Source organism: Cuculus canorus, chromosome 11 (genome assembly GCF_017976375.1).
Source record: "Cuculus canorus isolate bCucCan1 chromosome 11, bCucCan1.pri, whole genome shotgun sequence".
In the NCBI taxonomy this organism is placed as follows: domain Eukaryota; kingdom Metazoa; phylum Chordata; class Aves; order Cuculiformes; family Cuculidae; genus Cuculus; species Cuculus canorus.
Window position 1 is genome coordinate 20,347,773 of NC_071411.1, and position 273,089 is coordinate 20,620,861.

Here is a 273,089-nt window from a genome sequence, read left to right on the forward strand (position 1 = left end):
GCGCACTGCCATGCCTGTGAAGAGCCCTCATGGTGTACCCAAACGTGATGGGATGTCAGCTGAACCAAACACCTCTGTAAGAATTCCATACCATGGTATGTTCAACCTCCAAGAACACGAGATCATTTTCCCTGTCTGAAGTAAGTATGGCAACTCTGTGCTCATTTTTAACATTCTCTTTTCTCATGCTATTTACTTTATTGCTGTCTACCTCGGGATTTCTACTATTATGGGATTTCTTACTGGGTCGATGTTTGGCCAATATTTATCTGACTTCTCCTTTTTTGTTTCTGAAACTAAGCAGAAGCTAACCTTGATTTATTTCTTTAATAAACAAAATGAAGATACTGCATATTAATAAAAATGAAAACTATTCCCTAGTTGGTTTTTTTAAAGTTTCCAAAAACAGTCCTGTATCTCTGTCAAAGTTAATGTAACCAGATTTCCATGGGAATTTCTGTCAGTCTAGGGAAACTGGAACTGGCTAACGCAAATAACAACAGCCCATCCTCCAACTGCTGTTCAAATCACCTTGTGAGAAAGGAATGGGCTTTACTTAAAAGGAAGTGTCATCATTTTGCACACTACAACTAGTATGGTATAAGAAAATCTTACAGGAACATTCTGCAGAAATCAGGGACAGAAATTAATTTAATAAGAAATTGTGACTTGAATTTCATGGGATTCTATGTGATCCCACATTATCTAAAGACACTAGAAGAATAGGTCATTCTCTTAGAATTTTATGACTAATTTATGTGAGAATACTACACAGGCAAATAGTTTCACAGGGTGACATTTATGTTTCTTTTAATAAGCCTCAGATTGTAAAATATGTATTTAAAGAGCACCTGGCCTGTATGTTTTGGCTGAGATACGACTGAGAATTAACTTCCCAACTCCTTATAAAATTCCCCAAACATCCAGAAAACAACAACCTTGGATAACAAAACTCCCTAGCACTTTCCTGCAAATGGCAACTTAATTTCACTGGCAGTATAATCTTCACAGCATGAAAATTGGTTAAGATAAGCCGTAAAATACGAGTTACTATAATATTGAATGAAATTTTATTTTATAAATGTAATGTTTCATATAGATTATTCCAAATGAACTTTGTAATATAACAGCTTTTGTATAAGGACACAACAAACTGCAGAAATGTTGACAGGACATGATTGCAAATGTGTTTATGTATTTTAAAGGACATTATCATGTATATAGTCACAGAAAGAATTCAATAAGCCTGATGGTGAGAGCAGGTCTTTCCATGGTCTCTATTTTACTGCCATGCTTTAGGCAAGTCTGGGTATGGCATTGTGAACATCAGGACAGTGAGAGCTGAGCAGCAGACAACCCAAAACTATGCAGCAAAGAAACTGTGTCAAAGTTTAAGGCAATGCATTTCTAGAAGTGAAGAGTTAAAACCAAGTTGCTCTCATGGTGATTTGGAAAAGAGGGTCACGTTAGTCTTTCTCATAAAACTGACATTGGTTTGGACTTTAATAAAGAGCAAGGCAATAATTCAGCTGAGTATCAAGAAACAGTAATCAATCGAGTACTCTATATTAGAAGCAATGAATCAACCAGAGAAAACATGGAATAGTCTGTTCTCATAATGACATTCCTGAACTGAAAGACTGTAACACTGGAAATCTGAGAGATGATTTAAGAAAAGCTGCGGGCCCTCAGCCTCGGTAGGGCAGTACAGAGCATTGCATTTTCTGCCGCACTGCAGAGATCAGAAAAGCTTCTGTAAGGATAAAACCTGAAAACTCCCATGAAAGGGACCTTCAGTGCGCTTAGTTCAGCCCCTTGTCTCAAGGCAGGATCAACTTTACTTGAACTGTTCCTGGAAGGTGCTTGTCTAACCTTCTCTTAATATTTCCAATGATAGCCATAACACAATCCTCTGAGGTGATGACAGCGCTCTCCTCACCTCACAGGTACAACGCAATATTGCAATTTTGCAATATAATCTCTTCGCTCCTGTTATTTTCCAGCGGCCATGCAGAACAAAGTCAATCTCCCTCTTTGCAATGGTCTCTTTTGCCCACTTTATCTTTTCTAGACTGAGTTACTCAAGTCTTTCCTCGCAGGTCCCTCCTGTCACTCCCTTCCTGACCCCAAGATGACATTTCTAACTCGTTCCCAGTTTGTGATTCACTGTAAGCTTGAGGGTTTGCTTTTCAGAGCTACAGCCTAGACATTTAGCTGCCACCTCATCATTTGCTGTCTCATCACAAAAAGGGAGACCCAGATATCTGTGAAAGTGTCTGTACAATTATTGATAGCCTAAAAAATGGCATGGCATCTTAAAGCAAGCTTGTCCTTCAGATAGCAAAGATTCTGGCTGAAGCACAATCTGGGCTTATAATCACAAATGGGAGCAGATACTTGGTTTTAGAACTATGAGTGTGATTTGATGAATTGGCAGGATGGCACATGCTGTGGTTTCCCTCTCAAGGCTGTATGAAGATAACACGATACGAAGGGAAAAAACTGTCCTATAGCTTTTTTATGTTTTGTCTACTTCTCACTGTAATGTACATCTCGTAGTAATGTGTCTGGACAAGGAGGAAAATACAGGTACATCTAGCCTAGAGAAACCCTACTGCCATTTAAAAGCAGCTTGATTTGACAAATTTAGATGGAATTTCAAAACAAAATTACACCTTTGATGCTGTCTTACTTTCATATTGTTACCTACAATACTTTGGCTCACCATTTCAGTGGCAGAGCTGAAAGAACGACCCTGAAGTCATCAGAGTATTTCTGTGTGCTTTGGTCACAGGAACACAACAGGGTCCTGTGTCATTTAGCTTCGACACTTTGTATGTGAATCAATGCTCAAAATAAATGCTCTCACAAGCTGGTGGACTGTAAGAACGCTGCCTTGGTGTCCTCATGTGTTGCTCTGTGTTTGCTGTGTACCCTCAACAACCATCGCTGCTGCCCTGTGCCTCATGAGTCCACTAAATGTAGTGGACAGGTATGGCTGCACTCGAGCTCAAAGGTCTTTTCCAACCAAACAATTCTACGATGCTATGTCTGTAAAATGGGAATAAGGGATAAAATACCTCATAAAGAGCGATGCATTTTTACAACTTGTTAGTGACATCACTGATCTCTCTGCTTAAAATCAGACTGAACCCTCTGAGAAGCTATCTCCCTGGAGCCACAACATCTTGATCTTCACTCCTCGATAGTGGCACCTCACGATTTGACCTCAAAACAGGGAAAAGTGGTTGCATCACAGCTGCACGTACATCTATAAAGCTGATGAGCAAGGCTCAAGATGGTTACAAGCCCACTGTTTGTGAATATAGAGAGGGGATTTTGTTCCTCACTAACTAGTGAAAATCCTTGACATTTCTACTCCGCACTGGTGTGGCCCCACCTTGAGCACTGGGCACAGTTTTAGGTGCCACAGTAGAAAAAAAATATAAAGCTACTGGAGAGTGTCCAGAGGAGGGCACGGAATCGGTGAAGGTTTTAGAGAAGCCGTATGAGGAGCAGCCAAAATCACTGGATCTGTTCAGCCTGGAGGAGACCTCATTGTGGGCTGCAGCTTTCAGACAGGAGGAGGAAGAGGAGCAGGCGCTGAGCTCTCTGACCAGAGGGAACGGCAGAGAGATGAGCCAGGGGAGGGTTAGGTTGAACATTAGGAAACAGTTCTTCACCCAGAGGGTGGTGAAGCCTGGAACAGCTCCCAGGGAAGCAGTCATAGCACCAGACAATATTCCAGAGGTGTTTGGCCAAACCCTCAGACACAGGATGTGAATGTCGGGGTTGTGCTGTGCAGGGACAGGAGTTGGACTTGGTGGTCCTTGTGGGGCCCTTCCACCTCGGGACATTCTATGATTCTATAAGATTTTTTTCAGGTTTACTCCTTTTTTTAATGGCATACCGCATCCTTCTGTGCTCAGGTCAGTCACACCATCGCCAGAGCTGCTGCTGAGGGGCTGTGTGAGCTGCCCTGCGCTACAATACAGCCTGGGGGACAGTGTGATGGAGAGCAGCCCTGCGGAGAAGGGCTTGAGGTGCTGTGAAGCTCAACATGAGCGGCAATGTGTGCTTCCAGCCCAGAAACCAACCAGCTGCGTCCTGGGCTGCATCCAGAGAAGTGTGAGCAGCAGGGTGAGCGAGGGGATTCTGCTCGGCTTTGGTGAGACCTCACCAGGAGCCCTGTGTCCAGTTCTGGACTCCTCAGCACAGGGAGGCCATGGAGCTGTTGGAGAGAGTCCAGAGGAGGCCATGGAGATGATCTGAGGGCTGGAGCACCACTGCTATGAGGACAGGCTGCGAGAGTTGGTGTTGTTCAGCCTGGAGAAAAGAAGGCTCTGGGGAGACCTTAGAGCAGCTTCCAGTGCTGAAGGGGCTCCAGGAAAGCTGGGGATGGGCTCTGGATCAGGGAGTGCAGGGACAGGATGAGGGGGAAGGGTTTTCAGCTGAAAGAGGGGAGATTGAGACGAGATCTTGGGAAGAAATGTTTTGCTGTGAGGGTGGTGAGGCCCCGGCCCAGGTTGCCCAGAGCAGTGGTGGCTGCCCCATCCCTGGAGGGGTTCAAGGCCAGGTTGGATAGGGCTCTGAGCAACCGGATCGGGGGGCGGGGTCACAGGGGGCGGGGTCACAGGGGCGGGGCCATCGGGCGCCCAGTGGGTGGGGGCGGGGCCAGCCGGGCGGTGGGCGGGGCCAACGGGGGGAGGGAGGGGTCCGAGGCCAGAACGGGAGGGGCCGTGAGCAATGGGGTGGGACGAGGCCGAGGTGAGGTTCTATTTGTGGGCGTGATCAGTCGAGGGGCGGTGTCAAACGGGGCGGAGCAGAACCGAGGGCGTGGTCAGCGCCGTAGGGCGTTGTCATGGAGGCGTGGTTAGATGGGGCGTGGTCAGTCGAGGTGGGGAGGGTCGGCGGGATGCGGGACGGTACCTGAGGAGGAGCGATCGGGGGCGTGGCCAGTAGAGGGGGTGTGGTCATTGGGCTGTGATGTGGTCGGGCGGTCGGGGCGTGGTTAAGGGAGGGGGCATGGTCAGAGTGAGGTGCAACTGCCCCAGAGGGGGCGTGGTCAGTGGGAGGCGGGGCCGGGCGGCCATGGCGGTGTGGTGTGCACATGCGGCGGTGAGGGCTGCGCGGGGCCTGAGTCTCCCGGTGTCCCGCGGGGCCTGTGACACCCCCCACCCCGTGTTCCCGTGTCCGATTGTCCCACGGGGCCCGCGTCCGTCCTCTCCGTATCCCGGTGTCCCACGGCTCCTCCACCTCCCCCCTCCCGCGCCGTGTTCCCATGTCCCACGGGGCCCGTGTGTCCCGTCCCGGTGTCCCACAAGGCCCGTGTTCCCCCGTGTCCCATTGTCCCATGGGGCAGTGTGTGTGTCCCCCTGTCCCGGTGTCCCAATGAGGCCCGTGTGACCCCCTCCATGGGGCCCGTGTCTCCCCCATCCCTCCCGTGTCCCATTGTCCCACAAGCCCCGTGTCGTCTTCCCCCGTGTCCCGGTGTCCCACGGAGCCCGCGTGTGCTCCCCCCCCCCGTGTCCCGGTGTCCCACAAGGCCCATGTCCCCCCCCGTGTCCCATTGTCCCATGGGGCCAATGTGTGTCCCCGGTGTCCCAGTGGGGCCCTTGTCCCCCCCCCCCGTGTCCATGTGTCCCACGGGGCCGGTGTTCCCCCCCCCCCCCCCCCCCCCGTGTCCCACGGGCTCCGCTGCTGCTCCTCACGCCTTTCCCTAAGTTATGTGAACCAGCGGGTATTGAGGTGTTGGAAAACTCTAGTTTGTCTTACTAAAATGTAGTCGAATAACTAATAGTTCTAACAATTCTATTAAATATAGTTAAAAACTAACTACTCTGTTGAAATTTCGCTTGCTCCAGGGTATAGTCTCAGGTATCCCCATTTGGGAAGGAATGCTGAAAACTCTTACTGAGCCAGAAGAAATCTTATCTATGTTAACAGGACATAGAGTTGGTATCTTTTCTAATGCAAGCAGTAAACTTGCAAAGAGATAACAGTTTGCATAAAAATGTAAAGAATGCTGAAAATGTTGCAAGACCTGATGTGACAATCACCGAAATGAATATGTAGGTTGCATCCCTTTTGAATATGTAACAGATTGAACAACACTTCAAGGATAAATGGCGAACGCGATGTGACGGTCTTTGAACCAGATTTGGGTGCGTACCCCTGGTTCCCGGGGCCTCGAAATAAAGCACCGCATATAACCTTCTTCGTATGGTTATGTGTTTGTCTCTACGCTAACAGTTTTGGCGACCCAGGTGGGACCTCGCGGGCATTGCTGAGGCGGCTCGCATCGATCCCGCTCCGGCCGGCACCGAGTGATTCTCGGGGAGCCATCGACCGCAACCGACCTCTGCTGCCCCCGACGGACCGAGGATTATATTGGTAAGACACGGTGCTTTATCAGGAATGGTACCATAGTTGTGGTTTGGTAAAAACCTGCCTGTTAGACGCGGCGAAAGCTACGCTTGGTTGGGTTAAGGAGCTCCAGTGGGAAGCCTAGGCGCCGTCCATAAGACAGTAGCGAAAGCTCTGCGGGTTCGGCATTGGAGGTTTGGTTTTGTTTTGTGTAATTCTGTGTGTGATATTGCGTATTGTTTGCATAATTTGTTATAAGGTGATTGCAAAATGTCACCAATACCAGGATCATCACCATTGGGGTGTATCCTAAGACACTGGAAGGAAGGGAGGTTTGGACAAGGAATGCAGAAAAGGAAATTGGTGGAATATTGTAATGTCTGGTGGACTCAGTATGAATTAGAGGATCAAGTACGTTGGCCAGAAAATGGGACTTTGGATTATAATACTATTTTACAGTTAATGCTGTTCTGTAAACGCGAAGGGAAGTGGGATGAGGTACCGTATGTAGAATTGTTCTTTATATTGCGAAACAATAAGGAATGGCAAAAGGCGTGCGGGATTATGATATTAGAAGTAAAAGTGGATGAAAAATGTCAAGGTTGCACAGCGGAAAGAAAATGCATGCAATGTTCGGCAGTAGAGAATGCTGTACAGCACCATCAGGATGAGGATTTCGATCTCCTAGTGGCCCCCTCAGCCCCACCAGCCCCTAGGGATTTGAGGGAAGATAAGGATGGGGACGTAGAGGACCAACCCAGTGGAAAATATGAGACCGATTGTCCTTGTACTCCGATATCTCACCGAACCAGACAACGGGATGTACAGGGACAAGAGGTCAAAAGCAAGATGATAGCACCGTTACGGCAAGGGGTGGGGGCTGAAGGGCCGGTGTATGTAAAAGTACCATTCTCCCCCGGAGACTTGGTGCTTTGGAAACAATCGGCCGGGACTTATCGAGAAAACCCGGATAAAGTAGCAAGAGTAGTAAAAATGATCATGAAAACCCAGAACCCGGACTGGGATGATATACAGGTACTATTAGACATATTAATGGATACAACAGAAAAGGGGATGGTGCTAAAGGCAGCCCGGGAAAGGGTCCGGGAAGATATACGACAGGGGGTGGTCACTGGGACGGTGGAGCAGAACTTTCCTATAGAAGACCCAATGTGGGATTATAATACTGTCAGAGGAATGACTTATTTGAGAAGATATCAAGAATGGGTGGTAGTAGGAGTACAGAATGCTATGCCCAAAGTAATAAATTGGTCAAAGCTCTATAATGTAAGGCAGGAAAAAACAGAATCTCCCTCTGCATTTTTGGAACGCCTCATGGAAGTAGCCAGGAAATACACGGATTTAGACGTAGAAACAGAACAGGCCAAAATACAGCTGGCTTTGATTTTCTTGGGACAGTCACAGGAGGACATCAGGAAGAAATTGCAGAAATTGGATGGGGGAGAATTGCGTAATTTGGACAGATTATTAGAAGTTGCTTGGAAGGTATATAACAATAGAGAGAAGGAAAACACCCAGAGGCAACATCGGAATTTGCTAGCGATCATGCAAGGAAAAGATCCCCAAGGTCTGGGAAATAGGGGGAGAGGAAGAGGGGTAGGACGAGGACGGGGGAGAGGACACGGACCCGCCTATCCTTTTAATAAATTAGAAACGAGAATTGGTAGGCTTGGAATAAATCAATGTGCATTCTGCAAACAAGAAGGACATTGGAAGAACGAGTGCCCGCAAGGAATAGGACAGAGGAATCAGATGGGAACTCCATTAGGAAATACTGAAGTAGTTAAAACAATGATTATGGGGGAATACGAAAATCAAAGCTGACTAGGACGGGAAGGGGAGGAACCCTTAGTAAAGGTGAAACTAGGGGAAAGAGAAGTGCAGTTTCTAATAGACACTGGAGCAACATACTCAGTCTTAAATGATTTACATGGGAAACTGGGAGGTAAAACCGTGACAGTGGTTGGGGCCACAGGGAAAGAGGAAGTACGGCCATTCACCCGACCCCTGGAATTGAAATTTGGAGGAAAGGAACTCTGGCATGAATTTTTGTACATGCCAGACTGTCCAATTCCACTCATGGGGAGAGACTTACTTTCTAAGTTAGATGCCAAGATTATTTTTGAAAATGGAGAATTGATTATGCAGGTACCAGAGTCAAGAATAGGACAAATACTAGTGATCAGAGAATCCCCAAAGACCCGGATACCTAAGGAAGTAGAAGAAGCAGTCGTCCCCATCGTTTGGGAGACGGACGTTCCCGGAAAATCGAAAACTGCACAACCCATTAACGTGGAACTGAAGGATGGGGCGAAACCAGTAAAGGTAAAACAATACCCCATAAAATTAGAAGCTCGATATGGAATAGTGGGAACGATTGAAAAATTTTTGAGGTGCGGGATATTGGAAGAGTGTGAGTCGGAATATAATACTCCGATTTTTCCAGTGAAAAAGCCGAACGGAGAATACAGGTTGGTACAGGATTTAAGAGCCATTAACAATATCACAAAGGACATCTATCCAGTGGTTGCCAACCCCTATACACTGTTGACATCCGTGAAGGAAAAATATAAGTGGTTCACTGTAATTGACTTGAAAGATGCTTTCTTTTGCATTCCTCTTGACAAAGGTAGTAGGAAATATTTCGCTTTTGAATGGGAAAACCCACATAATGGACGAAAGACACAACTAACATGGACAAGACTCCCACAAGGATTCAAGAATAGCCCGACACTTTTTGGAAACCAGCTGGCAAAGGAGCTGGAGCTATGGACAGAACAAGGACAAATTCAGGTACCACGAGCCCAATATCTCCTACTACAATACGTTGATGACATTCTGATTGCGACAGAGTTGGAGCCAACGTGTATCCAGGTAACCATTGAAATTTTGAACCAATTAGGATTGAATGGCTACAAGGTTTCTCGAGAAAAGGTTCAAATCGCATGTACAACTGTAGTATATCTAGGATGTGAGATAACACAAGGACAAAGAAAATTGGGAATGGATCGCATTCAGGCTATTTGTGCGATCCCCGAACCCAGGAACTTACATGAGCTCAGGTCATTCTTAGGAATGACAGGCTGGTGCAGGCTATGGATTTTGGACTATGGACTAATAGCAAAACCTCTGTATGAGGCTCAGAGATCACCAGCTTTTATTTGGGAAGGACCTCAAAGAAAGGCCTTCAAGAAGTTAAAAGAGGCTTTGACCAGAGCACCGGCATTAGGCCTACCAGACCTGACCAAAGACTTCCAACTGTTTGTCCACGAAAGACAACGATTGGCATTGGGGGTTTTAACACAGAAACTAGGAAGCTGGAAAAGACCAGTAGGATATTTCTCCAAACAGCTGGACCCCGTGAGTGCTGGGTGGCCATCGTGCCTAAGGGCAGTGGCAGCAACAGTGTTACTAATACAAGAAGCTCGAAAATTGACACTGGGAAAGCGCATTGAAGTGTATGTGCCCCATATGGTACTAACAGTTTTAGAGCAAAAAGGGGGGTATTGGCTCTCCCCAAGTAGGATGATGAAATTCCAGGCGATGCTTACAGAACAAGATGATATAGATCTGAAAACTACTAACTTATTAAATCCAGCAGCTTTTCTAGGCGCAGCAATGGAAGATGGTCCTTTGGAACATGATTGCGTGGAAATCATTGAACACACGTATGCAACTAGAGAAGATCTAAAAGATAACCCGCTTGAACAACCAGAACAAGAACTTTTTACTGATGGGAGCAGCTTTGTGGAAAAAGGGACCCGATATGCTGGATATGCAGTAACCACACAAAATTCAATAATAGAGGCAAAGGCGCTCCCAACAGGAACATCCGCCCAACGAGCAGAAATAATAGCCCTTACTAGGGCCTTGGAGTTAAGTAAGGATAAAAAGGTGAACATATGGACTGATTCGAAATACGCATTTGGGGTGGTCCATATACACGGAGCATTATGGAAGGAAAGAGGACTTTTATCCTCACAAGGTGCAAGTATAAAATATCAAAAGGAGATACTGGATTTGATAGCTGCAGTACAATTACCCCTACAGGTGGCAATCATGCATTGCAAAGCACATCAGGGAGGGGACTCTAAGGTCGCGGAAGGAAACTCCCTAGCGGATCGGACAGCCCGGCAAGCTGCACGGCAGGTACAAAATATGATGGCCTTAATACCTACGAAGGTAAGCCCTTTCCAAAATTACTTAACACAAAAACCAAAGTATTCAGAAGAAGACGAGAAACTAGCCGGACTAACGAAAGCCCAGTTAAATTCGGATGGGTGGTACTTAACAACAACCGGGCAAGTAATCGTACCATCTAACGTTATGCGAACAATCCTACAAACAGAACATCAAAAATGTCATTGGGGAGCAGAAGCCTTGGTTACTTATCTCAAACGCAGCATAATCTCAACACAGATGTTAACAATGGCAAAATCTATAAATGCAAAATGCGAAATCTGTCTGAAGAATAATCCAATAGTTAGGAAAAGGATAGAAATGGGACATATTAGAGTAGGTATGGAACCAGGTGACTACTGGCAGGTTGATTTTGTGGAATTACCTAAGGCCCAGGGGTATCGGTATTTATTGGTTGGGGTTGACACCTTCTCTGGATGGCCGGAAGCCTTTCCCTGTCGCACAAACCAAGCTAAAGAAACGATCAAGTGGTTATTGCGAGAAATTATACCAAGATTTGGAGTTCCTCTGGGAATATCATCAGATAGGGGACCACATTTTGTGGCTACTATTGTTCAGGGAATAAGTAAAATGCTGGGAATTTCTTGGAATCTCCATACGCCATGGAGACCACAGTCGAGCGGACAGGTGGAAAAGATGAATCAGACAATTAAGAGGCAGATTAGTAAGATATGTCAGGAAGCCAAAATACAGTGGCCACAAGCATTACCCATAGCGCTCCTGAGAATAAGAATAAAACCTAGAAGTGGGATAGGGGTGAGCCCTTATGAAATTCTTTTCGGAAGACCCTACGAGGCGCCACAACCTAACCTCAATATGCATATAAAAGGTGGGCAAGATGTATATAACTATGTGTTATCCCTTGCTAGAACTTTGACGCGGCTGCGGAGTACTCTGGTTTGGAATCGACCCTTGTCGTTGGAACACCCAGTGCACAATATCAATCCAGGAGACCAGGTTTACGTCCGTGATTGGGTTGAGGAACCACTGAGAGAACGGTGGAACGGACCGTACCTGGTGCTGCTGACTACCTTTACCGCGGTTAAAGTGAAGGGAATTGATTCCTGGATTCACTACACACGGGTAAAGAAGGTTCCCGGAGAGTGGCAAGCAGAAGTAACTGGACCTACAAAGCTGAAACTTACATACCAGAAGGATGTCTAATTACGTCTATGGGACAATCATAATAATATGGTTTCTGATGAATATGACTTTTTCCACAGGCACCCACCGGAAGAATAGAAATGTGAGATATCATCCAGAACAAAATGCCATTCTGTCTTGCACGGTTCAAAATCAGAAAGTGGCAGTAACATCGGGAAAAGGAATCCAATTCAACATTAACAAAGGATTGGAAAAGATAATAGTATCCCATAGAGAAAGGCGAGATATAGAGCCCACTCCAACACCACAGGTAATACACCTCCCCTCAAGGGACCCTGAGGAAAACTTAATAATAGGCTTAATTAAGGATTTTGCAGGAATACAGAATACCAGTAAAATCACTGCTTGCCTTCCAGTTCCTAAGGCAGCGGGGGAACCTATAAACTGGGGAATAATAACTTTCCCTCTCCCAACATCACAGGGAAATAAAACTGAGTGCAAACAAATAACCATAGAAAAGGAACGGCAGGTCAGGGTGAAAGGGGAATGGCTGCCAAAACAGATTTGTAACCAGCTCGCAAACTCCACCTTCATTACTAAGAATTCAGGAGGAGAATTTGGGGTATGTATGTATGATAGAATTATCACAAAAACAGAGACACAATGGGAATGCCAAGAAAGACAAAAACAATTAGAATGGGAAACCATTTGGTCAACTAATATCTTGCAAAAATTCCACTATGGTGGTAACACTTCGTGGTGTATCAAATGGGAGGGAAAGCAGGACGCAACAATTCCAACCGAAACCCTTTTGGCCAATAATGGAGTTAGTCGAGAAGTGATACAAAACGTACCTTGGTGGAATTGTTCTGAAATATGGGACTGTGATTCAAACCCAGATGAAATAACAATACCCTCCGTAAGAGTGGCTTTAAAGGCTGGGTGCGCCTGCCGGGGATACAAAAGTGGAGGACAGATGATCCCCTATCATAAACCAGATTGTAAGTATGCAACTATTAAGAGTATGGGAAATTTTGTATGGGCCAATAGTGATGGAACGTGGACTACCCATTTACCAGTTACGGGGAAGGTTAAAGAAATCACATTAGGCTTACCCACCTTATGCCCGATTTGGAAACGTTCCCCCTTTAAAGGGAAACTGGAAACTCTACAAATCAACAGAATCAAAAGAGATATAAAGGAAGATGATACATGGCAGGAGCCCTCTACAGGAGTGAAGGTAGGATGGGCCCTTGAATCTCTCTTTGCTGCTCCAGTAGCTACTTACCGAAATAGAGACATGATTTACAAATTGATAGGGCAGACTGAAAGGTTAGCTAGAGTTACTAAAAAGGGGTTCAGAGATTTGAATATGCAGCTCCAAGCAACGACAAAAATGACTTTGCAGAACAGAATGGCATTAGATATCTTATTGTTGAAGGAACATGGCGTTTGCGGATATTTAAAGGATCGAGTTGATCACTGCTGTGTGCATATACCGAATGTAACCATGGATATAGAATATGACATATCTCAACTCAAGAGAATTGAACAAGAAGCTGAAGAAGAAAGAAAAGAGATCGGCCATAATTGGATAGGAGAAATATTTAATGGATTGGGGATTCATTTAGGCGGGTGGCTACAATCACTTTTAGAAACTATTTGCACACTCTTGTTAGTATTCCTGGTCATCTACCTAGTATACTTGTGTATCCGTCAAGAAATCACCCGTAACACTAGCTGGACGCATAAGATCATAGGAGCAGTAACCCGGGAATACCCACGACGCCTGACCCCGCCACCGAAGTACTACGAGACTACGAGAATGGAGAACTAAGGTGAAAAACTGAAAAATGGAAATACCTTCTTAATGAAAGAAGGTATTTCCAAAGGGGGGAAATGTTGGAAAACTCTAGTTTGTCTTACTAAAATGTAGTCGAATAACTAATAGTTCTAACAATTCTATTAAATATAGTTAAAAACTAACTACTCTGTTGAAATTTCGCTTGCTCCAGGGTATAGTCTCAGGTATCCCCATTTGGGAAGGAATGCTGAAAACTCTTACTGAGCCAGAAGAAATCTTATCTATGTTAACAGGACATAGAGTTGGTATCTTTTCTAATGCAAGCAGTAAACTTGCAAAGAGATAACAGTTTGCATAAAAATGTAAAGAATGCTGAAAATGTTGCAAGACCTGATGTGACAATCACCGAAATGAATATGTAGGTTGCATCCCTTTTGAATATGTAACAGATTGAACAACACTTCAAGGATAAATGGCGAACGCGATGTGACGGTCTTTGAACCAGATTTGGGTGCGTACCCCTGGTTCCCGGGGCCTCGAAATAAAGCACCGCATATAACCTTCTTCGTATGGTTATGTGTTTGTCTCTACGCTAACAGAGGCACCCGCGGGCTGTGATTTGTGCTTATTCTCTGTTCTCTGCTCCTCTGTCCTGTTCCTGCAGCATTCCCAGCAGCCCGTGTCTTGCCTTTCCATCCCTGCGGTGCCTGAGAGGAAGAGGCTGATGGATGAGGGCAGTGAACCCCTGCTCGCCGCCAGTCTGCTATGATAGTTACAGAATTAAACCTGGATTGTGCTCTAGGATTTAGTGGTAATTTGCTGTTGGGGAGGGAATATTGCCACGAGGTGTAAAAATGGGTGAGTTTCAACTCTGGAACACTAAATGTTTTTGGTTTCACTTTTTAGGAGGAAATATTCATATTAGGAAATGGCTGAAGCAGCTTTTCATCCCCCAAGAAGGAAAAGAAGGGTTTTTGAGGCGTATGAGTCTCCTTTTCCTGTGGATGTCGGTGGGAAGGATTTCAGAATATGCCAAGCTGAAATCATTAACAACAATGTCATCGTGAGGAACCCTGAAGACATTGAACAGCTTTATAACAAGGTGCTGTACCCTGTTGGCGCAGTATTTTTAGTGGTTTAGACGTAGGTGGACATGATATTAAAATTTTCCTGCCTTTATGTTTTCCTTTCCGTGTAGCCTCTAGTAATTTTCCATACCCTTCCTCTCCTCAAATCACTACAAAATATATATTCTATATCAAATCTAGAAAGTGTTTAATTCTCATCCCAGCAAGTAAATTTTGGAATGAAGTGATGTAGTGAGTTAAAAGAAACAGATGCAAAGACTTCACATTTGTTCTGTTTATTTCTCCGTGTAAAACTTCGTGCAACCTCTCTTTTAACATCAGAGCGATTCCTTCCTGAGTAGAATAAGCTATGTTAGGCCTCTTATGTCAAGTACCGTTTCACCACTGTTGTTGTGCAGTAGCTTTATCCCTCTGCCTGTTTTCTGTCATGCGTTGTGACAGCATTGATACTCAGGTGTTTTCTTCTGCATCTGCTTCAGAAGTTTGGTTGGAGATGCCAACTAACATATAGTTGAATTGAAGACAAAGACGCAGCATCTCCAGTAGTTAAATTTTTGAGTGCCCCAATGTTTAATATTGCACTGGTTATCAGAGGTTAAGCAACAAGCTGTAGGCAAAGCTGAAATGCTGCAGAATTTCAGTTACCTTTTTCCAGCTGGTCTTGGCAGTAAGCATTTTACGTTTGGCAAGAAGTTCATTTTTGTCTGATGATATAATAAGGATTTTTCCCTTTTCTTTGAAGGGCTATTTTGGAAAAGGTATCCTTTCAAGAAGTCGGCCAGTGTATAGCATCTCGGATCCTTCACTGGTTGCTAAGTGGCAAGGTAAATTGTGCCAGTTTGTACTTACTTGACTATTCTAACAATGCTTCTCACTTCACTTATGGAAGATATGTGTTTATAAATTACGTACAGAAAAATAATCTTTCTGCTGGGTCTCTCTCTCCACACCTACCGGGTGGTGGCGAGTGCAAGATGCCTAGGAAAAGTACAGGAACAGGAAACAAATGTTGGTAACTCCTTAGTGCACGCTCCTAGCCTTTCCTGGTTTGTTGCTTAAGAAGTCTGTAAGTAAAGGTATCATCCTTGGGCTTTTCTTCCTATAACTGACCAATTTTTCTTGGGTTTAATCTGTAGATTAAGTGTCCATGAAATCCTGAGGCAAGGGTATGTGAAGTTTTTCATCTGCTCATAACCAATCACATCTGCTCTGCTCTTGGTTGTTTATAGAAAGGCTGTCATTCTTTTCTCCTCTTTTCCTTGACAGTTAAGTCAGTAATAATCGCTGGATTTTATATCCTTCTGTAACTGTCTTTATACAGGCTGGAGAGAAGTAGTGTATTTAGTTATTCCTCTTGTCGAGGCTGTTAGCTCTGTACCAATTCTATCTAGTTCTGCTGCATCCTTGAATACAAGTCGGACCAAAATGGCAGAGTATTGAAAAGGGAGGTAGTTACTAGGCAGCAGATAACCTCAGTGATCAAAACCCTATGAAAACATTTTTGTCTTGATGAAAAAAACATGTTTTTTTCTTCATACAGGTGCTAATATAAACATGCCTATAATTACGTCTAAAAAGTAAGTTACTTTACACTAAATTATTTTTGTGTTTTTTTAGGAAGCAGGTTCTATCTTACTGCTTTTCAGATTGTTGGCTTTATAAATGATGACAACAACTTGCTTTTATTTCTTTTTTATTATTTCATTTATGAATCACATAAGAAAAACTGGGAATAGAGTAGGTGATATTCAGCATGATTTTTCATGTAAGCTTGCAGGTATTAATTGCTGGATGGAAGCCAAGATTGAGTGCATGCGTAGTAGCATGGGTATTTAACTCATAATAATGTCAAGCATAATAAACTTATTTCTCAGCTGAAGAGGAGAAAGTGAAGTTTCCAGGGCAGGCTATTTAAAATCCATTTCCATATTGAATTACTAGAGTGTGGTCAGAAGTAGCTCTTGAACTTTTATAATACGTAAATGGATGACTTTGGTTTGTTTTTGAAGTCTCTGTCAACATTTCTGGTTTGTACACTGAGCAAAACAGGGTGTTGTAGCACATGCTTATTTTGTTCTGCCTAAATAGTATATGAACTAACTTAAGAGTGTGCAAGTTAGCTACTCTTTTTGCTTTAATACTGGACTTTTAGGTAACACAAATAGTATCAAATTACTACTACTGCTACTACAGTTACTGCTACATGCAGAAACACGCATCATAGAATCAAAGAATTGTTAAGGTTGGAAAAGACCTCTAAGATCATCAAGTCCAACCACCAACGCAGTACCAACATGCCTACTAAACCATTCTTATTAGTCTGCTTTGACTGCTTTGTGTGCCAGCAGATGTGGCTGAGCATCAGTGAAAGCGTAGTCACATTGGTGCAGAAAGTCCATCATAATCTCTCGGTTGAGATCTGTAAGTGCAAATTATACAGTATATATCACATAGGACAAAGAGGAGTCTATTTTTATAACAAAAGGTACAGCACTGAGTTATGGAGGGTTTTTTTTATGAGACATTTTGTATTGACACATGAAATTCACATTTAATTGTCTTTGTTGTTGTTCATTATTGGTCTGTAATTGCTGTGTTAGGATTTTGGTTTGGGAAATAAAGAATATTGTGCCAGAGTTGTCCCAAGTTTGAATGAGGAGAGCTGCCTGTAACACTCACAGAATCAAGAGTAATGTCTTCAAATGGATATTGATGTTCTCTTCCAAGGAGAAACAAAAACCAAACTGAAAAACGTTAGAAATACTTACAGCTTTTGGCTATTATCTCACTGATAGAATTATTGTTATTTCTCAGGGATGGGAGGGTTTTGGTTAAAATTAAAGGTGCTTTCTGCTTAAGATTTTTACGCTAGTGTTTTTGCTGTGCTGTCATTGCTGTTTCAAGACAGTTAAAACAGCGTTCTGAAGATAACTCTTCTCAGTAGTTAGCTGTATAATTTGTGAAGTGTGCGAGTGATCTAAATGCAAAGTCTTGTTGCATATTTTTATAGTGCAGGCTCTGATACAAGACATTTTTGCAGGGAATTCAGGCTTAAGGCTTCCATGGGAGAAGGGAGTTTTTGCCTGCTGAAGTTGTTGCTTCTTGAAGCTGTGTAGCAGTAGTCCTCCTTGCATGGTTCTTGCACAATATTTGGTAATGGCATTTGTTGCCGCAAAAATTTAAAAGGCAAACCAAAGCCAGAGAAGGCAGCAGAGTCTTGATGGTCAGTAACGTCTGCAGCTCCCTGGAGACCTCTTACATCGTGCGTGCGTAGCAGTTAACTGGGTGTGTGCATTCAGATTTTTATGAACTATGCTGAATCTTTTTACGATATTAATTAAAAGAATGTGATGACCTAGAACTTCTCACGTATTCTACTTGTTGACTAGGTACCAGTATCACGTGCAGTGGGCTAAAAGTATTTTGCAAGAGCAAGGATTGGATGACTGCTCAGTTACCGAAATTCTTGAAAATATCACTAAGCCTCTTGAGCTGCCAGTTTTGAAAGAGGATGGAGCTGAACAAACCAGTAACAGTTGCAACAGTATAGGCCCAAATACAGAAAATACAGAACTTTCCAGACCATCTTCTGCAGATACTGGAAATGTAGTAGCCCTCAGCCCCGAGAATCAGAATGGAGGCCAAAAGAAAGCCCGACTGGAGGGAGATCCAGCATTCAATCCTGTGGCTGTATGTGACTCTAAAGAACAGGAACAAGGCAACTCGAAAGAAATAGCTGAAGCGTCGTGCCAGAGGCATGCAAGCAGCTTCTGCAAGTCTAAGGAGAGTGCCAAGCAAAGGTCTCATGAGGTGATCATGTCAAAAGAATATGCTCCAGAATATGTGTTGGTGCAAGAGGAAGAAGAAGGTAGCTCATGTCTTGAAGATGGCTCTGCTCAGGCACAAGAAAATGTAAGGAGGAAAAGTATCCTGATCTTATAGAAAAAGTAAATCAGTGCTATTTTCAGAATTAAGTGTTTTTTCCAATTTAAAGTTTTAGTAATATGGTAAATTTTCTTGTAGCTTGTCAAGAAGGAAAAACTAGTATGCAGAAGAAATCCATTTAGGATTTTTGAGTACTTGCAGCTCAGCTTGGAAGAGGTATGTTTTATGTACAATACAATTCTGTTTACTTTTAATCTGAAAAGTAAATACTAATCTATTCTACAGCATAATTCAATACCCGTTTCTGAAGTACAGCATTCACCTCAATCTCTTAAGTGTTTGGATTGTTTTAGTCATCAAGATTATTTTCATAACCTGTGATATTGGTAAAAAAAAAAAAGTAGGATCCAATCCCAATCACTTTAGATGAATAATCCCACTGAGACAAAGAGACCGGTGGTAGGAGTTCAGTACAGAAATACCAGGAAAATAACATTTATATAAATCCTGCGTCAGTTGTGCTGCTTCTGAATACATTCACGTGTGTTAGCTTTGACACGGTGCCTTCAGGAGCCCACTGCACAGCCACAGATTTTCTGTAGTGCTGTGTCTGTTGAAATGTAAGGATCATGAACGTGGATCTCAAAAGAAACTTTGAGGCACCTTGTTTGTGTGGATGACGTTAGGATTCTTGTATAAAATTAATTTGAGCCTTTGTTCTTGCATGGAACATAAGCTACAAGAAGAACCTAGCTAACAGTTAAACTTACTCTGTTTAATTTTTCAGGCTTTCTTCTTGGTGTATGCACTGGGATGTTTAAGTATTTATTATGATGAGGTAAGAGATTCAATTAATTTTGGATTGCTGGGGATATCTTTACTTTGGAAATGGTTTGTTCTGAAACTTTTACCTACTGTGGCATTATTTTATGGTATTACTTCTGAAGGAGGAAATACCAAACAGAGTGACTGGGAAGTTTTCCTTATAAGTAGTGATATTTCTGTTAATGAAATACTAGTCTGAAAGTTTTATGTTTACCAAGGCAAATATAATTAAATGTAATTTTTCTGTAGAGAAAGATGTATTGTTGTAACTTGGGCAGGAAATATGGGAGAAGCAAGTGTGGGAGGAATAGTATCATAGAATCATAGAATGGTTTGAGTTGGAAGGGACCTTACAGATCATCCAGTTCCACCCCCTGCCATGGGCAGAGACACCTCCCACTGGCTCAGGCTGCCCAAGGCCCATCCAACCTGGCCTTGAACCCCTCCAGGGATGGGGCAGCCACAGCTTCCCTGGGCAACCTGGGCCAGGGTCTCCCCACCCTCATTGTGAAGAATTTCTTCCAATCTAAATCCAATCTAAATCTTCCCCTCTCCAATTTATAGCCATTCCCCCTCATCCTTTCACTCCACGCCCTTGTAAACAGCCCCTCCTCAGCTTTCCTGTAGCCCCTTCAGGTACTGGAAGCTACTGTATGGTCTCCCCAGAGCCTCCTCTTCTCCAGGCTCACAACCCCAACTCTCTCAGCCTGTCCTTGTGGCACAGGTGCTCCAGCCCTTGGATCATCTTCGTACCCCTCCTCTGGTTCTGTTCCAACAGTTCCATACCCTCCTGATGTTGGGGATTCCAGAACTGGACACGGGACTCCAGGTGGGGTCTCCCAAGAGCAGAGTAGAGGCGGAGAATCCCCTCCGTTGCCCTGTGGTCCCACTGCTTTGGATGCAGCCCAGGGTACGGTTGGCCTGGGTTGCAAGCACACGTTGCCTGCTCATGTTGAGCTGCTGTAACAGGAAAGTTCCTTGGAGTTTTAATCATTAATCTGGAAGTAGATCAAGCTACTGTTAATATATGGCCAAAATAATTGAAACCTACCAGATGTTTCTTTAAACATGGGCATTCTGAGACTCTTCATGAAATGCTAAAAACCCCCACTAAAGGGAGCAACAAGTTTCCATCTTATATTTAGGGATTCCATATTTTATTGCCTGCAGTTCATATTCTTTGCAGTAGACTGATACTTGATGTTTGGCTGTTGTGCTCTACTACACACTCTATTCTCTATCTGCTGTGATATTAATACAGTCACTAATGCCTTTGGTTGTGATTTTTTTTTTTAGGAGCCCTTAACTATTTTGAAGCTGTGGGAATTCTTCAGTGAAGTGAAGCCTGATTTTAAAACGACTTACATGGCATATCACTACTTCCGCAGTAAGGGTTGGGTCCCCAAAGTCGGGCTGAAGTATGGAACTGATCTCTGTAAGTGGCTGCCTTAAAAAATAGGAAAATTTGCTACTGACTTCTTTCCAGGCAGTGCAAACTCCAGTGCCAAGGATGAATTCAGTCATGGGAGAGAAGGCTTTGCTACTTGCAGCTGGCAAAAGACCTCTTTGGCTAGAGTAGTTAGCAATAAAGGTAGGTGAGTGGAGTATAACATTGTGTATCCACTAGCTGAGGAGATAACTTAAAGGGCCTGTTGGTTTGCTTTGTGAGGTTAATACAGGATTGTGCTGCAATTCCTTTCCCAAGTGTCTTTACCCTCTCTAAACACAACTTCTGCAGTAGTAACATGACAAGTCTCTGGAATAGGGGGTTTGCATCTAGATCCCAGTTCATATCAAAATCCATGCATCATTCATTCTGTTTAATGGAAGCTGGAGTTGTGCTGAACTTAGTGCTGAGACTGTTTCTCTGTATGGGCTTTTGGGGAGGAGGCCGGGAAAAGGACTTGGTGTTTGTTGATGGTGGGGTTTTTAATCTTACAGAAGTAATCAGTAGTGTCCATAATCCCTCGCTAAGTCATTCAAGAACTACATTCAGCTCATGTCAATGTAAACAGTACAGTAATGCCTATTTTTGCAGGAAGATGTGCATAAAGGGAGATAATTTTTAATATATGCATACAAACCAGCAGGTGTTTTAATACTGCTGAAGCGGTTTTACAATTGTGAGGTTTGTGTATTTGAGTTTAAGGTTGTAGAGAGCCAGATCAGTGTGAAGGTTCGGCTGAATCAGCATTGCTGTTCTACAACCCTGGATTGTAGTTAGGGGGTTCTGCTGCTGATCAGCCGAGGTATACATGAAATTGATATTAGTTTGTTCACTGCCCATTTGTATTCTGGCCTGAATTTGTTGTTTGGCATGCCACTGCCTTTGGATTTGTGCAGGACAAAGGAAGTGGACTGATTTAAGGCTGGTAGGAGTTCTGCTGAGCTCTTCTAGCTTCGTGTTCTTTGACAGTACCTTCTTAGAATTTATATTGTTACTATTGCTTATAACAGGTAGTTTGCAAATTGTGGTTGTCACTGGAATGCAGTGCTGCTTGTCCTTTTCCTGGCAGGGCCTGCACTAGCCAGCCATAAAAGAAAACCTGTGCTAGTTAAAGGAAGTCCCCTCTTACAAGCTTGTGACAAAAGGGCAAGAAGAAGTGTGACCATTTAGCCAAGTTACAGCAGTCCAGCTGCAAGGAGTCTTGTGTACTCTTGAATAGAGAAGGAACTTTGAGTGGCTCTGGTGGGCAGGATGTAAGAACTTCTGCCACTTGCCTCTCTGAAAACGTGTGGAAATTGCTTGCTTAGAACAGAAATTTGATGGCTTACTGTCATTTTTTTACTTGTACTCCAGTGGCTCAGATTCTGCTGTAAATATGGTGTTAAAAGCATGACTGTTGCAAAAAAATTCCATCCCAGGCTTTTTCCCCAATAGTTGCTAGCTGTCCTTCAGCTCTTTTACCTGTCTCTTCCCTGCCTTGAGTCACCCCGCTGTTCCAGGGCATTTTTGTCTCTTCTCTCTCCACTTACTGGGACAACTTAATTCTGAGCAGAATTCAAAGGGTTTGAAGTTCTGTCTCATGTAATTAGAACTGGCAAAACATTTGACAATATTTATGGACCCAGGTATTAAAGTCGGATGAAACTCCAAGATTATCTAACTAAGGTGTTTCTCTTTCATTTCAGTGCTGTATCGAAAAGGTCCCCCCTTCTATCATGCAAGGTTTGAAGCTCATGTTTCTGTTTCTCTTATTTTCAAAATACTAAATTTCTCTCACACAAACTTCATATTTTCACTGGTTAGGCACATATTCGTCACTCAAAATACTTTGCCAGGTGCATTCATAGTGGGAATGGGAAAGTCCTCTTAGCAGAGGTACTAAATAACGCAATTTCATTTAATTCATTAAAAACTGAAAGTTGGAATGAGCGTGTTTCACACTCATATGATGAATGCACTCTAGAAAGTAATTTGATTTAGTAATACTGCTAAAAATATATGGTATGGATAATGTACGTAATTTGGGATAAAAAACTGTCTTTGTTTGTTAGTTAGGTTGAATTCTTAGATAATAAATTGGTTTTAAATGTCAGATTGTCATTTGTAACAGAATGCTGCAAATATCAGCAGAAGGGGGAGGGGGGGAAAGTGCCAATAAGCATATTCACAACAATCTTCTCCTCTTTGCCTGGTAGAAAGAGACTTGAGTTTCACAACTTGCTTACTGCATGCTGGCATGTTCTCTGACACCAGTTTTTAGGGTCTAAGTCTTAAGTTTCACAATCTTCCTAAAATGGTAATTTTCTTTCTTTGAATTGTCCCGTCTGCTTTCTTTTCCAGTTACTCTGTCATTGCTGAATTAGTCGATGATAACTTTGAAGGTTCTCTTCGCAGACCACTCAGCTGGATGTCCTTGGCTGGGTTGAACAGAACAACAGCTAATGCTTCTAAGGTAAGTGTAAGATGCTAGTTTAAAAATAGCTTTAAAATGATGTGTGAGCCCAGTGCAGAGGCAGGACGCAGGAACAACTGCAAAGCCATAGGTAAAATGCAAAGAGTAATTTATTTCCATTTCCTCAAAGAGCGAGGGAACTCCAAAACAGCACCCAGGCAGAGGAATCTGAAGCGGGAACACGGGAACCACAGAGCTTGGTTCTTGCTAGAAAGTGAGAATCCCGATTATCAGGGAAAGGCAGAGCAGTTTTCCACCGTGCTTTATCTTTCCCACAGCAGGGCAGCAACCTTAAGAATGTTTTCTAAGAGGACCCTGAGTTTATCACATTCCTCTGTTACCTAAACACAAGGGTTCTATTTGTCAAGCAGACAAATAGGCAATCATTAGTATGATTTATGTGTTTTTCTACGTCCCAGCTGCAGAGTCACTACAGTGTGTTTTACAGTTCCTCCTCTCCAAACTTCCATTATCTTTCCACAAGTCAAAAATGTACAGTTTAGTTCTAAATAACAGGGAGTTGGAGTGAGGCTGGAACGAGAACTCTGTTTCTAGTCTGCTGAAGATCATGTTGAGTTACCTTTGTCAATAGCCACATGAAACCCAGAAGAGGCCTGTTGTGTGACGAACAGAAAGACCTGAGGGATGCTTCTTTCCTCCTTGCCATTTCTGCTTTTAAAGCCCTCTCTAGGGTTTTAAACCTACCAGGAACAGTGAACAGTTTTCTTGCAAACAGTGAAACTTAAATTTCCACGTGATTTTCTCTGTCATAGAGCCTCAAACATAGTGCTTCCATACTCTTTACCATAGAATCATAGAATGGTTTGGGTTGGAAGGGACTTTAAAGCCCATCCAGTTCCAGCACCCCTGCCATGGGCAGGGACACCTCCCACTGGATCAGGCTGCTCAAGTTCCAGTTGTAGTTTATCTCATAGCAGCATTATGCTTTGATAAGGAAAATGAGATGAATATTGCATATGAGCTATGCATATCCCCAACTTATTTTCCAGGAGACATCTTGTAGGAAACTCAGTATCTGCATTTCTAGTTGTACAGAGGGAAATCAGGTGAAATTCATGTTTTCTGTTTACCAACAGGAGCTGATGTTATGCTATTTGATTAAACCGTCTGACATGACTGAAAAAGAGATGTCAACACCAGAATGTATGAAAAGAATTAAGGTTCAGGTGTGTAATTACTTCTTCTGTCCTTTGCCTGTGTAGCTTTTCCCTGGGACAGCTAACTAACAGCTCCCTTGAACTGTTGCTTGCTCTTTAGCGTGCTTTGGATTTTGCACGCACAGCTGCAATAAAGTTAACAGGATTGCTTTGTGCCCTGAAGTGCATTACAGGCTGTTTAAAGGCTGAAGATCTAAATTTTAATGTTGCTGCTACAGTCAATGTAAACATTTGCATGGGGAAACAGGATACCTATGGAGATTGCAAGTTTGACATAAATTTGAAAATGAAGGGAGGAAAAATGTGTGAGACCAGCTTGCTTCAGGAACAAAGATAGTCCTCTTCTACAATTTCCCAGTGGTCCCATAATATAAGTCACTTTGCTGAAGGCTTAAACCCCATCCCTCACCGATTCCTCTTTTTTTTCATTCCCACTTCAATAATAGTTGCTGGTTTTCATTTCAGGAACTGATTGTCACTCGTTGGGTTTCCTCCCGTGAGCGCAGTGAGAAAGATGAATTTTGACTACATAGGAAAAGCTTTGTTATTTTAAGACCACATCTTGTTTTTTTACCTGATCTTCTCATGCTGAACTGTTGCTTCAGAGTGATTTCTATCAACATATTCAGGTAGTGTGTATAAATGCTATTTAAAATGAGGTATAGCCTGTTTACTGGAGAGAATGTTACATTGAAAAACATAACTGAATTATAATAATGCATATGAAGGGGAAAAAATTAAAGCTGTATCCCAACTCCGAATACGTGCTACAAATGTTTGTCTTTGTGTAGTGGTTAGCGATGGTGCTTTTAGTATTCTGACAGGTCCAGGCATAAGTGCTGAGCATGCATCGCCTCCTGCAGAGCCACTGAAGTCCAAAACCTGAATGTCTGCCTAAAAGCCAAAGAAATGAGGGTTTGGTTTTCTGGGAATACCTCTTTAGAGTTGAACTTGGGAATTGTAAGGCTAACTTACTTTTGCAGCTCAGCACAGGGTCCTGCGTTTCTTCAGAAATGAGGACTTAAACTTGATAGTCCTTAGGTTTGCTGCTGGCTTTAAACCAGCAGTAATTACAGTCACTCAAATAACCTTTTGTGTTACCTGTGGTACCGTTCTTCTCAACCAAAACCTGACTTGGTAGTCTTGATGAAGTTGCACAAACTTAGCTTTGGTGGTTGCAATATCGAGCATCATAACACATTGCTGTTAAGTCCTGAAATTCAGTGGGGTCAACGAAAGGTGCTTATTTTCACAAGCGCTGCTCAAAATTGAGGAACTCTTCCCAGAATGTGCAAGGATTTTAACTAATTCTGGGGTCTTTGTGCCTAACAGCAGTGAGAGCCGTTAGGCATTAGGGAATGCTGTTGCACTCCTCCCTGTTTTGGTAAGATGTCTGACTTCACTGGGATTTCGCAGCACAAGATTTCTCGTTGAGAGTAAGGGCCCAGTCTTGCCCCGTGACAGCAAGATGCCCTGACCACAGGTTGATGCCCTTTACTTTTGTTGAAGGTGGGTTACCATGTGGAAAATAATGCAGATTTGCTGAGCCAGTGAGAGGAACTCAGTCTCTCCAGCCTGGCAAGTATAGGTCTTGGTTTCATAGCTGCTTTTTTTCTTTTATCCAGTAACTACAACCGCCTGTGCTTTTTATTCCATAGAGCACTTGTAGCTCCCTTTATTCTGGCGTATCGTGTGCGTTAAAACAGACACCGCTGCGTTTTGTGCAGTCACGTGTAGACAGTGCTGAGCGTTTCTGCTTCGCTACGCTAGGTGCCCGCTGTTCTGGCTTTGTAAGATTTAATCATCTAGATTGCAGGTTCCTAAATACTGTATTTGCTATAGCTAAGCCACATTTGGAAAACAAACCAACCCAGCAGGTATTAGGCTCTCTTTGAAGCACAGCCAGGAGGTTTAAGTATCAAATACGCTGCATTTGAAGCAGATTCAGCCATTCCACCTTAATCTTTGAACAACAGGCTTTCTTGCTTCACCCTGCTGTGAAGATTCTCCCACCCTGTGTTGTGAGAGAGCACATTTGCTGCAACACCAAGTATGTTATAGCCAGTGGTGATGACGCTGTTCTGAATTTTCTTTGGGCTGTTATCAAGCACTATAAAGAGGGCTTTGCCTCCTGGTCAAAGGAGATTCTCCAGAGACGGTAAAAATTCCGTCAGCTCAGACTGTTTCCGCCAAACACAAACCCACAATCTTGTTTGCCTGAGCAGTTTGGATTATAAAGCCATGCCACGAATGCATCCAACTCAAAGTGCAAGATCTTCTAGTCTTCGCTTTCATTTAATAGGACTTCTACTGGAAAGACTTAAAATGAAAATGTTAATTGCACAGTAGCTGTTCTGAGCTGGGATGCGTATGCTGCCTGTCTGAGGGAAGGTGGTTTATTTCTATCCACAGGCGGCTGCACTTCACGTTTCAGTACTGTGCTGCCGAGTAATGTACCCCAGGGTGGTTGTACCCTAGCACTGATACTTGCCATTGTGTTTATACCAGTTAACATACAGTACTTCAATGAAGCACGGATTCTGATTCACTCAGAAATAGCATGCCATCGTTTCTTTTTTAAGGTAAATCCTAGCTGAGGAATTCCAACGTGCAGTAGGAGTGGGTGGATAGGTCTCCAACAGCAGCCAAATGGCATGTTTCAGGTTGGCTGTCTCTATTGTGTTGTGGTTTTTTAATATAATATAGGAGCTGTACCTTAGAATTTAGCAAGAAGCCAAAGAACGTGGCAAGGCGAAGTGTGTAACGTGGTGTAAGCAGCTGGAGAAAGGGGCAGAGTCAGTGAGTCTGTGTATATGGTGTGTAAACCTAGGGGTGGATAGAATCCCAGTCACGTATGGTTGCTTTTCTACCTTTGAGGATCCAGGACTTATGCCTTGACTAAAAGCAGCTTGCTTTGCAGACATTACTAAAAGGAAAAAAGCTGAAATTATCCTCTTAAATGAGAATGTAAGGAAGGCGAAATTACACAAAATTATGGGCTGCACAATCTTGACACTTGCAGTGTAGAATGTAATGCAGAATAAGTAATGCAGAATAAGTAAAGTATAAATAGGTAAATCTGCTGCTGGAGGATCTTGTTCATGTTTTTAACTTAAATTTTATTTTGTTAATTTTGAAAGTTTTAATTCAAAGATAAATGCTGAGGAGTCTGTTGCTTGTTATAGCTAGGAACAGATACAGACACTAAATTGTTATCATTTGTCTTGGTTTGAGGAATAAATGTACAAAATGTAAAGAATAATTGGAAAGTATATCTGGCAAAGAGACTGGATTTATTTGCTGTTATATTTATTAGCAATTAAAGTAAAGGAAAATAGCTTTGCATGTAGTGAATCTGCATTAAGTCATGGACTTTGGATTTCAGTAGCACACAAGCACAAATTCCCTTTTATTCACTCATCAGTAAAGAAACATGACAGGAAAAAAGCTGAAGTGCTACATCTTAAGTTATCACACTTAATTTGTTGAAACCCTTAATTACACAGCAGTTATGATTTCTGGTATGAAGTGTCTGGGCAGAACAGAGCATATAGTGAATATAAATAGGAAAACATTTTTCCATTTGAATAGTTCCCATAGAAATTTTCTGTATGTCTGTCATTTATCCAAATGCACGAGTTCAGTTTCCTGATCTTTCCATGATGAGTAAGGCTAATTCTGTTTTTAAATATAGTAAAATATAGTAAAATAGATCATTCACCTTAAACCCTGAGAATGGGAGTGTGAAGACTTCCTGTTCCTAGTGCGTGTTTTAATGTTGCAACTTGTCATTTTCAGCACTGCTTTTCTTCATCAGGAAGGGGTACAATGTAGAAATCGTTAGCTGTTAGCGCCCGATGCAGAGTAATATATTTGGAAGCTTTCTTTGTCTGTGGGATTACAAATTTCTCCGTGAATTCACTTTTACTCATTTCCCGTTTCCCTTGTGCAGTCAGTATGCTGTTAATAAATGCCAGCGCGTATGTGTAGCAGTTGTGGTCATGTTCTTCATATCTAGGAAAAACATCTCGTAAGAGTTAGCATTAATCCATCAGTAACTTTTACTGAGTGAATAAGGAAGCACGTGCTTGCCAAGAACTATCACCACTTTCCTTTAAAGCTGGTGATTAAATATACTCTGTTGATCTCAAGTTGTGTTTTCCAGCCAGGGATGCTGGAAACTGGGAGCATAAAAAAGCAAACAGAGGGCTGCAGACTTCACAATAACGAGTTCTTATTTTTTATGCTTATTTGGATTTTCCTTTGGCACTCCTATCCTGAAAACTTCTTCCTGCAGCACTGATGTTAATTGTGTGCCATCACAGGCACTTCTTTCAGTGTGGCATTAACTTGGAAGCTTATTGACAATCAAGTAAATTCTGTCACTAGTGTGTTGACGCAGTTGCTTTGCGGTGCACCAGTCACCTCCCGCTGGCAGCAATTCGTGCCGGTTGTGCAAGGACAGAGGTGCTGAATAGGACGCACTGCTGTTTGAAATGTTCTTGCCTTTTCCTTTTGCCCCTGCTCCCCTCACCTGGCAGCAGATGGCACCTACCTGTTCCTTTCACTGTCAGAAGGCTTCTCAGATTCTCCCAAATATTTCTTGTTGGACACTAACTACCTCAGTCATTTCATTCCATTCCCTCACCGGTCAGAGCTGCTTTCCCCACTGGCCCTGTGTGACCAGTGGAAAAATTTCACCCAGACCTGCTCAGGCTCCTGTTTGCCATCTGCCTAATCCTTGAGTTTCTCTTCCCTGACTGCCTCCCCCTGTGTGAGTTCTCCTTTGTCCTTCCTAGGCCTGCAACACATTCCTTGCCTAGTCAGCGGCTCCACGGTCTGTGTGGCCAGGGAATCTCCTGTGAAGCTTGCCTGTCAGCCCTGGCGATCCATAGAATCATAGTTGGGATCAGAAGGGACCTCAAAGCCCATCCAGTCCCACCCCCTGCGATGGGCAGGGACACCTCCCACTGGATCAGGGGTTCCAAGCCCCATCCAACCTGGCTTTGAACCCCTCCAGGGATGGGGCAGCCACAGCTTCCCTGGGCAGCCTGGGCCAGGGCCTCCCCACCCTCACAGCAAAACATTTCTTCCTAAGATCTCATCTCAATTCACAGGGTGTTTTGGGAAGACCTGAGGACTATGGCTACCAAAAGCAACCTTGTGGTCCTGAGCCCAGTTCAGCTGTGCTCACTGTTTTCTTCAGAGCCATTTGTCAGGAGCATTGGAAGTCACCTCCCTTCAGTAAACAAGCTGTGCGCTACAGCGTACACACTCTGACAAAATAACTGTTAAAGATAAACAATCCTGAGTAACTTCAGGGGTGGCCGTCATCGCTGCACAGTGCAGAACATCTGGAAGTGACAATGAAAAAATCCTGGGTTCGCCAGCTCAGGGCTGAGGCTGCAGAGCGCTGCAGCATGTCTGGATAGCTTAAGTGTACACGAGCGCTTCACTGAATTGCTTCCACGATTAAGCAGAGCAGGTAAGTTTTCATTTTTGTATTTATAATGCACTAAATTCTGTAACACAATTTTCATTACCAGCTGTGACTTCAAGTTCCCAGCTTATCTTTGGGAAGCCTGTCTCTATATCCCAACAAGCAAACCCAGTATCTCCCAGTCATTTTGGACACTGTTGGTCCTGGCTGTGGCTGCAGATCTTTGCTGCTGTTGTATTACCCTCCTTACAGTAAATGAAAGGCCATCAAGAAAATCAGGATCAGGCTTGGCCTGAACCCAAAGGAGTTAACTGAACTTCATAGAATCAAGAATAGTTTGGGTTGGAAAGCACCTTAAAGATCATCCAGTTCCAACCCCCCCTGCCATGGGCAGGGACACCTCCCACTGTCTCAGGCTGCCCAAGGCCCATCCAACCTGGCCTTGAACACCTCCAGGGATGGGGCAGCCACAACCTCTCTGGCCAGTGTCTCACCACTCTCATGGTAAAGAAATTCTTCCTTATGTCTAGTCTAAAACTGCCCCCTTCCAGTTTATACCCATATCTTCTTTTAAGATATTAAATTTTCAGCAGATTGGTGGTCAAATCCATTTGTTTCCTGGTTCTAGTGAGATAATGTATCACCTCTGAGGTGTTGTAATTGAGCAGGTACAGAAGTACTAAAACCTTCTGATTTGTCATGGGGTTGTTTTTCTTTCCTGTTGGATGACCCCTGCATTCATCAAGGTAAACACCCCCCGGAACTGTGCTCAGACAGGCTGCTTGTTAAATGGATAACGGTTCAAGGACCGGTGTTTCCATCATCTGGCCTGGTCAGGCTTGGTGATGCGGCAGCGCGTGTTTTAGCTGGGCCGTACGACTTCTAACGCTGTCAGCAGGCATTAACCTCATGGCAAGCCACAAAGAACTGTGCGTTCTCATTGGAACGTAAAGGTTTAGTTCAAAATACATGGAAGCCTTGCTGTATTCAGCTATTCAAAGCAATGTTAAGAACCAGCTGGAGGAGCTGGAAATGAGCCTGTGTTTCCCATTTCTGATCACTGACAACAAAGAAATTGCCTGGCAGTAGGAATTAAGAACCATGTCAGTAGGGTCACCCTGTGAATGCAAACACACCTACAGCTGATGAAACCTAGGAGGAACAATTACAGAACTGTGTCTGGCCTTCTCCACTTTTGCACTCAGCACCGTGCTTTTAAAGGCCACATTTCACTGCACTGGGGCTTTTTTCGCCCACAAAATCCCTTTGTTGCTGAAGAAAACTTCCCTAAAATGATCTTGTGTTTTTTATTTTAGAGGTTTTACATTCCAACGGATGAGTTTGTTACTTAAACCACACCCCTTCTGTTGAGCAAGGCCAGTGAGTTTCAGGACAGCCTGACAGCATTTAGACTGGTTTATTAGGAATGCGTGTTCTGATGGAGCAAGGCTCTGAGCCCACCACGGAACAGCCCAATTTACCATCCCAGACTAAAAACTCCTCATGCATCAAGCTGTTATTACATACCTATGAGGAAGCCAGGCCTCTCCCACAGAAAACTTTTCTAGGAGCTCATCCCATTGCTGAAGCAGCCCAAACATGTCTGGCTGTACTAGAGGGATACTGATGCACTGTTCCCATCCCACTGCAGCTCTGTGAATGCCCTCTTCATTGTAGTGGTACACCACGCCTGGAAACAGAACAACACACGGTCAGGCAGCACAGTAGAATTGGATCCATCGCCTTGGCTTTTGTGTTTGGTATTTTTAAGTGATGAAAGCTGCTACTAGTTTTCCCTGCCGCCATTCCCTTTTAGCCAAGCTATTCCCTCACTTCCCACCAGCGGCCTTCTGCGGCTGCAGAGCAGAAAAGGCAGCCCTGACTTCAGTCAAAACACCATTCTCATTTTTACAGTGTAACTAAAGATACCTTTTCATAATGAACACAACTAGAACAAATTGGACCACTTTTATATCAAATTAACATCTCGGGTGGGTTTTGCAGGGTGGGCCCTGCTCTTGGAGAACCTGGGATGATTTTTAATGTGGTGTTTTTACTATGGGGATTTTTTTTTTTATTTGTGATTATAATTAGGGGTACTTCTAGAACTAGCAAAAACTTGTGTTTAAGCCAAAATTTCCTGAAACCTCTTTTAAATGTAAGCAGCCTCACTTTCGAGTTCCCATCACCTGTCCATTCTGTGCTGAGCAACTCCTTGGGAGGAGAGGTGCATGGCTTTGAGCGGAAGCGATGTGTGCTCTCAGCTGCACGGTGAGAGGTATTCTTGGACCCAATACCTTTTATCTTTGATCTCCACTACCGGTTCCAATACCTTGAGCACCCTGAGGAAGCGCAGGCTCTCCAGCAGCAGAGCCTTGGGTATTTGGGTGTTGCAGCTGTGTTTTTAGGAGGTTTAGGATGCTCACAGAAAATGCTTAGGGAACAAGAGGGGTCCTGCATGGGCCCAAACAGGGCACTCAGCGCGGACACACAGTATTGAAGCAGGGCAAGTGGGGGAGGCAACCCTGAAGCCCTTTTTACCGTTGCTGTTGGATATTCCAACGTGGAGGTCAGACTTCCCGTCGTATTCTCTGGAAGAGAAGCAGGGGAGTTGGCAGCAAGGGCAGAGGGCCGTTCCTGGGACCCATCCTGCACTGCCGCTCCTGCAGCTGCCGGGCCCCACGGAAAACAGGGACACGGCGTTTACTTCCCTCCCCTCAGAGAGGAGGGCAACAGGGAGATGGCATTTCCCTGCCCTCAGAAAAGAAGGGAGCAGGGAGACAGTTTCCCTCTCCTCGGAGGGTAGCTAAGCAAGGAGACGGTGTTTCCTACCTTCCCTCAGCAGAGGGCAACAGGGATATGGTGTTGCTCTCCTCCCCTCAGAGGGCAGACAAACAGGGAGACTGTGGTTCCCCCTCTTTTTCTCTCAGAGGAGGAAGAAATAGGGAGGCAGTGTTTCCCTCAACTTTCCTCAGAGAAGAGGGAAGCAGAGAGACAGCATTTCCCTCTCTTCCAAGGGAAGGGAAACAGGGAGATGGCATTCCCCTCCCCTATGGGAAGCAGGGAGATGGCATTTCCCCCTCGTCAGAGGGTAGGAAAACAGGGAGACTGTCAAGAGAGGAAGGAAAGGGAGATAGTGTTTTCCCCACCCTTCCTCAGAGGACAGGGAAGCAGGGAGACAGCGTTTCCCACCCCTTCCCTTAGAGAAGAGGGAAATGGGGAAGAGGAGGTGGCATTTCCTTCTCCTCAGAGGGAAGCGACACAGGGAGACAGCGTTACCTGCCGTCCCCTCACGGAAGGAGGAAGCAGGGAGGCGCTGTGTCCCTCCCCTCAGAGGAGAGAGCGGCGCCCCCCGCCCTACCCGAGGAAGGCGCCGGCCGTGGGCCGCAGGAGGAAGGCGCGGGGCTGCCGGTGGCCGTGGCGGAAGGGGCTGGGGAGGCGGCGGGGCGCGGCGAGGAGCCCGGCGCGGGGCAGGGCGCGGCCGCAGGCGGGGCAGCGCTCCGGGGCCCGCCGGCAGAAGATGGCGGCCCCGCAGTGCTGCACCCGCAAGATGCCGCCGTCCGCCATGGCAACCGCTTCTCTGCGGCCGGCGGCACTCTGCCCTACCCGCCCCGCCTCTCTATTGCGCCGCTCTGCCCCACCCTCTCACTCTCTCTATGGCATCGCTCTATGGCATCGCCCGGCGGCGCTCTGCTCTACCCGCCCCGCCTCTCAGTCTCTCCATGGCATCGCCTGGCGGCGCTCGGCCCGTCCCAGCGCGACTCTATGGTGCGGCGCGGCGGTAAATTGTGTCCGTGCGGAACCCTGGGGCGGGAGGAACTGTGTTGGCTCCGCCCCTTCAGCCGCGGCGCAGCGGAACCCTGGGGCGCGGCACGGGCAGCCGGCCGGGCCGGGGCGGCGCGAGGATGAGCACGAAGCAGGTTACCTGCAGGTGGGCGCAGGGTCGGGGTTGGCCCGGGAGGGGCGGGGGCGGCAGGGAGGGAGCTGGGCCAGTGCTGGGCCTCGGGACAAGGACATGGAGGGGCTGGAGCGAGTCCGGCGACGGCAACGGAGCTGAGGAAGGGGCTGGGAGCGGTGATGGACCTGGGGCAGCTTGGTCTGGAGAGGAGACCTCATCGCTCTCTGCAGCTCCGGAAAGGAGGGGGTGGTGGGCTGTGCTCCCAGCTAACAAGGGATGGGGTAACAGGGAATGGCCTCAGGTTGTGCCAGGGGAGGGTTAGTTTGGATTCCAGGACCTGAAAGGGCTACAGGAAAGCTGGGGAGGGACCTTTTATGAAAGCATGGAGTGATAGGACTAGTGGTGATGGCTTATGAGAACTCATCTGGAGTATTGTGTACAGTTCTGGAATCCTCAACAGAGGAAAGATTTGGCACGAGTCCAAAGGAGGCTACAAGGATGATCCGAGGACTGGAGCACCTCCCACACAAGGACAGGCTGAGAGAGTTGGGGTTGTTCAGCCTGGAGGAGAGAAGGCTCTGAGGAGATGAGATCTTAGAGTGACCTTCCAGTACCTGAAGGGACTACAAGAAAGCTGGAGAGGGACTGTTTACAAAGGCTTGTGGTGATAGGATGAAGGGCAATGGATATAAACTGGAGAGGGACAGATTTAGACTGGACATAAGGAAGAATTTCTTCACGATGAAGAGTGGTGAGGCCCTGACCCAGGTTGCCCAGGGAAGCTGTGGCTGCCCCATCCCTGGAGGTGTTCCAGGCCAGGTTGGATGGGCCTTGGGCAGCCTGAGCCAGTGGGAGGTGTCCCTGCCCATGGCAGAGGGGTTGGAACTCGGATGATCTTTAAGGTCCCTTCCAACCCAAACCATTCCATGACTCTATATTAGGAAAAGCTTCCTCACTGAAAGGGTTCTTGGGCACTGGCAGGGGCTGCCCAGGGTGGTGGTGGCATCCCCATCTCTGGAGGGATTTAAAAGGTTGGCAGAGGAGGTGCTCAGGGATGGTTTAGCAGTGGACAGGTCCGGTTGGACTCGATGATCTCAAAAGTCTTCTCCAACCAAGCTGTTCTACGATTCTGTGATCCCTGGTGGGCACAGGGAGCCATCACGCCCAGGTGCAGCCTCCTCCCAGGATTCTGTGTCCTGAGGAAGGAGCATTTCACCCAGGAAGCACTTGTCACTTTCCTTTGGGAAGCAGGACCATCCCTCTCTACCAGACATCTGTCTCTGACTAGAGCTGCTTCTCCGCAGGTACTACATGCAAGGAGTGTGCCGGGAGGGAAAGAAGTGCCTGTTCTCACATGACTTAGCGACCAGCAAGTCCTCCACCATCTGCAAGTACTACCAGAAGGGACAGTGCGCCTACGGGACTCGGTGCAGGTAAAAGCCTCAGTCTTTGGAGCAGTCAGTTCTGAAGAACCAGGCACAATAATCAAGTGCGGTCAGCTTTAAACTCTGGGCAATCAAAGATCAGGAAAAGATCTGACTTTTTAGCTGACCAAAGAAATGAAATAATACATTAAATGTGAGCTTTTTCTCCCCTGACCAAAACCAGCTTATGGATGCAGTGTTATCGTTCTACTCTGCCTTGGCTTCATCAATTACTTGACTGTGTAGAAATTAAACTTCACATTTCACACCTTTTTTTTATCCAGTGCTTTTTATAGTCAGCCCTATTAAATAAAGCAGTGCCTCAGATGTGAAGCTTCACATGGAATAGTACTCAGCTGCAATTTGCTTTCCGTGTGGCTGAAGTGGTTGGAAGCAGGCAGTCTTCCACAGTGCTTTGTTCAGGTCTCCCGGTGCAGCGTCCTTCAGTTTCGAGGAGTTTTCGTTCTATCTTGGAACAAACAGGTTTTTTTGCGCTCCCCTAGGTTTGGTGGGAAAGCTGGACATAAACATACCTTTTCCTGAGGGCTTTTGCGTAAAACTCCTTGAGAAAAGCTCTAATCAATACAACACTGTGCTTTAGTTAACGCTGTTACGTTCCATCAAGGATGTGCCACAGGGGCTCCTTGGTGGAAAGATCCTGTCGCAAGTGAGAAGCCGGTGTTGGTACCTCTTCCCCTGGCAGGAACAGGGGATCTCACGGCACCGCCGTGGTTGCAGCAGTTTGGTTATATCGTCTCTCCTTTGCGTGATTCATGGCACCAGATTTAGATGGGGAGACAACATCAGTGATCAGTGCAGCTTCTGTTAGCTGCTCGCCCTGGATCAGGAACATCTACCGTAGGTGATGGCCTTGTTGTTCACGGGGGACACATCTTATGCGACTGGTTTGCAAGGATGGCTATGAAGCATGTTTGTTGCTGTTTCACTCCAGGTGTTTTGCAGAGTTTGGGGTTCTCGATGCACTGGGTGTTTCACGCAGGTCTGCGGGCACATGCAGGTCCAAAGTACGGGATCAGGAACAGTTGTGGAGAGGATTGTTCCCGTCCAAGCCAAATGTGGCTGTGCTGGGCCGGCCTCTCTCTGCACTGACTGCTGCTGCTCCGCAGCTGGAGGATATTTCTGTAGCTTTGGTGCACATTTCAAGTCCTTTTTTATCCCTCCTGCAAATACTGCAGCTTCTCCTGTGGTGTGAGAGCACAGTCCGAGTGTTGCTGCTTGCAGGGGGAAGCAGAGATCACAGAATGTCACTCCCATTTGAGCAGCGTTTTCATGTTGCCTTTCTGAGCAATGCCAGCAAACTTGTTTGTGTGAACAGATGACGAAGATCTAATTCAATGTGCACATGAATAATGTTCTTTCAGCTGTGCTGGCATCTCTGGAGAAGGAAAATTTAGGTGTGCTTTCAGGGACATTAATTTTTTGCAGCTGAGAAGCCTTTTAGTGTGGCTTTGAAAGAGACCAAGCAGTTCTGTCAACTTGTCAGTACAGTTTTGTTTTGTTTAAACGTTCCTCAGGGCAGATCCTGCCCCTGTGCCCAGGTTAGTCTCTGTGACACTTGCTGTGCCTCTCCTTTGGCAGGTATGACCACACCAGACTCCCCGCCTCGGGGGCTGCAGCAGCCCCTGTGCCGCCCCCTCTCTCGTCGGCAGCGCTGCCCAGCCCTCGCCATCCCCCGGCGCACGGCGCCCCGGCCCTCCGGAGCAAACTGCAGGAGGCCGGCAAGCGGGAGAAGAAGACGCTGGTGCTCAGGGACAGAAGTGAGTGCGAGTGGTGCTGAGCTTCTCCATGGTGCTTGGTAGCAGTTAGGTACTTTGTCTGCTTTTATTACTTGAGTTCTGTGGACAATCAGAGAGGTGCCCATCCTCCCGGACAAGCCTCTTCCCTGGAATCGCTCGTGCCTGTCAGCACCTTTTAATGACCATGCTCTTCCCTGAAGGGTGGCTTTGATTTTGAGGGATTTTTTTGGGTCTTCTTTTGTTTGGCTTTGTGTTTTTTGGTTAAAATGTCTCTGCCCCTCGGATCTTTTTTGTTCACAACGTGAGGACATTTCAAGTGGTAAGAAACCTGGCTCCTTTGTGTGTGGCATGTGCCCCAGGGAGGGTTGGGCCAGCCCGTAGGGACACAAGCACGGAGGCATCTGGGCAGAGGAGGCCGGACCTGCCGCCTGCACGCTGTTCCCCCATCCCAAATGGCCGAGTTGCCCGCACGTGAAATGAGAGGATCTTTTCATCCTATTTGTGAACAAAACCAGCTGAAAACCAGCTGAAGAAATCTTGAAATCAAAGTTTTTGTAGGTAGTTTGTAAAAATTCTCACGATGTGTGAGCAAAAGGAGCTCAGAGATGAGATTTCATTAAGAAAAAAACATGTCTTTAGAAAAACACCTTGGTGATCATTGGAAGGGAAGTGTGTGGAGCTGCTCATGGAGGTCGTGTGGTGTCTCGTGTACCTTATATTGTGTTTCTGTTCCCTAAGATCTTTGTGGTTTGAATGAAGAAAAGCAGAAGCCCAGTGCCACAAGTGATGTGGTGTGTTGCAGTGACCAGAACGATAACCTGGAAATGAAGCCCCATTCCTATTTGGAAGCTATTTGCAGTGGTCTGGAAGATCCGGCAGCTGGCAGCTCCTGTGCTGACAGAGAGCAGCTGTGCCCCTACGCTGCAGCGGGAGCGTGCCACTTCGGAGAGCGCTGCCTCTACCTCCACGGAGACGTCTGTGAGATATGTGGGTTGCAAGTGCTTCACCCCTTCGACCAAGAGCAGAGGAAGGCTCACGAGATGGTAATGTTAATGTGAAATCGGTGGGAGATCTTTTGTGCTCAGTGCAAGATATGGGTTGTTTGCTCCAAAATCCAAAGCTGTGCTTTGTAGAAGAGCCTGTTCCTCCAAAAGGCTTTTATTTTACTGTTTAGCTAACGATGAAATGATTCTAAGAGTGGTCTGTTTGAGCATTTGGGGATCAATTGGTAACAAAGGTGCAGATAGCCTTGTACAGCAATTTCTTTTTTTGCATTTCATAGAACGATAGAATCATAGAATGGTTTGGGTTGGAAGGGACCTTAAAGCCCATCCAGTTCCACCCTCCTGCCATGGGCAGGGACACCTCCCACTGGATCAGGCTGCCCAAGGCCCATCCAACCTGGCCTGGAACACCTCCAGGGATGGGGCAGCCACAGCTTCCCTGGGCAACCTGGGCCAGGGCCTCACCACCCTCATGGTGAAGAAATTCCTCCTTATGTCCAGTCTAAATCTGCCCCTCTCCAGTTTATACCCATTGCCCCTTGTCCGATCACTCCAAGCCTTTGTGAACAGCCCCTCCCCAGTTTTCTTGTAAAAAAAAGTACCTTCAGGTACTGGAAGGTCGCTCTAAGGTCTCCTCAGAGCCTTCTCTCCTCCAGGCTGAACAACCCCAACTCTCTCAGCCTGTCCTCGTGTGGGAGGTGCTCCAGTCCTCGGATCATCCTTGTAGCCTCCTCTGGACCCGTTCCAACAGCTCCATCTCCTTCTTACGTTGAGGATTCCAGAACTGGACACAGTCCTCCAGAGGAGGTCTCACAAGAGAGGAACAGAGGGGCAGAATCCCCTCCCTCCCTGCTGGCCACGCTGCTTTGGATGCAGCCCAGGACACGGTTGGTTTCTGGGCTGTGAGCACACATTGCCGGCTCATGTCGAGCTTCTCATCAATCAGCACCCCAAGTCCTTCTCCTCAGGGCTGCTCTCAATCCCATCATCCCCCAGCCTGTACTGAAATCGGGGATTGCCCCGACACAGGTGTAGGACCTTGCCCTTGGCCTTGTTGAACCTCATGAAGTTCTTACAGCCCCACTTCTCCAGCCTGTCCAGGTCCCTCTGGATGACATCCCGTCCTTCCAGTGTGGCAACTGCACCATTCATTTCATCCTTATCAGAAACTTCCCTGCAGCCTTTTCCCTGAACACCCTAAAACTGTACCGGGAAAATGTCTTTAGCAGCTCACACCACATCTCAGTGCGGAGGAACTGTGGCTGCTGGTGTGGTGTGAGCTCACCAAGTGGTCTGCGAGTCACCTCCTCTCGGTTGTGGCTGAGTTCAGGGCAGGGTCAAGTAGGGACACACTGAATGGAGAGCAAAGGTTTTGGAGCTGACTTGAAGTCACCTGGCAGGAGGGACCAGATGGAGGATCAGTTGGGTGAAGATGGGCGTGAGGGGTGACTGTGTGCCAGGTTTAGGTCAGGGCTCATGAGGAGCAGGAGTTCTTAAGGGTGAGGAAGAGAAAGACCAGCAGAATGACTACTGGTTACTGAATCATAAACCTCTCCAGAGTCTGGAGCAGAATCCAAGGGGTTAGAGCCCTCAGGTGTTGTGCAGCCAGCCTATACTTGTGGAACCTGCCCGAGTAGGTGTTGTCCCTCCTGCTGGGACCTGGCTGATACCTGGCAGGGAGTTCTATCACTGCTGCTGTTGGCCAACACGCCGCTACTAACATGGAGTTATTTTGCATTCTTTGTTGTTATTACTACTTTAATTTAAAGTCTTAGGTTTATTTTATTTGTCAAGTCCTGAGAACTTTGAAACGTGGGAGGTGAAAGTGTGCGGGTGGAACCACCAGCTCTCCGTGTAGTGCTGTGAGAGCGTGAGTCGGTTATTGATTGTCACTGCCGGGATGCTGTGGGGAGACGTGTGGTAGGAAGGCCTGTAATGAGAGAGCAGCGCCTTAGCTAAGGTCAAGCTTAGCGCCCAGTGTAATGTCTTGAGTGTGGCAGCCAACTGGATGCCCAATTAGATGTATTTTTAGGGGTATTTGAAGCACCTCCTTGTGCAATCTCTATTCCCTGACAGAGATATGGAGAGGTGTAAGCGTGAGTGCTTGAGCAGCCTTATGTCTGATGCTCCCGAAGCTGTGCAGAGCACTGAAGGGCTGAAATATGTGATTGAATTTAATGATCTTTAATTTAAATGATGTTGATGAAGGGTAGAAATGATGGTCTTTGCCAGTGGACCGTGTTTTTCCTCTAACAGGTCCTTTTCACAGACCGTTGTGTTTTACAAGGAACAGCCTTGACTGCTGTAACCACGATGTCTCTTTTGTCACAGATGTGCATGGCGACCTTTGAGCATGACATGGAGAAGGCCTTCGCCTTTCAGGCGAGCCAGGACAAAGTGTGCAGTATCTGCATGGAAGTGGTGTACGAGAAGCCATCAGCGTCCGAGAGGAGGTTTGGGATCCTTTCTAACTGCAATCACACGTACTGCTTGTCCTGCATCCGGCAGTGGAGATGTGCCAAGCAGTTCGAGAACCCCATCATAAAGTAAGTCAATATTAACCAGAGTCTCTTCTCTGTGGGCTTGGTCAGTGGGACGGGCTCTCTGCTCTGATTTGACTCGCTATGGAGATAAAACTGGTGACAAGGGGTTCTGTAGCTGTAAGTATTAATTTAGCCATTAATGGAGCTCAGAAAATCCTGGTCTAAGTGCTGGCAAATTCCTGGGCGTTGGAGCATGGCTATGAGAAGCCCTGCCTTCAAGGTGAGCCCGACGTGTTGGGTATCCCTTGGTAACGGTTTCCGTGCGTGCTGCGCTCCTGTGTGGGCAGAGCTTGGTAACTCTGGGTGTAATTTGCCCTCTTTCATTGCATTGATGGTGGGGCGGAGTGCACACGTGGACCTGGGAACAGGTGGGACCTTGTTAACCTCTGCCTCTCACAGTACTCTGCGCGCAAAACTAGTAACTCCTTTTTTTCTATGTATGTGCCTAATTAGGGCATTTTTCTCTCTACTGTAGCTTTCTCGAGCTAAATGTCCCACTAATCACACATTAATCGGTATCGGAGTAAATGCCTTCATCTCCCAGCTCTATAAAAATGTATGCCAAACACATCCCTCCTCAGGTGAGAGAATTTAAAACATCCAATTCGGGCAATTTACTTTTTGAGCATCTTTTTCAGAACTCCCTGTTACAAGCGTGCTGAGGAGCAGGTGGGAAATACTTTGTCTTCTGCCAAAACGGGCTTTTCTGCCTGACTTTGATTAGAAATGTTATTGGAGTGGACTTTGGCTCATTAGGACATAACCCATACCAGAGTTGAGCTCCTGCAGGACAGGAACTGAGCTGCTCTGCCTGCAGTAGGGACCAAGAGGGCTTTCTTCCAGAAACACCGCCCTGGAATCCATTTTGAGTGTGGCTTAAATACTGATACAAATTCTTCAAATGTGTTTTTTTACATTTCTCTCTGGTGGTGACCAGACCGGTCATGGCCGAGTTAATCCAAAGGAGGGACCTGGCTTAGTTCTAAACACAATGTCTGCTGGGACAGAGGTACCTTATGGGATTTACTGGGAAGATAAAGCCTTTCCTAGGCTTGTTGAGGCACCTGATATTTGGTTCTTGATCTCGATTCCTCATGTAGAAATCCATCTTGTAACGCCACTAGGGGAACAACAACTCACTGCTGGCAGAAGTCAGGTTACGTTTCAAGAGGCAGAGACCTTCCCTTGTCTTTTTTCAACCAGTTTGGCTTTCTGCTGCGTGGGAGCTGCACCGCTCGCCTCGCAGTTACTGTTTATTTCTTCCTGTTGGGATTAGCAAATGCTGTTTCTTTCTGCGTGTTGAGGAAACACCTGTTACTTTATTTCAAGGCTAGAAAGGCACACAAGGTACCACAAACCCTGACTGAGCTGTGTTGGAGTCTTTCATTTGCAACTAATGACAAGTACGTGCGTGTTATAAATGCGTGAGGTGGTGTGTTTTGTCTCAATCCATTAAGGTCTTGCCCGGAGTGCCGTGTGATATCCGAGTTTGTCATTCCCAGTGTGTACTGGGTAGAAGACCAGGAGAAGAAAAACGAGCTGATTGAAGCATTTAAGCAGGGAGTGGGGTAAGTGCAGGAACCACAAATGCTGTTCACGTTGTCCTTCAGACAAATAAACTGAGGCCGAGGCGATTGGAGTGCCTGTGTGTTTAAACTAAACATTGGGCTGCCTTCGGAGGTGGGTTTGGCTCTCGGATAGAAGAGAACACAGACAGGCTTTGCTGAAGAGCCCAACTCAGAGTAAAATGTTGTCTGGTAGGTAGGGGTTTATGAGCAGATCCTTTGGCATTCCATTGAACTTGAGGATTTAGAATTGCGTGGAATGAGAAAGTGCTGATAAAGAGGAGTCTCAACTAAGAGCAGGGGTTGTGCCAGCACAAACCCATTCCAATTTATTTGCCAGCATGGGACGAAGTACTCAGACCTGGAACGGTGGAAGTCACAGACACCTTGTGTTACAAACCAAGACAAATTCATTCCATTTTTAATGCGCTGCCTGGCTGGGGCGTTTAGTTGTTCACGTTGCTTTGCTATTGTTGAGCTTTCTTGTCCATTGAGTTGCTACTGGAAAGACTGTAGAGGCAACAGCTGTCTTGGGACTTGGTGCATATTAAGTTTACAGGTTCAGTTGACAGGCTGAGAGAGTTGGGGTTCAGCTGCAGAAGAGAAGGCTGCGGGGAGACCTTAGAGCAGCTTCCAGTGCTGAAAGGGGCTCTGAAAAGCTGAGGTGGGGCTCTGGATCAGGGAGGGCAGGGAGAGGACGAGGGGCAATGGTTTTCAGCTGAAAGAGGCAAGATTGAGATGAGCTCTTAGGAAGAAATGTTTTGCTGTGAGGGTGGGGAGGCCCTGGCCCAGGTTGCCCAGGGAAGCTGTGGCTGCCCCATCCTTGGAGGGGTTCAAGGTCAGGCTGGATAGGGCTTGGAGCCCCTGATCCAGTGGGAGGTGTCCCTGCCCATGGCAGGGGGTGGCACTGGATGGGCTTTGAGGTTCCTCCCAACCCAAACCATTCCATGATTCTGAGTTGGGTCTCTGTAGTTTCCTCTCCAGCTGTTCTCCATTGCAGAGTGCCCCCCCAGCCCTGCTGTGTGTGCTCTGCAAGGAACACAGTTCTCTCTGTGAACACTATTCTTATCAATAGATGAAGTGGCAGAACAATCAAGGGAGGAATGCTAGAAAAATACTTCACTTTCCCGGTCTTAAGCTATTTTAACTTCTTTTTAGTTACAATTCTGTTCTATGTATCTTTTGTTCACTTTCCCGTCTATTTTGACTGCTGTCAGTCAGGGACCAATAACCAAATCACCATGTGTAACAGGAGCGATGTCTTGCAGCACCAACTGAGGCTGAGGGAGCAGCCCTGGAGAGTGAACTGTAGCTACCGTCCTGTGAGCTGAAAGCAATTAACTCTCTCTCTCCTAATTAAACCAGGAAGAAACCCTGCAAGTACTTCGAACAAGGGAAAGGGACTTGCCCTTTCGGAGGGAAGTGTCTCTACCTTCACGCTTATCCAGATGGGACACGAGCTGAACCTGAAAAACCACGGAAGCAGCTCAGCTCCGAGGGGACTGTGCGGGTAAGGGAATTCCCCACCTAAGGGCCATAAACCCATCTGCTGAGCGGAACGGGCACCGCTTCAGGGGGTTTCATACCATGGGTGGCCTCAGGGAGGCAAAGGAAGAACACCTCCCCTTCCCTCGAGGCCAGGGTTCATTATGAGGGAAAGGAGAAGGCACTTTTCATTGAATGGCAGAAATTTGGTACTGCTTTATTTTTCCAGCCAGTCCATCTCACGGCAAACCTCTCTTCAAAGGAATTCTGTCTTTAAATCTTTCAGAACATTGAAAACTCTGCTGCACAGCACTGGCAATAAGACCAGAGCCTTCTCAGAGCCGGTTGGGTGTTGGCCACTGCCCGGCAGAACAAGGCAGCCCTGATTTCTACAGGAATCCCGGTGGCTGGTGCCCCTCCCTCTGCTCGCACTGTAACACCAGGGAGCAGCTGGCACCAGGCAATAAACAGTGCCACGGGCAAAGCCCGGCACAAACCCAGCTGCTGGATCTCAATTTATGACTGTTTGTTAATAAGACCAATAAGGGAGAATATCCAACCTGGCCTTGAACACCTCCAGGGATGGGGCAGCCACCACTTCCCTGGGCAACCTGGGCCAGGGCCTCACCACTCAGCGTGAAGAAAGTCTTCCTAATGTCTAGCCTACATCTGCCCCTCTCCAGTTTACATCCAGTTTTCTTCTCTTCCAGTTCTTCAATTCTGTCCGCCTGTGGGACTTCATCGAGGACAGGGAAGGTCGGACGGCAGCCAGCACGGATGAGGAAGTGACAGACCTTGGAGAACTTTTCATGCACCTTTCTGGGGCCGATGAGGACTCTGCTGCTGCTCAGTGAGGAGACCTGGAGGTGCCCTCCCTCTCTGTAGCGATCCAGCTACTGGTTTAGCAGTGCTTTTCCTTCCTCCAGCCCAGTAGAGTGCGTGCCCTGTGGTGACATGTGCAGTCCTGGTAAAGTTTTCAGGTAGTTTTTGAGTGGCAACAAAAATACTAAAATATATTTTAAAAGTTAAATTGATTGCATGATAAAACCCTTAATCCAAGAGGGTTTTCTCCCTCTTCGGCCTAGCAGAATATGCTGTCTTGTGAGTTGAGTGGTAGCATAAATACAGCTCCTCTCTTACCACTTAAAGCTTAAGCAGTTAAAAATTGTCACTGAAAAACAGAACACCCAAAAGTGATTTCTTTTTCACTAGATCAGCTAAATGTCTGTATCTTCAAAGACCCACTGGGAATCACAGCCAGTGTAGCTTTTTCTTCCTTAAACCAGGGCATTAGGAGCTGATTCACAGTAACCTCACAGTCATACCTGGAGCTCAGAATCGCACTGACCATATGCTGCCAGCGAGGAGTTCTGTCCGAGGACCTGGACGCGGCCCTCGGAGCCTCGCCACGTTCCTCCCTTGTTTTACAATAACCAAGTGCGGTGCAGTAGGACGCGTCTCTGGGAGCTCTGGCTGTAAAGCGAACCCCATCGCTGTGCTTGGGCAGCGCAGTGCTGGATCAGCACATGATGCAGCTGAACGTACAGCTCAGACTGCGCTTGGGAACTGGATTAGGAGCGAGCAGCTCCTTCCAGCAGTCGGCGCCACAGTAATATAGTTACATCTGCCTTCAATTTAACTCCTTCAAATGTATTTAATTAGAAGGGAAACCTTGATTCAGTTTAAAAGAAGTAGCCAAAATTCAATGAATTAACAGTAATTTTCTGATTTCTTTCTGTTCATCTTGGATTTGTAACTCTACAACGTAAATAATGTCAGTTAAAAACAGAACTATTAGTTTTAACTGCTGCTCTTCTTCCTTTAGCAGCGGGGCTGACTGAGGGCCACTTGGGCTGCTCCCTCTCCGGATGCCTCTGGCACAGGGAGAGATTCCCCTCTGCCGGCACTGTGGCTCTCAGCGGGCCCACGCAGGGTCTGGGACAGGATGCACTGCAAAACCCCTGTCCAGGCCGGCTCCTTCTCCAAAGCCACTGGTTCCAGCTGCCCCCACACCTTTTCCCAATCAAGGAGAGCAACACTAAAGGCCCAGGAGGTGTGAGGGAGTAAGGCACATCTCTTCCAAGTTAACAAATATCACAGTCATTTAGGTTGGAAAAGACCTTTAGGATTGAGTCCAACCAGAAAATTGTTACTCAACTTTATTTTTGTTAAAAATTTAATTCCCGTCTGTGATGCAAAAGTTTTGAGCAAAACCAATCCAATTGTGAGATTTGACAGAAGTTAATATTGGCGAGTCATTTGTATTAACTTTGCAATTAAAGTAAACATTCAGCCTGGACACAAGTGAAGCGGCTGTAGGGCAGCGAACTGCTCAGGCACAGGCAGTGCCTTCTCCAGCCCACAGTGTTAAACAACCCCAAAACTTCATTCCAAGAATGGAAACCCAGCTCCCATTCTCTCCCTAATGAACACCTGTAGACACAATGTTGTTTAGAAATCAATTCTTAGATTAAACCACCTGCTTTGTCACCTGTGGGGTCTGGCCAAGATCAAACACTCTTCTGCCCAAGCAAACAGCAGGTTCAGAGGAGATGAAGCACAGAGCAGAAGCGGCGCAGTTAGAGGCTCAGCCATCCGTCAGCACAGGGATCTCCCACACAGGTGCTGCTGAATGTACACAGTAGAATAAAAAACACATCTCAAAAAATGTGATTGGAAACCTGGAGGCCGTCAGAGCAGTTCTACTTGAACTCCTCTTGCCTGTCCTGGTGACTTGTTGTTCAGAACGTCCTTTTGGGTTTTTCAAGTCCCCATGTCAGGCTGCTAGGCCGAGGGTTACAGCATTAAATGATGACGTGGACTCTCAGACCTAAAATTTAATTTATTTTATTAAAATAAGATAATCAGAGGAACCTTGGCTTACAATAAATGCATTTTCTCAGGAGCAATAAAAACAAAATTAAAACCCAAATCAGCGAGAAGAACTGTCAGTTTCCTCTGGATAGTGCATCTCTTGGCCGACAGCTGCAGCTGGGATGAAGACTACACTCGTTTTGCAGAAGTATACGGATAATGTTAATTAGCCTTTTTGCAGCCAGGAACGCCCGTCCTTCCGCACTGCCACCTCGCCAGGCTGCAAGGACCAAGTCCCTAGTACCAAAGTCAGCTGCTGAAGTTATGCCGATGGGCTGGCCGGCCTCCTCCTCCGAGCAGTATGGGTCAGAACCATCCGTTCTTTTGCAAGAGTTTTTTCTATGTGCAAAACTATTTTGTGTTGAATTAGCATTTTCACTTATTTCATCGGCTTGTGATGAAAGCTCTCGGGCAGGAGCTGACCTGCAGGCAGTTTCTCCTCTTCCCACTTCAATACGGCGTGGCCGGGGGCGCCCGCAGAGCGCCACAACACATCTGTCCCCTAACAGTAAGGCTTTAAAGAACTCCCAGTTATCAACCGATTCAAAGCAATCCAATGCTGCCCAAGAAATGTCCATCTCTTCTGTGTAGGGGAAAAGTAAGGCTCAAGTGCATCTATTAAAAAAATAGTAATAGATCTCTTGATTTAGAGTCTGTTAACTATCCCAGTAAAAGAAACTGTAGAAAAGGCCATGATGTGGAGCTGTGTCCCTGCAGGATAGGAACTGCAGAAATCCTTAGCAGCTTGTTCTTCAAAACTGGGAAGCAGATCATCCTGCTGGCACTGATCCTGTACACGGAGGCACGAAAAGCACAACTTCAGTTATATCTGTTCCTTTCCCACCACTGGAGAGAACCAGGGAACGGGAGCACGATCCTAGAAGGTGGGCAGTCTCGTGGATGTTAACGTGCATGAATTGATGTCCTCTGTGTGGGCAGCGCGATGCAGAGAGGGTTCGGAAGCACTCCGATTGATTTTGGGTAAAGAATGTTGCAACAATTCAATGGACGAGAGTATCTGAGGGAGACACACACAAAATGAGAAGCGGGCTGCTTGCAACTGCTGGTCTAAGTCTTAAACTTCCATTTATTACAGCCTAAAGCACGTCTTTAAGAGCAAGAGCAGACTGGAGGCACTGAAACCAGAACTGCAGGAACAGGCTGTGCAGGTTCCCTGCCCCGAGTCTGAGCTTCAGGGGACAGGAGGGCCCTTTTGTTAGTGCACAGACCTCATCATCCATTAACAAGCATCTACACAGTTCTCCAGCAGAGGCACGGGAAGAACTGCCCAACAAACAGTCTCTTTAGAAAACAACACTGAGAAAGACCTTTTATTTAAACAAAGTTGTACTTGACTGTAACAGCAAGAAGGTGGGTTTTTTTCCCCAAATCTGCTGATATTTAATTCCAGCTGGTTTATAATTATAAGAAAGTACCTTCATCATCCTCACAGTGAAAGTCTCCTTCGTAAAAACACCAACAAAGGCTACATGAATTTAAATCCCTCAGTGGATTTTGTTGGCTTGTGTGGAAGGAAAGGAGGATTGGTCTCTCATTTTCCCAAAATCTACACTACAATAAGATGTAAATATAAAGCCAGATTTGTTATTGTTCTGCATCTCTGAAGCAGGCCAGCGGCTGGAGCAAGTGGCTCTAACGCTGCTCGCGTCTGCAGGCACAGCGCTATGTACAGGAGCTGTGTGTGACCGGAGTTACACAGTGCCTAAGGGAGCCGGGTCACAGAAGATGCATGTATGAATAAACACAAACCAGGAAACCCGCTACACCTATAAACCACAACTCTTGTCCGTGTTGAATGCTTTGTGTGGTAATGGCTATTTCTAACATCCTCTGAAACTCGGGTACAGAACACACACTTACTTGTGGAAAGAGAGGTCGTTCTTCCCTAACCTTCTTCAAGCAATCCGCCACCAGCCTCTTCATCGCCTTGGGGCAGTTCTTGTACAGCTTGCTGAGGTCAGGAGAAGCGTACCCTCGGCCCACCATGAAAATAATCTGGAAGAGAACAAGCATGGAGCACAAAATCAAAGCTGTGAAAGCTGGTTCACTGGCTTCAGTGTCCCGAAGTCGTGAAACACTGAGCCCCAACAGCACCTGCACTGGCAAAGCCTTCTAGATTGGTCCCGGCTGGTAAACCAAACTACAGTCCTGCTTTTGGATAATGCAGGATGGGATGGGATCGGAGTGACACTGTGGTCTGTAATGCTCAACAAGCGAAGGCACCATGGCACATGGAATGGGACAGGAGAAACTACCCGATGCGGACGTGACAGGGCCTGGGCTTGGACTGTTTCAAGACAAACAATACAAGATGTTATTGGTGTTGGAAGATAGAGTTTATGGTTTAGTCCAAGCTGATACAGTCGTCGTTTAGGGTTTTCATCAGAGTTCCAGTAACTTAATAGTGGATTATTTAATCCTGATAAGACTGTTATCAGGTAAAATCGTGGTAGGTTGGGGGGAGGAATTGGAGGGCTTTGCTGGGGATAGGAGGGGTAAACAGAACTAACTATGCTAGTGTTTCTTTCTCAACTAATGCTGTCTCAGGAAAAAACAGGTCAAATACCAAGTTGCTAAAATAAGGTCTCAGTGGTGTTTCCCCAAAATACTCTGCCCCTCCCCAGAAAACGTACTGGAGGGGCAGGTGTCGCATGTTTTGTGACAGTAACCATTATTAAAGCTCACACAGAACTTCAGTATTACGAATTAAACCCATTCCAATATCCCAGTTTGCAGAAAAACTTCAAATAAGACAAACCTCCTGCAGTGGACAGAGCTGGCCTCTCCTGCCTGGAGCACAGGCTGTACAGCCCGACAGGGGCCTGTCTCTAAGAGTCTGTCCCCATGCACGCACCAATCCCATTATTGCATCTTCATTTAACAAAAGTGACGACAAAGCCCACAAACCACTACTGAAGAGCAGCAAACAGAGATCAAAGAGATGGAAGTTCAGGCCTCAGCGTCTCCTGTGTAATTACTGGTTGATTGGTTAAGGTTACACCTTCGTCAAGACTAACTCACAGCAGTGAACACACAACACTGAAAGGTCTGACAAAAGCCACTGCTTTTTTTTCCACTTAGTAAACAGCAGAGATGTTGCTGATGTAAGAACAGTACGTTTAACATCACGAGGCCAATTTCACAGAACCGCAAATAGATAAACCAAGATTTTACTAAGGGAGCAAAAACTTTAACCTGCAAACACAACAACAGGGCACTTAAAATGTATAGTGTCTTTCCCTTGAGTAGCTGTCATGCCGATATTTCAATAAACATTCAATTATGCAGATTTACTGCTGAAATAAATCCTATTGTGAACATTTCAACTCCTGTTTTGCATTTGTCTTTGTCTTTATGTTCCTTAAGGACAAAGAAGTGTTCTTTGCCCAGAAGTAAACCGCAGTGCTCTGCAGGCTGTCTCTTACCTGATCCCGGTTGTTGATGTGGGAGTACGGCAGCTCTCCTGTCATTAGCTCGTATAACACTATTCCATAGGAGTAGACGTCTGACTGGAAACTGAACGGGTTACTGTCCTGCATCCGGATCACTTCGGGGGCCTGCAGAGGATGGAAAAAATAAACTAACTAAGAGCAATCATTGAAACAGAAAGCAGAGAGAAATGGGAATGGAGAGAACAAGCTCAACCAAAAATCAGTGAATAAAGGGCACCTCAAGGCTCCGCATGAGTTTTGCCTCAGGCTCTAGAGAAGTTCAGTCAGTGCTACTCTACATCTTATTAAAAAAATTAATAAAATTCTCAATTGAAAAAGCAACACTTTAACAAGTATTTCACCATTATAAAAATAACTATTATTCTGATTTGCAATATATTGACTTTTGTTATACCTCACCTACGAGCCCAGTTCTTAAAGAAGTATCAGTGTTAAAGGGAAAAAACATGCAATTCTAAGACAGACTTGATCTCTTGCACAATTGATCCCAAAGCAGTTACAGGAAATGTGAAAGCCAAATGTGAAACAGCTTCTACTGGAGATCAGGGAAGAGATGCAAAAGCATTCTCGCATCTTTGCAAAACAAAGCAAACTTATGAAGCTAAAGAATTTAAAAGAAACAAGGCTGAATGATCTCATAAAACAAAATCTAAACCATCGCCATCTTTCCTGTTGACTAACATTGCTTCCCCTCTAAAGCAGAATTGCCGAGCAAAGCACTGGTTGAAGTACAACAAAAACTCAGTAAGAGATTATTACAGCAACTTCCAAGGAAACAGGATGGGCCTTCCTTTTACCCGGTAACTCCACAAAGGCTAGAAATGACTGAAGAGAGAAGCGCAGGGCTTTGTTCCATGATCCGCTGCCTATCTACAGCAGACAGGAGGGAAGCTGGTTTAAAATCCTTTCAGGAAAAGATGGAAAAAGCTTTGCCTTTTTTTGCCAAACAAAAATAGTTTGGGTGAAACTTTAACCAAATATTTTGAGTGCTAAGTAAGACCCTTTTGCATAATTCTAATGATGCCTTCTACCTGGTAACAAGCAACTTTTCCATTTACCATTTACTTTATTGAAGTCCCACATTTGAAAAGGTAGGAAACAAATTTTGTCTGGGTGATTTTTGGAATGGTGGCACTGCCTTTTAAGTTCTGGCAGAAGAGAACCATAAAGGCAGTTGTTGGGAATGTTCTTTTAGATTCCATCAACTTCCAAGGGGACCCAAGAACCTCAGTACCTCAAGTGACACATGGCCTGTCACGTAAGCAAGCACTCCAGCACTGCACCCTTCAATTCCATCTCACTGTACAACCAGAACAGAAGGCTGCGAAGGACTAACACTGTATGTTGATTCATTTACAGTTAAAAGCTTTAACTGTTAAAAAGTCAGTTTAAAGTTCAACTGACAAAACATATCACCAGAACAAAAGCTGTTTAGAAGCAGTAACACGTTTTGCTCACCATCCACAAGATCGATCCAGTGGGCTGCTCCACCTGCTGGGATCCACTCCACCGGGACTTTACAGTAGCCAGACCAAAGTCTCCTATTTTCACGGTGAGGCCTTCATGAAGAAATATGTCTGAACATTTGTTAAAGAAATCCTGTACAATGCCTGAGTAAACAGTGCTGAACTCTGACATGGTTACGGCTGGTCAGGGTCTCACAAACGCGAGCCAACTGCCTGAAAATACCGATTATGTTTTTTAAACCTGCTGTGAGTTGTACCTTAAACAGAGGAAAAGGAATTCATCCATATTTACAGAGTCATCATTTAAGACCAAACAAGACCAGATGTTTCAGCATTATTTGTGCATTTATCTACGGTGAGTTGGAAATCATCTGTGTTAAATAATGAGATCAGTAACTGCAGATACTTAAGTAACTGCAGATACTTAAATAACTGCTGTCAAGAGACACAGAGGGAAACAATACAGAAGTCATCACAACTCAAAAAAGAAAGCTAAGGAAACCCAATTACAAGTAGAAACAAATATCAAAATACAGCCTATTTATATAAAGCGCTCTGGCAGATCAAGATTTGCCTATGATTTAACTCTTTCAACTGGCAACACACAAAGCTGTGCTATCTGTAATCCATCTACCTAACACGTCTGTCCGCTCAGACTGACAGCCAGCGCCTGCCTTGGCAGCATTATTTTAACAAGATATCATTGCACTGTTTCATTTAAGAATGTCTTAAGCTCAAATAGGTGATTCAGAAACATGAACATGACAAACTCGTAGCTCTCAATTCCAGGCCAGGAGAAGAGCTAATTTATTTCACAGAAATGGTTATCAACATCAGAATCCCAAACTCTGACTTCCTACTTACTAAAATAATTACTTTTCTAGCTTTACTGAAAACGGGGATTCCCTTACATTATGGAACTAGTGAATTTGGCATATTTCTTTATGATGGCATTTGCAAACCACCTATTCACATTTTATGAAAGGCAGTTACAATACATGAAGACATCAGTTCTCATTTTTACTCCATGCGCATTATGTAATTTTTATTTTTGCAAGGGATATTATGGCAAAAGGTTGCCTTTTTTTTTAATTATAGTAAGATTCTTTGCTTTGTTTCTGCCAGTCGTGTGAAGGTAGTTCAAATTTATTACAAATACATGGGAAACAGTAACAAAACCCACATGTGCACACACGGATCAGCGTGCACACACACAGCTATCTCCTATCACGTAAAGAAATAGTGCAGCATTTGGAGAAGTGCATTAACACTGTTTAAGTAAAAGACGACACTTTTGGAGCACACCTGTTGCACATCATCTTTCATCTTTATCACAGCTGTTTGGTAAGCAAGCATTATATTCTATGGAAGTTCTACCTAAAAAGTAACTCCTTATTCCTCGATAGGAATTACTCAATATTAGTTATGTACACTTGAAGGAGCTAATTTTACTGCCCCAAAAGCTCTGTATTGACACCTAATCACTCACCCACTAAAGGAACCATGTTGAAGTTAGGAAAGGATACTATTTGATTTCATGTCTCTGTGGATGATGTTCTTTGCATGTAAATAGCTGTGAAAGAAAAAGCAGGGAAGTGCCGTTAGGAAAGCTGTTCACATACAGCGAGCCTCTCAATAATTCAGGGGCAGACACGGCATTACTGTGCTACGCATCCAACCACTTCACAGACCTCCTGCTTTAGGGGGTTTACAGGATGCAGCTGCTTTGGGAGAAGAGACACGGAGCACATGCTAGGCTGCCTTATGCATTACAGAAAGCAGAAGCAATGCATTATATCAATCTCGGGAAGAAAACGAGTCGCATCATTGTCATTTAACTGTACAATACACTACAGAACTGGGTGCTGTCCTCACATGCATGAGATCTGTATGCTGTGTAAGGTTCACTCTTTGCACACTGTGTACTTTGCAGCCACAATACACATTCCTAGTTCTCTGGGTGTCTGACTGGAAACCTGGATCCTGCTCTACAAAATGGGCGCGCTTTGACAGCAGAAGCCAATATCAGCATCTTCCATTACAACATGTACTGGCAGAGAAGAGAGGTGTGACCGCATCGGCTCAGACACCTGGAGAACACTTCCACACCACTGCTGAGTGTGTGAGTCCCACAGCCGCAGGACAGGAACAGCCATGCCCTCATCTCTCAGAGGTACCCTGAGTATAAATCAGCATCTGCCAAATGCTGCAACTTTGAGGTAACTTAGGGAAGGAAAAACAGTTAGTGTGATATTTAGAATAGGATCTCATCCCACACATTACAGTGAGAGCTCAAGCTACAAGTTTTTCTGATAAACCACAGGAAAGCCGACTGTTAAACGACCAGTGGTCTAATGCGAATTAAGGCCAGAATCCATAGGGTAACACTAAATGAAGGACAAATGCACACTTCAGTGCTGAATTAAGGCTGCACAAACCCTGTATTTGGTGTGCCATTTTGACTTGCTATTTCAGCACAGTAACTCCATCTATTAGGGCTTGGGGAAGAGAAGGGAAACACCGTTCCGAGAACAAAAATAGCCAGCATTGTTTCTCCTACTTACTCCATTCCCTGTGCTGTCTGCCGAGCAATGTCAATGAGCTGGAACATCTGGAACTTGGTCTCTTGGACATGCAGGTGTTTATACAGACTGCTTCCTTCACACCACTGTGTAACAATGGCCAGGTTATCTTTAGTCATGTAGCCCATGAAGAGCAAAATATTAACATGCCGAGTCTTCCTAACAGAAAGGAAGAAAAAAGAGAAATCAGTACCTCTATGACAAATGTTTTCACGTTCTCTTAACAACACATCCCTGGATGAAGAAATCTATTGCAGCTTTTGAGTCCAAAACCAGGAGTTTCCTGCAAAATTTCTGCTAAGGAAATGTGTGGGTAACGTTCATTCTTAAAAATAATAAAAATATGCCACCGTTGCCAATTCATAATCTTGAAATGACACCAGATTATCAGAATAACAGAAATCACCCCAAAAGTTGTGAAAAGTGACAACTCTAGACAGATGGGTGAATGCCAACAGGAAACGAAAGGGTGATGACCAGCTCTGAAGGAGTTAACAGATGAGAAAATAGTTCTTGTGTACTCTAACTGGTCCAGTTTCAGGATCCATATCAGAGACTTAACCGGACACCACAAAACCAGCATTTACAAGCAGAACACAGTTATGGAGATCACAGCATACATTTTTTGGAATAAAAAAGGAATGATGCTGCCATTTTAGAAGGTACAGTTCAAGTATTCTGCCCAGTAATGAGAATTATGGCAGAATTTGTTAATCCTCACCTTTTACTGCATGTCAAATATGACCTGAACAATTATGGGTAACAAACGTAGCAACAAACCAACCAACTCACCTTAATACAGCCACTTCGTTTCTGAAAGCCTGGAACTGTTCTGGGGTTGGATCCACAACCTTTAGTATCTTCACTGCTACATCCCCTGAAAATACATTTACCATAAAAGTTACTAAAAAGGCAGATTTCCCACCACCACCAGTAAGACTGACACACACTAAGCTTCTACCTCCTAATTTCCACAGAGTCCACCCCTACTAATCTGTACCTAGGCAGAGATTTTCCGGCAGACATGCAAGCTGCCCTTGGTTCCAAGATACCAAGCAATTCAGCTACCAAATCTCAGGCTAATAAAAGAAGTTATTAATTGTTCACATCCTTCCCTTAAATTTTGTAATGACTATGGCTGGCTAGAACTACATGTATGCTTTTTGCAGGACATGAAGCTACCAAAGTCTCAAATAATTGTGGAAAAGGAAAGTATTCCAGTGTAGCTGCTTTCTCAGCTCAATATTGCAAGCACAGTCACAGCAGTTTCTCAGCTTCCAAACAGTACTGTTCCATCAACTTTATCTCTTCTATCTGGCTTTAGTGCACATACATATATATATATATATATATATATATAAAAACGCACACACCTTTTTATTTTTATATTATTAGGTTTATATATTAAAGTTTTCATATATACATATATATAAAATTATATATATATATATATATATACACACAAAGACATCCTGTTTTTTAATAGGAACTTTATTTTAAAACCAAACTTCCTAGATTTAAATACTTCTAAATTGTACTAAAATACTGTACTTCAATACTGCTTCCAGGAACAGGAGGCTAAATCTATGCAGGAACAGCAGAAAAATCATGAACACAGCTGATTTTAATATTTCTTGAACAGATCTGGAGATTCTAGAAACCAGAATATCTTATTGTTCTTTAGGCTTATATATGCTATAAAATTTAATTTAAAAGCTCCATTTCAATGCTTTCAGTATCAGTGATGGCCTTAAATTTCAGCATCAGTTAGAGGAATGATGATGATGTCATGATCCAGTGCCATCTGTTCAGAGACTGCTTCCAGCAAATGAAGTTGTGAAAACCTTTACAGTGTACATCCAGAAAACAGTGGAATTGAGCCAATTCAGGAAAAGTACAAGAGTGGAATGAAGCCGACCATTCTAACAAAAGTAAAAGCGCTAACGGCAAGACCCACTAATCCCTCAGTGAAAGAAGCAAACACCCTGGTCATTTTAACTATGGATAGACAGCATTTTAGAATTCAAGCTGCGGGTGAACTTGCCTTGACACTGTCACAAGAAGGGAAAAGCGCCGTAGGAAAACCAACACCTCAATCTTAGTCCACAGGCAATAAAGATTTGAGAAAGGCTATACTGCAACATCAGCTTATCCCACGGTTCAAAGGCTGTTGCCGCTTAGCTTTACAGAACCCACCTACATTCAAATATCCCCAGAATGACGGATTTCTCTGCTACCACTATCACTAATTATTTTCTTAACATGGTCTCTTTTCCAAAATAGATCTGAAAAACACATTAGTATGTCTCTCGAATGTAATGATCAACTGAATACATTAGGAATACTAACAGCTCAATTAAAGAAAATGCTGCCAGCACCACATGCAAAGGATATGCAAACTGGTACTTGAGTTTCAGTGCACCTTAAGCAAACAGCAATGCCTTCCTCTGTAGTCATCAGGTGCTTCATTTGCTGTACAATTTGAAGTCACGAAGATGCACAAGTACTGAAACACATTACTACACATCTATATCTTTTTCCTTTAACTTAATATTTCATCCTCTATAATCTTCATAAAGAGAACCATTCAACATCTGCAGTATGTGCTACAACTTAAAAAGACCAGAGGAGAAGATAACTGGTAAAGACTACATGCTCTGATGACTACCAAACCCACAGGCTATGAAGCAGCCAGTTCCGATGTCAGCTCCCGCTGAGGTAGAACACAAGGCCAACAGATGGTCTACCAATACTTGATGTACACTGCTCTGAGCTATGCAGAGACAAGGCAAGGAGGCAGCATTCCCTGATGGTATGACGTTATTTTTCACTACAGTGTCCATTACGATCCTTGCTCCACAAGTGAAATGATGTTTTTACCGAATCAGGTACCACACTATTTCTTGGCTTGATGGCATTTCCCAAGCAGTTTTCTTTACAGAGACAGATGCACAACAGCACTCATTTTGTTTAGCAGCAATCTGAAGACAAAGCAGCTACCACCACCCCCAACCCTCCCAACCCTAGAACGGATTACCAGGGTCAAAGGGGAAATGTGTTTATGATAGGTAGCCTTCCAACCCCTTTAAACTGCCTTGGGTCTCTTTCCGCCTTTTACATTTAGGAGCATGCTACAGGGCACTACGGGATCCAAATGGGGTCTGCAACAGAAGTGGTGCAAACACCAAAATTAGCACTTAACTGTCAGAACAATCTGGAAAAATATAGATGTGCAAATACCTGTTCAACAAGGCATGCAATCCTCAGAGTGAGGCTGCCTATGACACTTTTTTCTTTCCAGAGGGCTAAATCGGGGAAGCTTGTTGGAAACCTAGTACAGTTTGGATATAGGTGTACAGACTCTTCCACAGATGTGCTCCGAAGGTTCCTCGCAAACAGCCCTTCACAGTCAAGCACCTTAGGAAACCCAACACCTATCCCTTAAGCTAGAACTTCTACTTGAGTTTGCAGCCATCTCCTCACTTCAACATATTCCATTTAGCTTCACCAAGATATTTTGATTGCTGCATTTCTACTATCAGAATAGGTTACAGAAGTCTGCAGGCTCACTAATTTGTGCAATGTGAACTCCCAAGTTCTTCCACTCAAAACACAAAAGACTTTTGCAAGAAACTGAAAACTTTTAAATCCTTCTAGACCACACTGCAAATGAAGGCTACAAAACCCAAATGTAGTAATTGAACTTTGACTTTGCTGAGCAATCAGGGGAACTATAAACAGTTACACAAATAAGGCAGCGAATCTTATCAACACTGAGCATGGTGACAGCTACGCAGCCACCAATGAAGGGTCTTTGTAAATACATAGCTCAATGTTTCCTGTTCAACGTAGGAAGAACCAAAGTTCTTGATACATTAAGAGTATATTCAAGTATATTAACAATAAATTCACATTTACTATCTTGTTTAGCAAAATACTACTTAGAACCTATTTTTCTCCTTGATTTGTGTTCCATTTCACTTATAGAAAATCAGTTTAACTGTTTATGAATATTATGTTAGTATAAGAACAGTCCTTCCATTGTTGTTGACAATATTTGGGCTTTTAAGACATGCAAGCATCTACTCTTTAAAAATAAAGGGTGTAAGATACATTTTCAAGGCTTTTTTTGTTAGCTAATTTTATGACAATAACACTATTTGAATTAGGGCCTGTAGGAGTTTGTGTGTGCTTCTTTTTTAAGTTACAAGCTCTGCATTTGGAAACTAATTCTGGAGTCCTGTGCATGCCTTTTTTCAAAGTATTCCATCTAACTTTGTATCAAAAACACACAGCAACCATTTCTTTCCTTAGAAGAACTCCACAGTAAAAGCAATTTATGCTTCCTTTCCCTGCCACCTTGAACAGAACGATGCTGATTAAACCACAGAGGTAAACACAATTTAACATCAGCCTGTGACACTTCCCAGCTAGTTCTGCTAATTCAATCCTGCTAGTGGAAAGCAAGACCTTCTCAGCAAACAAGCTGTTGTGGGACACAGTAACAAAGCAAACAATGTGGGCTCCAATGTCACAAACATGTAGATGCCAGTTGTGAGAGTTGGATTTTACATTTTTTACTGGTTTTGCCTTAACAAGCCCCACTGCCTCTCAGGAAGTCAGTATTTCCCACCCAGTACTGTCAGTGGTAGATAAGCGCACAGGGCCATTGCAACGATCTTACCTTTGTCTGGATTGCTGCCCTACAGTATCAACATTTTGAGAAGCCAGTGACACATTTGCAAGAACTTACCATGCCATTTGCCTTTGTAAACTGTCCCAAAAGAACCTGACCCTATTCTGGTAGAAAGCATGACTTCACTTGCTTCTATTTCCCAGTAATAACTGGAATCTCTCTGTCCACGAGGCCTCTGGAAGAAAAGATGACATGGCTCTACTCTAAGCATTTAATCAAACATTATATACACACACCCCAAGAATGAAATAACTTCCTTCATACAAGTTTAAGTAGCAGTGAAACCTTGAGGGTTTCGTTCTGCAGTCTGGACTTGCTGTTTTAAAAAAAAAAAAACCCACCACCAATCACAAATTGAGAACAAAACAAAATATTTTCTTGGGTGGCTTTAAGTGCTTAAGAAGCTGTCACTGAGTTCTGCATTAGAACTCTTGATCTTAGATCTTAACAGGGACAAATATTAACTATTTAAAGGCATCTGAAATACTTAAACGTACTGACTTCTTCCAAATTACAATGCTAAAATTCAGGAATACATTTTCATATTTAACAGGAATAACCCAGGAAGATGGGTTAACAATCAACAACTGTGAATCACACTGAGCAACTGTACTTTTCATTTTTAAATTTCATAAGCCTTCAAAAAATTTGAGATATCATTCATTATTCTAACTTTTCTTTCTCCCCCTCCAAAGATTAAATCAAGCCTTTGAGGCAAAACCGAAATTCTGTTAAACCTGTTTTTTCCTGAGACATTCTGACTAACTTTTACTATGAAAATAATGGCATTACCAATACCATTTCCTGTGGAAGCTATGGCAGCACAGGTCACATCATGATAACAAGGCTTCACACATTGAAAGAAGAATAAAAAAAGACAGTCCTAACGATTTAAGAAGGTAACTCTTGATTCTGTACTGAAAGATAAATTCTGTCTGAAATTAAGTTTCAATCCAAAAGACTTTGTTCTGGGCAGTTATAATGTGAGGCAATACTGCTGCCTTTCCGAAGTCAGACAAAATTGTATCACTATTACACACACTGCACAGAGCATCCAAGATTACCATCAGCTTGTGTTGGCTTTTAAGTACAGAAATTGATCCCAACACACTACAACTCTCTGACTAGTTTAATGTATTTTAAAAACCTCCACCAATCAATATTACCATACTTACAATTTTGTTTTTTTCTTGTGTATTGGATGCAGGGGCTCTCTCTCTTTGGGCCGGGACTGGGGTTTTGGGCTGAGACCAGCCTGTGGGGCTCATATTGTTTGGACTTCCAGACAAGGCAGAGGGTGAAGCTGCAATTTAAAAATATACAGAAAAAAAATCATTAACCAGAAAATAAACACTAAATAATACTAGCTATTATTTTATTTTTGGAAACCATACCTGATTCACCATGGCTTCGAATTGCATCCTAAAACAGATGAGACAGATAATAAAGTTAACAAATATCTGAGAACATAAAAAGGAACTAGCAGGAACGGTGCTGAAACAGTTTCTGATAGCTTTGGTCAAGTATGATATGGTATTGACCGACACTCTCCAAAAGATAAATTGTTATTTTCTAGTTAGAGGAATCATAGGTGCTAAAAAACATGCAATTTGTGAATTCTTACCAAACATTAAAAATATTCACAGCATATTAAAAGGTATTACTACCAAAAAGAGAAAAGAAAACAAGACAAAAAAAAGGACACAGAACAAGGAGAAACACCATTCCCACCACTGGATTTTTGTCCATGCTTGTATTTCAGACCTGAACACAGCTCCTGTGATAGTCCTGTATCTCTAGAGGACGGGTTCTCAAAAAGGTTTGGAATTACAAGTTGGAAAACTCTTGGAAGACCCTAAAATATTCCAAGTTGATGTACGTTTTGAAATAGCTCTACTATTTCAACCCAAAAAGGGCTACGACTCGTGCTCTTAGAGGAAAGCATCTAATTTCCAAAACATTTTCCCACAGATGCAAGCCTGATGACATTTGAAAAGCAGTTCTTACAGAGATCACTAGCTGGTGCGGTGCAACAACTCTCGCCTCATGCCACAGGCACTTTACAACACAACTCTACAGCCATGCACAAGAGAAACTAAGCTCTGACAGACACAATGTCACAGCTTCTCACCTGCTATGTATTATCCCAAAGCACATACAGGAAAGGTAAATTATCCAGGTACTGTGTAAGTACAAAGCAAGAACATGCACTACAGATGTTAAATACTGTCAAAGTTAAGAGAAGTCAATTCAAACTTTCTAACTGATTAGTAGAATAATAAATGCAGATTTGCTAGGAGGATAGAGCAAGCCTACATTCCACCATACAGTTACGAAATTAACTCCAATTATCCTCAGTAAAGATTCGTTTATGAAATACAATTTTAGCTCGTTAGTTGCATCTCCGAGGCTTGACTCTACAAACACTATTCTTGCAGAGTACCTCTGCCCCAGGGGTGGACTGAAATCTGCATCAACTACCAAGCAGAAACTCTTGCAATTTATTCCTTTTGTCCATTTTGAGGACAATAAAATCTTTAAGAAGCTGAATTAATAGCAAGGGATGTTTTTTGCACACCAGTCTGAGAACGTAACTGCTTTCAGGTAAGCTGAGAAAGGATAACTACATAATTTTAAACTGTTCACATGGATATGGAATTCCTAGTTAAGAAAAAAGTATTTCTGAATTTCAATCCTGATGTATTTTCTTTTGTGCTTATGAATCCCAAACAGTGTTCTTTAGTTTTACAACACAAATAATACTACACACAGTGCTGCAGTACGTCGCCTTTACTTTGATGTGAAATAAAAGTATCTCATCGCATTCTTAATCCAAGGGTTTTGTAGTTATATTCAATAGAAGTTTCCAGAGGAAAAAAGCTACACAATAAATGTGTTTGAGGAGGTTTTGCTTTAAAAACTGTGGCCAAATATATCTCTAATCCAAGTCTATTCAAATAGACCCTAAATTTTGTAGTAGTATGGATTCATCCAGCTCAACTAAAAATGAAATTCTTCCATCGATTTCCCTCTTCCAATTAGCATCCTGAAGTACAAACATGCTACAAAGATTTTCAAACCAACTCCAGACTAAACATTTCATGTGGACACTGCCATGGCTTGCAAGTTATAGCAATCCTGTTAATCACAAGAAAACAGAAGGCACCAAGAAAATACCTACTCTTCCCCTTAAACAAAACCGTCTGCACCAGGAACTGGGAGAAGCATTCAGGCTGTTATTCTAGGCCAGCACGGTAAGAGATAAAAGAAAAGAACAGAGGAAGTGTAAAACAAAATTTAGAAATTAAATGTTAGGATAAACGAAAGTAGTAGTAACCTTATTTGTTTGCTCTATCATAATTTAGTGCAGTAAAACTTTCAAGTACTTCTCTTCAAATCCAAGTTCACTAGTATCCATCCTTGGGATGGATCCACCAGTTTATAAAGGCAGGCTTTCTCATGTCATACTAGAAGGTCTCTTCTACTACATTTTGTGGTGTGTATTTTTAAAGCCTTTTGGAAAAGCAGCCATTGCCTTTAAGACTAGACAGCTAGTTTTATTCACTCCCTATGATCTTAGGAAGAGCCAGAATAGAAAGTATTTCTGTCTTTACTGCTATGCCTAACGGATAAGGAAAGCAACATCTCCTTAAAGGTTAATCACACTACAAAGTTCAATATTTCATATTCCCTTTCTTGAGTGTTTCACTACTTTTCATGCCATACAAGATGGCCAGCCAGGCTTCCGAAGCAGTGAAAAAGGCTGTAAGCCTAGGAAAACCAGAGAGAAAGTGAGAGTACCCTTCCCCATAAAACCCAGCGGACACAAAGCATGTAACCAAAAACAAGTCTCCCTGGGGCTGCAGGGCCCTTTTTCTGCAGATCCAACAAAGCTCCCGAGGATTCCCTGGCACATTTCGGTCCTCACATTTCGTGGGAGCCTATAAAGTACCGGCAGCAGATGCAAGTGAACTCCACAGCCAAAGGCTTTTGCTTGGCCTCAAGTTTTCAAACTACTCCTAAGCAAAAAAAACCCAAACAGTGCTCACTGTGAAAACCTGCAGTTCAGCACTGTCTTTCTGCAAGCCTTTCCTGCACACCACTCCCTTATTTTAACGTAATCACTAAACAAACAAACAAAAACACCCCACATTTTAGGCCTGACTGTGAAGAACTCTCTCACTGCTACCTGCCTAAGGTAGGAAAAAATGAGGAGGTGCTTGAATGCAAGTATCAGCAGAGATATTCTCAGATATAAATGGCTTTGACATACAAGCCCAGAGCCACTGTTAATCCCACACAGGTGGAGCACAATACACATTTCCAGTAAGCTGTGACTTGGGTATTCCAACTCTGGGAACTACATCCAGACTTAGAGTGCCTGAAGTCTGATTTAAAATAAACACCAGCCCCTCCAATAAATCCAGATCTGTACGCTTAAAAGAACATTTTCGGACATGCCTAGTAAGTGTTTCTTCAGCAAAACTGAGCTTATTTTCTTTTCAGAGCTGCAAAACTTTGCACCTTTGCAGACACCAAAATATACTAGAACTTCAGCAAAGTTGATAAAGACTGCAAGAATAAACTGACAGAAAACAAAGAAAAAACAACCAGTGACTATGAGAGAGCCAGTCACAATTTGCTTTGAACTTCATGCTGTTCCCTACCAGCATTACCTCAATTATCCGACTGTCTACAGGCATTGTAGTGCTAACCATGTGCACATTGGGGGTGGATGTAGATCGTTGTCTTTGGGAGAGGGAGCCCTCAGAAGAAGGATTCGCTGTGTTGAATGTGAAGGCATGAGGTGTAGAATACCTGTGCTGGGAACTGAAAAGGAAAGAGAGAGAAAGGGAAAGTTACAGGCATTTTTTCTCCTTTAGCAGCTGAAAAATACTCTTCAATGTAACCTGTTCAGAAGCAATACAGACAGGATTCCAAATACAAAGCCAGAACATACATGCTAACTACACCATTTGGTCAGCTGAATCATTCCCAGTTTTACTTGGACAATAAATCAAAACCACGAGGTAAGACCTTGTCAGTTCACATACTTATCTAGCATGTTTAACATAAGTCTGTTTCTTTACTGCTGTTACAGAATTCACTTCAAACCCCACCAAATCACATGTAATAGACTGATAAAACACTGGCTCTGCTGGATTAATTCAGATGCGTGAAGTTTAAACAAACCACTCATTTCAAGCCTGTAATGCATAGCTTAAGAGTTACTTTTACTGCTAAGCCCTGAATTTGTCAAGGTTTGCAAGACTGTTCAAGGGTTCGCACAGAACAGCCAGCAAGGAAGTCATGAAACCCAATATCAGTTAAAAGGAGGCCAAGACTAAACTCCAGTTCAACAAGGAGTCATAAATCACAGCTGAGGTCACTCAAACCTTGTTTATCCCAAATCACACAAGTATCTCAACTGAAATCAGCCAGCCTTCGCAAAAACCTTAAAAAGCTATAAAGTCATCGTTCAACAGGACTGGAAATGAATAATACGGGAAAGAGAAGGTAAAATCAATTCCTGATGCGGTTCCCACCAAAACCAATAAATAAATACACAGAACCGCCTGCCAGTCAGCTACGTGCTCTGTGCCTCCCTCCGGAGTAGGCCAAGGCTTTTCAAAGGGATGTATTAAACACAAGAGATGGCCTGCTCTCTTCAGCCTCTGGAACTGCATAGAAAGAATACAGGGATGAATCAGGAACAGAAGTCAGGCCCATCAAAGGAAAGTAGTTTTTAATCCTGCATTTGAAACTCTAGGAACATACTCCTTAGGTCTCAGAATTCTCTTTAAGAGGAGCACATTCTCAGTTTCCACTGTTTCCTCTATAAATTCTTATCTGTCATCATCCCATTAGAACATTAGTTTATGTACGCAAGTCATCCAGAACAACTCACGAACCCTTCCATGTACACTACCTGATCAGAGAAAACAAAATTAATTCGCAAAAACACCAAAGGGACCCTTGAATTCCTTCAGAGGGAAAACAAAGGTCTCCAGAAAACCTTCAATACCCTCCCTTAAAAGCTTTAAGACTAAAAATTCAAAATCTAAAATCCCAAATCATTGTTTTGATGGAATCTAAGAAGAAGAAAGGACACTGTGTATTATCTGTGATGAAGTGGTGTTGCCTTCTTGCACATTTATCCCAACCTTCTATACGATTGTTCTATTTTTGAGGAGTTGGGAGTGGTGTTGGTTTTTTTTTTAACAACTGTATTTCCCAAAACAGAAACGACAGGAAATACTAGCTTACCTAACAGGTATCCGGGAGACAGACTCCCGCATCCGTCTCATTGTCAAGGGAGGTAGTGCAGGGACACCACTGTCACTGATATTTGAATTTGGGAACAATCTGAAATATCAACAAAAACAATTACAATTTCAACTGCTACACTACCTCCTCTACAATGCTCTTTACAGCTGGAAATTTAAAGGGCTGTTTCTTTTCAGCATCATTAGCTTCATGAATACATTCCTATCTCTACTTAGTACTTTTCCTCTGTGGATGGTATGACTAAAAACTATCTTCAGACTCCCAAAAAAAGTTCTACATGCTCATTCTAAACTTAAGATACAAATCTTTCTACAGCAGACTTCATATTTTCCTCAAAGGGTATCTGAGACCAAATTCTAAGTTCTCTTAAACCCAGAGGCACAAAAAGCCATCCTGCACTGTAACGACCAGTCAGTACAGAAAATGTATAACTGTATGACCAAGTCTAGTTATAAAAAAAATACAGTCACCAAAACAGACAAAATCAAGTATAGGTTTTAACACTTTTGCATAAAGGCACTACTTCTAACATAATGATTTGCAACTTCTTCAATTGTTATTAGGAAACTTATCCTTTATCTGTTTTCTCACCATACTGTGCATTGTCAACAGGGTATCCAAAGCTATGGCAGTTTTGAACACTCACGCTTCCAACAGCTAAAACACAACTGAATCATAACCTTCTTTTTCTCTAACAAAAGCACTATGTGAGAGGAATGACAGTGCCTTCCCCTGTTGAACCAGAGGGCACAATAGCAACCACCTGGTCATTCAAGAGCTTTGTTTGCTTGTCCCAGAATATTAAAATCTACAGCAAGAACAAAATGCATTTAATGTAAATGGCCTTCTTTACCTGGGAACAGACAATCATTGCTGGCTGTTTTATGAAATCAATCACAAAATCATGGAATGGTTTGGATTGGAAGAGACCTCAAAGTCCACCCAGTTCCAACCCCCTGCCAAGGGCAGGGACACCTCCCACTGGATCAGGCTGCTCAAAGCCCCATCCAGCCTGGCCTTGAGAGAATACACACGTTCTGGATATTGATTGAACTGACTACACTTCTCAACAATCCAAATTTATCTCTATCATAAGAGACAAAAAAGGCAATGCTTGTCTGTCACAGAGAACCACTGATGCTAGTAAAAAAGAACAGTCCTTACAAGAGTTGCCTGATATTGCTCCAGTCGACACACATGGTTGGAACTTTAGTGCTGCAGTGTTCATGGAATTTATAACCACATGTCTGACACCGAAACCCATTTAGCAGGAACTTTTGGCAGATGTCACAGAAAGCAAGCTTTAGAAAGGTCTTCCGAGCCTAGAAAACACAGTAAATAGATTAATTCAAGCTACTAGCCTCTCTTCATTAGCTGAGACCAATATCTTCACAGCTTGAGATAAATAAATGCCACAGTAAAATGTTATCGGTGCCCTCAAAGTGCTCCTGAACTTAAAACCACACCTGAGAATCCTTGCATCTATTTCCTACACTACCTTGTGCTCAGTAAGGCAGCAGAGTTGGGTGGGTCAAGAATTGGGGGATTTATTATGTTTTTAGTACCATCAAAACTGAAAGAGGATCAGATCATAAGAACCACGTTACTGTTTTTTTAGTTAGTCAAGTGCTTGTTATGGTGTTCATGGTTTACCAATACACCTTGTGTAACATAAATAAGTTCCTTAGTAAATAAAACACCTTAAATAATTTTTTAAAATGGCATCTGACTTTCTTTAAGGCTTCTGAAATACAAAAACAGATTTAAACAAACCAAAGTATTTCTTCCTCCAGAGCACACTGTGGATGAAGGCTCAAAGTCTGAGCTTCTTCCAGGTCTGGAGGAAAACAGTTTTCTGGTGACCAACTGCAGATCATTTTACCTGTAAGTTTTCTAAAAGTGTAAAGTAGAAACAAAGCTACTTTCTACTTCTGTAAATCAATCCTAACCTTCTAATGGATGAAACAATAATCCTGTAGTTTTACCACTTGGCACAATGTATTTCTGGGACAAGAAAAAGGCTAGAATTGGGGATAGAGTTTCTTCAGAGGGAGAATGAGATGGTGCAAGCTAAAACTATCAGAGCTAGGCATTCTCTCTTTGTTAAAAAAAAAAAACAGCTCTGTTTATTTGCTCTATACTCAGCAAATAAACTCAAATAGATATTTACTCTATAAAGAGGAAATAAATAAATATTTGCTCTACACTAAGCAAATAACCCATTTTTGAGAAGGAACTACAAATCTGAAGTCTTTCACCCCCTCAAAAACAGTGTGTCAAATTAGAAGGCAGCATTAGGTCACAAAGCCTCCCAGAATTAACAGTGCCCCTGCACACTCAGTACAACTACCAGCAGTCCCTTAGAGCTGATGAGCTTAGCCGGCCTTCTTTGACTGATGAGCCACAGACTGGAAAAGCAAGTCATCTCCCAGTTCGGGACTTTAAAGACATGATATCTTGATTGGTCAGTTACAGAAATAGATACTCATATAAAGAAACAAGGGCAATCACCAGACCATTGACCTATAAGCATAATGTGAGCTTTTAAAGTCTGGCACCTAGGGATCCCTAGACATAAACAGAATTCTGGCATTTCATTGCAAATTGATATTCGGTTAACCTAATCTGTGGTGAGCAGGGGTCAAAGAACCAAATCTGCACTTCTGAAATCTCCCCTCTGTTTAGAATGCCAAAAGGTACCCAATGCCTAAAACATGTTTTGACTAAATATATGGTTCAACTGTTCCAATTTGCATCAAAATACGGGTGAGGAAAAGCTTACAAAATTGTGGGTAGTGAGTGGAACATGATCAAGAAAGTCCACTTGCAGTTCCTCTCCGATCAAGGAGGCAGCATCTGTATTCCAATCCAATCGCACCTTTTTGCTGAAAGGAAGAGAAAACAGGGACAACAAAATTAGGATGCAAAAAGGTTGACCCAATCAGTGATCTGTGTTTTGTGAGTTTTCTTGACTAAACTGAAAACAAATACAAGAAGTGAGACTAGCCTCACAGTGAGCTACAATTCAGTGTCTTTCACTTAAAAAATTAGAAGCAACTTTGAAACCATAGTGATTCACATTTTCTTCTGTTTATTTTTTAACATGTAAGTAATTTACATAGATACATTATTTGAAACAAGACACCTATAAACCATAATGGAGTCACACAAACACCCTTATAAATAAAACCTAAGCAATTATGAATGGCACACTTAGGGAGACATAAGCCACAGTATGTACTATGGCACCGAAGTTACTGGTGACACCAGAACAGACTCTGTTACAGAGGTGGAAACCGAAAAATTATTGCCTCATGACTGAGGCTTAAAAGAGCATTAAGCCCAAGCTTTACGAGGTGTGAAGTTAAATCTATTAACTCCACGAAATACCTTCACTCCCACAGCTTATAAAAGAATCAGATGGTATTTAATAGCGGCATCCCCAGTGCTACAAAAAAATAAGGAATATCTGAAGAGAGATTTAAATCCAAACATTGAAAAGTGGTAAAGGAATGCAGACCCCTAAAACGGAGCAGACAGAAGAGACATTCATTTAGCTTGGTAAGAATCACTAGCACTGAAGTTTACAAGTTTTTCTTTTCCATTTACAAATGCAGAGGAGCGATGCACCTCAAATATGAAGGCGTTATCACATCATTTCACCCAGAATGCAACGCAAACCTCTAAGACACTACCAGCTCCTGAGTGTACCCCTCCATTCTGAGCTTTTTATCATTCAGCTTTGAAACAAAAATAAAGTTTATAATACCCAGAAACTGAAGGAGCTGATCCAGAGGACAGTAAGGAAAGCAAGATGGAAACATTCACAACCAAAGTGCACTCTTAAGAGACCAGCAAGACAGCAGAAGAAAGCATTATTGCTGCTGTTCTAAAACGAAGATTTTTTGCATTGTCTAACTGGAAATCTCACATAACACATTAGACTCATACCCTTTTGGTTCAGTCACGAGTCGAAAAACGGCACAGCATTCTGGCTGCAGACCTCTTACTTTCAGTGCCTTCCTAAGGCAGTCATGCAAGGTCATCCCATTGCGCACATTCACCTGTCACCACAGGAAAAATAAATCAGTCAGCAATACAGAATTTAAGACTGCTTGGGTGGAGCAGGGGGTGTGTTTGTTTGTTTGTTTGGGGGGGAGTAATTTTTTTCTCCTTTCTCCAGAAGCCCCAGTAAAACTGCACAGCTGCTCACTTCTGAAGTTCAAAGACAGGTAACTATCAATCACTTGTGTGAGGTATAACAGCAGCGAACTGCCATGCCCTTCCACATATCTCCCACATGTTCAGCCAGCCTGGCAGGCAGGCACATTTTCTGCCATACACGTAACTATTTTGTACCTACGCAAAGGAAGATTTGAAGTAATTTTATAACTTTTCCCTTTCTTACTAAGTTCTGTGAAATGGAGTTTTGTACAGCACTCATACAAGCTTGTAAAAGTAACAGAAATGTAGACAAATGAAGTTATGTTTAATACAGAAAAAGGCTTAATTGGGATTTCAGGGAACTTTGCACAACACTATTATTAGCATCCTTGGCTCCCAGAAATCCAATAGATATGTTCCCTCAAGAAGTTTCACTTTCAGCTTTGTCTACCTTAGTTCATTGTGACATCCCAGTGAAGAAACTGGTGGCAGAACTAGCTATGTGTTTAACTTCATTGTTTAGGAATCATTGTTTAGGTCAGCCACCTATTGTCTTTTGATGTTAAATACGTAAGCGTACGTAAGTATCTTGTTCGTGTATTTTGGAATAACACAGCACCAGGGTAAAGAGATAAGAGTTCCCAAAATACAGATGTATTGTTTCCTAAATACATACAATAGCACAATCAAACTGATGACACCACACAATCACAGTAAAACCTTTGGGAAGCCTAGGATATCTCTTGCCAGACAGACATCACAGTGTTAGCAACGGGAACTGTGTGACATTGCTTAAACAAAGGTGATCGAAACTTACCACTGTGCGCTGCTTGTTGGGCAAGAACACACGAATAGTATTACTAGTTTTGGAAGTATCAGATATTTTGCCATCATCGGATGCTCGGCGCTGATAACCAAACTGCTGGACGATAGTGGGCGAAATACAGTTCGGGCCATCAAAGACAGAATCCTTGAGTCCAAAACCATTACTGATAGTCTTCCAAGCTCCCTGAATGTGCTCCATTGATGCAGCCTAAGAAACAAAAATAGAGAGAGCTGGGGAAAAAGACAATATCCTTTGCTACTTTCTTTGGTACTCTCTTTTCCTGACACAGACCTCACAGCCTCTTTGGAAAGGATCTGAAAACTGCACTGTCTTCTCCCTCGTGACAGCATCAACCTACACACACACGGTACAGTTCACCCACAGCTGCGCAATTAGCCTTAGTCTTGAAAGCATTTGCCTTTCTGCACACGCACAGATAAGCAGTAACACACACATAATTCCTCTCACTGCATCTCAGGTGTCACAGGAACAGTTTGCCATCAGGTTCATTTAGATAATGAGTGCCCAAGAGGCCTTCAGAAAGCTGTCGAGATGCTAGCTGCAGGCCATAAGAACAGTCCTGACAGATCAGCACAGATGGGGCTGCTAAGAAAGAGACTAATTATAAGTATTAATTGAATAAATATTTTTATATCAGTGATTTTGAGGCTTTGGTTATGGGTTGGGTTTTTTTTGGGGGGCGGAGGGTGTAGGTTGTTGGTTTGTTCACTTGTTTTAACAGCTTAATTCTGTTAGCAGACAACAAAATACCTAACATTAACAGTATCACAATTTGATATGAAACAGCAAAAAACCCTCATAAAACCCACATGCTATGCTCAGCTATACGATGTCAGCATAACCTTTACCCAGTGCAGGGCCACGAACAACTCCCTGCACACAGTGCTATTTTTGCACACTCAGAGACAAAGATAAAGGTATCCATGTTTTTTTTTTCCCCAGCTATCACAACTCCAATGCAGCTTGAATTCAAATTATACTCCAAATGTATCTTACTCAAAGAGATGCAAAATCAAAGTCTGAAATAGTTTTGAATAGTGAAAGGGACACCCTGCTAAATCTCCAAGTAGCCAGATCCACTACCAAGTTTTCAAAGACACAAAAAAGGAGCAGTGAAAATAAGCACAGTTTATTTCCCCCCATAAAACTACATCCTTCTACAAACACTTGAGAAGTTGATGTTCAGAACTATGCCATGCAAGTGCAATTCTTCTGCCAGCAGATGATTTCCAAATTACTCTTCAATGGTTGTACACACCCTCTATATTCCTGATCACCTCTATGAAAGGGAAAGAATGTGATATTAAAGCTGCGAAGGCAGGAAACTCCAAAATAAAGGCCTTCTGTGCAATCCTAATTTCATCCTCTTGCAGCACAGGGAAGACTTAATTGAAAGACCTACACTGTTCCCCTGAAGCCACTAACAACGTGGAAAGATTTGGTTTATCTGAAGCATCTTCTTTGCACGCAAACTCTATGGCAGAATTGCTCTAAGCCCCTTACACTCTCTGCTACAAAACGATCTTTCAGTCAGGTCATGAACATTCCTTTCCCTGACAAGGTATGCAGTGACAACATACACATCCTCTCCTTCCCTCCTGCCATTCCCTGTCACTCCTGCATCGATGCTATCAGTCGTGCAGGTCCAGATCTTCACAGGTTCAAAATACATAATCAGTAAGTTTAAAATTCATGACTCAATTGAGATCTAACAGGAGTTAGATACTTGGAATTGTTTTTTATCTATCTATAGCCCATAAATGACAACAGTCTCACATTTGATATAAAAAGTGAACAAGGAAGACGCAGAGATATTCTGAAAAAGGTGGGAGGAGGGGAGATAAAAATCGAGGACTACAACCAAGTTCAGCATTCTCAAGCAACTACAAGTACAGCCACCTTGAAGTTCACATGCCTTTTCAGGAATCAGAAAGATTAAAAAGAAGTTACGTACAGCTGAAACAACCACATCATACATGTAGGGAGCTAAAAGAGTAAGTAACTAGCTGGTAACAACAAAACCAGAGTGGAGATAAACTGTTAAGATATGAGGGGTAAGAGGAAACCCAGACAGCTTGCTCTCTTTCCTCCTTCTAACTCGCCCACTATGGGTACTTTATTGCACCCCTCTAGGTAATATATGAGACAAAACAAAAGGAGGAGCTCAACTGGATTTCTTTACAGAGTAAGCTGAGATAAGGAATACCAGGGCACCCATCAAAACCTCCCTGCTGATGTAAGCTGACAACACCCTAACCTTACAGTCTCTACAGTTAATATTTTGATAGAGCCAACAGGAAATTACCAAAAATTCAAACTTGCTCCTTGACAAAAGCCAAGTTTCATACCACGAAAGGTCCTTCCCTGCTCTGGCAGTGCTCTCTTGTCCACATACGAAAGGCCTATGGCATGCTGCAGAAGGGCCTACCAGAAAGGATCACAGAAACACACCTTGAGGGGTCTGCACACACTGGCAGAAGAACATGAAGACAGCAGCTGTTCCCAGCCTCCTGTACAATACAGATGTCAGCTGCAGCTTTGACTACGCCTTTGCGTCCTTCTCTTTCCTAGGATATTTGCCTGAAGTAAATGCTGGATATTCTCAGGACTGTGCATGTCTGGCATAACCCTCTCTTCCAGAGCTGACCTGTCTCTCTTGTCTCTTTTTGGCTGCAGCTTGGGTTTGCTGACACATTCCGAGAGTTCTTCTTCTAGAAAATGAAAGTATTTGCTTTCCCACCTGAGCAGGAAAACTTAAAACATGCCACCCCTGGCTCTGACTAAGCTGCAGGCTCTGGGTGCTACTCACACACTTTAGCAAGGAATATCTGGCCTGGAGCAGACAAAGCAGGCTGAGAGTAGCATATGGGGGAGAAGAAAGGGAAGTTTAGCAGATACTGGCAGTCTCCTGGGGAGAGACCAGGAATCCAGGATGAAAAGCTGCTAAACCTGCTCCCTATACCCGTGGCACAAGTGCATGCAGTTGGTAAGGCGGGGCCTGCTGAAGAAACAGCACGAACCCATTGTCCTGCTGACTTCTGCAATTGCTCAGAGCCAGCCCTCGTGTGGGATGGCTGAAGGCTCTGGCTGCTCAGAAACCCCTCCTCACACAGACCAACAGGGCACTTCCATTGTGAGGCTGCAATGGTGTGCTCATTTTGGCTGGGGTAGAGTCAATTCTTTCCGCAGCAGCTGGTATAGGACTATGGTTTGGATTTGTGCCAGAAACAGGGTTGATGATGCAGGGATGTTTCAGTCACTGCTGAGCAGCACTTAAGAGTCAAAGCCTCTTCTGCTCCTCACACCGTCCCACTAGCACAAGGAGCTGGGAGGGAACGCGGCCAGGACCGCTGACCCCACTAACCAGAGGGCTATCCCACACCATATGGCATTGTGCTTAGCATATAAACTGGGCGAAGGCGGAAGAAGAGGGGAACATTTGGAACAATGGCATTTCTCTTCCCGAGTAACCGTAACACAAGATGGAGCCTTGCTTTCCTAGAGATGCTGAACACCTGTCCACTGATGGGAAGCAGTGAACAAATTAATTGTTTAGCTTGTGTGCACAGCTTACTTTACCTATTAAAACTGTCCTCCTCTCAACCCACTATAAGTATCACTTTTACTCTTCCTGTCCCACCAGCGGGTGAGTGAGCAGCTGAGTGGGGCTGAGTTGCTGGCTGGGGTGGAACCACAACAACGGACAGCCACTGGACATGTTCATGTCTGAAACCTAGTCACTGCTCATATTTCAAATTATTATCACGGAACAATGGAGAGTCATAAAAGCTGCTTCCTAAGAAGTAATTTATGAATTACTTATGCCTTTCCTCTGCCCTCCAACGTAAAGAAAGCTAGCTTAAAAATCTTATATGAATATATACAAAAGCATCCACTTTGAACCCAAACAGGTCACTGCATACATGGAGATAAGGCAAGAGAATTAGCATGGCAACTGCTTGACCAGCTCTTAGTTTGCCTACTCCTGAAAAACTAATTTTTCTTCCTTTACATTAGTTACACTCATGTTTGAGACAATCATTACCAGATATGACATCATACCAAATAATCCACTGCCATCTGAATGCTTACATGAATATTTCTAAAACTGTTCTTCTTGCAACTCTCCATTTTCATGAAAATCACTTCCAACAGCCTTTCCATTGCTACCCGTCCCGCAGGCACAGAGCACACCTGTGACCAAGATGACTGCACTTTTAATTATTGCTTTTTGCACAGGTTACAGATTTTGGCAGCCATTTGAACAAGCATTAAAACCCAATGCACAATAGCCGTGCAATGTGCACACCTGACAGTGAAAAATTCTTAGAGCCCTTTCACTTGCAACCACTCAGATCATCCTCTCCTATCATTCATTTAATGCAAAAAGACACTTTCAATTATTTTAACTTTTTCCACGACTGGCAAAAAGTCTGTTAAACATTTCAGCCTGTCACCCTAAGGAATGCTGAAACTGGTCATGATGAAGCCTGAAAGTTAGCAGGATCCAAAGCTAAACTCCTCTCAGTACAGAGTTTAGGTGCCCTGCACTTTCCCTTACTGCTTAAACAAACACCAAAAGCTTTTAAAGAAAATGTAAATACAGCTCCCTCTCCCAACACACACATGCTGCCATTTTTATCCACACGACTGATTAACAGTCATGCTCATGTTTGATGAAATTCGTATACGAAGGCAGAATGCCCACAGAAGAAAACATTTCAAAATGAACACTTTTGCTAGAAAATACAAGCTTTAAAAGATGCTTACAAGAGAAGCTTCCACCCCCGACACAAAAACACACTACACTTAACCATGGCCTTTTCTGAGTTCCCCTACCATGCAGTAATTCTCTACTGAGTAGATATTGCACGGGTGACCAGTTGTCTGGGGGGACAACCACCACACCAAACAAGGATCTACTGTGCATCACAGCACTATTTTTTAAAGCTGCATTTCACAGCAGTACAACAGAAATAGGGACCCATTACTACGTTAATAAATAAAGCTGTGACCACTGTAAACATAGATGCAGGGTGTGAACTAGGCTCAGTCTAACAACCCAAGCACATTTCTCATATTCCTGTAAGGTTATGTTCTTCATTCAAATGTCCTTCATTAAGAGATCAATGCCAAAAAGTCAGCTCCCTCTTTACAGAACTAAGAAAGAGAATTTTAAACGTTAACAGGAAGAAATGTTATCGTTCAAGGGGAAAAAAAAAGTAGCCCACAAAAGCCAACAGTGCAGGGTTATACACAATTCCTACCTCAGTTGTTCTCATCTTGGAAGTACCTTTTCTCATCTGTTTCTCTGAACCACTCATTACTTAGTTATTACTTCTGCCATTATGCTGCTGATGGAACTTTAAAGTATTTAAGGGAAGAAATAATATTGTTTTTCCAACAATTGGGCTCTACAGTAAGAAGGGCTCAGGGAACACAACCCTCAGTCTAACACATTTTAAGACTGATTAATCCTTTGCAAGATTAATGCCTTTTCTATATTTAAGAGTCACTTCAGAGTAAAACCTTAGTTAGCAAGCATAAACAAGTTTACAAGGCTGTACTTCAGGCTATGGTCCGCGGTACCTCCACCTTTGGCTGCTCTGTACCTCCTCTCCTCTGCTGATCAGAACGACTCCGGGCTATTTTTTCCAACTATTTTCAGGAAGAGCTGTTTGGTTTGTCCTTTCCACACAGAACACTCCCGTGTCAGCCATCCATGCCTCTCCACATGACACGTCTATCAAGTTCACACATGGAGCTCTGCATGTTTCCCTGCAAAACCTGAATTCCTTCATTATGAAAACAGAAGCACTGAACACTACTTGTAAAATGAAAAATGCAGCTGGTGTTTCTGAGCATTCAATCACAAGTTCTTAAAGCTGTAGTTCCATCCCACTGCCGAATCTATAAAGAGTCACAAGAAAGATTCTAAATTTGCTATTAAAACAGCTATTAAAGGGAAAGGCAAGCAAGGAAAATACACAAATTTTCCACATATATTTTGTACAAGTTTTGCTAGCAAAGCTTCACAACTCTATGTTGTGGAGTAAAAACCTCAACTTGATTATACTAAAAGTATAGTAATTTGTAATTTATCTTCTGATAGAAACTGATAAATATTGAGAGGTAGTTACTCAATGGTCTAAGCATTCTCTTAACATTATGAATACCATTAAAGCTGAAGTGATATTTAAAACAGTCTTATTTTTTAATATGGTAAATTCAAATGCATTACTAGAAATAAAAAGCATAGTGAACATTGCTTTCTTGTATTTGATTGTGTCAGATCACATTACATGACACTCTTGTCAGGCCTAGACTTCTTGTTCCTTCGCAGTAGAGTCCTCCAAAAAAGATTTAGAAAGACAGATCTCTAAAGCAAAGCTTGCACCGCAGTAGCAGCAGGGCTATGAGTTTACATCTCTATCCCTGGCATGGCTGGGAGGCTGGAACTAGATGGTCTTTAAGGTCCCTTCCAATCCAAACTATTCTATGATTCTACTGACATTACACAGGAAAGACATTTCAGACAAGTGTTTTCCCCCTCAAGTCTTCCTATCAACTGTGCACACATTCTCAGACATGTGCCTATTTGCATTCTGAACTTGCTCGTGCTCTAATTGTTTCAAGCATGGATGAAAGCCCCAAACTGTGTTTACAGTCGCCTGGAACTCATCCACTTTACAGTAAGGATGAAAAAGTTACTCAAATGTCAGCAATCCACCAAATGCCCTTCCCACACAAGTTCTCAAGGACTAAACAAAAGTGGCTGAGAACCTCAGCACAAAGACTCACTGGCCCTCTCCTCCCTCAGTGGAACACAGTAAATGAAGGGACACTGAGGGCCGTGCCCCTGAGAACACACCAGTCCTTAAAGCAACCTCTGCTTTGTCGAAGAGGAACATGGCCTGAGACTGGGTTATCAGGTAACTGCTGGGAGCTGCCCATTACACAGAGTAACTGTACATCTCACAGTCGCTGTTAAAACGCCACTGCAAAATACCAGACAATGCCAGATTATTCATAGTTAGGCAGAACAAGATGAAGTGATCAGCAGATTCAAGCGTTAGGTGTTCTCTGCATTCACCCTGGGCAGCTTTAAATGAACAAACTGAATTTATTGACTGTGGGCTCCGTGCCAGAACCAGCGGTGCCACAAGGAGGCCAGTTCTTTAATTCTTATAGCCCGGGGTACAGATCGGGGCGGGAAGCAGCAGGGAACAGGGGCAACAGCAGTAGGAAAGAACGGGAAGGGTCTCAAGGTATTTTACTGTGAGAAGATACACCCAAAGATTCTCCCTTATACCTTACAATAAAGTGCACCTGGGAACAGTTTTAACATACGTTTCTGCAATAGGAACTAACTCCACTGTGATATTACTTGAGCATCTTAGTCACAACCTCCCTGGACAGCTCTACTGACTGTTTTACTGTGTCCTATGCACCGGTATTTGTAAAGAAACCTAAAATGGCAAATAAAAACTGCATGTAATTAGAAATTACAGATTGTTTACAAGACAAATTTAACCTAGGCTATGTCAAACATTTACCATCTTGAGTGGCTGCAAAAACAAATTACATCCCATTTTAACTCTATCTCACGTGATCTGGCAACCTCTCTTCCCACACCTCTGGAGTGGATGGACCGCAAGGTGGAACTGGAGGAGCAAAGAACCTCCTGCTCTAAAAGAAAATCAGGTCTGTGACCACCTGAGGAACTTGAGCTATGTAGTCTATAAGACCTGTGCAGATGCACGCCAGAGTTCCGAGACAGTTGGCTGCCGAGTCGCCAAGCCACTCTCCATGATGTGCTTAGGGACATGGTTTAAGGGAGTGTTAGGAATGGTTGGACTAGATTATCCAGTGGGTCCTTTCCAACCTGGTGATTCTATGAAAAGTCATGGCAGTCTGGGGAAGTCCCTGATGACATTGTGCCCATTTTGGAACAGGAACTACTCATCTGTGTGCCTCACCTCTGTGCTTGGAAAGATCTTGGAACAAAACCCCCTAGAAGCCATGCTAATGCACATGGAGGACAAAAAATCGAGACAGCCAGCACAGCTTCACCAAGGGCAACCTTGCCTGACCAACCTGGTGACCTTCTATGATGGAGTGACTACATCAATGGACAAGGAAAGAGCTATGGACATCATCTATCTGGACTGCCAAAAGGCCACTGATAATAGTCTGCCCCAATATCCTTCTCTAGACTGGATACAGATCAGATGGGTAGACTGTTCAGTGGATGGGGAGTTGGCTGGATGGTCACATCCAGAGGGTAGCGGTCAATGGCTCAATGTCGTGATGGACATCAGTGACAAGAGGTGTCCCTCAACGGTCTGTATTGGGACTAGTATCATTTAATAATCTTCACCAATGGCATAGACAGCGCACTCTCAGCAAGTTCACAGGCAACACCAAGGTGAGTGGTGTGGGTGACATGCCTGAGGGACGGGTCGTCATCCAGAGGGACCTGGACAAGCTGGAGAAGTGGGCCTGTGTGAACATCATGAGGTTCAACAAGGCCAAGTGCAAGGTCCTACACCTCGGTCAGGGCAACCTCCAGTATCAACACAGGCTGGGGGATAAAGGAATGGAAAGCAGTCCTGCGGAGAAGGACCTGGGGGAGCTGGTAGGTAAAAAGTTGGATGTGAGCTGGCAATGTGCACTCACAGCCCAGAAAACCAACCATATCCTGGGCTGCATCCAAAGAAGCATGACCAGCAAGGAGAGGATTTTCCCCCTCTACTCCACTCTGGTGAGAGCCCACTGGAAATACTGCATTCAGCTCAAGTCCTCAGCAGGGGAAGCACATGGAGCTGTTGGAACAGGTCCAGAGGAGGGAAACAAAACTGATCCAGGGGTTGGAGCACCACCCAATGGAGGACACGCTGAAAAGAGTTAGGGTTGTGCAGCCTGCAGAAGAGAAGGCTACGGGGTGATCTTAGAGCAGCTTCCAGTACTGAAAGGGGCTTATAAGAAAAGATGGGCACAGAAGTAATTAGCAGGGCCTGCTGTGACAGGACAAGGGGCAATGTTTTTTAACTAGAAGAGGGGAGATTCAGACTAAATAAAAGGAAGACATTTTTATGAAGAGGGTGGTGAAGCACTGGTACAGGTTGCCCAGAGAGATGGTGGATGCCCCAACTCTGGAAACATTCACGGTCAGGCTGGATGGAGCTCTGAGCAACCTGATCTGGTTGAAGGTGTCTCCGCTCACTGCACAAGAATTGGACTGGATGGGCTGCAAAGGTTCCTTCCAACACAAACCATTCTATGATTATCATACTGAATACATCCATGAAATTAACCGTTCTACTAAATAAATAAAGCCCCACCCAAACCAAAGTGCCGTAACACTTTTTGTTTGAGATACAATCTTGGAAAAGAAAAAAGCCCAACCACTAGTTGTAAGATAATGTCGCAGACACGACTTACATTAGGTCTGAATTATTCACAGCAGATCTGTAGTTGTTTAGAAAGGCAAATGGTATTCGGAGAAGACAGGCAAATATCAAGATCTAAAGTTCTAAACTGACTAAGGCTCTCCTCCCTGCAAAATAAATATCCATGCAGACTGGCTAAAGCAGGAGCTTAAGGTAAACATACTCTTCCAATAAAGCAAACTGTGAAAGAACTGTAGGCGGCTATCAATTTTGTGGAATTACTCAAAAAAACAAAAAGCAGTGAAGGAACACAAGCTCAGAGCTCAGTTGTGATAAGCTTCCCTTCCCTCAGGAGAGACCCAGAGGCCTCAGAAGAATGGATGTGACAGGGTAAAGAGGAAGGGAAAGATAACTGGAGACTTATTTATACCTTTAGTTTTCCTTTGAGCGAACGAAGTCCTATGACAACTGGATGAAGCACATCATCTGTGGAAGGCAATACAAAAACATAAGATATTTAGTATTTTAATAGATTTATACCCAGGGACGACACACCACATGAATAAAAACATCATTTTGTGAATTACATGAACAGTAGAGTTGCCTTATCCCACTACTGCTAGAGATTTTGGGGCCCTCTAGGCTTTCATTATTTTATGCAACATTTCAGTGTAATGAGATGCGCTGTATAAGGCCAGACTGCAACCAAACACTACCCTATCTCAATATCATCTCAGTCTTATTCAAGAATAGCATAAAAATCTCTTACAGCTAAAACCTCACTACTGTAAAAATTAAGTGCGAGTGAATACTTTCTTCTCAGACGTCAGTTCCTTCCTTACACACAGAACCCCCTTGCTGACTCATAAATGTTATGACAACTCTTGGATCCAAAACAAAACAATAGAAAGTAAAAGAAGCTACGCCTCTGAAGGCGGTCTGTATCATGCATATAAGATGTAAGAGCAAGAATTTCTAGGGAAGCTGAAGAAGTATTGACTGAAAGACAGGAAACCTGGTATAGTTAAAGCAAGAAGTGTAAGTCAAACATACAAAAAATATTCACTAGATAAATGGCAAAATGCTTTCTTACCAGAAGTTCTCATCTTAATTAGCGATTCCTAAAACAATCCCATGCAGAGATCATTAGAGAAGGCAAAGATGCAACCCAGTCACAAGTGACTGACATAGGAAAGGACCTCTTGAGATCATTTAGTTCAAATCCCTGCTCAAGCAGGGTCAGCTACAGCAGGCTGCCCAGAACCACGCCCGTTGGGTTTTGAGCATTCCAAAACACACACTCAACCTCTCTGTGCAACCTAAATCTGTGTTTTACCATCAACACAGTAAAAAAAAGTGGTTTCTCATGTTCAGATAGAGATTCACACGTTTAAATTTCTGCTCACTACCCCTCCTGCTGTAAGTGGGCACTAGTAAAAAGTCCCCTGTCCCCTTCTTCATCCCCTCCCATCACTCTGTTGATACACATCAACAAGATTCCTGGCAAAGCCCTCTCTTCTCCAGGCTGAACAGACTCAGCTTCCTCAAGTTTTTCTTTATATGAAATACAAGAAAGTACACAAAAAAATCCAGAAGAGATCTTATATTGCTTGCTCCCATTCAGTTAAAAGTATCTTCTTTCCTGGAAGAAGCAGGTAGTGGAAAAAAAAAGGCTGCTATACATTTCCCCGAGACAACAAACACTCAAAGGCTAACAAGAAACCAGAGGAATGCTTTGGGATCTCCACCTTGAGCTACTTTGTAATTTTAAAACTAAAACATGCTTGCAGTCTGAACTGCCCGTTTACACCACCTACCAACTCTTGTACCTTTCTATGGCAAACATTCAGGAATGTGACATACAAACACTGTGAAAATGGTTTCCCTCATGGTAAAAAAGAAAACAAAAATATCAAGGATACAGTTAGGATCCTCACATTTAGCTAAGAGGTTAAGAGATTTGTAAGCACCGGTTCCTGAGCTAAACAAGAGCAAAAAACTGAGCTGAAAAGAGTCTAGGACAAACTTTGAGAAATTAATCGAGTCAGGATGATGGATGACATTAAATGAAAATGAGGAAAGAAAACTGATGATGACAGGTAGAAGTTGTTTACAGACTAAAAACCTGAAGTATTTTTAGTGTAATATCAGCCAAAAGAAAAAGGAATCTCATCTACAAATCAAGAAGAGATGGCATAGCAAAAACCAAGTGTGATGGGTTAAAGAAGCAGCAGGTACAATATCTGCAAACAAAGTAATGGCTGTAAGGGAGTAAAAACTAGGTCCTTTTCTTGACAGACAGCAGATACACGAAAGGCAAAAATCAGCAAGAACATTCACTAGCAGAACTGGCAACAAGGAGGGTTTAAGAAGCAAGTGAGTGGGCAAAACTACCAGCTGTTACTGCAGAGGCAAGATCCAATTAAACCCGAGAAGTTGAATTGTTCACCTAAAACAAAGGCAAAACCAAGAGAGAAGAAAACTACTCTGTCCTAGAGGAAGTCTGCCTCCTTGCAGGATTTCCACCTGAGACTTCCCAGCACAAGAACAGGAGCAAAGGAAACAAGTGTTTGGTGTGGGGAATGCTGAGCCACACAAGCTGACCACGCATCTTCAGTGTCAAATCACTGACTCTGAAAAATTAACAGCTCTGCTACAGAACACACCTAACTGCACAAACAGCCAGAACAAGAGTGTGAAGCAGTTTTTAAATGACAACTTTGTGTTTCAGGGTTGTCAAGTCCCTTTTGAGCGAGATGCTGATGGTTCTAGAAAATACACTGGACAACACTGCATTTAAGATCAGGTAACCACAAACCCCACCCTGTGATTCAGGGGGTCACACACCTGTACAGGCAACATCCTGTGCTTCAGTTTGGTGGATACAGCACTCTGCCACCAGCAGTGCTGGAAATCCGTCCTCAGAAAGAAAAGTATCACATTCATTTTCTATTGTGCTAAGGAACCAACAATTTAAAATGTAATCAAAACCAGCTATGCTTTTTAGAAGTTATGAGAAAAAAAAAAACTCCTACTGCACGTATTCTTGGGCTACACTGTTATTTCCACACCTTAAAAACTGGCATTGCCTACTTATAGTCTCCACACGAGAAACTCAGAAAGAGAAAACACTCAATATACACAAACGAAACAAAAATTTAATAAACCTGCCAGACATAAAATACGCACACAAAAGTGAAAAAACATCTTGCAGTCACAGCGGCAGTGTTATTTGTGGTGACAGAAGGAAAAATATTTTCTAATGTTAGGCAATTTCAGTCTCAACCCACCTGATAATTTTTTTGAAAATTTTCTTTAGAGCATACAGTACTTCTGTAAAGCTAAATAATTCCAGGTACTGTCCTACAATTTAACATCACAAGGGCAGATCTTACTGGAATAGGTAAAAATAGCACCAGTGAACATGCCAAAGGAAAGTCTTTCCACTATATGGGCAGCGCTTAGGTTGCAACATCAGCTGGCTCTCTTTTTATAACCTCCCGATTGCCAGCGAACAAGTTACACAGTCAACTTAAAAGGTTGGAGAAATCTAAGAGTAAGCTCTGGAACTGGCTTTCAGCTGAAATCAATCTACTGTATCACTCTGACACACACACTTTGTTTCAGCATGCTATTATTGCCTGAGTAAGCTTTATACTTGCTCCGAAAGCATTTAACACAGAAGAATGACGTAATTCAGAATACGGTTTATTTTTTGTTAAATGTCAGCATAAAATTAGAGGCTTGCACACTTTGTTGTTTCTTTTGGCTCCAACAGGCTCTGGAAGCAACTTAACCCACTCCATTCTCTCACAGCCGCGCATGCGCCATCCCCTCCGGTGAACTCCTCCTGGCCCGGTTCTGCCAACGCACCCCTCACCAGCAGCCACTACAGCACAACCCCTCCCCAGCACTCAGCTCTAGGTGGGGTTTTTCCATGTTTCCATATAAAGAGAATGACTGTCACAACAGCAACATTTGGAGCTGCAAGTGCAGCGATGGAACTGAGACAGAAATGTTGTTTTACTAGAAGAAATCCACACTCCTTTGCCAGCAGCCTGACTTAAAGACAACTGGAATTGCTTGGCTTTCTCATTAGCTCCAAGGGAAAGCAGCACCCTCCCATCTTCACCACCACAAACAGGTTTCTGCCTGCCCAGCCTACAGATCAGTATTGATTGGACACAGCTTTCCAAAGGGAGGGAGATAGGGAAGAGAAAGACAGCTATAAAAAGCAGTGTGTCACTTAGCTTGCACAGTTACTATTACACTTTTTCGCTCTAAGAAAAACTGAATGTTGACCTTAAGTCTGAAAGCGCTGCCGTAATCAAAAACATTTCTTATGTGCACACAGTGGCCTCAGTATGAAGAAAGGTCTCGTGCAAGTTCAAGAGGAGAGTTTAGACACATTTGCCATGCTTAATGCACAAGTTTTACAATACAAGCCTTAGGAAAAAAAACCCACATAAAGTTACAAGAGGTGCACGAATAAAGAACTGGCAAAAAAATAGTTAAATGGGCCTATGAAATGTATTAGATCAGAAGGATTCAACTTCTATCAGAAACTGTCAAAATAAGGAAAATATTTACCCGACAGTAATCTTGGCATTAGTAATTGTTGAACTTCTGGAATCCTATGAAAAGGTTTTATAGAATCTGATTCTGGAGTCACACCCTATGTCATAAATATGACCAACTCCCAGTGTAACACAGAACAGTCTTTAAAACAAAGTTAAAAACCCCCAATTGTCACTGTATATCAAAACACTCATCAGCTGGAAGCTAGAGAGGTAATCACTGGCTCTTTCATCTCCACGTTAAGTGGAACTAAAACCTACCTTGCTTTTTTTTTTGGTACGAGCAATTTATAAAAGTATTTTACTTTCTATGATAATCACGTGGGAATAATGTAACTGGCAGGTTTTGAGTAGCAATAAAGTATGAATTTTTAAAAATCATTAAAATATCATAACTAGCATTTTTTTCCTTCCCAGCATTGCAACCATCAAAGCTTCCAGTCTAACGGTCCTCCCAACACTGACTCTGTGACTTTGCAGTACGATTCCCCCACATTCCTACAGTTCTGGACCAATTCCATGCCAATGCAAGGCAGCACACGTATCTTCACCTGTTTCACTATGCTTCCCTCAGTTTCACCACGAAACACTTGTGCAAAATCTCACGTGTAGTTTCTTCTACACAAGTCATAGAATAAAGCAAAAATGATGATCGTTTACTTGTTTGTCCAAGAAGCAGTCACAGTGGGGGAGACATACTTCATCTCTTCTGCAGGCAGTGAGAGAATAAGGAGCACAGTGACTTTCGCGGTACACTAACAGGCCGAAAAGACCACTCCAGAAAATCCTGAGGGCATGACCAGACTTTGAGCAAACACTGTTAATGATTGAGAATAGAGCAAGAAAGTGGAATACGCAAAACTAGCTCAAATGACTGACAAGAGTTGACAGAGAGGCACACTGGAAGCAAATGATTAGCAAAATAAAGGACATCACAGAAAAATTAAAAGATTAGTCATACATTAAAGACTCTCAATATATATATAAATATTCGTCCTACGAGGGTACAAAGGCATTAAAGAGCAACCTTCTCCCCTTTGTGTGCTACCCTGTGTCTCCCTCTTGCTAGTCTCCTCAGCTAGCTCCCAAAACACTCATTTTCAAAACTCCAGCTTACTGTATAGCAAAAAAAATTATGTAACAGAAGACTATAATGGGGGCTCTGAGCCATTTTCTAAAGTCTAAACCTCTGAGCCAGCTTTAATTCATATGGTTAACCCCATGCCACACCCAGCTGCAAGTCAGTGAAGCAACTCCCTCCAGCTTCTGAACTAAAAATATACAAGATGTCTCAACTTCTCTTAACTGATACTACGTATTTCAATCGGAATGCAATATTAATTAACACCCTTTTGTCAGCTGTTTGACAGAAATGAAATATTTTAGGGTCAAACCAATCACAGGCACGCAGCGTAAGCTGAAACCTGAAATGAAGCAATGAAATGCAGCAGTGAGAGAACAGGCAGCTGTACCGTAACCAACACAACATCTGCAGAGCCGCAACACAGCCAGCGAAATGATTCCACAGAGCAACAAAACCAAGAACAACAACAACATAAAAAGGGGCTTGTATCCGAAGAGCTGGAGATACAGGTCCCATGTGCAGATTCCCAGATAGAGCAGAGTGAGCAAGGCAGAGTCACTTGCAGAGCCACCACAAGCACAGGTTATTTGCAAGGCAATGCTAAAACTCCTTTGCCTTAAGTTAAAAGCAGTCAGCTTTGATTTAACTGTGCCACTGCTCGGCTTCATTTATGCAAATGTGCAGGATACGTTCAGAACATGCACACGAGAAATGGCAGGACAGAGACACACCTGCAACTGCAAACAAACCCGATGACCTGCATTTGCCACCCTATCAACCTACACAAATCCAGTCTTTCTGCATTAAAAGCTTAGTTCCAAAAAGCTTGGCATTCTCTGTAAGCAAGCAAAAACCTCTGGAAAAGATACAATGCAATCACATCGACTATGTCACTTAAAACCCTGAGAGAAAGGATATTAATTTATGCAAACATTCCATGCACTGATTATCAGTTATAAAATTCTTAGCTCTGAAGTCCACCAAGAAAGCGCTTCCCTTGTTTACAAATAACTGGAGAACAGCTCTTTGTTTACCTTCACCACCTGCATGCGTTGCACCGTTTCAGTACAGAAGATGACCATGTTCTACTAAACTGCAAAAGGTCAGCACACACTGCTGCAGTAAAACCAACTTTGTGTGAAGCAGATGACATTTATAGTACAAACACAATATTCAAGTCACTAGAGGAATAAACACGCGCCAGCTGCTTTTCAAAGCAAAATGGCTGTTTACTAAAAAATAGTGTATGCAGCGAGAGCCAACAGAGCACTGAGAATTACCTACAAAACTTGGTTCAAAACAGACTTTCTTTTCAGAAAAGATACACATCTGGATTACCCATGCAGGATAACATACAAAGACTATCTACTTCGTGCTGTCCCAGAGCTCACAAGTAATGCACACTCATTGCTGAAAGACTTTGTTTCCTTGTCATAAAGCTGGCACTTTTATCCAATTTCCTAGTGTTACATCAACTCCTCTTTCAATCCATTTCTAGAGCTGACAAAATGTTTCCACGACCTTATTCAACACACAGCAGCTATAATTCACACCCGAACAAACCAAAGGGTTTTGCACAAGCTGTTACACAAAACCAACCTAAATCAGTACAATGCAGATGTAATGTGCCTGCATTTAAACTTATGTGAAACTTACTGAAATTGTGCTTCAACTGTCCTTGAAATTTTTGTCAAATCACAAGTTTTAATCTTGCTTTTTATTAATGTCCTCAAATAAAGATTATTTTGGCTTATGCCATTTCATGTTTTCACAAGAAACAGAACACTCACTTCTATTTCTCTTCAGTCACACAGATTTTTAAGATAGAGCATGGTGCAGGAACTTGTTTCTTACAAAACAATCTCCCTTTTCAGTTATTCATTTGTTTTGACCTGAATTTGCATGGCAGTTTTGGAAATCCCACTGCACAAAATCACGCTTCCCTTGTTTTATGGCAACTGGTCTGATGGGATCATGCCACCCAGCTGTCCTCCTGCCTCTCCCCCAGCAGCTTCGGGGTGTACCACCTTATGCCAGCCAAACAGTTCGGTAGAGGCATCAAGAACGTGAACTTCCTACAGGCTAGGGGAATAGGACACCAAAATATGGAACAACACTTGGCTCTCCTGGCTTCTTCGTCATCCAGGGCACCAAGGCACAGAACCTTGTGTGCCAACTGCAGCAGCACATCACTGCAAGAAGCTACGCCACAAGGAGAAGCCCTCCTCCTTGCCCAGGTGGCAGGCCGAATGGGAGACCAGCAATGTCAGAACAGACCAAGAGGAGGAGGAGAAAAAGCCTGGAGGGTTTTTAAGGGAGGCAACATCGAAGGTGGGGAAGGAAGGGGCACCAGCGGTATCACAAAAGCCTGGCAAAGGGGCTGACGGATGGTGGCACAGAAGAGAAAGACAACATGTTTGCAGCAGAGCTGATCGGGGATCCCAATACAAACCTGCACCGAACCAGACTTTGTTATTTCATTCACTCTCAAAACTTTATTAGGAATATAAAATAATGTAAAACATGCTGTATACACACAACACAAAAGTTTATTTATATCAGCACAGTTCCTGCATTTGGAAGTAACTGATTTTTAGGCTTATTTACACACAGGAATTTGAACTAACAACTTCCAATTCCCATCTTCTACAGAAGTTTTAGAACCAAGAGCTCTCATCACCTCAATGTAATTTGTTTTCAAACACATAAAACAAGGAAAACTTGTTTTTTTCCTCAACTCCTGGTTTCCCAACAGTGAAGGAGCCAAGTAAATAAACTGGGGGGAAGGGAGTATACGTCCCAGAAGAAACTCGTGCTGATTTAGCACACCAAGAAGTGCTGACCAATGATTTCCGTGGGTCATTTTTGTGGTTTATAAAATATGAGTTATTTTAATAACTTGTAGTAAGTTCGGGCCCTGAGACAGCAGTAATTTCATATGTAATTTGAATAGACTTTGTTGTTATTAGAGAAAAAAAATGGAAAATTTTATGTACACACCAAAGGCATTTAACTGAAAAACACAGAAGTTTTATATCTTCTTTGGAAAAAATTTTCTCTGCTAGTTCCAGATTTTCTTTCAAAGCAGGTTAGTCAACAGTGTTGCACAATAAGTTATCCAGTCCTGAAGATATTAAGTATGGCAACAAATCATACGAAAAACACATTCCGGATTTCTGAAAGCATCACTGCTCCAGCCCAAGTAAGCTAGTTCACATCTGATTTAATAACCTAAGATTAAATTGCTTATTAATGTCACCCATTTCATGAACACGTATACAGATCCATACCTTTTCTATGATTAATTGTAGCCTTAGGGTTTACAGAAAATATTCATTAAGACAACCTAAATTAAAGCCACTTCCATTCCTAATGGGCGTCCACTGAACAGATTTAACTGAACCGCCTGAAACTCTCACATTCACCAATTCAATCTTTTCTTCTGCACCAACACTGCAGACATATCCTAAAGGATAAGTACATCCATTCAAATTACATCCTAGTTTTACCCAGCACTGTGATCCTTTAGGCAATATTAGGAGCTGAGTTTTTCAGAAGCATTAAAATAACAGACATTTTGAAAGTCTTTTTTGTAGAGAACTATTTTAAGTTGGCGTCAGGTTTTTGAAGAACCTCAGTGTTGCTTCACTACAGCCCCTTCTTGTTTTGCATGCCTAAAACAACCTACAATTGCATCTGAATGCACACTGTGCTGTAGCAATTCCACTATGACTGGTTTTGAGGTCTCATTGTCCCACGTAAGGTCTCTGCATCTATGGATGTCACTTAAAGGCTAAGAAGTTAAAAAAGATGCTACAGAAACGATTTAGCTTGACGAGGGAAGATGAACAATGGACGAGAGCCAGACAGCACCAGCAGCTTAGCTGTGCAGTGTGTTTAGAGCATAGATAAAGAGGGTCCAGAAGCAGCACAATCTTAAGAGCCCTGGCACTGCAGGAACATCATTTACACAGGGCAGAGCCGTAACAGTTTAGAACACATCAGGAAGCTCAACAACCTCAGTCCAATTCTCAAATGCTTTCCTAAATACCATTTATAGATGGCAAAGTTGTACCAGTTTAGAACGTATTGGGAAGCTCAAGATCCTCGGCTTTCAAACGCTTTTTTTTAAGCTGCATCTAAGTCGGAACAAGTCAAGCAGGCAGCTTGCACGGAAAATGCATGAGCAGAGTGGGACTGAGCCGACACAACGGGGCAAGTGGGGCACTCAGCGGGCATCTCCCGGCTTCCGGCATTCCCCATCAGCCCCCGGGCAGCCTCCTGACCCGGGCAACCCCTGGCCACGGGCACCCGCTGGCCCCAGGCAATCAACGCTAGCAACCCCCCATATTACAGCATTCTCCCCACAGCTCCCGGGCACCTCTAGCACCCCCCCACGCGGCCAATCCCCCCCGGATCCTGGCAACGTGCCTCCGTCCCCAGGCAGCCCTGGCACCACTACCCCCCTCACCGGGTCAACCCTCCTCCAGCCCCCAGGCACACCCCAGCTCCTAAGCACCCCCCTATCCCAGCATTCCCCCCCCAGCTCCCGGGCACCGCTAGCACACACCCCCCACACACTCGGGCAATCCCCCCCGGTCCTCCGGCAGCCCTGGCACCCCACAAGGGCGCGCACACACACACACCCCGACCCAGACCCAGGCCCCCCACAGCTTCCTGGCAATCCCCACCGGGATCCCGGACAGCCCTGGCATCCCGCCTCGGGCACCCCCAGCCTCTGGGCACCCCCAAATCCTAGCATTCCCCCCCCCCCCCCCCCCCCCCCCCGCGCTCCCGGGCACCTCTAGCACCCACCCACTCGGGCAATCCCCTCCAGCCCCCAGCACTCCACAGCCCCGAGGCAGCCCCGGCACCCCCACACAGACACCCCTATATCCCAGCATTCCCCCCAGCTCCCAGGCAGCTCTAGCACCCCTTTCTCTCCCCATTCGATCAATCCCCTCCAGCTCCCGAGCAGTGCTGGCACCTCCACACCCAGGCAACCGTCCTCCAGTCCCTGGGCACCCCCTGGCTCTCGGGCAGCCCTAGCACCCCCACATGCTCCACCCCCACCCCACCCCCTGCGCACCCCGATACCCCAACATTTCCCCATCAGGTCCCGGGCGGCTCTAGCACCCTCCTTCCCACTCCAGCAATCCCCTCTAGCCCCCGAACAGCCCTAGCACACACCCACGGGTCCCTCCGGTTCCTGGCACCCCCAACCCTGGCCATGCCCCCGAGCCCCCCTCAGCCCCCGACAACCCCCCCCACCCCAGGCCCAGCCGCAGGTCGCGCCCCTCTCACCCCCTGTCAGCCACTCCGCTCAGCTCCCCCCGCCCCCGCTGTCCGTCCCGCGCTGCCCTCAGGCCACTCTCCCCTCAGGGCCCCGGGGGAGGCGCGACGCTGCCCCCCGGTACCTGCGCGCCCCGCGCCGCTCGCCCCGCAGCTCGACTAAGATGGCGGCCGCGCGCCCCGCGGCGCATTTATCCCCGCCCATCCGCCGCTCGGCGCTCGCCGCCGGGCCTGGCGCCTCGCGCCACCGCGCTGTCCCGGCTCCCGCCCCGCCTGGCGGACGAGCGCCGAGCAGTCGATGGGGCGCTGCGCCGCCATTTGAGAACGGGCGTGGGGGAGGGCGGTCCGGGGGGAAACGAACCGCGAAGCCCATCGAGCTGCTCCCACAGTGGAAATGTCCGTGCGGAATCACAGGGTCATGGGATGGTCTGGGTCGGAAGGGACCTCGAAGTCCATCTAGCCTTTCCTCCAATGGAAAAGTCCATGTAGAATCACAGGATCATGGAATGGTTCAGGTTGGAAGGGACCTCAAAGCCCATCCAGCTTTTCTTCTAAAAGAAAAGTCTATGCAGAACCGTAGAATCACGGAATGGTTTGGGACTTCAAAGGGACTTCAAAGCCCGTAGAGCTTTTCCTCCAATGGAAAAGTGCATGCAGAATCACAGGATGATGGGATGTGTTGGGTTGGAAGGGACCTCAAAGCCCATCCTGTTCAGCCCCTGCCATGGGCAGAGACACCTCCCACGGGGTCAGGGTTTGGTCTCTGGTTTAGAGGTGGGGGATGGTTTTGTTTGATGTTTCATGTTATTTGTTAAGGCGTTTTTGTTACAAATTCTTCATCCTCAGACAGGACAGTGGTGATCACACTGATGGTACAGTGGCTTTTCCTCCAATGGAAAAGTCAATACAGAATCACAGAGTCATGGAATGTCATGGAAGGGACCTCAAAGCCCATCCAGTTCCACCCTCTGCCATGGGCAGGGACACCTCCCACTGGATCAGGTTGCTCCAAGCCCATCCAACCTGGCCTTGAACCCCTCCAGGGATGGGGCAGCCACCGCTTCCCTGGGCAACCTGGGCCACGGCCTCCCCACCCTCACAGCAAAACAAACCTTCCTCAGATCCAATCTAAGGTACCTGGGGAGAAGTAAAGCAAACAGAAATGTGTGCAGGCGCTCTCCTTGGAGGAGACTGGGAAGGGCGGTCAGCCATCCATCCATTCATCCATCCACCCATCCATCCATCCATCCATCCATCCATCCATTCCCTTGCATGCCAGGCACCACTCTCAGTGGGAGCTGGCTCTGCTGGGGCAGAGGTGTGCCCAGCGTTCCACAGCCCAACCTCTCTCCACACAGGCCCTGAAACCCTCCAGCATGGCACATCAGATGGTGAACAAGTTACCGTCAAAGGAACACTTCCAAGGACAGCCATTGCAAATAAAACACTTCTCCCAGAATGGTTTTTAAAGAGCACTCACAATTGCATTTGCAATCATGTATTAGTTGTTAATTAAATAAGCACTTCTCTAAAAAGAGCCTCCAGCAAAATTCTCTTAGCCTTATTTGGGATTTCTCTACAGAAGGAGGCTTATTCTGATATAAACCAAGGCTTGAGTTCAGCTAAAGTCTCATTAATCTCACAGAGGCGTAGTAAGGGCAAGAAAAAGCAGCACTGTTGGGCTTGCCTCTCTGAAGTGCCAAATAGGAAAAAAAATTAAGTCTTTAGCTACTGGTGCCCTCCAGGAAGAGCTGTGGTTGCCAAGTACTAGGAGATTGAAATGGGGATGGCAACCAGGAGCTCTGAAAGGCTGAAGCAGAAATTTCCATGTCCCTAAATACTGTGACTCAGTACTCTATTCCCATATGTTCTAGAAGTTATCCACTTATTCCAGTGGAATAATGCCTTCAACATAGAGGATATTGCTAAAAGAAAGATTTAATTACACTTCTTTAGCACGCTTGCAAGACAAACCACATGGAGATCTCAACCTTTCTATTAGGAAAAGCACTTACACTCTTCTTTTTCCTTCCTGAAATACAAAAAAAAAAAAAAATAAAATCCAGACCAGATGGTGCGTACACAAAATGTGTATGTGAATGTGAATTGTTCTTTTCAAATTCTTCTAGAGCAGCTTTTCTCTTCAGTGTCACATTTAAACTGAAGAGTCCTCTGACGCACACACACAGTTTGTGTGACTTAACAGGAGTCACAGCCGTGTATCTGACCCAGGAGAAACAAATAAACTCAGAGCAGTGCGTACAGGAAATATCCACATGGCTTAAAACTGAGCATATCCGTGTAATATGGTAGATTTGGGCAAAATACGCAAAAGGACCTTAAAATACTCTCTAAATAAGAACATGCCATGAGAAGGGAAAGGAAAGGGGGATACCCTCTTCAAGAAGAGATGCTTTTGACAAGACCATTCATAAAGGTTTAAACTTGTTTTAAAAGAATAGAAGGATCAAGGATTGTAGTGGTGGAACAGATGAACGCAGACATGGAGGAAAGCAAGCCAAACTGCAGATCGTTAAACATGTAGCACATACAAAGAAATACTGTAATTACAAGAAAGGAAAAGAAAAACAAACAAGGAAGCCAACCAAAGAAACTCAAACATTACAGCACTACCGTAGAAGGGAAACAAAAAGGGGACAAACTTTCCCAAACAAACAGAAAACTACTAGCATTCTTCTGAGGCTGATCTGGTTTATATTGTGTTTAGTGGCTGGGTTTACAGTGCCCAGGTATTAGACGGTCATCTGTCCAGGCATATAATCAAATCTTACATTTTCACCATCTGAAGTGATCATCTACCTCTACCAAAAGCAGCCCGGGGAGTGATTAGAAGGAGAACGAGTACCAGTGCCACTAGGGGTTTAGAGTGCATGAGTGACAGTAACTCTTATCCTGAGCTATTGGACAAGTCTGTCCAGTGGTTGTAGGCTTGGCAACTCCCTTTCACCTGGGTACATCACACAGGCAAAGCCATCTCAGCTTCACAGACTTTAGTTTCTCCATCATTAAAACCAGGACGGATGATACCGAGTGACCATCTCTAAGAAGAGTTTCAGTATTGCCTGGGGAAGAGAAGCACGTAAAAGTTAAACCTATTATTTATTTGTTGTGTTCTTTTTGCTATGTGCAGTGTTCGTGCATTCCCAGTCTGCTTTGCTGTGATTACTTGGAGACTCAAACAGCAGAAAATGTTTTAAGTGACATCGCATAACCTTCATTGTATCTTTAGTATGTAAAATACTTATAAGCCTCAGAAGAACGAGTAGCAAGAACTAGGAGTGTAGGGATGACTGGGAAAGAGACTAAATGTATATACACACACTTTATGGTGGAGTTCTGGGTATCAAATCTTACTCCCTTACTCTTCAAGCCACGGATTGCTCTAGACAAACCTTGCCATTTTATCCAGGGTTATTCAATCTGAGCCACATTCAAAGCACTGCACTTCTGCATGTTATTTTGATCAACACTCTAAATTGTTCTCTTATTTCCCCATAATATTTTTGTGTAAGAGAACATTGCTTAGGAAAAAAATAAGTCAAGTTAGATACAGAAGAAGTCCAACATGCAGACACCGTAAAGAAAGTGGCCTTGAACAAATCAAGCAGCAGCAACCTAAAAGAGAAGGACTCTGATCAAGGAACATCTTATTTGTCTGATGGTGCCTGAGCTATTCATATTTTATAGTTCAGCTGAAAGACGTTTCTTATTTCCCCGTGTCACTGAAGTGATCAAAGAAGGGGGATGGGAATGTAATTTATAGTTTGTTTGGGATTTTTCATGCATTGTAGAATTTAAATGGCATACATTATAACAATAGAACATCTTATTTATGAAGTTGTTAAAGCAGTAAACTTGTTTTGCTGGAATGTAAACCATAGCACAGTCTGTACACATTAATTATTTCTGTTGTTTAATCCTGAACAAACTCTTAATTTTTTATTTTATCCATATCCAGTAAAATGGGCTGGCTATGGTGCCTACCTTTGTCCACTCTGTTGAGCATCTCTCCAGCCAAATAGCAAAGCGATTCGGGAGTTCCCAAAACTTGGGAGGGTTTTCTTCTGTGTGAAAGTAACACCTGGCTTCCCACAGGCATAGATTAAGCATGTAGTGACTTCTTTGCTTCCCTGGGAAGGCTGGACTCTGGAACGAGATCCATTCGAGCGATTCCTGCACTCAGAGAACTCAGGGGAGGCCAGTCAGAGTATGAGACCGGCTTGTGTGTCTGCAGGTTCTAACCCCCAAGGATTGCCTTCATCTGCTGTAGAGTCAAGTCACACCCTGCATGATACAGAATGCACTGTCTGATACAAGCCTTGTGTGTGCTGTTAGTACTTCACACTTCAGTATCTCTTTTTAAATTCACTTTGGTTTCTTCACTTGCAGGATCAAGCCACCAAGAGCTGTTGGGCAAAGTTTCTTCTCTTCCGTTTCACGCTCGTGCAGCCCTGTAAGACGCACTGCCTGAGGTCAGCATGTGGTGCCATAGTCACCTCCATGAACAAGTTTTGCCTTATCTGTTGACACCACTTCAATATAAATTTAAGTTATTCACTTTATTTTTCCCTTTCTTCTGCTTTTTAGTGCTTTAAACAAGTTTCTTCAATGAAAGTGTTCTCTAAAACACCCATATGCAATTCCTTGTACTGTCAAGGACTATGATCTTCTACAGACTGGTCTGTTCTTCCAGAATTCGTTCAGTCTCTAATACTGTGATCCATCTGTTAGGTATTCATACTTAGATGGTTCTTGGGTTGTCCTTATATAAACTTAACAATAAAAATATTTGATGAAAACGCCAATTGCAATAGATTTTCAATACAAGTTTGTGTTGGACCACTTCAGAATAAAATTGAAACAGATTTTCATTAAGCCTTACAGTAATAAATAAGTCACTCTGAGAGTGCAGCTATAACCAGCAAGCAATAATCTCTTAACTGAAAAAGAAAAGTTGCCTCAGCCTTTCTTCACTGGCAATCTCATATGAGACATTCTGAAAATGCTCAACAACCCCTCTACCACTTTCCAGCCCACCATATGCTCCTGCTGTAATTTATGGTATTGCAGATATCCAGTGTCTCTGGGCTCGTTACATGCAGTGCAGCAGAGAATTTCGGCTTCTCCAATTTCACTGCAATGCAATTTGCTTCTAGGAAAAAACAGAGGCACTGCACTACCCCATCCAGTTCTCTCAGACTCTTCTCCAGACAGGAGGAGTTGAGTTGCTTTCCTGAATTTTAGGTACTTATTTGCAGTACTTCCTACCAAGATTTATTTTTCTTTTAGCATGAAAAGAAGTTGTGACACACAAGAGTGCTGGTTATAACTCTGAAACCTGAGCTATCGAGAGCAGGTCCTGCCTGCAGACAATTGTCCCTGCTGTGTTACTCAGCCCATGCACTTGCCTCTTTGCCGTTGAGGACCTCGGCTACCCCTTTGTTTGCAAATGCAGTACGAGCTGACTGAAAAACTAACATTAAAACTATCACTGAAGCTACGTGGTTTCAAAGTGCTAAATTGTGTCTGACAGGTATAGTTGTATTTTCTTAGGTAACCATGGCTGTGTTTTTTCCCCACGGCTGGAAATGCACTGGAGGGACAGCAAGATTCCCAACAGAAGGATCAAGAATCTGGGTAACATTCCTCATTTCACAGACAGAGCTTAGGAAGCTTCAAAGAGGAGCATAAGACAAACGTACTAAGGCAATTGCTGGACCATCATCTGCTGAGGCTATCAAAGCATGAAAATCATTTTAGGACAATGTTTTATAAATTGAATGTGGAGATGCTGAACTGAAGGGTGCCACCTGCACAGCGAATAAACACTTAAGTCTGGATAAGCATCACTGGAGCTCCAACAGGGGGGAAAAAACCCTAGCCTTTAATTTGTTGCTATTTGAACAGTCACTCCTACTCCATAGACAACAAATACAGCACTTTGATTTATACGTGTGCTATTTTTGAAACCTAACCAAACTGGTTTATTTGGTTTATTTTGACTTTCTGAAAAAGTCTAACCACAATAAAATCTATTCAGAGCTGGGTACTGCAGTTTAAAAATAACAAAGCAGAAATAGCTCTTTCCTGACAAACATTTTTAGAAACTAGCCTGAATAATATATAATTGCTCAGCTGCAGTAGATTTTTTATTATACCTGATACAGCTGCGTAAAGAGAGAACGATCGTCTGATTTGGCATGACCTCAAGCTGTGTATTGTTTTTTTCTGCGCAGGGACAGTTTCTAGTTTGTGGTAACCGAGCTGCATTCAATTCTTGGTTTCTCTAGAAGTTATTCATTGTAATAATGTCTGTTAGGATGACAGTGAAATGTCAGTTTGCTGTGAAGAATCACGAGTGTTGGATCAGTAGCAACAGGGTAAAAGAGGCAGACGTGTGTACGTGCACATATGTATTATGGTGTCCGAGTCTGTATATTCAAAACTGCCTACAGCTGCCTGAAAGGAGATTGTAGCGAGGTGGGTGTTGGTCTCTTCTCCCAAGTGACAGGAGATAGGACAAGGGGGAACGGCCTCAAGCTCACCAGGGGAGGGTCAGATTGGGGAGGGGCTGTTCACAAAGGCTTGTAGTGATAGGACGAGGGTCAATGGGTATAAACTGGAGAGGGGCAGATTTAGCCTAGACATAAGGAGGAATTTCTTCACCATGAGAGTGGTGAGGCCCTGGCCCAGGTTGCCCAGGGAAGCTGTGGCTGCCCCATCCCTGGAGGTGTTCAAGGCCAGGTTGGATGGGCCTTGAGCAGCCTGAGCCAGTGGGAGGTGTCCCTGCCCATGGCAGGGGGGTTGGAAATGGGTGATCTTTAAGGTCTCTTCCAACCCAAACCATTCCATAACTCTATAACGCCCAGTTTAGAATTAACATAGTAGCATGGTATATATAAAAGAATTAAAATGGTGGTGGTAGAAGTCACCAAAGCCCACATTGGAATTATCAGTAAGTGTATACTGGCAACAAGAATTTGCTTTTGCATTCAATTTTATATATGTTTGTGGGGAAAAAATACCCTTTTTTTTTCATTTCCTGCAAGGTTAGTGTGTGAACATAGCACCAGATTACTCGAACTCACAAAGATGTTATCAACACTTACTTTATGAAAAACAGGGCTTTAATCCCCCAAAAAGATTTTACTTTTATTTATTCTGCCTTACTATCAAATAAAACTGATGTCTCAGCAATAGTGTTTTAGCAGTTACTGAAGTTCTTACATCATTGTCTCATCCAGGTGAAATGCAGAAGAAAGGCTGACATAATATGTAGCTCATAGAAAGCTTCTGTCTCCACCAGAAGTAAGTCTGAAGTTAAAGAATGTCTAAATAGATTAATCTGGATACATCTGTGTATTAGATACACATCCTGAAAGTATCAAAAATACTCGGGTACAGCCAGACATGTTGATACTCATTTCTCGGCAATTGCCGAAAGATTTAACAAATCTCCTAGCACAGCACAGTGTTCTGCAGGGAGGCATAGCAAGAGACTCGTATGTTTGCATTCCTTTGACCTGATGTCTTTGCTAATTACTGTGAAAGTAATTGAGTTGTTTTGCTCATAGCATTGTTTTGGGTTTTTATTATCTTGCAAAAAGAAATTAAAAAAAAAAATTCTTACAGAAATAAGACCAAAAATGAACATAATCTTATATTGGAAGCTTTAAACATGATTACACAGATCTGTTACGGCAAGTCCAGAGGAGGCCACAGAGATGATCCGAGGGCTGGAGCACCTCCCGTATGAGGACAGGCTGAGAGAGTTGGGGTTGTTCAGTCTGGAGAAGAAAAGGCTGTGGGGAGACCTTAGAGCAGCTTCCAGTCCTGAAAGGGGCTCCAGGAAAGCTGGGGAGGGGCTCTTGATTGGGGAGGGCAGGGACAGGATAAAGGGCAATGTTTTTTCATGTGAAACAGGGGAGATTGAGATGAGATCTTAGGAAGAAATGTTTTGTTGTGAGAGTGGTGAGGCCCTGGCCCAGGTTGCCCAGAGCACTGGTGGCTGCCCCATCCCTGGAGGGGTTCCAGGCCAGGTTGGATGGGGCTTGGAGCCCCTGGTTCCATGGCAGGGGGTGGAATGGGATGGGCTTTGAAGTCTCTTCCAACCCAACCCATTCCAGGATCCTGTGATTCTGCACTTACTTTTACACTGGAGGAAAACCCTGTCCTGATGTGTATCATCAACGTGATCACCACCAGCCCATCTGAGGGGAATGAATTTGTAACAAAGGCACCTTAACAAATGACACGAAACATCTGACAAAAACATCCCCCACCTCTATAATCAGAGACTAAATTAGCCCTACACATATGCAATCTCTTTGAAACAGCGTACCTAAGCTGGGGGTATCATTGCACTGAGCTCCACAGACTGAAATCTCCTCCATTCTACTGCTGACAAGAATTATGCTGATACCTGCAACAGAGACGGAGTGCAGTAACACCTGCTGAAATTGTCACCAGTGCACCTCACTCCCACTCTGCAAAGCTACATATGTGCATGCTTTTACACAGAGATATTATACTTGTACAGCTACCAAGCTTAATGAGCTTAATAACAGCCATCTGTCACTGTTGTTCCATTCCCATTAGCACACTGTCTGAAGTTATGTGCTTACACTGTGATTTTTAATGGTCCTACCCTTCTAAGCACAATTTGCTGTATATGACAGTGAGGTACAGAGTATCAAAGGCTGGCTAAAACGGGTATGTTTGCCAAAGGTAATGTATGCCTTTGATCACCTATCTTTGATTACCTGAATGTTTGAGATGAACTTGAAAGACAATGGATAAATAGGCTTGTGCTGAAAGCCAAACACTTGTTTTTTTTTCCCTACTTAGCATAGCTCTTTATAACAGAACCCAGTAAACAAGTTCGAGTTCTCTTAGTGTATGAACGTGTGCACGTGGCTGAAGTGGACTTTAGTCTTCTTGCTGGGTACACTGAATGTTTGAATGATGCCAGGTATTTACAACCTCATACCTCTACTGTAATTAGTGGGGCTGCATCTGGGAACAGCAGTGCTGGAGAGCAGCTTGGAGAGATGCCCTGGCTAGACGGCTTTCGAGCCCCTTGTCTCTTTGAATCTGCCTTTGATAAAAGCAGAGTGTGACATCAAACAGAATGTACGAGAACATTTCTGTACACCGTACAAAATACAACAACAAGAACAGGTTCCTTTTCAGAACTCTAACAAAAAATGTTTGGCTTTACTATGAAGAATTGCAACAAATAGGATTTCTGAAAAGATAAAAGGATGTTTATAATTTTCCTCTTTTTTGTTGCCTACCACCCCTCCGTATCATAGAATCACCAGGTTGGAAAAGAACTCTGAGATCATTGAGTTCGACCATACCTATCCACCACTAAACCATATCCTTAATTACCTCATCTCCCCGTCTTTTAAATACTTCCCGAGATAGCGACTCAGTCACCTCCCTGGGCAGCTGTTCCAGTGCCTGATGACCCTTTCAGTGAAGAAGTTTTTCCTAATGTCATAGAATCGTAGAACAGTTTGGGTTGAAAGGCACCTTAAAGCCCATCCAGTTCCACCCCCTGCCACGGGCAGGGACACCTCCCACTGGCTCAGGCTGCCCAAGGCCCATCCAACCTGGCCTTGAACACCTCCAGGGATGGGGCAGCCACAGCTTCCCTGGGCAACCTGGGCCAGGGCCTCACCACTCTCATGGGGAAGAAATTCCTCCTCATGTCCAGTCTAAATCTGCCCCTCTCCAGTTTATAGCCATTAAACTGCAGTCTTACAGGGTCAGTGGTCCTTTATGATGGTTCTGTAATTCCAGTGAAGTTAAATGCTCCCCGAGGCAAGCAGGGTGTAAATCAGAGGCATTATTGCCATCTGAGGAGGGCCGAGACATCTGCCCAGGACATACCTAAAGCTACACCTCTCATCAGACTGTCTTTTGAAAATGAACGAAGGTGGATTTTTTCTTCTTGTGAAGGCCCCGTGGTGAATAAGAAACAGGTTGAGCAAAGATAACTTGCGTGCAGTCTTGAGGAGCTTTACAGCCAAGCCTCTGGCACTTGACCCAACACTGTCTGGGTAAATTCTCTGACTTTTTGTAGTGTTCAGGGTGACAGACTTCAAAATTAACTCTTTCAACTAAGCATTTGGGTGAAACATTCAGTACAAAGCAACCAAGTTACTTCCCCACATGATGGATTTTGATTTATCAAGTTTTCAAGCAGGATCGTGCTCTTAGCTGACAAGAATGCGAGCAAAATGTCTTACTCTTTTTTTTTTTTTCCCCTGGGTTTCATTTATTATTTGATAACATACAGCCAACTACAGTTAAATCTGTGTCAGTAAGTATAGACACAGTTTTGTTCAAATTAAATATTGCCTATTTTGATACACAAGTTTCCAGAATATTTGAAACACAGGATACCTTTTATATATTATTATAAATTAAATGTATTCTAAATTAATATTTCACACCTGCTTTGTTTATACCTAGGAGAATTTCCATTGAAACCAGAGATCGAACTTCACATTTTTAGTGCCATCGTAGTAAAACATATTACTGAGATTATTTACTTACATTACTTTCTGTATAATCACTATGCTTTCCCCTTTAACTTCTACAGTTGTGCTTTCCTACCCATCCTCATATAGCTGAGGTGGGTGTGGGAAGCCAAGATCTGCCTTAGAATTTTGAGATGAGGGGTAAAAAAAACCCAACCACACGACAAAAAAAGAAAAAGAAGCAAAACCAAACACAACCTTAGAACACATAAGGATTTAAAAATTAAAATAACATCCTTACCTGTCAGAACAGGATTTACTAAATTTAGTAAACTTCCTATTAGTAAATTGAAAATAAGAAAGAAAAAATCATCTCTTCCTGATGCACCTGGCATTCTGCTTTGCTTTGGATTCTTTCCAAGGTGGGCCGTTACTTTTAAATGCACAAATATGTAACGATATATGCCAAGCATTAGTGCAATTATGTCTTCATTAGAACATACCTTAGAGCAGTCTAGAGTATTTAAAGGTTATCAGCACAAAGCTTGAGCACCACGCACTACCCTGAGTGTAACAATTTGTCCTTGCCGTGTTCAAAGCAGTGAAATCTGATACTAAAATGCATCCCAATGCCTCTATCCGGAGGAGCATAGCGAGCATAACCACAGTAAACTCTTACGTTAAAGACACTGAGTTATTTTACACACCTTAGCCAGTATTTCATATTTAAAACGTGGGATTGAAGGAGCTTCCATTTCTCAAGAGGAGTGACCACTGGCAGCTAGTTCATATATTTGAAAAATACAATCAAATCCCACATCTAAGTAGCCATAAGATAAAAAAGCCCTGTTCAAGAATGTTGGCTTCTGTAGCAATCCTAGAAAATCTTTGGGTATGGGTGAGAAAAAGGATCTCTTATTACCTTCATATAACTCCATGGCGGGGTGGTTGGAACTGGATGATCTTTAAGGTCCCTTCCAACCCAAACTACTCTATGATTCTATGATATTTTACACAATAGAGTTCATATAAAGCAACAGAATATAGATTTATGTTGTTTAATATAAGCCACGTAATTCACTTGAGCGTTTAACTTACATACGTGGGAAATCCTGGTTTCTCTTAGGGATAGGAAACAAAGTAGAGCAATTAAAAATCTTCTGGTTACTTTTCCCGGTAGCTTTTTGTTGCTTGTTTTTATAGGAAGTTAAGAATTCTCTGAGGAAAGCTCCGAGATGTTTGTGTGGCTTTGTGAGTAATGGAAAGAATTTACAACAAAATTTGCTACTGCTGCATAGCGATATGGAACAATAAATAATAAAACAGTCAAGAAGTAAGGATCCCTAAGATTCCCTTTCTATAAAATAGTTTTTCCTAGAGGAAATTAGAACAACTTACATGAAACATTATGAGATGATACTTGCTTGCCACAGAAGCCTACCTTGGAATTTGGCGAAAAGCCAGTATGTTTTAATTACTTTTACTCTGTAGTTCAAGTTCTTGGTAAGAAAGTACTACTTGTAAGTAGCTAGTACTGTAGAATTTGATAACACAGAATGAATTCAGTTGTTCTGCTGAGTCAGAAACCTAAGCAGTTCTTAAAAAACCTTCTGAAATAATGTTTTATAAAAGAAGACTTGACAAGGATGCTAGGTAGCCAAAGTGGAGCAGTATAATAAACAATCATTTGCATGTGTTATTACAAATAACAATTATTTTCTTATGAAAATAGGTAGTTTTCACATTGAATACTGCATTCCTCACTCAAAGAAAAGAAAGAATAGCAGTTTCAAGAAAGCTTTCACCATAGGAGAGCACATAGAATTATTATTTCATTTTAACTCCATGCAGCAGTAACCTTTCAAAGCAATAAGCCATATAAATACTGTTCTTACCACAACTATTTACTACAAGGCGTAACACCCTTGGTCTTCATTAGCATTTTAGAATGAATGAATGTCACTCTGTCAGTATGTCACACTGAAGCAGCTGTTGATCTGCTGTACAGTTGCTTTAAGTTACATCCGCATCTATCTTCCAACAGCCCAAACTGCTTTATCTTTAAGCTTAACCTGAACGTGTTATTCCAATTTCCCATTGATGTTACAAGAGTTAAACAAACAGCGAAAAGGCTGCTGCTGTCAGGCACCCTTAATCACTCCCTGCCTGCATTTATTTCTCTCTTCCCTGCCTTCCCTACTGCCTTCACTTCCAAAGCTGTTGGATCACCTGCCCTGCAGTAGATGTTTGCCACCCAGAACACTTTCCCACTGAGAATCATAGAATAGTTTGGGTTGGAAGGGGCCTTGAAGCCCATCCAGTTCCAACCCCCCTGCCATGGGCAGGGACACCTCCCACTGGCTCAGGCTGCCCAAGGCCCATCCAACCTGGCCTGGAACCCCTCCAGGGATGGAGCAGCCACAGCTTCCCTGGGCAGCCTGGGCCAGGGCCTCACTACCCTCATTGTGAGGAAATTCCTCCTTCTGTCCAGTCTAAATCTGCCCCTCTCCAGTTTATACCCATTGCCCCTCGTCCTATCCCCACAAGCCTTTGTGAACAGTCCCTCCTCAGCTTTCCTGTAGCCCCTTCAGGTACTGGAAGGTCACTATAAGGTCTCCTCAGAGCCTTCTCTTGGAGCTATTCATAATTCAGAGATTGCAGGGGGGGCTTTTTGATTCATAGAATTTATAGAATTGGGCTAAAAAAGGTATTGCGAGCTATTCTTACTTGAAGTAGATACTGTCAGACAGATTTAACTGAGCCGGTCCTTACATGTCTTTAGAGAACATTTCGGTTTTTTGGTTTAACATCCTGACACAAGCTCTCGCTTCCAGCACAAGCAGCGTGAGTAGGAACCTGCCCAACAGCCACAGATTTGCTTAAAGCAAAGCCACAGGTCTGACAGAGTGGGCAGCAGCTCATGGCTGGAGTGTCACCTGCATCAGAGCATTTGGGCTGCATCCTGGTCTGTCCCTGGGGATTTGTTAAAGTGCTCTGTACCTTGGGTTTCTCCTCTGAAAAGCAGGAGCGCTGCTACGCTTTGAGGCTTAAGTGCCATTTCACAATGCACGTAACACAGCCTAATTATATCCTTCTGCCAAAGGGACAGTCCCCTTGCCCCCTTCAGCCCCAGCCACACGCTTCTGCCCCTTCTTTCACGCTGATTTAGCGGTCGTGGCACTGCCAGGGTACTCACGGAAACAAAAATCTCACTTATCTCACAGTCCCAGCACTCGATCAATACAAGGGAAGGAGCTGGAAAGGCCAGCTCACGGATGAGGTGTGCAGAGACTGGAATTTCCCCATTTGGCACAGCCTCCAGATCCAATTATTTGGTTTGTGAAACTGCAGCATGAGTAGCTGGAGACTCTGGGATTGCAGAAAGAGCCTCTTTTTGCATATGCAAAGTATCTCTTGAAGGCTATACCTTTCTACTCATCTGCTTATTGCTGACTTGAGCAATATTATCATGTACAATCAGAGCTGAAGTTGCTGAATTAGGGGGGTTGTCCATTGTTCGAGAATTCCACATATGTTATAATTAATTTACCCCTTGCACTATAGGTATTTGTCTGGTTTGGAAAAAAGCCCATGAGACTTCTTCAAAAGGTTATAAAAAAGAACAGTAGGAGTAAATAGAAAGGCAAGAAATTTTGCTGAGATACGTCATTTTTCAGGATTCTTGAACCTAAAACACATGCATTTGAAAAGCGCAATATTAGATTATGAAATAGTAGATTACATTTTATGCAAGTGAATACAAAGCAACGGTCTAGGAAAAGACAGCCTACATCACGTGTAGGGGGTTGAGGTTTAGCTCTCTTCAACCAGATGAAGAGTACTTCTGGCATTGTATAAGTTCAGGATGCACCCATGTTTTGAATACAGCATGCAGATCTGTTCCTGTGTGAGAATATATGTTTAGAAAAACTAAGAGAAAAAAGGACAACGGGGATTTTTAGCGAGGAAAAACAGGTTCTACACAATAAGCAACTAACTAGATTAAGGCTCAACTGGGAAAACAAAAGGATGGCAGAGAAAAATAAAGTTACTTTCAGAAGAATCTCACATGACTGGTATGGACCTCTCACATGCCCATATAGTCATCTCATAGGGACTGAAAAGATAGATTTGAATAAGAATCAGGCAAACTCAGAAAGCAGGCACTCTGCTGTGTGTTTGTAGGCATTTCTTATCCTAGATTCTCACAGCAGTTCACAAACCACGACAAATCCAGTGACAGCTGATCAGGAACAGTGCTGTGAACAGACAAGAAAGTGTTTTCCCTGTCCCGTAACCTCCCACGTTATAGCAATCAGCGTAAGGTGTCCCTGAATTAGAGGCTGATTTTCTACTTCTATCCATTTGAAACTCTTTTATAGTTTTATGCATTCTGTAAGTTGCCTTTTTGTTTTTGTCTTCCCCTTGCTATAATTTTATATTTAACGTACCACAGCTGAGGGCTTTTACATTTCCGTTTAGCAACAACTTACACTTTTTGAAAACGACTCCTTGCAGCTCATAGTGCCCTTTGTTCTATAGTTTATCCTTCTTTGGCTTGGAGGGAAAGATCCTTTCAACTTCTTTTTCTTCAAGGCCAGGTTGGATGGGCCTTGGGCAGCCTGAGCCAGTGGGAGGTGTCCCTGCCCATCACAGGGTGAACTGGATGGGCTTTAAGGTCCCTTCCAACCCAAACTATTCTATAAGTCTATGATACTTTTTTTTAATGAAAGTCAGTAGATTGAGTGTCTTTAAACTACCCGCACTGCAGGCATTTTATCCTTTTAGCTCCTACTTCAAAATGGAAAGACTGGTTTGCCAGATGATGGTGAATCAGTGAGGGAGAGTGGGAACAGGACGGAGGAGCGAAGGCTGGCAATCGCTCGATTCAATATCCAACTATACAACTTCCCTCATATTTCTTGTCGTATAACAACAATAGTCTTCCTTCTCAGCAGCGGTTATTTCCCTACAGTGCCAGACACTTAGAGCTACGTGATATAAGCTAGAGCTGAACAGTACTGAAGTCCTACACATCAGGATTCTGGTTTTGTATCACCTCATCCAGACCACAGTTAAAGCAGAATGTGAATCCTACTGATGGGGTACAACTGGACACTCCTGGAACGGATTTACAGAGCAGGTGCCTTCATTTATGAGGAGTCCCATTGTATAATCTGAGTGCCTCATTTAGAGACATCTGTGAACTGAATTACCAGATTTCTACTTAGATCCATCTCTGAAATATGAAAATACAGGTCTTAATGGTTTACACTATCCATCAAGTACATGAATTATGATAGGATCACACAGAAAATTCCCTCCAAACGAGATGTATATACAGTAGTTTTGAAATTAGTTTCCACTTTTACAAAATGCAGGCAATATTAAAAAATTATCATCACAGTTTGTCACTTTTAAGTGACAGCATCTCAGTTAACTTATTTCAAGACATTTTCCTCCCTTTCCCATTTCTGATGTGTGATGATCTGATTTTGCTTGATTTCCAGTCCTGAAAGCTGATTACATTCCTCTCAGTCCAGTTACTGAAATACCAAATGGGCAGATTTTCAGCCTCCAAAACGTGCCTAAAGTAGAGGGTTCTGACTAATCCTGGTTTGACCAAGAAGAGTAAGTAATCTATCTATCTATCGACATACATTACTTATGTTTAAATCACATGCATCTCCTACTTTGACGAGAATTTAGGACACGATTTTGATCCAGATCTCTTCTCCAAATGCTGCAGAGTTAGAATTATAGAATAGTAGAATAGTTTGGGTTGGAAGAGACCTTAAAGATCATCCAGTTCCAACCCCCCTGCCATGGGCAGGGACACCTCCCACTGGCTCAGGCTGCCCAAGGCCCATCCAACCTGGCCTGGAACACCTCCAGGGATGGGGCAGCCACAGCTTCCCTGGGCAACCTGGGCCAGGGCCTCACTGCTCTCATGGGGAAGAAATTCCTCCTTATGTCCAGGCTAAATCTGCCCCTCTCCAGTTTATACGCATTGACCCTTGTTCTATCACTACAAACCTTTATGACTAATCCCTCCCCAGCTTTCTCGTAGGTACCCTCAGGTACTGGAATGTTGCTAGAAGAATCCTCTGAGCCTTCTCTTCTCCAGGCTGAACAACCCCAACTCTTTCAGCCTGTCCTCATATGGGAGGTGCTCCAGCCCTCGGATCATCCTTGTAGCCTCCTCTGGACCCATTCCAACAGCTCCATCTCCTTCTTACATTGAGGATTCCAGAACTGGACACAATCCTCCAGATGAGGTCTCACAGGAGAGGAACAGAGGGGCAGAATCCCCTCCCTCCCTGCTGGCCACGCTGCTTTGGATGCAGCCCAGGACATGGTTGGCCTTCTGGGCCAACTGTTTGTACATATCACTTTTCTTGTTAACACAAAGCAGCATTAAAGCGTACAATATGTTTCTAAAATGCAAGCTGAATGCACACAGGGTTGTCATCCCACACTGCTCACACAAAAAAAGGACAAAAAGAGAGGTGGGAAGAAGAAAGCAAAATACCATCCTGAAATGCAGGTATTCTGGAAAGTAAAGTAGACTCCACCCCAAATGATGAACAGACAGTTTACAGAAATGCCAGGCTCAAAGGAGAAGTAAAACAAGGAACTCTGCCATCAAAAAATACAGAAGTTCACTAAGTCAATGTTCAGTGTTAAAATTTATCATCCTGATTCTAGGAATTAAGTGATGTGACCACAGGCTACAAAAATAGCCACAGAAGGAGTCACATGGAGTGACGTAATGTGAACACGGAATAAATCCTTGCTTTTTTTAAACTGAAATGTTTATATTCAGTGAATCTCTAGGAAAAACACAAACCAACGGAAAGGTTAACCCTAGTTCACTGGATCAGGTCAAGGGCAGCGTTCATCTGTATACATTTGATGTGTACATCAGTATCCCACGGCTGAAAAATTTCACGCTAACCTTGGCATCACCATGCAAAGAACTGCACAGAAATGATGGATAAGACCTTCACCTCTGGAAAAGTTACTCTGCTTTAAATGCATCATCACCTAGCCACTTCATTTCTTCTGTGCAAGGACAGAATTAGATGTGGGAGTGTTGAGTAGCCCCATTATGAGGTTCTGTCCTCATGAAGGAGGCTTGTGACCTCTCAAATATGGAGAACTTCTGGTCTGTTGCTTTTCTACCATATGTTCCTGTAAATAAAGGTACCTAAGAAATCTGAGAGGTGGCAGAGGGCAGTGGATTGCATTTCAGCTTTGCCAGCCTGCACCCCTACTCCTAAAGCAATATGCTCCATGATAAGGTTTTCCAAAGTCTGAAGTATTTTGAATGTAGCATTATTATTACGCACTATGTATTATTATTGTTATTATGTGTTATTATTAAATATATTGTATTATTAAAATGTAATCCTAAAGCATTTCTAAGGAAGCCTTAGAGACAAAATAAAACAACTTTCAGGATTCCCATTGGAATATACTGGAAAACACACACTACAGCACTGAGCTGTGAACGGTTAAAGAAAAATAATAGCTGTGTGCACTGTGCTGATACACTAATGCAAGCAGAGTGTCACTCCATGTGCCCTGTGCATGAGACCACTGCCCAAGTGGCTGGATATTTCCAACCACATGAGAGAAGCGCTTCTCCTTCCAGCATGGAAGATGGCTAGAAGAGAAAAAGGCTTAGAATCTGCTTGAAGAAAAAAACAAAACAAAGAAGTGGCCCTGCTAGGAGCCGTACACCACTTGCCAGGCCTGTCTTTTAGAACTGGTCTTGAATTTAAGTTAACACAGAATCTATTTATGAGCTATCTTCTCTTTCCACCATAGAGGAGCTCAGCAGCAAATGTGTTTGGCTTTGGAGCTGTCATAGCTCCCTGTTCTTGAAGTTACTCTTAGCATCCAACTCCATCGATTCCTGTTCTTGAAGTTACTCTTAGCATCCAGCTCCATCGATTCCAGTTTCCTCTAGAGTACTTGAATATTCAAGTGTGATGCTTTATGCCATGTAGTTCTCATCATAGAACTAGGCGTTAATAAGGAAATAATGTGGTTTGAAGATAAAAAGCACAATAAAAATAGATACAACAATATTATAGCAAAGTTTAGATTATAATGAGCAACAGCTACCATGGCATTGGGTTTAATTCAGTGAAGGTCTCAAATTGTGGCTCTACCAGAAACGGCGTAGTCAAGTCACTTAGGTGAGTAACTGAAGTATGCTTGACCAGATGTTAAACCCTTTATTGGCACTGAGACCAAGTTAAACACGAGAGAGATTTTCCGGAACACTGAAATGACTTTATTAGTGAAAGGGCAACACTTGTATCCATTGTTAGCCGCACCAGTAGCTTCAAAACCAAAACTGTGACATTACACCAAAAGTGTGGAGAGTTTTTGTAGAGACATGGCTTGAGGAGAAGAGACGTGAGAAAATACAGCTGGTGAAATAATAACAGCCTCGTACAAGGCCACAGTCTCCCTGAGCAAGAAGTTAGGCGATAACAGGAGATAAAAACAGGACCTAGAAAAACCACAAACATCCTAGGAATGTAGCAATAGAGGCAGGGCTGACACTCTGTATCGGACCAATGATGAGCCTTACTTTTGTAATATGTATGAGCCTTATTACTGCTATTATAAAAGCATGCCTATCGTATCAATAAATCGAGACTTGTTGATCATCATCGGATGTGCTTGTCTCCCGTCGACTCCGTCAAATGGTGACCCCGATGTAGCCCCTGGACACCACGGACGACTCCGTCAAATGGTGACCCCGATGTACCCCCTGGACACCACGGACGACCCCGTCAAATGGTGATCCCCGACATGCCGGAGCAAAATGCAGGCATTGAACCACGGACGAGCGACGACAGGGTAAAAGTTCGGGTCCTGAAGCAGCCAGGACGGCAATAAGCGCGAATAAAAGTAAGGTGACCGTATAGACGAGCCTGAGGACGCGCCGTGCTCTGGGCGACCATATAGATGGGCCCGGCCGATACGTGCTGCCGAGACCTTGAGGGGCTGCAACAGCGCTGATAAATTAGGTATGGAAAGGCAAGCAGCATATAATTTATTTACCGCTTTCCTGGAAGAGCGGCGGGTTAAGGGAATAGATTTGCAGAAGGAGTTAACGAGTCTTTTAACATATGGGCATGCTAAAGGCTTATTCATAAATCCGCATACCGTACATGAGCTGACAGAGTGGCGAAAGTTCGGAGATGTGTTGTGGGAGGCTACATTACAGGATGATAAAACGGCAAAAAAGTTGGGAAAGCTATGGAGGGTGGTACATAACGAGCTTTTACAGTACCAGGCAGAAAAGAAAGCAGCTGAGCAAGCATCTGCTGCTCACACAAAAAATAGAAACTATGAAAGAGAATGGTCCCAAACTACTCCTTTGCCCCCTACGGTCACGCAGGTAGCTTTACCTCCCCCGCCGCCACCGCCTTCTGGCTCTGGCTCAGAGGCAGCTTCTGAGCCGTCCGCACCCCCCGAAGAGCAGGGGCCGCAGCCGAAAGCGCCCCCGGCCGTTCTCCCTCTGGGCAATGAGACAACCCCTAGGGCGGAAAGCGAGTTAGCGGAGGTCATTGCCAGGGAGCGGAGAGAAGCTTGGGCTGCGCTTGCAAAAGACGGCTTGGAAAGGGGAGATCACTGTGCGGTTAATGCAGCAGCACAGCTAGCATGCCCGGTGATCTTCCAGGCTCAGGCAGGTGGAGGACTGATGGCAACAATTACTGCCCTCGATTGGAAATTGCTGTCACAGTTGCGATCTACAGTCAGCCAGTTCGGGGTGACAAGTGAGCCAGTAAAGCAGATGTTAGACTACATATGGGGCACTCAAGTGCTTCTGCCCGCTGATTGTAGAGGAATAGCAAAGTTAATATTTACACAGCATCAACAGCTTTTATTTAATGCACATTGGCAAGCGATTGTTAACGAATGCGTGGCAGTACAGAGGCAGCCAGCAGATCCTCTTCATGGAGCGACAGCTGATGAGCTTATGGGGCTGGGAGCGTTTCTCCGCACGGAAGCTCAGGCTATGGTGGGACCAGACAAGTGCCGAGAGGCTATGAGATTGGTCAGATTGGCTATAGATAAGGTAAAAGAACCTGGAGGAGTACCCGTATATATGGGAATCAAGCAGGGTCGGGAAGAACCGTTTGGTGCATTTATAGATAAGGCTGCTGCCGCAATAGAAAAAGCAGGGGTACCCGAATACATGCGAGGGGCACTGCTAAAACAGTGCGCTCTTCAAAATTGCAATCAGGCTACACGGAGTGTGATTAACACCTTGGGTGCAAATTGGACCATAGAGGAGGCATTAGAAAGGATGGCTCAAATGCCGTTAGGATCACATCATTTTTAGTGGATGCTATTAAGCAGCTGGGGCTGGGATTACAGGAACAGGCAAAGGCTTCACAAAATCAGGTGTTAGCTGCTCTCGCACCCCTTCAAGCGTCAGCCGCAGTTAATTCGGCTCCATCGGGAACCCGTACGCGATGCTACAGATGCGGAGGCATGGGTCACATGCGCCAAGAATGCCAGGCTACAGGGATATGGTGCCGAAAGTGCCGTTCGGATACTCACACTACGGGCGCCTGTCGGCGGAGGTCGGGAAACTCCGGCAGGAGCGCGAATTGCAGTGGCCGCGCTCAGACACAAGTCGCCTCTGCAGCTCAACCGACCTTCCCTGCCCCCAACCTGCCACCACAGGGAGCCTCGGGCTGGACTTGGCAGCAGCAGTAGAAATCACGCTAATGACATCGCACCCACAAAAGATCCCAACAGGAATTAGAGGACCTATTGTCATACAAGGTCGAGCGGTGGGTGCATTGCTATTAGGACGATCGTCTGCCTCTATGATTGGATTATTTGTGTTACCTGGTGTTATTGATGCGGACTTTACTGGAGAAATTATGATCATGGTGCATACTCCTTTTCCACCCGTTCAAATTAATAAGGGACAGAGAATTGCTCAATTGGTACCGTTGGAGCAAATGACAAAAGAGATAAAGCCTATAAGGGAACAAGAGAGGGGAGAAAAAGGTTTCGGATCCACTGGCGGCCTGACCTTGCTGACTTTAAATCTTAATGAAAGGCCCAAGAAAACTGTGGAGGTGGAATATCAAGGACAAAAGAGGTCATTTTTAGGCCTTTTGGACACTGGGGCTGATTCCAGCATTATTAGCCCTAACTGCTGGCCTCCACATTGGCCTTTACAACCGGCTGCCACCACAGTGACCGGGGTTGGAGGTTTAACCCTGGCCAGTTGTTCCCCTCCTATCAAGGTGAACATCGATGGAAAACAATTAACAACTACTTTCTCGGTAGTCCAATTGCCACCTACCGTGCAGTGCCTTATAGGGCGGGACATTCTGACCCAACTGGGAGTGGTGCTAACCAATGAGCACCCTTTGGGGTAGTGGCCGTTGCCTGGACTTTCCCGATACCCATTACCTGGAAAACCAGCTCTCCGGTGTGGGTTAAGCAATGGCCTTTAAAAAGGGAGAGTCTCCTGCGTGCTCATGATCTAGTGAAGGAGCAATACGAACAGGGGCATCTGCGACTATCCACAAGCCCCTGGAACACTCCAATTTTTGTGATCAAAAAGAAATCAGGAAAGTTTCGTTTGTTACATGATTTGCGTACTGTCAATGCCCAAATGGAACCCATGGGGGCTTTACAACCAGGATTACCTAATCCCGCAATGATTCCTAAGGATTGGCCACTACTAATTATTGATCTTAAAGACTGCTTTTTTACTATTGCCCTTCATCCACAAGACATGATGCGATTTGCATTTACATTGCCTGCACTTAACAGGGAGGGGCCGGACCAAAGATTTGAATGGACAGTACTCCCGCAGGGAATGTGCAATAGTCCTACTTTATGCCAAATTTATGTTGACTCTGCATTACAGCCCCTGAGAAAGAGATGGCCAAATGTAGTGATTTATCACTATATGGATGATATATTGTTTGCCCAACCAAAACCTTTTACTGAACAGCAAATTCAGGAGATACGGACTGCCTTAGCACAATTTTCCCTTGTTATAGCCCCTGAGAAAATTCAAACAACAGCTCCGTGGAAATATTTGGGATGGACAATGTCGGAACAAATAGTTAAACCCCAGAAGCTACAACTGCAAACAAAACTCACAACTCTGAATGAGGCTCAGAAGTTACTGGGCGATCTTCAATGGTTAAAACCGATTGTGGGAATACCAAACGAACTGCTGGACGAATTACGCCCACTTCTCAAAGGCACGGACCCAGCAAGACCGATCCGTGTTACTCCGGAACAACAGCACACTCTTCAGAATATAATGGACTGCATTACACAGGGGCAAGTCCATCGGCGAGATCCAGAATTATCCATAGACCTGACGATCTGGAACGGTCCCAAATACCTCCTTGGGGCACTGACTCAATTGCAAAAGAAAACGGGGGAGATAAGGGTATTGGAGTGGATTTCCCCCGCGTTACAACAAACCAAAACTCTGGTTCAAAAGGTCGAAATGCTAGCAGACTTAATAAAGAAAGGCAAGGAGAGAATGCTACAAGTAGCTGGAACCGAGCCAGCAGTAATCAGGATGCCAATTAAAAAGGATACCTTGGACTGGTACTTGTGTAATAGCGAGGAGCTGCAGGAGGCACTTTTAGGTGCGAGCTGCCCCATTGAAACAGAAAAGCTCCGGCAGGCGCCAGTTCAATGGATTGGGGAATGGAATTGGATCACTCGGCCAAAACGAGAAAATTCCCCTATCGCAGATGCTCTTACGGCATTCACAGATGCTGGCAGAAAATCCAGAACTGCTGCAATAACATGGCAAGAAAAGGGACTATGGAAACATCAGATTTTACAAGCAGAAGCCGCAGACAGTCTACAGACTATGGAACTTTTAGCAGTAGTATGGGCAATATCACAGCTAAGAGGACCACTGAACATTGTAACAGACTCTTTGTATGTTGCTGGGGTCGTAGCTAGAATCGAAGACGCCTCTATAAAAGAGGTGCAAAACCAGAGGCTGTATGAGTTGTTGGTACAGTTAAAAAAGGCTACAAGGTTAAGGGAGCACGCTTATGCTGTGATTCATATTAGAAGCCATAAATGGGAAGCTGGCTTGGGTGAGGGTAATGCTAGAGCAGACAGACTAGTGTCTGTGGCTCAGGGCACTCCACTGCCAGGCCAGCTGCTAGCCAGAGAAGCTCACTCTATGTTTCACCAAAATGCAAAGGGCTTGCACCGAGAGTTCAAAATCACAATGGCAGAGGCGAAGGCCATAGTTAGGGCCTGCCCGATTTGCAGCCATCACAATGGAGGTGGTGGTCTAGGCCTAGGGGTAAACCCACGGGGACTACAATCAAATGAGTTATGGCAAATGGATGTTACGCATGTCCCTAACTTTGGTAGATTGAAGTATGTACATGTATCTATTGACACCTATAGTAAGTTCATTTGGGCAACAGCACAGGCAGGAGAAAAGGCTATCCACGTGGAAAGGCACCTATATAGCTGTTTTGCAGTAATGGGGACGCCAAAAAGGATTAAAACGGATAATGGGCCTGCTTACATTAGCAAGAGAATAGAAGGGTTCTTAAAGAGTTGAGGAATTGAGCATATCACAGGCATTCTAAACTCCCCAACAGGGCAAGCTATCATCGAAAGGGCTAACGGCAATCTGAAAAGGTACTTGGCAAAACATGAAAAGATTGCTGATCCCCAGGCAAGGTTATTGAAGAGCTTATTTGTGATCAATCACTTGTGCATATTTGGGGACGCAGAGTACCCTCCAGCAGAATTACATCATCGGCCAAATGAAACTACCGAGCAGAAAAAGGACGTGTGGGTGAAATACAGAGACCCTAAGACAGGGTTATGGAAAGATCCTGCTAAGGTTATGTTTTGGGGGAGGGGATATCTTTGTGTCTCTACCCCTACAGGACCGGTATGGGTGCCTGCAAGGTGGACTAAACCTGTTCTCGATGCAACAACTGCCAAGCAATCTGACGGAGGAGGACAAGAGGAGAATAGAGGAGAAGCTGCCACTGATCCTACGACCGCTGCTGTTACAGTTGAAAGGATACTCGAAAGCCATCGACAGGGTTTTGAAGCACTGCCAGACCTTTGAAGGACTAATTACAACTATTGGACGGTTATCGGAAGTATTACATATGGGGCCAGCGGGTCAAAATTGTCTTGATTGTAATAATCCATGTTGTGCTGCTTGGGTAGCTTTGTATTGCAGGGGTTGCGATAAGATCTTTTGGATAGAACAGTCCCTAGTATGTGACTTATGGTGTAACAGGTGTGCATTTAACCATAACTTTAACAGCTGGCAGAGAGAGCTGCAAGAGCAAACAAGGCTAGCAACAACCACGGCCTTAGCATTTTTTGAAGCACCTGAACAGAAAATATTGGCTTACTACCGTTGGGAATTGGAGAATATTGTTAAAAGGGGTTATAGTTCAAGGTACATCTCATGTTATCTCTGCGAGGTGTAGCAAATTGGTACCCATAACACAGCATTACGTGGTAGGGCCCATAAGAGGAGATCCTGACAGGGAATTGGATCAGTGCTTGAGCAAGTTACAGGAGTTAAAACTGCAACAGCTAGGAACAGTAAGGACTAAAAGAAATAGGGGGAGAAAGGATAGAAGAGAAAAATGAAGCCTGTTTCTGCTGTATTGCTTAGTGCTGTAGTAGCCAGCATAGCAGGAGTTATACGCTTTACACACTTTAATCAGCCAAGAGATAACATCTGGGTAACATTGGCAAACCAAACTAGTCAATCGTCATTTTGCCTTAGCTTAGGAGGGGTTACTAATCCTTTCCGAACTTGCCTGTTAGGTTTGCCTGCTTGGTCCCCAGGGGAATTTTGTGGTTTTGTGAACGAAAGCAGCCTGTGCAAAAACTTATTGAGCGCTGAGGGCTGTAGCCAGGTGTCTCCCGAGTGGGGAGGTAACCCTCAGATTGAGGATGGCTGCCAACAATGTAAGATCATACTGTCCTTGAACATCACCCTGCACTCTCCCCCAGAAGAATTAGATCTCTTTGGAAGTGCAAATGCCAGTTTATCCAATGTCAAACAGGGGGGTTGGTTCGGTTTTGAGCCACTGAACCTAAAAGACTTTAACAAGAATCGCAAAATTGGGCCAGCCTAGACTCATCCCTGGAATCAGGAACAGTGAATAGCCAGCTTTACTCCCGATGTAACGGTGCCAACATTACGGCCCTGAAGAAATTGCCCCCCAGAATATTTTTAATTTGTGGAGACAGAGCTTGGAATGGTATACCGGCAAAGCCACAGGGAGGACCTTACTATTTGAGGGAATTTATCGTTGTTCCATCCTAATGTATCCTTATTAGTGCAATGGAGTCAGAGAAAAACGCAGTGTGCACGAGCTAGACTGCGGTCAGATAGGGAAACCCACGTTTTGGAGTCAGATGAACCTTCTTGCTCAGAAAGAAAATGGGGGAAATGTGGAGAGTTTTTGTAGAGACATGGCTTGAGGAGAAGAGACGTGAGAAAATACAGCTGGTGAAATAATAACAGCCTCGTACAAGGCCACAGTCTCCCTGAGCAAGAAGTTAGGCGATAACAGGAGATAAAAACAGGACCTAGAAAAACCACAAACATCCTAGGAATGTAGCAATAGAGGCAGGGCTGACACTCTGTATCGGACCAATGATGAGCCTTACTTTTGTAATATGTATGAGCCTTATTACTGCTATTATAAAAGCATGCCTATCGTATCAATAAATCGAGACTTGTTGATCATCATCGGATGTGCTTGTCTCCCGTCGACTCCGTCACAAAAGGAAAAAAATAATCCTGTAGAAAGATTAGATCTGTCCCTTGGGGAGGGGTATTTGTTTCTACTCCCTCAGCTATCCCACATGATGGGGGAATGGCAGATGTCACACTATAGCCGCCATTCTCAAGTTTACTTGACCTCAATCTCAAGAGATATTTCACTCCCGCAGATTTCATCCTTCTCTCTAATAGGGATTTAGTTCCACTTCCCGTCTTCGCTTTACTATTGCTGCTGCTTCTAGCGGTATAGAAAGAAGGGGAGCGCCTTACAAGAATTCTGTCCTGCAAAGGGCTGAAACTCACAGTGGGGCTGGAACTTCTCATATCCGCACCAGACTGATACCAGTCCTCACCAGACTCACATGATTCAAAAAGTCACAGGACTCAGAGACTCTGAACTAGAGAGGCTGAGGTGAAATAGAATCATAGAATCATAGAATAGTTTGGGTTGGAAGGGACAGTAAAGCCCATCCAGTTCCAACCCCCCTGCAGGGTCACCTCCCACTGGCTCAGGCTGCCCAAGGCCCATCCAACCTGGCCTGGAACACCTCCACAGCTTCCCTGGGCAACCTGGGCCAGGGCCTCACCACTCTCATGGTGAAGAAATTCCTCCTTATGTCCAGTCTAAATCTGCCCCTCTCCAGTTTACACCCATTGCCCCTCGTCCTATCCCCACAAGCCTTTGTGAACAGTCCCTCCCCAGCTTTCTTGTAGCCCCTTCAGGTATGGGACGGTCACTCTAAAGTCTCTTTGGAGCCTTCTCTTCTCCAGGCTGAACAATCCCAACTCTCTCAGCCTGTCCTCGGATGGGAGGTGCTCCAGCCCTCGGATCATTGTTGTAGCCTCCTCTGGACCCGTTCCAACAGCTCCATCTCCTTCTTACATTGAGGATTCCAGAACTGGACACAGTCCTCCAGATGAGGTCTCCCAAGAGAGGAACAGAGGGGCAGAATCCCCTCCCTCCCTGCTGGCCACGCTGCTTTGGATGCAGCCCAGGACGCAGTTGGTTTCTGAGCTGTGAGCACACAGTGCCGGCTCATGTCAAGCTTCGCATCAAAATAGTCAGCTCTGCTGTGAGTTTTGTAGATGTCTGTGTGCTTAAGCTGTGTCTAAAGGGCTCTGAAAGAGCACCCCCAGGACAGCTATAAGCACAAGCCACCTGAGCACCCATACCTACAGCCCTCCTGCAGGCTGCTGGCCCGGGGCACACTTCCCAGTGGATGCTCCACCTGTGTCCAAAGCAGAACCAAGAGGTTCGAGGGCTCTGGAAGATAGGTCGTGCTGCAAAGGCAATCTCAGAAGTTGTCTCTATCAGCCATCAGAGACAGGTTTAGGCTCCAACTTTCAGGTTTGCCCTTTATTCCTACTTAACACTTCCATACCTCAGTGAGGAAGGATGAGGCAAAGACCAGCTAAAATCACAAGACTCCTGGGCATTTCTGTAACAAGAACTCAGTCCTAATATATTGGAACATTTGGAAAATATTTTGTTCAGTACGGGTCCAGAGCCTCCCGGTGCCTCAATTCACTACCCTTGAAATGGAAACAGGCATGCTGCCCTTGCCCTTCCAACCGTTCGAGGCATCAGCTTTGGTTATATGAGGGACATATTCATAAGCCAGAATTTTTGCTGCGTTGGACGTAACTGGAATATGGACAAGAAAAATATCTCTGATGCCTACTAACGCCGCACAGCTACAAAAAAACAACGCCAAAAAAAAACCCCACTATAATAATGAAGACTGAGGAATTGGATAACAACAAAACAAAGAGTTTAATCACGAAGAAAGACTAAAGAGCACACTAGAATAGAAAACAGAATGATTTACTACGTAAAGTTCCCACTTCAGCCACAAATCAGCTATCTAAGTGTTATTCTGCATCTGGTGGATGAAAGGCAAAGCTCACAGTGGAAGTCAGGCAGGAGTGAGCCTCACCAACTTTCCTGGGTCAAGAAGATGTAGGTGTCAGTGTAAACTTTACATCTGTAAGAGAAAGTCCCCAGTATAAATAACGTGCTCCTTCCTCATCTGATGCATCTGCCTCCCTTCTTTGCTATAGGGTATGGGGAATGAAGAGAGAAAAAGACCCTCAGGAACCAGCAGAGAAACTCCTCATAGAAGGGCACGCTCTCCAGGACCATAGACGTTCTTACTCTCTCCCATGAGGGAAAAACTGGTTCTGGTTTAGGTTTAATATCTTTTTTTGCATTCTTACCACTCATAGCATTTGTACGTTTGTTCTAGACATCTGTGAAATCTCATGTATCTGCCTTGGGAAGAGTTTTGCTAGCATGCTGGCAGCATAAACACTCTGCTTTTGCTGTCCAAAACATAAACAGAACCAAAATTAACAGTTTCTTCTCAGCATACTGAGATGACATTAAAATATTATGAACATTGCAGTTTTCTGGCTAGCAACCCTGCTTCCCCCATGGCCTGTGAAAGAAGGAATAAAATTAACACTCAGCTCATGTTGCTGTAGTTACAGAGCTCCTCAGTTACCTCTCTGACATGATTTCATAGACGCTATTTGGTCCAAAACTGTAAGCGTCTGAGAAACATCAAATGTGAACACCATCACAAATCAGTAAACTCCCTATTACCACTTTGTTCCCCATCTGCTCTGTGACACAAAACTTTCTCATACTCCGACCTAGCTAGACTTTAGTGGGGAGGACAGCTGAACAGTGTTGAGATACAGCATTTCAGGAGTTCTGGAGAACAGCAAGTACTACTGCTTACAAATCTGTTTTGACAATCATAGAATCATAGATTAGTTCAGGTTGGAAGGGACCTTAAAGCCCATCCAGTTCCAACCCCCCTGCCATGGGCAGGGACACCTCCCACTGGCTCAGGCTGCCCAAGGCCCATCCAACCTGGCCTGGAACACCTCCAGGGATGGGGCAGCCACAGCTTCCCTGGGCAACCTGGGCCAGGGCCTCACCACTCTCATGGTGAAGGAATTCCTCCTTCTGTCCAGTCTAAATCTGTCCCTCTCCAGTTTATCCCCATTGCCCCTCGTCCTATCACCACAACCCTTTGTGAACAGTCCCTCTCCAGCTTTTCTGTAGCCCCTTCAGGTACTGGAAGGTTGCTAGAAGGTCTCCTTGGAGCCTTCTCTTCTCCAGGCTGAACAACCTCAACTCTCTCAGTCTATCCCATATGGGAGGTGCTCCAGATCATCTTTGTAGCCTCCTCTGGACGCGTTCCAACAGCTCCATCTCCTTCTTATGTTGAGGATTCCAGAACTGGACACACTCCTCCATATGAGGTCTCACAAGAGAGGAACAGAGGGGCAGAATCCCCTCCCTCCCTGCTGGCCACGCTGCTTTTGATGCAGCCCAGGACACGGTTGGCTTCTGGGCTGCAAGCGCACATTGCCACCTCATGCTGATCTTCTCATCCCCCAGCACCCCAAGTCCTCCTCAGAGCTGCTCTCAATCACATCATCCCCCATTCTGTATTGTAACTGCAGATTGCCCTGACCCAGGTGTAGGACCTTGCACTTGGCCTTGTCAAACCTCATGAGGTTCACACAGCCCCACTCCTCCAGCTTCTCCAGGTCCCTCTGGATGACATCCAGTCTTTCTGGTGTGACGTCCGCACTGCTCAGCTTGGTGTCATCACCTTGCAGACTGCCAGTGGGAAGCTGAAAACAAAAAGTTACACGGCAACAACTTATCTTGAATTCCCTGGCCATGTACAAGTTTTTGTTTGCATTAAGCTCTGATCTTGTGGAACCAGTTGTGTAACAACTCCATGTTTAATTCCACAAAGGGAAAATGTTCCACGTATCATCAGTGGTAAAGCTGACCCACGATATAGTCTTGGTCTGGTTTGGGGGACAGACTGCAGTTCCTAACCAGTTCCTTTGAACACTGACCATACAGACTCTTTCTCTTGATTCTACCAAGAGCAGAGTGAGCAGAGAGAAGAAGCAGCAAGTGCCTAGAAGTCCAAGTCAGCAATCACCCCTTCTCCCTACCGTTCCTGCAAACAGTGGGTCAGCTGGGCTTTGCTCTCCCTCTCAGCATAGATGTAGACCGAAGAACACTTAGGGTTTCCTCTGTTTGTCAGGAGGACTCCACTCTAGAAGCAGTCTCAAGCCTACTGTTAAAGCAGGTGCACACTGCAACTCACGTGGAACAGGAATGTAAGGAAGGGGTCAGATCTGTGGGTAAATGAAAGCTGGCTACAGTGAGTATTGATGTTTCCATCGGGTGGATCACTAACTGATGTAAGCAGATAGGATGGTGGAACAGAACATGAGGCGTTACTGGAAGCCTTTCTTACCAAGCAGCTTCAAAAGCTCCAGTACCCCAAAGGCAAATCGCATTCTATACATTTAGGAGAACTGGCAGCTTTACAGACTCGAGTACAGAGTGCTTGAGGTAATCAAATAAATAGATATATACAGACACACTCCATTTGCTTTTCTTGGGTCTGTTGTTGCTGTCGTGGAAGTTTTCGTCCTTGGGATATTTTGGGATCCAGTCTGTGCTTTTTGAGGTTAATTCTGAAACATCAGCACCAAATTTATAGTTGAAGATACTGTCCAGCCACTCACCATGGAGGGCCCATGCATAGCTCGTAGAAGAGTGCTTCCTGAAGATGAAGTAATCCAAGTACAGAAGGTGGCATTAAGGCACAGACATAGGACTCAGTCATTGAGATATAGGAAAAGAATTCAGTACACAATACACAAGATGGGGTTTTGTGTTCTTCATTCTCTCCTCTTCCCTAAAAAGTAAGGTTTAATGTCTTCTTTTTAGTGCTGTCTCCAAGACTAGTCCATGAAGGGAAAAGAGAAAATTACAATCCCTTTGTTTTCCCATCACAAAGAGTACTAGAGTGGGAGGAATCCAGTCTTTTAGAGACTTGGTATGAAGGGGACCGGCACTAGGGGAGAAGGATCTAGAAGCCCTTGACGATCAAGGATGGCTGTGGAGCGATATGCAAGAGGCTCAAGTAGGATGCTTCTGCTCTAAAGAAAGTTAGTTTCACTTCTGGACTACTTTTCTCTGAAGGGAGGAACCCAGGTTTATTTAAGCTGTAATGAGGACACATCTCCTGTTTCCTAGTTTTCCCATAATAGTACTTGGAATCTGCAAAACCGTTCTTTCTGGATTAGAAGTTACTTTAGCAAGAGGTGGAAGTGTTTTAGGAGGAACTCCCTAAGGAGTTTTAGACAAGAAAGCCAAGGCCATTTTTGAAGCTTGTCAGTAAACCAAAATAAACACGCAAGGTCCTCAGGCTCTGCCATAACTGAGTTGGATACCTAAATCCAGTTCTGGTGGCTGGTTTCCACTAGGTCTTTCAGTCTTTCCTGATGGAACTGGTTTACTTTGTACAGCTACGCATGAATAGGAGCAAGATCCTGGAACTTATTTTGTCCCAAGCAATTGTCCTACATTATTTGATGATCTGGAATGAAAGGATCTCTCATCTAAACCAGAAGCTTTGTCTTGGAACACTGAAACCTTCCCTGAAAAAAGCTTCACCAAAATGAATTAATTTCCGTGCAAAACTTTTGGCTTTGAATCCCATTTTCCAATGAAAAAGCATCTTGTTGAAAGATTCTTGATGAGTCCTCTTTCTGAGCATATACATTTGGAGTAATCACTGTGTAGGATAAGGAAATATTTGAAAATCATGAGCTTCATCAATGTCATTCAACAGATGCGTTTTTGCATAAGTAATTAACTTGAAAGAACAAACATCAGCATTCTCTACTGGTTTGCAGCTATTTTCAGGGTGTAGCGAGTAATCTAACACTGCATCTGAAAGCAGCTGCAATTTATAGATGAGCAATCTTTGCATACAAATAGATTTGGATCTGTGAATGACTGATTTCTGCTTCTTCTGAGAGGGATTAAACATCTTTTGCTTCCTGTTAGAAAGCAATTACGATTTATGCGGGCAATTCAGTATTGAACAGTACAGCTAGATTGGAAGCTGTATTTCATTCCTAACTTGTTCAGTTGCTTTTGTTCTTACCCAATGCATTCCACTGGAGCAGAATCTGAAGGCCCACCAAGTGATAATTTATGGGCCTCTAGGCAGTTATATTATAGGAACACAAAAGCATCTGAATGTTTTGAATTATCTTTGTGCTTACTTCAAACCAGATACATAATAAGTCTTTTTTTCATTCAAGTACTTACAGTATATGTTACATTGCAAGAGAAGATGTGATCACAACATATCCAACCCACCTTTGGCACAGGTGGAACAAGGGAAAAGAACAGGCAAGATAAGTTATAGATGTCAAGCTAGAAAGAAACTTCAATATAGATTTATTCTCTCAGGGCTACACAAGTATTTATGCTTAAGATCACTCCAGTCAGTCCTATTGACCTTTAGACATGTACCTATTAAAGAAATATTGCCTACCAATAGTCTAAGACAGCTTTCTCTGGAAATGTCGATACATCCTCTGTAGGTAAGCAAGTGCAGCATTGGAAGATCAAGGAATTGCTCAAGAAGTTGCTGCTAACAGAATTTATTGGATATTTCAGGCTGTAGGCATAGTTATTGGCATGAAGATTTCTGAAATGCATTTATCTAGGATAGCCTCTGGTCACTGTTTGCGCAAAAGTTACTGTAAACAAGACCAGTGTCACTGAATCATAGAATCATTTGGCTGGAAAAGACCTTTGAGATCATCAAGTCCAACCATACCTGTCTACTACTAAACCGTATCCCTGGGCACCTCATCTGTGTGGCTTTTAAATACCTCCAGGGACTGGGACTCAACCACCAGCCTGGGCCGTTGCCAATGCCTGAGAATGCTTTGATTTTCTTAACGTCCAATCTAAACCTCCTCTGGCACAACTTGAGGCATTTGCTCTCATCCTATCGCTTGTCACCTGGGGAAAGGGACCAGCATCCACCTCCGCACAACCTCCTTTCAGGAAGCTGTAGACAGTGATGAGGTCTCTCTGTCACCTCCTTGCAGCAACCCCACTGCGCCTCAGTTTACCCACTGCTTCCTCCACAAACCCCTGAGGGTGAAGCAGCACAGGAGACCCTCAGTGGCGCACACAACACTTGGAAGGGCTAGAAGGAGGCAGTGCTCTCCGAACAGCCTCCTGCTCCATCCCAGCCACAGCAGGGCCAGGGATAGAATCACTTTGGGCTGGAAGGGACCTCAAAGCCCATCTAGTTCCACCCCCTGCCATCATGGTGTCCCACCTCCCACTGGATCAGGGTGCTGAAAGCCCCATCCAACCTGGCCTTGAAGACCTCCAGGGATGGGGCAGCCACAATCTCCTTGGGCAAATACACCCAGGTTTTTGACAACTTTTCCCTCCCCTAGTGGAAGACTGGCTTGAATGTTCCATGTCTTACTACTACAGTGTAGAAGAGGGACCACCAAAGGTCTGTTATCGTGGCCAGTGTGTTCTTGTTTCCCAGCCAACCTTTTTAAAAAAACAACACAACACGGATGTAAATTTACCAATATTGCACTAATTTCTGCAATTGTGTTGAAAAGAGCTGTTAAATGCTGCATTTTGCTTGTTCAATAAAAAAAATCCTCTTAATTCACTGGTGGTTGGATAGACTGAAGCAATGAGCTCATGTCCTTTTATAATCTGAGAGTTTAGTGTGTAATTGAAACCAGGAGTATAAAAAAACCCTGTCTTTTGACGACAAAATGTCTCTATTGAGTATTCATAGACCCCTGTTTGGAGATACAGGATACAGACCAGGGGAGATGGAGCAGTTTGTCACAGTCAAAGGGGAAGGGTGCAATAGCACAAGCGACATTTTTCATATAAACAGCTAGTTAATAATACAAAGGCACAGCATGTGTGGAAAACGGGAAGCGAGACAGACATTGGGTAAGAAGTACTAGGGTGAAGGCTACAGTGGTACTTCAAGCACAAAGCATTCACATCACCGAGCTCTGTATCAAAGCACGGTGGTCCTTCTGACTCCATGCTTCATCTCTAGTATCTTTGTCCATCAAGAAAAGCTACAGTCAGTCATACCATTCATTTACAATGATCCTGATCAGAATGTGAGTCCTTCTTATCTACCATGGCATCTATTTAGAATCACGGAATCACTAAGGTTGGAAAAGACCTCTAAGCTCATCCAGTCCAACTGTCAGTCCAACACCACCGTGCCTGCTAAACCCTGTCCTGAAGTGCCACAGATACACAATTTTGAACCCCTCCAGAGATGGAGACTCCACCTCCACCCTGGGCAGCCTCTGCCAGGGCTTCACCACTTTGTCAGTAAAGACATATTTCCGAATATCCAATCTAAACCTCCCCTGGTGCAACTTGAGGCCATTTCCTGTCGTCCTATCTTCTTGGGAGAAGAGCCCATCACCCACCTCACCACAACCTCCTTTAAGGAGCTGCAGAGAGTGATGAGGTCTCCGCTCAGCCTCCTCTTCTCCAGGCTAAACAGCCCCAGGACCCTGAGCCGCTTCCAGAACTCCTGGGCTCCAGACCCTGCCCCAGGTCCCTCGTCCTTCTCTGGATGTGCTTTAGCACCTCAACATCCTTCTTGGACTGAGGGGCCCCAAACTGAACACAGTGCTTTAACAACCACATTTGAATCTGGACAATTATATAAACAATATTGCACAAGATTCTGATTACGACCTAAATGTGTAAAACTTGGCTTTGGTTTATGAAACAGTTTTTCTTCATTAGCCTGCAGTCAAGAATTTGAGTAATTCTTTGGTGAAATAATAAATCTTCCACAAGCCCTTGTTAGCAAATAAACTTTGAGTAGAAGTAGCACATGCTCATACGAGTTAGAAATTCACAGTTCTTCAGCTCTTTAAGCCATGCTAATTGCTTGCCTCCTCCAGAAGGAAGTCAGGCTTTGAGCTTTGGGTCTGTAAGGAGAATTGGGTCAAAGAACCAACTAGAGAACGGTGGGCAAAGCATTTATTTTGGGTTTCAAGATTTTGAGGAGAGGACTGTGAGCTTTTGGCAATACGTGAAGGAAGCCAAATGCAAAGCCTGGGGAAGAAAGCGGGTTCAGAAAGGTCCTGGAAAACACTTTGTGGGAGGCATGCGTTCGCAAGATCAGAGACAGCAATTAAATCCTGGGAGCTGGCGGGGTGACGGAGGGGGGGTTAAGTGGAACTGAATAAGGTTTGGGTTTGGTTTTCACAGTCCTACACTAAGCTGGTACTTACAGCTTCCTTCTGGATGTCATTGATCAGCAAGACAGGACACTAACTTGATTCTGAAATTGAGGGCTGCCTATCTGCAGAAAGGTAGCTATTATCAACACACACCTTTGTAGCCAGAGGAAACAGTTCCTTTACATCGCAGCCACTTGCTACAAGAGACGCTCAAGTCGCATCTGGTTTGGCTGCTATCTTGCGTCCCTTGGCTACTGTTTCCTTCCGTACAGTGGAAAGAGGCAGTACTGAGAAAAACAAGGTGGGAGCAGGATACCTCTAACAATCTCAAAGGGATCTCAGAGATCTGGGTGCTGGAATCTGCTCAGAGAAAGGTTTTTATTGATGGAGCGGTGATAAGGAAGGGATTTCCCTTGCATTCACTCGCATACACAAAACTACACTAATCTGGGCTCCAGACAGTTTTGAACTCCTCTTAAAGAATTGAATTTGCATCCATCTAAAACTAATTATTTAATAAAAGTAGCATATCATTCCCAGTCTCTCAGTTACAGGTTCCTTCAATTACATTAGGCAAAAGGAATGATTACCGAATCTGTTTTCTCTTAATCTTAGCACACAGGAGCACTGAATTCTGTAACAAGATCTAGTGGTGTTGTCTCAGGAATAAAACTGTTAGAGGAATCCCCTCTTCTTCATGTCCAAACACTCCCAAGGCACCGCCTTTTCCCTTTTCTTCTCATCATTTCCATCTGCTGAAAACAATCTATGTGAAATACAACTAAATCAGAGTAACTACTGTGTATGAGGCCATAAAGAGCAGTCCTAACCTCTTATATAGTGCTGAGTCCTAAATCCTCCTGTTTTCAACCCCATTGATGATAGCCTTGTACACATGCCCGATTAAAGTTTAAATATATAATTCACAGTACAGGGCTGGAACCTTTGACGGGAAAGAGTTCATCTGAGCAGAGGAAGGTGGAGTAGCTGGCTAGGATGCACATCCACTCCTTCGTAAACCAGCTGCAGGGATCGGGTACATTCCCGAGTCCTGCTCGCTCCAGCGTTGCCACGTAGGCTCCAAGATCCGCACACTTATAAAGTACTTCTAAACTGTATTTATTTAACGTGTGAGCTGAGTACATTTGAGCAGGACACAAAACTGTCACAAGAGAGTCTTACGTACCTCGTGGAAACAAAGAATTAGAGCCATCTCCAGTCCATGTGTAAAATTAGCCATGGTATCTAAATGCTTTTCACATCTAACATAGCACCAATTCACCATACATTAACTGCTCAGCTCTCTCAGGACAGTAACCATGTATTTTTGTACTCAGTGAGGAGTGCATGCTATGCTGTTCAAAGTAAAGCCATAGCCACAATCTGAAACCCTCAGTCCTGACAAAACGAGATTTATAAATGTATAGCCAGCTTTAATATATAATCTGAAGAAGACCAGAGCTGCTTCTGCACCTTGAAAACATTATCTTTGATTAAATAGTGATTAAAATCTTCCCTCAGATAAAAAAATATGTATGTGTATATATATTTATGTATATAATTTCAAAATCAAAGCCTTGTACTTACTGCATCTCCTTCTGCATGTCATCTGATGGTGTTGGGAACAGATCCCAACATCCCAGAATGCAGCTTGGCAGGTATTAGCCTCCTGCTTATAATGGGCTCTCTAATTGCAATCCATCTTTTTCTCTTTTGAACTAGCTAACTAACCTGTAATTTTTCTTGGTATCTGCCCAAAGGTAAATGAAGTATCTGATACACCCAAGGAATTCCTCATCTGCTACAGGTGACTTCAGATTGGGAGTTGCCATCACCAAAGAAGAATGAATCTACATGTAACCAGGTTTCAATAATATCCTCAGGCAAGACAGATTGTTCATGCTTCCATTTTCGTACTGTTTATTAGTCCTTATGAGAAGAACAGTGAAGCCTGCATGCAAGCCTCCTCCCCCAAGCTCCAACACGAGGCTGAAGCTGAGAGAGATTCTGATCATTGAGCAAGTATTGACTTGATTTAATAAGGCAAGGAGAACCTCAGCGAGCAATTGCAATTGCTGCTGCTACCCACTAACTTCAGGTGCTTAGCAATTCAGCAGATCAGCAACGAGTACACTTAAGCCTGACCCACTTTTTCTTTCCTGTTTGGCAAAATCAGGGCTATTCTTGTTATTTTGCATTTGGCGCTTTGCACTTAAGGAAATGCATTACAACAAAGCATCTTCCACGGTCACAATTTGAAAAGATTCTGCTATTAATATCTCCAGCCGTTAAAAGGCAATGCATATGTAAAAGCGAGGAGGAGGCTGCAGTATTAAATGCAAATTAGCATGCAGCAAGAATGGGTCTATGGCAGCAAAAAACCCAATAGAGCTTGAACTAAAATACTAACTCTTTTTGTCCTTATGGGAATCTCCAAATTTCTCCTGCCTTCTGTTCCGACAGCTGTTCCCACAGACCTTTCTTCCTGCCAGCACCTTGAGGGCCCATCAGAGAGTTACTGTCCTTCCCAGCCATCCCTTCTCTCCAGGTTCAGGCAGTGGCTGTCAGTGGACAGCTTCTGCCCTCTCCCTTCGGGCAAGCACGCAGCTTCTCAAAGAGCAGAGCCGCTATGACCACCATCATACTTGTTCTCCAGCTGTCTCCAACGCTGAAGACCTATGTTCTGCACTGCAGCAACTTCATGGACTTCTCCTTTCCGCTAGAGCAAAGAGAGGAGGCAAAGAGGTTGCTGTCTGTCTTTTTCTTATTACCACATCCACTCTTTCATTGTGGTCTCTGCCTTGTTCTGCAAGTGGGAAAACAGACAACAGTCCCGAGAGTGGTATAGGACAAAGACAGAACAGGCTTTTCACTCAATATACATGAGCTTCGGGTACAAAGAAAGTGGGGAGATGAAATATTTCCCTAAAATGTAACCCATCTGGTCTCCTGGGGAAGATAATACTGCATGAGGAATACACAGCCTTCCCCCAGCACACCCTTTCTTTCTATTTGCAGTCAGTCATCCGACAAGCCCCAAGTATGCCATGGTGGAGCATTGCTCTGCTCCTGGACAATCCTTTTTGCACCAGTAAGTACAAAAGTGGCAAATCTCTGCTTAGCACTGCAGATGTGTGTCCATACAGACTTGAATTAAAAATACCACTTTGCATGGAAGCCAAATGCAAAAAAAGAAACAAAACTCAGAAATCACCTGCACAATCTAGGTACTGCAGAAAGAATGATATTAATACGTGGGGAGAGAACGGCTGCCAAGAGCATTGCCCTTGTGAAGCACAAAGCCATTTCAGCACACGGGGAAACTTAACGGCCTCAAGTTGCACTGGGGGAGGTTTAGATTGGATATTAGGAAACATTGCTTCACTGACAGAGGCTGCTCAGGGCGGTGGGGGTGTCTCCATCCCTGGAGGGGTTCAAACAATGTGTGGATGTAGCACTTCGGGACAAGGTTTAGCAGGCCCAGTGGGGTTGGGCTGGCGGTTGGACTAGATGAGTTTAGAGGTCTTTTCCAACCTAAACGATTCTATGATTAATAGAAATTTTCTCCTATATTTCTGGTAAAAGATTCACCTTCCTAACTATGACTCTCTTCAAGAGATCAACAACTTTTACTTACATTAGCATTATACTTATTTTACTTATATTATATTAATACTTCTATTGAAAAAAAATTCTGAGCTAGACATTTATGAGAACAATAATCAATCCCAACTGCTTTAAGGTTGCCTTTTGGAAGGTTTGAAATAGGAAGTCTGGGATGGCTTTTACTCTACAGAGCAGCACTGCTTTCTCCGCCTGAAGTTTCAAGCTTCTGCATCCAAAACTGTTCATGTCAGTTGGTTCTGACAAGGCTTGTTTCCAATCCACTACAGATTTCCCAACAAAAATGGTTGAATAATTTTCCATGTGAAAGTTCAGGAAAGATGCTCATTTTTAGGCAGCTTTTTTAGGTACTAGTGAACTGGTGGACAAGCAGATTAAATTCTAGTTGCCTAGTAAAAATAGTAAAATTATTCTCATGTATGTGATAAGAAGTAAAGGAACTCAAGTGCAAGTGAGAAACAATAAGGTAGTGGTTGGGAAGAGTTAATTTCAGTTCATTGTAAGAAAATATTGTCCTGTTATGCATAAATTCATATGTGTAGTTCAAGCAATTTTTCTCCATTTGAGACCATGGTTGGGTTGTAAAAGACCACACGTGAACAGTGGGAAGCAGGCTGTGGGTCAGGAGCAGCCGCTGACATAACACACCAAGCTTGGAAGAGCTTTCAACACCCGCTGCCGCATTTGGGACCTCTGCTTAGGAATAGCTTCAGTCCTGCCTTGTCCTGTTGCAGTTTCCCCACTTTTAGAAAGAGAAAAGGACATTGTAAATGTTGTGGCTATTATAAAGCAGAATCCTCTGTTGCAGATGGTTTGTTGGCAAGGGTGTCGCTGAGATGGTTCTTTGTGTGAGGATACTGCTTAGATCAGCATGTGGATCCAGTGGGGAGAGGGAAAAGGTTGTAGGTGCGTGTGTAAACATTTTAAAAAAGCAAAACCAGCCTACAGGTGCAGCTAAAAATAATCTGTGTGTAAGATTCAGCCAACCAGTTAAAAACACTAGGAAAGTCTCCATGTCAGAGGGTGAGAATCTGTCATCATTTAGCAAAAGTATTCTATTTTTTCCTTGAATGCAATTACTTTAAGCTAATCACTGTTTCAACAGGGATGTGCTGCCAAAGGTGGAGAGCTGGGGATTGGCTTCTGCAGTGTGGTTGAGTCCGTAGGATTTTTTTCCCAGAGTCCTGTGTACACAGGTTTATTTGTATGCAAACAACATTTGTGCAGGTGTCTGCCGGGTGTTTGGGGCTAGCAAACTTGGGCTTGCCAGAACTTTTGATTTCTTTTTTCTCTTCTCCAATGCTTTCACAGACATTGTTCACATACAAAGTTGATTCTCACCAAATCTGACAAAGGGGAAGAAAGTGATCTCTGGTTGAAAATATTCAAAAGGGAGAACAAGCTAAGGATCTTCAAACACCAGGTGTTTTAAGCAGGGACTTCTTTATACCTTCTGGAATCAAAATGAGCAACTATTAAATTTGAGTATGCAAATGAATCTGTTTATATTCAGTTGATTGCAAAAGTTAATATAACTCTGGTATCAAAATGAACAGGTATTCAACTAAATACCGGTGCAGTATGATTAAAAGCGAACTAAAACCAAACACATCTTTTGTGGGAGAACTGCATGAATATAATAAAGGTTTGTACAAGGATCAGCTCAGTGGCAAAGGGAACACTTCATTTTCTTTCAAGTGCTGCTCCATCCTTTGGCTTTGCACACAGCTACTGCTCTTGTTTACACCAGTAGCCTCTTTGGGCTTTCCCAGTAGGAGTGATATAGCATCTTGGAGCTCAGGAGTAAAAGTATAGTCAATATTCCCATGTTCCCCCACGTAGAGGGAGGAATTGGAAGGAGCATAGAGCACAATCCATGCTATAGGAACATGCAAAAACCAGAAAAAAGACAGCATTTGGGCTTCAAAAATGAGGTAGGTGGCAACCACATCATCTACAGCAACAGAACCAGGCTGGTGAGCAGATGAGGGAGCGCTGTCTGAATTGCATTGGGCAGAGTAGAATCATAGAATAGTTTAGGTTGGAAGGGACCTTAAAGATCACCCAGTTCAACCCCCTCTGCCATGGGCAGGGACACTTCCCACTGGATCAGGCTGCAGATGGCCAACAATATTAATCTCACATACTATGAATGGCCAGAATACTCATCCCAAGCTTTTTGCTTCAGATTTTGAAGCAGAGTGGGATACCCGCCAGTGAAATGAAACACAGGACAGCTTTGGAGCCTAGAGGGGAAAAGCACGGTCACCTCACATTCTGGAAAAGAATTTTGCTGCATTTCCACTTTGTTATTCTTTCTCCTACCACCTGGTTAATGGTAACTATTAATGATTTGGATTCAACTGAGCTGAAGAGGGGAATATGAAACTTGTAAACTCCTCCTTCAAAGCGGACGACAAACATCATGTGCTTCACTGTCAAACACGAGCACGTAGCGCTGCCAAGGACAAGGCCACTGGCACAGGGGTTCTGGGAGCTATTGTTTGGCATAGGTCAATGTTTGTAAAAAAAAATGCACTTCCAGTCATTTGGGTGTGGGGCTTTTATGGAACAATCCTGATTAGCTCGCTTTCCTACGGAGAGGAAGCTTACGTAATGGTTCAGTCTATCTCTGGCTCCAAATTTCAAACATATTTGATGCATGAGCCAAGGTCTCAAAAGTAATTAAATTTCTAAAGTTTCTTGGAAGTCAGCAGCAGAAGACAGAAAAAGGAACCATATTCATTCCCAGCTGATGGAAAGAACGAACTCAGAAAGCAACCATTGTACATTTACTGTTTACTACAGTGGGCTGGGCAGTCACCATTTACCTACAGCTGAATTAGCCACAGTGTGTGAGGGGTTTGCCCTAGGGGATGACACTGAAAGGAGAAACACAGTTCAGACCCTTATTTATTATCGTGGGGACCAAAGGTGCCTCATGGCTGAGGCCGTGTAAGTCTGTAGTGAAGCTGCTTTAGTTTTGCTGCAAATAGAGCAATGGGTTTTTTTTTTTCCTTGAAATGTACTCTCACATTCAAAACACAACAAGCGGAGTCGGCTTGTTCTTAATCTTTAAGAATGGGATAACATTCAACAAACTGTACCAGAGCTGAGGCACCGAAAAATTAAAATAGGAGATGGAAGTCTACACAACATTTTGGTTCTTGGCTAGAAGGGCATGGTTTATTTCACTTACGAAAGGGCAGTGGCGCGTAATAACTTCTGTCTCTCCAAGATAAGACAGAATGGAATGGAATGGAATGGAATGGAATGGAATGGAATGGAGTGGAATGGAATGGAGTGGAATGGAATCATTGATGTTGGAAAAGACCTCCGAGTCCAACTGTAACCCCAACACTGCCAAGTCTGCCACTAAACCATGTCCCTAAGTGCCACATCTACACAGCTTTAAAATACCTCCAGGCATGCTGACTCAATAATAATGATAGTTTTGATTCACCAAGGTTGCCAGAGCATGCAAATCTGAGTGTAGCTGCTGAACTGGCAGCACATTGACTCAGATTTTTCTGAGGAATAAAAGCAATGCAGTGATACAACCGTGCAGGAAACTTTGTCCAAAATCAAAAAAATGCTTCACTTTTTTTTCCTTATAGCATGGCCCTTTCTGTGCCATTCCTTTTTCATTTGTTAGCCTTTCTCAGCCTGGATTCCTTAGATAATTTTGCTAGAAACTTCAGTTTTACTGTAGATATGGAAAACTGCCTAGAAGTTTTTCTCCTTGGTTGTTCTGGCTGATTTCCAGTTTCATTAATACTCAAGATGCAAGATATTCAACTTGCTCCAGCAATCATTATTTAAAATAAGGCACAAAATATAGGACACAATACCAAATTAACTCTGCTGCTACCTTAGATAACAACTTCAGAAACCAGTACAAATGAGTTGCGACCCAGAACTTTGGAGTGCTAGTTCTAACTCTGCAGTACTGGTTATGTGAGCCTAAAATATAGCACCAGGTAAAGGTGGCAGGGTTAGTATAGAGGTCAATAAACACTGCTCAGCACAGCACATCTTGAATTACTGATGTTCCTACGGCCATCCACAGGCTTTTGGCAGCACCGTGCAGTCTGTGCTCTCACGTCAGCTGTCCTCAGTGCCGGCATGGCCAGTGCCTGCTGCTGGCAGCAGCAACAACGCGGGCACGGACACCTGGGCTGTGTGAGACAGCTCTGTTCACAAAAACCTCGCTGTCTTCCATGAAGCATTTGCGGCTACACATGACCAAAAGAAAATGTGCAGAATAATGGATGGATTTACATGAAGCAGGTAAAAGACAGTGAGCTAGACTTTGAAGGTGTCTAAGAAGATGACACACAATAAACGCTATGCCCGCTTGACATTTCCAATCATAAAATCCTGATTTCCATTGCTTAATAGTTTACCAGCAGATTATTTGGACTGCAAATGTTCATGCTAGTTCTCTGCCCTAAGGTCATATCTCATGTCCATCCATCTGTACATCTGTCCCCACATGGATAAAATAGCAACAACAAATTGCTCAAGAAGGAAAAATGATAGAATCATCGAATGGTTTGGCTTGGAAGAGACCTTAAAGATCATCCAGTTCCAACCCCCCTGCCATGGGCAGGGACACCTCCCACTGGCTCAGGCTGCCCAAGGCCCATCCAACCTGGCCTGGAACGCCTCCAGGGATGGGGCAGCCACAGCTTCCCTGGGGGCCTCACCACTCTCTCATGGTGAAGAAATTCTTCTTAATGTCTAATGTCCTCTCTAAATCTGCACCTCTCCAGTTTATACCCATTGCCTCTCATCCTATCACTCCAAGCCTTTGTGAACAGTCCCTCTCCAGCTTTCTTGTAGCCCCTTCAGGTACTGGAATGTCGCTATAGGGTCTCCTTGGAGCTTTCTCTTCTCCAGACCGAACAACCCCAACCCTCTCAGCCTGTCCTCAGATGGGAGCCTCATATGGCTCCAGCCCTCGGATCACCCTTGTAGCCTCCTCTGGACCCCTTCCAACAGCTCCATCTCCTTCTTGTGTTGAGGATTCCAGCACCGGACACAATCCTCCAGACGAGGTCTCCCAAGAGAGGAACAGAGGGGCAGAATCCCCTCCCTCCCTGCTGGCCACGCTGCTTTGGATGCAGCCCAGGACACGGTTGGCTTCTGGGCTGTGAGTGTACGTTGCCGGCTCATGTTGAGCTTCTCATCAATCAGCACCCCAAGGCCTTCTCTGCAGGGCTGCTCTCAAACACATTATCCCATAATCACTGTTTGGGCTTTCAGAGACACACAATAAAAGCAGAACCCAACGCCCAGACTTTGCATGGGACTTCTAACACACTTACTCTTTGCTTAGAAGGTACATCAGAAAGAAGATAAGATGAAGAAAGAAGATAAATGATATTCCCATCCCTTGGTTTCCTCACTACCTTGAAACAGACCCGGGACTTTGCTAAGTGTCTCAGATTTCTACAATTCTTTTTTGCTGATCTTGACCTCCCCGCAGGACTTAATCTTTCTGCCACTCCTAAACATCAGTTTACTTTGACATTGTCTGGTCCTGCGGTTACACTGGATCTTGCTGGTACAAAAGCCTGCTTGTGTCTCCTGCACACCCTCCTGTGAGCTGCAGTGATCTGGTTAGTTTCTCCACCAGTAGAAACCACGTGTCCTTCAGCAATCCGCTTAGGCTCTGCCTCAGCTCCCCATTTTGGAAAAGAGGAATTGGTATTTCAGGCCTCCCACCTTTTGCCTTTACTTCCGTTTCAGTTGGAAGAAAAGGCAGGGGAGAGTTTCATACAACACCCGTAATAACTGCTTTTTACTGAGCAGCAAGAGGAAGGATTTCACAAGAATGTGGACACAAAGAGGGAGAGAACCTGGGCACACACAAGACGGAGGGAGTTGAGAGAAGGATTTAGGAGTCAGGCAGAAAATCCAGACCTTCCTGCGTGCTGAATGTCCTGGCTGACACAGGCTTTGATAAAGGAGGATATTATTGCTTTTCTTACAACTTCTGACCCGCTGCCAGATATTGTTCAACTGTGGGCAGTCATCAAAAACCTTGGGATGTTTTTTTCTGTCAGAGGATATGAATGACTTATTTCCTTAAAATGAATTCCAAATAAATAGCTGAAATGTATTAAACCTCAGACTGTCTAGGAAAAAAAAATTAAACCCTAGATATTCGGGGGGTGAGTTTGACAGTTTTCTATTCGAATGAGAAATTCAGCCTATCCAGTCATCTTTGTTTAAAATAGAGGGTTCAAAGATTTGTTCCGTAGCTGAAACAACGGTCAGAGGAGGCATCACCAGAGCCCAGCAGGGCTGAGCAGCGAGCAGATGAACCTCTGCTGCATGGCCACGTGCCTGGCTCCGTGAGGCTCGCGTCCTGCCAGAGCCTCCTCGCTCTATCGGAATGCCTGCCAGTCCTGGCACAAACTCTGCCATGAATCCCACCAAACCCTACTCACCGCCGGGGTGAGCGGCGCGGGAGAAGACAGCAAAGTATTTAGTTCTTTATACTCTCAGGATATCTCACTGTAAGGTGCTCCTAATCAGCTATTAAATGGCAAACTTGATGTGCTACCAAACTATGAAGGAATCTGCCATGTTCATGTACATAAGTAACTGGCATTTTGCATGTTTATTTTTAGGTGGCTTTTGTTTAGAACACATGCAGCCTGAGACACCGTGAAACGGCTTCCACTGCCCTCCTGATGGTGCCATTAGTTTTTCTTCTGCTGCAAACAAAACTACATAGGTCCAAATTTCTTCTGCAAAGTTACCGAGGGAAATGAAGAAATCTAAGTTAGCAGTACAGCTTTTGAAGTATCTTGATTGTGTCTTTCAAATTGTTCTGTTATTATAACATTTCGTTATGGCTATACTGTTAAAAAGCTATGACCTTTCATGATGTGCTGCATGTCGAGTACTTTCAAGGTCACACAGATGGCACAACAGAGTATTTGTCTTAAGAGTATTAGAAGGAACCCCAACCACACACCCAAGCAGTTTTAAACATCCACTTAACACTGGCAGTAGATCACGTCTAGACGAGAGCCACAGTCCTCAAGATTAAGACCCAAAGCTAAACTAAAAACCGCATAAACATGCAAGGCCAGGGAGGTAAGGTCTTGAGTCCTGTTGCTTCATCCACTGCAACAGCCTGCATTGCAGCGACGCATGAGGAGACGGAAGGAAGGTAAGACAAGACACTGCAATATCCCAGCACCGTGGCACAGGGCTGGTTCGGGTCCACACAGCTGAACTTTCAGTTTCGTAGGAGAAGCAGAACTTCATCGCCTTCATGGATACAATTGAGTCCCATGACTAAATTGTGGCATATAATACACATCATATCAATCATCATTTGGAAACTTCTGACCTATATGCAAACTTCGAAGGAGCTCCCACTGCAGATGCACTATCACTGCAATTATGCGTAGCCATGGAGCTCCAGTGTTGTGTGAATATAATACTTTGTTATGCAAACACAGCTACTTGTAAATCTTAGTTTCACAGTTATGGTGGTTTTGATTCCAAAACATCGAAAACGAGGCAGAAATAAAGTCTCCTGCAAACAGATTTCGATTACATCTAGAAAGAATCTTTATAAACAATTCAAATGCAGGCAGTCTGAAACCACAAAATGGAACAGCGCTGGTCAGGAAAGGGCAGTCACAACAAATGTCACACTTACAAATGCAACTTTCTACTTGGCAAAACTTAATCTTTGTGCTGGTTTAATATTTAAATAGGAAAACACAATTTCAAAGATTATTAGATTTTTTTCTCAGAAAATGAGGAAATTCCCATCAAGTTCTTTACATGAGATTCATAAAATGCCCTTTAGAGATAGCACGTGGGCTTTTCTATCTGATCTCAGACTGATTAATCTAACCTTGTGAAGCAGGTCTAGCAAGTATTTAATCCTGACCCTTTAACCTGGATTCACGGATTCGTTGATCTTCCAGATGTCACTGGACTACAAAAAGCACGGTAAAAGCTGTGAAAATCCTATTCCCCCCACCACCATCTGCCCTCTCTGAGACTCACCAGTGCCCGAAACGTGTTCCACACTCCGCTGCCCCACTGGCACCGTCAGCAGCAGGTTCGATCTGCAAGGAGAAATCCGGAGGTTGAGACGGGACCCCGGCTGGGAGGAGGCGTGCAAACAGAAACCAAGTGCATCTGGGGTTAACAGTTCTTAGGGAGAGCAACAGCAAGGAGCTGAGACAGACAGAATGATTTGCCTTTCCAAAAGGCTCTAACGCATTCTTTGTGCTAGCAGAAATACCTGGACCCACGGGCTGAACTCCAGAGCGTCACATGGGCAACGGAGCTAAAAACAGCAAACCCATAGGCTTAATTTATCCCCCCCAATATGTTAGTGTTCTCCCCCGAGAATGCTCAGGAGCCTCTCCCAAACTTTCCTCTCATTTTCCTGGAATTTTAATATCCCACTCTCTTTGGTTTCATTACTTTTTCACTCTTTTATTTTTAGATTCAGTATTTCAGAGTGGTCTGTAGAGTCTGCTTGACGCCAGCAAATGTAACTGGATCCCAAGTCCCTGCAAGCCAGGAATCGCAGCCACGATCAGCACGCTGTCGAGAGCGCAAACCTTGGCACCGGCCACAACCAAATAGTCTGAATCCTCTATTTATCTTACAGCAGGGCTTGGGAAAGGAGGCAATTGGAGTTCATCAAAATGTAAAGAATAGCTGGGAATGTTTAGAGATAAGTAAACAGAAATCAAGGATGCAAATAGGTCTGTTCTTTAACAGATTTGTGCGAGCAGACTTCCAAAAGTAAGAGCAGGGATATACAAAAACCCAGAGAGGTTTCATTCTCCAGTAACCTGGTAACAGGACAGGCATGCACAGAGCAGACCGCCTTTAAAAAAAGGCTTGTGTCAGCAAGGTTGACTTCAGTGGAATAAACAAGAATAGGCTGCTTGGCAGCAGGTCACCGCTGACAATAATCTCACAGGTCAGATTTTCCAAGTCGTGATGGCTCGTTTGATACACACATAACTGCAACTGCCAGTTCTGTTTAGGAGCAATGTGGGCCACCAACTTCAACCCAGCCTTTGGTGAGTAGGTGCCAGTTTTAACCTCTTACTTAAGCAGCTGGAATAAATCTGGTCTCTGTTATCAAGGAGCTGAATTATCTTGCTCGAACTCACTTTTTAATTTTCTATAACTAGAAAAGTCCTGTACCAAAGAACAAAATGAAGGCTTGCCAGTTTATCTGTTTGAGGAACCGTTCACCCTAACTATTGTAGGATCTGTAACTATTGTAACCAGCGTCTACAGCAGCATGTGACCGCTTCATGGAAGAAAAAACCAGTCTCTGATGGCAGTTGCTTCCCAGAGGTGAGGTGATGAGTCAGCAGCAGAGCCTGGGTTACGACACAGGGCTCGGGCTGCCCATCCCACACAAAGCTCCCTGTGCCACTTGTCCTTCTGCAGCCTCAAGGGAATAAAGTTCATTTAGCCTGGTGGTAAATGCTCAACTCCTGCCCTTGCACTTCACCTTGTTGTTTATCTAAATCTTGGCAGGCTTAATTGTTTGTTGCCAAGAAAGAGTATGAGTCAAGGAAAACAGAAAAGGCATTGGTCTTACCATGGAACAAAGGCCACTGCAAGAGCGAAACTCCACGTGGAGAGAGCAAGAAGAGTGTTTTGCCAACATGGTGAATGGAGAGATTGTATGTAACACTGAAATTGCTTGAAAATGAATTTTGTACAAGGCAGTTTCCTTGTCTCTTCATAAGTAACAAATGCAGAGTAAAAGAAATGTAAAGCACAGATCTTGAACAGAGCAACTAACATTATCCGTCCGTTTTCTCCATTGCATAAAAGAGGTCCTATTTCTTTTTTGTTTCTGGCATATTTTAAACTGGTTTGGGCAAATGATGAAATATAAGTATGTTTCCTTGGCAGAGATGGTGTTCCGTATTCATATTTGCTCAACTAATTCAAAACGTGGACAGCCACTCTGAGGCCGTGCTACAGCTGTAATGCCATTTGATGCAGGTGTTCTGCCTGCCCTGCCGTGGCACCAGCTGGGAAGAGACTGTTAAAATAGCCCCTCTGTAATCTCCTGATGTATCCTCATCCTCTAGCTCTGAGTGACTCTCACAGTTCTTCTTGATTCCCCCTCATTCATGGTTAACCCTTCATTCTGACCGTCCTTATTACCAAACCCTTGAAAGGAAACTCAAGAAAACTGGTATAATTTACCCCCAACACTGAATATCACAGTTTAGGAACTGCTCTTGCTGCTGCCATGCTTCACTGTCTTGTCATGTCAAGCACAGCTGATGTGGAAAACTTGCTCATCTCCCTTATCGATGCAACTTTTCCGTAGAGTTGTTCTTCTCATCTAGACTTTTCCTTAAATGACCCAGCGCCTTCGCTTTCTCTTCCTGCTATCACACCTGCTTGAAAGTGCTTCAGACCATGGGTAATGCCTGTTGGTAAAACAGTCACGTTGATTTGTTAAGGGAGCGTTTGATCTGCTATTTATTTCTTTCTGGTTTCTAACATTCAGGATGTACACAAATGATGTCAGACAGTGTGAGCTGACACAGCAGTGTCAGAGGGCTCCCAAGCATTCAGACTGACTCAGAAAGCACCTTGCTTGGTCCACAGGGCTCGGAGAAGGCACTCAAGGCAGGTCTAGTGAGGTGAGCTGGTTCCTGGGGAACGGGCAGCAGCTGTAGAACCACTACGGAGCCTTCTGAAGTCAGCACAACCCAAGATGTGATTAGCATTAAAAAGCAGGTGTGACAACCGGGACAGAAAAGGTGTGATGCCACATTGGGCTCTACCAGTGGGGCTCTTCCCTGCTTGGGAAGAGTTTTCCATGAGGAAGCCACAATATAAGCCCTTATAATGTCAGGACTCAAAGAATACTTTCAGTAATATATTGCATGCTATTTAATAAGTTACCTCGCTCAAAGTGATTTTAAGTGTGATCTGTGTTTGTAAACAGCTTTGAATGCACATGGCAGCCCTTGTACTATGATGGATGGTGCAGAAATGTTTGTGCTGGGCAGGAAATGCAGCCAGATATTCCAGGAAGCCTACGTGGTAGCCTAAGGCAGTTATAAAAAGAAAGCGGGTGCTGCTTAGATGACTTAACAGTAAAGGCTGAGTTACCTCCACTGGACATGATTCATCGGCATTTTGCATTTCTGTCACCAAGAAATATAGAGGAGCGAGTCCGTAGGGGCAGGACACACAAGGAGCCTTAAGCTCCTACCACGTAAATATTTGTAAAGCAGACAGTGAGCCCTGGGCATTAGAGTAAACACTAATTCTTCTGTTTTATTCTCAAATGCAAGCGTATTTTGTTCAAACCCTACTCCGTGGGCTTGTAGCTGCCACTAATAAACAGTTTCTTTTCAACTAATCTCTAGAGAAAGATTGCTTCCTACCTACCCCAACATATTTCTTGCAGGCACGTTGCTCTTTACTGACTTATTCTTTCTCTTTTGGGTCATGATAAAAAACGATAAACTAGGAATCTGTGTTGTGGAGAAGGCAGATTTCAAACTCAGTGATATGGAGGTAATTGTGGAAGGCATAGACAATTTAAGTTCAAATCCAAAGGTTTTTATTCAGTCCTGTAACTTTAAAGAGAGCAGCCTTAATTCTGGTTTTTGAGAGGGGATAAGAGTATCCATGCAGTCTAACTTGCAGTATCTAAATGTGGGGTCTCTGGAAAAAAGCACTCTCATTTTTTATTTGAGTTACTTTCTGGAAGATCTCGTCTCTCTCTTTTGAGCACAGTGTGTGCCAGGATTAAAGAGCCAAGCTGTTTTACATTAATTACTCCAATGTGAGGATTTTGCTGGAGACTGAGAAGGATGCAATCTCCTCTCACTCCTGTTTCGCTGGCAGTAACACATCTGCCAGCTGTGACCCAGACTCAGGTCTGTGAGCTAGAGTGCTGTTTCGCTCAGCACACGGTTCTCATGGGCATGTTTTTTAAATGCAGTTCCAAATCACGGCTGACTGTGCCTGTTGTTTATGTCATCCTTCGGAAAGGTTAAATATCTGCTTTCCTAAGTATTTCCTTTCTACAGGGAAATAAGTATATTCTCCATATTATGTATCACGATCTGAACTAATCAATAGACTGAACACTCATTTATAATGTATACTTTGTACTTCCTTTGGCCTAATTGTTCGTGTTCAGGGAAATGATCTGAATTAGCTGTTTCAGATTTGGTGATGGAAAATCATTATATATGCAAAGAATATTTTCATGGAGCTCAGTTTCCTAACAATACTGTTCAGCTGGACTTGCTTCTTCAGTGTTGTTATGGTATTTTTATTTGGTTTGGTTGCTTTCTCACTGGTTTGGGGTATGATTTAAGGTTGCTCACCTAGATGAGAAGCCCAAGCCCAAAGGAAGCAAGTCTTTTCAGGACTGCACATATACAGACAGGCAAGCAGATTCCTGGATGTCTGTAGCAAAAATCCTGCCTACAGTTAAATACATTACTATAAAAATGAGCAAATATGTTATTTGATTTTTAGATGATACAATTTATTACAGTGCTTAAGGATGATTTGGTTTTTCCAGTACCAAAGGAGGCTGCCTTATCTGCTCTCTTTTTATCTCCTGATACACCTCAATGATTCTCCCTATTGACTAAAATACACCTTATGCCCTCATTCTCGTGGGTTAATAAAACCAAAATAACATTAACAAAATCTTGGATTTCTTAGATAAATTCCCGTATCTGACCACTGTGATATTCTAAGATGATATAATAGTTAACATTCTGTTTGTCTTTCTTACACAGGCTCTTGACACCCTTGAAATCTCTCCACGTTATATCGCTTTTACATTGAAAACCAAGAAACAAATCTGAGCAGGGGAGTGAACTCTCATATGACTATTACATCATTCAGAAGCATCAGCAACCTCTCTCTCTCTCTCTCTTAGAACAGTCATGCCATTTTACTAAATAGCAAACTACATTTTTTGTACAACTGGGACAGGGCTTAGCCTAAAAATGATAGCCTAAAACAAAGCAGAAGTAATATAATTTTGGAGAAAAAAGAAACTCATGCTTTGTTTACCTCGTTAAGCCGATAACTAGAATAATTTTGATGATTTTGTAATTCTGGGTGAGGTAGGATGTCAAGAGTTCATTCAGCAGTGCAGCTGGAAGCACTAAATCGTTGGGCTTCATAATCTGCCCTAACAGCAATTCAGCATCTCAGCAGAGGCAAAGTCAGGGAGCGGATGCCAGAGCCCTCCAAGTCAAAAGTTACAACTGAGTTACCATAAGGATTTGTGGGAAAGAATTCTGGGTTTTCACCTCAGGCCTCCACCGTCACGTAACTATGGACAAATTCTCCATGATGCCAATAATAACATAATCAAATAATGCAGTATTAGAAGCCATACATGTGGTCAACATGCCATCCCAACTGCATGGAGATACTTGGATAATTAGGATTTTGAAGAGTGTGCTTGCTCTGTGTGAATGGCAGATGTAACATATTGACATAATAGGGCCTTTTAAGCAAGCAGAAATTTCATTAAAGACAATATAATTCAAAGAGTGGCGTACGTACTTAGATCAGGCCAGGATTTCAACTGAAATTGCTGGAACAAGGTCTTCATACCTTCATGGCTGTACATTCTTGCTTACCCCATGCAATAGACACACATATGAAAAGCAACCATAAAGCATATTTACCTTCATGATACAGGTCAAAGCCAGGATGAGAACAAAGGCATTTCTTGGTGCTGATAACCACTGTGTTGTGGTTGAAACTCAATCCTTGATGTTAGGTGCCTTGTTTGATGTGGGAGGGTGGGAGGGGTCCCTGGGCTCCACGTCCTCCTGTGATCAGCTGGGAGCAAGTGCTTGGGTTTCTCTCCTAGAGGAGACTCTGATGGGGGTCTCTCTGATTTGTAGAGGACTAAACCCACTTCTTGAATAAGTTTGCTTTGTGCAGGAGCTTGGATTCTGTGTCCTAATTTTAAGAAGAAGGCAAGACAACAATAAAAATCCAGTCAATAAAAACAGCTTTTTGGTCACATATATGTCTATTTGTGTGCGTGTATAGATAAACAAACTTATCTGTACAAACACACATATCTGTGTCCTACATTATCTGCAAGCCAAACAACTGTGCAAAAGTATTAGTAGGTGAAACTCAGTCGATCCAAGTCCTATTAATCGATTCAGTTTTTCTCCCTAGAAAGAAAGTGAGATTACAGAAAGTCTAGTCCAAAGTAAAACATCAGTTACATTTCAGATCTAATCTTTTAACTACTTACCAACAATAACAGCTTTCATTTTCAGAATCACAAATTTGACTATGCAAGCACAGGCAGACCCTCCTTTGCATACGAGACCATCAGGGCCACCACTGGCATCTCAGCACGGTGCTTCTCACACAAATTCACAGCCAGAGTATTCGATACAAATCCACAGACCCTTTATTTATTTTACAGTGACTTTACAAAGTTCTGTGCCGCAGTACTTTCCTTAAAGACACCAGCAGGTGGGAAGTGAAGGCTTTTTGTGCTGAAAACTTGTGGGGAGGGTAGGTTGTACAGCACTGCAAGAGTACAGAGACAAGAAAAGGAACATTTTGCAGCTTTCGAGTTTAGATGAGCAACAACCTGAACTTTCTGTGGTCAGTCCTTGCTATTTACCATATAAAAAAACAAGAGCCTGGAAAATCACGCGAGAAATACTAATTAGCGAGCTTTCTCAAAGCTCCAAGAAGAGCAGAGCAGGAAAACAACCTGTGATATGCAAAGCCTCTGATCATTTTTAATGTCTAGATTACTTCATGCCAGTGACAGCTTGGTCTTTCTAACGATGCCTATAACTGTAAAACATGGTCTAACTGCGACGCTTTGAATCCCTCTGCAGGATTCTAGTTAAGTCACCTCAAACCACTCCTGAAGTTCTTCAGATAGACAAAAGGTGCCTAGGAAACAGCTGCATACATGTCCAGCCACGCTGGTTACTTTCTAGTAAGAGAAGTATGGCTGAGCTAATAGCTTCCATCACAGGTAGGGTTAAATGAGTTTCACTTACGCTGTCTATGAAGCATGAGTCAGGAGGAACCCTGCTTGACGTTAGCCTCTCCGGGGGACAGGCAGACTTGGCAGCTCAAGGAAAAACTTGTTTATAAAGCGAACAAAAGACAGATTGAAGCAGTCCTCCACAATGTCAATTTTAGAGTCACTTTTAAGATTAGGAAATGGCTTTTGCTGCGTGGGTCACCTGCTCTGTGGTCTGTTGACTGTACACATCACTGAGCACAGTTAATATTGCTTGTTCTTTCTCAGATCTGGGTGTACCTTTTCAAAAGACCTTATGGAAAATGCCTAATGTAAACCTAGCTTGTTCCCCTGAAAGTCTGTCTGTCGGCTTTCTACCCATTGTTCAGCACAGCCCTGGTTATCTGACACTGCTTGCCAGGGAGGTTAACTGAATGTCAGCTCCTTTAAAGGCCCAGGTACCTGGAGCTGGAGACTGAGCCTGCCCTTCATGTGTGGTTCCACGAGGTCTGTTTCAAAGTCTTTAGCCGTGACTCATTATATTGCCTAAACGGTTTTGGCTATTTCAGACTGGGTCTAAATTCCAGATGACACCTACCCCTAAGGCTTTTTAGATAACTGGGCTCTGCATCTAGGGTAAAACATGCTGATCCATTTGCCTGCGTCTCTGCTCCCCAGCCGGTCTGTGTATGGAAGCCAACGGCATGCTGCTGACTCAGGGCCAGCATCTCCTATGGCTTCAAGTTCCGCGTCTTCAGCCAAGTATCCAAAGAGACACTGTGTAATTCATCGGCCAAAGAGGCACTGCGAAGTACCAAGGGCAACTACAAAACAATGCAATTTTCACTTTAGTTGAGTATTAAATCAGAAAACTCTTTAACTTAGAGGTGTTCCTGCCTCTCTGAATCTTCCACGTTTCGTATCCTGTATAGTTTATAGTACATGCAAAGAGCAAATAACAGGAACGGTTGAGGTTTACCTTGCAAAGGGGAATGCACAGCCAGAGCCAAGTTAGCATGGGAGCAACGTGACCTTCAAAACGCAGCAGTTTTTGCATGCTCCGTCTGTTTGGATTAGGGGCATTCATGTTCCTCCCATACCTTCTCCTTCACGCAACTGTAGAGATGCTCAGATGGGAGAGCTTTTGCACCATCTTGAGGAAGAAGCTCTTTGGTCTGTACAACCAGGTTCTCTTTTGTGCAGATACAGGAGTGCTGACTGCGGGAAATCTGATCCTGTGTTCTTCAGGACACATCTGCACCAACCCCAACAAAGCCAGGAGTATCGCCGAAGGGAATGTCTCCCAGAGCAACCTTAACCAATAAGGGCAAAGGGAGAGTTATGGAGAGCTGGTTCTCCTCGGTCCAAACGGACTTTTGTAAAGATGGCTGAAGCGGATTAGAAAATTTTAGTAACCAGAGGGCAACATTTTTTATCACAACATTAAAGTCTCTTTCCTTCTTATTCCCACTTTTGAATAACTGACAACTGAAAACTCATTTTGCTTGGTCTTTCGAACATGAAAGTTGGCCTTTGATCTAGAACTCCGTGTGGAGAGCTCTGACCCAAGAGGAATGTATTTATTAAAGCTAGAAACAATAGAAGCAAGGGTACTAAACTGGCTACCAGCACTGCATTTTTAAAGGCTACTGTCTGAGCTTGCTAAGGTTGTGTATGAAACTTCAACTTACAGATAAGGTATAAAATACTGTATTTATTGGATTTGTTTCTCCTGTGCAGTTCTTCCCAAAATCAACTTTCAAAATCAAAAAATCAAAAGTAGTTATTCTAACAATTTTAATTTACTAACAGCTTTTGAGCCTCTTTTCTCCCCTTACCAGCAGGAGTTCTGCAGCTGGCCAAGAAGCATCCTGGGATACAGCAGCCAGGGTCTGAACTGAGGCAGCTTCCAGCCCCTGCATTATGTTGGTCACCTTTGAACTCTCTCACAGAAGACAGAGGACCCTACACAGAGGGAGATGTTGAAAAGCTTCAAGGGAACAGTTTGAGATACAAATAGGCAGATCGTTATTCCTACATCATTGAACTCCACAGAAGACTCAGCAACATGAATGTACCGATTCAATGTGGCTCCACCACTGTTTCATCCTAGGGCCCCACTCAAGTTAATTTACTTTTGGGTTGCCTTCTAGAACTGAAGGAAAACCAGGGGCCATTTTCAACCTTGAGAGATGTACATGAACTGTACCAACTTTGTTCTAGTATGACTGTAGTAGTTCTTCTGTCCTCGGATGCCTAAAGGCAGGAGATCTCTACCTTTGGTGTCATCCTATGAAGATGCAGCTGTGGTAGGCTGCCATACAATTATTTCACGCATTTCCAGCTGAGGGGAAAAAAAGGAACAACAGAAACAATGATCTCAGGACAACCCCACAGGGCCCAGAGCCGTGCAATGCAGACTGGAGCTACTCTGTGCCCACGGGTTAAGGAACTTGGATTCTTTTCCTGGTAGGGTACTTAATGGCAGCATCTCCATAGCTGGAAGCAGTCTGGCACAATGTGTCGAAGTTTCTAAGCTGCCCTTACAACCATCCGTGTCTTCCCACTGAGAATGCAGAGCAGCACAGCGCACAGCACTGTAACTGAGCAGGAATCAGGTTTAGAGAGGTTTTGCATTGCTCAGTTCCACATGAAACTGGTATCTTGGTATTATTCCTGTTTTTATTGATGGGCTGGTCTAATGGGAATGCGTCCATCACCCACTGAATGTACAGAGAGCCAAAAAAAGTCAGTACTGGACTCCCTAACACAACAGACTCCCTGGAGCTGCAGTCTCTGTTCTTCAGACAGAGCCTGCTGTCTCCCTTATTCCTAATGGTTTTGTAGAACATCATAAACAGCCACCAATCATAGGTCAGTGCTACACAGAATGAGAAAAAAAAATTAACTGTCTGACTTGTAAAGCTGTACTAGCTCAACCTTAGAATTTCAGTGAAAATATTTTGTGGCTAAGGATTTTATATCTGGTGATGAAAGAGCTTCCAGTTGCCTGACTGTGAAGCCTACCTATGGCCAAACTCAGAGCCCCAAATATCCAGCTTCTTAAGTTTTAAGTCAAAGAATCATTCTATGTATGCATCGCTCTGACAAAGCAGCACAATGAAAAACAATGAAAACTTTGCTTTTCCAATGTTTGATGGAGATGATTGCTTGCAGCAAGGCCAGCACACTTAGGAAGCCAGCCAGCTGAGCCCATTGTGCCCAGCTCCCTTGGGAAACTCCCACTGCTGGGCAACAGTCCGTGCGTTTCCTAACCAGCACCAAGTGACCTGGGGCATATGACAGCAGTTCTGCTGAACATACTCTCCTTAAGGAAACACGACGAGTGACATGAGCCTACGAATACAGCGTATGGGGCATGAGAATACGGCACAGCCAGAGGTGACTCACGAGGAATCCCAAGAATACGGAAGGAGCCTTTCTGAAATAGGCTGTGGGGCATATCCTGACAGACAGTAATATCAGCAGCTGCCCACACTCTCTTCAGCTTCCTTCTTACTTTGCCTGTTAGTCATAATAAAACAATCAAATGTCTTTAACAGATAAATTATGTATTGGTGGACATTTGCATTTACAAAGAACTGGGGATAACACCTTTGTATTATTCTTTGTTGTTTAATAAAGGTTTGAAGCCCAAGTATGTTCAAGTGTTTAGCAGTGAATGGGTACTTTTAATACTCAGAATAAGCATTAGAAATCAGAAATAGTAACTGAAAAAGACCTTCCAATCACAAGGATGCAACATGGATAACTAGAGAGTCGTTGCTGAGAGAGAACCATACATCTGTGTAACCACAGATGACTTCAGTGAGGCTCTACAGCTAATAATAGATTGCCTTCTACTAATTGCCAAGCTATAACAAAGCTAAAATACAAATGTTCCTATTTTCTTGTCCAACAGAAGATGTAAGATATTGGACTGATAGGTCAATACCACCCAGTACACTCACACTTCATCCAAGATGATTTCTATAGATGTTTTTCGACCCCCTGGTAAACAGAATCTTCAAGATTTTCTCCCTTGGGAAGTCTGAACAAGGCTTTAATTTCTGCAGAAAACAGAACAAGACAGTCTGGGATCTTGCACATCATTGTTGCCATATTTTCTTTCTTATTCACACCAGCAGCAACTTGAAAATATTAGTTAAAGCTTCCACAGTTGTATGGGGAAAGCGGCACACAGACACACAGAGACTCATAGGAGTGTGATCCCTTCAGGCTGTCTGCTACAGTAACGGTGCCGTCCAACGAGCGCAGCCCCAACACAGCACATACTGGGACACAGCAGAGGCTGATGATCAAAGGAAGGAGGACTACATGCTATCTCAAGCACACTCCTTCTCATTTAGGAGACTGTATTTGCTGTCTGACTTAAAACATGCATTCTGCATGGACTTACATTTTTTCCAGTGACACAGTTTCAAACTTGAGCTGAGGACCACCCTCTCTCCTCAGGATTCAAAGCAAGCAGCAACTTCACACATGTTCTTACACTGAACATTAAGAATGCCAAGAGACTGGTTTGATGCTGCAGGCCAACAATGTGATTTGGGTTGTCAGGAGCTACTAAACAAACACTGACATTCTTGTATTAATCCAAGATTCCTGGCTCACTTTTAGATTACAGACTGGCCTGACAAGAGTTAACAATAATTTACCTGCTGCCCTGCAGCAAAGTCTCCTGCAAAATATCGGCAGGTAGCTGGAAGGAAATACCTCCGGAGGAACAGGAGCATGGGGACATCTGAAAACCTCTTTGCAGCTCGCAGACAAGCAGTAACAAGTCTCTCCTCTGATGGCTGTATGTGAAGTTAATAACGGTTGTGGCAGTGTTGGATGGAGGAAAGGGGTTAACAGGCTGAATATCTGAAGTTACTCTTCCAGATGACTTTATTCAAATCCTGGTATCACTAAGGTTCATTAACACTTAAGCCTTTCTCAAAGCATTTTTTTTAAAGCAAGCTAATCCTCAAGCCTCAGCGCTGTGTTTGCTGGTGGCATGGGAGGGCTGGAGCTGGCACGTCATGGCTCCAGACTAAAAAATTCCAACTGAAGGATATGAAGAACATGTGGATGCTTCTGCAGCCAAATGCTTGCAATCCATAAACCACAAGCTGTATCGGAGCTTCTGCAATTCATTAGAAGCACAGCTGCACATGCAGACACAGGACTCTATATTTGAAGATGGTTTTGGAGCCTGCGTGACTGCATCATGCGTGAGCCACTGCCATGGTACGATGGGCTGAGCTGTTCTGAAGGACATAGATGCAGTCCCAAAGACATGGTCATAGCTGTGCTTATTGTGCTGTAGAGTCAATGACCCAAAGTACACGTATTTGTAACAAACTGTGACACAAGGCCTGGGAAGCAAGCACAAAGATTTATACCTTTATACCTTATAGCTCGGCCAGTGACAGACGTGGAAAGAAAAGTTGCTATGAAAAACTGAGCTGCTTTCATATTTTGCTTCTCAGCTGCAGGGAGTGGAGCCTGCCAGAGCAGCTGGCTGCCAAACAACCAGACCAAATAAATACCTGGTCAAAACAAAAGTACTACCAGTAAGCAGTTAACATCTTGTTCTAAATTAGAGCTCAGCTTCTTGGAAGTCATCTGTGAACTGTCCTTTCACCAGAAGGTTCCAGCATGCCTGTATGTGACGTAGTTGTTCTGGCACTAACAACCTGCTGCGACCCCAATCTGCTGGAATTATTTCATTCACAACAACCGAGTTACTGAGCTAATCTACAGTGGTGTCCAAATTAGGGCACAGAATTAGAAGTAAATTCCTTGGACCTCAGGTCCAGTCCTCTTCCTTTCACAAGAAAAAGGGCTCATGAGGAATGAGATGATAAACTGCCATCTCAGATTCGTTCTTTCCTGCATTCTGCCCGACTTGGTGGGGAAGCCTGAAGGCTAAACTGAGTGTAGTTGTATGAGTGCAGCTCTCACCATTTTCACTGTGTCAGCTGATAAAAGATCTGTTTGTTCATGGATATTGTCCAGTTCAAATACACAATTTGACTCATTCAGTTTTTTGCTTTTTAGGCTGTCCTCCTTACTAACCAGATGGAAGTAAAGAGTATGCAGAGTACAGCCAAGCCGTAGCGACTTTACTTTGAATTGCACAAGGAGCAGTAAGTATTTGAAAACAGAATTCTAATGTATTTTTCTGATGGGAGCCTCCATGAAGTACATGCTGAATGGAATAATTCTGATACCTAAAATCTCAAAGTGTGGTCAGTTTACCTTTTCTGTCCTTGGGACTGTTCCAATGAGTCATACAATACGACAACATTTAGAATTATAATGAACTTCAAAAGCCAGCAATCATGAGCACTTGGCATTTACGGAATGGAGAACTGATAACTAATACTTTCAATGTAACAATTTAAGCTTGATGGAAGTTTTGCAGCCAGGACAATTTTCCATCAGAAAAATTTCCACCAGATTCAGTGGAAAGTTATTGGGCTATTTCTGGTCATTCCCTAATCTTAGCATGTCTCTTTAGGCTGATGTAGAAATGTACCTCGCTTGATTGATACTGTGAATGACTTCTCCTCGCTCATTCTCTCCTTCTGCTCAGACCCAGTAAACTGCAGGTCCATCTGTGGTTCTCTAGTGCTGTGCTAGTAACGTGCAGGCACATCTTTTTTTTTAACAGTAGTTTCAAGTACTGAAGTACTTTTTCATTCAAAAGAAACTTACAGATATGAACCCGTGGCTGTACCGCTACCTCCCTTCTCAGTGTATATCACTTCTCTCCATCAGCTGACAAGACCCATAGAGTATAAACTGGATTATCACCACGTGCATCACTATAGCCTCCCACTGTCAAGTGGCTCCTGTGCATCCTGGGAATCCCTTCACTTCCAGGGCAACCCACCTCTGTGTTCTGTGTTGCTCGGAGAAACTCCTAAATGCAAGGACTGCTGCTGCCTGACTTCTTGTGAATCTGAGCAAGGTCACGTCACTCTTGTCTTCAGACTTCATAGACTCATAGAACCACCAGGTTGGAAAAGACCTCTTGGATCATCTATTCCAACCATTCCTTTATGAGCTTCAATGTCTGTTTAACATTGTAATCGAAACGTCTCACTTTTAAAATTATCCACTTTGCTTCAGACTGCCTCAGACTTCCCTTTGCCCTGCCCTTACTCCTGCTGCAGTGCTAGTTGCTTTTGTCTTTCTTTATAATCACAGCATGTTGGATACAATAGCTGCCTCCTGTGCGGCTTTCCTGGGCCTCATTAACTCATGCTGAAGTTTCATATTTCAGATGCCAGTTTAAGGCTTTGGTCATAATCTTCAAAGTAGTTAATGGATCAAGCCTCAGCTACATTAAAGGCTGAATTTTGATCTGTGAACCATCACGACAGCTGCATTTCCTTGGGGCAATGCAGATCACAAAGCCTAGGAGAAAGTGTATGAAAGGGAGGAACAAGGCAATCTTTGCTGGGAGAAGTGAGATGGGGGAGAAAATATTCAGAAGATATTCTACAGTTCCAGACCTTTCAAAATTAAATAACTCTGAACACTGTATTCCCCTCGGTGCTAGCAAACAAACAAACCAGCAACACCTCAGCACCTAACAAATGCTGAGCAATTTTTTTTTTAGAGCTACTAGTCTGCTACAAATTGTGCTTTAAATGCAAAGCTCTCCAACAGCCGAGCGCGAGAACACCTTTTCTCCCTTCTTTCAGCTGTGTCACTGCATTCACAGAAGGACCCAGGGTTATGAGATTGTTCGTATGAAGCAGAATCAACAAGAGAAATTAATGTAAAATATTCAAACAAAACCAGTCAAATACAGATGAGAAGTCTCTTCTTCTGGAGGGACTTTCTGTGAAGCTGGTGATGAATATCGTACACAGTTTACTTTTGAAGTTAAGCCAGATTTTTTCATCCCTATTCTAAGCTAAATTAGTGCATTTCAGACTTAGTGTTTATCCAAACTCAGAAGTCCCCCCGGTTAATCTTCCACGGAGGTTTCAACCAACGCGGTTCAACTGGTATAAACACTTCTGTAAAAACTCTTATTTCAGTTTATGTCCATTTGGAATCTGTTTATGGCAACCCAAAACAAGCTATTCTTAAACCTGACTACAAATGTCAGCCAACTTCTTGCACCGATTTCAACTGAAATGATTTAAAATAGAATCTTAACGTAAACCAGTGCGACTTTTCCTGTAAACTGGAACCTTCCTTGGGGATGCGGGATCTGCAGATCCTGCGTGTCTCGTCCTCCCTCTTGTGGCTGATGGGAAGACTCGCAGTGCTGGGACCTGGGCTAGGATGTCCTCAGCCGTGTCCTGGTCACTGGGACAGGGCACTGGCAGCTCTTCTGGCAATCAGAGAGATACTGACAGAGCTTTATATAAAGAGAATAACAAAATACTTGAAGTTGTTTATTTGGAAAACAGAATTTATAGTTCTATTGGAATAAAGTAACTACTAAATTATCAGTAAACATCTCTGTTAAAATTACTATACTATTAGTAATATACTGTACTGTTGGTATACTAGATTATTATACTATCATAGAATCCCTAGGTTGGAAAAGACCTTTGAGATCAAGTCCAACCGTCCCTGTCCACTACGCAATCATATACCTAAGCACTTCATTTGCCCATCTTTTAAACACCTCCTGGGATGGTGACCCAACCACCTCCCTGGGCAGCCGTTCCAGTGCCTAAAAATCCTTTCTATGAAGAATTTTTCCTAATGTTCAATCTGAACCTCCCCTGGTGCAGCTTGAAGCCATTCCCTCTTGCCCTATCACCTGTCACTTGGTGACATAGACCAGGAAGAGAGAAGAGATCAACACCCATCTCTTTACAACCTCCTTTCAGGTAGTTGTGGAGAGCAATAAGGTCGCCCTCAGCCTCCTCTTCTCCAGGCTAAACAACCCCAGCTCTCTCAGCCGCTCCTCGTAACCCTTGTTCTCCAGCCCCCTCACCAGCTTCGTTGCTCTTCTCTGGACACACTCCAGCCCCGCAATGTCTTTCTTGTAGTGAAAGGCCCAAAACAAAACCCAGGATCTGAGATGCAGCCTCACCAGTGCCAAGTACAGGGGCAGAATCACTTTCCTGGTCCTGCTGGCCACACTGGGTCTGATACAAGCCAAGATGCTGTCGGCCTTCTCTATCTGAGCACACTAGAGTCTCCTAGTAGAGCGTGTTGCTGTTTGTGCATTACCCGTGCGAGCAGAGCCTGGGCTCTGGGAGGGTACCAGCAAAGGGAGGTTGGCAGGGATGGATAACCACGGCTTGGGGGTGGCTTGTTCGAGGCGAGGACAAAGAGAGAAGCTCCAAAGGCCAGCGCAGATGAATAAGGTTTGCAGATTTGAGAGATGGCCCTGATACTACATTCCTAAACTGAAACCCCCCTTTGTGTCCTCTGGTGGTAGACAAGTGGCTGAAAAGGGGGATGCAAAGGAGATCTGGTGGGCATCCATTTGCACTGGTGGCTGTGCTGGACTTCCTAACCCGCTCTGACATGGAGATGCTACATAATACAAACTGGCATGACTGGTGGGTGGGGAAAGCTGTGCTGCTCACAATAAGAAGCCTGAGGCTTCACTGGAAGCAGAGCTCAATTATATAAAATAGATTCCTGCCTTTCTTTGGTCCTTGCCTGATTGATTGCTTGACAGAACTGAGCCACCATTGGGTGATTGCCAACACACTTAGGGCAGGCTTGAAGTTGCCAGAGGGATCTCAGTCCTGCGTTCCCAGAGTCATGTAATCATTGTGATTACTTTATTTGATATCTTGCCTAAAAAGGCCCGGTGCCAGGTGTGTCCTCTGTGTTCTCGCTCCTCTCTGCCAGTGTAAAGCTGTCCCTTACACTTAGGCACGGGATTTGCTTACTGCATACTGTCTGCATTTCGAAGTACAAGCTGAAAGCTGGAATTGCTCAATTTCTTCTCAAGACAGATGCAACAATCCCATCTTGTTAAGATCCATCTCTCCAAGAGAGCACCAGGACTGAAGAATGTAATTGAGTTTATCTAGAGAGGTTCAGGATGTAGGAAGGGAAGAGGAAAGCACCACATAGCTGGGAGCTCCCGTGCCAAAGGGGAGACATCCCACACCCATCAGCAACCGTGGGACAATATGAGCATTAATAGGAGAGGTTACATTATGAGCTACGCTAGAAAGCCAGCAGTTAGCTGTGGTTTATTTCCTATGCTGCTAAAATCTGATGTAAATTAGAAGTGAACACTCAGCGAAGAGAAGCCTGGGTTTTCTCCAGTCACTTGAGTCTCAAAACATTGATCAACTTGAGCTGGTTGGTATTAAGGGCTTTCCAGGGCACTGATAACCTCAAGAAACAGAGTCATAGAATCATAGAATCATAGAATCATAGAATCATAGAATCATAGAATAGTTTGGGTTGGAAGGAACTTCAAGTTCCAACCCCCCTACCATGGGCCGGGACACCTCCCACTGGCTCAGGCTGCCCAAGGACCATCCAACCTGGCCTTGAACACCTCCAGGGATGGGGCTGCCACAGCTTGCCTGGGCAACCTGGGCCAGGGCCTCACCACTCTGATCATGAAGAAATTCCTCCTTATGTCTAGCCTAAATCTGCCCCTCTCCATTTTATACCCATTGCCCCTCGTCCTGCCACCACAGGCCTTTGTGAACAGTCCCTCCCCAGCTTTCTTGTAGCCTCTTCAGGTACTGGAATGTTGCTATAAGGTCTCCTCAGACCCTTCTCTTCTCCAGGCTGAACAACTCTCTCAGCCTGTCCTTGTATGCGAGGTGCTCCCATACAAGCCCTCGAATCATCGTTGTAGCCTCCTCTGGACCCATTCCAACAGCTCCATCTCCTTCTTATGTTGAGGATTCCAACATCACCACATCAGGTTAAACAGTGGGCTGCACAGGTGAGGAGCAGAGCAGAGCCATCTTCCAGCAGCTCAGGCAGTTAACAGGGTTCACTGCACCAATCACGCTGGGCATTGCATGGGTTAATGCAGCATAATCAACACAGGATAAAGTGTTTCTGTTTCACAGCAGGGTTGCTGGAATCAGTATTACTCAATACTTCTTCCAAGTCTATTTTCAGTTACGCTGTCATCAAATTTTGGATTTTCTGAATTTGAGGGATCTGCAAACAACTCGAGTCCAACAAGGCTGTGCCCATTGTCAGGGAGCAGCGAGTGCCAGCTGCTCCCTGTGGTGCAGGGTACCAGAAGCCAAGTACAGAAACACAGCCAAGGACCAGCCCCATGGTAACCAACCCCAGCGAGCAGGCCAGACCCCAGGCCAGACCCAAAGATAGTAGCTAGGCTCAACCATGAGGCCAGATCATTCCGCAGATTCACACTGATGAGACAGGGCCAACAGGTCAGCCCGCAAGGCAGGGCCAGGATCAGGCTCCTGAAAGTACAAGCCCAGCAGCTGCTGGGCAGGTCCGTACTTAAAAGCCAGATCCAAGGGTAAGCTGGGAGGTCAATCCAGAGGCACCAAGCGAGGCTGGCCAATGCCATGGAGGTCCATCAGTGTCCTCAGCGCCTCGAGAGCCCGTGTGAAGTGTCAGTGACTTCTGGTAATGCCCTCAACGAAAATGCATAAAGAATAAAGAATCCACATACAGAAAGTAATTGGCTGGGACTCCAAGGAGTCTGGGAAGATAAAGTGTGTATTGGCAAAAATTTTCCTAGTACATTTTGGAGAGGCATGGTCAGGAGAGAGAGAGTTCATGCTTGTTCAATAGCTGAGGAGTCAGTCTGGCTGCAATCTGCTCAGGTTTCTGAAAACACTGTGCTTCCATTGGGCAGAACCAATATTTGCTTGGTCAACCAGTGGTGACTCATTGTAGGATTCAGCGCTGAAAGGAGAAGAGAGGAACACTGAATCCCAAGTGATCCTGAGTCCCCTTTGTCACAGTCATTCCCATTGCTTATTACACTGAAATACAGGGTGGGAAAGGACTTCAAGAGAACAGCTAGGCATAAGATGAAGCATCTCTTCCATACTGGAAGCCAAATAGGTCTTTGATGACCCATAGTAATAAATTCTTACTGTCATTGAGTAACGAGATGGAAAAAAATCCTGTGGCTATTTAGCTTTATTCTGGAGTTGTACATCTGGCTTCATAGTTTGGGCTCCTCCTCTCTGATCTTGGCTATTTGTCTGTGTTCAGGGACAGTGAAGTGACGAGTACCAGGCAAGTAAAGGTAAAAATGCAGAAGTTATCCTTGCTGAACAGCAGCAATACGACGTAGTCATTGACTGGACATAATGAAAACTGGACAAAACTATTGCAAAGTTAATCTTTTTTACACACATTAATTCAACGCAATGATATAGACACTTTGGACGTCTTGCTCACATGGTTTGCATTAAAGAATTATGAAATCCCAAGTTCTGGTGCCAGATGGTTTTGAATTACTTTGCTTCTATAAAGGGTTTAATTTGGGTGCACGGAAAATGTAAAATATTCTGGTAACAGCTTTAGCAGGACTCCACAGTGTGCATTTGCTTTATTCACCAATTGTGAATAAAGCAAATCTGCCTTCTGCACACTATATTCCAAGTCACGATAGAACTTCAAAACATGAGTTCAAACTTACTGAACAAATGATGCTCTGTAAAATGCTTAAAGAGGCTGATGTGAAAAAGATAGTCCTGAAGACCCACTAAGTTGAGAAACAACACTGTGAATAAAAATAGCCTTCTCTTTCCTCCTAAGAATGTGTTGAGCCTGGTCCTGACTGTGAAGCTACAAAAGAGAGAATGGGTAAAGGTCAAGCATACAGCTGTTGTTCCTGCCAGCAAGCATTTCGCTTGCTTTGCTTGACGAGCTGAACGAGCTGTTTAGCTACTCTTAACAGGGGTCGCATTTTTCAGATGATCTTTCCTTGGTGCAACAGATGAGCACCAGGAGTATAAATACGGAGTTAAGTTGAAATTCGATCTGTTGGAATTCACACATCCTGTTCCACACAGTACCAACAGGGCAAAACGGCCCTGGTGCTTCCAGAGTTTCATCCTGCATGGCCCACCGTCACATCACGTACCGTGTGCCTTCTGCCTTGGCATTATTCAAAGATAGAATTACTTCCCTGATCCAGTCACGCTCCCAAGTGCAAGTGCAAAATGTTGCCCTGGTTAAACCAGTGGCTTTCTAAAAGAGAATAATAAAAAGAAGCTGGATTTCATGTTAGGAGAATACTTTGAAGTTGCTTTATTAACTGGATGTGATTTTAGTTTGTTTAAACTTATTTAGTTTGTTTGTAGCGGGGGAAGCCAGTGACCAGCTAGAGACAGGCTTTCTCTCAGTATCCTCTTTTCTAGTTTTTCAGAAATAAATTGCAGCACAAAATGAAGGGCACGGCATACGAACAGTGATCTCGTTCTCATAGACACAGAGGTTTGTATGGAGGGATTCCCCTGGCTCTGCTCAGCCACTCATAGCAGTTTTCAATCCTCATTTTCCAGCAAGAGAGGCGTCAAATAAAAAAAAAACAAACAGGAGTTTCAGATTTGATTTTGACAAGTTTAGCATCGCCAAAGAGTCTGTGTTTCCAGTTGAACTGCAATAAAGAGACAGAAAATCATTGACTTGCATTACATTTGATCAGTCTCCAGGTAATCTAGAATAGTTACTCAGGAGTCATTTTTCTATCAAGTTATTCTCTAAAATGAAAGTGAAACAAAGCAAAGCACAGGAGTCTTGCAAGCTGTCATCAAAACCTGTGAGGTCCACATGAGATCTACACACAACAGTGGCCAATTACAAGATTTTAGAGGAATCATGACTCTCATCTCTACTACATCATCTCAGGTGAGCTTCCTCAGCTGTCTTGCCTCGCCAACCCACCTGAGCATGGCTGCTGGTGTCAGCTATGACTGCACAATGAGCTACAATTTTTTTAGAGAGGTGGGAAGAAGTAAAATTAATATCAACAAGTGCGTCAGGCAGTAACAAGGCACCGTGATCTTGCTGAGGTCAGCATCACACCCAACACGCAGGAAGGCCAACTGCAATGGATGAAGTCAGAGCCTTCGAGCTCAGCATGTGTGGATCGGCTTGCACAACTCCTCTCTATGAGGTGGGCTACATTTCAGAAAGGGCTTTTTAGAATTAAAGAGTCAGTAGATTTACATGTAACGGTAGGATGGGGAAGCATGTGAAGCAGACAGAAAGCTTAACGGCTTTAGATGCAGGCAGTGCATCTACATGTTGTTTAGGATCTGTATTAGCAGAAAGCGTGCCTGAGCAGCCTCCGTTTCAAATGAGCGATGAGCATGGAGATATTTGCGTGAGCAGTTTGTTGCACTCTTTAAACCCTTGCTGTTTAGCCTATGGTGTTATCAGTGACGAACTTTTTAAAACCAGAAAGACAGAAATTTCCCCGTCTTCCTCACTTTGTCACCTCTTCCACTGGCTCCCCTGCCTACCTAGACGCAGCCCAAAGAGGGACAGAGTACCAGGTATTATTCACCAGGATTTTCCTCAGGAAGACTCTGTGGTGGGTTGCTGGTGACTCTAACATATATTAAACAGTTCCCTACGTTTTTCAAGACAGATGTCTTCTCCCACTGGGTGAGACACACCATTTGCATTGGGAGAGCTTAATAAAACCAATTCAATGCTTTCCAAGGATGACCCTTAGCTTAGATATTGCTGTGACCTCTTTTCTGAGAACTCCATGCTTCAGGGTTAGGACTTGCCCACAGCCGTGGTCATTCCTCACTTCTGAGTGTCTCAAATATAGAATCTTTGAAAATTAAGCACATACACTTAGTCACCACCCATGAAAAGTTTAGTTTATGTGACCTATCTGGTCTCACACGGGTGATCTGTGACACAAACATGGACAGAATTCAGCTACCCAGGACAATGCTCAGTGCTCTGAGCCATAAAATTGTCCTTACCCTTTCCTGCAGTCTCCTGCCTCATTGTGCATCTCCCAGATTTTTCAACAAGGTAAACATTCCATTAGCATGGAACCCCAACTAACTCTAGGGAAGCTGGAAAGAAGCATCATTTCATGATTCACTAAAGGCTATTGTGATCTTGTCCGCAAGATTCTTAAATTAAGATTTTATAAGCAAATTTAACTCTCATTACACATTTTGGAGTGCCTGGTCTGCATCCTGCTGCATGTATTCTAACAAGTGGGTTTGTTTTCTAGATTCTGTCTAGAAATTCACATGCACCATCAGCACTCTGCAGTTACTGTTTGGAGCAGTCTCAGTGCTTAGATATGCAGGCCTGAAGAATTAACAATTGTATTCACCAATATGATGGACTGGCCCAGAGGCACTTTCCTGTCTTAGCAGAGGGAGGTTTCATGACATTAAATGGAAATTCAATGGAAGAGCCCACTCAGACCTTCCCTTTATACATGTACAAGGGGAAAAGACAAGGAATTATTTGATTAACATGCTTTCTTGTTCTTCCTTCAAAGTGAAAACCTGTCCAGACTTGCTAGAATCATCCCCTTTAGGGAGCATAGATTCCCAATTCCATGCAGAAACAGTCCAGCTGTCAGTCACAGTATTGATAAGAGACTTCAGGCATCAGGATCATCAACGCCACAACTTGTGGATGTACAAAGAGTAAGTTACAGTCAGGAATACAATGGAAGGCCTGCATTTTGGGTCTCTTTATTAACCCAAATGCATGGAGCTTTTAATTACTCATGAAGGCTGGCAAGAGTTTCATGACCACAAACTTGTTTGTCAGGTTGACTAATTAACGTATTTGTTTCTGAATGTTCCAGTGTCAAACGTTAGTCACTGAACGAACAACAGAAGGATCAGGCAACACCCAAGGTCATCCCCAACTCAAAACAGGAAAATACATTCTTGATGTATGTTCCTTTTCCTATCACTTTTATCACTTTTCTCTCTTTGAAGCTGCCTGAGAGCTGCTTCCAAGAAAATGGCCATAACCCTGGCAGATAATGGGATTCATCCTCATACCCACTGAAGAGAAAAATGAGATAATTTATGAAAAATAATGTGTCCTCTCTTCAAAGGCAGAAATCAGTTAATTCTGTTTATTCTTCAGTTTTCAGGGGTACCTGATTTTTCTTTTAATTTCATATACAACCTCCTATTTCCTATCTTTTGCTAAATACCAGCGTTGTGTCATTTTCAGTCTCGTGTGGATAAAACATCCTTCCAGATGACTCGTTGCATTAGTATGACCAACCTTGGAGATGAATGTTTATGGTATAATTACACCTAGAATTTCAGTTGCCTGAATCTTAAAGGACGATTTATTTATTTTTAAGAAAGACTTTACTGTTAATTGTACCTATTAAAGCAAGTGCAAATACCAATAATCTGAGGCTAAGATAAGTTCTTACATATTTAATTAAAAACAAAATATTTTTGAGTAAATGTTGCCTTTTTACTCCATTTTCTTGAATAATGAATGCTGTAAACCAATACCATTTCTGCATCATTTTCTTTTATAGCATTTACACAGATTAAGAAGCAGTCATCATATATGGTGTATGTTGTGCCATCAGCCTGTATTTAAAGATGTCCTGAAAATCAAGTGTCTGCAGTTCTTAAATCCATATGCACAATTCAATATAATTTGCCAAATAGACCTGTGTTGTTTAAATCACTCAGGTAGTTGATTGGGAACCCCTTTTCGGGTGTAAATAAACACCTTATTCTACCCATCTGTATCTGACACTGAAAAAGAAACTTTCCTGGCAGCTATCTTAGAAATTACGTTATAGGTGGCGTATTCCTGCATCGTACTATTCTTGAAAACTCTTCCTAAAAGAATTAGAATCAAAATACCAGCCAAATCTAATGATCAGAGCTTTTAAGCAGATGCTGTTTTCTACCCAAGAGACTACATTTCAGCAGTGATCCTGTTTATCTTCTTCCATTCCCAAGATGCAGTGAAGTTGGGCTAATACTTGTCAACCACTGGGACACAGAAATGCCTTAAAATGTGAAGTCTTATTGCTCCTGTAGCAGGGTAAGAAATTCAAACAGCATTTCCACATGTTCTGAAAGACTGGGATTTCTTCTGACTCCTCCATCAGTCTTAAGATGAAGATCTTCAAAAACACCCCACTTAATATTTTGCATTAAGAAGCCATCTAGTATTTAACCCATACTGCAGGCAGACTTGTTCCTCTCTTTTCCCAAAGGGCATCCCCTTGCACCGGGCACTATTTTCTTTCCCTTGATATGAATGAGGTCTCTTTGGGCAGCAGACTGGATAATGACTCTTCACTTCTGTTCCTTATCATGCAGCTTGGTCAAGCTACAGAACACACAAGGAATATTAAGTGTTTGTTTCAGCCAGTTTAGGATATAAAAGTGCTTAATCCTGTCAATAATAGGAGTTTTTTTTTCCATTATGAGCCATGTAAGCCACTCTTCTGAAGTAAGGAACTAGAGACATATTGTCCTGTTGGGGCATTGGCAAAGCAAGACAGAAGTTTAGTTACAGATCACAACCTCTGTGCCATACTTGGGACAAGAATCTTTTGCACTATGTGTAATTCTGAAGTCACACAAAATGTGTAAGTGCATTTTCCAGCCACTCCAGAGAAACCCCATGGAAAGGAAGCATCAGGTGAAACAAAAAGTCACTGCATACGTTACAAAACAGAAATAACCAGCTTCTCTATAGGCTTAATGCTTGGAAACCCACATCAGTTTCCACTGAATACAGGTTTAAGCAATTCTAGTGTTGGATGTGCACAGAGTGGAGGCTGATGACACAAACCTGTGAAAATCCAGGTCTGTCCTTCTCAGTGTGCTGTGTTAACACAGCCTCTGGTCTGAAAAGCACCACACCAGCTGCACTGAGTCCCTCAGCTTTCACACCTGCAGATTCCCATTTAAGAGATGCCCACCCACCCTGAGATACGGAAGGCCAGACTGACAGTGCTTTCTGTTCAACCTCTGTGTATCATAGGAATGGCACTAAAGCTCTTGACTATTATCGAGCTTCATTTTACCCCACAGGGCACCTGTTTCTCCCTAAGCAATGCAGGAACAACATGCCTTGTGCAACATATGGCTCCTGTCTAGACTTTATTTGCTGTACATCTCCACCAACCCTTCTGCGCCTGTGTCCCTGCACACACCTCCAGTGCCTAACTGTAACTCCAAACAGTTTTCAGGCCAAGCAGCAGAACTGGATGTATTCAGTGTGAGAATGAAGGTCTTTTAAGAAGAACATGCACTGAAACATACTTTCAACGGTCAAATGTTAAATGGAAACCCTTTTTGTACTAATACCACAGACAAGTTTATGTAAAAGTATTAAGGTAAACTGTAAGTTCCAGAGATTCCTTGAGACTCCCTAACCGTGTGTTCCTAGATTCCCTGAGACTAATGCACCACAAGATTTTATGATTAATCAATTAAAAAAGCTGGAAAGCAGAAGAAAATTATGTACTTATACAGAGCAGATCAAACCTATTGTGAATTACAAACTATGAGCATCTATAGGAGACCATATATGCTCATGGGTAAACCCTTTTCTGAAACTCAAGACTTCGGTAGCTTTCCACCAAGTTGAATTTTACACACATTAATGAGAAGCAGCCTAGGAAATGAAGGTACTTTATTCCTAGGTAAAAGTCTTGCTTAAAACAGTGAAATGCACTCAGAGGAAATGAAAACAGCACTAACCACAGTGTCAGAGTAGCGCAGAGCACATGCTGAGCTGAGCCTTTAGACATAGCTTCCACGGGGCTGGCTTACAAAGGTGGCTTTAAGACAGCACTACACACTGAACTGAAGGATATGGGGCCATTCACTTGCCTTCAAAGAGATGGCAAAACACAACACCTCTGTATGGTTTTGTGATGTCCATTTGCATTTCTGGAACTGAAATCCTTAAAACAACTTGAGAATATCCCAACAGGAGAAGAGCAGAACCTGGCGGCATGCCTTGAGTAGAAGAAAAAGATGCTTCATGGCTTTAGGGTTGTGCCACTTACTTAAAGCTTGCATTGAAGCTGACAACATTTTCTATTTGGCTGAAGCAATCAATTAGATCTGTGAATTTAGGTTGGTTGTTACAACAGGGAGATTCTACTACAATATGACTATGAGGAGAATATTGTTTCATTTCTATCTAATTAGCACGGAATTGACATGAAAATAGTGGAAGTCAGGATGTCTTGTAAGAGTTTTTATGTCTAAATCTTTATCTTTATGATTCCAAATACGGTATCTTTGCACTGCTGGTGAACCCCACATTATCTGGGTTTTTTTTCAACCCTTAACATTGCCTCATCTGTATTATTGCTGTAACTTCTAGCTTATGACGTAATTAAAGCAACCCTATTAATTGAGCCTTGCAGAATATCTAACATATACAACTTTACTACAACTTTTGATGCAGATATGTCTGCTCTGATGCTTTTCCCACTTTCAAGCCAAGCGCCTTTTTATGACCTTTTACTCACCCTCAGCTTGTAGTTTCTCATGCAATGGAAGTGAGACATGCCTATTTTTAGCACTTAAAAATGTTCTAGGAACTACAGAACTGTTTGTCATCTCTGTTGGTAGAGCCTAATTGTTTTCATTTTTTAGGTGGTTGAAATTACCACAGAATTCAATTATCTTTTTTGTTGTTGATAATGTTTACATGTTTTAGATAAATGCTTCCTAGCCTCTGAGCTACTTGTGCTGCTCCTTCCTGCCAGGCATCCCCCTTAACCTGCCTTTGCAAAGCATTAAGTGATCCTCTTTTTAAATCATCTTTTGGTTATGAATATTCATGATAATTACGTTTGTACTTCTACTTGTTATTTAATGAAGCTGAAAGATGCTGTCATTATGCACATTTCAATAAGAGGTGGGATAACTTCACTCTCTCTCACATATGCTCTGCACTATTTCAGGTAAAGCACCACACAGGGAAAAATAATAAAGAAGATAAATCTCTGTAATATTAACACAAAGTTTTTTCCTATTAGATGTCTACCTTTCTACACAGAATTTATGTCTGAAATGAGCATGGCTATAATATTTTCCATGAAATTATCATGCTGCTAAACCTTCCTTGGCAAAGACTGTAGTAAGGGGAAAGAATTCAATTGCTTGTTTGACAGATTATTCCAGTAAAAATATGGAGGAAAAAAAAAGTTCTACTTATTATTTCAGTAATGAGATGTAGGGGGAGGATGCATTTTAATCCCTTTTGCTTTGGCAGGCTGCAAACAGGACATCAAATGTGACACCTTTAATAAATAAACCCTGCAAAGTCCCTGATCCACCTACAGCCAAGTCCTTACTCAGCCTCCTCTTACCGAAATCGCCTGGAGTCAAGTCAAGAACAGATAAAGAACTCATCTCATTTTTTGATCCAAGCTGACTATTACTGAATGCAAACTAGGTTAGGAACCTGACACTGGGGAGAGGTGGGAGTGTAAAAGGACAAAACAGCTTTGCTTTTGTACTTCTCTTCTAGGCTCTAGCCGTCTAGCAGTCAAGTTAGAACAGTCTATTTTCGGTGCTTACAGTTGCCTCTTGAAAACTTAAGCTGTTCTAGCATCCGGACATCTCTGGGCTGCCGCTGCACTCTCGACATACTCTTTTTTTCTTAAGAACCTCTTTCTTCTCCAGAGTTAACTGGCATAGCCACACAGGGATGCCTCCTGAACAAGGTAAAATCTCTGGTGTCCGGTTACAGTTGCTTGGCAGCAAACATATGCTGATAAAGGATGGGCTGATTATGAATCTCAAATGTAGGCTTCATAATCCATTCCACACAGCTCAGAACGACTGCCCAGCGCAGAAAAGTTTCAGCTATTGGATCTGATACTCCTCTGGAGTCACAGATCAGGAGGCACCCTGTTAATTAAACAGAATCACACAAGAATTCAACTGATAGACACATCATGGAAGATTCCAGCTCGTATAGTCAAATCAATAACTAATATTTTTAGTTGTATTTGGAATATAACACTTAAGAAGTTTTATCTTCTGACATGGATTCCTGATCACCAAAACTTAAATTGTTTAATCACTTGTGTAAATTACTGGGAGACACAAGAAAAGCCTTTGAAAGCAGGCAAGCACCCAGGGCTAGAGATTGACTGCAGCAAATGCCCGCGGATCAGACAGCTGATAATACACTTCAGTGTGCTCCAGCGCACCCTCCGGTACAACCCAGGGCACCTCTTGACCTTGGCTTTATATTGTAATGCGTAACCTTAGGGCACTGAACAAAAATAGCAGCAGCACTACGAAATCAGAATAGCCCATTTTAGAGGGATACCAGAACTCCACTAGGATCGCCTGCACAGGAACATCTACCATTACCATCATGGTACGGTGCTTAAGCTACTTTACACTTCAGGTTTTGTAGGTTACTCTTCAGTCTCTTTTATGTGTGTGGTTTTAAAGGCATCCATCATCAAGGACCGCTCCATCCTGCACAAAATATCTTTGAGGTGACATACAGACCATCAAATACTAGTGTGACTTTGAACTATGTAGTCAGCTTCACAGAGGTAACAACAACTGGCTTAAAGGTACAATTGTTGGTGCAATAAAAGGAAATGATAGCTTGAAGATGGAAATAGTGCGAAGTGTTAAAGCAAACTGAGCAGCTGGGAGCCAACAGTTTATTCCATAAGGTGTATAAAAATACAAGAAGAACAGCAAAAAGAAGTTTGGGTGTTGTTTTCAGGTCAAAGAACATGCTTTTGAGAAGACTTTATTGAGACATGTTCTCACTCAGGTACACTGTCATAGGTTTTGTTGAGTATGACCTCACAGTGCCTTCCTACACAGGTTTATCTTCCCTTTTTCATCAGCCTGCATCTCAGCCCCGTGATCTGACCCTGATCTGCCAACTGACTTCTTGGCATCACCTCAGACCTGCCTCTTCATTAGGAGCTTATCTGATGATCCGGACTGCAGGTTGACCCCAGCTGCAATCTCTGGGCTTGCCTGCCTGGCTGCTGTGGGGCTGGGCCCTGCCTGGCCAGACCATTGCCCCAGCACCTTGGTATCATGCATGGTTCCTGGCTCTGTGCCCCTGGCAGCAGCCAGCCTCACTGGTCCCTGCCAAATAATCTAGGTGTTGCTGCATAGATTTATATATCTCAAAAAAAAACCTAAGAGAGCACATAGTCATTTTTCAGACATATTTAAAGGTTTTGTCCTCTTTAGAGAAATAGAAGGATGACCGTGTAGTTAGTAAATGAAGTTCTTCTTGCATGACTCTAAGCATGGATATATTAGTCATGAGGCAACTAATCATTCTTGTATTATTATACACATTAAGTAATTATTTGAAATCTCATCAGCTAATTATAATAAACCAAAATGAACTAAGCATCTGTAATCAGTCAGAATGATTGCTTCTCTTCAACCAGAATAATTTCCCCCTAGAAGACTGTACGTAGCTAATTTAGCATAGACATACTAAAAAACCCAATACATAGATATAAGCCCATGAAATAATTCAGCCATGAAGCTTGAATATGAATATTTTATAGAAGAAGCACGCAGATCTTTCCTGTTATCTGTTGCATCATCCACCGGATTATGCCTTCTCTATTTCCAAAGTTTCTTAGGATCACCACTCATGCTTACTGAACCGTCGTTTATATGGCATTAACCAGTCAGCCTTCCCTTGCTCAATACAACTGGTTTCACTGGGTGTTTGACCAGGCCTCTTTCAACAGGCAGCTGACTGTGACTTTTCTAAAGAAATAAACAGCGAGCTGACTAACGACTCACTTCGATTCTTTCAGCAGCAGGCGATTCTCTCACTGCAGATTATTCTTGGTGGATGTTGCTGACCCACTGGGTTTAAACCAGGTAAAAGACGCTTCTCTTATGCGACACTGTAATACAGAATGTGACAATCTAGTAATTTTAGACAGATAATGTCACTCACCGATCTTGAAAAACAAGTATTTTCCCCCTTGGTTATTCTTATACGATTGGAATTGGATTTGGATTTACTGCAAGAAGCTAGGGCAAAGCACTTGGGAGCAGAAACAGATAGCAACGGGTCTGTATTCCTGCTCTGCTCCAGCCTCCTGTCAGGGTTAAGGAACAGGCCATAGCAACCAATGGTTCTGAAACCGCTCCTGACAAGTTGATTCCAACTAAACCACACTCCAAAAGCAGCATCTCTTTTGAATACTTATAATCCATAGAGATTATTTTAGGTGTCCTTGGTTTTCAAAAATCCCACATACAAAATGAAGTAAGATTAACAATAAAAATACGATGCTGAGAAGCAATGACAATTGCCCAGCAACCGCAAGTTTTCTACCCACATGTCCGACCACTCAGAGGAAAACAATGCAAGAACTTCAGATGCAAAAAGTGATTTGTTGTTTTATTTGGTCTTAAAATGATTTGGCTTTTCATCCAACACTTCTAAGAATTGACTGCACGAGGAAAGATATATTGCTGAAACAATAGATTACCTTCAATTATTCCTGTACTTGAGTTCCTTTGGGCGCTGTTATTCATAAATTGTTCTTCAGTCTTGGAATTTTTGGGGCAGAGCTAACACAACAGAGAAGTCTGGAACTTGTTCAGTGACACATCTTTTCCTTACGCATAAGAAATGAGAAGACTCTGTACTTCTACCTTGTTTTCTGTCTGCTTTGTTTTCTATAGGAAGTACTAACTGAGCCAGGAAGAGATGTCATGCCTCTCACTTTTATTAAATGCAAAAGTATCCTTTGCCTAAATGTCAAAGAGAAACCTGCAAAACAAGAATTGCAACTTTATTAAAATACAACAAGCCAAATTAACTCTTGATGTAAGTAGGCAAACTAAATGCTCTTAGAAGACTATCTGCTGGGGGGATATTTCACCTATTATAATGAAACATAGCTGAAAAAATCCAATATTTTAAGAACACTGAAACCGTGTTTAGGACAGTGCTGTTTGAGACAGTACACTTAGAAAGGATGATTAACTGATGTGTCACCAGCAATGACACATCTTGAGTAAAGTCTTTTCACTCAGGGTTGCACCCTATTGCCATTTCAACTAAGAGAGAGTCCAGGATACGATCTGAAGTTCCTTCCACTAAAGTAAACAGTTTTTATTTGTTCAGGGGAATTTACTGGCGGCATCGATCACAAAACCTTTCAATGACAGTAACTTTAGACTGCCACCAAGACTGAGCTTGGAGTTTCCTAGCTGTGTGGACAGTACCAGAAGTACAACCAGCAAAACACAATAAAAGTTAGGAAAGTTGCATTACTGTTGTTTTGTCAATCTGAAGGGCCTGAGTTCTGTTACAGAGACTCATGGAGAAGACAGGTTCTAGGATTTTGGGGAAAAAAAAGTAAATATTTGATGAAAAAAATGAGGATATATTATTTTCTCTCTGCATTCTTTTTTAGTGATAATGATCTGTTGTTTGGTTGGGTTTTTTTAATGCAGTGTAGGAACACTCGTGACTTAGAAGCTCTGAGCACTTCCTTAGCAACACTATTTTTCTTTCCTTTATCACCTGAAATCAGTAGTCATTAAAACTAACAGTAATTGTGAACAGGATTGTAATGTATCTGAGGCAACTAAAGACCATGAAAAAAGCTGAAATGTGACAGTCAAGATGAAAAAAGTGATTAATGGGAAGAAATGCTATTACAAATTCAAAGCTTGTTGGCAATGCTTAAGCTTTTACATTGCTGAAAAACAAATGCCAGAAGGAGAGTTGGCAGAATTTTTATTAAGACACCATATCGTAACACACAGAGATGGACCTGAAAGGCTCATCCCCTTTTCCAACCTCGAAGATGATGCAATCCAGGCTGGTTTAGTGCAGTAGAAAATACCGCATGTTATAAAACACCACCATATAAATACAGCACACGAAATAGAAATAAAATCAAGTAAAGTCCATTTTAAATGACCCTCACTGTACAACATAGAGGAAAACACACGTTGTTACTCATCCTCTAATAAAAGAAATCTAACTATAGTGCTATAATATTAGATTTACAGCTTGGGGAAAGGTCAACCCAAAGCGTCTCCACGCTCAGGCTCACGCTGGCATTTTGCTTCCCAGTCCCAGGGCTTGGTAGGGCTCTCTGGCTCCTGTAACCAATCGGCAGGAACGTACAGACATTCCAACTGCAGGATGAAATGGTGACATTCTAAATAAACCCACGGCAGCCAAATGAATGGAGTAATTGTGGGTACTCCTGGCCTGTTGCAGTTTTGGGACACTCTCATGGAAGTTTCTGGTGCGATGCTTGGTTGCTAATTCATTTACAAAGTTTCTAGGAGGGAGAGGTGTTTGTGGTGAAAGCTGAGGAGGGACTGTTTACTGAGGAGGGACTGTTTACAAAGGCTTGTAGTGATAGGACGAGAGACAATGGGTATAAACCCGCTATGAGAGTGCTGAGACAGTGGCCCGGGTTGTCCAGGGAAGTCGTGGCTGCCCCATCCCTGGAGGTGTTCCAGGCCAGGTTGGATGGGCCTTGGGCAGCCTGAGCCAGCGGGAGGTGTCCCTGCCCAGGGCAGGGGGTGGAACTGGATGGGCTTTAAGGTCCCTTCCAACCTAAACCATTCTGTGATTCTTTATGAGACTTGTGTGATACTCTAGCAGAGTAAACTTTGTGCGGTAATTCGGCTCCCAAAACAGTCTCCTTCTTGCGTTTTTTGGCTGTAACCTGAGAACCCCGGGAGCCCCGGGAGAAGTGACGCCCGCGGCGGGGACGCTGCAGGCCGCGTCCACCATTTCGTGGCGCAGCGGGCGCGGGGCGGCCCCTCAAGATGGCGGCACCAGGCGCGCTGCGGCCTCCCGCGCCTCGGCTTCCTCCGGCACCCGGGCGGCTCCGGACCGCGGGTCCGGCCCTGCAGCACCCGTGCCTGTTAAGAGCCACACCATGCCTGCAGCACCCATTCCTGCAGTAGCCAGGCCATGCCTGTAGCAGCCCATGCCCGCGGCAGACCTGCGTGCAGCACCCGTGCCTGTAGCAGCTATGCCATGCCCTCAGCACCCATTCCTGTAGTAGCCACGCCATGCCCCCAGCACCCACGCCTGCAGCAGCCATGCCCTGCCCGCAGCAGGCTTGCGGGCAGTAGCGTTGCCCTGCCCGCAGCACACTTGCATGCAGCAGCCATGCCATGCCATGCCATGCCCGCAGCAGACCTGCCCGCAGCATCCATGCCATGCCCGCAGCAGACCTCCCCGCAGCACCCGTGGCATCGCTGCAGCAGCCATGCCCTGCCCGCAGCACCCCCGTCGTTCCCCTAGCAGCCATTCCCTGCCCGCAGCAGCCGCTCCCGCGGCGCCCATCCCCGCCCGCCTCAGCTGTGCCGCCCCTCCGCGCCGCGATTGGCGGCCGTTGGCGGGCGGGGCGCGGGGCCGTGTGCAGCGGGGCCGTGCGCACACCGCGTGTGGCGCAGACCGAGCGGCGCCTACAGAGCGCGGCCTGCACGCGGCGGAGACCGGTACGGGTGAGCGACGGGAGAACGGGGGGCGGCGGTAGAAGGGGAAGCAGAAGGGGAAGAGAAGGGGGGGTGTCTCTCCGTCCTAGCGCGTGAAAGCGGCGCCGCGCGGCCCGGGGCGGGGGTGGCAGCGGCAGCGGGGGTGGCAGCGGGCGGGACGGGCCCGGCCAGAGCGGGGCCCAACGAAGCCGGGCGCTGGCGGGGACCGGGAGCACGGGAAGGGTCGGGGGGATCTCGGGCCGGGAGCGGGGAGCCAGGCCGGGCCGGGGATACTGGGCGAAGGCGGGAGCGGGCCCCGAGGTGAGTCGGGGGGGGAGGGGGGACCGCGAGGAAAGGGGGTTCCTGTGCGGAGAAATGGGGGGAGAGAGGGGTCTCGTGAGCGGGGAGCTACTAGGAGCGGGTTATCCTGATTGGGGGGAAGCGAGGGATCCCGGGAGCGCGGGATCCCGGGGGCGGGAAGCGGCGAGGCCCGGTGGGGGAAGGGGGGAGGTTGGCTTTTCCCGGCGGCGGCAACTCGGGATGAGGTGATCCCGCGGGGAAGGGCCGAAATAAAACTGTTTGTTCTTCTTTTCCCCCTTTTTTTTTGTTTTTATTTTGTTTTTTCCCCCCCCCGGTGGCGGGGTCGGGCCGCACCGCGTGGTCGCCCACGTGCGGTGCGGCACTGGGCCCGGGCCGGGCGGGGCCAAACCGGGCAGGAAACAGCAGCCCCGTCCGGGCTCGGGCCGCCCAGCCTCCCTTCGCTCCCAACGGGCAGAAGGACGCGTTCTACTCGGTAGAACCATGGAATAGTTCGGGTTGGAAGGGATCTCGAGCCAATCCAGTTCCAACCCCGCTGCCATGGGCAGGGACACCTCCCACTGGCTCAGGCTGCCCAAGGCCCATCCAACCTGGCCTGGAACACCTCCAGGGATGGGGCAGCCACAGCTTCCCTGGGCAGCCTGGGCCAGGGCCTCACCACGAAGAATTTCTTCTTCATGTCTAGTCTAAATCTTTCCCGTTTATACCCTTCCCCCTTGTCCTGTCACTCTAAGCCTTTATAAACAGTCCCTCCCCAGCTTTCTTGTAGCCTGTTCAGGCACTGAAAGGTCGTTATAAGGTTTCCTTCGAGCTTTCTCTTCTCCAGGCTGAACAAGCCCAACTCTTTCAGCCTGTCCTCATATGGGAGGTGCTCCAGCCCTCGGATTATCTTTGTACCCTCCTCTGGACCTGTTCCAACAGCTCCATCTCCTTCTTATGTTGAGGATTCTGGAACTGGACACAATACTCTCCCATAAGAGAGGAGTAGAGGGGCAGAATACCCTCCCCATCTCTCTCAGCCTGTCAGTAGCAGAGTTTATTTCCACTTCACTAAGATCCCATTCTACACGGTGTTAGGGCCACCAGGTCCACGTTTTCTTCCTCAATACAAAACTTGCCTAAGAAACGATACTGCACAGTGAAGAGGTTAACTGAGTTCTCCATGACCTTAAAAGTTAGTTGTTTTTTTTTTTTAAACTGATTTGGTTAACGTTCAGACAATGTTATGTTCACGTGGTGTTAACGTTGTTTAGTTTAAGTTTAAAACTTTGTGCAGATAACGATAGAAAATAAAACGGGAACAGAGTAGGAAATTATTTGGTAGGTAAATCTGTAGTTTCTCTATATTAACTAGTATGGGCAGGCAGAAAGTCTTTTTTTTTTATGAGCTTTTGCTCTCCTCCCAATTTGTGTCAACAAAGCTGTCTAAGAATTAGTCTGATTAAAGTCCTGATGTCTCCTTGACCTGGCTTCTGGCCCCTCAGTAGGGATCCGAGTTCTTGAGTTTTAGTTGATGATCAGCATTCTGGGATTGGCTTGCTTGTGGAATGTATTGAGGGACCCAAACAGAGCATAGGGCTTGGGTTTCCACTTGTGTGGGTTTTCTTGAAGTTTCAAACTACTTCTTTTTTGAATACTACTTCCAAAGGAATATTGTTACCTGCTGGTCAGAAAACTTAGTTTTCTGTCTTTTCTGGTCAGGACAAAAGCCAGAGACAGTAGCATCACTAACTGTACTGTGTTTTCAGGTTGCCGATATGGAAATTGTCCAGTGGAATACCAAGTAGCTTTGGTGACAGTCGTGTCTCCTGTGTTTGAGAATTCTCAAGCGTGCTTCTTAGGAAATAAAAACTCTTTATGGTAGCATTTCTCTTTAAATGAGTAACATTCTGACTTCTCTTTTGACACTGAATGCTAATGCTTCTGTTAGCAGTCCTTTCTGCTTTTCCATTTCTTACAGGAAAGCAAAGCTGCACTTCCTGTTGTGTAGGTGTTTCGCTGTGTTCAGGCAGGCTTGTCAAATTCAGGTGTGGCATCCGTAGGTTGGTCAGCAGCTGCCTGGGAAGGATCTGCTGGTTTTTCACCATTGGCCTCTGACATAGTTGACATCCTAAAGAGCTCTCAAGTACCCTGGCTTAGCAGTGGCTTTTATCTAGTCTGTCCTTTGATTGAGGGAACAAAGTCCTGTCCTATTGAGTGGAAGTAAAACTTTTAAGAAGCACCTGGGTAAGTATGACGAAGATAATTGCCCCTGATACATTACACTTCTATTTTGAAGAAGCTGTTAAATTCTAAGGAGCAGCTAGTACCCAGAAGAATTACAAGTCATCATAGTGGTGATGTTTAGCTTCCTTTCTACTCTGAGGGGCCCAAGTTTTGCTTTTGTTTGTTAAAGCAGACTTCTTCCTCAGAGGGCATCTAGGCTAAAAGACATAAAATAAGGAGCGTTATGGTAGATCTTAGTTGTAGTTCTTTGCATCATTAGATCTGGATGGGCTACTAAAGCAGAATTGGATGTCCCCTAATCTTATGTGTGAAGTCTGGAGATTTAATAATGCCTCTCCTGTAAAAAGTTTTGAATGTCTCTTAGCTGTGAAGCCACAGAAGGACGTGGTCCTCCACTTCCACGTCTGATGCTAAAAAGTATCTAGTTTCTGGCATCACTAGAGAAGTTGCAAAGAAACTATATCATTTAAAAGTCTAGTGCTAAAGTTGTACTGGAAAGCTTTAAAGCTGACGTAGGAAACCTGTGTGGTGGCATCTCTCACTAAGATCTTTAAACTGTTCTCCGTCTGTGGTCTGCAGCGGTAGGGCAATCGTGCAGGACAAAGTCTAAAATTCTAGTAATGTTTTGCTGAGTGGCTGCAAGGTGGTGTGTTTTGGTGTCAGACTACAGTTGGAGCTCTGTAAGAGTTAAGGTAAATTATTGCCCCCTCTCTTCAATAAAAAGGTATGGTTTGAAGTGACTAGACTTGAGTTTCTTCCAGTTTTGGGATCTAGTCTGTAAGGCAGTGGCTCAGTCTGCTTTGCAGAATTTGACCTGGCTCAGAAATACTAGGTGAGGCCAAAGTTCTAATTAGTTTTCCATTATTACTTTTCCTGTCCTGGTGAGGTGAAAGTCTAGTTCTGGGATGCAAGGGTGCTGGGGGAGGCAGGGAGCTGCTTTGTATAACATGTTTTCATAGTTAGGACTGGGTGAAAACCTTCCAAGCAGACTTAAACAAGTTGCCTTGTTGCAGAAGCTTTGCTTGAGGTGGCCTTGAGAGATAAAGGGAACTGCTGGAAAGTTGCCTCTGATGACAAAATGGAGGAGTATTGACTAATAGAGGAGAATTTGGACTTGAGTGTTTTTTACTGTACTCCTTTTTTTCACTTCGAAGTAACTTAAAAATACAGTGGTGTCCAAACAGCCTAGAGGCTGTCCATTTAAGGACTTGTCTTCTGAACCTGCCTTTTCTGGGTGTTGCTCCTTAAAGGTGCCTGTTGGCTTCATCTGAAAACTAAATCCTTATATTGGTTTTTAAAACAGTTTATATTGGTGGGGAATTTTGTCCCATGTAAGGCTTCTTAGAACATAGGGCACGTAAAACTAGCATCAGCTGCCTCTGCCTCTAGCTGGTGAGCTTGCATGGAGTTGCAGATCCTTTACAGGAAGAACGCAGAGTTTAACATCAAAAATACCGGTGAAGAAAAACGCCGGGCAGATTGTTCGGTGTTTTTCATATACTTAAGCTGTCTGAAGACTAAAGCAGTGCATTTTGTAATCAAACTTCTACGGCAGCTGTAACCTTCAAATATCTGTGTTAGAGGGGAAAAGGGAGCTCTGAAGATAAAGGTTTTAAAATAACTCTCAGTATTGGAGGGTGGTTGTGCAGAAGCCGTTTGTATGACTTCAGCTTCCTCACTCCAGTTGCATAATCTCACTTTACCAGTTTGCTCTACACCAGAGGAAAAGAAACTTCAGGTTTTTCCTCTTAAAAGAGCAGTTAAAAAGGAAGCAACTTTGAATCGGATGCAAAACTTCTCTTTTCAGATTCCTTTAGGGCAGTAAGTGGGGAGCTTTCATCTGTTGTGCAGATCTTGGCCAGCAGTTTGACAGGCAGTAATAGGTTGATGATAACATTAGTATAAAAACCTTCTCCGCTGTGTATCTGAGGCAGGTCTAACTTGCCTATTAAACGTCCATCTTTTACTGTATGTTAGCGTGTTTATGTTAGGTTCTTACCAGTAACTGCTCAGAGTATTCAGTCCTATCACTTCATGCTCTAGTCCCAAATTCATGGTTTGAATGAAAGCCTGGTAGCTGTTGACATCTGTAAAGACGTATTGGAATTCCATTACGTGTTGGCATACTGTTCTGCTCTTTTTAACAGGCCTTGATGTTGTTCAGTAAGGTTTTTATGTGGAGATTGAGAGTTGCAAGTTGAGTGAAGGATGTGTCTTGGTATATTATTCAGAGACCCCATCTTGTCCCTCCTGGGATTAAAGGCAGCAGTGACTATTGTGCCTTAGCCCAGCTCCTACAGTTGGCTTTGCTCCTGTTTTTCCTGTTCTGCAGTGTCAACATGGTTGCTATGAAAACAGGGATAAACAATACCACACTGTGTGCCAGCTGCTGCCACCATAGTAGGCAGCTCTTCACCCTTGAGTGTCCAACAAAAATAGCTTGAAATCTTGAACATGGGGATGAAAAAGACTGGGTTACATGTCTGAAGTGCTCAGACAACCAGTTGTTTTATTCTTATTAGCATGTATTTAAGATCTTGCATCCTTTCCCTGCAAGAATTTCATTTTAAGAGGAAAGACCATAACCCTGTTCAGCTGAAAGGTAGATGTGGGATTACAGAAGTAGTGTCCTACAGTTTGAATCTCTTTAAATTCTCAGGCTTCTACCATCATAAGGAGGGTGGATGGTTACTTTATACTGAAGATAATTAACTGTTTTGGAGGAGGAGTGCCTAAAAAGCCACCGTCAACTTGTTCAACGCTGGAGTACTTAAAAAATCATTCTAAATAAAAATTTGTGTTTAGAATTATATTCCATTTAAGAGCTAAATGTCAGGATGCCAATTCTGGCTCCTTCAGGCCATGTGGTGGTCTTGCTGTTTCTGTAGTGGCTTTCTTCTAGACAAGAAGAAATGCTGGTAACCTGGGATGATGGATGTTTTGGGGTTGGAAGGAAGCATTGTGTAACGTAAGAGGTAGGGTGGTAGGATTGTCTTGATCCGGGATCAGGTGAACTGACCAAACAGGTTAGATAATGAATGATTCTGTTAAGAGTCATGAACTGGAAAGGGAGCATGCGACATATTTGAAGTTAAGGATACTTTGTCAAAACTGATCTTGGCATGCATGTTTTTAAACTAGTGTACTTCAAACTTGTCTTCAGGTGAACTTCGAAAAGGGCTCCAGTTTAAATGTTTAGCTTCCTTGTCATTTTATTTCTTGTTCTGGAAGTCTTGCATAACTGTTGTACGGCTTAGAGGAGTTACGGTGCTGTGACCACAGCCTGTTCAGCCTACCTCACCCTAACCACTGCTTCAGTGTCCTTTCTGCTCAATGAAATGCATACCTCCATTCCCCAATATGGGCAAAAGAAGTGGTTTATGGTGTCTTAGACAGCCGTGCGTAGCTGATGTTTCTGTAGAGTTCTACGGATGTTTTCCAAGTTAGCCTTCTAGATATCTGGCAAGTAACAACTATTAGGAAGAAATAATTTCTAGAGGGAAGTAGCTGGCTTTCGAGCTTAACTGTGAGGAATAGGGAAAGAGGGTGCATTACTGAAAGAGAGCAACACTGAGGCAGATGAGAAAGCAGTTAAAGGCGTCTACTGCTTCTTTTCCCTGTTTCTAAGCATTTTTTGAGTTTTTGAAGTGAAGGTTGGCTGCAAAAGCCTAATTAGTGGAAAAGATATGTAGTGTGCCATTTTTGTGGCTGATTGAGGCAGCTTCACTGCAAGCAAGGCAGAGACAAACTTTTTATCTCCTACAGTGGTTTTAATAGTCCTGATCAGATGCTGTGCAGGGAAGTACTGAGTTAACCAGAAGTCTGTCTTGATTTGCATCGCCTTTGCCAGGAGAGTGGGAACCCTCTGAATCTCTTACTTACTTTAACGTGGCCTTTGGTCAGGGCAGGGGCAGGTGTTCTAAAAATGTCTCTTCCTCAGACAGGTGATCTGCAGCCATGAGCAGCAACGAGTGCTTCAAGTGTGGACGTACCGGCCACTGGGCTCGGGAGTGCCCTACTGGAATTGGCCGCGGTCGTGGGATGAGAAGCCGTGGCAGAGGTGATTGATCACTGTGGTTTTCCATTCTTTGTGCATTAAGATCTCTAGCTGACTGTTCTGAATAGAGTCTAAAAGTGGCTCTTCTAGTCTGAAGTGAAAAAGTTAAACGCCAGTTGGTAATAATTTCACCGGTTCTTGACTCTGCATACGAGCTTTTCCAGGGGCCTCCAAGGGTGAAGATAACTTGTCACTTTGGCTGGGATTGTCCTTAATTAACTCTTAAGAATATTCTGAATTCTAAATCCTTAAACCCTTCTTTTTTTTTCTTGTTACGCATTTCAAGCAGGCTTCCAGTTCATGTCTTCGTCTCTCCCGGACATCTGTTACCGCTGTGGTGAGTCTGGCCATCTTGCCAAGGACTGTGATCTTCAGGAGGATGGTAAGTATCAATAAATATTCCATCTCTTCAATCACATGGACACAGATCTATGGTTGAAGAGAGGATTTAGTACACTGGGAGTTAACTCAAAGCAAGCTGTACATTCCCCTTGCTAGAAGCATGCTACAGCTCACGCTACCAAGGTTTTATAGTCTTGTTTGGTATGTTTTTCTTATTGTGGAAGCCTGCTATAACTGCGGTAGAGGTGGCCACATTGCGAAGGACTGCAAGGAGCCGAAGAGGGAGCGAGAGCAATGCTGCTACAACTGTGGCAAGCCCGGCCATCTGGCTCGTGACTGTGACCATGCAGATGAGCAGAAGTGCTATTCTTGTGGAGAGTTTGGACACATTCAAAAAGACTGCACCAAAGTGAAATGCTACAGGTAAGAACTGACAAGAGATGACTGCAGGATGTAACCTGAGTGATAGATGCATTCTGTATCCAGTTTTGGTTAGGAAGAAAAGATTAAACTTTGACCAGGTAGCTTGTTTCTTTACACAGTTATCTACTATTGTTTGAAACTAAGGCTTGAACATCTGTTGGTAAAGGTCAGAATGGTACAGATGTTAAACCACTTCAGCTGTAGAGAAGAAAGGGCTCTGTCTTTTTGCTTGTGCTACTTGCCTGTAGCACAAACTTAAATTTGAGGAGAGTACCCTGTATCTTAAGCTGGAACTAACAGACTCCAGCTGCACAAACCCAGCATGCACGTCCTTAAGATGCCTTAGTTATAGGAATCACACATAAAAGCAGACGCTCAATCAGTTTGAAATGCTAGCTTGAAAATGCTATCTGGTTTTCGAATGTAGGCCTATAGCAGAAAACAGCACATTCCCGAGTGCAGTATTGGGCATTCCCTCCAAGGTTTCCTCCTGTGGATGAAGAGGGAAGCTTCATGCATTTGAGTTAAATCCAGTTACCCTCAAAACGAGGCTAAACTGCAGACAGGAGCATTGGAGCACACAAAACCTGACAGACGGTGGGGAAAAAAAAAAAACAAGCCTTCTGTATTTGATGTACAGTGGTCTTGGCATTTATGGTGATTTATGGGAGTTGGATCAGTTAGGGAACAGTTCCTGGCTGTGGTGAAGATGAACTTGCCTCATGTCAAAGAATTCTGGAACAGCGAAGCAGAAGTCTTGAGTGCAGAACTAGGGCTGCATGAAATTCCAGTTTCAAATGTGCCTGATAGAACAGGATTGCTGTTCTCAGTGACTGCTCTGGATGATTCTGATAAACCTGCTTGTTTTTTTCCAGGTGTGGTGAAACTGGCCATGTAGCCATCAACTGCAGCAAGACCAGTGAAGTCAACTGCTATCGCTGCGGCGAGTCAGGGCACCTTGCACGGGAATGCACAATTGAAGCTACAGCCTAATTATTTTCCTTTGTCGCCCCTCCTTTTTCTGATTGATGGTTGTATTATTTTTCTCTGAATCCTCTTCACTGGCCAAAGGTTGGCAGATAGAGGCTACTCCCAGGCCAGTGAGCTTTACTTGCCGTGTAAAAGGAGGAAAGGGGTGGAAAAATCAACTTTCTGCATTTAACTACAAAAATGTTTATGTTTAGTTTGGTAGAGGTGTTATGTATAATGCTTTGTTAAAGAACCCCCTTTCCGTGCCACTGGTGAATAGGGATTGATGAGTGGGAAGAGTTGGAGTCAGACCAGCAAAAACCCTCTCTGGGTTGCGTGGAAGTGATCCTATGCAGGAGGAAAGAAATTCAGGAAGTGTCTAAACTTCCTCATAACTTTAATTTTATTGCAATGGCCTTGGATTGTCTGACCTCAGTAGCTGTTAACACCAAGTAATACCTGTATCGGGCCCTACCTAGAGCATATAGCTGAGTGGGAGTAAACAAACAAGATGCACATGCCTGTTGATGGCCATGAGAGAGAGAGAGAGAAAACAGAATAAACCTAAAAGTAACAGTAATTCAGTCAGCGAATGTTCATGTTGGAGATACAGAACGTAATGGGAAACTTTGAAATAAATACTGCAAAGTGAATCTGAAGCCCAGCCATCAGTGCTCATAGCATATACACAATTTGGAGCTATTCAGGAGTTGCAAATAAATGCATTTTCACAGAAATCAAGATGTTATTTTTGTATACTATATCACTTAGACAACTGAGTTTCATTTGCTTGTAATCAGTTTTTAAAGTAAGATGGTAAAAGCAATTGAAGTCCTAGAACATAGAAAATGTAATTTTAAACTATCAATAAAGCTGGAGGAGGAAGGGGAGTTTGGCTAAAGTTCCTTCTGTTTATTTTTGGTTTTCATGTACACAGTGCAAAATAACATTAAAAAGGGGTATGCGGAGGTGGACAACTTAGTTTGGACTTTTCTTTTGTGCTGTCTTATGTGAAGTTTCCCTCTAGTAACATCAAAACATACCTGTACAGTCCTTCCAGACCGAGCCTGTCAGCGTGTGTCCATGGAGTGGAGTGTGTGGCCTTGGAGTGGGCTGCTCTCATCCCTGCAGGTACAGGTGAAGCACTGCTCCCCAAACCAATGAAGACACTAGCTGTCCATGCACCACGTGTTCACAGGCTGCGGTAGTTCAGCATTAAAAAGAGCTGTGGAGCAGCTGGTATTCTAGGCACTTCCTGTTCCCATCTGTTGATGGACTGTGTGGTGAGAAAAAAGGTTCGGAACAGTTGTGGAGTTAACCAGGCAAAAAAGGGAGCTGGTGAAGAGTGCACCTTGAGCATCTCTGCTCGGCAAAGGAATGTGAGTCATTATGACCGGAAAAAACAGGCACAAGCCCTCACTCAGCTGGAGTGCCTCACGCTTTTGGCTAGCTGCAGCACCAGCAGATCACGTGTACCCTGTCCAGGCTTGATTGGGGCGGGCTCAGTTTGCATCTCCACATGCCGACCAAAGGCACTCCCATTGTGTCCCAGCGTGGGTTTCGTTGTCTGCGTGTGCCACTGGTGAAAAAGCTGCTAGTGGGCTGGAGGGTGTCTTAACTCTTACTTCCTAACAGATTGGAATGAAAATGTTAGATTATGAAGGGAAAGGAGTTCCAGGAAACAGAGGTTACAAAGATCTTGGAGCTGCAGAGGATCTCTGAGGAGAATGGGTAGAAAATGCATCGCTATGCTAGAGTGAAACTAAATGGGTGCTATAAGATCTGTTACAATGAACCATTTGGGTATCACATTAGCATTTTCCATTATCTTGGAACCAAGGCTGTTGAAGGTGCAGTTGTGCAATGATGCCCCGGCAGGCTGTGATCTGCCAGGAAGAGTTTGAGCTGTGCCTTTCAGCAAGGAGGTAGCATCTTGGTGAAGGTTGCAGAGCAGTGAGAATTCCTCAGGTGTTGAACTAAGGGATCCCAGTGAGGAGCCAGACCTGGGAGCATTTGAAACAGTAAAAGCAGGTGTATTGCCTGGTAATTGTCAGGTTGTTTCAGGAAATCTGGTATCCGAAATGTGTGTGTCCAAGAAAATGGTGATGGTCACCCCTGCTGTGTCATGCTGCATGGGCTCTGATCAGGTTGTTGATGCTCTGCAGTGGGCTGCCGGGGAAATCCAGAGTTCCTTAATGCTTCATTAAATAGTTAGAAAGATCTGAAGTTTTCAGCCTGAGTTCGATGTTCAAAGCCCATGGAAAGCTTTGAGCCATAGTTCAGGGAGGAAAAGAGGAGAAGGTGGCTGGAGCCCCAGTGCTGGGCTGGCAGCAGCCAATCTGAGCAGGGTGTGGAGAGACAGGAGGCAGTGGGCTGTGGAGAAGTCTCTTTATTTGAATGAGGGAATGTTCTTGTACTGCTTTGCTGAGCATAAGAAAATGTAATGTGTTTGCGTCTGCCTGGTCAGTGTTGCATAAAAGATGTAGAAGGCAAGTGTGAGAGTGCGTAAGCCCACAACTGTGACGGGGACTGCTGTCACCGTTGGACGTGGTTCATTGGCTGGATGCCTTTTGGCCCAGCTGGCTGCGGAAGAACAAAGCTTTTCAGCGCTGGTGGAACTAAGGACTGGGGTAGAGGTTCTTGCCCAAGTTGTGTGGTGGTTTTGAGTGGGGTGTGTGTTTGATTTCAGTTCGCTTTTCGTTTCAATAGCTGCTATTAGAGCATGAATGAACTTTTGAGTTTTAAACACGGTTGCCAAACCCCTTGTAAAATCCACACTTGAAATGGATCGGTTGTCTGGGGGTCATATGGATGGGTTAGTACAAATTAACTGTCATTGCATGCAATTATCTTGGTTAAACATAGAATCATAGAGTAGTTTGGGTTGGAAAGGACCTTAAAGCCCATCCAGTTCCACCCCCTGCCATGGGCAGGGACACCTCCCACTGGCTCAGGCTGCCCAAGGCCCATCCAACCTGGCCTTGAACACCTCCAGGGATGGGGCAGCCACAGCTTCCCTGGGCAGCCTGGGCCAGGGCCTCACCACTCTCACCGGGAGGAATGAAGCTTGAAGTTCTGTGATTACAAAGACCTGAAAGGTGTGAGCACTGGATTTCTTGTCCAGGACAGCTGGGTGTTCTTTTGGTGTGGGGGGAGCACAGACACCAGAATGGAGCAGAGATACTTGAATTTCTAGAGAAACCCTTAAAGCTCTCAGATTATCTGCAGGAAAAATGTTCACAGTTTTGCGCAAGATATACAAGACTAACGAATCGCTGCGCAGTACAAGGTTTTGTAGCTGGAATTTCAGTTTGCACATCTCCCTCCAGAGTGTGGCGGAGGGAGGTGGAGACCTGATGTGCCGGGAGTCGCGCTTGGGCTCCCGTGGGCTGTTCAGAGCAAAAGGAGCTGGTTTGTGTGGTGTAAATGTGTGCACAGCTGTACGAGGGGGTGCCATTCCAGCTGTTTGTGTCAGGGAGCTGCACTTCCAGCTGTTTGGAGACGGCTGCCATTCCAGGTCTTTCAGGGAACTGCCGTTCCAGCTGTTTGGAGGGGACTCTAGCTCGGGCGAGGCAGCGGGAAGGCGAGCGGGCGCTCTGCGTATACGCGGACCGTGAGGCGGCGAGAGACGGCGTAGTGACTGGCTGCGAGGACTCTGCGCCTGGGCGGTCTGCGCATGCGCAGAGACAGAACTTAGCGCGCGGGCACGGAGCAGCGCGCGGGAGACGGGGACAGCTGGGGGAGCGCCCGGGCCCACTGCGCATGCGCACAGGGCAGCGCGCCGGCGCGAGGGGGAGCGGAGCCTGAGCTCTCGGCGTGCGCGGGAGGCGGGAAGAGGGCCGGTGCTCTGCGCATGCTCAAGACCGGGAAAATCAGGGCGCGCTCTGCGTATTCGCACGTATTAGCGATGGGACGCTGCGTATGCGTACGGGAATCGCTCCGCGCATACGCACAGGAGGGGAATAAGGGACGGCTTTGCGCATGCGCACGAGGCAGCGAGGGGATCGGGGAAAGCAGCGCGGAGGCGTGCAGCGCGCGGGCTCTCGTGCATGCGCACATTGCCGTGAATCAGCACTCTCGCCTTGCGCATGCGTACGAAGCTGCGATGGGATAATGCCCATGCGCACGGTGCAGGGTAGTGGCACGCGCTTTGCGCATGCGCACAAGACAGCGGGCGGGGACGGGAGCGTGGGGGCTCTGCGCATGCGCAAAGGGACAACGCCCGAGCTGCGCGTGCGGGCGGGGGAAGCGATCTGCGCATGCGCACGGGTCAAGGACTGAGCGCGCCCGTGCTCTGCGCATGCGCCCAGGTGTGGGGCAGTGTGTGGTGCCTGTTGGGCGCAGCGTGAGGCGGCGGGAGCGGCTGGCGCCATGGTGAGTAGGGGGCCCTGCGGGGCACGTTCGCCCCTCATGGGCGCCGGGGCCGGCGGTGACGCTGTCTGTGCTCTTTCTCTTTCAGGCTCGCAACGCAGAGAAGGCCATGTGAGTGCGGACCCGCCCCGCGGCGCTGGGGCCCTGGGGCTCAGATCGGGCTCTCCGGGCTCAGGCTGCGCCAGGGGAGACTTGGGAAAGGCTTTTTCACTGACAGAGTGGTGAAGCGCTGGCAGCGGCTGCCTGGGACAGTGGGGGAGTCCCCATCCCTGGAAGGGTTAAAAAACTGTGTGGCTGTGGCGCTTGAGGACATTATTGTCCAGCTCGGAAATCGTCAGCATAAGAAGGAGATGGAGCTGCTGGAACGGGTCCAGAGGAGGCTACAAGGATGATCCGAGGGCTGGAGCACCTCCCATACGAGGACAGGCTGAGAGAGTTGGGTTGTTCAGCCTGGAGAAGGCTCCAAGAAGACCTTAGAGCAAGGGATTGTTCACAAAGGCAGCCTGATCCAGTGGGAGGTGTCCCTGCCCATGGGGGTGTCCCTTCCAACCCAAACTGTTCTATGATTCTGTGCTTTAGCAGGCACAGTGGAGTTGGGCTGGATGAGCTTAGAGGTCTTTTCCAATCTTAATGATTCTATGATTCTGTGTTATATTTGGCACATACTTGTCCAGAGGCAGTGGGAGCAGGAGGGACACGGGGCACTGGTCAGAGCGTCACTGGTTCTACAGAGCTCACACAGCTGTGGTGGCAGGTGCTGGAGAGAAGCTGCAGCAAGCGCTCACTGATGAACATGGTAAAACATGTTCTGATGGCCTGTAACAGTTTTAGGCAGTTCCCATTTTTGGAACAGAGATGCCAGGGTAGATTGGAATCTGTCATTATTGGTTTAAGTGTGATTCTTCCTTGGGAGTGGCTAAGGCTAAACCAGTGCTTCTCAATAATATTTATTTTTTTATTAATTTTAGAGTTACAGAACCGTAGAATGGTTTGGGTTGGAAGGGACCTCAAATCCCATCCAGTTCCAGCCCTCTGCCTTGGGCAGGGACACCTCCCACTGGATCAGGCTGCTCAGAGCCCCATTCAACCTGGCCTTGAACACTTCCAGGGATGGGGCAGCCACCACTGCTCTGGGCCAGGGCCTCCCCACCCTCACAGCAAAACGTTTCTGCCTAAGATCTCATCTCGATCTCCCTTCTTTTAGATGAAAACTGTTTTCTCTCCTCCTGTCCCTGCACTCCCTGATCCAGAGCCCCTCCCCAGCTTTCCTGGAGCCCCTTTCAGCACTGGGAGCTGCTCTAAGGTCTCCCTGGAGCCTTCTCTTCTCCAGGCTGAACAACACCAACTCTCTCAGCCTGAGAGAATGTACTTTTTGAGTACTTCTCAAAAACATGTGCAGACCATGTATTTAGATCTAGTAGAGTAGAGGCACTTTGATAATCAATCTGTGTCATGTTTTTTTCCTAAAATATTTTCTGAGCTTGTAACAGTGACTCGGAGAGAGGCTGAGAAGATGACAGCTCTCTCATACCTTGCAAGGTGCTCTCCTATGATTGTGGATTCTATTCAGTGCATCTTGGACATAGCACTGAATGGTGTGATTTTCTTCTGGAAACCTCTCAGCAGCAGACTGAGCCTCAATAATTGGCTTAGGTGCAGGGTATAGGTGTGCTCTTAAAGGGTTTAGATGCACTCAGTTGTTTTGTGCTTTTTAATGTAAGTATTAAATGTCTAGTATAAATAAAACAGGTAGTCTCTCTTGCTCAGTTGCAGGATACTCAGAGCATTTCGGTGATGTTAATGAACTTCGTTACTAATCTGCTTCTTTCCTTACTGAAGCTGTTTGCTTTTTAATTTATCCCCTGCTAAAATATGTAAACTTTATGCTTGTGCTTATATCTTATTGATGTCCTTTTGCTGCTAATATCCAAAATGCTGGTTTATGCTAAATGGAGGAGATAATTAGATGTTCACCAGGATTTATATTTTTCAAATAAATTAATCGCTGACTGGTTGTAGTGTTGAAGATGTCTCTAGCCAGAAGAGCTGGGCAGTGAATATGTTCAAGCCTTTGTTTTCTGCAGTGTAATTAAGTCCACAGTAAATGATATGTATGGTTGGACTCGATCTCAGAGGTCTTTTCCAACCTGGTGATTCTGATTCTATAAACATCCAGAGCAAAACTTTTTCCTGTTGGAATGTAGATTTGTGAAAGTGAAACTGCTTCCTTTCTTTTCTGTAGGACGGCCTTGGCCAGATTTCGGCAAGCTCAGCTTGAGGAAGGAAAAGTTAAGGTATGGTGTGAAAATCCTAAAACTTTGTTAGCTCCAGTCCAAAGCGCTGTGCGAGCCAGGTACAGAGTGGCCTGGCAGCTGTGAGGAAGGTCATATGGCAGATATGGGCATCTCGTAGCAGCCTGACACAGCTGGAATGCAGCTGAGGGTCGGGGCTGTATTTCACAGTGTCGCAGAAATGGTAAACAGCATTTTCTTAGAAAATAACCTGTTTAACAATTAAATACGCGTGTGTTTCAGGATTGCGTGGGCTTGGCTGCTGAGAAGAAAGTGCAACTTGTTTATAACTTAATGTATGTAGAATACAGAGTAGTTTGAAAAGACCCAAACTACAATAATGCTTTGAATAGTGGCAGCGTGCTGGGCAGAAAATGCATTATTTTTGAGGCTGATGTTACCTCCTTTTGCAACTACTTATGCAAACTGATGCACATAGGTTTACTTTTACTGCTAGTAGGCACAAGGGTGTAATTTGAATTTTGTCCCAGAAGAGCTAGAGAAATCCTTCTCGGTCTCATTCATTGGCAATATTTTGACAAAATGGGAACCACAAAACGGCCTTCAGGATCATTGTGAACTTGGTGCTTGCATGGGATGACATTGGCGTGCTATCAACCTAGGACGATAGCTGTATGTCATAATTGTCTTCACTACTATGCAGCTTTTCTTGATTGATTGACAATCAAGATGCGAGATTGACAAAATATGGACTTAGCAACTTCATAATTTAAAACCCCACCACTATAATGAAAAAAAAATAGCACCACACAGACCCTCACAGTCTGATTTTGAGTTGTATCTGGGTATTCCTGTACATTTTTCACTTAAATATTCCTGCAGTTTGAGTTATGATTATGAAGGGGATCAGCCTGTTCTCAGTAATTGTCATTGTTATAAGTTTTAATTCTGAGTGAGCAATGAAGGAGTTCTGGAAACTAATCGAGGTGTCCTATGTTTGCACCTTAAGAAATGATGTTTTACACAGGTGTGAGAGCAATATGGAACACTAAAGTGGAAAATAACGGTTTGGGGAAACTAGCGGAAAAGATCCCATGAACAACAGCCAGAGAATAAGATGGAATTGAGTTTCTGGTATGTTGTGTGAAGGAAGGCTTTTTGATAAATGAAAGGAAGAGCTGTGGAAATACTGTAGGGAAAGGGACAAAATAACTGCACGTGAAGGAGAGATGAAGTATTAGTTTGTGTCAGTAATTCAACAGAATGTGAAGAAGATTGGGAAAAAAGTGTTTTGGATAAAATGCAGTTGGGATAGTGAAAATAAAATCATCTTGGAAAATATTACAATGCTATGCTAGTAGCAATTGAGGGAGTCTTAAACTTAGTAGTTATTTCAAAACCAATGGATTTTATTTAGGTGCTAATATATTCAAAATGGCATTGTAATTCAGTTGTCCTAAATGAAATGTTATTTGCATTAGAGGAGATTGTGGGATTATTTGAAAAAACAGGTGACGAATTTTGTTTTGAATAAAATGGATTTAAGTAGATTGTTATATCCTGTGATTGATTAATTTGGCAGGGCTGTAAATCTTCGTTTTCTACTCAATAAAAATCAGTGGGGGAGAAGGCATTGGAGCTTTGTAGCGTAGTTTGGGATTAACAAAGCAATAAAGTTTGTGTGAAATGCTGTGTATGTCTTGATGCTAGGTTAAAACTTCACGGTGTGGATCTTTCTGTCAAACAGGAACGAAGACCTTTCCTTGCCTCAGAGTGTAATGAATTGCCTAAAGCTGAGAAATGGAGGCGACAGGTAATGTCAAACTGCGGATTTTTCCACTTCTGTACTAAGTAGAGCTTTAGCACTTCCCATTTAGACAGCCTGCTTATAATCTTCTTCAGACTTCTTCAGTATGCCGACAGATCACAGAATAGTTTAGACTGGAAGATCATATAGTTCCCTGTGATATTCAACACAGGTCCTACCACAAGTTGCTCAGGGCCATGTTCAACTGAGTTTTGAATACCTTGGGGGTTTGGATTTCACAGTTTTTAGGGATCCTGTTCCAGTCCTTGATTACCTTCTTAATGATTCCCTCCCCGACCTTGAATTTACACAGACGTTTCCCTGTACCAACCTGTGTTTGTTGCTACTTCTCCTGTTGCTGTGCACCCCTCAATTTGGCTCTGTCTTCTCTATTCCCTCTGATAGGGAGTTGCAGAATATGCTACCTATCGCTATAGGATATTCCCCTCCTGTCTTATATTAAGGCAGATAAGCCCTGTTCTCTCTCAGCGCTCTCTCCCTGTACTTCATGTGCTCCTCCATCAGCACATGCACTGCTGTAAAAATATTTCCTTGGGTTTTAAGCTTTTGGGGTCCTAAATTTGTGTCTGAAGAAAATCTATGTTGATTTCTGAAACTGATAGGCTCAGGTCCATTTTCTACATCAAAAAGCCAACTTAGAATTTGGATCCTTCTAGGGAGGATTTTAGCGTTTTCTTGCCCTTCTTGTTGAGTAATTCCCTTTTGTGTTCTTATTTAAACAGATCATTGGTGAAATCTCCAAGAAAGTGGCACAGATTCAAAACGGTAAGACTTTTCTAATTATGTTTTACTTTTTTTGAATGTCCAGCCCTAAGCAGTTTCAGTAAAACCCACATTTCATGTGCACTATGCTGTCTGAAATTACTCTGGTGCTTCTAGTAAGCTGTCTGATTTGTTGTCTTTCTGCCCTCTAACAGCTGGATTAGGCGAATTCAGAATTCGGGACCTGAACGATGAGATAAACAAACTTTTGAGGGAGAAAGGACACTGGGAATTTAGAATAAAGGAGCTGGGAGGTCCTGATTATGCTGTAAGTATAGATTATTTTGTACTACATGGTTGTTCTGCTTACAAGTAAAGTGAATAATGAGAAAAATCTGTGCAACATTTAGTTAACCACATATTACTTGGCCAGTGTTCATTAGAGAGAAGCTTTATTCAGCCCCTTAAAATGTAAGGTTGTGTTAGAAGAAACACTTGTTACTATGATGCGCGAAATGGATTTTTCATTCACAGCATCCTTTAATCTGTTAAGAAGCTCAGGAAAACAAGGTGCAACAAGAATAAAATTTTAAACAATTAACTCTGTTTATTTCCCAGCGGATTGGACCGAAAATGTTAGATCATGAAGGGAAAGAAGTTCCAGGAAATAGAGGTTACAAATATTTTGGAGCTGCAAAGGATTTACCAGGAGTTAGAGAACTCTTTGAAAAGGAACGTAAGTAAATAACAACTCTTCCCAGACATGAATCTGCACAGTGGTATGTCTTGAGTAAAACATCTGCTGTAGCATCTTGGGGAACACAGGAAGCCTTATAGCCCAGCCTATTTCTTCAATCAGCTAAATGGAATGCTCGACACAAGTAATGAATAAAATGCTGTTTCTGTGGGCAAAGAACATCTTTACCTTTAGTTGTCTGCAGATGAAGAAATGTAGAAGAGAATGAACTCTTGTTTTCTACTGGAAGTTCAAAATAGTAAGGAATATAGAACCTATTTCTATAGTAGTCTATAGAAACTTGCCAGCATAAGAGGTTAACTTTCTGATAAGCTCTAAATAGTGCTCTGAGTTCAGAATTTGTAAAGAAAAGGAAGTTTTGCTTGTACATCATTTCAGAAGCAAGAATCAGGTTCCATAATATGAAAAACTAGTTTTAAGTGGATAAAATGTTATATATAGATCTGTTATGGAGTGAGTGTAGTTGCTTGGACCTGAAAGTGAGGCAGGCTTACCAAACCAGCTCTTTGGTATTTGCCATCTGCAGACAAAAATGATGGGAAGTTCTACATGGTCCAAGGGGGCATGGGATAGCTTTTTAGTTCCTGTTGTTCACGGTACAAACTGGTTGTTTCCAGTACAGGGGGAAAACCAACTGCCTGTGTGAGTGAGTGTAGAATTGCCACAGGGTGGGAACTGCAATGAGAAGGATTGGGTAATGTACACAGATGGTTTTGTGCAGGCCATAGTAAAACACAGTACTTTCTGATACTGCTAGCAGTTCAGGTCATCCTTGGGTGCTTGAGGTTGCTGTGGGGCTGATGGGAACTGGGAACGCATAGCAAGCCACCAGGGTGAATGAAAGTTGGGTGTTCTTTCAGCCCTCCCACCACCTCGGAAGACTCGAGCTGAGCTTATGAAAAACATTGATGCAGAGTACTATGGCTACAGGGATGAAGATGATGGTATTCTGGAGCCACTGGAACAAGAACATGAAAAGAAAGGTATGTGAGATTCAAAACCGGCATAGATCATCCCAGGAAGGGATGATGGAGCACTCTGAAGTTAAGATACCGTTGTTCCCTGCAGGTGTTGACTTCTGCTTGGCTGTCAGGTTTCATCTGTCACATCAGTATCCAAGTGGCTATCGTGTAAGGCACTTCAGGGCCAGGGGGATGTGACTTCCCTCTTTACTGCTAGAAATGGCTTAATATTCTCAGCAAGTGATTTGTGATTGAAGCAGTATCTCCTTTTTTCCTCCTTTTTCATGCTTGAGAATGTGCAAGAGCAGTCTGCAAGAGGTAGATATGTGGAGCTCAAGTCACTATCTCCCTATTTTGTGACAACTGACTCTACCATCTCACCTGATTATTGATCTTTCAAAATAGCTGTTTGGTTTTTAGAGAAGACTTTGTGGAAACCCTAAAGCGGACTATGTTAATTTATCCACGTGTCATTTGTCTGAGAGCTTCAACACATTTGTGAATATTTTTTTCTTTGAAAGCCCTACTTTCTCAATAGATAATGTTTATCAATATATCTGCTCACTTAGTTCTCTAGCTTTGTTGCCACTGACTTGACCAGTAAAGACGTTGAGATAATGAGTCTAATTCCTGAAACTCTCTTTAAAATTTGGCATTGTGTGCTGTCTTTGGGTGTTTGTGTAGCTTTAAGCAAGAGGCCACACCCCACCTTTAGGAGCTTAGTTGTTTTTTGAGTAGTTCTCTTACTGTTTCTGGTGAGCATTGTCTCATCCTGGTGATTTGGGGCTTTTTGTTTTACAGAATCATGGAATGGTTTGGGTTGGAAGGGACCACAAAGCCCATGCGGTTCCAATGGCAGGGACACCTCCCACTGGATCAGGGGCTCCAAGCCCCATCCAGCCTGGCCTGGAACACCTTCAGGGATGGGGCAGCCACCACTGCTCTGGGCAACCTGGGCCAGGGCCTCCCCACCCTCACAGCAAAACATTTCTTCCTAAGATCTTATGTCAGTCTCTCTTCTTTCAGTGTAAAACCATTCCCCCTCATCCTGTCCCTGCACTCCCTGATCGAGAGCCCCTCCCCAGCTTTCCTGGAGCCCCTTTCAGTACTGGAAGCTGCTCTAAGGGTCTCCCTGGAGAGATCTGTTGTTGTTCTTCTGATCTCTTTTTCTGTAGCTTCAAATTTAGGCAGATTCTCAGTGCGCTATAGGAAATGTCCTGGAATAGGAATCCTCGGCACGCTTTTCCATAGAACACAGCAGATAAACCAGTCAGATTTTTGCTTGAATGGTGCTTCTTTTTTGTACACAACTATCTCTCTGGAACTGGAGAGAAAACCTTTAAAGGAAACTGCAGGAAGTGACTTGTTTAAATGATTGTAAGTTGCTGAGCTTGGAACTGTTATCAGTGCTTAGTATCTCTTGGTGTGGTCAGGCACTTCTTAAACTTAGCCCTTCCCCATGTTTGAGATCTTCATTGTACCATATGTCAGAGATCCTGCCTTGTCAGTTAGTTTATAGCACAGGGAGGAAGAGGGGAGTAAAGGAAATGCCTTTTCTGTGTCCTGCAGCATAGCCTAGGGTCTTAAGCCAAGTGAACAGCAGCTGCTTGGCAGGCAATTAATAACATAAGAATTGTTTGGTGCAGCGCTCCCAGAAAGGCCTCCCTCTCTGTCTTTATCTTGCACGTCTTGATAATTGCAGACAGGAGGGGTTGCTTGGCTGGATTAATGTAGTAATTCAAGAAAATTATCATCTTGGATGATTGTGTCATTTGAAATTACAAGGCTAGAGATGCTAACAGAGCAAATAGGTATACTGTTTGTGTAGAATTAATGTACTGTTAGTGCACAATAGCTGGGATTCTCCTAGGGTCACTGATTGCCTAGGCTTTTGTGGTTTTTACCTTGTTATCAGAAGGCTTAAATTGTTACAAAACTATGGAATAAACCACCTTAACTCACAGTACCTTTTCTGTTACAAAACCACACAAAAGTGCAGTATGTGCAAGTGATTAGTTAGATCTTGCTTTCTCTTGGAGAGCATTTTAATGTTTAATCTTTGAGAGCCAGGGGAGATGACTATCTTTCACCTCCCTAGGATTTTTATGCACTGGCGATGTCACAGATTAAACTTGTTTTGGCACTGCTACCAGCACTCTGCTGTGCAGTGGAGGCAGCAGCCTAACGGCTCCTAGCTAGCAGCCAGTTACAGAGTTGGAATCATGCTCCATAGTAAGAGAAATACACTACAAGATGAAAAGAGACTTGTGTGAGTAAGGAGTGTAATCATGTTTAATTAATTACATGGCAATTAACATCTCTACGGCTGTTCTCATGCTATGGAGCTGTAAGAGCCACTTGGCCTGCTTACGCTGTTATTCAGGTCAGAAAGCAGGTTAGTGTTTACCCATGACATTTAGAGACTAGAATGTACCCAAACTGAGGCATTAGCAATTCCCGTGCTTTCACAATGCTAGTATTAGGGTTTGCTCAGACTGTGTGCTTGTATTTTATTAGAATCGACATCAAGATTGTACAGTGAGTGTGTCCTGCGGATGCAGAGGATTTAAACAAGAGGTTTAAGTCTGTTAGAAAAACTTCAGAAATAGGAGACAAATCAAGGGAACTTTAGCTTCAGTTGCTGCTGAGCTGCTGTTGAGGAAACTGAGACTATGGCTGGACCACACTTCTTGAGCTTGCTCTGAGATACAGTTGCCATTTTTCTTTGTCAACCAGTTATAGCAGAAGCAGTGGAAAAATGGAAAATGGAGAGAGAAGCACGACTTGCGAGAGGTGAGGAGGAAGAGGAGGAGGAAGTAAATATCTATGCTGTCAACGATGATGAGGTACGTGATGGCTGAGGTGATGTAACTTTACATGTGCCTTCTACTCTGCCTTCTGGGAAGCAGAGTTCTTTCGCTGAGAACCAGCCTGCTGCTGCGTTCTGCCCTTCTCTCTCTGTGCTGTTGTCCCTGTTCAGTAAAAATCAGTAGCGGGTGAGTACACTCGGTCCACGTTTAGAGAGTGATGGAAGCTGGCAGATAGGGAAGACTTCTTACTCGAGTGAGAAACAGCAGCCGAGACCTTGCTGTGTTTTATCTGCCACTGCCTGGAATGCCGGTGTTCATCAGGTAGCGTGGTGGATCAGAACACTGATCAGTCTTGCTTCTAAGTACAATCTGCAACAGTAACAGCACAAGTAGTTTTCTGTAATTTCATACTCTTAATGCATAGCAAAAACATAGGTTGAAGTGTCTTGTTTATAATTGAATCTGATACAGCGAGGCTTTGCTGATGCTGCTTTCTATGTAAACTGCTGTGACATGCAGCTCTTGCTGCTTTATTCTCCCTTCTCCTGGCACCAGAAAGACAAGTGAGGAACTTTGCCTGTGCTCCGAGAGACCTGTAAGAGGGTTACTGGAAAGGGGTCCTTATTTTGCAGTCCATATCTAAATGGGTTCATTGCAAGAATAAAAAGGAGACTGGTTGTTCCTTCAGTACCTTGTTTTATTTGTATTATTTCATGCTTCGTGACCCGAGCTCTCAGGTGTGAGGGGAAAAAGCAGTACCGAGCTGCACCCGGAAATGGTACATGTATTTTTCAGGTACTTCTTGGTTAGCTGGCACCTCTTTTTTATACAGCTCTGCAGTGGCAGCCAGAGAGGTACGGAAGGGGAAGGAATAGAGCTTTGCATTCATGCCCATGCCACAGCAGAGAAAAAAGCTATGTGAAAAATTAAAGCAACAGTCCTTAAAATGTCAAGGAGCAGGATATGAATGTGATGCTTGTCTCATATTCCTTTGTTGTTTGGTCCATTTCACCTACTTTCCATGTCTGTAGCATCGATCATTCTTTATCTGGTTCCTTCCAACAGAGCAATCAGAAAAAGGTGGTTTTAATGACCCATTCAGGAACTAAATATGATGTGGCTTATTTTTTTTCTTTTTAGTCTGATGAGGAAGGTAGCAAGGAAAGAGAAGGTGAAGAAGGCCAACAGAAATTTATTGCACATGTTCCAGTGCCATCTCAGCAGGAGGTAAGACATAAGAAAACAAAGTTGTAGACTTGTGCTCTGGCCTTTGCAACACAGAGATCTTAACTTGTAGCAGGTCAGTAAAAGTGTCCTTGATTTGTTATTTCTGTGACTTGACTCTGCAACTGTTTAATCCTATTGCAAATGCCTGGAATCAGACAGAATTATGGGTCCATTGCTATAGCCTTTTTCATCTGAGAATTTCCAAAACCCTCATAACTATTATATAAAAGAGGGAATTGTGGTGTTATGACCAAGATAACCCTGATTGCCTGCTTTTTCTTCACTGTGATTTTCTGTGCTAATGGTCTAACTCCCGCACATTCAACAAATTATACATGTAATGGCTCATGAGAATAGCAGAAGAGAAACAATGATTAAAAACATTGCTCTTTGGATGATGGTGTTTTCTCACTGCAGAGAGAATAACTCAGAGTCAAAACTGTCTTCCTAATATATAACCCCTGACTTACATAGAAGTCTCTTCTAATTAGATAGTAGACAGTGTAATCTTTCCACTTTTTTAGTGGCACATCACTCCGTACCAGTGGGATTATGCCTTCTAAATTAAGATTCAGAATGTTTATTTTTGAGGGATACTGTGTGCAATTTGGACAACATAAAATCATTAATAAGGTTAAAACAAGTCTTGTAGATTACTATTTGTAGATCTTTAGAGTATCTGTGTTAAAGAATCATGAATTGTTGGCACTTCCAGACAAAATTTAGGCAAGAGATCCCATTGTTAATGTGAAAGGCACACTATTATTATTTCCGGGCTGTGGATCAGTGTGGCGTAACTCCACTTGCCTGGGTTTGCTACAGCTGTAGACAAACAGTTGTCTGAAACTAAATTCAAGTGACTGTACTGAGAGTAAGTTAAAATTGCCACCAAAGTCCTCATTGAAAAGGGTAGGAGCAGAGATCTGAAACACAGAGGTGTCTTTTCCTGCTGCTTTTGACTTCTGTGAGCTTCTGCTGAGTATTGAAAAAGGTGCTTCTGAGTCATCCTGAATCAAGTACTCTTAAACTAGTACACAGCTCTAACTTTCATGGTCTGTTTCCTGTATTTTCCTTCCTCCTGTCGTAACAGCTAAGCACGCGTGGTTTCAGCATCTCAATTAAATCATCCTATTTTTGTATTTGCAGATTGAGGAAGCTCTTGTACGGAGGAAGAAGATGGAGCTCCTTCAGAAGTATGCCAGTGAAACCCTCATGGCACAGAGTGAAGAAGCAAAAACACTTTTAGGATTGTAACATTGCACCAGTATGTCCTGGGTTTCATATTATCTGCCTTAAAGCAGTAGGTTCAGATATTCTGGTGGCACTCACTTCTAGCTCTGGAAGACCCTTTGGGTGTTAGGAGTAAAGTGCTGGAGTTACAGTGTGTTCTGAAGACTTTTTGGCTTCTCCACTAGGTTGACTTGCACTTCAGTGCTGAAAAAGGTCAAGCCTAGGGTAACTTGTCTCTACATCTTCAGTAACTGCCTCCAGTCCTTTCAGGTTGTAAAATGGTTTGTGCAGTGGTGTCTCTTACAGACAGAACCACAAACCCTGGGACTTCTCAACTGCTGAAGGAAAAGTATGTTGCTGCCATACTCAGCTGTGTCCTGATGGAGGTGTACACATCTTTCTCATGTTGATATTTGCTGACCCGAATCCAGAAGTGAATTGCTCTGTTGTGCCTGGTTAGCTTACCAGGATAGCCTAGAGCCTGTTTGGAGATAACCCTGGTAGCAGATCTTACGAGTGGCTTCAGAGTCGATGTGGTTCTTTATGTAACACGTGCAAGTGTCTAAAAGTTGTTACACTCTTTGTGGTTTGTTATCGAGCCTGAGTGAATTGCTTAAATGCTGGATATTTCAGCAGCCATTGTAAATAATTCCAACTTCACAATACCTTGTTCAAATATTTTTAGTAAAATTTTTACCCTACAACCTCATGTCTTGTTTCATTCTAGCTTAAAGAATTGTGGAGTTTCCCTAATTGCAGCGAAAGAATGGGATTGCAAGAGCCATTCGTGTAGGGATTTGAAACTGTGTGTCCCCTGCTCTTCTTAGCTTGTGTGTCCTGTGACAAGAGACAGATGACAGTGGAGCCTGTTTAGGGTCCTACAGGTGACTGACGTTGTTATACAGGTCTGAATGAATGAAACTTGAAATGGGACATCTGCAGCCCTTGGGTAGAAGGGCGACCTAAGGAATATAGTATTAAGGAATATAAGGAATATAGTGGTAAGTATAGTGCTTACCACTCTTCAGGAAGGTTGGTCATCAAACCATAGTATGATCGTGCAGGGCAGACACAACACCAGAAGAATGTCAGTCTTGCTGTAGATTGGCTAAACTATATGCTGGAGATAACTAGACTTAAGTTTAGTGGGGTAACCCAGCTAGTCTAATTGGCTAATGTTGTGGCCATCTACAAGAAGGGTTGCAGGGAGGATCCGGGGAACTACGGGCCTGTCAGTCTGACCTGAGTGCTGGGGAAAGTCATGGAATAGGTAATCTTGAGTGCTATCATGAAGCACATGCAAGAGAACTGGGTGATCAGGCCCAGTCAACATGGGTTTACAAAAGGCAGATCTTGCCAAACTAACCTGATCGCCTTCTATGACAAAATGACTCAACTACTGGATGGGGGAAAGGCTGTGGATGTAGTCTTGGACTTCAGTAAAGCCTTTGACACAGTTTCTCACAGCATTCTGCTTCAGAAACTGTCAGCCTCTGGCCTGGACAGGCGCACACTGTACTATGAAAACGGGTTGGATGGCCCAGAGAGTGGTGGTCAATGGAGTTAACTCCAGCTGGAGGCCAGTCACAAGTGGGGTTCCTCGGGGCTCGGTACTGGGTCCAACCCTGTTCAGTGTCTTTATCAATGACCTGGATGAAGGCATTGAGTGCACCCTCAGCAAGTTTGCGGATGACACTAAGCTGGGAGGAAGTGTGGATCTGCTGGAGGGTAGGGAGGCTCTGCAGAGGGATCTGAACAGGCTGGACCGCTGGGCTGAGGCCAATGGCATGAGGTTCAACAAGACCAAAGACCGGGTCCTGCACTTGGGGCACAACAACCCTATGCAGTGCTCCTGCTGGTCCCCCCGTGGCGGATCCAAGGCAGGATGCTTCTCGGCCGCCTGGGCCGCTGCTGGCTCCAGTTCTGCCCCTGACACCCCGGGTCCTTCTCCTCCAGGCAGCTCCTCCCCGAGCCGGGAGCCGCTCGGCCGTGCCCGCAGCGCGGGGCTCGGGGCGGGGCCGCCGGGGCCGTTCCCACGCTCGGGGCGCTCGGCGGGGCGGAGCCGGGCGCGGGCAGAGCAGCGCCTGTCCCGGCCATGCGGAGGGCGCTGAGCACCGCCATTGGGGCCATCGGCGCGGGGCGGGCACCGGGCGGCACCCAGGTGAGCGGAACCGGAACGGAAGCGGCGCGGGCCGCGGGTCGGCGCTCCCCTTTGTGGCTGCACAGCTCTTTGGCCGCGCAGAGAGCGTCCTCCGTGGCCAGAAGGGGGAAAATCGCTGTTAATTCCTTGTTTTCATGGAATGGTTTGGGTTGGGAGGGACCTCGAAGCCCGTCCAGCTCCACCCGCTGGGTCAGGCTGCTCCACCAGGCTCCGTTCCCTTCCTGGTGGTGTTTTCCCTCTGTGCGCTTAGCAAAAGATTTTTTTTCCTTTTAGAATCTCAGAATGATGGAATGGTTTGGGTTGGAAGGGAGCTCAAAGCCCATCGAGCTCCGCCCGCTGCCATGGGCAGAGGCAGCTCCCACTGGATCAGGGGCTCCAAACCCCATCCAGCCTGGAACCCCTCCAGGGGGAAGCTGAGCACGAGCTGTCAGTGAGCACTCGCGGCCCAGAAGGCACCCGTGCCCTGGGCTGTCCCCGGGGGAGATTCTGCCTCTCCGCTCCGCTCTGGTGAGACCGCTGAGAGCTTCGTGTACACCAAATGCAACCCCCAGTATAGGATCATAGAATCATGGAATGGTTTGGGATGGAAGGGACTCAAAGCCCATCCAATTCCACCCCCTGCCAGGGACAGGGACACCTTCCACTGGAGAAGTTTATTCTCTCTGTATTCTGTGCATTGAAACTACCTGTGAAATAGTGTGGGGTTAAATCAGGTGACAGTGAGGCTCGTTGGCACAGCAACGTGTATTTTTATCAGTTTAAATCAATTTGTCCCAGTGTTCCGAGGCGTTGTGGACCTGTTTATAAAGTAAGGTAGAACCTAGGAGGCTGTGGCGTGAGGGAGCTGTGGTGCTCCTTTTTTCACAGTAGGTGGTGTGGTGTACAAATGTGTTTGGTAAAATGTGCACAGACACCGATCCTGTGTTGGAATATCTGCTTTCCTTGTGCTTTGGCTGTCGTGAGCTTTATCAAACCGACATAAATGAGGGCATAACTCATGCTCTTTCTTTTCATTTCCTTCTTGCAGGTCAGTGTGCTGCCGTCGTTTGGTTTTCTCTTTGACATCGATGGTGTGCTGGTACGAGGAAGGACTCCAATTCCTGCGGCAAAAACAGCCTTTCAGAAGCTGGTTAATTCTCAGGGACAGTTCTTGGTGCCTGTAGTATTTGTCACCAATGCAGGAAATTGCCTTCGCCAGAAGAAAGCTGACCAGTTGTCTCATCTACTGGGAGTGCCAGTAAGTAGCTTAAGTCTTGTTTATTTAGTTATTTACTTAGGGTGGATGTGTCAAATGTATTCTCTTCATTAAATGCTGCTCCTAAATCAGTTTTGGTTTTGCCTTAAGCCTTCTGAAATGGTTTGCTGGGAGCTATTGTAAAAGTGCTGTCCAAAGCTACTGGTCTTTGTGCTGGTAAAGGTATTGATTTTTCCAACGGTAAAGCAAAGAGTAATGGTATTTCTTTGAAAATTTATTATTGTGGGAATAAATCTTGCCCCCTTCTGAATAAAAAAAAAGTGTCAGTAGCACAGAAGTCTGCTCCAGCAAGCGGAATGTGCAAGACAGGAGCTTCCCCCCTCTTTTTGGTACAAGTGGTAAAACTTTATTCCCTCCTGATTTTTGGGCTCTGTGGGCAGTCAGACCGCTCCGTGGCTGGGGACTGTTAGAGCATTGCTAAGATAAAGCCATAAGGTCAGTTCTGCAGTGCCTTTTGTTGTGGTATGGGCCAGCAGATGTGAGCACATCTGTATGAAAAAAAAGTCCTGTGTGTCAGGGGTAAAATGACATGTTAATTATTTTAGAAACATAGAATACTTTCAGTTGAAAGGGACCTTAAAGCCCATCCAGCTCCAGCCCCCATGCAAAGGGCAGGGACACCTCCCACTGGCTCAGGCTGCCCAAGGCCCATCCAACCTGGCCTTGAACACCTCCAGGGATGGGGCAGCCACAGCTTCCCTGGGCAACCTGGGCCAGGGCCTCACCACTCTCATTGTGAAGAAATTCCTCCTTATGTCCAGTCTAAATCTGCCCCTCTCCAGTTTATACCCACTGCCCCTCGTCCTGTCACTATAAGTCTTTGTGAACAGCCCCTCTCCAGCTTTCTTGTAGCCCCTTCAGGTACTGGAAGTTCGCTATAAAGTCTCCTCAGAGCCTTCTCTCCTCCAGGCTGAACAACCCCAACTCTCTCAGCCTGTCCTCAGATGGGAGGTGCTCCACCCCTCGGATCATCCTTGAAGCCTCCTCTGGACCCATTCCAACAGCTCCATCTCCTTCTTGTGTTGAGGATTCCAGCACTGGACACAATCCTCCAGAGGGGGTCTCCCAAGAGAGGAACAGAGGGGCAGAATCCCCTCCCTCCCTGCTGGCCACGCTGCTTTGGATGCAGCCCAGGACTCGGTTGGCGTCTGGGCTGTGAGCGCACATTGCCGGCTTCTGTTGAGCTTCTCATCCCCCAGTACCCCAAGTCCTTCTCTGCAGGGCTGCTCTCAATCCCATCACCCTCAGCCTGTTTTGAAACCAAGGATTGCCCCAATCCAGGTGTAGGACCTTGTACTTGGCCTTGTTGAACCTCGTGAAGTTTACACAGGCCCATTTTGGGGGTTTTTGGTTCTGTAAAGGTGATAATTGGCAATTCATAATAGCATCCTTCCCAGGGAATAATTTTACTGGTTTTATATCTGTTGAAAGAATGGGATACGAAAACTGAAAGGTGAAGTTCTTGTGATGCAATTAAATCAATGCTGCAGCCTAGCATGGGGACCACGATTCTTCTTCTTCTTCCCTGTTTGTTTCATAAATTAATTTGGTGATCCTGTAAAACCAGGAGAGAAAACCTGGTGTTCATGTGGCATAGATTAAGTCCAGAAGCAGGAAGGGATGTGGATGACAGTTTGTCAGTAATGTATGTCTTTCTGGCATGTTATCAGTACGTCCTCTGTGAAACTTAGGAGGAAAAGATACGGCAGGGTGTTCGGTAGATAGGTATGATTGTTTTGTAACTCATAAAATGTGCCACACCTGTTAATTAAATCTACGTGTAAATAACTTCTCTGATAACGAACAGGCTCCTTCTGTTTTTAATTTCCAAACAGATTTCACAAGATCAAGTCATGATGTCACACAGTCCTTTGCGGGTGTTCAAACGTTATCATGACAAATGTGTGCTTGTATCTGGACAAGGACCGCTGCTGGATATCGCTCAAGAGTATCTTTTAAACTGAAAGTTGGGTTTTTAAGTGTTTTCCTTAATCACATTCAGGGGGTCTGGTGGATCAAGCAAACACCAAATACTTCAACACTACAAATCCAGTAGTAAGCAATGGTAGTTCTTACTGTGAGGTCAGAGTTATGTTTTGGAGCTGGTTGGCATGCTGATTTTTGTTTCTCTCTGTTCTGTCTGTTCTTAATGGAGAAGGGGAAACGAGAGAGAATTATTCTTTTGTCTTGTATGTAAATGACACTGTAGCAAATAGGGTTTGTGTGTGGTGTTCTGTCTGTTCTTTATCGCATCTGACTTTTAGCTCAGTGGCTGAAGGTCTGCTTGGAAGCACACGGCCGGGCCAGGCCACATTTTTTAACGGATTTCTAAAGTCAAAGTATCCTTGAAAATATTTTGCCGCTTCTATGCTAGCTCTCAACAAGAACTTGAATTATGTAGAAATAAAAGTGATATCAAAGCTTCAAACTGTAGTTCAGTGACCATAACTCTTGCATAATCTTTGCTTACGCTTTCAGTAACTCTTCTGTGCATCTTATTGGGATTTTAATAGAAGCTGGTGTAATAATAAGTTGTAAAAAATGTATATGCAACTTTTAAGCATCAGCTTTGCTTCAAATACAAAGATGAGAAAAAATTACTGAGGGAACATTCCAGTTAACTGCCAAAATCAATTAGATGTGGCTGAGAGAAAAGTGGGTTATGAGACTGAATGCAAAATGTGAAAAGCATATTTCTGTTAGCGGTTTCATACAGGATAATCTTATTTTTAATAAGATTAAGATATTATTTAAGATATTATTTATTTTTAAATAATTATACAAATGGCTTGTGGTGTTAATTCCAATGCAAAGTCAGGTGGTTTAGTTTGTGTAACTGATATATTTAAGTAGCTCTTATTTTTGTTTGCATTGTAAGATAAGAAGTCATTGTAGTTTTAAGATGAGCATCACAGCTGCTTTTTACATAAAAGAGCAGCTTTAGTTTGATTACCTGTTGTTAACTAAATTAATAGGGTACATCAGCATTGAAGAGCACTGCTATGCAAATCAGGAGGTCCTTTTTTCACTTTTGGCTCCTTTCCTTTTTTCATGTGTTTCAGTATTTATCTTCATTACCTGTAGGGCGTAATTAAACCTTATTGGCCAGTCTGCTGTTTTGCAAGAGACTGAGCTTTACCTGTTTGTTTATCCAGCAATATCGTTGCAGCTTTACTTGATTGTTTATGCAGCGATATTGTTGCAGCTTTACCTGTTTTTTTATCCAGTAATACCATTGCAGCTCTAGTGCCCTAAGGAAGGTGGTTTGTGAAGACAGTATCTTTTTCCTCAAGTAGCTCCTATTTCTTTCCTATAATGATTACACAATGTGATGTCTTGCCGCCAGATAAACTTCATTTTGTGCTTATGTAAAGATGATCTTGGAGTATTGCGGGGTATATTGGCTTCTTGCTTTTCATCTCATATTTTGAACAAGATTTATGTATAGTATCTGTCTTAAGATTTCAGACACACAAGTCTCTTGTTTATAAGTAACGAGGCGATCAACTTTTTATCTCATGGAAGAAGAAGTCAGTGTTGGCTATGTTGTTTTCTTTCCTAAATAATGTGCTTTACCAAATAAACTGCAACATTAAAATTGTTAGAATGGAATTGCTGATTTGTAGAAACTTTTAATGTAAGCAATCCTGTGTCCTTAACTGGTGTTTCTCCAGCCTTGGTTTCTGTCAGCCTATTACCATTGAAACACTGCGGGAGAAACACCCTTTGCTGGATGTGGTTGACCATGACAGGAGACCTAATGTTCTGGTGACTATTTGTGTTCTAAAAATCTTTTTTCCTCATTAGATGACATTCTGTAATTGGGTTCAGTATTTAAACTACTGAGCTAATGCTGCTGCTCTTACATTCCATTTCGGCTTTGCTTTTCTGCTCCTTTATTTGTTTTATTACAGCATTTTCAAGAGCAATGGTGTAGGGTTTTTTTTTGTCAGTAGTAGTACTTTGATTTTGTAACTTACCGTTGTGGGAAAACTTATCATTTAGTGCAGATATCTAATTCAAAATCTGTCTTGGAGAGCTTGCTAGCTTCCTCAGATGTGTGGAAGAAAAAATAAGCTTTTTCCTTCAATATAGGATTGTCTTGGTGTTATTTCTAGGCTTTGAGGTTGCTTTAATTGTAAATTAATGCTTTGCAGATAACTATTTTTTCCCCAAAGGACTCCCTTTCTTGTTTATGCCCTTATATATTTAAATATTAACAATATGTACAAAATGGTTTTAACTGAATTGTGCAGTATTTGAACAAGGAGTGAAGGCATGCACTGCAAATACACGCGTGTTGTACGTGTTCAGTGTCTGTATATAAAATGGATTTTTCCTGTGTGAAGTCAAGAAATTCCTTATGGTTCATGGGATCCATAACTCAGTTATGTCACCTTTTGCCTTGCTTCAGATGTAAGTTCAAGAAACTGTTAATTATTTGTCACCACGGAGAGTAAATTATGAAGCACGAACCCTAATTAGTTTAGCAAATATATTATGTGTTGCAGGGTGTTTTTATCTTTCATAGCAATGTTAAAGAAATTCATTTCAAAAAGTATTTTACAAATGACTTGTTAATACTGGAGGCTCCTTATTGCTGAGGAGAACTAAACATCTATACTGCCATGGACAAAGACATTAAACAGCTGAAGCTCTGCAGCCACCCCCGAGCGGGTGTCGAAGGCTGACAAACGCAGAGCACTCTAAATTTCCTGCTGCCAGTTTGCCACAAGACTCGCTGTGGAATGGAACTACAAATTTCTAAGTAAATTGATGTCAGGTATATACCAAAATAGAGAGTGTTCCCTGCCAGGAGGCTCTGCGGGAGCTATACTTGAATTTATTCTATAAAAACAATAAGAGATGTTTAACCTTGTGGAAAACTTTTACTTTTTTCTTATTTCAGTATCCCTCTGCTGTGGAGCTTCCCAAGATTGAGGGTCAGTTATCTTTTCTTAACTTGCAAGTGTCTGGTAACAGATGAAGTATCTTTATTGTGCTTTGCTTTACAACTAGAATATCTTTTTAGGTTGCTGGGCCCTTCAGAAAGTTGGCTGAGGCAATTCTAAAATTTGCTTGTTAGTGATATTTGTTATTAATTCGGAGTGTATCACAGGGGTAAAGCTGTTTTTAGAATGCATGCTGTTTTCAGCTGTGTGTTTTTGAAGTTTCAGAGGATAAGTGGGGTCTGCTTTCTTTTTAATCTTCCTTTAACAGGCTATTATTGCCTTGTGTTCAAAAATGAGGGATGAATTGACATGTTCAGAACAAGAATTGGTCTGGTTCATCCGATAGTCAGTAGTGAGAGAGACCGGACCTTCGTATTTTAAAACATCCACTGCAGATTATGCTATATGTAAACATAGAATCCACGTAGGTGTGGGAGACTTAGAAATACAATTCAGAAGTTAATGTTTTGTGGTACTACGGAGAAACTTAGCCAATTAAAAAAAATAGATTCTTAAACCTATTGGTTTGGCAGTGGGGTCTCGCTACTTCCGAGATGGTTGGACTAGTGATCTAAGAGGTCTTTTCCAACCTTATGATTCTATGGAATTTTCTGTGAAGGAATGGGTATGTAACATTTTAAAACTCTAAAGTTAACGTGACTGTTACATTAGTTCACAGTTAAATCAAATCTCCTGTTCAGTCTCTTTAGACTCGGTTTTAGTGTCAGAGATTTGGTGTCCTGTTACCTAATTCTGTAACTCTTGTTCTCATAGCTGTTGTTTTGTTTGGGGAACCAATCAGATGGGAAACCAACCTCCAATTGATAATAGATGTTTTACTGACAAGTGGCTATCCTGGAAATCCGTATCACCGTGAGAGCTACCCTCACATTCCGGTGCTTGCCTGTAACATGGATCTGATGTGGGTGGCTGAAGCGCAGTCTCCAAGGTGGGTGCAGTTTTAACAGCCATGTATCTCATGGTGTGATTGGGGTTCCTCATTTCTCTGGTAAAATTCAGAGTCAATATTTTATTCAAAATGCTTGCTGTAGCTTCACGGTTGGTCTCAGCTTCAAACACATCTCTGAAGCAGTGCACTTACAGCAAATCCTACCTTATTACCGTCTCCATGATTGCATTCAGGAAATCAATTACTCAAGATAAAAACTGCTTTTAAGCCTTAAAACCTTTTGTTTCCCTGGAGAGAGGGGAAAGATGGGTTGGCAGGTTTTTGCCTGAGGGCTTCAGACTCACGGTTCTAAGGGAGAAATGAAAAAATTATCAAGGCAATTGTCTCACTTCATTAGGTCCTTCTTTGGTGTTTCTCTTTTCCATCCCACAATTTCTGGTGGGGTAACAAATTGACCCTGCTGTTTGAAAGCACTGAGTGGTTTTGAGCTGAGGACAACCTTGTAAGCGTTTAAAGAACATAACTAAGAGCAAGCAGAACACGCAGAACAAGGTGGCGTCATCTCTGGTAGCAGTTTTGTCTGATTTTGTTTTCAGTAGAAGCTAGTTCTCTAATAGTTTTATTTTCCCTGCCTTCCCCTAGTCTAAAATTTGAAACAGAAATTGTTGTTGTTGTGACTGGATCGCTGCCTCGATCTTGGAACAGAGCTCTTGTCAGATACCCTGACATGGATACAATTAGCATCTCCAATTAGCGAGTTAGCAGAATACGTATGTGTGGTGGTTTCAGGCTGGAGTGAGGCAACCAGTGTATCTGCAGTGTCTAAGATCCGTAGTTTCAGTTGTGTCCGTTGGGAAAGATCCAGCATAAAGTCCTTTTTTCCTCTGGAGTTTGACAGGATGACAAGTTTGCCTCTGTCAGTACCGTTACCTTCACTATTGGAATACAACACCAAAACTAAGTTGCTTTAAGCTGTTGCTAATAATTACTGGAAATAATTTTATGCTTACTTATTGATATTTCATGATACAGAACAACAAACAAGGTAAAGAGAGGGAATGAAGAGTTAACTCAGGATTCAGAAAAGCTCAAAAGCCAAAATAGTGCTATAGCTGCTTCCTTCATGCTGTTTTCCTTAAAAGACTATTTTGATTTCTAGGCCACTGGATATTTTCTGTCTCTATTAGTGCACCTCCTGTATTTCTCTGTTGCCTTCTGATACCCAATATATCAGTGGCTTTGGGTTTTTTAGTTTGTATATACCTGGGTTTGAGAGGCTCTACTAATCTATGAGCATTGGAAGTTACCTGGCAGCCCTTCTTGAGAGCTGTGTGTTATTTCTTGTATATAGGGTTGTTGTGTAGCAAACTTTTATTCTTCTTTTCGTTTTGATAATTCAGTATTTCATAGAATCATGGAATGGTTTGGGTTGGAAGGGACCTTAAAGCCCATCCCATTCCACCCCCTGCCATGGGCAGGGACACCTCCCACTGGCTCAGGCTGCCCAAGGCCCATCCAATCTGGCCTTGAACCCCTCCAGGGATGGGGCAGCCACAGCTTCCCTGGGCAACCTGGGCCAGGGCCTCACCACTCTCATCATGAAGAAGTTCCTCCTTATGTCCAGTCTAAATCTGCCCCTCTCCGGTTTATCCCCATTGACCCTCGTCCTATCACCACACGCCTTTGTGAACAGTCCCTCCCCAGCTTTCTTGTAGCCCCTTCAGGTACTGGAAGGTCTCTGTAAGGTCTCCCCAGAGCTTTCTCTTCTCCAGGCTGAACAGCCTCATGACATTCTCACAGCCCCACTTCTCCAGTCTGTCCAGGTCCCTCTGGATGACATCCCATCCTTCCACTGTGGCAACTACACCACTCAGCTTGGTGTCATCTGCAAACTTGCTGAGGGTGCACTCCATCTCGCTGTCAATATCATTGATAAAGATACTGAACAGCACTGGTCCCAGTACGGACCGCTGAGGGACACCACTTGCCACGGATCTCCATTCAGACTTTGAGCCATTGACCAGCAGTTTCTGAATGCCACCATCTATGTGTTTTCAGGGAAACCTGTGAAATGATTTTATTTCCATATTACAAGTGCGGTTTGGTATACTCTTATGTTTAAGGAGAGATTAATTTTCTTTCTGTCTGATCCTAACTTTCCATTCCTCCTCTGTTAATTTAGCTGATTCTGCTGGGTGACTGCAGAGAGTGCATCACAGCCCAGGCATTGTTTCAAGCAGCATCACTTTTGTAACTAGGCTGCCTGCTTAAACGTGAGGAACACTAGCACAAAGCATCATTACCTTTAAAAAACTTATGTCTTGTGTTCTCCCAATAATGTGTTTTTATTGTGGTCTTTATTGTTTGGCTGATCGGCACTTACTTGTCAGTGAAACAGCTCTGGGAATGTTGTGAACAGAGGGAAATTTTGTAGTATATAATTTGGAATAAAAAAGCCTTGCCTTTTTATGAGTGCTTAATGTAATTTGATTCGTCTTTATATTTATATAGGTTTGGGCACGGAACATTCATGGTTTGTTTGGAAAACATTTACAAAAAGATCACTGGCAAAGATCTGAAATACGAGGCCTTAATGGGCAAACCCAGCAAGCTGACCTACCAGTACGCAGAGTACCTCGTCAGGGCTCAGGTGGCGGAGAGGCAGTGGAAACAGCCTATCCAGACCCTCTATGCTGTCGGGTAAGAGGCTGTAAGCCTGATAAGTATAGCACAAAGTGAACAGAAATACCAGCAGAGAATACACCACTCTGCTGCTTTGTTTCTCATACCCTTGGGACCAGCTGCAATGCTTGAGTCTACTCCTTATAACGTTTCCGATCTTGGAAATCAATGATGCTTAACTCTTATGTGTAATTTCAGTAGAAGCACAAAAAGGGGTTTATATGCAGCTAAGATTTCTCGCAGTTTTTTGATAGTTGTTTTTAACTTCCGTAATTGACCGTGTAAATCCAACAAACAGGATGTGCAGGGGTGCAACAGCACCGAGGTTTGAACAGATGGACAGTCATTAGAGAATCTAGAGCTACAATCTATTTCTGGGGTCGGTGAGCCTAGTCATATGCTACTGTGAGTGCTGTCGCATCATAGAGTCCTTTTCATAGGAAGAGATAAAGCTGTATTGTATTAAAGGCTGTTCCAGCATCTCCAAGATGCTTGGAAACACAGTAAGCTCATTCATGGAGTCCTAATACCTGTCCTTGATTTCTCCTCTCCCTGCCTTGCTCTGCAATTTCGGAATAGAGAGTTATTCACTTTCATCGTGTGTCGTGTTTAATGGAAATGCTGTAATACAGTAGCTATAAGGTGGGATTTCTTCTGCCTACGTACTCCCACGTAAAGCTATGTAAAGTATAAAATAAATTGTTAAATTGAAACTGTAAAAATGTCTTTCGTACAGTTGAAATTCGACAACTAAACTGCACTGCTGACTGAACTTCCCTCTTTTATATTTCCAGAGATAATCTCATGACTGATGTCTATGGTGCTAACCTCTACAATCGCTATCTTCAAGAGAACTCCAGAAAAGGCTCAAAATCATGGATTCAGGCTCAAATTGCTAGTGGCAGAGGATCTGCCACTCTCTCTCAGGATGAAGAAATAGACCACAGCTGGGAGGATGAATTCGCTTTGGCAGCAGCTGCCCGCTGTAGGTCTGTTCTGGTTTGTACTGGGGTTTACAACCCTCACACAGAGGTGCCCCTGGATCCCAGGGAGAGCGTAACTGAAACCGTGTTCCATGGCCACAGAGATTTCAGATTTGATCCTGGTTTAGTAGAACCGGATCATATTGTACCAGATGTTGATGCTGCTGTAGACCTGGTCTTCCGGCTGGAGAACTTTGCACCTAATTGAGATGATGACATTTCTTAAGGACCGCTCAGTGCTCTGCTTTTCTTCCCCAAAACCACACTGTGCTTTCAAATTGTGCCACGAACGGCTGCTTTCTAATTTTTTAACTTTTCAATTAATATGATCTTATATTAAGTATATTAATTTACCTGGATATTAATATACTCAACAATTAATACTTGGATATTAATATACTTAATATAAGTATATCAAATACCAATAATGCTTTTTTTAAGGACTTTGAAATTTGTAACATCTTGCTGTGGTTGTCCTTTATTGTCCTCCCATTCATTACGTTAGGTATTTAATAGCAATATTGCAGAATGGCTTCTGCGTGTTGCTGGCACTTAAGTCCCACATGATGGTACCTTCTTTTGTTTGCTGGAAGACTTAACTTCCAGGTGTTGGGGATCTGGAGCACATCTGGTTGTGGTGCTGGGGTCACTCACACAATTACAAATTGGCTGGTACAGCGCATGGCATGTATGTGTGCTTGTGTTCTGCAAGTAACGAGTGCCCTTTCCGATTAGAAAGAAGTTCAGGTATGTTGTGCTGCTTGGTACTTGCTTGCACAGAAGCCCCCAGCCTTTCTTTTTATCTGTTTTCTAACGCGTCTAGCGCTGACGTTGCTCCACTGTGCTCTGGCATCTAAAGCCTTAACAAAAATGCCCGTGTAGGATGGGGAAGGCTGGCTTGGTAACGCCGTGTCTGGAACTCCAGCTAAGCTGGACACGGTCCCCTAAGGAAAGCGGCCGACAGTGGGTGTCCATTGTGGCATAATGGAATCACAGAATCATAGAATGGTTTGGTTTGGAAGGGACCCCAAAGCCCATCTAGTTCCACCCCCTGCCATGGGCAGGGACACCTCCTGCCGGATCAGGGGCTCCAAGCCCCATCCAACCTGGCCTTAAACGTCTCCAGGGATGGGGCAGCCACCACTGCTCTGGACAACCTCTTCCAGGGCCTCACCACTCTCATGGTGAAGAAATTCTTCCTATAGAATCCCAGCCTTCTTGTCTCTGCCTTTTAATCTGCTATTTTTTGAGGAATTCAGACTCCTAGAAAGCTTTAGTAGTTGCGTTTCAGGTGTTTCTGCCAGTTGGACATTGCCACTGGATGAGTGACTACTGTTTCGGCAAGAAGTGCCTAGTAATTTACTTGAAGCTTCCTACCACTGTGGTAACTAAACAGCCTTTAGTGTGATGTATCTAATTTTGTGTCCACGTTACATGTTGTTTGGTTCATGGGTTTTATAGCTATTTGGAAAAAAAAAAAAGTAATTTATTTTATGTTATTTTTGTAAACTACTTTTAAACTTTTTCATCCAAAAGATGTTTTTCAGAATATTTTTGTGTTAATTTGTTACAACACTGTATCTGGTGTCCTTGTGACATCAGCTTGGAAAACATAAGCCAATTAAGTGAGTTTAAAACCAAAGTCAACTTACACAGAAGTATCCTTTAACATCGCCTTGAGGACCGGTCAGGTTTTTATGGTTTTGGTCTTTCAAATTAGAAATCATACAAACAAAAATCTGTGGGTCTTCAGCTTTACCGCATTGTTGCAGAACTGGCGGAAGCATTGGTGGGCAAATGATGGCATAGAGTGAAATGATTCCCTGGCCAGTTTCTTCACTGCTTATGATTCTGAAATCAATCTGAAAACTCATTTCACGAAGAGAACATTTATGCCATGGAGTCAAGATTGTGTTGTTTTGTTTTCTCCATTTGCAAACCACTGTAATCCCTCTCTCTGCTGTCAGGATTCATTCACTCCTAATGTGTCATAAGTAGCTTTTGACATATCTCGCTGCATCCAGTTTAAGAACGCTGCTCTGAACAGTGTATTTCCTGCTTCCTCACTGGGAAAGTGTTACAGCAGCACCTTTTGCCTTTTAAAATTGTTACAATAAACAGATATATGCACCTATTTCTTTAGCACTTTTCTGTAACGCACCAGTTATTTGCAAAGTATGCCAAATTTTTCTAATTAAAGATTGTAGTTCTGTAAAATGTCAGAGTGACCGAAGTTGTGTTGTTTCAATACTGGAGGACGTTGCAGAGCTCTGTTACTGCAAGCAGCTTCAGGCTGGCTGCAAAGCGAGGAATAAAAACGTGAAAGATGATGAAGAACAGAAAATGTTCAATTTGTTTCTTCTTTTTTTTTTTTTTTCCCTCAGAATATGCATGAACACTTGAAAAGGTTTGTGAAGGAACTGTGTATCTCCTTGTAAAACTTCATCCCTCCTGGTAACATTAACTTGCAAGGCACATGTAGAAAAATCCCTGACAGTGAGGCAAACTGCTACTGGGTTTTAACTGAAAGGAAGATGGGTTGTTAGTCTGTACCCCTCGTAGAGCATTTTGCTTTACAGGAGTGTGGCTGTACCCTGCTGAGGCTGCTTGAGCTGTCTTTGATGTGGTTCTTCGTAGGAGCGGATGACTGAGTCCCAGCAGTGGACAGGGGTGCTGCTGGATTTGGAGCTGTATCAGCACGAAGCAAAAAATGGGCACTTGCTACCACCGAGGGTGGACAGAGATGATTGATATATATGGTTATGACTGTAAAACACAAAATGATATGTTAGCGTAGCAGACCTTTCGGTGCAGATGTATTTCCTAATATCCGATCTAAACCTCCTCTGATGCAACTTGAGGCCGTTTCCTCTCATCCCATCTCTTGTTACTTGGGAGAAGAGCCCAGCGCCCATCTCGCGGCAACCTCCTTTGCAGGAGCTGCAGAGAGCCATGAGGTCTCCCCTCAGCCTCCTCTTCTCCAGGCTGAACAGCCGCAGGGCCCTTGGCTCCTCCTCATAAGAGTTCTCAAATCTTAGCGTTTTGCCCTCTGAGAAGCTTAAAGAAGGCAGTTGTCCAGGCCCATCTCCCATGGATGTGAGCAGACCCTGGTAGATCGTTACCTTTGGTTTGAACTGGCCTTCCTGTAGCATTCTGGGGGATGCTCAGTTCAGCAGAGCAGCGTCCTGGTGCCCTCCCTGTCCACTGGGAGCTTGTTTCACCCCGGGATCTACGCAGCCCCTGCGCTTGCCCTGATAAACCCCCATAGGCGAGAGGCTGGGGACTCCTTTGTCTTAAACACACAGATGTGGGGTGTCTCTGTAAGAACTGCAGTTATTTGGGAAGTGAAAGGATAGACACGACCCCGATGAAGGCTGCGGTGGTTTTGCTGTGGGTTCTGCGGGTGTGGGTGAGGGCTGGGAGGTCATTGGCTTCACCTCGGGCTGAGGTGCTGGGCAGGGAAAAGACAGGAGCCCTGGCATTGCCATCCTCTCCTCTATTCTCTCCTTTTTATTTTATTTTTCAGTCGTTTCTTTTTCCCCTCCATCATCAAAGTAATAAAATGCAAACCCACCGCCCCCACGCAGTTCTCCAACTCTCAGGTAGTTCAGGTTCTCTCTCTGTGGGTGGCAATACAGGCTTAAAAAATAGCAGGAGAGAGTGTTCATAACTTTAGGCGTAATTTTAAGCTCCTTTGCCTTTCTTGGTTTCAAACAAGCGTGAAAGCGCTTGGTCCCTCTTCAGTGATTTTTTTTCCTGTCAGGGACTGAGAAATTGTCCCCCAGGAGTCAGAGAGGAGTCAGAATTTGGTGCTCGTGAAACCTCTCCTGCTGCTGGGAAAGAGACATTTACCCCCAAGTTTTGCTCTGTGTTTAGGGGGTTTGTGCTTTGTAAAGCTGACGAATGTTTGGGCATTCTTCAGAGCGAAAATACATGACTGTGGCTGGAAGTGGCAGTGAAGTTGTCTCTGTAAAACCTGGAAGCCACATTCTCTCAGCTCTGGGTCCTCAGAACTTCGGTGTCATCTTATTTTTGTGTTCCGAAGGGGTTTCTAGGGGATGGATGGAAAAGAGGAATACTAACAAAATGATTCACAGGAACATTGTGCTAAACTTTTCCGGTGTAAGCTATTTTTGTTGCTGACAGCTAGGATTGAATCTCCATGGAGTCAATCGTTTGGAGTGGCAGCTGCTTGTGTAGTGGCACCATTGTGGCTGAACAGTTTTGTATGTAGCACAAATACCTTAATGAACGTGTATTTATTGCTTTAAATTGCACTAATTGCACAGGCAGCTGGAAGTAGGTGGACTTTCCCGTACCTTTGGCTGACTTTGCTTTCCTCAAGCCCTGCCTTCTGTGAGCGGGTTAAAAGCAACAGTGCTGTGGGGTGGTGTCAAGGGCAGTGAAGCTGTTTTGTCCCCTCACTCAGTCTCACCAAGGATTAAAGGAAGATAGAAATAGTGACCTGAATAACACTAAGCACACAAGGCAGTTGCTGAAAGAGGTAAAAATCTCTTTCCTTCAGTGTCACAGGAGAGAAGCCAGGATTACAGGAGTTTCCGTGAAACTCAAGGGTGTATTTGTGTGTTCTGTAACTTGAATAGAAATGAGTGCTGTCAATCTTTACTGTGCAGTATTGCTGCTTATCCTACACAGACTGTATAAAAATGTTTTCTCTATGCAAGGATGAATTCTTCGGTGACAAAATATATCCTGTTTTCAACGATGACCAAGACAGCCTGCACGTTGAAAGTTTCAGACAGATGTTTCCGTGGTCCTTTCAGTGTATAAAATGAGTCAGCCCACATTCAGAACAGCACAGGTGGGTTTGCTTTGTGCAGTTAAAGACACTCCAGACTCAGCTGGTCTTTATTAAAAGTTATGCTCCTTGTATTTTTTGGTCTTGGATGCTGAGCTCAGAATCCATCAGAACACCCAGCGAGGTTTACTGCAGGTTTATCTACTGCCTCTTTCTGAAGCAGAAGCAATGCCTGTTTGGAAAGGTAAAAATATTTCTGAGAGTAAGAAATGGATTTTCAATAGTACTTGAGTGTCGTGCCTTTTTTTACGGAATTGTATCTGTGAATATGCTTTCTGCCAGCTTAACAGCTAAGTTCATTGGTAGAGAGAAAAAGTATTCATTGAACCTAGACTATAAAAAACTTATAGAATCATAGAATAGTTTGGGTTGGAAGGGACCTTAACGATCATCAGGCCAGCTTACCTTACTGACAAGAAAAAAGAAATGTTTGTGATATGTGTAGATCTTCTCCTGTATCCAAACTATTCCCCATTCCTAGAGGATTCGAGGAAGCGTTCCTAGAAAGGTGACTATGTCCCTTTAAACTGTTTGTCATGTGCACTGATAGTAAACCAACTAAACAGTTGTCATGATTGTTCTCAAAAATAAATTGAAATACACAAGCAGACGTGGTGGTGAGATGTATTTTGATTTGCCGTATGCTTACTAATGACCGGGCAGCAGAGGTCAGTGCAGACTGGGCCTTTGCAGTGGATGGTATTTTTTCCCTCTGCATAACCTTTTATGACTTTACCCTGATCACGTTTTCAGGGGTGCACAAGGGTATCCTGGGGAGTTTCTGACCACCCACCTTGCTCCCCGTTCCGTCAGAATTGTGTGTTCTGCATGTTCTGGCATTTTGGAAGATGGCCTGCTAAGCAGCTGTGAAACTAGTTAGTTATATTGACCGAGTTGTGTGTCCTTTCTGCTCTGGAAACACCGTGAGAGCTTATTAGCAGCAAGATAGGCACGTTCCAAGGTTCACGAGACCAACTCATCACTGGTGTGTGCTGTGAAGCACAGGTTTGCTTTTGGAGGCCGTGCATTTTCCAGGGTTTAGAGAACCACTCTACACGTTATATTCTAGGACTGTATTATAATAAGGCTATTATTTACATAAGTGAAACCCAGCTTTGTATAAACTATTACATTTTGTCTCATATCACAGCCTTGGCACTTGCTTTTACCTTTGTATTTTTTGGGTGTTTTCCTCCCCCGAATTTAGAAATGATACTATAGAGGAGCAGAACGTGAAAAAATAAAGGTCGATACGTACAAAGCGCAGGCAAATGTTGAGCACGAAACTTGCATTATTTCTCTCTTACATTGATTCTCTAGAGCACTACGTACTCCAGTGATGTTTCAATAGTCAATAATGTGTCGTTATAAGAGAATTAACTAATTAATTAAGCTATACCCAGCGCTGTAAGGAACCAGCCTCAGAGCATGGCCATCTCATTGAAAACTACTGATTGCTGTTATTGAGGTGGAAGACTGAATACAGAACAAAGCAACTCAATATTTGGCTACTGCAGATCAAAAACGCAGGCTTAAAACACCAGCTTAGCTCACCTACTGATGTTAGAATTAAAGAGCCAAGCAAAAAGAAAAGGGGTGTTGCTTAGTTTAATTTACAGCAATTAAATAAAACCTAGGATCTCAGTGTTCCCTCGGGAAGGTGCCGTTGTAACTATATTGTTTACGCTCAGTCGCAAGCACTGAAAAAGTTATTTGGACTTCTCCAGCATTGAGGAGTTTTAGTTTTCATTCTTAATCTTCCAGCCAGTTATGTTGGAGAGCTTACTAATTAGAAAGAAATTAATGTGCATGCTCTGATGCAGCAGATGGGCAGTTGTGGGGATAAGAGGAAAAGAGTTCAGCACATAATAGAGTCCATTAGATTGTATGTGTGTAACAGTAGACCATAGGACATGGTATAATTTCTTAAAGCTTGATTTTGTTTCCAGTAACAAACCACAGCAAGGTACGTGCATAAAATAACAACAAAAGATATAAATTGCCAAATGTTTACTTTAATTAAACCTTTTTAATGATACACAGTACGATGTATCCACTATGCTAAAATTCACAACAAAAAGCAGGTTTCATATATTTAAAAATATTTTTCATAATAAATTCATAAATAGATGAAGGTAAAGTATAAAAAAATTACTGTAGTATGCAAGCTTGCTCCCTTGTCTCCTCATATTCCAAACAATCTAGTCAGTATTGTGATAAGAAAGTTTAAAAGCAAAGTAGTTACTGATGATTAGAAAGGTACAGCCTGCATCTCTCCAAGAAACCTTGAGAAACAGCGACAGATTTGTCCTAGAAAATGCAGAATAATTTTAACACTGTCACCATCCAAAGCCCTCAAACGATTTTGGAATGCAGTGAATGAATTCAATATGAATTAGAGATGTTTATTTTCTCCCCAAGAGGTGCGTGAGCCAGGCTCACTGGAACGCTGTCTCGTCTGTGGCGCGGTGGGTGTTTTAGCTGTCAAACATCAGCGAGCGAGGCACAAAAGAGGGAAAAGCTGCTTGACAGCACTGAGCCGATCTATCAAAAACCTTAATGTGTCTCCTTACGGACTTAGAAAATAGAAGTCTTTACAAACAGTTACAAATAACTGAATTCCCCTTCTGCTTCTGCTTTTTGTCTGGCAAGCAGGACAGCGTCCGATCTCATCCGTGGGCTTCCCCTGGCTCTGAAACGGTGCAGAGCCCCATTCCGACACTCGCTGTCTGGGGAATCCCTTATATTACACCACAAAAGTGTATTAGGAAAGTTATTCTCTTTATCAATATTATCACTCTCTTAAGAAAAGGTACATAACGTTTTATTTTGTCAAATCTCAGGCTACTTTTCAAACTCAGAATGATCTATTTTAATAGCATTTATAAAAAAAATGCCGACTCGCGCACAGCACTGAAACAGGGAATGAGCGTGAAAACCACAGCAATCGGGATGCCCTTCCTTTCAGATGAATGTGGTTTTATTCTGGTAACGATTCCCCCCTAGTGCAAAACCAGCTCCGTACAAGTTTTGTGCTGTCTTGCCACAGGAACTAGATGCTCTTGAAGACGTTAGGAGGCATCTGTCTGCGGCTGTGATGTCTCTGAAATTCAGCTCTTAACTCATTTGTTTTACAGGTACCTTCCAATTGTCAAGACAAGTTTGCATGCCGTGGTCAGAGGACAGTCTTTTATGCTCTTGTTTTCACGTATAATAGTTTAGATACCCCAAATCCCTCCCTTGCATCTTCATGAATCCCTTGCTCGTGCAATTTATTGCAGGAAACAATCATCACATGTTCTACAGCGTAATGGGCTGGTACTTAGTTACTGAAAGGACACTGGCTTTTGGAAGTACAAAGACTGTGTAGGTCAGGTGCTGTAAAAAGACAATTTCTAAGGAAATTCAGTCTTTCATTTAATATTTTCCTCTGCTTTTATCCAGAGAAGGTAATCTCTGTGCCATAAGGGTTTTTTTGGTATTGACTGAACAAGTAGAAATCATAACTGCTACCTCATCACAGGCTTGGTGTTATGTAAAGTACTTTTAAGCTAAAATTTACAGAAACTCGGATGCTTTTAGCTAGCTATTACATCTGAATACTGTGTACTTTTAAGACTTCTGCGTGCGTTTGAGGGAATTAAGGTTTAAACTCCTAGAGAGTAGTCAATTTTAAGGTTCGTGTTCTTATGAAAGCTTAAAATACATGACTACTGTTCTTAGTGCCTTAGGATTCGATATTAAAAGATATCAATATAGGATTTTTCTAATGTTATGACTACATGAAAGTAGCTCCCTTGCGGTAATTCAGCTGTAACGGCCCATTCTGCAGGGGTGAGGGAAGCCTCAGGCAGAAGTGGCTTAAGCAGAAGCAGCTTTGTGACCCATCAAACACCTTGCCCTGCCCGCTCAGGTGAAGGAGTGCAAGGCTGTACGTGGTTTCGGGGTGCAGAGTACTTTACCCCACTGTGGACATAAGATAACTGTGACGGAAGAGGGGAGCGGTGCTGGTGCCGACACCTGCTGGCTACAGTCTATCTGGTGCCCCTTCTACGCTTGGTGACAGGAAGATTAATCCTCAGCTTTCTGTGAAATTTGAGGCTGAAACAAAGTACAAATCACTGTCAGCCATGCAGCTGGATAATTGAATTGGAAATAACTCACTTGAAATCTAAAATATCTTGCAAAAGAAACACGGAAAGTGACTTAATGATAAAGAGAGCCTCAATAATTTTTTTATCACAGTAGGGTCTTGGATTGGATCTGATCTTCTACAGGTTTTCAGATGGGGTGTCCTGGAGGAAAGACACGTGCTTTTACCTTGTAATGGAAGGAATAGATTCTGAACACAGCTTTCAGCCAATTTAACAGTTCTCCAGATGCTAAACCATCCACTTTACTAGTTTAGCACTCCACTCTTGTTCAGTATAGACAGCAGTCAAATTGCTGCTCTACAAAAGCAAACAGGAAACCCCGTAACTCTTTGTGCAGTGTATTATTTTACCTCTGGGAAGAAAAATATTTTCTTTGAACTGAGTAAGCATTGATTAAACCTAATGCATTTAATCAGACTAAATAGAAAATCCTTCCTGACTGTTCTTCAGGCTTCCCTTTCTCATTCCCGTGAAGCCATGCTGCTCGCTTGCTTTCCACTGCCCGCTGACTCATATGGAAAAACAAGACAACCGTTGACACTGTCGTCAGTGACGCCTAAAGTTATGAATGTAACATAGGTAACTGCTTTCACCAGTATTCAAGTAGTAAAAACCCTGGTTAAAAAAGACACTGTGGGGAAAAAAAAATCACAATCCATTTGTGCTTCAAAGAATTCTTTTTAAAGTGCATTTTAACATTTCCCAGTCATATAAAGAAACGCTGTTTAAGGTGAGGATAGGAGAGTACGGTGGCTATTTTTATCTAACCTTTGGCAACAATTCGATGGACAGTAAATATACATTTGGGTGGGTTGGTTTGTTTTGATTGTGTAACTCTGCACTTCTCCCAAGTGAACTAAAAATGAAATGACAAAAAAGATATAGAGGGAAATCAGAACATCTAGTTGTGGGCTACTTTGGTGTTTTTCTGTAAAGTATGCAGGCAGGGATTGAAATTAAATGCTTCCACTCCTTCAAATACCTCTATAAACCAATTCAACAGAGTTAAAAGAAAACTAACATCACCTGGCCAAGAGGAGCTAGGAGGCCGGTTCTCTAACTGAAATCTCCGTGGGATGATCTGCACCAAAAGATGCTACAAAGCCAAAACTGAGACAGTATTTCCCAAATCTATGCATCTCTTCCTCATTGCATGGAAAAGAACTGTCAGATCTGAGAAGAGCCCCATTATAAAGGACTCTGTGACTCTGAAGTCGCTGTACTTCTCAGAAGAAGCTGTACTTCATACAGCTGTAAGTAACTATTGATCTAAGAGGGTTAATGATGTGGCATCTTTTATTGCCAAACTAGTAAATCTAGAATCCCTGTTAGTTGAAAAAACAATCTCATTTGAAGAAGTGTAATTCAGTGGTTAAGGTGATTAGCCTAAACTTTGGAATTCATTGACTTCCAACTCCACCACGAGCAGCATGTGTCCTTGGACACATTGCTCTTTATTTGCTTCAGTTCTTGCATGGCATGAGTGGGAACACAAGCTACATGGCCACCACCAGCTCCTGGGGCAGAGCGACCCATGCGACAGCCCCCTCTACACAGGAGCACATGCTCGCTCACTCCAGTTTCCTTGGTTTACTGGGTTTTTCCTGTTTACTGGCTGCTCGCTGCCTCTAACCTGGTTTGTTTCTGTGATGTCTCCACTGAGAACGACTGACAAGGGTTAAACTAGCACTCTCCAAGGCTCGAAGATACCAAAAGGAGAGCAACTTTACTCTTCAGCTTCACAAAGCACGTATTGCTCTCCCTGTGTCCTCCTCCAGCACGTTCTTTGCACAAAATAATGCAACAGGGTAAGCTTCAGTGGTCTGTTAATATGTAAAGGGTTTGGAAGCAGGAGGAGTAAAGATAAGCTATTTCTATTAATGAAATAACATAAATAAATCTCGGTCTAAAGAGACTTCATTATAACACTTGGTAAATTAATCGAGAGAAACTAATGGCAATACCGCCTCCCAGTTCCCTCAGGATTGGCATAAGGTGGCAGAAGACATTCGAACTGGGGTTGTTTAGCCTGGAGAAGAGGAGGCTGAGGGGAGACCTTATTGCTCTCTACAACTGCCTGAAAGGAGGTTGTGGAGAGGAGGGAGCTGGGCTCTTCTCCCAAGTGACAGGGGACAGGACAAGGGGGAATGGCCTGAAGCTCCGTCAGGGGAGGTTCAGATTGGATATCAGAAAAAAATTCTTCACAGTAAGAGTCATTGGGCACTGGAACAGCTGCCCAGGGAGGGGGTGGAGTCACCTTCCCTGGAGGTGTTTAAGGAATGGGTGGATGAAGTGCTGAGGGACATGGTTTAGGGAGTGTTAGGAATGGTTGGACTCGATGATCCAATGGGTCCTTTCCCACCTTGTGATTCTGTGATTCTGTGATCTGTCAGCTGGCTGGGACTAAGATTAAATTAGAGCTGTGAACCTGAGCGGGACAAGACATACTGGGGCAAATCAAGGAAAGGCTTTAGAGTTATTTAAGGATGCTACTGAGTGTATACATAATGGAATTATTATTGCAGTAACATGTATATTGCACATGGTGATCAGCGCTATTCTTCAGATAAATACGATCTTTAAAGGCAAAGAAAAAACAGAGCAAGAGCTCTACTTCTCATGAAGTTCTTAAGAAATCTACACAGTATTAGCTGGGCTTCGTTTAGTTTTGTAATTTCCAACCCCCAAAAGTACAGTACAGTGCGAGTGATAAAATCATTAGGATTTTTCCTCTTTCTTAAGCGTTTTCATGTTAAAAAATCCCCACCTTTTTGCAAAGCAAAAGTCAGCAGGGTTCTGAGCTGATGCTTTTTTGCTATTAGATTTACATAATTGTAAATATTTGTATTCCGTCCGTGATGATGGACTGGATCAGTAACTGGAGACAAAATTAGCTTAAATCAAAATCAATACAAAGGATAACAATGCCCACGCTCCCGGGAACTGCATTCTGCTGATGATTTCATTTCAGTATTTGCCTCTGCATTCCACTGTTCCAAGGCTGGGATCAATGTCCCCTTCTGTGGTTTTGGAATATTTTGCCCACTTTGGGTACTGCCAAAAATAAATGGTAAATACTAATGCAAATACACGGTCAGCTGGGGACATCTGCTTAAAAGCAATTACCGCACCATAGTCTTGTTAATGTTCAACTGCCAGTAAACAGCTTTCTTGGCAAATGTTTATCCTGTGAACTCTGATCATCCACTGCTGAATTATTCACTTGATGGACATCAGTGCACGTTTGTAACCTATGACTTGAAACTGAGGTTTCTACCTGTAAATCTTGGGTCTGCTGCTAATTAAACCAACAGGACTGTCTTCCTGCTACTCGAATTACACAGCTAAGTGTGTGAATTATGGATTTAGTAGCAGTCCTTTCCCTCAGAAAGAGAGTAAAAAGCTCTAAGTTACGTTTACTGTTTAACTTATTTCTGGTCAAGAAGCTGTCACTCTAGTTAGACACCAGGCCAGGTTGGATGGGCCTTGGGCAGCCTGAGCCAGTGGGAGGTGTCCCTGCCCATGGCAGGGGGGTGGAAATACATGATCTTTAAGGTCCCTTCCAACCCAAATTATTCTGTGATTCTAGTGAGTGTTGTGCTATAACTATAGTGGTAATTGAACAGCCTTTTACTAATGACACCGTAACTGCTACTAACCTGACCCAGGTCTTGTTCCTTTGTTCCCTTAGGAAGGGCACGCAAACTTGTATTATGACATAGAAGAGCCAAGAATTAGAAAACAAAGCTGACTTAAAAGTCATAGTCTTTGTTTTCTAAGGCAGAAGAAAAGCAATCAAAGCGGTGCCTTCATTTGAAAACCCAGTGAATAAATCATCTTTTCTGACTGAAACAGCCCAACCTGCAGACAGAGCCTCACCCTTCAAGACCAGCGTAAGAGATATACGGAGGCAAACCAGGAGGAAAAGTAGAGTGCTTGGTCTAATTCTATTTGTGTACTAAACAAACCATAAAACTAAGGAAATAGATGAAGCAATGAGGAACTATTGATCCAAACCCTGTAAAATCACAATCGTTCACTGACTGCACCGGAACCAGGATTGATGTTCGTTTTTGCATCTTGCTCCAGTTTTAAGAGGAGTTGCTATGTAAACTACCGCTTTCAATCTGAGCAATACTGCTCTTAAACACACGTGAATTTTTACCAGCATGGCTTAAACGATTTGGCACTAATCCTGCAAATAGTGGGAGGCTGATCTTATCAGGGGGTCCATGTTCAAGCATGCAGGACTGTGACCTACAGATGTAAACTATAAGATGTCATGATATCAAGTCAAACGCTTGCTAGGATTCTGTATCTTAAGGACCATCCAAGTGGGAGGAAACGCAGTCGTTAGGACAGAACCTGAGCTTGGACTGTCTTCGCAGGTTCTCCTGAGTGGAATACAGGGTTTGCTAATCAATAGAGTTTAGACAGTTCTCATTTTCCGTGCCAAGCTCTGGCTGGACACTTACTGCCTGTTATCTTTGGATGTAGGAGAGCTGGGAATGTCCTGGAAAACTATCCAAAAATACTGAGTGTTGCAGCTCAACCCACCCTTCCACATAAAACATCAGAAAGGTGAAAAGTATACTATCAAAAACTTTAAGGCCCTTTCACTCTTACAACCATAAAAGTTGAAAACTAACCCCTTGGATTAGTTACAAAGCATAGGTAACTGCTCAATTATCTACCTCACAGTTTAAAAATGGAAAGACTGGAGAACGGTTCAATATTTTCTGTAGGAAGATGAATATTTTTGAAATTAGGATCCATTAGCCCTTTCTTAAATCTTCCTGATTTTCAGGATATGTTAAATGGATAAAAACTGGTGCAGCCCTCAAAGCAAACCAGTCCAAGTCCTTTTTGATCATGATTTTGCAAAGGGACAAGTAATTCACTTTAAGTGGTGTTTTCTGAAAATGAGCTCCTTCAAGGTATCAGGAATGCAAAAATCACCAGTGACCTCCAAACACCTTTGCTTTGCTGCATTGTTAAAAATAACCCTGTCCTGCTCCCTTTGCAAATCTGTTTTTGTAAGGTGCTTGAGAATATAAATCCAGAGAGGGCTGCTGCCATCAGTACTTCACCTGCATCTACAGCGGATAATAAAGAGCTGAATCGGAAAGACAACTATAGGTAGTTGAATTATGAAATCTATTCTACTTAACACTGCAGACTTTTGATCAACAGTGAAAGATTTTTCCCGCTGAGTGCTTTCAAGAAGCGAAAAGCAATTGGAAACTTGTGATAGGGAAGCAGCTGAGTACAAAATTGGGAGGGAATCACTCCAAAAGATGCTGATTTCTTACAAACAAGAAGTGGCAAAGCCTACTGTTCAGCTATTCTGAGGTCTTCTTTCCCATTACACGTCACCATTATATTTAAAGAGATGGTTTAAAAAAATCCAAACCAAAACCCAAATTCACTTATGCCGCTTAAGCAATGAACACTCTGGTAACATAACATCAAATGTAGGACCAGAATTAATCCCCTATATGACCGTTAAGTACATGGCAGATCACTGCTACCATCAGTTCAAGGTTCATCCAGTTCCTGCTTCCAGCGGAGCAGGTCTTGAGTTGTGGAATGAAATTAAGAGACCTAAGGGCAAAACCTCAATGATACCCACTCGGAAAAGCGAGCTATCGCTGTGCAAATAATAACAAATGAAATGCATCTACCCTCTCCTCAAGGCTGTATTTAGAATTACTACACTGGTTCAATCCTGCCCGACAGCAAATCATGTCATATTGTTCAGGCTGATTTTGCTTTTTGTTAAAAGGATAACTTAAAGAAACTGTTACAAAACCTGAGAGAAGGTTTCCCCACCCGGGCCTGTTCCCCTACAAACGAGCAATCCATACCCCGGGGTGACTGCTGTTTGGTCCTGTAACCCAAACACTGCGTGTTCCCACCCTTGAAATGTCTTTATCAAAGACACGGTTGCTCTCTGGTCATTGGTGGAGTGCTGAGGATTTAAACATACGCTGTTTAGATCACCTATTCCAAAAGGGGCCTCCTTTGCCAACAGGCACGCACTAAGTTCTTCAGAACTCGGCGCATGCACCCGTCTCTTCCCCAGCCATCTGTGTCCCCGCCCCACATCACCATTAAAGTTGTTTCCTCCACTCGTATGAAGGTTACAGAAAAAAAAATGGTGGAGGCAAACATTGAGTAAGTTTTTCAGAGGGTTTGACTTTTAGGACTACCTCTCAAGAGTCCCTCTTTAAAAATAAGACACCAAAGCAAACAGGATTGGGTCTAACTTCTACAAAATTGCTGGTTTCACAGGAGGAGGAGAATATGGCTACTGTGCTACTCAGCATTAGGGTGAAGCACCATCTAAATTCCAGTAAAGTTAGGGATATCACCTAGCTCGTATCAGCAACCGCACCCCCAGCCTTCTACAACGTCTTTGCTGTCGAGCTTGATGCTGTCGGTGTTCTTCTCGCTGAACATAGGGCCTCCGTGCCTCATCATCAGCTCTGTAGCCATCTTCACAAAAGCCTCTTCCACATTGCTGGAATCTTTTGCAGAGGTCTCTATGGCACAGATGATATTATCATACTGCTCAGCCAGACTCTGAGCTTCTTCCAGCTGAACCTCTCGAAGGTCACTTAGGTCAGATTTGTTTCCTTTAAGAGAAAGAAACAACAGAGCAATTTATAATGACTATGTGTGTCAGAGTATGTATTTAGCAGGATGTTCTCAGGCTGCTCAGAGAAGCCGCAGAATTTCCATTCTTCCATTCAAACTTCGACTGAAAAGGCCCTGACCGATCGGATATCAGCCTCGTTTTGAGCAAGAGGCTGGGCTAGATCATCTCCTAAGCCCCTTCCAACCTGTATTCTGTATGACTCTCACAGAGAGCAGAAAAGTCAGTAAGTGAAGTAGGGTGGTTGTAGACCTTAAAAGATGAAAAATGAGCTAGCAATGAAAGCTGAAACAATTTTCTGAAGACAGCAGCAGTGTGGTGGTACCTAAGGAAGTCTAGAATGCTACCAACTTTGTATTAGTGTGTCTGCATGCCCCAGGAGCCACCTCTGAGTCAGATACATTGGGGGTGGGAAGCGGAACTTCGGAACAAGAGAATTGACAAACCCTAATCGCCCTAAAGTCCTTCTGAAATTTCCCATCTGCCAAAGACTGTGGGTGTACCAGTTCACCATGTCCGCATGATATGATGGAGCTTCTTTGGGCCCTGGAACCTTATGATCCTTTTTATGAGAATGGCTCCACGACAGCTGTGCCTCAACCTGGAAACCCTGGGGACCCAGTTCTCCATTAAAGGAGACACAAAGGATTCAAAGCTGGCTACTTAACAGAACTTAATCAAAGCAAAACGTTTCTATTCTGATAAATCAGCACTTGCTAATTAAACAAAAAAAAATGCGAGGATTTCCACTCAGATCTATTACTTAAATAAAACCAAAATAAAACTTCTAACCATCTTAAACAACTGCTGCAACTAATTACACTGTCCAGTAACCTGTAGGGTTTGGTATTAATATTTTTAACTCACCAATCAATAACTGTACTATGTTGGAACCAGCATACTTTCTCACATCCTCGATCCAGCGAGGAATGGACAGGAAAGAGCCTCTCTTGCTGATATCATAGGCTAGGATCGCTCCGTTGGCGCTGCGGTAATAACTCTGGGTGATAGTTCGGAATCTCTCCTGGCCAGCCGTGTCCCAGATCTGCAACTAAATACAACAAAGCATACGATGAGACACTGCCTAGCAAGCTTTCTTGAATCAAAACACCGGACTCAATTCAATAGCCTTTAATAGCTTTGTTATAAATCTCCCTTACAGTTAATGCATTCTAAAATCTCATCTGGGTGATGATGTGATTGGGAGCAGCCCTGAGGAGAAGGACTTGGGGTGCTGATTGATGAGAAGCTCAACATGAGCCGGCAACATGTGCTCACAGCCCAGAAACCAACCATGTCCTGGGCTGCATCCAAAGCAGCGTGGCCAGCAGGGAGGGAGGGGATTCTGCCCCTCTGTTCCTCTCTTGGGAGACCTCATCTGGAGGATTGTGTCCAGTTCTGGAATCCTCAACATAAGAAGGAGATGGAGCTGTTGGAACGGGTCCAGAGGAGGCTACAAGGATGATCCGAAGGCTGGAGCACCTCCCATCTGAGGACAGGCTGAGAGAGTTGGGGTTGTTCACCCTGGAGGAGAGAAGGCTCTGAGGAGACCTTATAGCGAACTTCCAGTACCTGAAGGGGCTACAAGAAAGCTGGGGAGGGACTGTTCACAAAGGCTTGTGGCGATAGGACAAGGGGTAATGGGGATAAACTGGAGAGGGGCAGATTTAGACTGGACAGAAGGAGGAATTTCTTCCCCATGAGGGTGGGGAGGCCCTGGCCCAGGTTGCCCAGGGAAGCTGTGGCTGCCCCATCCCTGGAGGTGTTCCAGGCCAGGTTGGATGGGCCTTGGGCAGCCTGAGCCAGTGGGAGGTGTCCCTGCCCATGGCAGGGGGGGTGGAACTGGATGATCTGTAAGGTCCCTTCCAATCCAAACTATTCTATGATTCTACGATTTTAGGACAGTAATTGGAGAACCTTTTTGCATTTGGCTGCTGGAAGTTTATTTTTGTCTCAGTTGAGACACTCTGTGTTCCTGCAGGTGAGCTTGGGTGCATCCTTCCATGGCAGACTATGGAATTATCACTTGTGTGTCCAGCCCTACCCCTTCGTCACCTTCTCTAGCAGAGTTAGCAAAATGAGATGTTAGCCCGTGGCCAAGCTGCTCCCGTTCATCATCTGGTGGGCACCTGAAACTACAGGCAGGTGTCACTGGCACCTTGTCTGTGGTACCGATGGGGTTCTGCCTGCTCTGCTGCAGGGCAGCGGCAATTCTAGTACCGTGGGGTAGTAGAATCCGAGAGCAGTGATACTGGCTTATACGGGAATATGAGGCAATGAAAAGAGTATATCGAATACATAAAATGTACGTGAGCACATCTACAAGAACCGGCAGCGCCTCTCTGCTTCGATAAAGTCAGTCCAAGCTCTCGTCAGTCTAGTGGCCTGTCCTTTTGTAGCTGGTAGAACACCTGGACAGGAAGAAGAAACACTTAGCTTACATACTTTTGCCTAAATCCAGAACTATGAGTTTAGTATTAGGGTTTGAGTTCCCAGTACTTTCCAGATGTTCCAGAGGAAGAAGCCAAATAACTCAGAATGGACAAACACAATATCCTGCTCATAGGAAAAACTTCTTTTCAAATCCCCTTGTTTTATAGGTTGTGTAACGTCCTGGAACACAACAGCTTATATTCCAGAAGCTTTTAATCTAAAGTAACCATGGATGTTCTCATCCTCCACATAAATCTCTAATCCTTGTTGAATCTTCCAAAGCTCTTGGCTTCAATCTGGAGTAGCAGCAAACTCAGAGAATTTTCTTTAATAAAATTTATATTTTTTGTCCTTCTGTTGCCCTTTTATCCCCAAACAATAAACAAGAGAACCACCACTTGGCTTTTTGTGCTATTCCTTATAGTTTGTCTCCTATTGAGATGGGACAAGTACTCCTGAAATTTTTCATCTTCCCATATCATGGACCTGTTATTTATTATTTCCCCTCTCTCTGAACCTCTTTATTTTAAAGATCTGGCAACAGCTCGGCACAATGTGCCCGTGATATTTTATACCAAGTAACAAGGACTCATTTTTCCTTTTATTTCTTTTGCACACTGATATTTCGTTCGTATCTTCTGACTTTGCTGCATGTTTGAGTGGTGACTTTCGCTTTGCTAAAGCTGTGGTGATCAGAGCACTTTCCTGCGATAACCGAGCATTTAGATCCCAAGTGATACATGTACAGCTTAAAAGGAATCGCTCCGATGAAAAAGCACCTCTCAGTCCTGGTGGGAGAGAAGGGAAGGGACTGTAATGGACTCAGAAAACCACAAAGCAATGTTTATTAGTGGAACAGATCATGATTTAGAGCTGTCAACAGGCAAGTACTAGAGACAAGGAAGTTCATGGCAGGCTGCTGGATGATTTTCTTTGCACTCAGGTCTCCCCGTAGACATTTGTGTCTCACGTAGTTGTAAATCTCAATACTTTACGAGGTCAAGTGCAAAACAAGGCTCATGATGATTGCCCAACCCTTGGGAGAGGTCTGAGAGATTCTGTGTGCACAGAAGAACTATAAACTTTCAAAATGAAATAAAATATTTGTTTCAGCTTACACTTTTCACGTGGTATAAAGAGAAGTGATTTGCCTGCAGAGCGACTGAGCAAGCCAGTCTCGGGCCCTGTGCCGTATACTGGATTTTGAAAACCTCTGTATAAATACATTCCGTAGAATCACAGAATCATTGAGGTTGTGGCAGGTTTTGGCAGGTGACAAAGCCAACTGCCTGCTCAAAGTGGGGTCAAAACTTAATTCTTCCAGGAAAAATGGCTCCATGATTTTCCCCACGATCTAAAATGAGTCAGACCAGCCTGTAGTTCCCAGGATTTCTTGCCCTTTCTGAAGAGGAGTAGTGTTTGCCTTTCTCTCGTCCTCCCCAATTTCCACAGCCTTTCAACAGCGACAGAGCAACCTCAAAATGCCACCAGCGAGATCTCACAGACCCCCCCGCATATTTTACTCAAGCATTTATGTCTCTGCGTCCACAGAACTGAATGTACCAAGTTGCTGAAGACCTGAGTGCCCTCACAACAGCACAGACCTGAGAAGGTCTGACCCCCTCTGGAGCTCCAGCAGCAGTCTTCCCTCCAGCCCCACAGCCTGCAGGTAAGCTCTTTCCCACAGGCATCTGAAGTTCCTGCTCACCTACCCGTCACTCCTCTTTCATGTAGGGACTCTGAACCATTCAGATTTGTACACTATCTTCAGTTTGTTATGGGTTTGCTTTTGTTGCCGAGACTACATTATTTATTAGACCCACAAGCAGATACTTCTCTTGCAGATATACATTCCGACCCCTCTGTTTGTCACTGTTCCCATCACCGCTGCTGGCAGAAGGGGCCACGAGAGCGCTCGCTTTTTGTTTAGGACAAAGTCACTCAAATATAGGCACAGTTTAATAACTTGCTTAAGCCAAACTAAGACCATAGAGCCATCAAAGACTGTCCATCCCGGCCGTGTACCCTCCCTGCACTGACACTAGCACCTGTTAATCTGGTTCAGCACACAGCTTAGTTCACCAATCTAACCAAGAAGGCCAATGGCATCTTGGCTTGGATCAGAAACGGTGTAACCAGCAGGGCCAGGGAGGTGATTCTCCCTCTGGACTCGGCACTGGTGAGACCAAACCTTGAATCCTGTGTTCAGTTCTGGCCCCTCACCACAAGAAGGATGTTGAGGCTCTGGAGCGTGTCCAGAGAAGAGCAACGAAGCTGGTGAGGGGCTGGAGAACAAGGGTTACGAGGAGCGGCTGAGAGAGCTGGGGTTGTTTAGCCTGGAGAAGAGGAGGCTGAGGGGAGACCTCATTGATCTCTACAACTACCTGAAAGGAGGTTGTGGAGAGGAGGGAGCTGGGCTCTTCTCCCAAGTGACAGGGGACAGGACAAGGGGGAATGGCCTCAAGCTGTGCCAGGGGAGGTTCAGGCTGGACATCAGGAAAAAATTTTTCACGGAAAGGGTCATGGGGCCCTGTCAGAGGGTGCCCGGGGAGGGGTGGAGTCCTCATCCCTGGAGGGCTTTGAAAGACAGGTAGACGAGGTGCTCAGGGACATGGTGTAGTGGCGGAGCGGAATGGTTGGAGTCTATGATCCAAGAGGTTCTTTTCCAACCTGTAATTCTATGATTGAACTCAAAACCAGGTTTTTTCCTTTTGTTAGCAGGACTAGCAGTAGTCACGCAGCCACGTGGTACTGACAGCACGCAGACTGTGCAGGGAGGATGGTGTGATGATCCTTTAGGGGAACGGAAAGGTTGTCTTGAACCGATTTAACATGTTTCTGAAGGGGGGTGTGAACTCATCCAATAACCTGATCTGAGGCCGAGTAAGGAGCCCTCTCACATGCTCCTCTGGCAGATCCACGGCAGCGTTGCCTGCTATGAGCAGCCTGCCTTGCAGTGCTTGGTGTACTCTCCAGGGGCTAATGACTACTCGCTCCTCACCATCTGGCAGCTTGAAAACCTGTCCTGTCACACTGAGGTTTTAAGAGCTGTCTTATTTTAGATCATTAAGAACACACAAAGAATATGCAAATATTATGAACCACACTACCTAATTTAAAGCAAGATGTATTCCTAAAGGCAAAATAAAAAAAAAAAAATTTGCTTGATAGCATCTTTAGAACACTCTAAGGAAAATATTTCTCTATAGAATCATAGAACAGTTTGGGTTGGAAGGGATCTTAAAGCCCATCCAGTCCCACCCCTGCCATGGGCAGGGACACCTCCCACTGGCTCAGGCTGCCCAAGGCCCATCCAACCTGGCCTGGAACACCTCCAGGGATGGGGCAGCCACAGCTTCCCTGGGCAACCTGGGCCAGGGCCTCACCACTCTCATGGTGAAGAAATTCCTCCTTCTGTCCAGTCTAAATCTGCCCCTCTCCAGTTTATCCCCATTGCCCCTCGTCCTATCACCACAAGCCTTTGTGAACAGACCCTCCCCAGGTTTCTCGTAGCCCCTTCAGGTACTGCAAGCTGCTCTAAGGTCTCCTCAGAGCCTTCTCCAGGGTGAACAACCCCAACTCTCTCAGCCTGTACTTGTATGGGAGGTGCTCCAGCCTTCGGATCATCCTTGTAGCCTCCTCTGGACCCGTTCCAACAGCTCCATCGCCTTCTCATGTTGAGTATTCCAGAACTGGACACAAATCTGATATATGATTAAAAAAAATAACTTAAGTCATTATAAAAATACCAATACTGATCCTAAGTAAGCACCATGTTCTCCAGGTGTACAGAGGTGCAGACAATTCTACTGAAATAGAAACATGACAACTATATACAAATACAAACAACTATAATTTAAAATCACCATCATATAGTAAAAATCTTATACAGTCCCTCTGTTAACCTGTATTTACAAGTATGTAACTAGATAAGAAAGAACAACTATAAATTCTTTAGAAAAAAATAGTATTTCTCATTTAAAAGCCCCTTAATATGATTGAGGTGCTAAAATCAAAACGCCAAATGACCTGCACTGCCACAGGTTACAAAAAGAGATACGATCATATGTTCTTTTGTATTGTGTAAGTGTATCACATACAATATATGACAAAGTTCTTAATTATTTATTTCCTTGATTTAAATGCCTTAAGTAAATAAGGTGATGGAAGCCACGTCTCTCACGTAGTAACCTTTCTAGGCACCTCTTGATTTTGTAATTACTTTGGCAACAATTTTGGTGTAAGACAGACAAAGAGAAGTTGGAATTGCTGGAGGATTGTGTTAAATTAATCGGAGGATACTAAGAAAAACCACCTATGAAGTAAGAGATGGGGGGACCACCCCTACTAACAACTGAGGACAGGATAAAGACAGAGAATAAATAGCCATTGTTCAGCAGGAAAACACAGAATACCGCAGGTGAACAAAGACAAGGAGCCACCTCTCGCTGCTAATTGTTCCACTGCTGAATGCTCATCTACTTACAAAAGCTGGTTATTTTGATCTGCTCTTAGCTTTGAATTTTTTGGACAGCAGAGCCCTTATTAGCCCTGCCTGATCCGGAATAGCAAAGCGCTAAAACAGCTATTAACTCCCATAAGATTCTTCATGATTCCATATAATCACTGTAGAATTGGAGTTTTCCGTAAGTAAATTAGATGAAGTCATGAACATCTTTTCATATTTGCTGTGGACCAGCAGCCAGGAGGAGGTTAGGAAGAAGAGTGAGCCACGTTCCTCACTGTGGCACGTGACGGGAGGATGAGAGATTCCAGAGGAAAATCAGAACAAGGAATGTTTCTGATGTACGGAGGAAAACAGAAGGTGGTAAAGTTTATGGTGTCTCTCTGGAAGTTCATTCCGGGGAGTCTGATTAGGCTTAAAGAAAGCAGAGTTCCAACTACAGAAAGACAAAGTGTCGAAAATGGTGAGCGACAAGACAACGAAGGAGGATGGTAAACGAGAATCATCAAATGGTTTGATGTAGATCCTTCCTGCATTGACCAACACATTGTTTATCAAAGGTTAAAGCTTAACAAATGGACTCAAAGCATGTTAAATAATTTCTACCTCCCTCGCTTCCTACATAATTTATGACGTACTTTCCTGTTTCTTCTAAAGTATCAGGGGAGTTCAGGTTTATTTTGCTTGTGAAGCAGCATTAATAATAACAACTAAGTACATCCTATAGCTGATACCTTCCTTTACAAAGACAGATATGTCACTTTTGCGCTAGGAATTCTTCAAAATACAGCAACTTCCATAAAATTTCCTGCTAGTGAAGTAGAGGATGAAAAGACTGTGCTAAATGATTTTTAACCAACTGACTGTGCCTAATCCCATCATCTGAAGTGGCAAACAATAATATACATTTCTGTACGCTGGCAAATACAAGACTTGCTCCTAAAAAGACTTACAGAAACAATCTTGCAACTTATTCTATATGTTTTTTGCCAAAAGCAACAAATCCAACATCTGTCTGGCGATGTATTTCAATTTAAAGTGACATTCATACTCAGAACAGTTAGGATAAAGCGATCCATTCAATCGATTCCTTGCAAAATGTTTAGGGAAAGAGGAATCCCTATGTGCTGGGATGCAGCACTCCCGTTGGAAGTAGTGTTATGAGAGCCAAAGCAGGGAGCTACACTCCTCTGGATATCAGCGTTGCTTCCACGTAATAACCCACAGCTCCCTTTGCATTCGTTTAGCAACGCTATCAAACACAACACTCAGGAGTCAAGACAGTTAACCAGTTGTAAATTTATATTACTTGCAATTTGGCCAGATAATGACACATTACAGTTTGGGTCATTCTGAAAGGAATACAGTTACAGCCACGAGGCCTGAATAAAAGCCAAGAATCTTGATATCATACAGCCTGGAAGAGCTTTTCAATTAAAAAGTGCAGCAATACATAAAGAAGTATTTGTTATAAAAGGAATGTGTTGGTTTTCAAATGTTGTTCTCTCCCGCTTTCTGAAAGATACAGTGAGAGAGAGAGAGAAAACTACAGCATAAAGGAGAAAACATTCAGTATGTGTAAAACAGTATAAAGAAGACATTAAATATACCCAGCTAATTTATCAGTTCAGTGGAGGAAATTCAGCAGAAGAGAAGGAATTTTGTTATTACTAACCACGATCCATGGACTTGGACTTAGGAATGTCCTTGCCTATTGTTATGTAAAATCTTAGCTCCACCGTTTTATAAAACTCTTTTCTTACAGTGACATAACAGTTACAAAACATTTTTGTTCTTTTGGCCAGATTCTATCACTCAAAGAACGAGTAATTATTTTATTAATAAGGCTTTAATCACTGCGCATTAAGTCAACAACCATGACTTTTGGGCGCTACAGCCTGTACTCTAGGATCCAGCTAAGGAGGGTGTGTTTTGTAGAGAGCAGTATGGCACAATCCCGACCCATTAAAGAGCACATACTGGAGTGTTTTGTTAAACAAAGTGAGGCTGCAGATATTTCATAAAGCTGAGGGGGGAAATTCTGGATCTATGTTGCTCAGAATTTGCCTTTGTAATAAAAATCAAGGTGATCAACACAGGTAGCTTTGTCTTGGAAGGTCCATTAGAACCCAGCGTGCTTGATCTGCCAAATCCCTGCCTGGTTCCGTACCAACTGCCTTTTAGCTCCAATGTCTCCAAGAGCCCATGGCTCACAGCACTCTGTCCCACAGGCTCCTGGCTTCCATCATCCCACTGGACAATACCTCAACTTGCACTTGGAGATGTTAAAGAGAGAACAAGAAGAGAAACAGCAGAGTGGATGGTAGAGACAAGCTTATGTATTATTCCTCTCTGGAAGTGGTAAATGTCTGCAAATCAGGGTTAGCACATATCAGAGAAGCGTACCGTGTGATACCAGCACCTCACTGGTTTATTTCTGAAGAGAAAGCTTCAGTTATCAGGACTGGCCATGGTAGCTCCTTTCTCAAGTGCTAAGGTGGAGAAGTGGGGCTGTTTGATCCTCAGGAGGTTCAACAAGGCCAAGTGCAAAGCCCTACACCTGGGTCGGGGCAACACCCAATTTCAATCCAGGCTGGAAGGTGGTGTGATTGAGAGCATCCCTGTGGAGAAGGACTTGGGGTGCTGATTGATGAGAAGCTTGACATGAGCCGGCAACGTGTGCTCACAGCCCAGAAACCAACCGTGTCCTGGGCTGCATCCAAAGCAGCGTGGCCAGCAGGGAGGGAGGGGATTCTGCCCCTCTGTTCCTCTCTTGGGAGACCTCATCTGGAGGACTGTGTCCAGTTCTGGAATCCTCAACATAAGAAGGAGATGGAGCTGTTGGAATGCCCAGAGGAGGCTACAAGGATGATCTGAGGGCTGGAGCACCTCCCGTACAAGGACAGGCTGAGAGACTGGGGCTTGTTCAGCCTGGAGGAGAGAAAGCTCCGAGGAACTTTTAGTGACCTGAAGGGGAGGAAGAAAGCTGGGGAGGGATTGTTTACAAAGGCTTGGAGTGATAGGATGAGGGGCAATGGGTATAAACTGGAGAGGGGCAGATTTAGACTGGGCAGAAGGAAGAACTTTTTCACCATGAGAGTGGTGAGGCCCTGGCCCAGGTTGCCCAGGGAAGCTGTGGCTGCCCCATCCCTGGAGGTGTTCAAGGCCAGGTTGGATGGGCCTTGGGCAGCCTGAGCCAGTGGGAGGTGTCCCTGCCCATGGCAGGGGGGGTGGAACTGGATGATCTTTAATGTCCCTTCCAACCCAAACTATTCCATGATTCTAGGATTCTAATGTCTCTTTATATATGAAGTTTAGTCAGCTTCAGTAGCTGATGAAGCACTAGCGTATGAAATACCATTTGAGACACTTGAAAGAACAGAGCTTTAGATGCATGGAAAGCTTCAAGTTAAACAACAGTTACTTGCAGAACTTAAACCTTTAGTACCCCAACATGCTGCTTTTCCATTAGTCAACAAAAAATTCATCAAAAGCAAGTGAGACTTAAAGTCCTTGGGCTCTAAACGTTGCAGAAACATTATGTAACTGTAGTGACAATATCTGTTTTAAACAGACAGGGACGCTAACACAATTAGCCTTAAAATTTTTCCATCTCAAAGCAAGCGTCTGATTCACTCCTTCAGCTGTGTTGCAATGCTAACCTGAGCCTGACTGAAAACGAAGCTTTGTTGTGTGTATATAAGTGCCTTGGGATTGTTTTCGTACACACTGTTGTTCAGAAGGAACTTCTAAGGATGAGCTTATAGAGTATTATAAAAAATGGGAATTTTCTCATTCCTGCACCGTTTGTTTAAAGGAAAAGAAGTTTGTTAAAAAGGAAAAGAAGCCTTTGCACTCCTGTCTTGAGCAGCAAAACCCCAGAGCAAAATCAGAGCAGCACAGAGAATCACCAGGCACACTCCTCTAAGGATCTTTTTGTAAGGTCAAACAAACTTTTTTTCAAGCATGTCCTGAGCACAGAATCATAGAATAGTTTGGGTTGGAAGGGACCTTAAAGTCCATCCAGTTCTGTCCTATCACTCCAAGCCTTTGTGAACAGCCCCTCCCCAGCTTTCTTGTAGCCCCTTCAGGTACTGGAAGTTCGCTATAAGGTCTCCTCGGAGCCTTCTCTTCTCCAGGGTGAACAACCCCAGCTCTCTCAGCCTGTCCTCATATGGGAGGTGCTCCACCCCTCAGATCATCCTTGTAGCCTCCTCTGGACCCATTCCAACAGCTCCATCTCCTTCTTATGTTGAGGATTCCAGAACTGGACACAGTCCTCCAGATGAGGTCTCCCAAGAGAGGAACAGAGAGGCAGAATCCCCTCCCTCCCTGCTGGCCACGCTGCTTTGGATGCAGCCCAGGACACGGTTGGCTTCTGGGCTGTGAGCGCACGTTGCCGGCTCATGTCGAGCTTCTCATCAATCAGCACCCCAAGTCCTTCTCTGCAGGGCTGCTCTCAATGCCATCATCCCCCAGCCTGTACTGAAATCGGGGATTGCCCCGACCCAGGTGTAGGTCCTTGCACTTGGCCTTGTTGAACTTCACGAGGCTCGCACAGCCCCACTTGTCCAGGTCCCTCTGGATGACATCCCATCTGGATGGCATCTCCTACTTTGAGGCATCCCCATCACCAATTGATCTGGAACTCTTAAAACACTGTATGTCTCCCTTAAGAGAGAGCAATGACTGGAAATGTGGCGCATCTCTCGCAGTACATGTGCAGGCTTGTTTACTAACGGGCTGGGATGTGATCTGTTCTGATGGCTGAAGAGCTCCTCCTAGAAACACTCCAACCATACCAACCCCCGGTCTGTACAACAGGCAAGATACCCAACAGTAAGAATTTATTTACCCACTTTCTAAGGGGACTCACATAAGTATAATAAAATGAATTTTTGTTTTCTATTTCCTACAACATGCTCAACAAGCCCACCTAGATTGGATGGGCTGCTCTGAAACCTTGATCCAACCAGGGAAGCCTAACTGGAATTTGAAACTCCAGGTACAACCCACACCTTAACAGACCAGACAAAAAACCTCCTAAACAAATGTTTTCGTATTCTAGATGTGTCCCTAACTCAGCAGCTAACAAAAACATCTCTAAGGTAAATCAGCAACAAGGTTAGATTAAGTAATGTTTAAAGTACTCTTCTTAAATATGTGCCTCCTGATTTTTTTCTGTAGTACAGAACAATGCCAAGCAAAGGAAAGCCTCAAGAGCTTGCATTTTCTCAATTCTTTTCTGTAAAATAAGAAAATACTTAGAAATAACCCATAGGGTTTGCTCCAGACTGGTGTTCTGATACTGGACTATCCGGATGTCTGTGCCAACAGCAGGAAAAAGGCACACATAGGAGGCTTGGGATGTTTCCTGGGGACATTCTCCACTAATCCTGAAGCTGTGGCCACCACCCCTGGCATTGGGCACATGCACATTTGTCTCTGTGCCTGGCATTTAGACGGACCCAGGTTTCTATCTTAAAAAAGAACCCCACTTCTAACTACTCACTTGCAGGAAAGCCCAGAAGAAGTACCAATGGCACAAACGGAAAACCTGAGCTTCATTTTCAACTGCTAAACCCAGCTACACATGATGGGAAAAAGAAGATGCCAAGAAAATAAACACCTTTGCTAGGTCTGGATCTTCTAATCCTCCTCATTTCCTAAAACATGAGCCTTCGTTTCTTCCATTGTGTGCATAAAGTTTTGGTCACCAAAGTTAATTCACAAGAAAAAAGACAATAGAGGACCCCTACTTTGGTTAACACATGGCAAAATTCAACAGCAATTACTATATATCTGAGTCACTTTTAATCTCCAAAGCTTTACCGAATCAGGACCCTTCTCAAGAAATGACTGCATGAAGCACTCTTTAGTCCCACTTGGGAGAAGTACGGATGCTTATATGAGTCTGTTCTCGTGAAGGGATTCACCCTCAGAGCCCCTTCAAACTGCAGGCGCTTCAAGCCCTTTATCCCTGCTCTCTGGTCTGCTCGGAGGCCACGGCTGCTGCTGGGAATTTGTGCCACTGGACTCAGGCAACTGTCCCGTGCTAACCCGAACTGGCTGGTCTTCTCCAGCATAAGGAACACAGATGTCAAAGACAGGGCTGAGTTCTGGTTTGAGAACGATAGCACCGAGAGCCAGTGGGAGGTGTCCCTGCCCATGGCCAAGGCTTGGAACTGGAAGGTCCCTTCCAACCCAAATCATTCCAGGATTCTATGATAAAAGCTGCACTTTCTAAGAAGCCCTAAAACCATGGCTTTAAGACAACTTTTAAATATATCTGACTTCACAGCTGATCCCACGGCTTCTCCCCACCTGGCAGCTCCACATCCCCTTTTGAAAGGTGGAATCCCAGCCCAAGTCCCTTCTGCGCAGTGTCCGGGGCAGAGAGGGGCACAGAGGGGACTCTGCGCAGTGTCCGGGGCAGAGAGGGGCACAGAGGGGACTCTGCGCAGTGTCCGGGGCAGAGAGGGGCACAGAGGGGACTGCACAGTGTCCGGGGCAGAGAGGGGCACAGAGGGGACTGCGCAGTGTCCGGGGCAGAGAGGGGCACAGAGGGGACTGCGCAGTGTCCGGGGCAGAGAGGGGCACAGAGGGGACTCTGCACAGTGTCCGGGGCAGAGAGGGGCACAGAGGGGACTCTGCACAGTGTCCGGGGCAGAGAGGGGCACAGAGGGGACTGTGCAGTGTCCCGGGCACAGAGGGGCACAGAGGGGACTGTGCAGTGTCCCGGGCACAGAGGGGCACAGAGGGGACTGTGCAGTGTCCCGGGCACAGAGGGGCACAGAGGGGACTGTGCAGTGTCCCGGGCACAGAGGGGCACAGAGGGGACTGTGCAGTGTCCGGGGCACAGAGGGGCACAGAGGGGACTGCGCAGTGTCCGGGGCAGAGAGGGGCACAGAGGGGACTGTGCAGTGTCCGGGGCACAGAGGGGCCCTGCGCAGTGTCCGGGGCACAGAGGGGCACAGAGGGGACTGTGCAGTGTCTCGGGCACAGAGGGGCACAGAGGGGACTCTGCGCAGTGTCCGGGGCAGAGAGGGGCACAGAGGGGACTGTGCAGTGTCTCGGGCACAGAGGGGCACAGAGGGGACTCTGCGCAGTGTCCCGGGCACAGAGGGGCACAGAGGGGACTCTGCGCAGTGTCCCGGGCACAGAGGGGCACAGAGGGGACTCTGCGCAGTGTCCGGGGCAGAGAGGGGCACAGAGGGGACTCTGCGCAGTGTCCGGGGCAGAGAGGGGCACAGAGGGGACTCTGCGCAGTGTCCGGGGCACAGAGGGGCACAGAGGGGACTGTACAGTGTCCCGGGCACAGAGGGGCACAGAGGGGACTGTGCAGTGTCCCGGGCACAAAGGGGCACAGAGGGGGCCCTACGCAGCGTCCGGGGCGGGAGGGGTGCCCCGCACAGCAGAGGGGGCACACAGGGGGAGCCCCGCACGGCACGGGGGGGTCCCGGCTCACCTTCACCCGCTTGCCCTGGATCTCCAGGCTCTTCATGGTGAAGTCCACGCCGATGGTGCTGCCCTGGCGCTCGGCGAAGGCGCCGGTCTTGAAGCGCTGCACCAGGCAGGTTTTGCCCACGCTGGCGTCTCCGAGGAGCACCAGCTTGAAGAGGAAGTCGTAGCTCTCCTCCACGTCCCCGCCGGGCGCCGCCGGGCCGGGCATGGCGCTGCCGCCCGCCGCCCTTCCGCCCCGGCCAGCGCGGCTCTGCGCACCGACGGCCCCGCCCCGGCCGTTCCCCCGGCCCGGCCCCGCGCAGAGCGGACACCGGCGGGGCGGGGCGGGGCCAGCGGAGGGGGCGGGGCCAGCAAGCGAGGATGTGTTCCCAGAGGGGGCGTAGCCAGAAGCCGGGGAGTGGCCGGGGTGTGGCCAATGGCGCAGTGTGGCCGGGTGGGGCGTGGCCTGCAGGGAGGTGGCCAACGGAGGGGCGGGGCCGTAAAGGGGGCGTGGCCAGCGAATGGAACGGGGTGCGGCCAGAGGGGCGTGGCCAGCTGTGGCGTCAGGGAGGGGCGTAGCCAATGTCACTATGATGTTCGGCGGGGGCAGTGACAGCAGCCGCGGCGTGAAAGAGGGCGTGGTCAGAAGGGTCGTGGCCGGGAAGGCTGCGCTGCTAGGGACGGGGCGGGGTCTGCGGCAGAGGCGGGGCCAGTGGAGCGACTGCACTCGGAGGGGCTTGGCCAAAGATAGGGCGCGTCTAGAGGTGAGGGGGCACTGAGGGGCGTGGTCAGCGGCGAGAGGGGTGTGGTCAGAGACGGGCGTGACCAGCGACGGGGCTGGGCTCGGAGTGAGCGTGGCTAATGGCGTGGGCGTGGCCAATGGCGTGGCCAATGGAGTGGCGCGACTCAGCGCCGTGGGTTGGGACCAGCGACGGGAAGGGGCGTGGCCAGCGATAGGTCGCGGCTAGCGGTGGGATGGGGTTAGCGAGGGGAGTGGTCAGCGGAGGGGGCGAGGCCAGACCGGGGCGGGGCCAGCGGCGGGGCTGGGCTCGGCGGGGGCGTGCCCAGGAGTGCGGCGTGCCCAGATGGATAAGAGGCCTGGCCAATAGGGGGCGTGGCCAGCGAATGTTGGGCTCGGCGGAGGGCGGGGCCAGCAGAGAAGGTGTGTCCTCCGGAGGAGCGTGGCCAACTAGTTTCTACGGGGGCCTGGCCAGAGCGGGCGTGGCGGGCGACTGGGCTGGGCTCGACGGGGGCGTGGCCAAGTGCGCTGCGGCGCGTGAGTGGTCAGTGGAGGGGGCGTGGTCATACGAGCGGGCGTGGCCAGCGGTGTGGTATCGGCCAGTGGAGAGGGCGTGGCCAACGGGAGGGGCGTGACCATCAGGCTGGGATCGGCCAACGAAGGGGCGTGGTCAATAGAAGGGGCGTGGCCAGAGGAGGTGGGGGTGGCGCTCTAGTTGTCGGTGCTCCGCGGGTCCGGTTGTGCTGAGGCGCGAGGGGAGCGCGGGAGCCCCTGAGGCGGCGCGAGTCAGTGAGGCCGAGACAGGGTGTGAGGCTGAGCTGTAGCTGCTCATTTTAGGGAAGGGGAGGCTGAGGAGAGGCCGTATCGCTCTGCGAAAGGATTGTGCAGAGAGGGGTGCGCTGGGCTGCGTTTCCAGGCAGCGATTGATGGGGGGAGAGGGGGCGGCCGCAGGTTGTGCGGGTTTTGGTGTGGGGAGGGGCTGAGGGAGGTTGTGCAGCCTTGGGGACACCTTAGAGCATCTTCTAGTGCTGGTAAGAGAGGTGGGGAGAACATTTTATAGCAGAACCCGTAGCGATAGGACAAGGGGTGATGGTTTTAAGCTAAAGGAAGAGAAGTTTAGAATGGGTATTGGAAAGAAATGTTTTCCCGTGAGAGTGGAGACACCCTGGCCCGGATTGCCCAGAGAGGCGGTGGCTGCTCCATCTGTTGGAGGGTCCAGCCCAGGCTGGATGGGGCTCTGAGGGACGTGGTCTGGGTGAAGGTGTCCTTGCTCCCTGCAGGGGTTGGACTGGGCGGCTCCTCAACGTAAGAAGGAGATGGAGCTGTTGGAACGGGCCCAGAGGAGGCTACAAGGATGATCCGAGGGGTGGAGCACCTCCCATCTGAGGACAGGCTGAGAGAGCTGGGCTTGTTCAGCCTGGAGAAGAGAAGGCTCCGAGGAGACCTTAGAGCAGCTTCCAGTACCTGAAGGGGCTACAAGAAAGCTGGGGAGGGACTGTTTACAAAGGCTTGTGGTGATAGGACGAGGGGCAATGGGTGTAAACCGGAGAGGGGCAGATTTAGACTGGATGTAAGGAGGAATTTCATCAGAAGGAGAGTGGTGAGGCCCTGGCCCAGGTTGCCCAGAGAAGTGGTGGCTGCCCCATCCCTGGAAGTGTTCAAGGCCAGGTTGGATGGGCCTTGGGCAGCCTGATCCAGTGGAAGGTGTCCCTGCCCATGGCAGGGGTTGGAGCTTGATGGGCTTTTAAGGTCCCTTCCAACCCATACTAGTCTATGATTCTATATTACGAAAAATCTCTTTACTGACAGAGCGGTGAAGCCCAGGCAGAGGCTGCCCAGGGCAATGGTGGATCCTCCATTCCTGGAGGGGTTCAAACAACGTATAGCCATGGCACTTCAGGACATGGTTTAGCAGGCACAGTTGGGTGTGGCTGACAGCCTGGATGAGCTTAATGTTTTCTTCCAGCCATAATGATTCTGTGGTTCTACAGTCTTTCCGTGACGTATTCCCTCTGATTCCACAGCTGCTGACATGCTGGAATGAGCGGGTGCAGTCACTTTGTGAAGTCGCTCGGGGCACACAGCTGGGTTTGTTGCACTAGCTTTTTGTTTTTCAGGGCTGAGAGCTGGGGTGTGATTCATGTCCAGAGCCACAGTCCTAACTGCTAACTAAGGCAGTTAGTAGGCGATGTACTGCATCACAGCCGGGTTATGTGCACTGAGATTCCCGTGTCTCAGCAGTCTGGAATTACCTGTGCCTGCACTGTCTGTGAAACAACTGCTCTTTAACAGATATTCTCTGTTGGACTGTATGGTGAGCCAAGATGTTAACAAAACCCAGCTTTACTGCTGAAATACTTTGACACAGCACATTTTGTCAATCTGTGCTTCCTAACAAACATTTGTGGAATTCCACCCTTATGGCTTCAAATGACAAAATTGTGAAGTGAAACTGTTTAATGGCAGACAGCGAGGGCTGAATAGGTGGTTGTGCAGAATCTGTCTCAGCAAAGCACTCCCAGGAACATAGATTGTATAGGAAGAAACATTGCTAAAGGTGTCAGTCTTTAATATTTAGAATTAATTGTATGACTTCATTTTAGTGGAAAAATAAAGGCACTGCTTCCATGAAGATAATTATAAATCAGGTGTTCCATTATCCTTGCTATAGATCGCTACAGCCTTCTTTTCTATTAACTGTGATAGTTGCTGCTTGTCCTCATGAGCTTTTAACAGCTGCTAAAACAAAGAATTCCCCGAATAAAACCCATAGATTGTCACATTGTATTGCTGTGCTTATGTGAGGGATCATTCATTAGTTCTCTGAAGCTGCGAAAGCTGTAAAGAGCAGTTTGAATGTTAAAATGCTTGTCTTTGATTAATTCCTGTTGGGTTTGGCACCTGTTTCATGCAAAGATTAGGAAAAACAAAATGGGTTTGAGTCAATTCCAATTTGTATCTGACTGCTTTTGAGTCATTCATCTGAGCAGAGAGTGCTAGAAAACATTTTTCAGTAATCTCTCTACTAGTGCTACTGTAGCAGTTATTAGAAAACAGTACCACAGCATGGTAGAAGACCCCCATGGCCGTAGTCAGAGTTTCCTTTTCACTCAGCTAGCTTGGCTTAACAAGAGAAGTTAAATTTCAGCTCCAACAAATGGGTTGGGCTGCAAAGCCTTTGCTGCAGGAGGGAGGTTGCTGGCCGTTTCCATGTGTCATAGTGGGATTTGGGTGGTAAGACTCTACTGTAGCCCCAAGCAGCTGCTTGAGATGTGGAGTTACAAAGCAAATTAAGTTCTGGCTTTCTAAGTAAACATATGTTGATCTCATGTGAAACACTGCAAAACAACCCCATTTTAAGAAGCAGAGGGTAGGGGTTCAGAGTAAATTTTTCAAGTATGCAATGCCTAAGTAAGTTTATAGATTACTGAAATTCTGTGCAGTAGCAAGTGCTGAGCACCCTGATCCAGTAGGACGTGTCCCTGCCCAAGGCAGAAGGGTTGGAACTGGGTAATCTTTAAGGTCCCTTCCGACCCAAACCATTCTATGATTCTTAGTAACTTCCAGCGTGGATATAGAATGATTACCAAAATTGTTCATGGAACCCAAGATAACTTGAATTACAGCTTGGTTGGTGCATGGTTTGTCCCATGTCCCAAGATAAATTTTTCAGCCAAGTTTAACATTTCCTCTTTGTGTATAATTGCTGGTACATTATGCTTTTATGGAGTATGAACTTTCTTCAGCCATATTTTGGTTAAAAGCATCTGTATTTCATGATGGCTTCACAGCCTGCCAAGTTTACAGCTGAGTCAGCTTGAATGGATTGATTACTTCAAGACAACAAAGGTAATAATATATTGTACTTTCTTTTAAAAGAGACATATACTAAATAGCTAAATGTTTATTTTTATAATAAATATATACAAATAAGAACTACTTATTTGGGGTGTTTTTCTTTCTTTTTAAATTCATAAAATCATGTTTGGTACTTGCATTACCTGACATGGCCTCGTATCTTTGATGTGTAAATTCTTGGTTGTGTATCATAGAATGGTTTGGGTTGGAAGGGACTTTAAAGCCCATCCAGTTCCAACGCCCTTCCATGGGCAGGGACACCTCCCACTGGATCAGGCTGCCCAAGGCCCATCCAACCTGGCCTTGAACACCTCCAGGGATGGGGCAGCCACCACTGCTCCGGACAACCTGGGCCAGGGCCTCCTCACCCTCATGGTGAAGAAATTCCTCCTTATGTCCAGTCTAAATCTGCCCCTCTCCAGTTTATACCCATTGACCCTCATCCTGTCACCACAAGCCTTTGTGAACAGTCCCTCCCCAGCTTTCTTGTAGCCCCTTCAGGTCCTGGAAGATCGCTCTAAGGTCTCCTCGGAGCCTTCTCCAGGCTGAACAAGCCCAGCTCTCTCAGCCTGTCCTCAGATAGAAGGTGCTCCAGCCCTCCTGCCCGGTGCTCCTTGTAGCCTCCTCTGGACCTGTTCCACAGTGTATCTTAGATGAGACACAATTTTGTGACTCTTGAGCTTGTGAGAACCAACTATGCTTCTTCACGTTTTATAATATTTTTTATGTTTTTTGAGATTAAATGCTTTCACTCTGTAAAAATTTACCTATGTTTGTAATTGTGTGGGCTCTGGCTTTGTATTTCCAGACGGTGTGTGATACCTTGAAGAGGTCTTTGGCTTTGCTTTAGGCAGGTGAGGCTCTCTGGCTGCTGAGCAATGGCACCTGCAGTGCTATGGGGTGTGTTCTTTTGCAGAAATAGGTTGTTCTGAATTTTAACCAGAATAATTTTGTAATAATATACGGGTTAGTAATTCCATCTATAATGAAGGACATGCTGCCTTAAGCATATTTACTTCTAGAACGTTTTCATTGAAGTTTAGCAATGTGTGCCAGTTAAAATGTTGGTAGTTTTTTTTTTAGTTGTGTTAATGTGCTAAAGACTTTTTGAACAAAAAGCAAATTAGCAAAGTTACCTGATTGTTTACTGTCTACAGGAGGGACAAAATCTTGTCCTGCCTGGGGATAGGGTGGAGACCTTTTAACTCATTTACAGAGGGCTGAGACAAATGAATGGGTATTTTGAGGACTGTCAGTAGTCAACCGATGTTGTGGCTGTTCTTGACAGCCTCTCTTTTCCATATCCGTAGTCAGTGGGAAGGGTAATTAAGGAACAGCGTAAAGATAGAAGTGTTCTTTAAGGGAATGGTAAGAATCTTGATTCAGAAGTTTTGGGTTTGGCTGGTGCTTTGTTATTGTACTAGCCCAAGTGGCAGAGAAACTGTCCAGTCATAAGGGAGTTTCCAACCAACAAACAGGGATGGATTTGGGGTCTGAAACTTCTCCAACCAAGGACTGTTATTGAGTACTTGTCCTTGTGAGCTTGTGGGGCCTAGGCTTGCTCTGAGAAAGTTTTTAGTGCCTCCTTCATGGGTGATCCCTATCTTCTGTTAGGAAGTTGTTCAGCAAAGTGTGTGATGTGTTTGCTACCCATCATGAGTGCCTAATTTGTTATCAGCCAGGTTTCAGAACAAGCAAGTAATAATAATAAAAATAAAAATTGCATTTCTGAAGTTTTCCAAGTTAACAGATTTTGAATATGAGAAGCCCTACGGTATTGGCAGTTCCTTTCAGATGACTCAGTTGTGGATACCAGATTCATTGTCATTTGAAATACTGTGTTCATATACATAGTTTAATCATCTTCTGGATGAACGCAATGAAAATTCCACTCAGCTTAGTTTCTAAAGGCTGTTATCAATCTTAGTCACCCACCTGTTTTGCTAGTCTGTGTTTATAGAGAATGAAAGCCAGTTATTGCATGGGTTTTCTCTTAGAGCAGGCATGCCACTTCAGAAACCATGCCAATTAATAGAACAGGTTTCTTAAAACATAGCTGTTAATTACAATTTCAAACTCTAAAGAGTTGTTGGTGAAACTACAGACCTTGTTTCGTCCTGGTTTCACAGGCTGGTCCGCTAGTTTCAGCTGTCTGTGTGGTTCTTGGAGTTTTGTTGGCCACCATAGATTGTAGATGCACCATCTGGAATGCCTGCCGAGGGGAATGAGTGAAATACCTGTGAGCAGCGTCTGTGCTTGCTAGTATTCATCCCTGGTGTTTCGAATACAGCCAGGGTGCCATAGAGCAGCAGTGGATGCATAGGCTGAGGATTTAGCGGTTGGCCTGTGAGCGTTCATGCAGTAATGCTTGAAGAACCACCTGGAAACCTGCATAGCTTGCTGACTTTTTATGCTTCTGAGTGAGATAAATTTATAGCACCTGTAAATTTATCAGACATCTTAAAATCTCTGTTTTCACAGTCCCCATGTGTCTTTTTGAGTCCCCCTGATGCTTGTCACAACAGTTAGATATCTGAGATTTTTAGATCCTTTTTGCCATAAAATTATTGTGTTATACTGGAGGAAGCCATAAGCGTGGCAGTTGCCATGATGTCCTGATTCTGTCAGTACTCACTAAACCTTCCTGCAGTTTGTAGCCTGCTGAATTTTCAGCTTTGAATCTCCCTGGAACTTTTAACCTTTTCAAGCAAAAGATGATACATTTATGGCACAGTAGTTTAGTTGCTGGGTTAATAAAGCTAGTTTAAAAAACATTCTGATTCTAAGCATGGACTATGAAAATAGTCTTAGGAAAATACGGTGTCATTGATGCAATGTGTTTGCAGCCAAACTACAAATATTTTTTCCTCCCCTGACTTGTAGCCCCATTTTTTGTTCTGAGAGCAAGCTGGATTTATTATTACTTTTGCCTTATCACCAGTAGTAAAGAACCGGCACTAAAATGAGTCTGCAGTAATATTTGTGCCAACTGTTGTCTTTGAATTGCACAGGTGCAGCAGGGATCAGAACATGTGAAATACCATTGCCAGTGTGGAATACAGTCCAGATCTTCTGTCCTGGTTGTGCTGCCTCTGGAGGACTTGGACAAATAAGGAGCAAGAAGATCTCACATACATAGAAGGAGAAAATCTGGTAAGAAAATGCATCTTTAAAAAAAATGAGTAGAATAGTAACTTTGTTTTAATTTCATACGCGGCAAATTCAACATTTGGGTCACTGAACAGTAGGTATAAGAATAGAGGAATTTTGTGTATTATGCATTGGTGGCCATTGATACACCATCCATCTCAGTAAATTCTTTAAGGCAGAGGTACAGATATATCTCAGGTCTGTACATGATTGATGTGAAATACACATTTCCTGCCCAGGCCCTAGCACTCCTGCTGCTGCAGTTGCCGTGTGAACTCATTGCTACTCTTGAAACCATAGTTAAGCAGCTTTTGGCATTTACTGAAAAAGCATTGAAAACAATTTTCCAGACTAACCTAGAATTCACTTGGATTGTGCAAAAAGGGTGGGCTTTTTCACCCATGATAATAAATCAAATAAACGGACTGTTTTGAACGCAAGCAGGAAAACGGAGAGTAATCAGCTCTATTCTCTCCTCCAGGAATTCATGTTGGTTTGGCAAAACCTCTGCCCTGGGATTCTCACTGGTAGCTCTTTGCCTGTTAAACAGAGCCTGTCTGATTAGGCTGGTGGGACTTGCTTGGATGGAAGGGTCTGCTTGTGTTGATCAGGAAGCAAGCTTAGAGTCGGTGTATCCTGACATGGCTCCCGCAGCAGTGGCTGCTCAGCCAGCACTTCCATAAGACTCAAAGTTCCTTGGCTGAAAGTTGCTGTAAATGTGAAATTGTAGTTTGTAACGTGAATGTATTGTTTTTCCTCAGAAGACTCTTAAAAGTGCATTGGCCTGAAGCTGCTAACTGCTCTAGAAAAAACTACTCAGCATCTCTGCCCCAAGAAGCTGCTTAAGAAAAATTGTACTGCATATTTTTATGCAAAATAGAACTACAGATCACAATTTCTAAATTTGGAATAGGTCTAAACCCATTTCTCTTACTTTATTGAAGATAACTAACAGATTTCTCAGCTGTTAAACTTTGGTTTCTTTTTCAGTTGGTGTTGTTGAGGTTTTATTCTTTCTTGAAACTGTCTCAAAGATGTGTCTCAGACTTTCAGAAATAGGAGAGGAACGGTGTGGAAAACCTCCACAAAGTGCTGTTTGTTTTGATTTCATTATTTTCTTTCAGTTACTTATTTCACAGGGTTTTATCTTCTTTACTTTATTGCACTTTGATAGGATGAAGCCACACTGCGTCAAATTTTAACGTAAAGATTGAGCTGTGTCTTTGGAAGTTGTAGCAGCAGAAAACATAAGGGATATCTAAAAATGATTAATCAGTGAAGAAAGTAAGGGGAGATTATATTGCCCAGTGTCCAAAAGCACGGCAGCTTTAGGTTTCTGTCGATAGAAAACAATTCTGAATTTGCAGCATCTGACACTTGGTGACAGAAGACCTGTGTTAAGACTCTGAAAAGCGCTAACGGTAATTGGTAGCTTGTTTGGAAAATCACTCTGTCATATTCCGTTACAGAGGCCTCGGTAGGAAAGGGCGACAAGCTGCAAGGAGTTTTTCTCACTGGCAATTTCCAGCAGCCACTAGGTGACGATATTGGTCCAGTTTCAGAGGTGGCTGTCTGACAAAGCTGTGACTAAAGCTGAAGGAATCCCCTCAGGGGCTCTGAGGATCTGTTAGGCACAATTTTTGTGGACTGCCGTTGCCTTTTCCCTTCAGGTTGTAATTCCTGCTATTTTAGTTTTAGTCTTTCTGATAACTCAGCTTTTGGTAAGTGTATCTGAATAATGAGTTGCCAGTTCTTGCAGTTGTCTTGCAAGCTCAGAGTAGTCCAACATCCTCTTGTGTCCAAGTGCTCTACTCTCATGAAGGCAACCTTTTATGATGTGGTGATTGCTACATTCCTCCACTATTTGGTCCTTGTACTGATAGGAGCGGGTTGCACAGGGAGGTGTTATACAGCTGTGCCAAGTTCCGTAGTCCTTATCTGTGATCCTAAGAGACAACATAGGAATCTTAGCTAAAAAAATTTAAAATTATTAATATCAGGTTATTATTAATAAAATTATTAATATCAGAAGGTTATGAAAACCTTCTGACCCCTAGGGAGGAGACATGAAAAAATGATTCAGGGTGGAAGAGGGAATCTGTGATCGATCCCTGCTGACGCTTCCTTCCCTACAGGTCAAGGCCATTTAAGAAAGGGCTTTGCATTATTTTCTTTTCCCAAGACTAAGATGAATGTTCTGGATTTCCTTAGTGGTATTTCTTAATGCTCTTCAGAGGGAAGAGGCCTCGAGCCACTTTCCCCAGAGAAAGTACCTGTGTAAAACAGTGCCGTTCAGCTTTTATAACTCCAGGCTGTTGAAGGACTGGATGCTTCTCGGTCAAGCAAGAAAGTCGTAAGTAAAGCCAAGTGAAATCTGAATGAACTGCCAGGTACCTCAGATTTAATTTGCCTAAAATGAATGTGCCATATGCGCCTCCTAAAGTGACATCAGTGCTGCTGCCCATGGGCAGTCATTTGGATAAACTGAGACTGTGCCGCCGGGGAAGGCATTCCGAGAGGGTGCATCAGGGAGCAAATTGCCCTGGGAGGGAGTTCAGTATAAATAGCAGCCACATGGCCATTATGCAACCAAAGCAAGTTGTTGTCACACACCCATTATTGAGTGTCATCTAAATTTAATTGGAGTCAATATAATAGCAAAATATTGACATGGGTTCTAGGAACAGGCTTTAAGCACTTTTGAAAGCAGAAGAGAAAAAGCATGAAGATAAACTGTGTTACTAAGATGAACTTAGCGTTACTAAACATTATGATAAACTTAGCCCTGTCAAAGGAATCATTAGATAGGAATTCTTAATTTTTCAGTGTGGTCATTTCACCTGTTGGCAGGTGAAAGTAAAATCATGTAATTCAAGTATGAATCCTAACATACAAGTGTGTGGACCTTTAGAGTCCAAGCAAAATAATAGCTTTGTAAGGTCCCAAATTCTATTTTAATAATTCCCCAAACAGTGCATTTACACATAAAATCACTATGAGAATGTATGTGTGTTGGCTAATTAGTTTACCCTAACTGGTCTAAGCTACCTCTCTTGTATTCATTAACAGGCTTGTCTCACCACCACTCTAGATGTGTTTTGTGTGTTTGATTGATATTCACTTCCTCCAGAATATGTGTACTAGTTCAATAATCAAATGAATCTCTTATTTAGCGGAGGGAATTCCTATACGTTACCAGTCCTGTTGGGCTGTGAATATTCTTGGTCTTTGCTGCTTAGAAGTTTTTATTGGATGAGTTAGTGTAACAGCTGCAAATGCAACTCCATGTCTGGTCAGCGCAAGCAGTAGTGCCACTATGGTGGAAGTTTACTGTCATTATATGATATAACTCTTATGAATCACCTGGAGTTTAACTTAGCAGAAAAAATATTTTCCTTTGTATTACTCATTTGCTGCATACTTAAATACTTTGAACTGGGGCTGAGACCTGGACATCAAATCTGAATCCTTTTATGCTGGTAAATCCAATGCCAGCTTGTTAACTTTGCAGTGTGTTTTATTACCGAGAACAAAGCTGTGTTTAGTCTTTAGTATGAATTTAGTGTGAACTCAGTTTCTGTAGGTTGCCAATCAAGCCTTAGAATACGCAAAGTTTGCAGTCACAACCCTCTCAGGTTAGGTATGAATATGAGACCATGGAGGTACATTAGTGCAACTTCAGAACTGCTTCTAATAGTTTCTTAAGTTTAAGAGAAGACCCTCAGAGCAGTAAAATGCAGTCTCACAAAGCTACCCAGAGCTCCTGGGGAGGACTGGACTGATACTCAAAGCATGTGAGTTACTCAAGAGTGGGAGAATACACTGTTTTCAAATTGCTTCCTCCTTACTTTGTGGGGAAAAAAAGAGGTGTTAGGTGTACATAGATCTCATTCTCTTGTGAGACCTCATCTAGAGTATTGTGTCCAGTGCTGGAATCCTCAGCATAAGAAGGATATGGAGCTGTTGGAATGGGTCCAGAGGAGGCTAAAAAGATGATGCAAGGGCTGGAGCACCTTCCATATGAGGACAGGCTGAGAGAGTTGGGCTTGTTCAGCCTGGAGTAGAGAAGGCTCAGAGGAGACCTTATAGCGACCTTCCAGTACCTGGAGTGGCTACAAGAAAGCTGGAGAGGAGCTGTTCAGAAAGGCTTGGAGTGATAGGACAAGGGGCAATGGGTATAAACTGGAGAGGGGCAGATTTAGACTGGGCATAAGGAAGAACTTTTTCACAATGAGAGTGGTGAGGCCCTGGCCCAGGTTGCCCAGGGAAGCTGTGGCTGCCCCATCCCTGGAGGTGTTCAAGGCCAGGTTGGATGGGCCTTGGGCAGCCTGATCCAGTGGGATGTCCCTGCCCATAGCAGGGGGATTGGAAATGGATGGTCTTTAATGTCCCTTCCACCTCTAACTATTCTATCATTCTATAATTCATTCATTTAACCTTCATCTGCAGAATGTGGGATTTCAAACACATGAGAAATGCATATTCTCAAAATACCAGCATCCTTAAAACATAGTGGGGGGAAAAAAATGAAGCAAATTCAGTGAATCCACAGCCTGTGGAATGTATTTTTTACTTGAAATATGTATTTTTCCTATCGATAAGTGTCACTTCTAAAATTTACATCACAGGCATGCACTTGCTCTTCTCTTTCGTGAGCAGACGCTTGTGCCAAAGCAGAAAGACATGATCTGGCTGTATTCTCAAAGCCATGTAGTTCTATACACTGTTGTGGTGCTGAGCCCAGAATAATCAGCCCTTCCTGTCGGGGTCGCCCGTAGCAGTGCTGCTGCCCGTTGTCCAGCCAGCTGTCCTCTGTTTGCAGTGGAAAGAAGGATATTTGTCATTAAAAAGAAAAAAGGAAAAAAAGAGAAGGCATATCAACTGTGCATGGAAGTAGCACTGTTTCCTGCAGTTTTATGCAGTCCCTCCACGGGTTTCACTGCTCTTGCTGTGGCTTCTGAGGAGCACCAGTGACCTGACCAGGCTCCTGCTGAGGGAATTGGGCTAATGTTTTCCTTCTCCTATTCTTGCATTTTTTTTCTTTGTTGCTTGCAGTCTTGTAAGTTAACAAAAATGCTTTAATTCTTAAGTACCAGTCTACCTCTGGCAAAGCAACCAGTATTTGTAGCTGAATTTCAAAGGCAGATGCAGAGTGGCTGCAGTCAGAGGAATGGTGTCAGTGATGCAAAGCCAAACTGCAGTTTCAATAACTGCATTATAATATTACAGTTTGACTCCGCTAATGCACAGAGGCTGTTAGTTGTGTTTGACAGAGCACTTATGCCTCTCAGCCTGCTTTGTGCTGAGACATGGTAATTTTCAGAGAATGAGCTTTTTTCTGTTTTATGTAGTTCCAGAGCTGATTGTTAGCACATTCATCATCATAATTAACTTCCGGGCCCTTTAGCGCAGTGGAAAATAGCTTTGCCTGATGTGTGTTTAAACCTCATGTGAAGGTTGTGCACAATAATCCAAATGAAACCTATAAACACTGTGGAGGGAATGTGTCCCCAATGTCATTCCATTGGGCTTTTAGGATCGCCTCAATCTGAGCGAGATCATCATCAGCAGGTCTGAGAGATTCAAGTGACTATAAAGTACTGACTGTTAATGCATTAAAACCAGAGGAGGTTTTACAAGATCTCAAGTGCTGGACTTGGACGCTGTAGTTCTCTCTTCAACAGAAAGGTGGGTAACACACTTATTCCCAGAGTAGCTGTGGAGTGTTTGTCCTGTGGTAGACTGGAATGGTTGTCTTTTCCTTTGCTGCATCAGGATGACCTGTTGGAGCCACAAGGCATGGGGTTGTTTCTGAGTTTTGCAACGGCGTTTTTGCTCCACCACCCTCATAGTGTGCTGGTGTAAAATAATCGCATTATCATATATGAAACAGTAACTGTTTATTGTGCATATGTTCACTTGTAATGGTGTTAATCATCAGTGGATATAATTGCATCCAAGTTGGGAGAGAGGGATTAGAGGGTTGTTTTAGTCTGTTACATCACAGCTTGCTGTTAACTATCCTGTTACCTGCCAAGAGCTCCTCTTTGCTGGTGGATCATAGGGAAGCTGAGTCATGTAAACAAATGTTCAGCTTAAAGGAGTTGTATCAGTGGATAATCTGATAGCCTGTGATTAAATTTAGTGCTCAAAGTTGATTGTAAATAAATGAAAATGGAAAAGGTATAACTAGATACATTTTTGCCTTTGTTAAAGAATGAAATAACTGTCTTATTAAGCAGTGATATTATTAGAAAAGTTGTTCTATTCTGGTTTTAGAACCTATGCAATGTAATAACCTGCTTTGAGATCCTCTGAGATGCTTTCTTTGCCAGATTTTGGAAGAGTAGGGAGTTTAAAATAAGGCTACAGTGCAGCCTGGTTTTCTTGTCTAGCTTTACCACACATAACTGCCAACAACTTTAGGGTATACCTAAAGAGAAGAGGCTTCTCCTTCTGGAGAGGATGAAGGAGTGGGCACTGAAGGATGATAATATACTCTGTCCAAGAGTATTTGTGACTCGTTACTTTGGTGACAGTCTTTGTGATAACAAATAAACTTTAAGGGCAAAGAGGGAGTGAGAACAACTCCAGCCATTGAACAAGGTCCAAGTGTTAGTTTCTTCAGAACTGCCTGTAAGTCCTACATTATGTGCCATTTAAAGAGGGTCCCAGATGTTTGTAGCCACCATTTACTGCACCTGAATTTCGGGCACTAGGCACTTCCGTACACTGCAGTTGAATTAGCAGGAGTTATCCTGTTGTTCTAAAGGTTTTTTTTTTTCCTGGTTCATTTATTGAATTAATGGAAAAGTGAAAAATAAATCCAAATACATTAGAAATCAGCTGCCAGAAAGTGAAACACAAATGTGTGACAATGACTGTCCTGGTTGCAAGACACTGTGATATCAAGTTTGGGGGAACTGGGAAACACAGAAATCAGATGTGGTGAGACCTGTTGGAATAACATGTTGGTGTATTCCAGCTGTGAGTGGGCATTGTGTTTTAGAACCAGGAGCAGTTTCCTGGCAGTTGGGTGTGGGATGGAATGGTGAGGTCACAACAAAGTGCCCTGTTTCTAAACTTCCCTTTATGTTTATTCATGTAAGCTTTGGTAGCTATTTTCTAACCAGAATACATTTTTTAGTGTCAAATGGAATGGGGGAACAGGAAACTTCTCTGATGCAGGAACTCAAACAATGAAACTGGAATAAACTCTGCTGTAGATCCTAGACTGAAAGAAAGCATTAAGCTCAACAGAAGCTGTTTAGATTGAGCAATGCTTTTTACTAAAATGTTAAGAAAACCTGGAGCATTTCAAAGCAAAAGGTGATTCACCTACAATTCTACTTAATAAATGTAGACTGCAAATATTTCCCACATTAATTGAATTGCAGTTTACACAGAACTGCAGTTTATACAAGTCTAGGGGATGTCTTAGGGTGAACTGTTTCAATGTAATTTTTTTGTTCTTGCTTAATAATTCTGAGTGTGATTATTTGTCTTGCTAAATACTGAGCCAAAACTAATAACTTTTTAGTTGCAATGATCTCAGTAGCTGTACTGATGTTACCAAAGAACGTGAAAACAAATACATTCACTGGTTTGCACTCCTGCAGGCATGGTGTAGTAACACTTCTGGGATCTTACATAAAAACTCCTTTGTGAATGCTTTCTGCCTGTTTCCTTTCGATAGCTGATGGATTTTCCTGTCTTTGCATGTTGCTAGCAGCTGCAGTGTTGTTTATGCACCATGATGGAGTGTGTGGCTGAAGCACTACACAGTGGCCTGCCCAGATAAACGGTTGAATGTTGCTGTTGAGCCTTCTGTTAGCAGCTTCTGCTTTCCCCTTTCCGAGGTTTTTGTCAGAAAACAGCCTAATGGGTCAGAATTGATAAATACAGTGCTGGTTTAGTGGCATGTCAACTGCTGCTATGGAAGAGATTCCCTCCTCTTTTCTCTTAAGAGGTCAGAAAACATGTTCTCTCAAATACGGGTTTTTCTTCTGTATTTTGTGCATCTCATTTAGTGTGCTGGTTGACGTAAGCAGAAGTGTTTGCTAATTACTCTTTCTCTTTGTACAATTAAAGCTATGCAGTAAAGCAGTTCACTCTTTGACGTGTGTCTAGCTTTATAGGCTCAAAAGAGAGTGATAAGCTTTCAGAGTTAATGATTTATTTTATTTTGGGGAAAAAAGAACTATCATTTAGGAAACTCTTCATGAGAGACTGCAGAGCACATTTCTTTTGTAATATTCTACATTCATACCACATGGGGATTGCCTTTTGAAGCCTAGAAAAGCTCAGTGCAGAGAAAATATTCTCATATTCTCCAAATGCATACAGCAGTGTGCTCCAATGTGCTCCTTTGAAATTCTTTCTTGCAGAGGTAGAATAGCATTTAATAATGCCAGAGGAATTCTGAATAGTTGTGCTTACCTGGTGGAAATGTACACAGCAATCTGAAGACACAGTTTTACTCTGGTCTGCCCTGGAGCGTAGCACAGCCTTGCGGAGCCGTGCTGTGTCTGAGTAACACGGTTCACAGCCTGCAGCAGGGGTGCGGCACGCTGAGTACCCACTGTGAGGAGCACGCTGTGCAGTTGGAGGAGGTAGCGTAGAATATTCCTGCTGCTGTGGAGTGTAGGAGGGTGGCTGTTGCTAGTGCTCACTGAGGCTGTCCCTGTGCCCTGCTGTCATTGTCGTCTCTCTTTTTATGCCCTGTTCCACCATAAATACTGCAGGTGACCAAAGCAATGTGAACAGCTGTATTGTTTTAGGTGTCATACAGAATTCTGTTGAAATAGTTCTCATTTCAGGTAGCGCCCACCAGTTTGAAGAAATGCCCGATGTTGGTTAATCTCTAGGATTCACCATGCCATTTGATGAGCTGTTTCTGTGTTTCATTATTCTCACTGCTAGATTTTCAGCCTTGTTTCTAGCCTGATGTTCTAATCTCCACTCCTAGTCCTTTGTTAACAATTTTCTCTTTATATAGATGTGTATATCCTGTGATAGTCTTTCCTGAAATTCCTCTTTATTAAATGGAATTGATTAAGCCTTTTAAGAGATGTTTTTCAATCCTTTATTTGCGTTACAGTTGTTTTTCTGACTCTTCTGCAGCTGTTTCTTCTTGACTTGTAGACATTGTTATAAAGTTATTGTAGCATAGCTAAACATGGAAGGAAATAAATCTTTCTATCCCTAAATGATAATCCCTGTTTTAACAAGAAAAGACGACAGTACGCCTTTGCTGCAATGTCATACACGGGAGATCATTATTACTGAGTATTTGCCTTCTCCAAATTGAGTCCTCAACCCACCTTTGTTTCTAGATGTATGATGTTGCTTTTGATTGCCTGGCACTCCAGGTAACCCACCACTCTGCATTTATGAGTTCCCTCTTCCTGTTACCCACTGTGTGTCATTTGCAGACTTTAATATTGCAAGGGGCATATTGTCTCCTAGATCATTAATTATTTTACAGCATATGAGAAATGTCTGACTCTATTCCTTTCCTTTTCTCACTCTAAAGTCCCACGCTACACTTTGTTACTGAGTTGTGTAACCCTCTACCCATGGTGTGTGTGCTTTCCCCAAATCTATCTGCACTTCAGAGGTTCTCTGAGCAGTTCCACTGCACTTGTGTCACAGAGAGTGGCAGGTGACTATCCTGAGCTGGCATCAGCTGGCATTGCTTTAGGCTGAGGAGCGGTGGTGCCTCAGACTGACCTTTCTGTGCTAGCGCAAGAGAGAGTGGACCAACAGTGAAGGTGCATTCCAGACAGCAGCATGGCTCTTGTAAAGCTGTCTGAAAAAGCCTCCAGCAATGACAATTGGACTCCATAACGCTGCAGTGCTTTGACAAGAGAGTCAACTGAACATGAGCCAGCAGTGTGCCCAGGTGGCCAAGGAGGCAACAGCATCTTGGCTTGTATCAGAAACAGCATGGCCATCAGGACCAGGGAAGGGATCGACACTCTGTACTAAGCACTGGTGAGGCTGCACCTCAAATCCTAGGTTCAGTTTTGGGCCCCTCACTACAAGAAGGATATAGAGGGGCTGAAGCGTGTCCAGAGAAAGGAACAAAGCTGGGGAAGGATCTGGAGAACAGGTCTTATGTGAAGCAGCTGAGGGAACTGGGATTGTTTAGCCTGGAGAAGAGGAGGTTGAGGGGAGACTTCATTACTGTCTACAACTGCCTGAAAGGAGGTTGTAGAGAGGTAGGCATTGACCTCTTCTCCCAAGTGACAGGTGATAGGACACGAGGGAACGGCCTCAAGCTGTACCAGGGGAGGTTCAGGTTGGACATTAGGAAAAATTCTTCATAGAAAGGGTTATAAAGCGCTGGAATGACTGCCCAGGAAGGTGATTGAGTCCCCAACCCTGGAGGTGTTTAAAAGGCAGGGAGATGAAGTGCTTCGGGACATGATTGAGTAGTGGGCAGGTATGATTGGACTTAATCTCAAAGGTCTTTTCCAACCTAGGGATTCTGTGATTCTATGAAATATCCTTGTTGGCTTCTACTGTCTTTGTTTTGGGGGTTTGTGGCTAGGAATGAGCCTCGTCTTGCAGAAGTGTCAGCACATGGTAACTGCAAAAGTACCTCTCAGCAGAAGGCTCTCCAGCAGCTTTGCTAGGGCTATCGCAGGCTTTGCCAAGGAGCCCCACGTGTGTGGCAAGGTGCTCGGCTCTTTTGAGCAGTCTTTAGTGTCTTCAGCAGATAACCTCTAATACCTAGTGCGGGTTTGGGGGTAGGAGCAGCTTTTGCCAAGGGTGTCTGAAATTGAACTGCCAGCAGTGGTATGAATTTTGTAAGACCTTCAGAGATCTCCCACCTAACTCGCCTGACTTTGCCAGCCTAAGTTCGGAAAGGGTCACAGCATGAATTACCATGCTTGGAGTCCCGTGAATAATTGGGTTGCAGAGAAAACAATGTACTTGCATCACCGCGATTCTTATATGATGATGGGGGCACAACAAAAGAAGGGAAGAGAGTTCATCCATTTCCAAGCTGTTGCTAAAATCAGTGTAACAGATATCGGTAGTGAAACTGGAAGACAAGCTCTGTCAATTTCTTAAGATTTTAATTAGTGCTGTGCGGAGTTATGACACTTAGGTGAGTAGGAATGTTCAATAAGCATCCGTTATTTTAATTTCACATAGAATGCTTTTTTATTGTTCACTCTAGAGGAAATGCAACAATATTTAAAATTATTTTTACTGATTATATTCTTGTTACCAGTCTGTTTTTAAATGTTTTCAATAAAGGATACATTCACTGGGTGGCCTGTATGACCCTGATGGGTTTACTAGCAGGAAACTCCTGACCCTGGAGAAGAGAAAGTTGAATTTGTTTGCACACAAGAATGGTCCTACCATGCCCATTGGGACACTGGTGGGGGGGTTAGCGGGTTAGAGACTGAGACCGCTTCTGAGTGAGAAAAGAATTGCTGAAAGAGTACATTGATGTTCATCTCTATATATTAAAATGTGTAGGATTTGGGGATGTAAATCTTTTTGCTTTAAGAGCTGAGAATTAAGTGGAAAAAAGCTAAAGTGAATAATTCTTTTTTAAAATCCAGAAACTCCATTTCATAAGGGTAGGCAGCAGCAGAATGAAACCTGCCTGTGCAGTACATCTCCAAGCTTATTTTTGAAAGGACACTAAATCCAATTTGCCTGTTTGAGAACCTGGACTTCGAGCCCTGGGATCTGTTGCAGCAGGTTCACCAATGCACGTGCTTTTTTTTTGTAGTAGTATCGTTGTGTGGAAGCTGGTGGTAGTTAACAGCTCCTCGTACCCGGTGGGTTTTGGAGGTGTGCCTACCCAGATCAGCCCCTGGAGTCGTATCAGCTCAGGTTTATTTGGCAGACCAGCTTTTTTGAGAATTTCAGAGCCCATGCCACTAAAGTAAGTGTAATTATTGCTCCAACAATTAAAATGAGGTCTCGCCAAAAGAACTCTAGACACTTGATTGGGAGAAGCCTCTTACAAATCCCCAGCTCATTCCCAGTGAGCTGCCTCAGGGGCTTCATCCTCAAGGGGGCTGGGGTTGCGCATCTGAGGTTTGCGAGAGAGGATTCAGAGACATCTTCTAACCAGAGCTTTAGATACACAATGTGACAGTCACAGTTCCAAGGATTGTCAAATATTTTTACTTCCTCCAGGCTGCGCAGGCTGTCCAGGATGCCAGCAGGAACAGAGGTCAGGCTGTTGTTCTGTAGGTAAAGCCTCTTCGTGTCCACAGGCAGAGCAGGCACCTCCGTCAGCTTCCTTGAGCTGCAGTCGATCTGCAAACCCTTCATTTCTCCCAGTAACTTGCAACTGCAGGAGGGAGGACAGGCTTCAGTTTGGCTCATGTGGAACAGCAATGACATGGCGAATCCTGCAACAGTGATGAATTCTGTCTTGTTCATGCTTTGACTGCCCTGAGAATGACAATCTGATAAGTGTGATTCATTAGAATGCTTCTAAATGCAGAACTACAGCTCAGCTACTTCTTCCTCAGGGTTACTCGTGAGGTTTAGGTTTTTGGCTAAAACCTCTAGCTTTCTGTATTTCCCACAGAGCCATTCTTTCTGTCGTTAACAAGCATAATTGCAACTGGGAGGGAGCATAGGGCTTCCATTTTGTCTCTAGTTTGTTGCTTTTCCTTCATAATTGTATGAACTATATTATTGTTGAAACTTGTAGAGTATCACCAGGAGACAGTGGTAAATACGAGGTTAGTTTAGGCTAAGGTTTTGTTTCCATTTCTACACCTTCTTATGTCTAGTATTAAAATTGTGTGTTTAAGTCAGTTTTCAAAATAAAGCTCAAGAGTTATTAAGTAATTGTAAATATTTAAAAATCTGCTTTCTGAGAGTACAAAGATTCTAATAAGGAAGTACTTATTTTTATGTGGCAAAAAGTTCTTTTTTGCGGCCCTGTAACTTCGTGCCTCTCTGAGAACATACAGATTTGGGTGAATAGAGAATGGGAAATTTTGCATATCTGGTACTGCTTGTCTTTTAGAGATTAAATAACCATGCTTTGGGCTAGCAGGTAATTATCCCTTTTGCTCTGTTGTTCCCTCTTCTGTAGAGTGGCTCCCACTAGAATCCCATATCAGTCCCTTCTATTCGGCAGTTTAAACCCTCTAAAGCTATTCCCTTCCTGTATTTCCTACTACTTCTGGCATTTAAAAATACACAGCTAGCCTTGGAACTGGATTGGAATTGGAAATACAAACTCCCTTGCACATGTTGGGGAATTTCCAGTCTTGAAAATATCTTTCTTTATGATTACATGCCATAATTAAAATATATTTTCTCCCCACACACCTCATTTGTGATATATAAATATTGAAGAAAAACTATCTGACTGCACATTGCCCTGGGTACTCGGTAGAGAATGACAGGTACTGTAAATAGTGTTGGGTTTTTATACACGGTGCACTTAAAGAGAATTCCTTTTTAACTGAAGAAAGTGAAAGCAGTTGTAAAGCTCTGTTTGCAAGCAAGCGTTAGAAGCACATTGAGTATGGTTTCAAAATTAGACTGCACAAAGCCTCAGAAATGTAAAAGTTGGGTAGATGTGATCTTTAAGGATGTGGTTCAGTGGCAGAGTTGGCAATGTGAGCTTTACAGTTGGACTTGGTGCTCTTAAAGATCTTTTCCAACCTAAGTCAGTCTATGATTCTGTGAAATAGCAAGCAGGTAGAACAGCCCCATTAACAACAACAAATACAGAGTAAGAGAGGTTTTTACATACTAAAGCAATAAGGAGCTGAAATAATACTAATGTCAAATGGAATTAGAAATACCCTAAATCTTCAAAATAATATTTTCAAGGGTAGAGAGATATATAACTTATATATATAACTCAAGAAACACCATATTTCCTTCTAAAAACTTAAAAATAAGACAAGATTTTTTTTTCTAGGAAGCTTCATTTAATGAACACTGAAATTGTAGGAAAAATGATTGATTTTGTTTTAAATTAATTTACTTCAGTTTTTTAATGAGGTGTGTGTAACTAGCTTTTCAAAATAAAGTCAGACAGCTTGAGATTCCCAATCTAGATGCTGCATTCCTATGCTTTAGATTGGATTAGTGCTACATAAAATTACAAACTTCATCACAGAGAGCTGGAACATTAATCTTAACAACCACTGAGGTCTTTGTTAGCAAGTCGTTAGTCTGAAGAGCACTACTGGGCTGGCTCAAGATACTCACCTGTCATTGTTCAAGATATCTGCTAGAGTTGGGTTTGTCCAAGTAAGTTAAAGGACAGACTGTGTCATTTGACACAAAAACTTAAGCAATAGCTACAGAAAGGATGATCTCTTCTGAGTTTATCTATACCCAGAAAGAGATTCGAGATCAAACAAATAGGGACTGCAGCAAAAATGAAGAGCTGGTGAGATGCCTGCCTGACACTTACCCGTATTTTTCCCCTCTTGATTCCTTTCCCTCTGCTTGGTGAAGAGTTGGGGGATGCAGAGCAACTGGAACTGACTTTCTTTAGAGAGTCAGTAAGGAAATGCGTTGAAGAAGATGAGCTGTTTCCTGTGCCTCGTAGGAAACCATTCCCGTCAGAAGGTGCTATATATGGTTGTTGTGTCAGGGCATGTAGTGCTGGGCACATTTTATATTCTCTGCAGACAAGAGGAATGCTTTTGATTTTTTTTTACTGGAAATATATTTTTCCCATTAAACCTGACAATGTCTTGAAACCCTAAAATGACTCACCTGAAATCTAGTGGGTTTTCTCCTCAGCTGTAGTTAGTAATCTCCAGGTTTAAAAGTCGGTGTGAGCTCCACCTGCTGACACATGCAAGCCCAGGTAAGATGCGAGTGAGCTGAAGTCAGCCCATGAAATAGGGTTCTTGTGCTTTAGTCAAAACTGTGTGTGTTTGATATCCGTCTTTTCACTGGGTAAGTAAAACTTGTAAAAATACACTGTAGCATCAAAATAACTGATGTTAGATGAGGTCAGCTGATGTTAGTCAGATGAGATCATTGAGGAACAGAAAAATGTCAATGCCATTATGTTGGAATAGTGGTCAAAAGTCACCTAGAATATGTCATAGAATTCTGGTCACCCATATTCACAAAGGATTAAGCCAACAAGTGGAAGGAAGGTTTCTGTGCTCTTCGGGGGTTTGGAGAGCCTATGTTGTGCTGAGTGACTGGTACCCAGCGAGGTGGGGTGATGCAGAAGGTCCTGGGCAGGGAGGAGCCCCTGACGCAACCATGGATGTGAAGGATATGTGTGTGGATCAGGGGACTCATTCCTGGTTTGCTTCTTGTGGTATTCTGTGGAAGACAATTTCTTTGTCATGTCCTAGTTTGGTTTGGAGTTTAGCAATGAATTCCGGAAGGGTCAGAGCAGGTGCAGTGGGACAGGCTCCTTGTCATGGTTAGCGTGGCTCCCTTTGATCAGCACAGCCTAGGGGACAGGGCCATGTATAAGCTTTTCTTCCCAGGAACCAGAGATATGCAGAGCTGAGATGAGGACTGTGAGTTTCTTCATGCTCAAATTCCTCAAGAATATCAACTGCTGAATAATAGCTATGTGACATCTTAGAAGATAATGTGCTCTATGTATATTTGGCTGGAAAGCCAGTAATTCAGGATGATACAAGTTTATAATGTACATGTATCTGTTCAGCTAAATAGAGCATACTGTGCTTGTGTAAAAGCAAAACCAAAATAAGATTTTGTTTTCACCTCTGTATGTAAAATTTTGGAATAGAATTGAAATAAGTTTTCCTTTGCCTTAGCTACCGAACATGGACGCTCTAGAATGAAGATAGCAGTTGGTATTTGGAAACCCAATGCGTTGTGGTTCTGATGTTTCTTCCAGGCAAGCTCTTGGTTAGTGTGTTGTACGGGGGACAGGCTTTGAGCTGTGCTCTGCATTTGGAAGTGAAACCCAGGTGAGTTTCAGATGTTGCAGATGTGCGGCAGAACTCTCTTCTAAGCGGTTCTTTCTTTGTAACATGCTGTTCTTGGGGGGAAGGCACATGTCTGACATTTAAAATTATTCTGACGGCAATTCTTACTATTTAACTCTAACTTACATTTGAAGAACTTTTCTTCATCAAATTTAATTGATTGCCGGTAGGCTGAAGTTTGTTAGGAGCTTCCTTAAGAAAATGCCTTACTGTGTATCTCTGCTCTTTAGCATTTTAAAAGGTAATTTGGACAGGGCTGGAGGGAGAAGACAAAAATACTTCTAACCTTGTTTAAATTTCAATCTTGTCTAGAAGATGAGGAAAGTGATTCCTCCCTTCTTGAAGTGAATAAGATCCTTCTGCCTGTCAGACGTCAGTGGGCTGTGCGAGTGGACTGCTAATAATGGGATGATCCTCCTATCTTAAGGATTATTTCTTTCTTCCTTTTGAAAGTACATCACTAGTCCATGGATTTGATAAATGTCAGCCTGCACGCATGCCTGTGTCCTCTATCACACAATCCGTGCCATATGTCTTAAGGAATGCCACCCCACAGAATATCAGTTGCCCTGTTACATGGTGAAATAAAATGCTGCATCTCTTTGCACTGAAACAGAATCAAAATCTTTGGAATCTCTGGAACTCAAATTCTGTGCTGTAGGTGACCCTCACAAAGGCAGTCCTATGTTCCTTTGGCTACTGTGTCACACGTGGTTGGAGAAGTAGCTGGTCATGCCAAGTCCCTGAATCTGTTTCTTGGGATGAAGACTGGGGCCAGGTTCTTCAGCTCTGTGTGGAGGTGAGGGAGGGTATGCAAGGAGTGCCTGGCAGAAGCAGAGCTTCAAATGCAAGGCGTTTGCATTTCTGATTTTAGGGCTATAGCTTTTTGTAGGCTAAATGAGGATTCTTCCTTTAAGAGGATTTAGTAAGCGCCAATTTGAAAGAAGAAAGTTATTATCTGCTGTAATCTTGTTATAGTCTGAAAATATATTTTCCACAGAGTGAATCCATTTGAACTTTTTGCGAATGAGAGAGGCTCTATCTCCTCTCAGCCAAGAGGTATTTCTGAGCACTCTTGTTTCCCTAGCAAAACCTCTCTCGCTACCTTGCTCCTGGAAAGCACTTTGCTCTGGAGTAGTTTTCTTTTGAGACCTTGCCTTTTCCAGTCAGTGACGCAGATGCTGCTTCTGATTGCTTATAGAGGGAGAAAAGAGAGCTGAAGGGAGATTACTGCTTTCCTTGCAGTTAAGAATAAAAGCTGCAAGTTAAAGATAAATGTGCAGATCAAACACATGATGTGCTAAGAGGAAATTCAGGTAGAGTTTGTTGTTAGTTTTATAAATGGTTTTGAGGAGTTGTAGTCATTTATTGCTGTCAATGAGCTGTTCTTGACCTAGAAAGATAGAAGTCTTTCTCAAGTCCTATTTCCATTTCTGGTGCTGACAAAACTTGCTGCATCACATTGTCAGTAGATGGCAAAAGTGCTTCTCATTTAAGTTCTGTCACCTTGACTGAATCTGTTCTTTCGTATTTTCAAAAAGGTTGGTGAGAACAGGCTGACCAAATAATTTCTTTATAATTGTATGTGACTCACTGGTAATTAATGTATTATACAAATAATTGAGTAAGCAAAAGGAAGAAAGAAAAGATAGATCATAACATTCATTCATACATCAAGGAATATTGCCTGCAGAAAGGAATTAAAGAAAATCCATGGTTTCTTTCACATCAGGAGTTGTTGTTGCCCCAAGGCCAAAATATTCCAGTTATCTACTGTGCCCTGGAGAATGAGCCTGATAAAGCTTTATTTAGTGCAGATAGGAGGATTCTTTAGTGCAGATATAGGAGGTTTCTGATTTTCATCCTAGCCATATTCAGCTTTTATTGTATTGTTTCCCACTGCACATTTATTTGGGTTTTACCTGATTTCTTTTTGCCTCTGTCAAATCAAATCTCCAGTTTCCTCAGAAGTTTATTACATAGGCAGATAAACTCTTTGTCATTTGGGAAATTCTTCCCCTAGATTTTAGTCCACCCACTTTATCAAATAATTCTTTTCCTCCCACCCTGTCTCATAAAGGGTCTCCCTCCTTGCCGGCTGACTGTTCCGTGCTGTACACAGTTGCTCTGCAGTCACCAGCTATTGCTCGGCTTTCCACTAGGTGTCATTCTAGTTATTTTTTTGTTAAATGTTGGGCATGCACTGGTTGTATCAACCTTTAGGTATAATTTATCAGTTGAAAGTAATTGTCTGAAAGACCAAAATGTTTTATTCTTTTAGGATATTACCTTTTCTGCAGCCTCAAATAAAAACCTCACAGAAATACCCAATGTGTGTATGATGTGATCGGTCTAAATCGGGCAGCTAAAGTTTGTGCTTTATGGAACTCTTAGGGGTTTATGCCTGTTAATGACAATTAATATTCATAGACCATTTGAATGTAAACCATCCTGGGACAAATATTATTACCATTTATACTAAGTTGTAACGATGACAGAGAGCGCATGGGGAAGCTTCTGGAGTGAGAATCCGTAAGAGCACCATTAAAAGACCACCATCGAGGCAGTCTTTCCCACCACAAGGCAGGGCCCTGCACTTCTGGTTCAGTTACTCACCTCTAGCCGTGCTCCGGGGAGCCCAGTCACTCTGACAGGCAGTGCCATTTCTGTTGTGGAGTTCATAAGCCGCGTATGATGTTGGCTTCTGGAGGGAAGTGCGGGTCTTGGTAACACGGACTCAACTGTGCCCCTCCCTGCCTTGCTTGCTTTGGTGAATTAAATACTTTGCTCTCATCAGAAGTAATTATTTTTCTAGCTTTTTGTGCTCAGTCACTGTTATTCAAAATACAATACCATATTTCAGTCAAACAGTTACAACACAAGGCTGCGTTTATGTGAGTTTTATTTAGGATTGAGCTTTCAAAGCAAATCCCATAATCTTCTCCATTTTCCATGCATGCTTTTTAGCTAAAAATGATCTGCAATGTTCACTCTGGAAAGACATCTGGTTTGTTCTAATGGAGGTTCAGTACTTGGGGCCACTACTAAAGGTGGTCCAAAATAACACCTCCTCTCCTAGTGTGTATGGTTTGGTGTGGAGTCCTCAGGTCCAGATTGTTTCCCTGCCGTGATTCAGCAGGTGGGGCTGTGCTGTTTGTTGATACAGACATTACCAGTGTGTCAGCCAAAGCTGTGCATAAATGAACCTTGTCTGAACGCCCTGGTAACTGTGCAGTCAAGCCTGGTAAAGGTACTTCAGCGTCTTTGCCAGGTTACTGCACAACAGCTGCAGGAAGACTGCAAAATGTGAGATTAAGCAGCACTCCAAGGGTTGTAGTGGTGCCCTTGTTTGAGTTTCATGACAAACAAAGTCAGTCTTCAGCCATGTTAGCTAAAGCCTTGCTGTATTCTACTTGAAGAGCAGGGAACCTTCTCCTCTGCCCCTTTGTTCCTCTCTTGTGAGACCTCACCTGGAGTATTGTGTCCAGTTCTGGAATCCTCAACATAAGAAGGCGATGGAGCTGTTGGAACGGGTCCAGAGGAGGCTACAAGGATGATCTGAGGGCTGGAGCACCTCCCATCTGAGGACAGGCTGAGAGAGTTGGACTTGTTCAGCCTGGAGAAAAGAAGGCTCTGAGGAGACCTTCTAGCTGCCTTCCAATACCTGAAGGGGCTACAAGAAAGCTGGGGAGGGACTGTTTGCAAAGGCTTGTGGGAATAGGACGAGGGGCAATGGGTATAAACTGGAGAGGGGCAGATTTAGACCAGGCCTAAAGAGGAATTTCATCAGAAGGAGAGTGGTGAGGCCCTGGCCCAGGTTGCCCAGGGAAGCTGTGGCTGCCTCATCCCTGGAGGTGTTCCAGGCCAGGTTGGATGGGCCTTGGGCAGCCTGAGCCAGTGGGAGGTGTCCCTGCCCACAGGAGGGAGGTTAGAACTGAATGGACTTTAAGGTCCCTTCCAACCCAAACTAATCTGTGATTCTATGATGAATATTGAAGGCAGGGCATGAACTTTATGGTCACATTGAGAAGTTGTTCTTGGCAAGACTAATTAGCAATTAATTAGTGTCTGATGGAAAAGACTATATTGGAAGGGTCCAAGTGATGAATTTACCATGATAGTTCATTGTAGAACTTAACTCTCTGTTCATATTTGCTAAGTTGTTTGTTTTTAAATTGCCCTTCGTAAATTTATGATGTCATGTTTTTTGAAATAAAAGCCAGCTCTGGATGTTTTCAGTGATGAATTAATTTTTCCAGATGCGAGCAGCTACAGCTACCTTACCCATTCCCTACTAATGCTGTGTTTACATGTTTGTGTTGCTGAAACTTGTGGATGTGCCAGTGATGTTTTTTGTGCTGCAGGGAACTGCAGATTTTGCCCCGACGTCTGATCACCCAGGGAGAGTCCCAGAAAGTCACTGCAGTGACTTTTAGTGAGCTTGGTGTCTTTAGCTGATAAAGTTCATGTTTTCCAAGTTCTGCTTGTAATCATTAAGGCTCGATATTACAAATGAAACCAGACTCGCCTCTAATCGCATATGTCCAAGTGTTAGGTTCTGAAGGAAATCTTTTATATAGTGTGACCTGTGATAAAATCACCAAAGCTGTAAATGCTGCTGTGCTAATCCTATTATTTCCTATTGCCGAATCCTAATATATGAACAGTTTAGAGACTCTGTTTTATCAAGCTAGCAGATTAAATTAGTCATGTGATCTCAGATATCACAGAGTAAATAAGCAGTGTTCCTCTGAGGGGGACTGTAAAATCATTACAAGATGCTGCGAGTCTCTTCCCGCATAATCTGATTCTTCCCTTGTCCTCATTTGCTCCCTCTAGCTCAAACGCAATGTTGATGACTGTACTTCAGTGGAACTGCCCGCAGTTAATGAAGCTAGTTGGAGGTCATTTATAATTCATTTCCACATCAGTTTTGATGAGTCTTGGTGGTTTGATGTTGTCCTGCAATGACACTCATAGTGTCATTCTCTCCATGCAGATAGGCACTGAACACCCGCAGTATCTCAGCCTCTAATAGGAAAAACCAGGGTCTGGAACGAGAGGCGAGCTCTCTGTCCTCCATAGTCACCAGCTCGCCCTGAGCAGACAGCTGAAATCAATCATTTGCCTCACGCCTTGGCTGGCTGCCTTCTGCGGGTCGAGCTGCGGCACCTTTATTTACACAAGCTAAAGAACATTGCTCAGATTTTATGACTACAGAAAACCTGTCTCCTTTACTTTTAGTTTTAAGTGAGAAATCCTCACGTGAATTATTCTGAAATATGAGGTTCTTTCAGATGAAAGGATGAAGAAAGAAAAAACCCTGGGATTCCCCTTCCCGTTAAGTAATTGTCACTTTCCCTTCAGAAGTGCTTTTACTTTTCGCTGCTTTAAGGGACACTTTCATTATGATTGAAGGGAGATCACTTTGTTTTTTGCCTTTGTTCATCAACTGCATTCTTTTGGGTGTTTCAGTCTGCTTCCTGGTGAGCTCAATTATTTTTCCTCTTAGAATCATAGAATGTTTTAGGTTGGAAGGGACCTTCAAGATCATCCATTTCCACCCTGTGCCATGGGCAGGGACACTTCCCACTGGCTCAGGCTGCCCAAGGCCCATCCAACCTGGCCTTGAACACCTCCAGGGTTGGGGCAGCCACAGCTTCCCTGGGCAACCTGGGCCAGGGCCTCTTCTTCTCCAAACTCTGTGGCATCTGATAAAAGTCTATCACAACTGATAGTTGTGAGGACCCATTTCCAGAATATATGGCAGGTAAAATATCTCTATACCACCTCCAGTTTAATCACTGTTGCAAGACTGCTGCAGCTAACAGAGCATTACTACAAATCTTAGATTTTGCTCAGTTTGTATGCCTGGCAATTGGGAAAAATCTTTCAAAATTCAGTTATTTCTTTCTTAATCTTGCTCTGAAAGTCAATAGGATGAAACAGAGTGTTTCACTTCTGTGAATAAAGCTGTGCCTGATGAGCTTAACTGAGTAGATATGGCAGAGACAGATCCTCATCTGTGGGACCTGTAGGAAGCAGTGCCCAGGAGAAGTTCACTGCAAGGGTCCTCCAGCACTAGAACTGCCCAGGGAAGTGGTGGAGTCCCCATCCCTGCAGGGATTTAAAAGATGGGTAAACGAGGTGCTTGAGGATCTGGTTTAGTAGTGGATGGCTATGGTTGGACTCGATGATCTCAAAGTTCTTTTCCAACCAAGCCATTCTATGATAACCTTAGTGCTTTTTTGAGCTTAATGCCATGTGCCAACCTCTAGCTGAATGAGGGGTTTCTGGAAGGGAAAAATAAATTGACTGCTAGGGCTTGGGCCTAGGGTGGCCAGGACTTTGCTGAATCACCTCCATATATGTAGTCAGTAAACAGGCTGTTCATTTTAGAGAATGGGTAAAAAAGAAGGTACATTTCCTGTAGGATGAGAAAAATGTGAATCCATTAACTTCCAAAATTACATTTCTTCGTGACGTGTCAAGTAAGGCCATCAAACCCTTGTGTTTGAAAATACTTGTTCAAGAGGCTTTTTATTTTGACTGTGATTAATAGTGGAGTAAAAGAACATGGAGAGCAGTCAGCAATTTTACTCAGAGCAAAGTTCCTGGTGGATATAAATTGAACATCTGAGGGAAGAAGCACAGATGCTGATTCTCAATTCAGTGAAGGCTGAGATTTTCTTAGCTTTCAGGATATTGGATACAACTAATAACTAGTGCGGATGTCACCTTATTTTTAGGCTTTTATTGTTTCTAAGGAAGTCTGTAAACTGAAATTCAGTGCCTGTCTTTTTTGTTCAGAGTCAGCGCATAAAGTAGTATCGTGAAGAGGGTGAAAATACCTGTGACTCTGAACAAATGTTCTTGAGATTTTTCTTCAGAGGGTTTATAGGTCTCACTGGAATGCTGGTATGATGTGAGTTTTCACGAGTGCAGAGTTGCTAGAAGCATTTCTCATTCACATGAAAAAGCCCCAAAGGCAGAATGCTTAAAATACGATGAAAAGTCTGGGCTCTACTTCATATGGTATAAAAATATCAGCAATGTCATTGCCCAGACACTGCAGAGCATCAGACTGGGGTGTAAATCTGCCAGTGGGATTGGACTGTGGCAGAGGCTTTTGTGGCAATCTTGGGCAAGGTGGAAAAGGTGGCCCTACGTGTAGCTAATGCCACGTTCTTCACACCTTTGACAACCAGGCAGCCACAATGTTCATCACATGCCAAAGGCCAAGGAATCACTAGAACTCCGTTTAGAGCCTTAAGTGTGTTGCAAATGCATTGCTAGTAAAGATAATGTCATCTTCTGTAGAAAAGCAGAGTGGACCCATAATATGCAGGTCTTGTTTGCATTGGAACCTGCTCAGAGCAGCTCCTCCTGACTAATTCTGTACGTGGACATGATGCAAGAAATGTCTGTTTCCTTTACATTAAGCCAAAAATGATCAGTAAAGCTGAACAAGTGAAAGGCATCTGTGAGACCCCACCTAGAGTATTGTGTCCAGTTCTGGAATCCTCAATATAAGAAGGATACGGAACTGTTGGAACAGGTCCAGAGGAGGCCACAAAGATGATCCAAGGGCTGGAGCACCTCCCATATGAGGATAGGCTGAGAGGGTTGGGGTTGTCCAGCCTAGAGAAGAGAAGGCTTCAGGCAGACTTCATAAACGGCCTTCCAGTACTTGAAGAGGGCTACAGGAAAGCTGGGGAGGGACTTTTTACAAAGGCCTGTAGTGATAGGACCAGGGGGAACTGCTTTGAATTGGAAAGGGAAAGATTTAGACTAGACATTAGGGAGAAATTCTTCACGATGAGGGTGGTGAAGCCCTGGCCCAGGTTGCCCAGGGAACTGGTGGCTGCACCATCCTGGGAGGTGTTCAAGGCCAGGTTGGATGGGCCTTGGGCAGCCTGAGCCAGTGGGAGGTGTCCCTGCCTGTCGCAGGGGTCTGGAACTAGATGGGCTTTGAGGTCCCTTCTAACCCAAACCATTCTATGATTCTGTGATCTTAGACCAAAATAACAGCCGTGTGCAGCAGCAGTTACAGCATACGCATCAGGACAAGTTATCTCTACTTAGCAGGGAGACAAGGAAAGCTGAACAGCTGAACTCTCTAAAGCATTTTTCTCTAAAAGCCTTTCTGGCTGCTCCTTTCAGCACGTTGCTCCTCCTAGAGATAGTGTATGCTGCTCGCTACTTAATTTTTCTCTTTCACCCTGCCATCTGTTCCACCTCTTACAGCTCCATTATTGCCAGTGCAGACACATGCAATCTGCAGATGTATTTTTCAGGTGGTGTCCTGCTGGCGGGAGGAAGGGTGGCTTGTGTCGATTAACAACCTAGTTCAGTCTTTATATATTTCTCTTTATTTGAGGGTTCATTTCTTGGGAATGCGTGTATACCAGCTGTCCAGAAACCTCAGCCATGGGTTAGAGCTCCAGGGAAGCCCATTGCCAGGGGTATATTCTAAAGTATATTGAACATGGGGTCAACACAGATGCATTCAACTTGTTGCTCTGTACGACCCCGATATATCGCAGCTTGAGCTTCAGAGTCTTTTATGTGGTAGTTTCTTCCCAAAGCTTCTGCTTGGTCAGATGTAAGCCAAAAAAATCCATTTGCTGTTATTTTCATATTAGAGTTAAATGGATAAAACCCTCATGCCATGGAATGAGCTTTCTCTGGTGCAATTTCAACTGTCTGAACTCTAATTGCATTTGAGAACTTTTTGAGTAGAAGCTAAGTTTTGACTCCTGCCTTTGAAATCTCTCTGGGTTTGCACAGTGTATCTAAGCTCATCTGAGGCAACTCACCCTGCAGAGGAATGGAAAGGCAGGGAGCAAAAGACAGCTAGGTGGCAGAGTCACTGGATCCGCTGGAATCTCTGCTCTGAATCTACTCAGTAAAAGTTGGCACTTGCTGATAGAGTTGCTCAGTGAAGCAACTTTGAAGATGATATGGGAGCTCATCTTCAGGTTAGCCATTAATCATAATACTGATGCTAATGATTCCAAAGCTTACACTTTACTTTTAGGAGAAAAAGCAGAAATGAAGGATCTTTTCTGTAGTGTTTTGAATCCTGCATGTGGTTGCTTTCCTCCTGTGGAAAGGGTCGACTGGCTTAGCGTGAATGCCATGGGAGCTGTAATGCCATGTAAAAGCGAGTGTGTCCCAACTACTTCTTGCAGGAAAATAAAATCAGATAATAGAGGATTATTGAAATAGTTTATTAAGGGATGTTACTGGCATTTACTGATGATTCCAGGCACCACGGCTCTCTGAGTAGCGGTACGTTTTGCACTATGCTTTTGAAATAGGTGTGAGCCTATTGACTGTTGATACTTCACCCACCAGACTGTCTCAGGCTGCTGAAATAAGAGTGCAGGATGTGAGCAGGAATAATATCATCTGTCTGAAAAGACAGAATAAAATTGTCCCCATGCCTTGACTTTGGAAATACCTCTGACGAAGACACAACACCAGTACATTACCCATCTCTTCAGGTCAAAATGAGTGACCTTTTACAGATTTAAACCTTTGATGCCAGTTTTGCAAGCCTCAAGCTTCCAGCTCTTTAAATTCTTGATATGCTATTGTTTTCAAGCTAGAGGTGATTCTTCTTTGTATGTAAAGAGCTAGGTAAGAAAGGAAATGAGGATAAAAATAATTTCCAAATACTGGGATAAATCTAGAGAAAGTTAGAAGAAAATGGTTTTTTTGTTGTTCTGACTGGAGGGGGTGAGTATCAAACCAGTAGCACTGCAGCATAGACAGTGTGTGAAGAAGAAATACTCTGTGGGATCAGTTTGGTAGCAGGTAAAATATATATGATATTAATAGTACCTAAGCTCTCAGGGATCATTTTACTAACTTTAATTCTGTGTTATGTTTTTAATTCTAAACCAGATTGTTTGGATGAAAAAATACAAGCTCTTCCTCTGACTTCTCTGTTGGATTTTGGTGGTTTTTTTCCTAGCTTCATTAGTGAGCAAAGATTTTTACTGTTTTAACTGTTTCTTGAAGCCTCACATACTCTGTCTGGCTCAGTTTATTTACATTTTGCTTATGGTATTTGAGAACTATCTTCCCAAACAGCACTATCTGAACAGCATTGCTGCTCTCAAAGCCATTTTAAGTAAAGTGGCAGAGGAGAAGGGAGCATTGACTCCTCTGCTGCTGTTGCAGTGCCAGATTATCATTGGTAAAGCGCTTCAGCACAGGGATGCTTTTGTTGTCCTTGATAGGCTGACATCCTTCTCAAAAAGTAACTCAGGACATGTTTTTCCAAAGGAAATGCTTACTCTGATGTCGCTGTGTTTCATAACTAAAATGAGAAATTATCAGCAGCCCTAATTGTCAGAAACTGCTGGCTGACCGCTTGTTGAAATCAGGGCCTCCTTGAGCTCTCTCTGAATAAGGAGATAATAAAGTTACTCTGTCATGGTGATTGCTGTTCCCTTGGTTAGAAAGACAACCTAAAGATCTTCACTTTTTCATTAAGCTAGTGAACAATTTCTTAGGCTGATTTTAAATTACAGCTTCTCTGCTACTTTTTGTAATATATGGTAGTGCATAGGCAAATATACAGCTTTCTTGGATCTTAAGTACTGAAGTTTTACATTTATTAAATGAGGTGATGGTGAATGTTCTTAGAGGGAGACTAAATTTAAATTACTCCGATTTGCAGAGAGGAAATACTAAAAAGGAGCGCTTGCCTTTTTAGAGTTATTATAGTATTTATTGTGTTTCTCTGTGTAGTTGGTTCTTGATGAGAAGGAAAATAGTCTCTAGATATTAAAGTGCATTTCTGTATGGCTGGCGATTTTAGTGAATGTTTACTGCAGCTTCCCCTTGCAGCGTGCCAGGTCAGCCATAGGTAAGAGCAAAGGTGAACCAGACTGAGGGACGAGTGGATGTATTTTAAACATTCAAAGCAATGGAATGGGAATTTGAAGTCTCTGAAACAAGAATCAGTGGAAGAGATGAAAAATGTATGGGAGGAAAAAAAAATATCTTTTTGCAGAACACATGCTTGAGGTCTATGATAAATTATAACAATTGAAAGAGCCATTGTATAGTCTGCAAAATGTGATGGGCACTCTTGACAATGTGGTTTTGGGAGATAGAAAGCTTTTCCTGGAATGATTTCTTTTCAGTATGTTATTAAAATGCTTATGACAAATAAAACATCCTTCAGAATTGGAATGCCAGTAAATAGCATTCCCAGTTTTCGGTGGGTCAAAGATGAACTGACAGGGCTGGATTTTCTAA

At 44.0% G+C, this 273,089-nt stretch overlaps 10 protein-coding genes across 32 annotated transcripts; 6 read left to right on the forward strand and 4 right to left on the reverse strand.

Moving 5' to 3' along the window:
• Nucleotides 1-5,045: 5,045 nt before the first annotated feature.
• Nucleotides 5,046-24,971, forward strand: TSEN2 (tRNA splicing endonuclease subunit 2). 2 transcript variants are annotated; one of them, XM_054076399.1, is made up of 14 exons: nt 5,046-5,118; nt 14,160-14,306; nt 14,402-14,597; nt 15,326-15,407; nt 16,124-16,160; nt 17,973-18,495; nt 18,607-18,684; nt 19,256-19,306; nt 20,590-20,680; nt 20,780-20,884; nt 22,426-22,462; nt 23,081-23,192; nt 24,290-24,379; nt 24,836-24,971. In XM_054076399.1, exons 3-14 carry the CDS (start codon nt 14,424-14,426, stop codon nt 24,893-24,895), a joined length of 1,440 nt encoding a protein of 479 aa, XP_053932374.1. In that variant the 5' UTR covers nt 5,046-5,118; nt 14,160-14,306; nt 14,402-14,423; the 3' UTR covers nt 24,896-24,971. The 2 variants fall into 2 exon arrangements, with proteins under 2 accessions (XP_053932374.1, XP_053932375.1); XM_054076400.1 differs by lacking the exon at nt 20,780-20,884 and having other exon boundaries at nt 20,590-20,728.
• LOC128853288 (uncharacterized) lies at nt 6,712-13,438 on the forward strand. Its single transcript, XM_054076875.1, has 2 exons — nt 6,712-7,954; nt 8,216-13,438. The coding sequence occupies exons 1-2, from the start codon at nt 6,712-6,714 to the stop codon at nt 11,749-11,751; spliced, it is 4,779 nt and encodes a 1,592-aa protein (XP_053932850.1). The 3' UTR covers nt 11,752-13,438.
• A 3,184-nt stretch (nt 24,972-28,155) lies between the features above and the next one.
• On the reverse strand, nt 28,156-33,462 carry MKRN2OS (MKRN2 opposite strand). Of its 6 annotated transcripts, none has more exons than XM_054076402.1 (4): nt 33,172-33,462; nt 32,352-32,401; nt 31,338-31,500; nt 28,156-28,384 (listed from the first exon to the last, which is right to left on the reverse strand). In XM_054076402.1, exons 1-4 carry the CDS (start codon nt 33,375-33,377, stop codon nt 28,165-28,167), a joined length of 639 nt encoding a protein of 212 aa, XP_053932377.1. In that variant the 5' UTR covers nt 33,378-33,462; the 3' UTR covers nt 28,156-28,164. The 6 variants fall into 6 exon arrangements, with proteins under 6 accessions (XP_053932377.1, XP_053932378.1, XP_053932380.1 ...); XM_054076403.1 differs by having other exon boundaries at nt 33,090-33,231; XM_054076405.1 differs by lacking the exon at nt 33,172-33,462 and adding an exon at nt 32,643-33,069.
• A 133-nt stretch (nt 33,463-33,595) lies between these two features.
• Nucleotides 33,596-46,172, forward strand: MKRN2 (makorin ring finger protein 2). The gene is made up of 8 exons (XM_054076401.1): nt 33,596-33,741; nt 35,013-35,141; nt 36,732-36,910; nt 37,628-37,932; nt 40,225-40,439; nt 41,894-42,004; nt 43,367-43,511; nt 44,197-46,172. Exons 1-8 carry the CDS (start codon nt 33,716-33,718, stop codon nt 44,338-44,340), a joined length of 1,254 nt encoding a protein of 417 aa, XP_053932376.1. The 5' UTR covers nt 33,596-33,715; the 3' UTR covers nt 44,341-46,172.
• A 145-nt stretch (nt 46,173-46,317) lies between these two features.
• On the reverse strand, nt 46,318-137,545 carry RAF1 (Raf-1 proto-oncogene, serine/threonine kinase). Of its 7 annotated transcripts, none has more exons than XM_054076395.1 (19): nt 137,337-137,545; nt 79,699-79,754; nt 69,847-70,062; nt 68,817-68,929; nt 67,648-67,750; nt 66,030-66,187; nt 64,845-64,943; nt 63,254-63,407; nt 61,759-61,818; nt 59,972-59,999; nt 59,753-59,880; nt 58,635-58,752; nt 54,674-54,758; nt 53,864-54,040; nt 52,826-52,872; nt 51,292-51,410; nt 49,807-49,938; nt 48,242-48,376; nt 46,318-47,378 (listed from the first exon to the last, which is right to left on the reverse strand). In XM_054076395.1, the coding sequence occupies exons 3-19, from the start codon at nt 70,051-70,053 to the stop codon at nt 47,238-47,240; spliced, it is 2,004 nt and encodes a 667-aa protein (XP_053932370.1). In that variant the 5' UTR covers nt 70,054-70,062; nt 79,699-79,754; nt 137,337-137,545; the 3' UTR covers nt 46,318-47,237. The 7 variants fall into 7 exon arrangements, with proteins under 7 accessions (XP_053932370.1, XP_053932368.1, XP_053932366.1 ...); XM_054076393.1 differs by lacking the exon at nt 137,337-137,545 and adding an exon at nt 90,347-90,446; XM_054076391.1 differs by lacking the exons at nt 79,699-79,754; nt 137,337-137,545 and adding an exon at nt 90,347-90,371.
• Nucleotides 137,546-170,623: 33,078 nt separating this feature from the next.
• On the forward strand, nt 170,624-180,038 carry CNBP (CCHC-type zinc finger nucleic acid binding protein). 8 transcript variants are annotated; one of them, XM_054076697.1, is made up of 5 exons: nt 170,624-170,756; nt 177,217-177,336; nt 177,620-177,714; nt 177,896-178,098; nt 178,974-180,038. In XM_054076697.1, exons 2-5 carry the CDS (start codon nt 177,234-177,236, stop codon nt 179,089-179,091), a joined length of 519 nt encoding a protein of 172 aa, XP_053932672.1. In that variant the 5' UTR covers nt 170,624-170,756; nt 177,217-177,233; the 3' UTR covers nt 179,092-180,038. The 8 variants fall into 8 exon arrangements, with proteins under 8 accessions (XP_053932672.1, XP_053932676.1, XP_053932671.1 ...); XM_054076701.1 differs by having other exon boundaries at nt 177,623-177,714; XM_054076696.1 differs by having other exon boundaries at nt 170,634-170,762.
• A 3,266-nt stretch (nt 180,039-183,304) lies between these two features.
• On the forward strand, nt 183,305-195,924 carry ISY1 (ISY1 splicing factor homolog). The gene is made up of 11 exons (XM_054076903.1): nt 183,305-183,441; nt 183,527-183,549; nt 185,681-185,732; nt 187,438-187,503; nt 188,241-188,283; nt 188,436-188,548; nt 188,839-188,956; nt 189,838-189,960; nt 192,676-192,785; nt 193,890-193,976; nt 195,123-195,924. The coding sequence occupies exons 1-11, from the start codon at nt 183,439-183,441 to the stop codon at nt 195,228-195,230; spliced, it is 846 nt and encodes a 281-aa protein (XP_053932878.1). The 5' UTR covers nt 183,305-183,438; the 3' UTR covers nt 195,231-195,924.
• A 1,282-nt stretch (nt 195,925-197,206) lies between these two features.
• LOC104064636 (haloacid dehalogenase-like hydrolase domain-containing 5) lies at nt 197,207-214,810 on the forward strand. Its single transcript, XM_054076320.1, has 8 exons — nt 197,207-197,367; nt 198,395-198,604; nt 200,458-200,570; nt 202,297-202,390; nt 203,532-203,565; nt 204,349-204,523; nt 206,996-207,184; nt 207,961-214,810. Exons 1-8 carry the CDS (start codon nt 197,302-197,304, stop codon nt 208,355-208,357), a joined length of 1,278 nt encoding a protein of 425 aa, XP_053932295.1. The 5' UTR covers nt 197,207-197,301; the 3' UTR covers nt 208,358-214,810.
• Nucleotides 214,811-223,500: 8,690 nt separating this feature from the next.
• RAB43 (RAB43, member RAS oncogene family) lies at nt 223,501-238,495 on the reverse strand. The gene is made up of 3 exons (XM_009566979.2): nt 238,147-238,495; nt 224,648-224,831; nt 223,501-223,760 (listed from the first exon to the last, which is right to left on the reverse strand). Exons 1-3 carry the CDS (start codon nt 238,348-238,350, stop codon nt 223,507-223,509), a joined length of 642 nt encoding a protein of 213 aa, XP_009565274.2. The 5' UTR covers nt 238,351-238,495; the 3' UTR covers nt 223,501-223,506.
• Nucleotides 238,496-256,972: 18,477 nt separating this feature from the next.
• GP9 (glycoprotein IX platelet) lies at nt 256,973-260,371 on the reverse strand. 4 transcript variants are annotated; one of them, XM_054076962.1, is made up of 2 exons: nt 260,297-260,371; nt 256,973-258,300 (listed from the first exon to the last, which is right to left on the reverse strand). In XM_054076962.1, exon 2 carries the CDS (start codon nt 258,286-258,288, stop codon nt 257,722-257,724), a length of 567 nt encoding a protein of 188 aa, XP_053932937.1. In that variant the 5' UTR covers nt 258,289-258,300; nt 260,297-260,371; the 3' UTR covers nt 256,973-257,721. The 4 variants fall into 4 exon arrangements, with proteins under 4 accessions (XP_053932937.1, XP_053932936.1, XP_053932939.1 ...); XM_054076961.1 differs by having other exon boundaries at nt 256,973-258,314; nt 260,297-260,365; XM_054076964.1 differs by having other exon boundaries at nt 256,973-258,295; nt 260,297-260,355.
• Between the last annotated feature and the right edge of the window lie 12,718 nt (nt 260,372-273,089).

Bases quoted from the DNA above. Each gene is read 5' to 3' on its own strand.
- LOC128853288 (XM_054076875.1), top strand. From the start codon at position 6,712: ATGCAGAAAAGGAAATTGGTGGAATATTGTAATGTCTGGTGGACTCAG. The intron at 7,955-8,215 runs GTCTGGGAAATA...AAAGCTGACTAG, and splicing joins GCAAGGAAAAGATCCCCAAG to GACGGGAAGGGGAGGAACCC.
- TSEN2 (XM_054076399.1), top strand. From the start codon at position 14,424: ATGGCTGAAGCAGCTTTTCATCCCCCAAGAAGGAAAAGAAGGGTTTTT. The intron at 14,598-15,325 runs GTGCTGTACCCT...TTTTCTTTGAAG, and splicing joins TTGAACAGCTTTATAACAAG to GGCTATTTTGGAAAAGGTAT. The intron at 16,161-17,972 runs GTAAGTTACTTT...CTTGTTGACTAG, and splicing joins CCTATAATTACGTCTAAAAA to GTACCAGTATCACGTGCAGT.
- MKRN2OS (XM_054076402.1), bottom strand. From the start codon at position 33,377: ATGGCGGACGGCGGCATCTTGCGGGTGCAGCACTGCGGGGCCGCCATC. The intron at 32,402-33,171 runs GTAGGGCGGGGG...CTTCTCTTCCAG, and splicing joins ACGGCCGGCGCCTTCCTCGG to AGAATACGACGGGAAGTCTG. The intron at 31,501-32,351 runs GTAAAAAGGGCT...TTCTGTTTCCAG, and splicing joins TGGAATATCCAACAGCAACG to GCGTGGTGTACCACTACAAT.
- MKRN2 (XM_054076401.1), top strand. From the start codon at position 33,716: ATGAGCACGAAGCAGGTTACCTGCAG. The intron at 33,742-35,012 runs GTGGGCGCAGGG...GCTTCTCCGCAG, and splicing joins ACGAAGCAGGTTACCTGCAG to GTACTACATGCAAGGAGTGT. The intron at 43,512-44,196 runs GTAAGGGAATTC...CTTCTCTTCCAG, and splicing joins GCTCCGAGGGGACTGTGCGG to TTCTTCAATTCTGTCCGCCT.
- RAF1 (XM_054076395.1), bottom strand. From the start codon at position 70,053: ATGGAGCACATTCAGGGAGCTTGGAAGACTATCAGTAATGGTTTTGGA. The intron at 61,819-63,253 runs GTAATGCTGGTA...GTGCTGGCCTAG, and splicing joins TAGACAGTCGGATAATTGAG to AATAACAGCCTGAATGCTTC. The intron at 47,379-48,241 runs GTAAGTGTGTGT...TGTCTCCCTCAG, and splicing joins AACGACCTCTCTTTCCACAA to ATACTCTCGTCCATTGAATT.
- CNBP (XM_054076697.1), top strand. From the start codon at position 177,234: ATGAGCAGCAACGAGTGCTTCAAGTGTGGACGTACCGGCCACTGGGCT. The intron at 177,337-177,619 runs GTGATTGATCAC...ACGCATTTCAAG, and splicing joins GATGAGAAGCCGTGGCAGAG to CAGGCTTCCAGTTCATGTCT. The intron at 178,099-178,973 runs GTAAGAACTGAC...GTTTTTTTCCAG, and splicing joins ACCAAAGTGAAATGCTACAG to GTGTGGTGAAACTGGCCATG.
- ISY1 (XM_054076903.1), top strand. The intron at 187,504-188,240 runs GTAATGTCAAAC...TTATTTAAACAG, and splicing joins CTGAGAAATGGAGGCGACAG to ATCATTGGTGAAATCTCCAA. The intron at 189,961-192,675 runs GTATGTGAGATT...TTTGTCAACCAG, and splicing joins ACAAGAACATGAAAAGAAAG to TTATAGCAGAAGCAGTGGAA.
- LOC104064636 (XM_054076320.1), top strand. From the start codon at position 197,302: ATGCGGAGGGCGCTGAGCACCGCCATTGGGGCCATCGGCGCGGGGCGG. The intron at 197,368-198,394 runs GTGAGCGGAACC...TCCTTCTTGCAG, and splicing joins GGGCACCGGGCGGCACCCAG to GTCAGTGTGCTGCCGTCGTT. The intron at 204,524-206,995 runs GTGGGTGCAGTT...ATATTTATATAG, and splicing joins GCTGAAGCGCAGTCTCCAAG to GTTTGGGCACGGAACATTCA.
- RAB43 (XM_009566979.2), bottom strand. From the start codon at position 238,350: ATGCCCGGCCCGGCGGCGCCCGGCGGGGACGTGGAGGAGAGCTACGAC. The intron at 224,832-238,146 runs GTGAGCCGGGAC...TGTTGTATTTAG, and splicing joins TCCAGGGCAAGCGGGTGAAG to TTGCAGATCTGGGACACGGC. The intron at 223,761-224,647 runs GTGAGTTAAAAA...TTTCTCTTAAAG, and splicing joins CATAGTACAGTTATTGATTG to GAAACAAATCTGACCTAAGT.
- GP9 (XM_054076962.1), bottom strand. From the start codon at position 258,288: ATGAACAAGACAGAATTCATCACTGTTGCAGGATTCGCCATGTCATTG.